This window comes from Photinus pyralis, unplaced genomic scaffold (genome assembly GCF_008802855.1).
Source record: "Photinus pyralis isolate 1611_PpyrPB1 unplaced genomic scaffold, Ppyr1.3 Ppyr1.4_LG8, whole genome shotgun sequence".
Taxonomy (NCBI): Eukaryota; Metazoa; Arthropoda; class Insecta; order Coleoptera; family Lampyridae; genus Photinus; species Photinus pyralis.
In genome coordinates, this window is record NW_022170819.1 from 133,208 (window position 1) to 419,834 (window position 286,627).

The following is a 286,627-nucleotide window of genomic DNA, read 5'->3' on the forward strand; positions in this document are numbered from 1 at the left end:
TTAGTACAAATCCAAAGCGATATCCGAAAAAATTTGCAAAATTTCGACCGGCCATTACTCCACCCGTTACAGTACCCCCTTCTGTTTTTTAAACGAAGAAGCATGATGAGTTTGGAAAACAACAAAATAAAAATTGGGTGATATAAAAAAAAAATTTTCACACAAAAATTCTAAACAAGATTCTACTCAGAACCAGAAAAATGTTTTACAAAATATCAAAATGTTAAAAATATACACGCCTACTATCAAAATGTTCCAACAAAAAAATTGAAATTGTCTCATAGAAGAAGGAAAAAATTGGCATGTAGTACCGTAGAAAGAACCTACCTCTGGTACTACATAAAAAAAACTGTACTTATGACGCCACAACATAAGCACCCAACTAAGAAGTGTTGGTCTTGAAATAGGGGTAGCAACCTCCTAAATGTTACATCGATTCCCGAAAAGCGGGGCGGTCTGAAGGACCTACGAAGGGAACCTTCAACTCATCCTAACTCGTAAAATATTAAAATAATCGTCTGTCCAGCACCACTCTTCACAAAACTATCCACAAACATCTAAACATGTGGGAGGACCTTCACCATTCCTGGTGGCATCACCTTCAAAGACTCTAAAACCTTTCACGAAACTCAAAAACTCCCTCACAACACGGTTCCATAGCTGGAGAGTAGCTCTTAAGCTCGTCTCCTGACCGTTCAAAAAGGACAAAATCCATAAAATCACAAATCGAAAAAAATATGTCAAAAATCGGTATACTCATATCAAAAAATCCTATAGAAGTCAACGCATAATAATCTAGCATGTCAAGTAGTCCATAATACTAACCTACTTTTGTGTGTGGAAAAACGTATATACAAATCCTAAACTAAATCCCAAAAACCTCAAATATAAGAAAAATCCTGAATCCTAAAAAAGCATCACTGTTGCTAAGGAGGGTCAAATATAAGACAAATAATGAGAAAATATATACGTGCATCACTATTGCACTTATGGAGGGTTACATATAAATATGTGCATCACTACTGCACTTATGGAGGGCAAGATATATTAGACAGTATATAAAAGTATTCAATATTATAAAATGGAGAAATCCCAATTCCTCAGGATTGTAAGATTTTGTACGGATTAAAAAATATTTCCTTAAAAGAAACACGAGGCTTCACTATAGCCAAAGGTAGTAGACAAAAATGTACCAAATCAAGGGAAACAATGGGGGGGGGGGCTTGGACTGTTGATTAGTCGCCTCTTACGACATGCAGTGTCCTCTGCAGTAGGAATATTCTACATGTAGCATGCTACTCCCGTCCCTACACGGGAATGACAAAACCTTTTCTTCAATTTCTTTCTTGATCCAACTACACTTCTCGTCTTCATCTTGTTCAGTCTTGATATTCTTGAGTATATTTTTCAATTTCTTATCTTCTTTCTTTTTCTTCACTTTTCCGATGGTAATTGCTGGTTGGTTCTTTTTCGTTACTCCATATCTTGATAAAAAATCTGCTATTCTATTTTTGGCTCCTTGACAATATTCAATTTGTAGATTAAACTCTTGAAGTTTTAAAGACCATCTTTGTAGTCTTGAATTTAAAGACTTGCAGGTTAATAAAAATGATAATGCTTTGTGATCAGTATATATGACAACAGGATATCCTAAAATGTAGGTTCTGAACTTCATTACTCCAAATAAAATAGCTAACAGCTCTAATTCTGTGATGCTGTACCTTTTCTCAGCATCTTTGAGGCCTCTGCTGGCAAATGCTAAAGTTCTCATTTCTCCTTTCTCGTCTTGTTGATATAAATGGGCTCCCAAAGCATTAACCGATGCATCTGTGTATAAAATAAAAGGTCTATTAAAATCCGGAAACTTCAAAATCATTTCTTCATTGAATCCATTCTTTAATTCTTCAAAAATCCTTTGATATTTCTCATTCCACTCCCATTTGGAATTTTTCGACAATAGTGGTGCAAATCCTTGACTAACTTCTGAAAAATGATTCCTAAATCTTCTGTAAAAATTGCACATTCCCAAAAATGACTGTAGTTCCTTCAAGTTTCTTGGTGGTTGACACCCTCTAATAGCTTCTAATCTTTCAGGATTTATTCTAATTCCTTCTTTTCTTCTCACTATATGTCCTAGGAACTGTATTTCTTCTTGAAGAAACTTGCTTTTCTTCACATTAATGGTCATGTTGGCTTCTTTTAATTTTGAAAATATTAAACGGAGGTGTCCTTCATGTTCTTCAAAAGTTTTCGATGCTACTACTATGTCATCGACGTAAATAAGGGCATATGATAGTACTTCTGGTCCTAAAACTTGATCTAGGCAACGATTGAAAACTGCTACCGAAATATTTAGTCCAAACGGTAAAACTTTATATTGGTAACTCCTTCCATTTACCAAAAATGAGGTATATTTCCTTGAATCTGGATGCAGTGGAATCTGCCAATAGCCAGCCGTCAAATCTATGGAACTCAGGTACTCTGGATTATCAAAACGTTCCAGAACTTCTTCTAAATTGGGTGGCGAATTTCTATCTTCTTCAATAATTTGATTTAACTTCCTGGCATCTAAACAAATTCGCACGGCTCCTCCAGGTTTATTCACAATTACAATCGGATTGACGAAAGGTGATGATGATCTCTCAATAATATTGTTGTCTAACATCCTTTGTATTTCTTGGTCTACAGCCTCCCTTTTGGAAAATGGTATTGGATAACTCTTCTTGAAAAATGGGGTAGCTTCCCTAATTTTGAGTTGACAGACAAAATTCTTGACTAATCCTGGCTTGGTTGAAAAAATATCTTCATATTGACTAATCAATTCTTCGATGGCTTCATTCTCTTCTCTACTTCCCGTAGGCTGATTTACTTGAAGATTTGCTGTTCTAATTTTCAAACTTCTTCCTTGAAACCGAATGTAGTAATCGACATCATTGTCTTGAAAATAAACTTCATCTCTGTCCATATCAATCTTGGCTTTCTTGTCTCTCATCCAATCGGTGCCTAATATTGCTGTTGTTTCTAATTTCTTCACAACCAAAAATTTCTGTTCATATGTACTGTCTTGAATCTGTAAGGTGAGTAGGGCTTGGTTGACAACCTTTACTATTTTCCCAGTAATTCCTTGAATCGTGATTCCACTAACTGGTAATGTGATAACTCTTGGATTTTTTCTTTGTATAAATTCAAAAACTTTTTCGGAAACCACGCTGACTTGACTACCGGTGTCCAATAATAACTGTTGTTCCACCCCCTCCAGCTTTCCTATTATAATTGGTTGTCCATCATCAATAATCTCTGCTTCTTCTTCTTGATCGCTCAAAAAATTTTCATCATCTTGATAATTTTCTTTAATTTGATTCATTAGTATCGGTTCCTCTTCCTTTTCATCGTCGCTCAAATTTTGTTGTTCATTGTTGTTCAAAATATTTTCTCCATCCTCTTCTTCTGGTTGAATTTGTTTAAAATCTTCAATAAAGTTGTTTAATTTTTCCTCTTCATAATTTCTTTCTTGATGTTTGATTGTTCCTATTGATGTGATTTTATTATCTTGAACTTGTTTTTCATTTGTTGTGTTAGTAGGTTTTTGTCGTAATCGTTGGAAATAATTGTGAACGCTGGTTAATAAACTTGTTTGCTCCAGAGATCTTCGTGATGTCTGAGGGACTAGTGGAGCTCCTGGTCCCTGCTCTGGTAGTTTTCCGGCTGGGGAGCCTCTGCTCTCCTTTTCACTTCAAAATTTCTATTTGGTCCGTAATTGCCCCTTCCTCTTCTGTAATTGTGGAAGTTGTTGTATCCACCTCGTATGTAGTTTACTTGTCTTCTCTGCTCTTGCCTCTCTGGCTCCTCTCTGGTGTTCTCTTGACTTCTATTTGGTCCATTATATCTTGGCCTGGTTTCTTGATTTGAGGTTTGGATTCGTTCAAGAGTGTTGATAAGTTGTTTGACGGTGTTCACTGCTGATCCTATGAGGATGTGCTCCACCTCTCTTGGAAAATGTCGGGATAAAGCGTCGACAAGCTGGGATTCTCTCATTGGAGGTTGCAGGTGGTTGGTCTTATTTACCCAAAACCAAACATGGTCGGTGTACTTTCCAAATTTCGCTTGATATAGTCTGGGTGTAGCTATTTGAAGTCGTATTTTGCCTTGTACCTCTTCAGACCAGTAGTTCTTGATAAAAGCGTCCTTAAATTCCTCCCAAGTCTTCCAGTTGTTACGATTCAAATCAGCCCATGCTTTGGCATTCCCTTCCACCATTTCCTTGGCATATGATAACTTGGTTTCATCTTTTTTATCGAAATGTCTTAAATAATTTTCCAGTCCTTCCAAAAAGCTGACTGGATGGATAGTCCAAATGTTGCCGTCAAATTTCTTAGGCTTCTGGTGAAGTAAATGATCCGCCTTGTAAATAATTGCTGGATGGGAATTGGTTTCCTTGGCTGGTCGAGCTTCTAAATTCGCCTTGATGATTCCTATTTCTTCATCCTGATGGTCAATTCGCTCTTCGTTTTTCTTCATACTTCCTTCAATTTCCACAATTGCATCCTTGACTCGCTCCTTGAAATTCCCATGTTTGGCCTGAATGTCTTGAATTATTTCCTCTTGTTCTTCAAACTTGCTTGTTGTTCTAGTCGTGTGCATTTCCAGCTTCTCATAGACTTTCTTCTGGCTGTATTCCATTTCAGCTCTCGTCGCTTGAATCTCCAATTTATTTTCTTTGATTCCCACCTGGGTTTCTTCTCTGAGCTGGTTGTAGTCGGTTTGAATTTTTTTCTCCCATTGAGCTTGTGTAGACCTTAGTTCCTGCCGTATCGCTTCCATTCTGTGTTGTCCTTCTCCTATTTGTTGTTGTACTGCATCCACTTTCATTTCCATTTTCTGTTGCCCTTCACCCATTTTTCGTTGTCCTTCTCCTAACTGTTGGATAATCATCTCTATCATATTAGTTAATCGTAGTATTTCTCCAGGTCCGCTGGTGGTTTGAGGTTGCATAGTTGTTATGGGTTCTCCCAGGCTTCGGTTTAATTCACCTGGTGCTGCACCTGGTTGTACTTCCTGGTGGCTGGTTTCACCCCCTCCATGGCTGGGTTGTGGCATCTCGTAGCTTCCGAAAAGATCTTGGCTCTCCGGTGAGAATGGTTGTGCCTCCACTACGTTTTGGCTCTCTTGGTTTTTCGCTTCCATTTTCTTAGGTATTTTCCTCGTGGCTTTCTTGAATCCTGAACGTAGTTCCATAAAACAAGGGACTTACCTTCGTATCCACCTGTATTTTCAAATAAACAACAATAATTTGCGCCAATTGTTTGAAAGTTACCAGCAATTCTGCTCGCCTCTTTGAAATATTTATTTCTACCGTAGCGCTCAACTACTACCCTTTAAATCAATAATAAAATGTCCACAAATTACTTCAAAACCGCAATAAAATTTTTAAATCCGTTCCTTGATACGCCCCTGTATGGTGTTTATATAAATCGCGTCTTAACTGCTGACAAAACAAATTCCTAATCTTCCGCGACCTAGTACCACAATAACACGTTACCTCCGGGATCAAAAACCGCTATCAAAACAAACGTACGTATTAAACATGAGATTCTTTCAGGGCGCTAATTCGAGCTCCACTTTTGGGCGACATTATGTGGCGGTGCTTTCTTTTTACGGATAAACACAACCACCTCAGGTACACGTACCCGCTTCTCCCTTCTCTCCTCTCTCACCTCATCAACCCTTTTGGATAGCTTATCTCACCAAAATTCACTAATTATTAATAAAATCACAAAATCTTTACCTCGCTTCCGACTAGCTCAAATACTTACATACAAAATTTCTACTGTCTTACTTCCATCGAAAAATCAGGTATCTAATTCACTTTTTACTGGTGTTAATTACTCTACTTCTCATCTAACTTCTCATTGAAAAATCATCAACTCAATGGCCATAATTTCATTCATTTATTTTAATGCAAAATCCAATGCATTCCAGAAAATTGCGATCTTTACAATCAATATTATAAAAATTGGGAACTATGACTAAAACCTTATTAAGCTATCAAAAAATTTGAATATTATTAGTTCTGTTGGCCAACTCACAATATGTTCTCTCCCTTGAAGAGGTGACTATTATTTTTTTATACTACATTTTCCTTGACACAAATTCCACTATTTCAAATATAATTAATTACCTTCTTTAAGGAAATTGATTCAATAAACAATCGATTAAAACATATCATAAAACATATAAATACACACAAATTGACTTTATTTTTATTACAATGAAAATATTCAAAATAGACTAACCTTTAAAAATCCAGGACTTCGATGAAGATTGGGAAGCCCTTTACATGCTAGTTGATTGATGGATGGGGTAGACTGCAACTTTTGGAATGCCAACTTTACGTCGTCGATTGTTTTCCTTTTTTTTTTTCTTTTTTTATATAGCTGATGATTACAGTTGAAAAATCCTTGGCTCGCTGTTGAGTAGGTTATTTTCCTTGTAGAAGGTAGACGAGATTTTCCAAAAACATGTAGTTTTGTAGGTATAATCCCACAGTGAAATTTTATTGAGGTAAACACCTTAATTTGCGTCAGTTCGTGAATTAATTTGCCTGATTTTTGGTCGATTTAAAGAAGTTTTTTCATAACAAACTATTACATTGAACTTTTAAACCACATTACTTTGATGAAAACGGCTATCCACACTTAAAAAACTTTGATGGTTATATTCCAAGGAGGCACAATAGTAAATTTTAACACAACGGCAAATGAGTGAAACGTTCAAATTTGTTCCGTCGGATAGATGCCAAAAACGCGCTCGTATTATTTTCCTTTAAGAACAATGGTTCATCTCACACCGCTATTATCGCTCGAATTTACTTAGCGCTTTATATTTGATACGTAATGTCCACGTCTAATTTTAATTTCAACACTATGTGGATGATTTCATAGCACAATACGCTTGACAAATTTTTAACTAAGATTCCGCGATTTACTTTTTCTCTTCGGGCGTGAAATTTACCCAATGGAAAATTCACGTTTTAACTAAGGGTGCAAAACTGTACTTAAACTTGGACTAATATCGACCGTCACTTAAACGGAATCACTTGTTTGGTGCTTAATGCACGCGATTGAAAATTTACGATCTCTTCGGCCCGGCTATGCAGTACCAATTTCTTCGGCCCGGCTACACAATAATTCATTTTTTAAAAATTTTTTCCTCTTAACTCTCTCCTAACATATTCACGCCCCTTAATCGTTGCAAAATGGCTGATCTTTTTTATTACTGGTACTTCTCATACAATGGCCTCCATCTAAACCAATTAACTGGGGAATACTTATCAACTAATTTTTTCAGCGTTTGCAGAACCAGCTTTCCCAAGCTTGGCTGGTGACTCAATGATAAAAAACTTATCTAAAGAAATCCGATATTTATTCGTTATCTGCATCCTGTTTTGTACTGAGAATTTTCTGTGATCCCATTTATTGCGAATCGCGGCACAAGGAAGTTTAATACAATGAACCCAACATGATGTCATACTACAATAGTTACAAAGCGAAAAAAGTTTTATCCCCAAAAGGAAGAAAGGTTTATCCAATTTTAGTACAAATCCAAAGCGGTATCCGAAAAATTTGCAAAATTTCGACCGGCCATTACTCCACCCGTTACAAGGCGTAACCGATCTGTATAATTTATGGTCACTTTATTTCGGTGAAATGCAAGTTAAAAAAGTGAAAAGCTTACTCTTATACTAACTAACAAGTCAGCGTTCTTAAATTTTTTTCAATGACTTCATGATAATAAATTACGGCGGAAAAATGCCAAAATTAGGAGCTGTAAGACACTAAAAGCTTTAAAAAAATCTGAAACTTGCTGCCTAAAAATTGCTACCATTCTCTTAATTTCCCCAATATTTCTAGAATTGCCTTAAATTTCCCCAAATTTACACAAAATTTCTTCGAATTAACGTGAAATGTGTAACGTTACTTCCCTATAGAAACCTTTTATTTCCTTAAAGTGTCCTCTAGATTTCATCAGAATTTCCTCGGATTTCTTCGGAATTTCCTTTTATTTCTTAAAAATTCCCTAATATCCTTAGAATTTCCTCCTTATTATTTCCCCAAAATGTCCTAATATTTCCCCTAATTTCGTCCATTTCCTAGCTATTTTCTCGATCCTACATGAGAGACAAGAATTGCCCTCGTGATCAACCCCTCGGCTAGGAACTGGAAAAATTCAGGTCGCGGTATATAAAACTTTCAATTTCTACGGCTGGAAAATACCGAATTTGGGAGTTGTAGACACTAAAGGCTTTAAAGATATTTGAAATTTGCATTCTTAAAATAGTCTCAAATTCACTCTTTTCGAACAGGAAACTCCAAGCTTCATCACAGCTTTAAAAATGCGACTTGCAGTATTCCAAACTCTAAATCCAAAAGTAAATTCAATTTCTCTGATAGAAAACGACGTAGGGGAAAATCCTAGCAACTCTAATTTTTTATGTGCTTCACCAATCTATTTTCATTTTCGACACCCAAAACAGGCAGCTTTCCTACGCGAACTTTGGTAGATTCGCACATCGATTTTAGCGTACTTATCTTTTGTCGTAAAACTTCATTTCATACCTAATTTATGTGAGGAAATTTTCGGTTTCATGACAGTGGCAGTAACACTTTGCTTGACTTCTATTCCTGCTGTCAGTGTACCCGACTCATGTCAAAACTGACCCATTAATATTAATAAAAAGCTTTATACGTTTCAAAATTTTATACTAAAAAAAGACGATCTTGGGAAAAATGTATTACAAAACTGGTCAGTAAATACGGAAATTTCCTCGCCATTTTCCTGGCATTTATATGTAAAACGCTAGTAAGTGAAATGGTATTGGGTGTACCCATCCCATATCCTTATCAACTGAGGCTTGCACAGGCCACACAAGAAGTGGAGGGTGCATTGAATTTAAACCCGAACAATAAGACTCCTTCAGTTAGAAACTTCTAAAAGGTGATTTTAATTATTATTCCTTTCCGTTTTGCCTTTATACGTTTCGTGTTATTTAACTTGTGTCTACTTGAAAAGTTACATTTTAATCATGTAAATTTCACTAGTCAAGTTTTTAATTGTGTCCTTATGCTTAAATGAAACTTTTCTGAACTTTATAAATCAAAAATATCTTGTTAAATACACAAAGCGGGAAAGTTTCTCTACGTGAAACGTTATTGCAGTTTTTCTTTCACGGAGAAGAATAATAGCATGCAATTAGAATTCTGTTTTTATTATGCTTATAAAGGTAGGTTAAAAGCTCCAATACCAGCTGGGGACACATTAATTAAATTGCGTACTCTAAAATACGTTAAGGTAAAGCGACAGCTAAACCCCACATTGGTAATTGTTTCATTAAATCGCACTCGGAAGTGCCATTTTCAGAATACATGCTCTTGTACGTTTCACATTAGATAAACAATAAAAGGGGCGTAAATGTGTGTTCAACGCGAAACAAATTATGTCGTTTTCAATCTTTATTCTTGTATCTGAAGGAATACGATTCATTGGCGCGGAATATCAACCTTTAGTTCAAAGCCGGAAAAATACACTCGCTAAATCTAATTTTCGGTATGTAGGCAAATTTAAAAATGCAATTGCTGTTTAAAAGCTTCACCTCGCTTGGTAACGTGTTCAATATTCACGAAAAATCAAACTTTTGAATTTTTTAGAAGGTAGCACGCAGAACAGTGTTTGGTTTTCATTCACAATTATGCGATCGCATATAAACCTTAGCTTACCTATCCAAATTATTCGAAATTACACAAATTTAGTTAGAAAGATGCAGTCATTGTAATTCTTGTAGGAGAACTAAACTGCGAGAAACCGTGGACTGAATTTTTGTATAAAACCTAATTGCAGTGCTTTTTTAATGAATGTGTCATAAACATTAACATTGATGTCGCGACATTGGGATTAAACAATTTTTTGAAAAACGGAAAATCCCTATTTCAACTTGATGAAATTTGGGACCTGGGGATCTCTAAAAGCAAGATTAATTTATCTTCGTTAACTTGAAAGTTCATAAAATTGAGGGGTAATGTCACATTTGCATCTTTGAAAATTGACCTTAGGGTTAGAAGAGTGGTTGTATTCTTTGTAGCGGATTTTCCTGTTTCGCTCATTTGTGTATTGATTAATTGATTTATTAAGTACCGACTTTAGTACTCACTGATTTTTCGGTTTCGTATATCCATCTGATGTGGTTCTATCGTATACGGGATCGATTGAGCTCAAAATTGGCACACAAGGATCATCTCAAATTCTAAATTCATAGTTCTTCCCCAGTTTCTTGTTGAATTTCCTCTCATGTTTTCGTCGACATGCCCATAAACTGCCCTTACATACTTCTCAAACTCTTGTAAAATTCGATACATGCTTCCCCTAAACTTTTCACAATTTTCCAATGCAACTTTCAAGCTCGGTCCTCTTTACACTTCCCTAAAGTTCTTCAATTCCCATCAAAGTTCTCTCAAATTTCCCTAAAATAAATAGGTAAATAATAAAAAGAGCAGGGTAAGTTCAGGCAAAGTAGAAGGTGGTTAATGGGTTCTCTTCTGCGACTAGTCAAAACAAAACAAAAAAAACTAAGTAAACCTTGAAGATGAAAAGCATTTTATCCACAGATAGGGGAGCGTAGGTGATGCACAATAGTTATTTATGTATTAAGGGCATATTTATATTTTCGAGGGTGATAGGCCCGAGAGTTTTTTAGTCGCCCGAAAAAATTCACCTGCAGGGGTCGCCATAACGCAATGACAATTAAATTTAGGTATGCCAGCGAATCTCAAACAATTAATTACAACGACCATCAACCAAAAATAAATTAATACATAGATGCGAAAATATAACTGTTACAAGACCGTTGCCAAAAAAGACACAAACACCTTTTGCGGGAAAAATGATTCCAAGTGGATTTGTTTATATGGTTACTAGACAGAACAGTGTACTGTACCGGGTGACCCAATAAGACTGTGCGACAAATAAAGTATACAATCTTCTTGAATAAACAATTTATTCTGGCATTGTCCCACAAAAGACCCGTAAGCAACCGTTTAAATAAAAGAAATTTTAATTAACTTTAACACTGCCGAGGTAAATTTCTATATTGGGGGTGCCTAAAGATATTTATCTATCCGCAATCGTGGATAACGACTAAATTAAAATGCTCTATGTACTCTTACTATTAACGTATACGTTTACGTGTAGCACATACATCTTTTATTTTGAGTTGAGCGACAGTATATTAGCAATTTATATCCAGCTTCTGATCTATCCCTCTTAGACTACCAACATGCTCCACGTTCTTTGAGTAATTAATTACCTCCAAAGATAATTCTCTACTTACACATATTAGGCAGTAACTACATCAGTGCTTGTAATTACACTAATCCCTTAGACGTACGCGATATAACCGAATTTAAAAGTTTTAAGTAACAGTAATTCCCTATTCGAGTCGCGTTTTCTAAAACATCAATGGCATTACAAATTATCCCATGTTCTCTTGGAAAAGTGTGTAATGCGTTTTATTGTTTCAGACGATGAACTACCCTTAGAAGATGATTACTCGGAAAATGCTATAGATCATATGTTTCAGTCAGCACAAAAGTAAGTTTAGAGAAACGCACTTAGTGGTCGCATTGATGTACTATTTTAGATCGACAGTTTACAGGTAGCGTTTTACAAATTTGTTCGCATGCTTCAAGGTTGCACGTGTTTGCTTGTCTCGGGTGTATTTGTGTTATTGTCTATATAAGTATTGATTTTTTTGTATGCTTAAACATCCCCAATTACGCACCTTCTGTTCTCCAGCAACTATTCGGCAATACGCTTCGAAATCGTTATGCGGCATATCAATATCAACGAAAGTCCGAACTTGCACATTATCAAATTTAAGTTAATTTTTCTTAAATGTACTTTATGATTAACAAACTTCTATTCTATTCAAGCTGCTACACCTTTGCTCCACAACATAGTCAATGCAGAATTTTGTGGCAAGTTTCTAGGGAAGACACTGGAAGTAAATTATCATGGTCCCCTAAAACGTACTTTTTATTATTTCTGAGGCCCGTTTCTGAACGGAAAATAATCGCCATCCTGAACACTATAAGCAAATGTTCGGCCGATACAGACGAAACGCCCCTGTTAGTGCCTACCAGGGACACATCCCATCCCCACGACAGTTGACTAAATCCCTGGAGAGGCGGCGACGCAAGGCATATGTCAAAGTATCAAGTATCAACATTATTTGGAGTGATGAAGCACACATATCAAATAGTGGATTATTCAATAGACAAATAACAAAATAAAAGGAAATGAAAATTCATATTTAACTATATCTACACGAGTCCAAGGAAAATTTGGGTTTAATGGGTGGTGTTGCCTAAAATGACATAGTTTAAAATATCATATTTTTAGAGGCCAAACATTAGAGCATAATTTGGAAGACTTACTCGATAATATTCCTTTAGAAGAGAGAGAAACCGATATTTTTCAACAAAACGGTGCCCCAGCTCATAATGCGTTAATTGTTCGAAATGATTTAAATAATCTTGTACCTAATAATTGGACGCAAGGGCCAATAAAATGGCCAGCACGTTCACCCGACTTAAACCCATTGGATTCCTTTATGTGGGTTTTGTTTAAAAATAAAATTTATAAATCTCCTTCTGCAGAAGTGCAACCACGACAAATTCTGAATGCAAAAAGATCGTCGAGAAAGAGATGTGACATGTACCTTTCTCACAATGTAGGGCACTTTGATAAATATTTGTAGATTTTGTTCAATATCAGGTAGTTAGTTCACTATCTTGTTTACTGTTTGTGGATCAAGCTTGTGTTTCAAGTGTTTCATAGGCGACTATATTTTTTGTTATTTATTTTCAGACCAGATGAATTAAAACTTTGTTGTAGAGAACTTGAAAGTAAGTATATGACATTACGCATTTTTGGAAAATTCATAAAACAAGCAATCGTTTAAAACAATGACCACCTATAACTTCCATTTAAAAAACTCTTTGACGGAATTAATTTGTACGTTAAAAAATGCCTGAATAATGTTAGAGCGATTTTGTTTTAGTTTCAATAAAGGAATTGCAGCAAATTGAAGCAATCGGCCATTCTTCAGTTTCTCTCTGTAGGGCGGCAGCTTATTTCTGGCAACGGTAATGATAATGCTTTGGAACGCCATTGAACTCTTTTCAAAACCTTTTAATCGCCTATTTCAGATCATTCGAATGGCGCCTTCCCAACGCGTTCTAGAGCCTCTTTTCGCCTTTTAAGCGTTTGAGATCTGTAGCTCCATTACTGGTCATTTTATGTCCATCAGAGAGCTCTCTCTTAGACTCTTTACAGTGCTTGCTTAGCACCGCGAGGCGTAAAACTAAAACAAAGGGTCTCTATAAAGGACCCCCTCCCTCGAGCTCATCCCCACGTAAGGATTTTTTATTTTCTTGAAACTTACATACCAAGGAACAATTGTACCAATTTTCAAAACTGGGATTTTTTTTCTTCGATTTGTTTAATGTTCGATTCTTGCTCTATGCACTGGTAAAAATGGGTTGCCATAATTACAACTGTTTTCAAGTGATCAATTTTCAAGGTAGGTACCGTCTGCATCCGCAAGTTTATATAAATTTCACGTAAAACAATAATGAAGTCAAAAAGAAGCCAGCACTTGAAGTTTGAAGTTGTGGGAACAATATGATTGTCCAAATATTTCTAATGGCATAAAATAAGGCGAATTTGTATCTTTACTGCTAAATATTTCAGAGTAATGAGTAACCCTTTTGTATAAACGCCTACCTCGCACCTAAATTGCCCTGTTCGAGAGTTTTTCAAAAATTCAATTTTAACTATAACTTTTCCATGCGCCACCCTACAGTATGCGATGACATAAAAATATCTCTTTTTAAATATATATGGATCAACATTTGTACAAAACTAGTAGCAGTCCTTAAGAACCTAAAAAACTTTTTGGATTGCTGCATAATTTTGAGTGGTACGAAATTAAATTATTTAGTAAGTTGAACATGGATTTTCTTCGAATAGACCTTCCAGAAAGCTCCCATTCCATAACATATTTTTCCTGTTACCCCAAAACCCTCGAAAGGTACCCTAGAGAATCTAGTAACCAAAACAAATTGAAACTCCCGCTTAGTTCTGTCTGAGATGTTTAAAAAGTTGATAGAGTGGAATGGATACGGAACGGTTGTAATTTTAGCAATTTGTATTTACACTTTTTCAGTTCTATTAGACAGTTACTTAAAGCTTGCCAATTAAACATTTCACCTTCTAGCGATAGTAATGGGAAAAAATACTACTTTCTAAAAAAAGCTGTGGGTGAGCAAAATAGCGTCGTATATACAAGCTGCTAACGAAGACAGCTTTTTTTACAAAAGAATTTATTACGTATAATTGCACTCTAAACCATTGTGTCCCTTATGCGAAATTACCTCAACACTAAATAGTAATCTTAATCACACAATACGCTTTGAATGCGAAATGTAGAGCTATCATCGTTGCTGAATTGTTGGAATACTTGGATAAGTCCCCTATTCACACTCAAATTGTAGGTTTTTGGTACACGACTACGTTGGGGATAGTTTGTGTCGGATTTTCAATAGGGCGCTTTCAAATACAGCGCGGCGACATAAGCTCTGCCTTATCGCACAATTACACAAAATTACCCTTTTGGACAATTAATAGCTTTGTACATAAATTCGGTGTTTCATGTTAGATTAAGTAGCACCATTTGCATATTCCAACTTGCGTTGTGAATCTTTCATTCCCGATACTTTTTTGCTCAGTTTGTTCAAAGTAGTCAGAAGAAAAAGTTGTGGCGTACTGCAATGGATACCAATTATTTAGCTATGAATTCGACAGTTTTTCAAGATAGTAATGGAAAAGTTCTACCGGTAATGCAATAACTGACTGGTAGCAATTGAGAATATCTTCTCGGCTAAATGAATGGGAGAGCTCTCAGTACCTTACACATAAAAATAAAATTAATAACCTTATAGTTTCATAAAGATAAGCCGTTGTGGGAGTGGGGGAGGGATTGACACCTAAATGCAATTTGTCCCCAAGACACAATCCTTAATTTTTATATTTGAACTATAACCCGCAACGCTATCTCATGTTGGTTTGCAAGAAATAAACAATCCTATATTTTTGTTGATCCGGTAATTAATTATTGATGTTTGGTTTTATCACGCAGAGAGTTCTATTACCTTTTGAACCTTCCACCTTTGCTTAGCTGTGATTTGCATGCTTCCGTTTTTGGCGTTTTGATTTTCTATCGTAGCTTTATCTCTTAGCTTAACGATCACGATCTTTGCAGCACGACATCTGAAATAAATAGACATGTTTTTGGTAAGTTTAAGGTTAGGTACATGTAGAATGGCAGCTGTTCATTGTTAAAGTAAGTCGCTTTACCATAGTTTTATGACATTTCTACTCTTTTCCAGACGTTCTTCCTTAATTTACCTTTTCAGACGGGCGTGCATAAGAAGAGGAGGGAACTGCGATCACCGACCCAACGACTGCTGCTACAACAGCTCTTGCAGATGCAACCTATGGGGAGCCAACTGCAGGTGTCAAAGGATGGGATTATTTCAGAAATGGGGCTAAGCAACAAGTCCCCCTTGTCCTTAAAAAAGTTGATGCACCCCTTTTAACATGAATATGTTGTTTTCGTGATTAGTTTAAGTGTTAAATTGGTGCATCAATTTTTTGGACGAATGACCATGGCGTGCATAACGGCAAATGCGATATCATTTCTTTACTATTTAAAAATGTCACAAGCAAGTTATTAATTACGCTTTCGTTAGTTCGTTTCATGTGTTAATCTAATTATTTCTCAAATCTGTCATCGAAGCTGCAAGACAACGTATGTTAAGGAAAAAATGTTTTATGTACAGATCGTTAATACCATACGGAAAGACTATGTTGTCCTCGAAATCCGATCGAGGACGATTAAAGTTTCCCAAATTTACTTCTGCATCTCAGCTGCTTTCTCATTAGGGATTAATCCAGCCACATCTCTAATAAGAATGCATGACTGACTATATAAATAAAAAAAAATCCTATATAACTACTACGTGATTGTAAATGTATGTATAGATGTACTATCAATATTAATTATATTGCACACCTTAGCATATTTTCATATTTGCTAATCTGTGTCAAATGCAGAAATGTATATCAAACTGTTTCTATGTGAAAAGGGTACAACATTAAAATTGTTCAGTCAATACAAAATATATCAATTGGCCTAAAATGTTTGCTTAATTACGCCCAATCCTTTACAATCCTAGAAAGCACTTGGTAAGTAATCGAACCCATGGAATTGTTTGTCGCAATAAATTGTGTTTTAGGAAAGCGACATAAAATGTAGATCCGCAATGGGTTTAAGAGTGACCGTGCATCAATAGACAAAACACCAACCTTAGGCCTGACGCCATCGTCAACGATATATGTGGTAGAAAAGCATTACTCATGCACATGCATTTGGTCGCCAACTTTTTGACAAGTAAACCAGTGTTTTTGCTATTAACAGAAGTTTTCAGAGTGTCTTACTTAAAACCAAACAGGAAAACACCTGGAAAATGTATGATTCGAGCTTTTCCCGTTCTGCTCTTTAGGTAGTGTTTAACTAAATGGCAAGCTAAGAAAACGCCGAAAAGTCTAGAAAGCTGTGACACGACCCTAAAAAGTGCGTAGATCGCTTAAACGCACTTGCGCATAAAAAAGAATCCACTTGTAACAAACATGCTCTCGGCGTAACTCAGGAATGACGTATGCTCAATGGTGAAAACAGTGATATTTATTAAGAAGCAGACATACGGATTTGCGTGTATTGTTTTTCCCTATGTCTACTTTTAATTGAGAAAATCGCTGCTGAAGTGCACCTAATTTTATGAAACCAAAATAACTTTTTAAAACAAAGATTAATTTGAATATTGTTGCTTTGGTTTCAAAGAAAATAAATCTATTAGGGCCATGACTCACTAATGCGACAGCGACACGATGTAGCAAGGATGTATTTTTTGGTTTATGGCTTACGCAGGTTTATGTACCCCGTATACCCACCAATGCTACAGCAAAGAAACATCTAAGCTGCGGGTCGGTTTCTGATTCATTCAGCTGTGTGGCGGCCGTATTTTGCGTTATTAATGAGGTAATTGGAAATGAATACCATGGCACAACAGAAAAATGAACAGAAATTGAATGAAAAATTAGTAGATGCACTGATTGTCTGTCAAGTTCCTTAGTAGCAACAAACATTCCGTTTTTTTTTGGTTTCTTGCAATAAAAGCATCTTTCATTTCCATTTCGTAAGTACCAGTGCATTGCAGTCACATCTTCATCTTCTCTAGATGACATTGTTCACTGAATTCAATGTAGAAAACGCGTTTCTTTAGTGGAACAACTCCATGCCGCCTTCTTGTGCCGTGACGAAATCGTGTCGCTGTCGCATCGCTGTCGCGCAGCTTTGGTGGGACAATAAGGCCCTTACACTCCTTAAACTGTTACAGGCGCTGTACCAATTGACAATATTAACTTTTGCTTCAGTTGGATACATTGCACACGAACGGGAATAAAAAGACGGTAGCCAAAGCAACAATATTCCAACTAGAAAATTCCAGGGATTACGCTGCTTCCTATACTACTTCTTAATAAATATCACTGGATAACAAAAACAAATTACGAACAGATATATCATTTGCTCTACAGCCCGTTTACATGCTGTAAAATATTTCATGAAAGTTGAAAGTGAAATAACTTTCGAACTGCTTTACATGTTGCAATTCTATTTCACTTTCACGTGAAATTTTGATAATACCAACCTAATGAACTATTGGTTAGATGGATGCCATTCGTAACTTGTTTAATTATTTAATTACAGCACCGACAATCGCTATAGGATTTCACGAGAAAGCATATCACTCAATAATCTACCTTTACTTTCCGTCAACACAAATTACCATCAACTGACACAAAGCAGCTGCCCTATAATGTCTGCTGAGAGTGACATATTTGACGTCCGAACCGAAAAGTTTCAAGAAAGGTCCTCGGCAAAGAGAATTTTAACTTTCAGCATGTAAAACGCGCTTAATATACTCGCCCATAGTGAAATTTATTTATGAACAAGGAATTGTATCTATCATTTGAAAGAATGGTTCTTTTGCCATATTTTTTCTGCATATAATAATTTTGTTATTGCCTTATTCTACAATTTGTTTCAATTCACTTTCAATTAATTTTATCATAGTTTCGCCGTTTAACTTCTCTAGATTTCTACGATTTAGTGTAAATCTTTCAATTTTTGTTACAAATCCTTCATACTTTTTCTTAAAAATTTCGTGTTTTAAAAAATTTATTTTAGAGTCCATTGAAGCCCTATGTAGTCCACCCACCAAACAAACAATCTGCTGTAATAAACACTTTTAATAATTCTTAGAAGTTAAATTATGTTTCATCTTTATTTAGTCATTAGTGCTTCTGGTTTAACAGCTTTTGCATTTTACTGCTGACTGCTCCACCATTATGAGAGACTGTTGTTCATATCTTTGAAAAGTCTTCAAAATATTAACGAGAATTTGCATTAAAGGAGAGGAATAAAAAAAACTCAACTAGCAGCATGAAAAGCCCGGAAAAGCGGATCCTACATTACTCCTTAGATTCTTTCTGCAGAGCTTTCATGATTTTCAAGTCTAAAAGATTCTGGAAAGGCCTTGGATTGCTCCTAAAAAAGGATCTCAAATTAGCCTAGGATGCTTTGTAATGGATCTTGAAAATTCTATTCATTCTATAAATGGGATAGAATGTTCTCGATTAGCGCTATAGGGTTCTTCGGCGCTGTAGAAACCGAGGTTTCGAACGCTTTGAAAGGCGTTAAAAGTGGTTCACAGAGCATTCTGTTTTGAGAGGACACTAGAGGATTTTAGAAAGGCGTTATGAAACTATAGTAAATAGTTCGGTGACTTTCCGGTAAAAAGCCGTTATCAGCGCATTTCAGGGACAACTCAAATCTTCTCTAGAGCTGCCAAGAACATACAAAGCAGTAGCGAGGAAGAAGACTCTAAGAATGCTGCATCTAAACGTATCTGAAAGCTCGGTAAAAAATCTACTTAGATTTAGGATGATCCTAAAAAACTCAAGAAAGGGCCCGTACTTAAAGCTCTAACAGATAAGCCAAGTCGCAAATTAACGTCTAGTCTGTTTCAAAAGTCTCTGAGAAACACCAAAAAACGTATAGCTTTGTCTCTTTGTACACCCTTAAAATAAATTTCACATTATAAAGGCCACTTGCATGTTGGAATTAAAATTATGTGATAGATAATCTATTATGTGAATGCAATTATTTCTCATGTTAGTGGAGTAACTCGTTGAAAATCGTTATTTTTATGGCACCATGATGCATGAGGCTTGGGTCTAGGGTCCATTCAGACCTCCTCAAGTGAGAGATTTAAAACTCTTTGACTCCTAAAATTACATAAAAGAGTACTTCAGTTACCTAATTTTGGAAGTGTGACATAATGGTAAAAAAAGTTAAACATGAGTTGTAATATCATTTAGCCAATGGGATAATAATAGATCAAGACGTTTAATTTGACATGTGGTTGCGCTTTCGATATGTTCTACCAATCACCATAGGCACAGAGAAATAAAAAAGAGCAATGTTTGACTGTAGGTGCTGTGTATCCAAGTTCTAAACCTACTGTCCCCTTTGGGGGCCCGATCAAAGTCCAGAGGCATCCCTCTGCAATTTGATTTTGGCAATTTTGTTACTGTCGTAAATAAATAATATCAATTTACGTAACAAGGTTAACAGTAGAAAGTTTTTCGTTGTTGTTTCTAGACGAGCATTTACATATTGAGCAATTATGTGTGATTACCTACCAATACGTTCACGTAAACGCAATATAATGATCCTATTGGCACGTTAATTGTAATGGTATAACAACCTACGTTGGTTCTTTCTTACTCATTTATGGCACAATTATAGGTAAAACCGTTCATGCGAGAGAGGTTAAGTTTCATTTATGGAAATTCCCTCCCATATAGGTATAACCATAGATTTGTTGTTATGAGCAATTCATCGATCTCTTTTTCAATAAATAAATACAAAGTACTTCCTTAGAAAGTAAAGACAATTGTCTGAGCAGGTGCTTGAATAGTGAATATTGCATTGCATTTGTGCAATCAAGCTGTACCACCAATTTATTATTACCACTATTGTGTCAGATCTATAAATTATTTAATGTGTTTTTTCTGTTCAGTTACAAGAGCCATGCAGTGGGTGGTAGCGATACTTCTGCTATTGGGTTTACTGGAAAATTTACCAGCTAGAAGTCAGCACACCGACGACAAAGCATGTGATGGCCGGGGATCATTTGAAGAATTTCCATGGACTGCTCAATTGTTATACGATGAGGATAAATCAATCAAATGTACCGGGTCTTTGATAAATTCACGTTACATACTTACGGTGGCGCACTGCTTGAAAACTAGAGGTACGAAACTGTGAGTATTTGGTTTTTAATTTACTAAAATATGTGAACTTTACAACCACAGAACGGGAGTTCGTCTTGGGCATACAAACCACGCGCGATATGGAACTGTTCAAGAGTTTAGTGCCGAAAGAGTAATTCCGCATCCTAAATTCATTAGGTTCTCCGCTGCTAATGACATCGGTCTAATACGCCTTTCCAAACCAGCACAATACTCAAGTAAGTTGGCATTGCCATCAAGTCTATATAAGTAGCTAACTGTTTCAGGGCACATAAGTCCCATATATCTACCGTTATCGAAAAACGCACCACTGGCAGATGGAGCACAAGTCGCTAGTTCCGGCTGGGGAGTCCTAGGTTATGGCGAGGTCCAAACGGAAGTTAAAAAGAAAATATTATCAACGCTAGTCTCTAACGAGATATGTAAAAAGCTATACACAAACTCGACCAAACCGGTCACCTCAAATCATTTATGCGCAACGGAGGGTGATACTCACGCGTGCCTTGGAGATAGTGGCGCTCCTCTGATGTACCGGAGAGATAACCGATGGGAACAGATTGGGGTGCTTTCGTTTGGCCTGTGGTGTGGGTCGGAGTATCCCACTGTTTACACAAACGTTGCAAAGTATTTAGATTGGATTAAACAAAATTCAGGTCTGAATAAAAAAAAATGAAACAGTTTTACAATCTTCTAAGCACTTTTGCAGGAACTTTTTGTATTGTACACGAACAGCAATAAAATTGTATTCAGAATCTGGCAATATTTTAGTTGATTTCTTAGCCCGGAGGTCCTGCTGAGAATTTTGCAAATGAGAGGGTTTTCGACCATTTTTAACTTAAATGGAAGAGGATATTTTAAGTTCAGGTGTGAAAAAGAAACAAAATTAAAAACCAATTAAACGTGGTATTGCTGGTTGGCTCTAGTGAAATATAATAGCTATTTATACAGGGTGGTGACTTGCGTAACGCATCATAGGGATTTCAATGTAAAATTCATAACATGCGATTATTGGCTCCCCAAATTATTTTAGAGCAAAAATGTATTAAGATTTTTTGTAGGAGAAAATTTTTTACCTCAATCAACTGTATTAGTTTTTAATTTATTGCATAATAAAGACGGACAATTGGAAAAATAAAACCCCCATCTTTCAATAATCTGTGATGCCATGGAATTTTATAATACAAAAACTACGCCAATATCCGTCATGCCATGGAATGTCTGCTATAAAGCAAATCAAATTCTATCAAAAAGTATTACATATATTTAGAACAGCGAATTCGACATAAAGAAAGACCAAATTACTAAAAACGGTTCCTCATATAACAATTTACAATAAATGTTCGAATAAGTCACCATTAACTGCAGTACAGTAACCCAAGTCGATCAGAAAAGCAATTTCGAACTGCTGCTAATTGATAGCGGGATATCTTTTTGTTTTAGAAAATTCCATGGCATCCCAGATTATTGAAAAAGATGCGGGTTTTATTTTTCCAATTTTCCGTCTTTATATGCACAAAATTGAAAACTAACACTGTTGATTGACGTAAAAAATTTTTTTCTACAAAAAACCTTAATACATTTTGCTCTAAAATAATTTGGGGAGCCAATAATCGCATGTTATGAATTTTACATTGAAATCCCTATGATGCGTTACGCAAGTCACCACCCTGTATATCAAGTACATAAACTGGGTCTTTATGGACGGCCCGTTTATTCAGCCGAGCGAGCTTGCGAGCGAGGTACAAATAAACAAGGCGAGTCCCCATAAAGCCTATGTATGGATGCGATATACATATACAAAGCTTTATGTACGACTGCAACAACCCTCAAAAATGAAAATTTCATGGAATTCAATAAACGATAAAATCTATATATCATTGACAACAGATGTCAAGCGTTTGTCAAGTATTTCTAAAATACTTGAATTTACCTTGGATTGACACCTAAGTACGACTGTCACATTGACAGGTGGCCGTTTTACTTTATCATTATGGACTAGGCCATAATATTGCAAATTATGGCCACTAATTGCGACTGTAATCACCTTAATATTTCCTCGCGAGTGATGGGCCATTTTCCTAACTCTTATGTAAATAGCTATTACATGTAAGCAAGTTCCCTACCCCAACATATAACGTTGCTTACGTTACTGCAGAAAGGTACCGTACTGGAATACTGGATACGTTCCTGAATCAACTTCATGATGACGAACTGAAACATGGATATTTCCAGTAAAATGGTACAGCAGCCCATACAGCAAACGTCACTCTTCAGTACCTACAACAACCCTCCCAGTTCGTCAGATTTATCCCCACTAAATTTTTTCCCACATTAAAGAATAACATTTTCTTCTTCTAAGAAAAAAATAGCAAGATTGCTAGATCTTAAAAATGTGTGCATCGTCGTAGGTTGTATATACAGGGTGGAACCTCTCAATATAGGGATTAATTAAACCAATAGGAGTAATAGTATTAATGTAGAAAGTTAATTTTATGTATATAAACTATTCTTTCAATATTTGAATATGGACCAATCAAAGCTTTTAAATAAGATGATTTATTACAGAAGCACGTTTTTAAAATTAAGATATTTGGTAGAACTCCCCAAATAACAAGCGCAAGCAATCACTAAAATGAAACTAACCAGAACCTGGAATTTTCAGTTATTTTACTGCAACAACACTCAGGATCAATATATTAAGGCAAGTGTCTAGTAACTATACAGGGTGTTTTTTTGGGAGCTTTAGTTAAAAGTTTCTGGGAAAGTAAAATAGGTAGGTTTTTGAAAATTTGTACTTAGGAGTTACTCTGAAGGCCGAATCGATGTAAAATATTTTCAAAATGGCCGCACTTCCGGAAACACCGGAAGTAGATAGTAACTACGTTATTTTAAATGGCAACCCCTATTTTTTATTGCATTTTTGGATTCTATGTGAAATTTCAGTTCTTTTGATACCCATATGTCGATATCTGCCATTTATGGTTTTTAAGTTATTGTGACTTTAAGAAAAAAAATGGCGGATGCAGATGGTACCTTGATAATTGATTACTTGAAAACGGTTGTAGTCATGGCAACCTATTTTTATCAGTGAATAGAGAATGAATAGGGCTTTCTTTTAGTGCACTTAAAACAAAGTTAAGTTGCATACAACCGCACCTATGGAGATCCAAATTTAAGAAACTTCAAAGTCTATAAACTCAGTTTTTTTAAATGGAATGACCATGTTCTTAATATTGCATGAGATAGAGAATCGAAATTGGCATATTTTGACTATACATGTTCCTATAGCTATCTTTAACAGTTTCTGATTTATTCCCATTCCATTGAATTGATCTCGGAATTGATGCCATTTTTTTCGCATTTTCTTTTTAGTAGTTGGCCATGATTTTATAACAATCGAATTTTAAACAAATCAAGGAATGGATTCTTTAATACCATTGATTCTAGTTCTAGTCTAAATAATTAATTAATAAATAACTCATTTATTAAGGATATAGGACGGAAAATTTTTGAAAAATCTAAACAGAGTCGTTCAACTGAATTTCTTAAACAAGTCTGGAAATTAAGAGAGGTAATGCGATATCTGTTCTAGCAACAATTCCATACCAAAAATGTTTCAACGAAGTTTTTTATATTTTGCATTGAATTTATTTTGTTAATCTTGCATTTGCAATTCAATTCATTTTCTTAAATATTCTCTTGTAGAGCTTTGTATCACTTGTGCTTCAACCGTTTGTAGTGCATTAGGGGTACAAAATTTCCAAAATTCATACAATTTCGTTCCAGTTTTTGAGTGAATGTACGGAAAGCACGCGCCGCGATTCTGCCCATTTCACCATAAATAACAATTAAATTCCAAAATAGGTGAAACCACTGCGAGTCATTTTTCGATTTTTGAAAAACTTATGTTAACCTATAATAACAGTGGGTGATGGATTAGTGTCACTAGATTTGTTTAAAATTCAATTGTTATAGAATCATGGCCGACTACTAAAAAGAAAATCCGAAAAAAAATAGTGTCAATTCAATAAAATGGGAATAAGTCAGAAACTGTTAAAGATAGCTATAGGAACATGTATAGTCAAAATATGCCAATTTCGATTCTCTATCTCATGGAATAGTAAGAACATGGTCATTCCATTAAAAAAAATGAGTTTTTAGTCTTTGAAGTTTCATAAATTTGGATATTCATAGGGGCGGTCGTACGCAACTTAACTTTTTTTTAAGTGCACTAAAAGAAAGCCCTATTCATTCTCTATGCACTGATAAAAATAGGTTGCCATGACTACAACCGTTTTCAAGTAATCAATTATCAAGGTACCATCTGCATCCGCCATTTTTTTCTTAAAGTCAAAATAACTTAAAAACCATAAATGGCAGATATCGACATATGGGTATCAAAAGAACTGAAATTTCACATAGAATCGAAAAATGCAATAAAAAATAGGGGTTGCCATTTAAAATAACGAAGTTACTATCTACTTCCGGTGTTTCCGGAAGTGCGGCCATTTTGAAAATATTTTACAGCGATTCGGCCTTCAGAGTAACTCCTAAGTACAAATTTTCAAAAACCTACCTATTTTACTTTCCCAGAAACTTTTAACTAAAGCTCCCAAAAAAACACCCTGTAGATGGGAACGATTCTTGAAATGGAATTATGGTAGGTGACGGAGTAATGCAAATTAATTCATGGTATGAGTTGATGTTTATCTTAAGCACGCACATTTTCTGTAATCCAATCTAAATAACTAGTTACTTTTCCATAGATAACTGGAGAGTCGGATCCACCAAGTTTACGAAACGAATGTACACCGACTTGCTCCCATTGATTTTTTACGGATCGCATTAACGGAGCACCACTGTCAGTGGCGCCTGTAAAGCTTCCCCGTTCGTCAATCACGCATAAGTGGTCATGAGTAATAAAACTTGCAGAATTGCCTAGTGATCTATGACATTCTTCCAATGAAATTAGCTTTGTCAAAATTCTCTTTTTGATTGTGGTGTGTTTTATTGAATGACGTTCATCTCCCCAACCGGATGACACGAACTGTGTTCCGCTCTGCGGTTCCGAGCCTTTCGATTTTGGCAAGCATATCGGGCGTATATAGTCTGAAAATTACGTGCAGGAAGTGAATTTGAAGAAATGACTTTTTTCGTACCTGTATACGTAACAGCTCTGGAAAGGCGAATTAGTCCAATATCTTTCTGAAAGGTCCTGGAGTTATATTCTGGATGGGGAATTAACTCTTCAATGCCAAATTGTTGAGTCGGATCACTGCATTCTTCACCAAAATTTGTGTAGTTAACGCAGTCTTGGTTGGTAGTTACATCGTAATCACCGAATCTAACACCTGTACTGAAGTTGCAAATAAGCTCACTGTTGCACTTAATTGTACCTTACATGTTAAATTGTAGCGTTGGTGGCAGCAAGCAGTGTGCAGAGGTTAATACATAGCGACGATTAATTAAAGAACCGACACATTTCAAGGTGTTGTCTTTGTTATACAGTAACTGACCAATCCAAGGAAATTCGTCTAAACTAGTACTGTCATCATTCCTTGTGTAGTCGTCGGAATGTTGGAAGCCGCAGTATCGTCGTGTTTCCAACAAATTGTTTTCCGGCAGTGCGTGTGCTAAAAGTATTACGCTACAAATGAGTAACTACGGGAAAAATATTACCAGCAAGTCCCAGGAGAGTATATAGAAAGACAAGCTTTGACGTCATGATTGCAATGATAATTCTTTCTGAAAAATGGCAATAAATGACCCGAAAAAAGTACAGTCATCGAGTTGGTACACAGAAATTACCTAATTGAGAAGCACAAATAAATTTGTATCAATGAGAAAAGCGAACAGTCTCACGATAATCATGACCAGGGGTTGTGTACTAATCCACGCAGTACTAATTAACCAGTAATTATCTAATTTCAATAAAAGGAATTTACGCAGCTCGTAATGATAATATTATTGAATTAAAAATACATTAAAATATGACCACATCGAATATTAGCAAATGACCTGTGACAAATCTAAAAACCGAAAATAGCAAGACGATGCTAATTATTCGGTTAATTCTTCGCATTAGATTAGTTTCGTGCAAACTTTCAAAAAATGAAGATGGTTTACTCATAATTAAACCAAATAAACAAATGGGTAATGTAAGCAACGATTTCATTCGTTGTAAAACAGACCGATTGACGTTATTTCCAAAGCGCGACGTGTTTAAAATTCCCCAACGAAAAAATGTGCTCCTGCATTTTCAAAAATTAAGTTCTTGAGCGCACACAGTTACTGTATTTGTATTTAGTAAGTAATGTGTTATTGTTCAGGAATTGTTCGTTACAAAAACAACTTACCAATGTAAACCAGGACATCAAAGTTCATTAACTTCGCACGGACAAAGAGCTAATCTTAATTTTAGTTTCTGTTTTATTTGATAAAAAGTACTTACAAGAAAGACGACAGTAAATTTCACCGATGTGGTGTCGATAACTGACTATAAGAAACTTTTCTCCAAAAGATAGTATTTCAAATGTGTCCTTGAAAGGACGGGTTCTCAACCGTCTCGTTACACGATTTGTAATCGACGTTAATTTGTTTTTCCCGAATCGTCACGAAATCTTCATTTTTATGCCTACTTTATTTTGTCAGGAAATTTTAGATGTCATGATAGTGGTAGTAACACTTTACCTGACTACTTTTTCATTTTACCAGACTCCTGTGATCGTCACTGATACATTGATATTAATTTAAAAAAATTTATATGAACATTAAAATTTTATATTAAAGAGACAATTTAGGGAAAAATAATATAATAATAATAATAAATCGTTTATTGGGTTTAACATGGAATAAATCATCAGGAACCTGAGCATGATCATTACAATTTCTTAGTCCTTCCAGTTTCCCCCAAGGGGTTAAGATTCAGATTGGTCAAAAATATTAACCGTCTGGTCTACCACTCAGCCCCAATACGCCATAGAGAGGTATACTTCAGTCGTGGAAATCTACCTACATCCATTAAATTTTGAAAAGGAGAGAAATCAGTCAATGATTCAAATTGAGTAAGATGGTACAAATGTACATTAATTATAGGTTTTATACTTCACCAGAATAAAGCTTATTTTTAATGAAGGTTTTGAACTGTGCTAGCAACATAGAGGAAAAGTTAATTTTTAGTTTGTTTAGATAAAAAGCTATTAAATATGAGAAGGACCTTTTATATAATTGAAGATTATGCTTAGGGATTCTAATAAGTAAATCCTTCGTATATTACGAGTAATATTATGAGTGTCAGTTCTGAACCGAATTTTGTTAACGAGAAATTGTGGGCATTTATTGACAATTATTTTATAAAAAGTGCAGTAGCAATGCAGCTTCCTTCGATGTTCCATTTTTAACCAACCTACCTTTCTAATGTAATGGGAAATTCCTCCCCTTCTTCTGACGCCAAATATAAACCTAAGGCAGGAGTTTTGACAAGAGACCACTTCCATACAGAGGTATGGAATGAGATTTTATGCAGTAGTTTATAATATGAGTTATATTATGGAGTTAGAAAAGGGCCACAATGTTTTAACATAATAATTATACCGATGCCGTTCTCGCCAGTAGCATTAGATTACAAATCTTCCTCCAAAACTTCGGAAAAAGTAAAAAAAAAACTATTTGGGTTAAATTTATTACTGCTGTAGTAATCCAAGAGTTCCAAATCAGGTATGCAACTGCGTTGCGCGGAAGAAAAATACATATTAATTTCATCTGCATCTGCAAAATTTGGAGGAATATAATTATTCTTCTTGCTCAATAATTGGAGTTGATTCGTTTGAAGCGTTTAAAATCAGAGTTACGTAGTGATATCATACGTTTAACCTTTTTCCGTAATCCAAGGTTTGGGATCACCAAGCTTACCCTTATGTGGGGACATAGGTGCATGCTTAGCAAATAAAGAAAGCATATTACTATTGACAAAATCGATTTTATGGTCTAAATTTGAAAAACATATGATACCATGGTATTGCAAACAAATCATTATTAAAAGAGGGTAGGTAGGCCAATTTTGTTGAAATTGCGATATATCAAAATGGTTGGTGTAACTATCACATCAAGAATAAATTGCCGCGCGTTTTTGACACTTTCTTTACCTACTATTAACTTTATAAGCAGTTTACGCGACTGTTATGATACAAAGACGCCATTTAACCTTAAACTATTATTTACGAACATTCTGTCTAATCCAATCTAGATAGCTGGATACTTTTGTATAGACAGCAGGATACTCGGCTCCACAATATGTCCCAAATGAAACCACTCCAACACCTTCCCACTGATTTTTGACGGATAGCATTAAAGGACCTCCAGCATCACCTTGGCAAGTAAAAGTGGTCTTATCCTCCGACACGCACAAATGGTTTGTGGTAATAAGTTGTCTAGTATTATTGTAAACTCCACGACAAGTGTCTAAAGGAAGTAACTGCGCCGAAACTTTCTTTTTTATTTTTGCCGATTCTCCCCCAAATTGTGTGAATCCCCAGCCGGATACCGCCAGCGCTACTCCGTCTTTCAAATACAAACTCGTAGCCGCCGGAAGGCATATCGGACGTATATACTCTAAAAATTAACTGTCAATATCTAATTACCGATTGTTTGCATTGTACCGGAATAATCCACATTTTTAGACAAGCGGATCAGTCCTATGTCGTTTACAGCCGTACGAGCCCTATATCCTGGATGCGGGATGAGTTCTTCAATACCAAATTCTTCGGCAGGATCACTGCATTCTTCACCAAATCGTGTTTCGTTAACGCAATCTTTATCGGACGTTATATCGTAGTCACCTAATCGGATACCTGTTCTAACAGCCAGCGAATAGGTACACTAAACGCCCATTTCTTATACTCACATTTCTCCATCTCTCGGGTTCATGCATTGGGCAGCCGTTAACACATAACGACGATTAATCAAAGATCCAACACACTTTACGCTCTTATCCTCGTCATACAACAATTGTGTAATCCATGGAAATTCGTCTAGGGAGATTCCGGGGTTGTCTTTTACATAATCGTCACTATGTTGAAGCCCACAATACGTTCGTGATGCTAATAAATCGGTTTCGGACAGTGTCGGCACTAAATTAAAGAAGAAGAATCAAGTACGTTGTAAAAATTCAGGTCAAAACCTTACCAATTATGTTCAATATAACATATAAGAAAAGAGCCGTAAGAAACATCTTTGATGTAAAGTATAGCTATGAGGATAAGAAACTTAGCGATTAATTCCTTTACCAGGTCCAGAGGTTATAGTGTCACAACTTTCTGATCGTCACTACTGCGTTTGTTTTGAACGCGATACATAAAATCCACAGATTGCAGTAAAATGTGGCACCTTCTGCCGCAAAGGCAGTTGTTTCACTTCTGAGTATACAATCAGAATGTTTTGCCAACCTTCACCAAACCGGTTCATTGAAAATTATTTACGAATTGTAGTTGTTTATGCTAAATTTGGGAAATGGTATGGCTTAGGTTTTGAAGATTCTTTAATTTTTAGTACGGCACCAAAAAATGCCAACAGTTTTGTTTATTCATTTTTTATGTAATATAAGTAGGATACAGAAAGTAATATACAGAATTTTATGATGTTGCATTACTATGGATTCAATAAATTGTCCTCGTATGCGAAGCACTATACATAATGATGAAGTTCTGGGCATGAAACGAGTTGCCTATGCCCGCATCAATCAAAATAAACACGATATTAATCTAATGCATAATCATATACGTATAGCAAAATGTGAACTTTATGTTAATTATTTTACTGTAGGTACGTGTATGCTATTATTAATGAACATTCTGTCTAATCCAATCTAGATAACTGGATACTTTTGTATAGACAACAGGATAGTCGGGTCCACAGTAACTTGCCCCATATGAAACCACTCCAACACCTTCCCACTGATTCCTTACGGATAGCATTAAAGGACCTCCACCATCACCTAGGCAAGTAAAAGCGTCCTTTTCCTCTGAAACGCACAAATGATTTTCTGTGATAATTTTTCCATAACCCACGACAAGTGCACGACACCTGTCCATAGGTAGTAAATGTGCGGAAATTTTCTTTTTTAATTTTGCCGATTTTATTATTTGCAGTACCTATAGGTAGCGTTTTTTATGCGGATGTTGGTAATTGAGAAGGAAACATACACCAGGGTAGATAGTTTGAGTTATTGATGATTATGGATGTGAACATATTTATAAAAATTAAAACATTGGCCCACTTGCAATTTTAACTAAACGATCCTGATAGAAACTCCAGCCCTCAATTGAGTATTTGGAAATGTTTTCATTGATAAGGAATAGAATCCTTAAAATGCAATTTAAAACTGAAAAGTGAATTAATTGATATAAATTGTGTTGTCACTGAAAATTAATTCGTTGCTGGGTTGGATAACTTTTATATTATCAACAGAGAGCAATAGCAACCAATTAGCGAAAATATGTTCAACATCATTATCAGTTTTTATACAACAGTGAATGAAACTGGCAATTAACTGTTTAACAAATATTCATGTTAAACTAAAATTATTGAAATGTCTACACAATAATTTACCGTTTTACCACAAATATATATTATTTATGAACATTTTGTTTAATCCAATCTAAATAGCTCGATACTTTTGTATATACAACAGGAAAATCGTCTCCACATCCAATCCCAAATGAAACCAGTCCAATCGCTTCCCACTGATTTCTTACAGGTAGCATTAAGGGACCTCCACTATCACCTTGACAAGTGAATATATTCATGCCTTCTGACACGCACAAATGGTCTGTGGTAAGAGATCGTCTAGAGCTCGTGAAATATGCACGACACGTGCCTAGGGGAAGTAAATGTGCTGAAATTTTCTTTTTTATCTTGGTTGGTTCGCCCCGAGATTCCGTAATTCCCCAGCCCGATACTGCCAGTTGCACTCCGTCTTCCAACTTGGAGTTAACTGTCGGAAGACATATCGGGCGTATGTACTCTAAAAATTCCCTATCAACAACTAAGAGAGTATAATATACACTGTACCAGAATATTCTACATTTCTGGACAGCCGGATTAGTCCAATATCGTTTTCAGCAGTACGCCTACTAAAACTTGGATGCGGGATCAGTTCCTCAATACCATATACTACAGCGGGATCACTACATTCTTCACCAAATAGTGTGCCATTCACGCAATCTTTATCTGTCGTTACATCATAGTCACCCAATCGGACTCCTGTCCTAATAACAAGCCAATTCGCTAAATGACCATTTTTTACACTTACATTTGTAGATTATTCATCTTCAAGCAATGTGCAGCTGTCAGCACATAACGATGGTTAATCAAAGATCCAACACATTTTATGATTTTATCCTCGTCGTACAACAACTGTGCAATCCATGGAAATTCGTCTAGGGAAATTCCAGGGTTGTCCCTTACATAATCGTCAGAATGTTGGAACCCGCAGTAGGTTCGTGATGGAAATAAATCGATTTCGGATACTGTCAGTACTAAATAAAAAACGAAGCATCAAATGCATAGCAATAATTCAGAACAAAACCTTACCAATTACATCAAATGTCAAGAACGCGAAAAGCAACTTCAGAGACATGCTTAGTTTCTGTGCAATTATGAGGTGAAGAAACTTGAAGCGATTGATTTCTGTACCAAGGTTACGGTTCCAATTTGATTATTTGTCACTGTTAGCACGCGATAGACAGAAACTATGTTTGCACTAAATGGGGGAAAAATAATTGGCACGTCTTCTCTATAGCAGCAGGCACTTGTTTGTTACACATGTGAATGTAATCATTATCATGCAACCTTCAACCTTCGCAAAACCGGTTCAATGAAGATTTTTAAGTTACGCAGTAGCTTCAGGAGTATATTTGGGAAGTCGATAGCTGTGCCGGGAAAATTCTTAGTGCGTTCTTTTCATACGAACTGTTCCAAGCATTCCCTTTACTTCCCATACGACGCGCTTTTGATTAAATTTTTGGTTGTTCCTCATTCGATCAAAATTGTTAGCACGCACTCATGTGTCAGGAATTACGAATTCAATAAATATGAAAACTGCAGTGCGATGATTAAATATTAATAATTCTAATTGAATACCTTTGATTTTTGATTCTTATTCATGACCAAATTGTGAGCAACTCATGGCACATTTTTTCTTAGTCTTAAGGTCTACTATTTTTCCCGCGTCGTGACGCAGGAGCAGAAACACCCTTAATCCATGCCCATGAAGTTAACAATCCCCGTCTAGCAAAAGTGTTATAGTTTGAGCTACTTGTTATAACCATCAGGGTTACAACCAATTAAAATTTTTACAAAAAGCAACTTCACTAAGCAATACCAAAAGTAAAGGATTTGTGACAAATATCTTTCGTACTATTTTACCGAAAGATATGCACAATTGTGCATTCATAAACTGCGAGTAATTTTGGTAAGAAGATTCACGCTGAAATACACAAATTTACAAATTTTGTACTCTCATACAGAACGAAAAATGGCCAAAAGCGAAGGGGACATTCAACTTTACCCTCTGCCTTATTTGGTTGGTATCACATAAATGTGTGCCAATTTTGCTCGAGGGACCTCGCTTTTGCACTCTTGTACAGTATAATAATAGATGTAAACTTCTGTGTTTTTCTATACTAATACCTTCGTACACTTATAGTACGTTTGAAGATAAGAATAGCTATTTATACAAGGTGGTGACGCATCATAGGGATTTCAATGTAAAATTCATAACATGCGATTATTTGCTCCCCAAATTATTTTAGAGTAAAAATGTATTAATGTTTTTTGTAGAAACAAATTTTCTACGTCAATCAACCGTTATAGTTTTCAATTTTTTGCATAATAAAGACGGAAAATTGGAAAAATAAAACCCCGATCTTTTTCAATAATCTGTGATGCCATGAAATTTTATAATACAAAAACTATGCCAATATCCGTCATGCCATGGAATGTCTGCTACAAAACAAATCAAATTCTATCAAAAACTATAACATAAAGAAAGACCAAATTACTAAAAGCGGTTTCCTAATATAACAATTTACAATAAATGTTCGAATAAGTCACCATTAACTGCAAGACAGTAACCAAGTCGATCATAAAATCCATTTCGAACTGCTGCTAATTGATAACTGGCTTTGTTTTAGAAAATTCCATGGCATCGCAGATTATTGACAAAGATGCGGGTTTTATTTTTCCAATTTTCGGTCTTTATATGAAAAAAATTGAAAACTAATACGGTTGATTGGCGTAAAAAATTTTTTTCTACAAAAAACCTTAATACATTTTTGCTATAATTTGGGGAGCCAATAATCGCATGTTATGAATTTTACATTGAAATCCCTGTATATCAAGTACATAAACTGGGTCTTTATTGACGAGCCTATTTATGGACGCGATATATACAAAGCTTTATGTACGACTGCAACAACCCTTAAAAATGAAAATTTCATAGAATTCAATAATAAACGATAAAATCTATATATCATTGAAAACAGATGTCAAGCATTTGTCAAGTATTTCTAAAATACTTGAATTTACCTTGGATTGACACCTAAGGACGACTGTCACATTGACAGGCGGCCATTTTACTTTATCATTATGGACTGGGCCATAATATTGCAAATTATGGCCACTAATTGCGACTGTAATCACCGCATTATCAAGCAGTCGTACATAAACATGTTTAGTTTCTATGGAGGTAAACAAACTTGAAGCGATTGACATGTGTAGGTTTAAAGATTAAGATCACAATTTCATTATTTGTTAGTACAGTCATTGATTATATACGAACTATATAATCAATGGTACAGTATACTACATAAATATGTTACTACGCGATAGATAGAAACTGTGCTTGAACTAAATAATTGGCACTTGTCTCACTTATGAATTCAATATTACAACCTTCGCAAAACCGGTTGGATGAAAATTGTTTAACTTTAGCAGTATGTTCAAGAAACATATGCATTTGGGAAGTCCATGGTTGCGTTATGAATATTCTTATTGGGTTCTTTTCATGCTTTCCAAGCATTTCCTTTTTTTTTCTTTTTGTTACCAACTCCACATACGACACACGTTTGATTAGGATTTTGGTTATTCCTTATTTGATCAAAATGCTTAGCAAGGCATTCATCCAAGGAATTGCGATATCGGATAAATTTGGTTTGTCTTAAAATATGTAAACTGCGGTTCCATGAATAAATATTAAAGATTCTAATCGATCTTCTTTGTTTTTTGGTACTTTTGCAGACCCATGGCACAATTTTTCCTAGTTACATTGAATGAGATAAAGATCTACTACTCTTTTCTTAGCTTATACCCTGCTTCATTTCATGAGTCCATGAAGTCGTTTGCAAGAATAAAAATTTTTTCTATTATACCCGAGTCACAATCTCCGTTTTAAACACTCAAATGCGTGCGCAACATACCTTTCAAACACACGTGCTTTAAAGTTGCTTAGTAATGATATTTCAAGTATGACTTTTGAAACTGTCATCTTGGGTTAAAATAAAAAATCCTCTTAGGTCGCTTTCTGTAAATGCAGAACATTTCTTTGGCTTGTACCTATCCTTTGGTTGAAGCTTTCACAAACGCCCGTAATTTAGGATATGCTTCCAAATCTGTTCCGCTTTTTAATTGCAGCATTGTTTGAAGTTTTCAATGAATGCACCAAAACACAGCCGTCTATAATTACAAGCCATGCTGAGAAGTTTGGCAACGTTGTTCGAAAGTCAATCGGTGGGCCGATATAAGTTTTAATGGCGTCTTGTTGCTCTTGAAAAATGGCATTTTTCCTCTCTCCTGTGTTTCGCCTTGGCGGTTTTAATATAGAAGAAAGGTACTTAGGCAGCTTACAATTGTGCATATAAAGTGAATTTTTTTTAAATGCGAACATAGGAGTTTGCATGCAATGTAATTTCCCTATGTTCGATTTAAAAAAAAACACATCAATCTATTGTGTAGTTCAAATGAGTAGTAGATACAATTGACAGCTGTCACATTTTTAAAAATACCGCCGTCCAATTTAACTACGAAATCGGTTAGGTTATTGCTTAGAATGTCAAGGAGGACACTTCGAACATTTATTGTAATTGATTTCGGTATTTATTTTCTTATTTTCCTCATTTATGTATTGAATAGATCAAATTAGTGTTCGCATTTAAAAAAATTTCATTGTATATTATTTATTCACAAAAATGGATAATAACATTTTTATTTGACTTTAAAATTCGGAACGCTGTAAATTGGTAACTGCATCATAATGTGTTTTCCATCGAGATCTCCGAAATTGGTGAACTTCTGTCGAAACAGGTCGAGGTGAAGCACACGCTTGAGCACTTAATTTCGGTAAAAGGACAGTAAATCGCTACGCATCAGCGAGGTGTTATCAACGACCAGGTGTGATTCGGAATGGCAGACTTTAAGCCAGTCACTACTCCAGTGGGTCTAGGTACGTAGCTTTTATAGAGGGGAGCCCCGTAGACTTCAAATTCCCGTACCATGAACTCTTGGGAATAAGTTGAAAGGTTCCTTCAGAAAATCGATTTGACATGTCCCTGCTAGAATACCTGAAATACAAACTAATTGTATTTTTTCACGATAAACACGTACCGTACTTACGTACCACGTAGTGTGTAGGTCATATTTGAGCTTGTACAGGTACTTTGAACAAATACAAGTGCTTGTAAAGGGTCCAGTAAGGAGTAGCCTGCTTTAGAGGTTATGACAACAAATCGATATATTTCGTTTAGCAACTTACCTGAATAATAATTCCTGTTCATCCCATACGGAGTAACACAAATTGTCGCAATCTCGCTCTGTTAAAACAGGTAAATAGGAATATTACATCCAAAACACGTATAAAATACACCTGAAATCTGTCAAGTTGAATTAGGAAATCGGCCTACCATGCAGTGTTGCCATAATTCTCAGCACGGCTTGTAATGGTAGACGGTTGTGACCAAAAGCATTGTTTACAATGCCAAAAGATAGAAGATTTAAATACCTTTGACATTTCTTTCATAGGTATATGCCAGCATTATCGATGCATTTAATACTTTATTCGTAACTAACTTCCTATTCATTAATGGAAACAACTGTTCATTTCTTTATAATAGGCTTTACTGGATTTAGATTTTACACCTACTAACGTTTGTTTAGATTTTACAACAAGCGATTTAATGGACGGCGCATTATCTTTTTCAACGGAAATCGTTTTATTCACAAAGACTGATTTTTATACGCAAACGTTAAGTGACATTTCCATGACAATCGTGAAATTAGCGAAAGTCTGTTGAGGTCCCCGAACAAGAGAGGGACAATAAATTAAAAAAAAGGTAGTGAATGAATTAAAAAAATATGTAGTGTCTGGTTCAGAAACGCCCTTTTGGTCAATTTCTTCACTTTTATCTTTGTTATAGTAGTATGGACACTAGTGTTATCGCTACTAATTGAATTGTCTACAAAGATGGCATTTCACTATAAACTATTATTTACGAACATTCTGTCTAATCCAATCTAGATAACTGGATACTTTTGTATAGACAACAGGATAGTCGGGTCCACAGTAACTTGTCCCAAATGAAACCACTCCAACACCTTCCCACTGATTCCTTACGGAGAGCATTAAAGGACCTCCACTATCACCTTGACAAGTAAAAGTGTTCTTATCCTCTGACACGCACAAATGGTTTGTGGTAAGAAGTTTTCCAGCCTTATTGTAAACTGTACGACAGGTGTCTAAAGGAAGTAATTTCGCCGAAATCTTCTTTTTTATTTTTGCCGATTTTCCCCTATATTCCGTGAGTCCCCAGCCAGATACGGCCAGTGTTACTCCATCCAAGCTGTTAGCCGCCGGAAGGCATATCGGACGTATATACTCTAAAAATTAACTGTCATCAACATCTTGTTACCTATAGTTTGCATGGTACCGGAATACTGTACGTTTTTGGACACGCGGATCAGTCCAATATCGTTTTCAGAGGTGAACTCGGTATGACTTGGATGAGGAATGAGTTCTTCAATACCAAATTCTTCAGCAGGATCACTACATTCAACACCAAAGCGTGTTTGGGTAACACAATCTTTATCGGACGTTACATCATAGTCACCTAATCGTATCCCTGTTCTAATAGCAAGCCAATTCACTAAATGATCATTTCTTATACTCACATTACTGTGTTTCTCGCTTTCAAGCAGTGTGCAGCCGTCAGCACATAACGACGATTAATCAAAGATCCAATACATCTTATTTTTTTATCTTCGTCATACAACAATTGTGCAATCCATGGAAATTCGTCTAGGGAGATTCCGGGGTTGTCTCTTACATAATCGTCAGAATGTTGGAACCCGCAGTAGGTTCGTGATGGAAATAAATCGGTTTCGGATAATGTCAGTACTAAATAAAGAAGGAAGCATCAAGTAAATAGAAAGAATTCAGAGCAAAACCTTACCAATTACATCGAATGTCACAAATGCTAAAAGCAGCTTCAGAGCCATGTTTAGTTTCTGTGTAACTATGAGGTGAAGAAACTTGAACTTTTGCGTATCAGGTGTTAAAGGTCACGGTTACAATTATTTGTCACTGTTGTACTAAATGTGGAACTTGCGCGTCTTCCGCAGCAGCAGGCACTTGTTACACGTATGAATTCAATATTGAGTGTAAACAGAATCTTTTGGTAACAACCTTCGCAAAACCGGCTAATGAAAATTGTGTAAATGAAGCAGTAGCATTGAATAAATTTACTCAATGGTAGTAGGTTTATGAGTAGATTTGGAAAGTTGATGTCTGCGTCATTAAAATTCTTATTGCGTTCTTTTCTTTTCATACGAACTGTTCCAAGTGATTTCCTTTTTTAGTCTTTATCTTAACAACTCCACATAAGACACGCTTTTGATTAGGTTTTTGATTATTCTCTTCGGCCATTTAGGTACTGCTTTTGCACTACCAAGACAACAGGTGACGTGTTGAAGGTCAATGGCACTCTCTCAAAATGGTCAAAGGTTATTCCTCATTCGCTCAAAATACTTACCGATTCATGTGCAAGGAATTGCGATTTCAAATAAATTATACCTTATATGAAATAAAGATCTACTATTTTTCCCGCTTCGTGAAGCAGAAGCAGAAACACCTTCAATCTAACAAATAGAAACAAAGGTTTATTGCGCGTTGCTAACCAGCGAAACCATCCTGAGCTTATTTAACTATAGATCGTCTCACGTAAAAAAGGAATCGGGAGAAAGTAGTGTAACCTCCCACTAAGTTTATTGTTCATCTCAATGTCGCTGTGCTTTGAATAAAGATAGGTATAAAACTGGTAATTATTCGGGCCGTTGGAACCACCCTCTAGACTTCCAATGAATGAGCGAAGTGTTTATAACCGCATAGATGTTTATAATTTGAATGGTCAACTGTATAAGCCATTCAAATTATAAACATCTATGCGGTTATAAACACTTCGCTCATTCATTGGGAGTCTAGAGGGTGGTTCCAACGGCCCGAATAATTAGCAGTTTTATACCTATCTTTATTCAAAGCACAGCGACATTGAGATGAACAATAAACTTAGTGGGAGGTTACACTACTTTCTCCCGATTCCTTTTTTACGTGAGACGATCTATAATCATGATATCATAGCAAGCATTCCAGAAATTTCCATAGACTTCGAGGCACCATGAAAGATTAGTCATCGGCGATAAAGAACGAAGGCGCAACGAAGGTTACAACCCACCAAATCGAGGATTGCTACACATGTATAGGTGTTCACTTTCAAGAAAATTACCTAAGTTTAAAACGACATGGAAATTTTGTTTAGGGAAAAGTTGCATAGCACAGATAAAATATCCAATTCATCTGTTGTTATAGATTATTGAAATACTCTTAACGGGTTCATAATTTTGCGATTTGTGCCCGTCTGTCTGTTAGCACGGCATCTCGAAATAATAATATATAATAACGAATGATTACGATGAATAGATTCATTACCAAATTTGTAAATGGGAATTGGCAATGTAGGTCAAAAAATCAATAAGGCCCTTTTGAATTCTCCGTTAGTTATGAACCGAATTGCATGAAATTCAAAATGAGCCATATAATACGCAATGCCAGGCTATATCCATATCCAGGAGGTCGTTTCCTATATTTGTTTACTTTATAGGCGAGGATCAAGGGCAATTGCAGTACGACAGTACCAATTATAGATTACTTAAACCAAATCTACCAAAGAAATAATAGTGTTTGGTGTATCACAAAAGTTACAATACAAGCTAATTACAGGAATTACCGGGATTTTTTTGCAAGGCAATTATAAACTAGTAAAGAACTAGAAATAAGTATAACAATAAAAGCTACAACCGAGATACATGATCAAAGATTCCTGTATATGCGAGTGAAATTTTCTAAAGAATTACATAATTAGAAATAAGGGTTGGGTTTATTTTTAGAATACAATTGAAGGGTTGCTTGTACGTAGATCTTTGAAACGTAATTTATCAAACATCTATATTTGCTGTACTATACAAGTGTAGCGTTTTATTACAAAATACAGTAAAAGAACTATTAGCGATTTGAAAATATAACAGAATGTCAAATATTAATTATTTATTATTTTTTACCTAGACAACCACCTATATTGTCATGGTCGCCACACAAGTAACAACTCCCGAAACTGACGATTGTTATACAGCTTAGTTTTATATTATTTACCTATACCAAATACCTATAATCAGGTAGCGTGCAATTACTTGATATCAAGTCCAGTCAAGCAGTATAGAGAATCATGAAGATATTTGACTTGATGAATCGCAAGCTTAGGAGATACGCTGGACACAACCCCAATTTTCTGCAAACGCGTTGTTTTTTAGGAATAATTTTTTGTATGGACTCTGGTTTTAGAAAAACGTTATAGTGTTGTACATGTAACAGTGTGCTTTAAAAGAATGGAAAAAGAAAATGCTATTATTTACTATCGAGTTTACAGCTGATCGGTCACAAAGTTAGGCCTTCTGCTATATTACATACAATTCCAATGTGTACTGTATAAAAATAACATATTTTTAATCCAACAGGCCATCAATGACATGTTTAGTAATTTGCATCATTAATTACAGTTTTTAGCAGGCAGCTTTCGTAAATTTTACGATTGTATGACATTTACTGATGCTGGTTTCATATGTAAAATTTAAATAAACATCATCATATTAATCTAAAATGCAGTTTACATTATGTGATTTTACGTTACGTAATATGTATAACGTTTTCGGATCCGATCCTACTTATTCCTGATTGTTGGTATAATTCGTTCGTATAATGTAAACCGAAAACCTCCCAACAAAACGAAATGAATAATCGTATGAAAAATCGTAAACAAAATCACATAACGTAAACTGCACTGCATGCCATATACTAAAACGTGAACATTATTTCAATCATTTCACTGTAGATTATTATTTACGAACATTTTGTTTAATCCAGTCCAAATAACTGGATACTTTTGTATAGACGCCAGGATCATCAGTTCCACAAAATTTGCCGAATGAAACTATTCCAACTCCACTCCACTGATTTTTGACGGATAGCATTAAAGGACCTCCACTATCACCTTGGCAAGTAAAAGTGGTCTTATCCTCTGACACGCACAAATGGTTTGTGGTGACAATTTTTATAGAGTCTTGGACAAGTGCAAGACAGGTCTCCAGAGGAAGTAAATGCGCGGAAATTTTCTTTTTTATTTTTGCCGATTTTCCCCCATGTTCCGTGAGTCCCCAGCCAGATACGGCCAGTGCTACTCCGTCTGGCAAATCCAAGCTGGTAGCTGCCGGAAGGCATATCGGACGTATATATTCTACAAACAAACTGTCAATATATATTTACGGAGTATTTGCATTGTACCGGAATAATCCACATTTTTAGACAAGCGGATCAGTCCTATATCGTGTACGCCAGTTCGAAGGCTATGTCCTGGATGCGGGATGATTTCTTCAATATCAAATTCTTCAGTAGGATCACTGCATTCTTCACCAAATCGTGTCTCGTTAACGCAATCTTTATCGGAAGTTACATCGTAGTCACCTAATCGGATCCCTGTTCTAATAGCTAGGCAATACACTAAATGACCATTTCTTATACTCACACTTTTGTACGTCTCACTTTCAAGCAGTGTGCGGCCGTCAGCACATAACGACGATTAATCAAAGATCCTACACATTTTACAGTCTTATCCTCGTCATACAGCAATTGTGCAATCCATGGAAATTCGTCTAGAGAGATTCCGGGGTTGTCTCTTACATAATCGTCAGTATGTTGGAGCCCACAATATGTTCGTGATGGAAATAACTCGGTTTCGGATAGTGTCAGCACTAAATTAAAGAAGAAGAGTCAAGCACGTTGTAAAAATTCAGGTCAGAACCTTACCGATTATGTTCAATATAACGCACACGAAAAGCACTTTGAGACACATCTTTGAGTTCTATAAAGATCTTGAAGCGATTAATTCGATCCAGAGGTTACGGTCACAAATTTGTGTCACTGCCGTTGGTTTTGAACGCAATACATTGGTAGTGGCACCTTCTTCGGCAAACGCAGTTCTTTCACTTCTGCGTATACAATTAAATAAAATCAGAGTCAATTGCCAGACACGTTAACCTTCACAAAACCAGTTCATTGAAAATTGTTTACGGATTGTGTACTAAAAGTACTAGTATTGGTAGGTTTATGCTATAATCGGGAAAATTATGGTTTATATTTCGAAGATTCTGGAATTCATAGTACGGCACCAAATTTGTTTATTAATTTTATTATGTAATATTAAATGTACAATGTTAAAAGAAAAATCGATTATGTTGCGTGTAGTACCTACATTTGTGGTCGAGTCATTTGCGTTCAGGATAAAAAGTGTGACAATCCCGTCTTCAAAATGTTTTTCATAATGGTGAAGTCACTGTAGCTAATAAAGGTGAAGGTGAGGCAATGCACCCTACAAATCAAGTGGCAGGAATTGAATATGATCATGCAGAATTGTAGGTGTATACGAATCCAAAGAAAATGCATACAAGTATTGCTATGTATACCGCCGATTGTGGGCATGTAGAAGGGCTTTTGGCTGTATGCACATGGGGCTTGAACCCTCGACTGGTATTTATTTATTTATTTATTATCCCTCTCTTGTTCTGGGCCCTCAACAGGTTTGCGCCCAATTACAGAGTCTTAGAGATCTTAGAGGTGATCTGAGAGGAAATTCTCAGATCCCATCCCCTTTGCACAAGAAGGCATGTGATTCGAAATCTGGACAGCAGGCGCTATTATAAAACGGTTCTACTTCTACGGTTTTTCCACCAACTCAAACTCCCCAAAAACAGCACCTTAACAGCTTTATCGTATACTGCACGACAGGTGTCCAGAGGAAGTAATTGCGCCACAATGTTCTTTTTTATTTTTGCCGATGCTCCCTCAAATTCCCCACCCGGACGCTGTCAGTGCTACTCGGTCTTTCAAATGCAAGCTGGTAGCCGCCGGAAGACATATAGGACGAATATAGTCTACAAATTAACTGTCAATTAATTACCGATTAGCACATAACGATGATTAATCAAACACCCACCACACCGTAGGTATACTTTTATCTTCATCATACAACAATTGTGTAATCCATGGAAATTCGTCTAGGGAGATTCCGGGGTTGTTTTTCATAATCCTGACGTCACTATTTTTAATTAAGGTGGGACAATACGCCTCACAAAAAAGTGAATTTGATGATAGCTCATCGAAAATTTGGAAAAACATGTTATTACTGTTTTTGTTTAAAATGGATTGAGGTATTTTCAAAATATAATATACACGCATATAGAAAATGCTTGTTAATATTGGTTTATCATTTATTATTAATAAATGGTATATTATTTGTGTTATAAGAATGCTCCCTCCTTTCATGAGCTAACGCTTCGCCTTTCGGATGAAAAAGTTCAGCATTGTGCTCATAATGTTAAAATTGTGAAGCTTTGAAGCTAATTTTTGAAAAGGAGGGATTTTTCTACACATTCTTTTCTTTATTGATGGATTCTGTATTTTATGGATCAGTCCATTGTCTTTGAATGCAGAATCGATAAAGTCTACAGTGGGTAATGATATACCAAAGAGAAGATCGAGCGAAGCTCTGAATATAAGTAATAATAATTAAAACGTATCAATAGACTGTACCTACTGTACTATACAACTCTAAAGGAAGATGAAATGATTATGGTCCCCCTAGGTCAATGACCACTGACTGACTTCGGTTTGTTTTTCTTAACGAATGACATTGTACTGAAGGTTATCGGGAGTTACGGTATATGTGTCGGATAAATAAGTTGCCTTGTAAAATAAGAAATAAAAATCTACATTCTAGGACCTATAAAGGTACATGAATTTGTTTCAGGTACAATTTTTGTTAGTAAACATTTTCTTATGTAAATGTTTTGATTACGATAGTGATAATAATCTTTCATTGGACGTGATAACCTTAACCAGCATTACATATAATCTTTTTAAGTTTTTTTATTACGATTTGCTGTGTTTGCCTTTTTCTACACAGTCGAAAGTAACGAGATTTGTGCGACTTAGGAATGATAAAGTAGTTTGGAAATGTTCTGTTAGCAAAGAGCCCAGGACTATACTTCCATTTTTGATATCTCCAAAGTTGCAAACATCCTGATAAATGCCTTGGTTTTTCCATTTCCTTTCGTAATTCAGACAGCGTTCGTAGATGTTCCGATTTAAACCAGTTAACACTACGCTACCAATAGTAAGTATAGAAACCTACAAACACTGCGTTTGCAACGGGTCGGTATTTTAGTTACGTACCTAAACCATAAATGTCATACCTCTATCTTGCGTAAATACCAAGTACCAACAAATACTACACGCAATTTAACGGTTAGTCTGGTAGCTGGTACCTAAATTATTGAAGACATTTACTTAGTATACAGTAACGCGAATTGTTTAGGTACTTAAATCTGCTTTGTGACAATTGTCCAAGTGATGGCAATTGCAATACTTCCTTTGATTGTACTAGTAGGAGTCACAGGTAAAGTATACCGATCAAAGGGAGCCCTTCGTATACGCCCCGAATATTTAGGATCGACGCTCTCCGAAACCAATTTATTAGCACCTCGCAGCTATTGCGGATTTCAACACATTGACGATTACGCAAGGGATAACGACAATGTCACCTTAGATGAATTTCCATGGATTGCACTTTTACTGGATGGTGCAACTAAAGACTTAAAATGTGCGGGAACATTGATCAATCGCCGTTACGTAATGACCGTCGCACATTGCGTGGCTGGTCTCTGGAGCAGAAACCTGTAAGTCTTACTGCCCCAGGTTCCGGGAACAAACTGATAAGTTTATTTTAGAGTTGCTCGCCTAGGCGAATTTAATGTTATGACCGACGTCGATTGCATCGATCACACGATGTTCGGTAGAGAATGCAGTGATCCCGTTCAAGAATATAGCGCGGAAGAGGTTACTTTGCACCCAGAATATATGCCCAGTACTACTTACAATGATATTGCGTTGGTTCGGCTTTCCAGGGATGTTGAATATTCAGGTGAAAATAACATTCACCATTACATTTTTTAAAAGTAAATTTTAGAGTATATTCGGCCCATTTGTCTACCCAGATCAAAGGAGCTTGATTTAAACGAAGGAGTTCAATTGGCAGCGTCCGGTTGGGGGGCAGAAATTGATGAAGTACCACCGGTCGTTAGGAAAACGAAATTTGCGGCACGGTTGTTACCTATTCCCGTGTGCTTTAAGATGAGAATGTTCCTTGCAAGCAATGATCATCTATGTGCTTATGAAGTACGTGAAACTTCTCCTTGCGCCCGTGAAGTTGGAAGCCCTCTCATGATATCTGTAAAAAATCAATGGGAACAAGTTGGTATGGTTTCATTTACTTCTAAGTGTGGTGTGGATATTCCAACAGTTTTTGTGAAAATAGCCAGGTATATAGATTGGGTTAACGAAAATGTAAGACCATAGAAAGTAAGGTGTGTTATTGTGTAAAAATATTTTTTATATACAATGACGAAAAAATAAATAAATTCAAATTTCCATTTCCATTTTACAGGTTTTTTTTATTTAGGAAAAATTTCTATATACAGGGCGGTGACTTGCGTAACGCATCATAGGGATTTCAATGTAAAATTCATAACATGCGATTATTGGCTCCCTAATTATTTTAGAGCAAAAATGTATTAAAGTTTTTTGTAGAAAAAATTTTTTTACGTCTTTCAACCGTAGATATTAGTTTTCAATTTTTTCCATATAAAGACGGAAAATTGAAAAAATAAAACCCGCATCTTTTTCAATAATCTGCGATGCCATGAAATTTTCTAAAACAAAAAGATATCCAGTTATCAATTAGCAGCAGTTCGAAATGGATTTTATGATCGACTTGTCTGTCTTGCAGTTAATGGTTATTCGAACATATTATAAAATTCCATGGCAGCACAGATTATTGAAAAAGATGGAGGTTTTATTTTTCCAATTTTCCGTCTTTATTATGTAAAAAATTGAAAACTAATACGGTTGATTGACGTAAAAAAATTTTTTTCTACAGAAAACCTTAATACATTTTTGCTCCAAAAAAAATTTGGGGAGCCAATAATCGCAGGTTATGAATTTTACATTGAAATCCCTATGATGCGTTACGCAAGTCACCACCCTGTATATTACTCGTATATTGATTTTTTGTGACCACGGTCTTTATGAATTATTCCTAACTGAATATTGAGTTTAATAACAAAATACAGCACAGTACCTAAAAATAATTATAGAGAACCCAGTAAATTGGAGGTTTTCCGTATTGAAAACGAAGGACAATGAACTCTGACTTTTTACTATCAAATCTAATTTGAGTCCGTTTTTTAAAAATAATGTTATAGACATGCAATACAAATCAGCTTCAATTGCCAATAGGTTGGATCTGTTTAAGAAAGTACAAATAGCAAATGTACCTTATGAAGTGTTTTAATTCAATCAAATGTAATACAACCTCTTCATGTTTTACATAAATAGACGAACAATACCTGATATAAGACGGCCCTGATTCCACTGACGTTAATGACATGAAACAAATTCGGAACGGCTCTCCTTACGAAAACACTGCAGGAATTTTAACCAAGGGAACTGCAGCTTGGTAACCTTGTCTACGGTGAATCTTCAAATGACGCAATTGTTATGAGACTGAAATTCTTTTTAACCGTCAATCTTGGCGTTTAACATTTACGAACACGTCAAACATAACACAGCGGTTGGTCTTAACGAGTTTATGAATGTTTTACATTCTTATACTACAGCAAATAGAAGGAATTTTCATTCATATATGCCAATGAAAATATGCTGGCGCGTGTAATTAGTTTGTCCTTGACCGCGAATTGTTTTCTATGCGACACAATTTCACAACGGTAACATTTTTACAGTTTCTAACTGTATTCCTTTTTCGTTTAAATGTGGGTTCCAAAAGAAATACCTTTAATTAATTCATTTAGAAAAGTCGGCTCGTTTTCTTTGAACAATCACTCTCCAGAACTCTCATGAGAGATTTTTATTTCAAATACTGCTCGCAAACGAAAGTCCAAATATGTGTATTTTTCTCCAATTTTCTCAGAGACCACGCGGTACGGTTGACTGTCTTCAAAACGCGAATTAATTAGCTCTCATTTTCAGGCTACACACTGACTAGTGATTATACTAGTAGTAAAAACCCGAATAAACCTTTTACTGCCGGGAATCACTCTGGTCCCGTTGAAAGTTTGAACGCGAACCAAGCACCAATTTTTTAGGAACTAATACTCTAGTCGCCTCGGTTGCTAAAGTACAAATCATCTCATCCTCATTCCCCTCGTATGTAAATGTTCATGTTCAGTTGGCAAATCTAAAGCTGTCGAAGTGGCATCATGACGAATGTGCATTATTAACTAAATAGCCCAAATTAAGGTGACGGAATATGATCCCCATTCCAGACATCGCGTCGCTTAGGTTTCCGAAACTAATTAAGACAACAATTCTCCATTCAATTGAAAATATGTAGAAAGGACGATGCTCATCTCCATCACGGTTTACGACTACTATTCCACTTATCAAATCCCTAATTGTAAAATCGACGCTCGATATTTCTAAAATAACAAAAAAGGACCATAATTCGGAAACAAATGCCAAAATGAAAATAATTTACTTTAAAAAGGTGTTCGTTTTAACGAGTTTTATTTAACCCATATTGCGTTGTCCACTTTGAGTAGAAACACCCTGTATAATAAGGCTATGCGTGCTGACAAGTTGACTTTTCAATTGAATTGAGGGTATCCATGTATTCTTGAACTCAAAATGGGGTGGACATCGAAGAAAATAGGGTGGAAAGGTTTTGAGTTTTTAATTTTACCCTAATTTCTTTGACCTTTCAAGCTCTATGGTGCCGCTCTTACCACGAATTCTTTGCTCCTTACAAAAACGAGACGATTACTTGGCGGAGAGGATTACTAAATTGTAACATTGATGATGTACGAGAAGGAAGAAGGCGCATGTCTTTATTGAAGACCAGCATATTCCACCAGCTCATGAAAGAATTCTTCAGTACGAAATGCAAAGAAAATCTCAACTTTGCATTTCGGTGGCAGTATCAATTTACAAGAGCCCAAAGAGATGGGCTGTGAAAGTTACATCTGTATTCTTTTAGATGGATGCTTCTCTATTTCATGCAGTACGACCACACTCACTACCCACGATGAGGATGTGTATATCTCGCAAAGATGTCTCCAGAAGTTCAAGCTGAATTTGAACTTCGTTATTAAGAGATCCCCAGTAAAGTTCAAGCAAGTAGATCCAGACCAAGATCAGGAATTGTTAAACGCTGGCGGCATTGTGGGGATAACAAAAACACCAACTGCCTTGAGCAGATGAGGCCTTTCATCCAAGTCCGGGCACGCCTTACCCCAATTCCACACGTTGACGGGGAGTGACACCACTTTCTGCATATTTGGACACTCGAAGAAGACCAGTTTTAATGTACTTCTTGGTTTAGGTGTTGGTGATCTTACAGAAGGTAGGATAAAGGATGCCGTTACAAGTGATGCTTTCAAGTTCCACGTACTGAGAGTTCATCTGCAAGCAATGCTTGGGAAACAAGTACCTACATCTGGAGAAGCAGATTTTACCGAACTCTGAGAAACTAGGTTGGAGTTCCAAGAGGGAGAACTTTGGGCAATTTTCAAGTCTCTAGAGGCTATCCCATGTCTGAAGTCAAAACTGTCGTGTGGGTGTCGAAATGTAGATTTTTGTATGAACATGGTATCATTTCTGCTATAACTTCCACAAAAAAATGCCCTTACCTTCATAAATATTAACAAAACCGTAAAATGAAGCCAGTCTAGAAGATCCCATCCAAAGCGAAGATCTGAATCTAATTAATTCAACAGCACTTGTGAAAAAATAGTCTAACCCTGAAAGAAGGCGAAATCCCATGGTCTCCCTAGGTCAATGACAACTAACTAACTTCCATTTATATTTATTAACGGATGATATTGCATTGAAGGTTATCGCGTGTTGCGGTAAATGAGTGACCTTGTAGAATTAGAAATACAATTCAAAAAAGCAATTTTGTTCTGTTAGCAAACAGTTCAGTCTGTAGTTCCATTTTTGGAATCTCCAAGTATGCAAACGTCCTGGTAAGTTCCTTGGTATTTCCATTCATTTGCGTAATTCAGACAGTGTTCGTAGATATATATTGCACGATATTCCGATGTAAACCAGTTAACATCGTGCTGCTGATGTAAAAACCTACAAAACACTGCTTTTGCAACGAGCCGGTACCTAAAGCTTCAATGTGATACCTCTTAATCTTACGTACATACCAATTACCATCAAATACTACACGCGATTTAGCAGATAATCTGATGCCTATTATCAAAGACATTTACGTATAGTAGGAAGTACAAACGCGAATTGTTTTGTTTTTTAAATCTGCTTTGTGACCAATGTTCAAGGGATGGCAACTGCAATACTTCCTTTGATTGTACTAGTAGGTGCCGCAGGTAAAGTACACCGATCAAAGGGAGCCTTTCGTATATACGTCCCAAGTATTTAGGATCGACGCTCTCCGAAAGCAATTTATTAGCACCTCGCAGCTTCTGCGGATTTCAACACATTGACGATTACGCAAGGGATAACGACAATGTGACTTTAGATGAATTTCCATGGATTGCACTTTTACTGGATGGTACCACTAAAGAATTAAAATGCGCAGGAACATTGATCAATTACCGTTACGTAATGACCGTCGCACATTGCGTTCTTAATCCCTGGAACAATAACTTGTAAGTTTTATGCTCAGGCTTCAGGACGAAACAGATACATTAATTTCAGAGTCGTTCGTCTAGGCGAATTTAATGTTATGACCGACGTCGATTGCCTCAATCACACCAGCTTCGGTGAAGAATGTAGTGATCCCGTTCAAGAATATAGCGCGGAAAATATAATTGTGCATCCGGACTACAACCCACGCACTAGTCACAATGATATTGGGTTGGTTCGTCTTTCCAGGAATGTTGAATATTCAGGTGAAAATAAAATTGACTATTAAACTTTTTAGAAGTAAATTTTAGAGTACATTCGTCCTATTTGTCTACCCAGCACAAAGGAGCTCGATTTAAACGAATGTGTTCAATTGGCAGCGTCGGGTTGGGGGGCAGAAATTGACGACGTGCCTCCGGTAGTTCGGAAAAAGAAACTTGCGGCGCGTTTGCTACCTATTTCCGAGTGTATGAAGATAACGATGTTCAAAAATTCACTTAAACGTCCAACCAATGATCATCTATGCGCGTACGAAGTACGTGAAAGTTCTTCTTGTAGAGGCGAAAGTGGAAGTCCTCTCATGTTATCTGTAAAAAATCAATGGGAGCAAGTTGGTATAGTTTCATTTGGTTTTGTGTGTGGTTTAGATTTTCCAACAGTTTTTGTGAAGATAACAAGCTATTTAGATTGGATTAAAGAAAATGTAAGACCATAGCAAGTAAGGAGCCACTATCCATGAATATTAAAAATTACTTGTTTTAATTTTTTACCTGTGTTACTCTGTGCATATAGCCATCAAATGCTTCTCGTAATGATAGTTAGAATAATATCAAGTCGTACAACTGACGTGCTTGGAAAACTATAATAATAGAAAGTTATTTAAGCTGTGAATGTTGATACAAAAAGTTTTAATAATGAGCCTAGGAAAAACTAGAAAGACAACAGTAATTTGGCACAGGGATTATAAAGAGTTTAATAGGATTAGAGTGAAGCATAGGAAAGCGGAAAAAGTGGAAAACAATAATAATAATTGGTTGATTGATTTGTTTATTATGAAAAACAACAAATTACAGTCCAATCAAGTCTGTAAGACTTATCGGTCGCTACTGATGATAATACAAAAAACAAACAATTACAAGTAGACAAAGTTACTAACTACTGTAAGGAGTGGTTAAAAAGTAAATTACTGTAGTAACCAGACAAAAAAAGAGAAAGATAAAAAAACAAATATTTATATATTCTAATAATTAGAGTGAAAATCATATCTGGTTAAATTAATAATTATTACTTAGAATTTAAAACCCATACTCTTAATTGTTTTCAAGTTAAATTAAAATCTAAAGTGTTTTTGGTATGTAAATTTGATTTTTCCTTTTTACCAGTCATAAAAAAATTAGATTTATAAATATCCGAAATACAAAAAATAAGTTATGGTTGGTTATTGCCCCATAATTTGTAATAGTTAATACCAATGTATTTGTGGAATAATAAAATAATAATAATTAAATTCATAGGGTCCCTTTTACTCCAAACGATTACTGAATTTAGATCCTCTAGCAATAATTTAACTTGGTAGAGCCCCACACTACTCTGCAACTTCCTTCTAGAGTGTGCATAAGGAGCATTTTCCCACCTATATAAAAAATAATAATAATTTAGCCTGTGCACAAGAGATTCTATGTGATAAATTTTAACGTCGTCAACAAAGAGTAGGTAGCAGCTGTGACATTGAGAAAGATGATTAATAAATAATGAGAGCAGTAAAGGACCTAAATGGTAACCCTGAGAAACCCCAGATAACACTTCTACAGGAAATGATATGAAACCCAAACCCTTTATGTATCCGAACTGTTTTCTTTCAGAGAGGTAAGAACGTATCCACTCCATCTTCTACGAAACGAAAAAGCACAAGAATCCTGAGCGCTTCGCTAGTATTCATTTGTGCCTCACACTGGTTACCCAGCCACACTTACGGTTCGTGAGATATATAACCTCAAAGTCAGGATCGGGTACTACGGCGTATCTTTCCCTGCAGTGTTGACACATTAGGCAAAAAAGGCGATTGAACTGCTAAAAAGTTTTAGTCAAAATCGAATACCAATAACATTCAACAAATAAAGATTTCTTATACCGCGACAGTGCCATTCAAGCACTGACCGTAGTTATCAGCTTATTATTATCAAATGACACGGGTCACATTGCGTTAAAATATAACACTTTTTCCAGTAAGAACTAAGTAAGTGATCCATAATACAAGCAACGGGAATCCCTACTCTCTTATACGCAACAACTTTTAGAGGTCGACATTATTAAACGTCCACAATTATTGGGTGCCATCTCTTCAGTTTACGTAAGCTAAATTATTCTTTTGTAGTTTCATTTCAATCATGAGTGAAAGTGTTTTTAAATGAATTTTGCAAAAAAAATCGTTGAATTGACTACTTCATCGCGTTCCATGTCGGAAAAAAACAGGTAATTCCTGTGAATTTTAGAGGTATTCGCAAAGAATTTCTCCAAGTAGTTAATTTCTAGTCGGGTAAGAACAAGGATCAAACTTGGCGAAAAAATACTAAAAGGTAGCAATTTAAAATTTCATTCATATGGATCAATTGGTGGTGGTTTATCTGACTTTCTTTTTTTTAGCGCATTTTTTAAAAATTTATTTGTCAAAAGGTAACTTTTAATCTCACTTTGACCGGCTGGCTGCCAGCAAATGAGGGCTCGGAGAAGAACGCTTGCAGGACGAGGAGTGTACGTGTATCTACCGGGTCGCGTAATTAACAACTTTAGAGCCCCGTAGTTTCCGAACGTGGTGATTTTTCACTTTTTTCCTATCTTCTACAGTTTTGGTTCAATTCCAAGTGGTGTCGTCAGATCTGCACTGGAACTTAGAATCTCTGTCTCAGTCTCTGTTGCGACTTGCGAGACATGCACAGCAAACTGTGGGAATTATGGTACAGGGTGTTATAAGTGCTTTAACTTACGGGAGTATGTCTCGTTTGTTATTCATCCAAGGCCACATGAACGCCCAGTGATATGTGGATAACGTGATAGAACCCCATATTATTCCATTGCTTCAGCTGTTGGAAAACCCACTTTTCCAAGAGAATAATGACCCTCCAGGAGGGTCAATCTCTTTCCATGGCCACCCAAATCTCCTGATATATCGCCCATCCAGCATGTTTGGGGCAGTATGGCGAGAAGACTGAGGATCTTCCGTCCGTCTATCTATCTGTTCCTCGTCTAACTCGAGAACGACCAGAGACAGCGATGATCGTCAATCGTTTCTACGAGTTGAGGGATCAGTGCTATTGAATATGAGTTGGATTAGAAGTCCGAATGCGAGCTGAGTGTTTTAATCTGTCATCAAATTCTTCAAAGATTACCATACGAACCACTCACGTTTCGTGCTTTGTTCTGAAGACATTTTTCCAACGGTTACTTGTAAATATCATAAAGAAGCAAGATTGGATCATTTCATCGATTCGCATTTCGTAAATTGCAAGAAAAGTAATCGAATATTCTGTCTACTAACTTTTGTCCATTCACTATAGCGCGTTTGCGCCTCCAGAGGCAGTATGGTGCTTATGGACATGCACATGCTTGCCAAACGTGACAATTACAGCACAAGAGGTTATGTTGCGTTTTAATACCATCGGCATAATACTTAAATTCAGTCAGTTTGGCACCATTGCGGGGAGGAACAATGAGGCATTTAGTCCTATGCTGTATCTGGAAGTGCGAACGCGCCATAGTAATAGTAAATCACAATCTCCACCTTGGAAATGCTAATGAATTTGCACAAAAATTGATCATATTCGGTCTCATTCACAAGACCATACTAATTTGAATGGTTGGATATATTTCCGACATTTTAGTCTCCTTTAATTTCAGGAAAGGATATGATGGACAAAAGAGCGATTTTCCAAGTAATAGTGTTACTGAATGTCGCAGGTAGGTTGCCGTAACTTCAGGGTTACAGTGAAAACCTTTTTATTCAGAAATCGCAGTTACATCGCGCGATTTGCTGCCATCGCGCGCCTACTGCGGCTATCAACATATCGACGATTACACCAGAGATAGCGACGATGTCACCATTGACGAATTTCCATGGATGGCTCAAATAGTATACGACACAGGTACTATGAGAGTGCAGTGTTCAGGATCTTTAATTAATAACCGTTACGTGTTGACTGCCGCCCATTGCTTAAGCTCGCAATACGCCAAAGTGTAAGTGACTTAATCGAATGTAAAGCGATCTTAGTGGAGTTGTAGGGTAGGTGTTCAGCTTGGAGATTTTAACGCGACCAGCACCGTAGACTGCATTTATCACACAGTATTCGGTGAAGAATGTAGCGATCCAGTTCAGACATTTGAAATTGAAGAAGAAATACTCCATCCCAAGTATAATCCTATTATATCAGAACTGCACGATATTGGCTTGATTCGGCTGTCGAGAACCGTGGAATATTCGGGTAAGAAGGCCAACGCAGTTATTCGACATTTATTATTTTTTGTTCCAGAGTACATTCGCGCAATTTGTTTACCTGCAACAAATGCGTCGCAGCTAAATGTAGGTGATCAACTGGCAATTTCAGGTTGGGGTCTTTTGGGTAACGAAGAGAAGCAAACTCAGGTGAAAAAGAAAATTAAGGCCACATTAGTTCCAACAAGGACGTGTCAGGAGACGTACACTAAGTTCGGTCGCCGATTTTTAACGGATGACCACTTGTGCGCTTTGGATCAAGGAAAGCGTACTTGCAGAGGTGATAGTGGCGCCCCATTGATGCTTGCTGTAAGGAAACAATGGGAGCAGGTTGGAGTGCTATCGTTTGGAAAATGTGAAGATGGTTTTCCATCCGGCTACATTAAAGTGACAAGCTATCTGGAATGGATTATAGAAAACTTACGCTTGTAGCGCAAAATCTGTCACTTTTAAAGTCAAAACTAATAAAAAACAATTTACATCCGCTACTTTTTTGTCAGTATCTTCACAATAAAACAACGCACTTTCTAGGAACCCTTCCGACTTTTGCTGTATCTCGTATTTAAATAATTAGCGATTTATTGAACGAACGGGTTTAATTGGATGTTGGAGGTCAACAACTACGTTTGGGTTTCAAAGAAGTTTCGAATGTAATTCGAGGACTACCCATAAAAATCTAATGAGTTAAATGAGAAGTGTTCAGGGTACTTCTGTGTGCGTTTTTAATATTATTCCAACGATCTTACAGAAACAAGAATGGTAAAAAACGTCATTTGGATTCCTAGCAGCCTACTGTTGTGTTTTACTGGTAGGTAGTAGTTTTGTTAATTGGATAGCAACAAACTATTCCTTTTAGGTTTCATATTATGCGCGAATGATCGATTGGCATCACGAAGATTTTGTGGATATCAACACAGTGACGAGTATAGCAGAGATAGTCCTAACGTGACAATCAATGAATTCCCATGGGTAGCTCAACTACTATATGACGATAAGCGAAGAGTACGCTGCACGGGGTCACTAATAAATAATCGTTATGTGCTAACGAGCGCACAGTGTGTGAGTAACAATCAAAACCTGTGAGTATTTTATACTTTCTGATTAATTATTAACACGATGGGATACAGTGTGGGGGTGCGTCTTGGCGATTTCAACAGAACCAGCGTTGAGGATTGCGTTCATCATACCATCTTTGGAGAAGAATGTAGCGAACCCGTTCAGGAATTTGAGATTGACGAAATTATTCCACATCCTAAATTTAATAAAAGCACCTCAGAGGACGATATTGCTGTTATTCGGCTGTCGCATAATGCACAATATACAGGTTGGTTTAAATACAATGCTAGCGAGCAATAATTGCCAGTTTTAGATTATATCCGACCAATATGCCTGCCAATACCTGGCAGTAGAGATATAGGCGATAAAGAACTCGCTCTATCTGGTTGGGGAATTTTGGGCCGCTTACAGAACATTACCGAAGTGAAAAAGAAAATTCTAGCAAGTTTTGTGGGTTTGGAAGAATGTAACGCAGTTTACAATAAGTCTGGTAGGACTCCTAATGAAAATAATATATGCGCCATTGAGAAAACCGGCCGTAGTTGTCATGGGGATGGTGGAGGGCCTTTAATGTTATCCGTACGAAACCAATGGGAAGTGGTAGGCATACTACTGTATGGGGTGGGTTGTGGCATGGATGCCCCCTCCGTTTATTTAAATGTGGCAAACTACGTCGAATGGATTCAAGCACAACTAAAAATCTGAAAACTTTCCAAATGTTAACTCAAATTTAAAATAAGTCGATCTATACCAAATTTCTTGGGTATACTTTAACGTTTTAACCAATAGACTACACGAGTCCGAGCGCCACAGGCATTAAATAGCATCAGATGATTATCCACGTAATAATACAACCCATTGCAGTCTCTTAATTTGTAATCAGGGATCGTTTTACTGTCGATATGCTTCGCATCCTTTTAATTTCTTCAGTGTGCTTTCCCTAAAGAAAGTAATGCAGCAGTTGAAGATAGTGTTACAATCCAAATTTCAATTTTCCGATTGAACCGCCTGAAACACGGGTTGCCGTAAATTGCGGACAGGATATTCATCTTCTTGGAGATCTGTACGGAAGCTGACATTCAATGGGATATTTATGCTGGAGCGCGGATTGTCACGTATAAAGATACGTTTTTGCCATTCGCGCAACTGGTAGCATCATAGTCTTGTGCTTTACCATTCTATCATCCTTAATAAGACACCGGCGTACCTTTATGATAAAATAAACCTATAGAACCGATGTTCATAATTTAAATTTGACATTTAGGGGTTTAATACGTCCGCCATTCCATCAAACAGCTTTATTTCAAAGATGCTTAGTTACAACATCTACAAGAGAGCAAGTACAGTAGCCAGGTAATGTTGCAATTGCTATCTGAAGTTCAAATGTGTGTGTGTTTTTTATATTTTTTCTTAAGATTATCTGTAGTAGTTTTTTTATATGGTATTATCATTTAAACTTTGAATTTTGCGTTGGGTGGAAGAGCAGTGAGTAATAATTTTTATTACAATCTGAACTCCGCCCTTTGAGCAGTGAGTAGTTGGTAAAAACACTTTTTATTCGTGTAAAAAAGGTGTAGGTAAATAAAGGCATTATTATTATTATGGTGGCGGTTTGATTACTCTCTCAAATCTAAAATTTAACGTAGTGTGAACGGGCCTGCGTAAGCGGTATTGGAAAAACTCATGAGGTCACCTACCCTACAAGGCAAACTTATAAAAGATATTCTGCGGGTGAGGTATCCAGCTCCTAATAAATTAAGCAGGAATTACGTTTGTAGCTTCGCAGCTCTGCATTTTAAACGTTTGCGCTCTCATCGGTTGGTCGTTTTGACCAATGAGGGTGCAGCAGGTTTTACTTTGCTGCCGGAGGTGCATATGGCAAACTTTTTGAGGAAATTTACGTGTATTCTGGACCTGGTTCGTTGATGCGAAGAGTTGATATCGTTCGAAGATGCACTGTCCTCGGCAGGAACTGGCAGCTGGAGTGAAGTGGACTGCTAGATTTCACGATTTGCGGTGAATGCTGGCTTCAGACGATCGATTGCGGCCGTTTAGGTTTATGACAAAGTATTTGTTGTGGCTGGTAATTTCGGTGAAGGTCCCTTTCGGTCTTCTTTTCGCACAAAAGCATGTGAGCAGGTATGCAGCTCCAGGTGGACGAAAATGTTTGGCTTTCCATGTTTTCTTGCTTGGGATGGCCGGAAATCTTTGAAGGTGGATCTGGGTGTCGTAGCAAACTGAGTCACGAATGATGCGAGCTGCTGGCAAATTTTTCTCCCGGCAGGGGTAGTCGAAATAACCAGACGGACTTAAGGATGTTGTCACCCATACGCGCGCCTGCTAGTTTGTGAGAACAGTAGGAGTTGGGAAGGCTTCAGATCACCCTATTCCAAATCCATGAGAAGTTTCTTGACACGTCGTTCCTCGCTGCCCGTGAAAGAATCGGTGGGTCGCTTTTTAAGCGTCCAATGCTTGTCTGTTTCCGGTGGTGTGTTAACGATGTCTGCCACTTGCAAGAGGATGTCGGTACCGATGGCGGACGGTAGTGTAAAATCGGGTGGTGTGGCTTGCGATCTCCGAAATGTGGAGCTGAAGTTGCTGGAATGTGGGTCTTCTATCTGGTGGAGTGTGGCGCAAGATGGAGCTGGCAAGGCGAACTGATTCTGCAAGCGGAGTCTTCAAGCGCCATCGAATCAGGAATTACGTTTGCAGAATTGACCGTCTTGACCAATGAGGGTGCAGGACGTTTTAATTTGCTGCCAGATGTGAATGCAGCGCGTCCCCACACCAGAAAAAATTAAGGAAGTAGCAGAGAAAAATTTCCCTCCAAACAATTTAAAACACATTACCACAAAAACAGAAGAGACAATCACGAATTACAAATTTACGTGTAAGTATGCGTAACAAGTAGGCACATGAAATCTGATTTATTTTATAGTTTAATAGGTTTAAATGAGTAGGCTAAGCTTTTAACCGTAAGGGTAGAAAAAGTGATCACTTTAATCGCAAGGGAGATAAAGTGAAACAGATGATTGTTGTTCTAATAACATCTATCAATCTTATTTCAAATGAGAAGCGGATCACGATATAAAATGACGTTCAGAACATATGACAATGCTGTTTCTATGCAAACAACCACGACGGCAGTACATAAGCTTGCTATTTTTGAGGTCTAAATTAAATTCAGAATTGTCTGAAGCTTTACAATAATTCATAGGGCTTCTGCTATAAACACAGTTGCACATTTGTACCGCCAGTTTTCATTTTTCTCAAAAATGAACTGATAGATGGTTCTTCACCAGGTAGCAAAGGATTCGGTCATGAGAATGGATGGATGACTAGTGATATTTTTATGAAATGGCTAAAACATTTTGTACATTATTTTAGTTTTGCTGTACTGAGATATTTAGTTACTTATGAATTGTGAATTAGTTCTTTCAAATCAAAATTTTGCTTTTGTTATTTAACGTCATTTGAATTTTTGTTTTTTTTTTATGAATGTTAATTACGATTTTTAGTATTCGAGTTACCCGCTACGTGCCAAACGTTAATTTTGGTCTCGCACACTATCTACGCCGTGCTGTCAATACCACTATCTTTTTGTTTTTGTGTTTCTGTCTGATCGCAGATGTTGTGGCAATAGCACCCTTCTGATCTCAGTAAGGTTGTGGCGAGAGTTCTAAGCGAAGATTTTATTTTCATCGATACTCCGCTAACGTTTGTGCATAATGACTTTCGATACGGTCAAATTGTAATTAATATATTTCTTGATACTCATTTAACAATTATAGGTCATTTTTTTTTCTTGTGAAAACCTATTTCGATATTTACTATTTTTCTAACTACGAGTTGAGTCCTTTGCCACCTTAATCTTGAATTTCAATTTTGATACCGAGGGCGATTTTTCGTGGAAACAAAAGACGAATCTTTTTAGAGCGCGAAATCTTCCGCGCGGTGAAAATTCCGGGCCCGAATCCTCCGAACGCAAATTTTCTGGGGGCAAATACTCGGGGAGTGAATATTTTGGAGGCCAATTGTGAATATTCCAGAAGTAAATTTTCGAAGGCGTATTTACCGCGCAAATTTCGTCTTTATAGTAAAAATGCATATTTTATGTAGTCTTTCCATTTCTTCATATTGTACTTCTATTTCCTTAAAAGAATTCATGAAAAATTGCTGTTTTAAAATTCTTGTACAGAAACATCATTTATTAAACAAATCAAATCGTTCCTTCACTGCAAATAGTACCAACAACAAAGGACCAAACCGTTCCTATATGACATGCGGTGCGTGTGCTACACATGACCCTTAACTTTTAAGCATAATTAAAGAATATTGATTTAGACCCTCATTAAGATAGAAAAATATTTACAGAAGTGAAGACATACAGTATCAGTATCAAAAAATCCACAAAATAAGGAAATTCCTTACAAATCAGTAAAAGTTCATTGCGATAACTTGTGTTATTACAAAATTATCAACTTTTAAGACGACTAAAGTTGTCAATTTTCCATTTAAAATAAAAATAAGTGAACTCATAGAAGTGTTTGATCCGAATTTTTGCTTCTCATTACTTTCAAGTAAATACACCGGTTAACACCACCCTAATCTGCTAGTGTTTAGTGACATTGACCAAAAATTAATTCACTATCAAAATTCAATCCTCCCTTTATGTATAGACACTCATATAAACTATATTCTCTGGAAATGAAAACGACCAGCATTTGGTTCCTTGGCAGTTCGTTATTGTGTTTGGCTGGTAGTGTTATTACTTCAATCTCAATTGGGATACCAAAGAGATCTTTTCTAGGTTTTATTCGTGCGAATGATCTCTTAGCATTACGTTCATTCTGCGGTTATCAACATAGCGATGACTACAACAGAGACAGTCCTGATGTGACAATCGATGAATTTCCTTGGATAGCTCAACTACTGTATGGTAAAGATAGACACGTCCAATGCACAGGGTCATTAATTAATAACCGCTATGTACTCACCGCCGCACAGTGTTTGGCCTACACAAGCCCGTAAATATTTTTTCAGGCAATTACTATTGAATTTAACATGAAAGTAATAGGGTGGCGGTGCGACTAGGCGATTTCAATGCAACCAGTGATAAAGATTGCGTATATCACACCAATTTTGGTGAAGAATGCAGCGACCCGATTCAGGAGTTTGATATTGAAGAAGCCGTTCCGCACGCGGATTTTGACAAAGACACCTCAAAAAACGATATTGGTCTGATTCGACTGTCACGGAATGTGGAATACTCAGGTAATCCTATCTATAGTATATGCCTTTGGTCGGGGGATAATTGCATTTTCAGACTACATACGTCCGATATGTCTACCAACACCCAATAGTAGAGTTATTAGGGGCGGTGAGGAACTAGCTTTGTCTGGTTGGGGACTTTTGAGCGACGGAGGAAATCTTACTGAAGTGAAAAAGAAGATTTTAGCAACTGCCGTGTGTTTGCGGCAGTGCAATAGGTTTTATAGAACATTTGATAAGGTTCTTGATAGAAATAACATATGCGCCATTGAAACAGTCAGCTATAGTTGTCACGGGGATGGCGGAGGGCCTTTAATGATGTCTGTAAGAAGTCAGTGGGAGGTGGTAGGTCTATTATTGTTCGGGGTACGCTGTGATGCGACTACTCCTTCGGTATACCTTAATGTGAAAAACTACGTTGGGTGGATTAAAGCTCACGTACGAAAGTGATTCTGCTTGAATCTTGAAATATAATTTGTAGTAGGTACTTGTTTTTATTGATATTCCTATGTGCCGTTGCACAATAATTGCGAGAGTTGGCTACAGACGTTGTTTTTTCCTTATACACATTCAAATGGTAGTTTCAACTAGTATGGGCAATCTATTACGCTTTCCTACCACCTTTGTCTCTGTACTGACAATTACCTAACTTGAATTTCGATTTGAAAGATGCCGATACTACTTTTTTTTCCTCACAAGCAGCAAGTCATGGACGTTTTCGTTATCAGATTGACCTTGGATATTTATATAATCTTTTGGTAATTCCAATAATAATTTAACTTCTTGTGAAGTCGTCAGTCAGTGATTAAATTTTAATTTAGTTGTTGCACGTGTCGTATTAAATCGTAAGTCATCCTTGTTGGAACTAATCAAAGTATCATTTCTAAACTTCCTATTTATGTTTGAGTATACTTTTGAAAAAGGTATTGCAAGAAATTTCAGGCAACTTTACCACTTAAGTTATTTTACAAGTAAATATTGGAGAAAAAGTTACAGCCCAAAAACAAAATCGAGGATCGTTTGGATTTTTAAGTCTCTTAAAATTGGTACAATAAAATGCTCACAAGTCTGGGTCATTTTTTACAGTTGAGATGACAGATGTATTTTATTGGTTCTATTGAGTAAAATTTTTTGCGGTGGAAAGAAAATAACGCGCCAATGGACCGCCGCTATAACCATCCCGTTGGGCGTTAAAAAATTACTGAGTCATTCAAAGAGGGGCGAAATGTATTATTAGCAGCCTGAAGGGCGAGCTAGACAGAACCAGAATACGGTCCAGAGCATTTAGAGAGTCATTCGCGATCTAGCATTTAATCTGGTAAAAAAGTACTTCCATAGAAGGTTCGTTTTCTATGAACGTGAAAAGTTTCACCACAAAGTGATTAAGAGGGGACAGTTCGTCCCTCTATTATTCTGTTTGATTGGGCGTAAAATTTCCGATATAAAAAATTGCAATACTGCTTTTGGACCAAATTCCATTTACCAGCAATTAAACCAACACTGGAAGAGTCTCTAGTATCCATTGAATCTAGAAACGAAAATTTAGATACCGGCGGGTTTAAGTATGCAGTTTTTTAGAAACCATCTGATATGAACCCCAAACTGACGAGTAGAAATTAGCAGTAAAAGTTTCCATCGTGCTCGTGAACGAAAGAATGTAAATGAAGGTTATTCGTATTTATTTAGTTCGCCAAGTTTATTAGATTATAAGATCCATGGCTAAATGGGATATACTCTGTAGAATATGTGAACGTAAAATTTTAAGTAAGGATTCAAATAAGTTTAATTTTTTGTATTTTGAATAGTCAAAGAACCTGGTGAATTTGGTTCAGTTCTTAGTTTCATTTTCTCATAATCAAAAAGGGATTAATTTATTTTTTATATTGAATGAAACCAAATTCAATGGTTTATTTATTACCTATTTTGTCATCTTCATAACAAAGGCAAATCTGGTTAAGGTGTACTTGTATTATTAGTCGAAATCAAATTTAAACAATTAAGGTATTTAGAGGTAAAAAATTAGATGGTCATTTCAACGTAAATTTTATTATCCAGATATCCAGGTATAAACACGTGTAAGTGACATTTCAATGTAAAGGGAGATGCATTCTTAAACAATATTTGACATTTTATACTTTTTTTAATATACACTTATATGGGGTTTTAGTGTTATTTTACTTACCACCCTCTCAGTCGCACCACTGCAGAGGGTTCTTAGATTATTCATGGTAAATTAGTTTACTCGTACTTTGACCATTTAACAATTTTTCTCTTGAAACAATAACAAAATATAAATTATAATTAAGTATCTAGTTTTATATTTCTAATTTATTAGAATTTAAACTACCAGCAATTTCAAGGTTGTCATATTCATATTATCAAATATTATTAATGAACTTTGATAATGAGATTCTATTCTCATTTTTTAAATTAGATCCTTCAAAGATTCCACAAACTTTTTTTGTTTGTTTATCCAAGTGACACCGATTATTGTTTCTAAATTAGATTTGTAACAAGTTTCGTCATTAAAGCTTCAACTATTAGTTCTAAATTATTAACGATTGATTTAAGATTTACTTCAAAAAGATCATTTTAATTAGATTAACCAGTTCACTACATATACACCTCTTGATTTCTGTCTCGCCAGCAACAATAAATTTTGGTTAAAATGAAATATTGCGTTGCGCAATGCCCACTGCAAATAAATATTCAGCATTACATTGGTTTGGTGAATGTAATGGTCTTTAAAAATATGTTGATGATTCAGGAAAGTTGTTTGTTTGTTTATCTGTGCATATCGAAAGATATATCATGCACATTCAGTGTGCATATTTATGAATGACTGATTTTATTTAAAAAAATATGCAAGCAGCGGCAGCTCAGTAGCTCTCAGTCATTTTAGATCTTCGAAACAGTCTTCTGACGAATTTTCAATTTACCCAACCCATATAAACAATTTTGAAATCTAATCTAGAAGTTATTAATTAGTTGTTATTTTTACCCCAAGATAACACGATGAGAGACGCAAAACAAAATGACTAATTGATTATAACAATAATAAGGTCAACAATTTCTGCACATATTTCAGTTATCCTTAACCAAATGCCATGTATATTCGATCTGGTTAATTAAAGGTTAAAGTAATTGCAGTGAGTATTAATTAATTGTCTTGATTTATCCTTGCCACACGCAAAGTCACAGTTTTGTTTAGGTCGCATTTTAGTAATCTTTTTCATAATGGTCATGTATTTTGGAATATTCGCTTTAATGTTTGTCAACGTACTGTCAGGTGAATGCAAAACTCTTTCAGTACAGTACCGTGATTAATTTGTTAGCAGCACAAACTCTACCACCCAACAATTTACTTGCCCCAAAAGCATACTGTGGATACCAGCACGCCGATGACTATCCACGCGCCGATGATTCGATTTCAATTGACGAATTTCCATGGTCAGTCCAATTACTGTACAGCGATAATAGGACTATACGATGCAGCGGTTCCCTCATCAACCGTCGTTATATACTAACCGCTGCACAATGTCTAAATAATAATTTGTATGTATTTCGTAATGTGGCGCTGTTGAAAGTGACTTTGAACCAGGACAGGTGTACGACTTGGTGACTACAACGTTACCAGCGACAAAGATTGCATCATAGATAGAATTGGCACGGAATGTAGCGATCCAGTTCAAGACTTTGAGATCGAAGAGACAAATATGCATCCCGGGTATAACCCCGCAACTGCCGCCAATGACATTGCACTGTTGAGGCTTAAAAACGACGTAATGTATTCCGGTAAACTACCGCCCAAGCACCATGGCTACTTTAAGCTTTACGTTACAGATTACATTCGGCCCATCTGTTTACCAACGTCGCCCGTGGTAGAATTGAAGGAAGATGCGCAATTGTCCACGACCGGTTGGGGAAAGGTGGGTGAAGGGCTGAATCAAACCGAGGTAAAGAAGAAGGTCGACACTACTTTGGTACGCCTGAAAGATTGCTTTGGGTTATTTCTCCCGGAGTCGATGGAACACAGTTTGTTATGCGCAAAGGGGAAGCACGCGTTAACATGCCAAGGAGATGGAGGAGCTCCTCTAATGATTTCGAGGAGAACTCAATGGGAACAGATTGGTGTGTTGATAAGTAAACGCGCGTGTGGTGCGAGGAATCCTGCTGTGTATATCAAAGTTTCGGAATACATAGGATGGATAGTTTATAGTCTGCGTGCTTAACTAGGCAACGATGGGCTGTATGGATTATTTTTAATAAACGTAAACATTTGCTACGTTTTTAGGTTTGAACAAAAATTCACTATTTTGTTTCAAGTCCATTTATAGTTAAAATTAATTGTTGACGTTTTAATACGTTACTTTTATTAAGATTGTCAGCGATCTTTGCACTTCTTTTCTACACTTTATTAGTAGTTTAATTTTATGTAAGAGTTAGCACTAGATATTTTGTTATAAAAATGTTTCCGGGTGATGCCCGGCTATATAAATAACTTTGTAATGTCGGTACTTGATTCAAATTATTAAATTTTGTTGGTGTGTCTGTGGTTAAGCTTAGGCGGCATCTGCATCTGCAAATTCATGGAAATAAATGTTACAGTGAAAATTCTACCCTACAATAGACACGAAAATCTTACCCCCTAAAGTTGAATTGACTCTAATAAATTAACCTACTTAAGATAACCTATACAATTCATTACACTTAGTTCGAGATAAGATTAAGAGGGTCTCTTTTATTTGTCGAGATACGAAAAATTGGCCCAATATAATTTTATATAGGACATTACCATCTATGCAGTGGCTTATTAAAACGTCCGGTATAACTCCCGGTACACTAAATAGATTGCTCTTTTTAAAGTTCTTAAAAAACATAGGCATTGCATTTGACAAACAAAAGTTGCATCGATTTCCGGTTTAACCGGAAGTGATACCGGAAAGATGTAATCTAAATTCCACATTATATAAATTGAAAACACTGAAGTCAAAATGTGTGAGGTTATAAAAACAAAACCTCGCTTAAGAAGTCATAATCGGGTAACTTAAGATCTGCATCAAACGATTTCCATTTTTATCCAGCCGATAAATCCACATGCACATCAGGACTGTGTTCCCGTAGAAATATTGAACCATGCGTTGATCTGGAGAAGTTGGATTGCTTTTGAAACCCCAACCCCTGTTTTAAGGTCCCCCAATTTTATTTCAAGGGAAATGCATTTTGGACTGCTGTCATGTTACACCGAAAGTCATTTTATAACCATGGTTCTTTGAGTGAAATGAGTGGAGTATTTTTTTCGCCCATCATTATTTTGAGGAACGCGTTTATTCTCGAGTTATGTTACAGTGTTTATTCTTTTTGTGTTCCTGTGGCCACTGACTTGGCAATTCTACAATCCATCATTGTTTGTTGTTCGCGAGGGTTTGAACTATCACCTGAATTTTAATAATGTGATTCAAGAACAGTTTCTCACACAAAAGTATTAAACATCTTCTGCTGCATGTTTAATAAATGAAATATGAATATAACCTGTTTTTGGTTTTATTGTTCATAATGGTACCTGCAGTAACATTAGTTTATTGTCAGTCACTTCGGTTGAGATTGGTAGGGCATGAATTAAATGTGAAATTGCCCATCTAGTTCAAGCAATCCATGTTATTAAGCTTTATCGCACCTAACAACAACTCGTGAAACACAGACGAACTTGTTTATTTGTGTTTATATAATCGAAACCTGTATTTATTCACAAAAAGCAAAAAATGTTAATCTTTGCCCTTGAAGAACTTCGCAAATTCTTTACTGTGAACCTGGTTGAAGAAGAATTGGAATGCTGTTGTAAATAAATCTGTGCACACGATAAGCGGATGACCTTAACAATCAGTTTCGATACCACAAGTTTAGTACAATGTTCAAAACCGTCAAGATGCTAGAACGGACATGTTTGCTGCTTTTCATTGGTAAGTTTTTACCCTTAAGAGTTTTTACACCTTGAATTTTTTAGTGCGCGCTTTTGCCTATGCCAATGATGTACTGCCAGAAGCACCTAATTGTGGACATCAAATAATTGATTCTGCCATGGAACTAAGACGTGTTGCTCAGGAAGGTGAATTCCCATGGACAGTTTTACTAAAATATGATGGTGATAACCCGTTTATATGTGTGGGTTCCTTAATTAACGACAGATATGTACTGACGTCGTCGGTATGCGTTAGTGAAAAAAATGACATAATGTAAGCACCTCAGTTTTAAAAATCAGCTGAAACGAAAACTGATTCTCAGGATTGGAGCGGTAGTTGGTGTACACCGTTTACACGACGAAGCCCATAGTAAGTTCTACGGAATAGAAAGGGTAATTCCGCATGAGCAGTTTAAAGGTGGAAAAAAACAATTCGGCCACGATATAGCGCTGATCAAGCTAAACGATACTGTTAAATATTCAGGTGGGTACTGCACGTCCCTTTGAAAAGGCTCAACGTGAGATTTCAGATTATGTACAACCGATCTGTCTATCAAAATCAGCATCATTAGTACAACCAGAAGATAAAGTGATTGTGACTGGATGGGGTATGAATGCCGAAGGCGATCCAGTGAACATTAAGAAGGTGATCGTTCGCCGCGTTATCGCTAACGATGTTTGCCAAGATAAGTTTGTCAAGTACAATATTACTGTTGACGAGGGTTATCTTTGTACTGACACCCTGAAGGATTTCAAGGATTACAGTTGTGCCGGGGATGCGGGCGCTCCTGTTGTTGTTAAAAGTGGTGGAACATGGTACCAAGTCGGCATCGTTTCGTTTGGTATTACCTGCGGTCACGATTTCCCAGATGGCAACACCAGGATCTCTAAATACATTCCGTGGATAACTTCCAATTTAGTATAAAACCGTTTTTGATATTCTGGCGCAATTACCAATGGGTATGCGCGCATCATTTATCTCATTGACGTATTAAAGTACTTCATCCGACCTATGTTGGTAATTTCCTTCCTTCCTATGCACATGCATTTGAAACCGAGGACTCGACATTATTAAAAGTCTTGGATTTAACTACGAACTTCAAAATAGATTCGCTTCGAAATTCGTTTTCATCTCCCTAATCAAAGATATGAAAGAAATAAGTTAGGAAGAGGCACCATCACAATAAACTGCCACCAGGTCCATAGAGTTAGCGACGAAAATAAAAATAAAACATGTTGTAAAAATCAACTTTCTAAGGTTGGAAGTTATTAAAATTGACTATTAGTATTAAAACACCCTGTAAAAGGGCGATCAAAATTTAAATCCTTTTAAAACTGGTATCAAACGAGGTAGATTTTCATGTAGATTTCGAAAATGCAATAAAATACAGGGCGTTCTATTTAAAATAGGAAAGTTGCTACCCGTGTCCTAACGAATTTCAACAATAAACTTTAATGACGTTGAATACAACACTATTACAAGGAACAAGTAAAAATTCTAATCATGTTATTCTAAACTTAGACATACGATGCCTATTATTTTCATCTAACACTAACTTCAACTGACTTAAACACCTTCCCTTGTTTGATAAAAAATTAATAATTATTTTACCCAAATAATATGTAATCTTGTTTGAGGAGAGACTTGGTCATAATGTCAGCTACCTGGAATCCTTTTCTACAACCAATGTACCTACCCTCACTAACGTGCTCACGAATAAAGAAGTGAGTTATTCCTGTGAATGTGTTGGGTTCTGCGATGATTTTCGCGATTCTCAGAAAGTCTAATGGCTGCTGTGTTATCAATCTGGATAACTGGAATTTTCTTTAAAAGTGTAATTTCCTGTAGAATTCCAGTCAACTAAATCACTTCCTTACGGCTTCACTTGCAACTTGCAACTACGATTTCTGCTGCAGCTGTGGACTCTGTAACGGAACCTTGTCGTAATCCAAGAAACAGCTCCATTGGTATATTTGACCAGTACTCTTGACGTTACACGACTTGTTTTATTACAGCCTCCGAAATCAGCATCGTTGTAGCATTCAAACACTCCTTTTTTAGCGTGACTTTTTTGGAAAAATAAAATAAATAAAACCCGCATCTTTTTCAATAATCTGCGATGCCATGGAATTTTCTAAAACAAAAAGATATCCAGTTATCAATTAGCAGCAGTTCGAAATGGATTTTATGATCGACTTGGTTACACTGTCTTGCAGTTAATGGTGACTTATTCGAACATTTATTTGTAAATTGTTATATTAGGAAACCGTTTTTAGTAATTTGGTCTTTCTTTAAGTTCAATTCGCTGTTCTAAATATAATACTTTTTGATAGAATTTGATTTGTTTTATAGCAGACATTCCATGGCATGACGGATATTGGCGTAGTTTTTGTATTATAAAATTCCATGGCATCACAGTTAATTGAAAAAGATGGGGGTTTTATTTTTCCAATTTTCCGTCTTTATTATGCCAAAAATTTAAAACTAATACGGTTGATTGACGTAAAAAATTTTTTTCTACAAAAAACCTTAATACATTTTTGTATCTAAAATAATTTGGGGAGCCAATAATTGCATGTTATGAATTTTACATTGAAATCCCTATGATGCGTTACGCAAGTCACTACCCTGTATAGAAAAAGCAAGTTCAATAGTTCCAGCTATATATATACCGAAGGATGTTTTAGCTCTCGTGACACCGTCAATAGTAGGGTTTAAATTGAATGGAATTGAAATGCTCAAGTAGTTTCTGAGCATACGATTTTTTGCTAATCTTGATGTCCATTCTTCAATTTCTCAATTTCAAGACCCAAGAAATAGGCTGCTTCATTTGAGGTATCTTTAAGTTGGTCGATAAAGTCTTCAAGATCTTCTTTACGAGTAACTGCAATAACACCATCATGTTAAAACAATGTTGGCACCATTTTTCTCTTTACTGTCTGTAATTTTTCTAGACATTTTCCAATACGATGATTCTGGGAGACTGCTTTAATCCATATAAACACCTATTGAGCGGGAAGACTCTACCAGAACCAACATCGTATCCATCTGGCTGTTCCATAAAGAGCTTTTCTGTCAACTTTCCATATCAAAATGCAATCGATTTCGCATTTTCTCTGTTACCAAGTATCAAGCGAATAGTTTGCAACTTTGCAACTGGACTGAAAGTATTACTGTAATCAATACCTTCCGCCTGTATCTAATTTTAATTTATAAACCCACTTACAGGCAGTTGCTTTACCGCCTATGGGTAATTACCCATTTTCCATTAGAGAAGCCATTTCATTTGTCCATGGCATTTTTCCAGTACGCACTATTTTTATCTCATAGCGCTTCTTCATATGTTTGAGGATGAATCTCTGTCGTCATCGCCATAACATAATCTTCTTAGTACTTTGGAATCCGGATGATGTCTCGTTTACGTATAACGTTCTCTCATGTTTACCTTCTGTACTGCACTCATCATCTCTTTCTTTTTGGCTTTCTTTAGTGCTTGTATCGCTTTCAGATTGAGTAATCAATATTTTAGCAATCTGCTATTCTTTTTCTGATTCGTTAAGATCTTCTTATGGCAATCTACTCCTGAAGAATACTTTCGCTTTTTCCCCGCATTCTTGAGTTGCTTCATTACATTTGACATCTCGAGATAAAGCAACGCATTTCTTCTCTGGAATGTACACGCGATATCGTATTTTCGATCATAGCCAACTTTTATCATCAAACTTAACTTTAAGATGAAACTGTTTTTCAAGCTTTTTCTTGACGCAACGGGTCCTGATGGCCCCCCCCCCCCTTTCGGGGTATAACTGTAATTGATCGTTTGCCTCTCCTATTTATATTGATGCCCTATCTTGAGACAAAACTCTATTATTTGCCTTAAACAATGATCCAAACTTCACACGAATACCACTCAAGACTATGATATCGTCCACTAAAAACGAGAAAGTGGTTACCGTGGATCTGAATTCAATGTTTAAATTTGTATCATGCGCAGCGAATGGTGAAAATAAATTTCTCGAAATTTTCGGAACATACCAAACATCTTTAAATAAAATGTGTTGGTTCTTCCCATTGACAATCGAAGAAAACTTGAAAGTACAGCTCCCGATAGCAATCAAACGTTCTTCTCCAGTTGCTTTTGTTGGGCGGATCTTTAAACTCATCAAACGTACAATACCAATCAGAGCGACTAGTTACATGCTTAGTAGCCCGATTATCGACAAACCAATCTTCTGAATTTGGATCGGTAGCTAAAACTTCATTATCTATCGAGACTAATGCGACCTGAGACTCTACTGCATTACTTTCAGCATTGCTACTAGTTCTAACTACTACTACGTTTAGGAGGACCGCCTGTAATCCATTTTCTACAGCTTCTCACCCAGTGACCCTTCTTTTGACAGTAATTACAGGTATTTTTCTTCTTAAGTTTCGATAGAGAATTAGAATTGTCGGTACCCCTCTTTGTCTCCTTTATTTGACTTAACCAAGAATGCTACTTGTTTATCATTATCAGGATCATTATCATTACCTGAAGGCAGTCTTATATTTCGCTCGAAAATAATAATCTACATGGTTAGTTCGTCGTTCGTCTTTCGTTAACAGCATCCAACTCGATTTAAAATTCTCAAAACTACTAAGTAAAATATGTAAAATTTTACATACCTACCAATAGTAAATCTGGGAGTGGATTTTCATTTTTAGCTTTTAATCCGTTATTCAGTTCGTTCCATAGACTCGGGATCGCCATTTTGACTCGGATGATTGCTTAAAAGCTGCTGTTGACGACCTTTTTTCAGACAAACAGGAATGTTAGAGGAGACTACATTGAAAAATAATCATTTCTAGAGTCCCTATCATTGAATAATAAATTCTTTATTCAATGGCCATATTCATATTTTATGTTGTCATAAGGTAAAATGTTGCTATTTTCAAAGATCTTAAGAAAACATAGGGGTATCACTTGAAAAACAAAAATTGCATCTATTTCCGCCTCAACTGGAAGTGATATCTGAAATTTCCGAGGAAATTTCAGTCTGATTCAAAAGAAATCCATTTTTGACCACTGCGCCGCGCCGCTCGATTACCTACATTATATTACATATATGTTTCTTCGAAAATACATTTTCAAACCATAGTTTTTTTTGTGATTTATTTTTTTGCGTTTCACTACCTAGCTATTTTGACGAACACGTACATTCTCGCATTTTCAATGAACTTCCTATTTATTATTTATTATTATTATTATTGGGTAATGCAACGGACTTGGTGTCATTTCAAAATCCAAGATTGTTTGTTGTTTCCAAGGGTTGAATGTTAATATGTACGTTAAACCTCTTCTGCTGCATTTTTGAATAAATGAGAATAATTTAGCTAAAATGAAGAAAACCCATTTTCGGTTTTATTGTTCATAATGGTACCTACAATAAAATTAGTTTATTCTCAGTCACTTCGTTTGAGGCTGGTACGGCTTTTGTCGATAAATTAAATGTAAAATTGCACACCTACTTCAGGAAATCGATAAAAATATGTTATTAAGTTTTATCGCACCCAACAACAACTTGTGAAACATAGACCAACTTGTTTATTTGTGTTTATATAATCGAAACCTGTATTTATTCACAAAAAGCAAAAAGTTAATCTTGGCCTTTTTCGCAAATTCTTTACTGCGAATCTGGTTGAAGAAGAATTGAAGGAATGTTGTTGTAAATCTGTCCACACGATAAGTGGATTGCCCCTGGATACCACGAGTTTAGTGCAATGTTCAACCGTCAAGATGCTAGAACGGACATGTTTGCTCCTTTTCATTGGTAAGTTTTCACCCTGAAAGAGTTTGTACACGTTGAATTTTTTAGTGCACGCTTTTGCCTATGCCAATGATGTACTGCCAGAAGCACCTAATTGTGGACATCAAATAATTGATTCGGCCATGGAACTAAGACGCGTTGCTCAGGAAGGTGAATTCCCATGGACAGTCTTACTAAAATATGATGGTGCTCATCCGTACAGATGTGTGGGTTCTTTAATTAACGACAGATATGTACTGACGTCGGCGGTGTGCGTCAGTGCGAAAAATTACATAATGTAAGCACCCCCGTTTTAAAAGTCGGCTGAAACGAAAACCAATTCTCAGGATTGGAGTGGTAGTTGGTGTACATCGTTTACACGAAGACGCCCGTAGTAAGTTCTACGGAATAGAAATGGTAATTCGGCATGAACACTTTGAAGATGGAAAAAATCAATTCGATCACGATATTGCGCTGATCAAGGTAAACGATACTGTTAAATATTCAGGTGGGTACTGCGCGTCTCTTTGATAAGGTTCAATGTGACATTTCAGGTTATGTACAACCGATCTGTCTATCAAAATCAGCATCATTACTACAACCAGAAGATAAAGTGATTGTGACTGGATGGGGTATGAATGCTGAGGGCGATCCAGTGGACACTAAAAAGGTGATAATTCGTCGCGTTATCGCTGACGATGTTTGCAAAGATAAGTTTGCCAAGTACAGTGTTACTGTTGGCGATGGTTGTCTTTGCACTGACACTCTGAAGGGTTTCAAGGATTACAGTTGTGCCGGTGACGGGGGCGCTCCTGTTGTTGTTAAAAGTGGTGGAACATGGTACCAAGTCGGCATAGTTTCATTTGGTGGTACCTGCGGCCACGATTTCCCAGATGGCAACACCAGAATCTCTAAATACATTCCGTGGATAACTTCCAATTTAGTTTAAAATCGTTGTTTGATGTTCTGACGCAATTGCCAATGGGTATGTGCGGTTCATTTATCTAATTGGTGTATTAAAGTACTTCATCCGACCTATGATAGTAATCCCGTTCCCTCCTATGGACGTGCATTTTAAAAGGAAGACTAATCATGCCCAAAAGTAGCGGATTGTTAAGGAAGGTGGCCATTATTTAATTCCCATTTGTTAACGCTTTTAGTTCTACCAATCCCAACTAGTTCTAGATTCATTCTTGTTTTAAAAAATTTACGCAGACATTAATAAAAAAAGAAGAGGTTTGGAGGGGGGGGGGGCTCTAATGAAAGATCTCAATGAAAGGAATTAATTTCTACCAACCATACCATAGTCCTCCTCCTCGACCCCTTATCGAGATCGGATATATTCCCTTATACCTCCAGAACACATTGTCGGAATAGGGCACTACTTACAAAGGGCGATTGGGATGTCTAGAAGAAATATATCCAATGGTCATATCAAAACCTTAAGGGCGAATATGTCGAAAACGGTTTGTCGGAGAAAAGTATACTCTCAAAGGCAAAATGAATCGACTGGACGAGACATATCTATTGATGAAGTCGAAGCAAATACCTTGACCACGAAGTATCGTACTTATAAAAGGCAAGTGGAACATTATAGGACGAGACATATTTATTTTTGATGTCAAAGCTTTCAGTGCAAATATCTGCAGATTGGAGTGTCGGAGGATTTTGAATGTATGCCAGGCGACCGTTAAATGTTTATGTGTAAAGAGCTCCCTCCCCATTAATTATCTACCAAAAATCAACCACAAAGCTAATTCGATTTTTTTAAAAAAATGCGCTTTATCTGCGCAAAAGTTGTGCACAATTTATACTTGTTTTTGATTGTTGATAATTTCTGATACGTTCTGGGGCGAAAAACATGTATTTGAAAATTTTACTTTTTAAGGTTGGATGTTAAAATTGACCATTAGCTTTAAAACGTAGTACCTAAAGTTCGTGAATTACTAATTATATGATTCCTTATTCAACGATTATACCATCGTCCAAAAATATTATGTAGCGTAATCAATTTGAACAAAATCTGGGTCTGCTGTTCATTTCGCTGCCACACTATTCTATTCTGTACACCCCAACTACTTCTGTATGTGTGAAAATTGTACCCTGGATCTTATCTTGATACAACCATACTCAAAATCAAAGATATTGAATAATATTGACAAGCTTTTTAATTTGTTTATAGAATACAACTACTTCAATTATTTTATAACATTCACTCCTTGATACTTTATACAAAGTTTGTACAGAACACTTTTCAACAGTATGCAATCCAATAACCCCAAAAAATGTTGTGTTGCCAGAGAAACAGTAAATGAATCGATAGTAGTGAAAGTAGGACGCGCGTAAGTGATTCAATTTCAAATGTCCCTTTTTGACATTTATTATTAAGATGTCTTCAATTGGTGTCGAATGTGATAAAAAAGTGAAAGAAAAGAAGAGGATGGTGTGTGAAAGACAAACCGAACAGAAAATTAAAGAACCCAAGTTAAAACCGCCATCCGTTTACGAACGAGTCTTTGGAAAACCTGGTAAACCTCGAGATCATTATTTTACAGCCGGAGTTAAGATAAATGAGAGTAACAAAAGAAACATTCACACGGAAGCTTTGCCATTTTCATACCCGAAAGACCTGGAAGAATTCTCGTACAGGATAATGTCGAAGGCTTGGCGGAAGAACAGAATCAAGCGGGAGAACGAGCGCAAGTACAACGAAAGGTCAAGTCAACGTACACGGCAAAAGATGGATCTGCTGAATCGGCTGTACGTGGAAGAGCCCGAAGTGAAAAGCATGAAAACTATCCTACATGTTGATCCGAAATTCTTTACACTGGTAGAAGGACGTCCGGTGGCGTGTAAGTTTAACAGGCGAGATTACATCGAGGACGTGAGGAATGTACTTCGAACGAAGATAGTAACGGGTTATAGAGAGGACGATATCATGCAAATTGATGAGAACTTCGCAACCGAAGTGAAAGTCGTTCAAGAAATCGAAGTGGAATTGCAAAAGTACGTCAACAAGTTTGAGGAATTTCTAGAGCAGGACTATTCAACCACCATGGCTCTAATAACAGAATCTGATCAGCAACAATCACAAGCTGACGAGCAAAATGAAATACTCCTAAATCTATCAAAAGAATTTGGCTCGATACAGTCAACGGTATTTAATTTGGAGGAGAAATGGCGTAACTGCAAAATGTATCAGAAATTCCTCTACCTTGTCAGCCCTATGGATTGGAGAGAAAATCATGATTTTTATTTGAAACAGGAAAAGTCGAATGAAAGTATTGGAGATCCGTCCGTGTTCGAGAGATTTAAGCTTGCGCCAGTGGGGGAAGTACAATCATTGGCCAATCTCATCGATCAATTCGTTGAGGATGTAGAAATGCAGGACGAACCTGAGCTCTTCTTTACTGAACCAAATCAACTTCTCAAAGTGTTTTCCTTTATCGAGCTACAAAATTTGAATACCCTCCTGCATTCTGAGGAGTTAGCTGTACCACTAGAGCAGGTCAAGGAGGCAATGAAGTACATCGAGAAATCATTCAATAATCAAGTTACTTCATTACAAGACGAAATTGATAATCTTGAACGGGAGATAATGTAAGTCCGACGCTTTTACATTTTATCTAAGACATTCCAAATAGATGGGAGGAGGAACGGGCGAAATACTTGGAGGAACTGGCTTTGGAACTGATAAATGGAAACTTTAAAGAGCTGATATCCAACGACGAGGCGATAAACTTGCACGTGTTCGTCGAGGACGTTTACGAAAATCGCATAGGTATGAACGATTCCAATTTGACAATGAAGGATATGATGAAGGGCATCGAAACGGGTTATCGCGACTATCTGTTGCAATTGGATCGACTGCCCGACGATTTAGTGTATAAGGCCGAGATGAGCTGTTACAGAAAGGAGGAGAAGACTATGCTGCTTGCCGAGGAGGCTGCAAAGAAGGTTGTTCAAGTTGAGAGGCTAATGAAGCAACTTACTCGACTGTTGGAACCGCCCACCTATCAAACAACGAGAAGTAAGTACCTACATTACGCTGAAGATGATGTGTTCTAGTCTCAAATTGTTGCAGGTTTAAAGTGGCGCTCTCCGCCGGTTGATTTTAAAGTGAAACCACCACCTCCACCGAGGCCATTAACTGAAGAGGAAATGGATCGTCTCGAATTCTTCAGTGATTTTTGTACTTGAAAACTGACATTATGTATTTTATGCACAAATCCCACTTTTTTAGTTATTATTTTCTTTGCTGGTGAAGGTGCCAAATGTAACTGGCCTTCGTTCAGGTTTTTTCTACATTTAACGTACCCCAATCATATCTACTCGCTCCGCCGTTACTTATCCTAAATACACAATGGCCAAGAGGATGGAAGAATCAACAGCGTTTGATCTAGTGTCCGCTCAAAAATTTCAGCTGGAGCCTTAAGATCCTAACAAATATGATCAAGAAGAGAAAAAGAAAATGCAATTAAGCGCGTGGTATTAAAACCAACTAACCAAAAAAGGTCAAGAAAAAAAAGGAAATAATCATTCCTTTATTATTAGTCCTATCAACAACTTTTTGTTTATTATGGCAACATGAATCACAGAGGACAGCGTTGATGGCACAGGAGTCGAGGTTATCATTTATTTAGCCTCAACTAAAGGTCGGTTTTTTTATTTGCTGGTAAATATTTTCGCCCGATAAGAGACTAGACTGGACAACAATTGTCTCCACAACGATATCTATGGAATATATCATTATTGGATAATAAAGATATTGCGAGATAATATTATAATAAACGTATAAAGCATGGTTTTCCCTGGGATGGAGAAATTAGTTTCTACTATTTTTTTTAGATGACAAAGGTTTTTTACCGTATATATGCATATATGCCCTTGCGATAACCAAACCAGCCAAACTTTCCACATCATTTACTTTTTACTCAATGACCACAGTACAAAAAAGTAGTAGCGGGTGGAGAAAGGTAGCGCTTTCCAAAAATTGGTAAATGGATTACTAAGAACTTCAATTATCTGATACAAAAAAATGAAACATTTAACCTTAGTCGTTAATGAATTCCCATCGAAGACCCATTTAGATAAATTAAGGTTGATAACCTTGGAAACGTCGCGTTTGACACAACATTCGAGATCGTCAACATGTTAGGACGCATCATCTGCCTCTTCTTCCTAATCGGTAAGCTTGCTTTTGTTTAATCGTTGGTACACGTTATGCGTAGGGTATCCTAACGCCCATGGCAAAAGCGAATTGCCAGAATCACCTAACTGTGGACATCAAATTGTGGATTCGGGTATGGAACTAAGAGCCACTGCCCGAGAAGGCGAATTTCCATGGACAGTTCAACTCAAATACGAAGGGAAAAGCCCGTATCGTTGTGTTGGATCTTTAATTAATGACAGATACGTACTTACGTCTGCGGTATGTGTCACAACAAAAAATCAACTTCCGTAAGTACCTCTTCGCCAAGGCAATAGTAAATAAGAAATAATTGCAGAACTGGAGCGTTGCTTGGTGTGCACGTTTTAGGCGAAGGTGAACATAGCGAAGAGTTCGGTATTGAAAGGATTATTCCATATGAGAGTTTTCGAACTGGAAGTAATAATTTCGATGACGACATCGCATTGATCAAGCTAAATGACACGGTGAAATATTCAGGTAGGCAGCCTACGACCCACCAAATAGCTTACGTCATTTTTGGTAGATTACATAAAGCCAATTTGTCTACCGGCGAAAGGCGAATCGTTGGTTCAACCAGAAGATAAGGTTATTATGACTGGATGGGGAAGAGATGTAGACAATCAAGAAGTAAAAACTAAGAAAGTGGTAATTCGTCGTGTTATTACAAACGAGGCTTGTGAATTGCAATTCTCTAAGCACAATGTTCACATTGGGGAAGGTTTTATTTGCACCGATGGTTTGAAAGGCTACAAGGATTATATATGTTCTGGAAATGCTGGCGCTCCTATAGTGGCGAAAAGTGGTGGGACGTGGTACCAGGAAGGAATCGTGTCAATTGGTAGTAAATGCGGTGTCGATTTTCCGGATGCTAATACGAGGGTTTCCAAGTATGTGACGTGGATAAATAAGCAACTGGCTCAAAGCACAGACTAAGTTAGCTGCATTCATTAAATGAAACTTCATTAAAAAAATAAAAAATCAAGTACTTATTTGTGTATTATGTTATCAAAAATCTCTATGGGGAATAACCTTTCACCTTTACTTGCTGAAATATTCTTATCAAATCTAGAAATCAAAAAACTCTTATCCAACCCTACCATCAAGAAACACTTTAAATTTTATAAACGCTATGTAGATGACATCTTTGTGATATTTGAAGGGAATGACTCCGATTTAAACAATTGCTTTAACATCTTAAACACCTTACATAAAAACTTAAAATTTACCCTTGAATTAGAGTCACACAAAACCCTCAACTTTTTAGATCTCTCAATTGAACATCTAGGACAAAAACTCGATATTGGAATTTATAGAAAACCCACCACCACCAGTAATATAATCCACTTCACCTCCTTTCATCCTCTCCAACATAAACTTGCAGCATTCAGATTCTATTTTCACAGACTTTTTAATTTACCTTTAAACCAAGCCAAATACAACGCAGAACTCCAGATTATTTACCAATTAGCCGCCCAAAATGATTACCCGTTAAAATTGATTCAAAATCTCCAATTAAAACTCCTTCATAAATCCGAGATCCACAATACCACCAGTTTATCCCTCTTACAAGTAGATACTCCAACCACATATCAAGTATTGCCTTATATCGGAGAATTCTCTCATAGTTTTCAAAACACTTTTCGAAAGTACAACATCCGCATAATCTTTACAGCCAACAGCAATCTAAATTCAGTTCTTTCACACACAAAAGACCAAATCCCTCTAATAGACAAATCCGGCATTTACAAACTTAATTGCCCCACCTGCAAATCTTCCTACATTGGCCAAACAGGGAGAAAATTTTCTACTAGGTTTCAAGAACATCTTCAATGTATTAAAAACAATAATTCCTCCTCAATAAAATCCTCTTTCGCTTCACACATCCTAGAAACGGGCCACTCCTTCAATCCGAACACCGATTTCGAAATTCTGCATATATGTAATAAAGGTATAAGATTGAACTTTCTGGAATTGAAAGAAATTTACCACCAAGTTAAAAAGAACCCGCACCTCTCTCTTAACGAAGTTCTCGGCTTTAATAACAATCTTCTGTTTTTACAATAATTTCAGTTCACCCTATACATCTTTTCAAAATTTATCGATATGTCAGTTTCCTCTTATACCGAATTGTCAATCATTTCGAGACATGCCGTCTGCATGATCTCGAATTTAAAACTTTACTTAAATAATTTAAATATGTAGTCATCTTAATAGTTTCAATACTTTTATAAGTTTATTTTTCCCCCCCGTTCTTTTGAAATGTGTAAGTACCTTTTAGATAAGTTATTTTTTAAATCTAAAACTTTGTTCATTTTTAGGTTAACCCAAATTTCAACTTTAATGTAAAAATTCAACCCCCCGGTTGGTTGTCTTAACAAGGCTTGATAATTAATTCGTCTTGAAACTTAGGACAACCTTTCCGTTTTAACCACCCTTCAGGTTTTTCACTTGGCTTCGGCCAGTTAATAATTAAAAAAACAACATGTTCGTCTTATCCGTCTTCAACGTTTGTAATTTACCGTTTTCCTGTTAACTTTCACAGTAAGTACTAGCTCTTAATGTTTTCAAATTTGCTATATTGTGATACACTTCTAGTCGCCTGATGATGGCAGTACGCCGAAACTATAGTCGCTGTTATTTTTAAAACTTCAACGAATAAAACTATATGGGGAAGGTTTAGAGATTTTTGATAACATAATATATTTCAACCCCCATTTCGAGGAACGATGGATCCAACTCAAAATACTTATTTGTGTATAATTCCCATTTTACTTTAAGCATTGGTAAATGTTTAGTGTCATTTTGTGCTGTCAAAAAACGTTATAGGAAAATATATCCTAATGTAAGTGGGTCACACGCAAAATGCCGATATCTGTAGTATCCCTGGTAGTATCTGTAAATGCGACTATGAAGTCAGACGATCCTTGAGATATAAGCCAAGGAAAGAGCGTAATTATACTATTCTGAGGGATTCCGGCGTCAATAGCCGGATTTGTGGCCTAAAGTATTGGAAAACTGTGTCCTTCAAGATAATTTTGGGTTTCTGATTGTTTATTTTCAAAGCAGGCACAGAAAAAGTTGTCACGGACATATCCCGAATTTCTCTAATGGTACAATTGATTATTTTTCAAACAAATAATGGTACAAAGTTTTGATCGACATTTGCCATCCATTTATTCATTGTCACAGATAAAATACCTACAGGCAACCCGTTGTTCGCAGTTGCATTATGGTTGTATTTAGCAAAACTGCATTTGGTTTGGCAGTCTGTTGGGTATTTTATCTATGTCATTGGTTATCCTAAACAAAAAAGCTCGTTAATTTCATTGACCTAAAAGGCATTTTTAAAATGCCTAGCCTAGGCAGTTTATAAAACGCGGGCAAACTGTAGCACTTTGTACTTTCTCGGGCTAAGCGACTGGTTCCCTTCCCCTACGAGAGCGATAAATGGGATCCCTTATCGATCTAGAAGGGGAAGGGAAACTACCCCAAACGTCAAATTCTCAGTGATTCACGATATGAGTAGGCGTTTTATAAAATGAGGGGTTTTAGAAAATACCTACGACATACATACAACGTGCGCTTGTTGGGATCCTTTATAAGCTGGCGGACATTGACAATTAATTGACATTTACGGTAAAGTGAAACATAATGGTTAGCTGCAACTGCAAATCATGTAATATAACGAAGTAGTACTGCTAGATAGATTAAATGCAGATTAACTTTTCTGATACGTTTAGGATTATACTAGTACTGGCTACCTTCCAAATAATTGATGTCCGGCACATAAAGAAGCAATAGTACGATTTCGTACTTTCTAGGTACCTACATCAGTTCTTCAGCAGTACTAAATGATACTGTTGTTTGCTTATATCCTGGTTATGAATTTCCAATGTACTGGCACAGATTTAAATTTATATTTAAATCAGTGGTACTGGCTAGTAGCGTTAGGCTGGTAAAAAATTTTTTCGCTGCCATTTTGTGACAAAAGCATGAAACTCGTATCGTGCTTTCATTAGGACCCAAATAAAACTTTTGACCCGCAGCACCCACCGAAATTTTCGTGTGGGTTCAAAATTTGAACACTTCTGTTCAAAAGGGTGTTCAAGATTTTAAACCTGTAAAAATTGACGAATTTCGGCATTTTAGGGGTCGTTTTTGAATGATTTAGGGTCGCTGGTGCCAATGGCGGCATTAAAAAAAGTTGCATATCTGACCCTTAGGCCCCAAATTTGGAGTATTTTCAAAATAATGGTTAAATTTTGAATTTGATAGTTTTAACTCTGCGTGATGTTTCGGATGTCGATTCCAGCTAATTTGGACGTGCACTACTAGCTAGAAATATTATATTGAAGTTAAAACAGTTTCTGGTGTGTAAATAGGCCGTTAATCGTCCAATAATTTATTCAAAATTTGGAAATTCCATACTTGAAGGATTTTGCCCCTCTTGGTGTCGTTTCCATATAATTTGTGGTTGCTGATGCTGATTTTGTATTCAGAAAACAGATGCGACTCATAGTTAGGCCCTTTTCATACTATTTTACCTATTAAGAGGGAATGTTCGGCGCAGTCATACCCTTGTTGCCCCGGATTGCAACAACTATTGAATGACAAAGAAAGACGAAAGAAACGGGCATTTCATTAAGATTCGGAAGTGGACATGTTCTCTGATGGGATATGCCGCCTATGCTTCCATTATTGCCCTCTCGGCATCGTTTGTTGGGAAATCTGTACTTCCAGGCAGTCTTGAGCTCACTCCACGACAAGTAACATCACGCAGCGAGCAAGTTCCGTCCGACTTGTGCCCCTTGAAGCAAGAGTGTCGCCAGCTGATGGCCCAGAGATAGGCAAGTTGACATATGAAGGATAAAAAAATTATTAACTGTAGGTATAGTGCAGAGCACATAAACTTTTACTGTTTTACTGTCTTACCTCTACAACCACAATAATTGTAATAAGGAATTATCGGTCAAGAAAACCAAGACACTTTGGTTGCTTTGCATTTTGCTACTTTTTTTAATCTCTAGACGGGGGCAGCTTCCCTTCCCTGCCTCCTCTGGCGACGCCCTTTCTTTGAAGTGAGGATATCGCAACGATACCGCGTGAAACGCCATCGATCGCGACGCAGTGCCTAGGTGTTCCCAGAAGTCGCCGAGGCAGCCCCCAAAGTCCATCAGACGGCGGGCGATACGATTAGGCCGCGAGTCACAGGCGTTTTAGGCCCTGTGCGTCGCTGTAGGAACTCTAAGCGCATATTAAGAGACCGTTACCACCATGACCTGACCAGCCAGAAGCTGGTTCTGACCGCCAGTCTTCGAGTGCCTCTTCAGGTACATCAATAGCACTGGTAGAAGACTGAACTTTTAGTAAAAGTTGATCCAATTTAGCCCCTTGGAACTTCGATACACAGGCTTTGTGCCACTTTGTTTTGATATGAATGAAAGCAGCTTTAATCCTCTTCCCTTCGTTGAGTTGTTGTACCAGATAACCGGTCTCTAGCGTGTATGCATAGGGAACCAGAACCAGCTTCCGGCTGGTCAGGTTATGGTGGTAACGGTCTCTCAATATGCGCGCAGATTTCCTACAGCGACGCGCAGGGCCTAAAACGCCTGTGAAGTGTGACTCGCGGCCTAATCGTATCGCCCGCCGTCTGATGTACTTTGGGGGCTGCCTCGGCGACTTCAGGGCACGCCCAGGCACTGCGTCGCGATCGATCGCGTTTCACGGTATCGTTGCAATATCCTCATTTCCAGGGGCACGAGTCGGACGGAACTACTATAGCTAGCTGCAAGATGTTACTTTGTCGTGGAGTGAGCTCAAGACTGATTGGAAGTACAGATTTCCCAACAAACGATGACGGGAGGGCATTAATGGAAGCATAGGCGGCATATCCCGTCAGAGAACATGTCCACTTCCGAATCTTAACGAAATGCCCGTCTCTTTCGTCTTTCTTTGTCATTCAATAGTTGTTGCAATCCGGGACAACAAAGGTATGACTGCACCGAACATTCTCTCTTAATAGGTAAAATAGTATGAAAAGGGCCTAACTATGAATCGCATCTGTTTTCTGAATACAAAATCAGCATCAGCAACCACAAATTATATGGAAACGACACCAAGAACGGCAAAATCCTTCAAGTATAGAATTTCCAAATTTTGAACAAATTATTGAACGATTAACGGCCTATTTACACACCAGAAACTGTTTTAACGTCAATATAACATTTCTAGCATGTAGTGCACGTCCAAATTAGCTGCAATCGACATCCGAAACATCACGCAGGGTTAAAACTATCAAATTCAAAATTTAACCATTATTTTGAAAATACTCCAAATTTGGGGCCTAAGGGTCAGATATACAACTTTTTTAATGCCCCCATTAGCACCAGCGACCCTAAATAATTCAAAAACGACCCCTAGAATGCCGAAATTCGTCAATTTTTACAGGTTTAAAATCTTGAACACCCTTTTGAACAAAAGTGTTCAAATTTTGAACCCACACGAAAATTTCGGTGGGTGCTGCGGGTCAAAAGTTTTATCTGGACCTAATAAACATGTGTACCGAGTTTCATGCTTTTGTCACAAAGTGCAGCGTTTACCTCAATATTCAGTTGTACGCCACGTCGCTTTATAGCGGCATTTGGACGGGTACCTAGTACAAGGTAAATGCTTAAAGATACCACTCAATTGATTGGAATCTATCTTTACTACCTAGGAAGAACAAAATTTGTACTATTGCTATATTTATGTGCCGAACATTCAACATCCCCCTGTACTGGTAAAGCGAGATTTGGGAAGGTGCTAGTACTAGTGTAATCTAAAGTACCCGAAAGACTGAATGTACATTTAATCAATTCCTTAAACAAGTACTAAATGGTACCTTGACAAAGATTTATCAATTTCTAGTGTGCCCTGGCTAGCGACATTTTGGACAGTAGCTCATACAAGGGTATTAAAACACTGATTGTGTATTCAGTGCCTACTAGATAGTACTGCTGTATATTAATGTGCAGGTTATCGGTATCCAATATACAATATAGGTATTCATCAAAATATCGACGTTTTTAATAGGTAGCAATTCTTTTTGTCATTTTAAAACTTAAACGGTACTACAGATGTACTGGCGCGTACTGACTACCGTGTACTGGCTACCTTCACGTACGAAAGCAGAAGAGCGTTCTGCCCAACTTGAAAACGCAGCTTTAGGTATCATCCGGATAGCAGACAGGTTCTCAGAATATATTTTAGGAGTACCTAGAAGATTTATTTTTTTAGATAGATCTCAAGTACTTCTTGTAATTAAGTTGAAGTAGATTAATTCGTTTACCAATACAACCAGAAACGTCAGACAAACAATTAGGTGAGTTTATATCTTCAATGTACAGAAAGGTTCAAATTCATGGCTCACCATTGCGGGATCTCTGCAATGGTCAGAGATATACAGATTACAGTGTATGTTAAATGGGCGCAAAATCTTTGAAAATAACTTAAGATATCACCGAAAAACTGAAAATTTCAAATTTTGTTTTCATTTTCCCTAGCTTAAACCGCCGGAAATGGACCGTTCTCGTTACCACTTCGTATGAGCATTTTTTTTTGGAGAATCCGATTGAGAACCTATTATTATCAGAATCTCCATAACACCCTACCAAAAGCTACAGGCTACAACTTGCTTAGTTCTTGTGGAAGTCACGAATTTGAACCACCCTGTACAGTATTCGCCAAAGTAAACAGATCTGTGTCTCGTGCATTGATGGTTTTTTACACTTTCACTGTACTGATGTCACATAAGCTACGAGTTTCTCTCGAAGAAAAAGATAGATGGTTGTCGGATGTCTTACGAAATTAATTAAATATTAATTTGAATTTTATCTACGCACATATTATTCCTTGTACTAGTGTCCATTAGAAGCTCTTCAGTACGTTTAAGGGTCCGATTTAAAAATCTTTGTGCTAGATAAATTATATTTTATACCCATTTTGTCCATAACAACACTGTAGCACTTTGAGTAGCCGGCAGAATGCTCGAAACTGATCTAAGGAAATTCCCATCTCTGTCACAGAGGAAACATTCTACCTCGCCCAGACTCGAAGACCCGACGTAAGACGTTGCCGCTATGTAGCCGAACGCTCTACCACTGAAACGCATAGTCGGGTCTATACCAGCACAGAATTCATTTTGAAAATACGATACTTGGTTAAATATTCAGTACATATGGATAGGGTTGAATATTTGAAGAGATTTCACTAGTTATCAATAGAAGAATCTTTAAAGACGTCTAAAAGTTGTTTTTAATATTTAAGAATCTTTAATGCTTATTAAGAAACTCTGCAAACGTTCAGGGATAAGAATACCCGGAAAAATGTCAACTACACGAGCAGTAGTCGATCTTAGAACCCATTATAGGCTTTAAGGATAAGTGCATTTAGAGGTAACCGAACGTACAATTTTTTAAGAGTTGGCTACAGCTTGTATAAGAGCTTCTAAAGGCCTCCTAAGGTGTACAGGGTGGGTATCTAACTTGAAATAAATTCAGTAAATCAAAGAAGCTTTTTTTGGAAATTTCTGTAATAATATTTATTGAGGGGGTACCAAATTTGAGATATGACGTGATTCATTTTTATTTAAAAAGCTTATATGTCTCTTTAAAAGTTTTTAAGAGTCTTTAAGCGGCACGGATAGTTCCCAAAAGGCTTTCAAGGGTCTTCCTAAAGCTCTGAGGGTCCTTGAGATTCCTCCACGTAATCACAAGGACTTATCAGGATAGTCATATTTTAGAGGCATCTTTCTGCAGAGATTAAAATAAAAGCTGTTGCTTATATTTCTTCCGAAGTCTAAAAATGTGCAGATAGGGACGAATACTGTAAAATACCTTCCTGTGCAACATGGAAAACGTCAACCGCAAGTAATTCTGGATAGCAAGATGAAGAAGAAAACAAGCTAAGACTCATCGTTTAATTATTAATAGGCTACCGGTATGACACACGTATACGCAAAAAGGGAAACATACTAATGATTCAAGACTTATGCATGGTGGTATAATTGTATCTGCAATAAACTGTCAAGGTGATTGTGGTAATGCGCGTGTATTCCATCCATGATTCATTCAATTTTTGGTCGACACAAAACGTTTCAAGAATCTATTTTAACAGGATTAATCACTCTTGATTGCGTTAAGTTAACTTTGACCTCTTATAAAAGGATTAAGTAAATTAAAATTATTTAGGTCAAATTAGCACTTTACTAGGTAGGTATTTACTACGTCTTTACTACTCACGTTCTATCAATTGAGGCATCATTGGGCGAGCTTTAGAGAAGAGGAGACATTTGTTTTAAAACTAAAACCTGGCGAGCCTCAGTCTTTGTAGTAAAGACAAGTATAAAAAATACATAAAACGATCTTATTTTGTTATCATTCTTGTACAAATCTGTAATATCCTATCATCGGAACAAGACCAAATTACAGGTAGTAACAGTACGGATGTTATTTGGTATTTAGATCGATGTTACGCTTAGAAGTTACCATAACGAGTTGCAATTGCTCAAGTAGATAACAGTAAATGTACTCGTATATACCTACTTGCATGCAATTACTATTTATTACAATAGTATAATATTGTGTACATGAGTGAATCCACTTATTGACGTTTTTGCAACGGTTTACGTCGCGCACTTGAAAAATATTCTGAAGAAAGCGTCATTCTTGACGAACGTCAGTTAGAAAGATATGGAGAACCTTTGAGACTAAACTGATAAGGCCATCAAGGGTTTTTGGCACATGACGAATTGAACTAAAATATTTTCAAGATGGCGCAACTTCCGCAAATACCGGAAGCAGTCATCCACTTTGTTATTTTAAATATGGCCCCCTATTTTTTCTACATTTTCGGATTCTACGTTGAATTTGGAGTACGTACCCCATAGTTGACCCTTTATTTTAATTTCATAATATGAAAAGGGTCATATGAGAAGACAAAACAACACAATGAAAAATCGTTCAAAATAACATTCACGAATAAAGTTTTAATTTACGGATTTAATGAAGAAACTCAACCATTGAAGAGTATCAAATAAAAGTAACACGTGGATCGTTTCCACGGCAGCGAGCCTCCTCAACCTGTCGGTTCCCTTTTAGTCGAACTCAAAAATGCATTAGAAACAAAAGACGTTAATTTTTATTGGTTTATAAGACACGTTGGACTTCAAAGTTTTTTGCTTTAACATTTACTTTTTCCACAACAAATCGGGTGCGATGGTACACAACTAGCCACCCCAAATAATTTTTAATCTACTCTTATTAAATTATTTTGGGTAGAATATTGTATTTGAATTCTTACGTAATTATCACACCCTTACCCTTCTATATTAGACACGATCCATCACGGACTTAATTGTGTTTACTGCACTAAATTTCTTAGCTAGCACACATTCTTCTTCTGTTATCGTGTATTTTGAGTATTTTGAGTAGACTTGACAAATCGCACAAATAGAACTTTGAGATTAAAAAGCTGCCTAACTAAAAGCTACTTATTAAAAGTTCTTTTCTCCTCTCAAAGTTCACTAACTTTTACTTTTAACTTTAAGAAACTTAGTTATTAGGAAACAAATTAAAAGCGGCCAATTTGCAGCGAAAGTAACAAAATGTAGTGCGTATGTCATTTATAGTATATCATGGCTCATTACGTACGTACGTCAAGGAATCAAAAATAAATGTAAATTATGGAAAATTATTATAGTATGCAGGCGTTTCTCCTTGGCGCAATTACGTAGGTAAATATTTGATTAATATGGCTTCTATACATTATCGACCCTATAATGATAAATAGACATCAAACAAAACGTTTAACAATGCTCGGATAACCACAGGTAAACGTTTACAATTGTATAATGAATTCCAGTGGTTACTCCATGTTCAAATGTATCGTTTATACGTGATAATTAATTTCACAAAGAAACATTTACTTCACTTCTACCATTGAATAAAAACACTATTTTTATTCAATGCTTCTACCTACTTATGACTGAGGAAAGAGATTTATGAGCTACGTAATTATTTAAATGGACCCCGCCAACCGCCACGGAAACGGAAGAACGGTATTTTAGTTACCAAGTTTAATGCAATAACGGATTATTATTAATTTATCAAGTTTGGCTCTTAAAAAACCGGTATTGTTAAAATATTCAAATTACTATTTATTTGTTAACACCATGTAGGTAGTTTCCGGGAAAATGCAGTTTAAGAATATACCTAATTATTATAAGTAGTTTGTAATTATAACTTTATCATGCCTGTCAAAAACTACAACTAACAAATTGTGCATTGGGATGTATGTATGGAACAGAATCATTTTCAATTTCCACCTTAATTCGAAAGGTAAACTTCAATTATTAGAATTTGACTTAAATTGGACTCGAGATTGAAATGACATGATCAAACTCCCCAATTCCCAAATAATTGATTTTGGACTGCATCCAATTGAAAATTTCAGATTTTGTGGCACTCTACTTGAATTCTAGTCTTGCATTCTTCTGAATTATGAATGGTTTGCTAGCACGCATATAGAAATAATTCTCCTGTTAAAATTATAAAAAATCCCTAACGACAGTAATGAGACGCTCTCCGTATATTTTGTTTGGAATTAAGGATTTTGTTATGGAAGAGACTGGATTTCACATAAAATGTATTAAATTGATTAAATTTTAATCCAACTTTTGCCTTACTTAAAACCATACCTACATTCTCTATCGACGTCTGCTGATGCCCTTGAATTTTTCGTAGAAGTACATCTAATCGAACTGCATATATTTCCTTCAAGGACAGCACATTCGAAAAGATATAGAAAACTATCAATACGTTGCAAAACTTTAAAATCTCATCTTCTGTTTCAGTTGTTTATTGATTTGTAATTGAGAAACACTCTCCACTTCAATATCTAATGACACCATGGGTAATATAGGTATGTACTGTTATTTCCAATTACCAATAAATTTGGACATTTCATAAAAATTTATTGGATTCGTATATAATACCTCGAATTTATTGCTGTATATAAAAAGTTACCTAATATATCTCCACACTGCTAAATGTAACACTTATTCAGTATTCTAAGGAATACAAATGATGATTTTTCCAAGTATCTTAAGATAAAATGTGCATTTATTACAGTAATCCTTTTAATACGAAGACAATCTACTGATTGCGCTATTTCCTGTCTGGCATTGTGAAATAGGCAAAACTATTCCCACTGTAATAAAAACCTAGAGACGATTGGGGGGTCAATGAAAAATTGTTCACCCCATTATTTTCTACAAATACATATAAAATTAAATAGAGGGATTGTATAAGGCGATTTGTGAATCAGGAAGAATAATGTTTGTACCTGTTTCATTCCCTTTGGCAACTAACCCCTTGCGAACGTATAAGGACTAAAGTTGAACTTTGAATTGAATCCATGCAATACACTTGACCGACCGTCTCACTGCTTTTGATATTTTCGGTTTAAACAATATGATTGTACCTAATAAGCGAGATGGAAAAGGAAAAGGTCATCGTGTTTCTTTCCTCCGACATCCCTGATTACAGGGACCCCGGAGGCGGGCTGCTCAGGCTTGCCAGAGCTTCTTCAGCCAGATAACGGGAATGTAAGGATAGGTAAAGTTAGGGATGCTGAAGGGGAAGAATACCTCTCCAGCATTCGCCTCGTAGATTTCAACATAATGCTATCACTATGCGAAGCTACGTACGTCTGAAAAACCCCCTGACAAAACCCCAGACCCTGCCCCAGACAGAGCAGTGAACGTGAGTGTCGACATTTCGAACCGTAATGCGCAAATACTCTTTTTTAGCTCTACTCCTCACCTCTTTTTTTGAAAACACCCACAAAATAGCACCATGTCACGAATTAGGTAATTTGATTCGTTTAGATCAACCAATTACGCGATCGCTGGTGTAATAAATCGAAATCCCTTGACCATTGAATTTTGTAAATCTGTGATTCCAAAGGACTCACAATGTAACCAATCTAATATTTACAGTTTTGTAGTTTTAGTAGCAAATTACAAAACTACTTTAGCTACCACGAGATGACCCCACCTCTCCCACCTTTCTGCCTCTCACAATTACCACTTCCAGTTATCCCTTGCCTCCTAGGCTGGTGCTGTGCACCTAGGGCCTAAATCCCTATTCCGAATCGTTCTGATGCATCTAACCATCCTGAAGCTACTGGCCGGCACTTGGTACCAGGTCTGTATCAGAAATTCCTGTTTGTACCTGGCTGGTCTATCAAAACCCCGTAATTTTAGGCCGGTCCTGCGCACCTAGTGCCTGGAGTTAAACCAACTATACCCATTCAACGTATAATAATGAAATGGTAGTGGTTGAATTTCAACCACTACCATTTCATTATTACCGATCCTTAGATTCTAGCCCGCCTGTCATTAATTAACATCTGTTCAAATAATCAAGAAAAGGTCACTTACCACGTGCATGACCATTACGTTCACTAAATAGCTACCTAAAATTAACACCGTGTAATACATTTAATTCTTATTATGATTGTTTAAGGAGGTTAACTACCACGAGATTAACCAAACGTCGCCAACTTCGTGATCAATCCAGAGAAGTGCGTATAGTCACCAGGGGCGTAACAATTTAAAATTGTTTATAAATTCAAATACTTTAACTTTGTAGCACACTGAGAAAAAAAGTAATTTACAAGATGCTGGTTAAATTACATCTGGTTCTTTTTTCTAAAGTATTGTAAAAATCGCACGAAACTTACGTCATGTTAGCTAATCAATTATTTGAAACAACATTGGTAATATTGTAGAACGATATTTGGTTGATACAACTTAAATGCTGGTGAAGTTAACAATTTACCATTGTTAAATGTACCAGACAATCAATTTACTTAAATCTAGTAGATCTACCTCGAGCAAATTGTTAATTTAACCCAATTTGTGTATGTAAATTACACAGAGTTAAGTTAAGAATACTTAAATGTTAATGTGAATTCTACCAGATGATGTATAGTTAAATCTAACAATCTGTTAAAAATGAATTGTTAATTTAACGCCATGGGTGTGTGTATTTTACACAAAGTTATGTTATACAGACTTATATTATGTTAATGTGGATTTTACCAGACGAAATATAGTTAAATCAAAGTATATTCAATAAAAAGTCTTGTTAATTTCAAATAAAGTCTGGTAAAATCAACTTGTGCAGGGTAAAGGATAGCTAAGTACGCATTGTTTTTTCTTGCTGATCAGAACACGCACAGTGTCGCAGTAATCAAATCTCAACAACGGTTTCAATGATCAAACGTCTCTTTGGAGTTCTTGTGCTGGTGCTTCTTTACTATAACGGGGAAATTGACCAATTTATAGTTACATATTTCAAATATATTTCATATTTCTCCTTGATAAGCGATGGTCATTAGTCATACAGTGAGTGATTGGTTTCTGTATATGTCTACTCCTGCGCATCATCCGATAACAACGGTAAGTACTTATAAAAAATTAAATGTTACGTAGCTTTGGGAGGTATGAATGTATACCGGGTGGTGCCTAGCGCGACGCAGCATAGGGATTTCAATGGTAATTTCTTTATAGTCAATTACTAGCTCCCCTAATTATTTTAGAGCAAAAGTCTAAATAAGTTTTTTTTAGAGAAAAAAATACTGAATCTGTTCATGCTATTACTCATAATTTTCCGTTTTTCAAAACCGTAGAAATCGATAAAATAAAAAGGTTCATTTTACAATAAATCAAATATGCCTTGTGACCTTATGTCAAGCGTTCTTGCGCCTTTAATACCTAAGGATAAACCCTGTAAACATCTGTCAATGTGTAAAATATTTCGGATCATATCAATGGTATTATATACGTTTGTTTGCAAAACACTGCGCGCCTTCAATAAATTGCTCACCACAACTTCTATTATTTATTATAAGTTTTTCAAATTCTTTCTTTCAGTTTCAGTCTTATCGTTTTGAGGTACCTAGACTCACAAAACACGTTTGATGACCTAGATCTGCTTATATTCTGGACAATTGGAGACCATGACCTTAACGATTATCTAACTAACTCCTGCGTAAGTAGTATGCAGTAGGAATGTTTAATAATTTAAATGTATTATTAGTAATTATATTTTGTTTTTGTAAAAAGTATAATATTTATTATAAAATTAAATTTTCCTTTTTAGGTTTTTTTAGTGCTTTTATTTTACGATTCCTTTTTACGTTGCAGACGTTGCAGGCAGTATAACTAAAATTCTACATAACGTAATTTACATACATTTTTTTGAATGGAAGTTTTAGTTAAATGTGTTCAAATTGATTCTTTGGCAAAAAATGTATATATCTACCTAACACCTGACCTAATATTATATGAATGTGTTATTCTGAAATTCATCTTTTATAATCGTAATATCAACTGGGAAGTATGGTACATTCGCTAACATGCACCGCCAAATGAAAGGGTAGGTATAACGCTATTGGACTGCAAAGGCTACAAAAATCCGAAGATAATATGAAAAATATGGAAAGGCAATTTTACTTTATAAACAATGCAGGCTCAACTATATATGGTTGTCAACTCGTAGTAAACTTGACATGATTCCTAAAGGGTAATTCTACTAGATCCTTGGTAATCAATCAAAATGTATGGTAAATTTTGCATGACACGTCGAGTTCAACTCATTAAAATATCATGTTGATTTCACAGTACCTGGTAAAATTCACTAAAAGCGGATCACTGACCATACAAATGGAAAGTTAATTTTACTTTTCAGTAATGCAAAATCAACCAAACAACCCGCCAGTATATAGTACCTAAATGTGATAATCGGAGTGGGTTAATTCTGCTTGATATTTCGTAATGTCAACAAGATGGTGTCAAGTTAATACCACATGCGCTATTGTAGTATTTACAAGACTTAAATACAATCGTGTGCTATATGTATGGTAAATTTTATCAGACAACTTCGTGTTAACTAAACTTTTAATTGTTAAATCTACTATAATTCCTTTACCCGAGCTATATTGTAATTGTAACACACATGTTATGCTGTCCCCTTTTTTTACCATAATTCATGGTAGTTTTAACATGATTATGGTTAACTTGACCATCTTTTTTTCTCAGTGCAAAGACAAATATAGGTATATATCACGCGGTTCCCGCTTGTAACTTGTTTTATAACAGAATCCTGCTGCGACTTGAGTTATCCGAACCAGCACTTCAAACTCTCAATTTTCCAACCCCGATTCCAGTAGACGTGGAAAATTGGGAACCTTATAACAGTGAGATCATCCTGAGCCGTTTTGATCGTGTAAACCTTATTTAGACAATCTTATATCTACTCTCAATGCCCGACAGATGGAGAATTGGAGACCAACCCCTTCGAAACGCCATTAAATGGTCACAACGCGTATAGAACTCAATGACGTATAAAATAAAGGTTGCCTTAATCTAGATTAAATTAAAATTTTGGAATAATCGACCCTTCAATTCGAACATCTTGTATATATCTACCCTCTAGTAGCCAAAACATGAACGGCGTAACCCTAGCCAAATTCTACCTTAAACCTTACAAAAATTTAAAAAAATTAACCCCATTGAAAGGCTCCTATTACAGTACATGTAACATGGGGATTTAGATGTATCGATTCTATTTAACTGCGTGAGACAGTCAGAAATCAAAATAGATGAAAGGGTAGTTTTACACCACTGTGCAGGTAAGTAATCGGTACACAAAAAAGAGAAATGTCAGGGATTCTCCATTCGGATTTTATTGCATTTAAGTCTTTTTTGGTGTAGGTTGGGCCAGAATTTAATTGTCATTAAAAATAAAAGGAAAACAAATCAAAAATAGGGAAGCGAGTTCCTACGAGTTCAAGTGTCAGTGCTATTGCATATGAGCCGAATTAAAAGTCGTGCTTCCGAATGCGAGCCGAGTGTCAAAAAATTCCCTTACTGAAAATCGTATGCGACTCTTCGTACCATATCTTGTTAAATATTGAAGGTATTAAAATAGAGAAATTCGTTATTTAATATTTAGAAAATTTATTAAATCATGACAAATTTTTGCGTATCTCGCCAATTGAAAGAGATATTGAGGTGGCCTCTTACCTTACGCACTGTAAGGCATTTTTGTGGTCATTTTCAATAACTAATTTTTTTGAAAGATGAAGTTACAGTCTCAGGGTTTGTCAGTGAATAATCGACGGGGTATCTATTCCGCGTCCTATGAATAAAGACGAGAGACTATCCGGCGGTGTGAGACCGAAGATGACAGGTGAACAAGTCGACGATACAGCCTACAAATAAGTAGTAGGTAATCCTCAGACTCTATCCGACTGGGTTTCCCTTCAAACCCTTTAAAGTTGAAAATTGAAAACATGATCGGTGCGAAGGGATGTTTTCCAACAGTTTGAAAACAATCGCCAAAAGTCCTTCGCCACCGCCGCCACCGAGTTCGTAGCTACCTATGTTACACCATTGGTTACATGTAGTCGGAAGTTTACCCATTTCACGTCTGGGTGGCTGTCTAGGTCTATAGCTAGATGGTAGTGTTTCCAAAAAACTAATCCGACTCCGTCATATCAATAACTTGATCACCGGGTCTACATCCATAGCTTTCGAAGTCTTTAAGTTCAAATTAAGACGAAAGACGAGAATCTGACCGTTTAATCAAATTTACATGGAGGAAACTACGGTCTAATTTCATTGGGTAATGGGATTAGAGTGTAATCAACTTCTGCTAATAAACAAAGTAGGTACTATACATTGTAAATTACTTTATCCCCAAATTGGCAGGTAACAGGTGTTGTGTAAGCGAACTATTACAGAAATAGTGAAATTGATTCATCTGTGTTTTAAACTCTTGCCCTGGAGGAACTACCTACCAGTGAAAGCTACGCTTGCTTGATTTTAATGAAATACAGAAAAGACCGTTGACACCTGGGAAGGACAGCGAGTTGTGCAAGTAACCATCAAAAATATTTTTAGAGATGGCCAACGCGGTCCAATTAGATGCAGCACGCGTTTTCTGTAGTAGTTTTCAGGTCAAAGTTGAAAATTCCCAGCAATTTCATTCTTTTACGCCGTGATTCGTCAAGCGCGCGTTTTATAACTGTTCTAAATGGTTTCTTCTAGGTTTTTTTCCTACGGCTGCAAGCTAACTTCTCTATTGCACTACTGTCTACGTGCAGGTAGCGTAGGTAGGATGCCATGTCATGGCCCCTTCCATTTCATATCGCGGTCTCCTGTTTCACCATCACGGGTGTCGACTTTTTCAACAACAAAGTAACTTTAGTTAGTTAGATTAAAACATCGCACTCACTCCATACCTTTCTACCTATGCAATTAAATCTCATCTTTTCCCGTCCATCACTAAGAGCAAGAAAATTGCTTCGTAGTAACAGTTAATAGAATGTAGTCTGGAAAGCCTTAATTATAATATAGATAACCTGTGTGAATCATGACGTGTCTTTTAATAAATAACGAATGTGTGCGTAAACAAGTTAAATTCCGCAAGTGCAACGTTGCCACTAAAAGAATGTAAAAGGTAAAATTGGGTGCGCCAAAGAAACGCTTCGGTTGTTTCCGTATTCAAATGAATTTTGTATTACCCGCGAAAACTCGAATCAACGTTCTTGTGTACAAATTCTAAATAATTCTATCGATTTCTACCTCTAAAAACACAATGCTTCGATTTGGAGGAGTATGTGCTTGCTTGTGGCAGTTGCGAGATGCCGTGTGTAGCTGAGGTTGTTTTGCAACAGTGGTGGCCTTGTTTTTAATTTGCCGGTGTGTGGTGGAATCGAGTGTTTACGTTTTTTAAAAAATGATTTGAAGTGAAATGGCGGATAAGAAGTCCCTATATTCGACATGCGTAGCGATCCTGGGGTTTGTTTGTTTCGTCGTTGGCGCCACCGCAATCGGTGTTCCGATGTGGGGATACTTCGATACGCCTAACGGTAAGTCAAAATATTCGAAGGTAAAATCGTTTTACCTTTTGGTGCAGTTATAAAGAAAGTTACAGGCACAATATAGAATGTAATCTGATTCTTTCTTTGTTTTGGAAGTCAAGTGTCTATCAAAATCCCTAGCACAATGCTTTTTTGGTAGGTAGGTACCTGCAAATACCGAGATTATTTGACGTATTTTAATGGCCAATTTAATTATAATTACCTACTTTAATTAGTGATAGTGGGAAAGTGAAACATTACCTACAATACCTATGAGTTATGACTTAATGTACGAGACTTACTTACGTGCTATTTTTTACTTTAAACGCTATTCCAGCATCGTTCAATTGCGTATAAGCTTTAAATACTGAAATCGAAAGAATAATTTCAATGAGCTGTTTATCAAAATGCAAATATGTATCGCAAAGGGACTAGGGAGTCAAAATGAAGTAGGGAATTTATCTCGGAATTTATGCAGTGGCATCATAGTGGTAGAAAGTTGTTAAAGTTGTTCAAATGTAGGTACGTACTTATACCTACAGGTTAGTATAGATAACTTGGTTCAGATTCTGATATTAGCAAACAATCTCTTCTGGTGCTATTACCTATAGCAATCGATTACGATCGATTTCAATGAGTAGGTATGATGAGATTACCTATATTTGAGTCTAACCATGAAGTCTACCTTGAAATATTTATGACTCGTTTATATAAGTACTCGAGTTCGAAAATTCCACACGAACCTTATCCAGACAATTAACAAAGAACTGGAAAGGCATCAATTGATCAAGTGTTGGCAGCATACATATCAAATATAGAGGCGTGTCTCGAAACAGTGAAGATTTTTGCGTCCATTCAATCGGAACTCAAAAAACGTTTTGTAATAATACGTCCCAGAAAACACCGTAAAATTAGAAGTAACATCATAGCGAATGTCTTTTAGGGTTCGTTCTTCAAATTTTTTTCGTTACTTGCAAAAGACTGGTGGCTAATGCTAATATCATTCATCATAAGTTTTGAGGTTAATTCTCGACGACTAAGGCACAAACCGAGGCAGAAACTCATGCCATAGGTTTAGAGGAAGATGCATAATTTTTACTCGCTTTTTAGCGCTTCATCCAGTAATCATGAAGGGTCAACGTGCTAGCGGTTCTCTTTCTTTGAAGCTTCTATCTGTAATTGCACCCCTATGCAAATATTGACGCAAATATCCTCCATTACCATGTGTTACCTCGCCTGTGCTTTGTTCTTTAAATTGTATCAAAAGGAGACCCTCCTCCGATAAACCCGAGGATAAACTGTTTTCGTGATATTCGCTTTTAAAATTTTGACATCACCAATGGATATATTTCTCCCAGGCGTCCAATTGAGTAGCCTTCTCCGACAACCCACCCTTCAGACAGAACAAATTATCACAGATAACGATAAGGGGTCGAGGAGGAGGAGTATATGGTTGGTAGGTCATCGAGACCTTTCATTGGAGTACCATGAAGAATAAAGCCAGTGTCTCCCCCCTCGCCCTCAATTTTGATAGGCGGTAAGAGAGAATGACGATAGTGTCCCCCCCCCCCTCCATTTTCAAAAGATTTACATGTCACAACTAGAGACTTATGCGTATGCAAAATCTTAGACAAATTGGTCACGTTTTACTCTTAAAAACAGCATCTCGGGAAATAATTCGTGGGAGGCGCCCTCTCATAAGACAACAGAATTGATAGCCATCTGGCACACCTTCAAGGCTACCTATTGCAAAAAATTCCAGAGCTCTAGGACCATTCAAATTCAACACGGGAGAAGTGGGTCCGTACCGATGTCCGTACAGACGGACGGATGGGCTGGATATTGAAGACCCGGAAACGATTGAATTCGTGTTCTTACAAATTTGGGTTATAATGTAGAGAAGAATTGAAATATCGAATAATAAAAAAAATTCAAAATTTTCATTTAAATTTGTTGCATTTTTTAAAAATTATTCTTTCTTAACTTTTTAATTCGTTTTTGAATGTTCTTGAATTTTTTTAAAAATCATCCGAGAATTTAATATGCTATCTTTTTACATTAAAAAGGGTGTTCTATTTAAAAAAAATGAGGTTAGGTCCGGTAACTTTTTTAACTGACATCGTATACTTAGGTACTTATTTTTAAATAAAATAAACGTTACAATCAGCCCCGTTACCAGGTACCTACAAAAGTAACAACAACATTGTTTCTGTTTTCTGCCTATAAAATAGGTACCTACCTATACGTTGTCACTTTTTTTAATTTGTCCTTTGCAGGATTTTTTTCAGTAAACGTAGCCTTTTCTAGCATCACGCCCTGTATTTTGAAGCTCGTTTTGAAGTTTTCATTAATAGTCTCGTGAAATAAGCCCGAAAATTGAAAGTGGCGGAAATAATTTATTGCCAGGGGCATGTTGCCACAAGGATTCTACTGAAGGTTACATACCTTACCAATTGATTATTTAGAGTACTTTTGGTTCAAAAATATTAAAGGGCGTCTGAGTTATAACGAGTGTCATCTAAAATTGTGAGAACTAGCCCCGGTCTCCACTAATGTAAAGAGAGATTTAATTGAGCACGACGAAAGTAGTCTTACTGTAGAAAAGTTAACATTTTTAGTCGCCCAAATGAATCCATGATTCTTTAATTAGCCAAGTATAGTTTTTGGATATAGGTATAGAATGCATTTTATTGATTTTTTTAACCCAATTTCTCAGTGCGAACGCGTACTAGGACAACTTAATCCACATGAAGGAACACTAGCATATTTATCATGAAATGCCTAGTTTTAAATCAATGTATTCATTGGTTAATAATACCCAAATATATAACAATGTGTTATGTTATAGAAAAATACGTTGACCAATAGATTGTTTACCACCACCTCCTCCCCTAAATGGGATTTGTATAGATGCTCACATTCCCTATTGGCTGGTACTACAGAATAATAAGAAGCTTAGGTATATAATAATCCTTCTTATTTTTCTGTTGGCTAATAGGTTGTTATGCCAACTTTTCAAAACAATTTCGAATTTAAATATGGCTGCCTACAAAATGACGGACCCATGTAGTACATAAACTATTTACATATTGCAATTTGCAGGCTAAGTAGGTAAGTAACTGCAACCTTGTTAATATTTGTACGACTAATGAAAGTAGGTATGTATACAAATTAGCAAGTGGCTAAAGATCAGATGTTCTGTATTTATTTTACACTTCCGGTCCTCTGTTGCTACCTGTTACTACTTTCATTGAATAAGGTTCAGACTCGACCTATTCAATGATGCTATACTTTACAAGGTTGCATGTTTTTTCTTGGTGCATATTTTCACATTTATAATCTCTAGGGTACTTAATCCTGTTCCTTATATCGAAAATCGTGTATTATCTTTGCGTAGGTATACCTACACTCACTATATAAATTGTAACCGTAACAAACACTCCCAGTATCTATACGTTATGTAGTTATATATCTACTGCCACGATTTATTGTTTGATTAAATACAATTGACAATAGGTGATTTTATACAAATCTGCTCCTTTTATGGCAACCAAACTCTCACGATCAGTTTTCTACCGGAAATTACACTTCTGCCATTTTCTACTAAAAAATGGGCGTCGCAAATTAATTTATGCACACAAGTTTTTGTTTTAGTTTAGAAAGTGACACCGTAAATCGTTTGTATCGCACCAATTTTAATTGTCCTCAATTCGAATTTTTTGTTTGTTGTCGCTCTTTCTATAGGTACTAAATTCTTTCATGTAGGAATTCACACCTTTCATCTAAGGGAACGTCATGAGATAATTAGCTCATTAGATACCTGGGGTCATTGAAATTCGTGCGCAGTGTGCCCACTGACAGTCTTCGTTACCTAAAGCAAATTAAACAAATTCACTTTAGATACGTCGATTCGAACGGGATTCATTTATCCGGATGACTCATTGAGAATTTAAAATCGTGCCGAAAAGTCGGATGTCGAATCACATTTTTTAGGTCAAGTAGCCGTTAAGTATACAAATTTAATTCAAAATTAAAACGGATATTTCTTAAACCCTTTCGCCTCGTAATTTATTCAGTCCCATTAGATTTTCTCATCGGGGTGGTTTCCATTAAAAGCGAGTAGCAAAGAATCTGTATCAAGAGGAAGTAACTAGAATAGGTTAATGTTAATGTACTGGCGTTTATTCAATGTATGTCTGACATCCTGCAATTAAAAAATATTTGAAATAGTCAAATATTCTATTCATATATTAAAAATTGGATATCCACTTTAATTCCAAGATTCATATCATAGGTATATACTTTGCGTCCTTCATGACGACTGTTCATGAAATTACTATAAACTCGGGAAATCTCGCGGGAAATCTTAGTCATTTCTCGGATTCTGGATTAAAATAGGAGGGTGGACCGGTGGACGGTTCGGGGGACATTCACAAAGTATAGGTGGTGCGCTTTCTCGTCGTCTATAGGTATTATATATGTAACATCATTTACAATGTGATTCTATAGCAAACTCATCCGGTGCATGTGCTTGTTTATTTTACAGTGCCCATCATTATGCCCATACAAGTATAATCTTGAGTTCTTTCTTGATATCCCTGATAGCGAGCTTGATAGTTTTGTTATTTCCTTGCCTTATTGAACAGTTTGCCCAGCGGAGATATTTGCTTTTCTAGCGCACTGCATCTGCACCAAGGATGGTTAGGTATAGAGCTCGGTATAGAGAGAAGATGCTTCGCCCTGTAAGTCAGCAGAACTCGAGAGATTGCTCTCTAGGTTTTTTTCCAAGGAGATGTTTGTAAAGGAGGACATCCGTTACCTCGGGATTTCGATACCCCTTTTGGACGGCTCCCTTGCAGTGAATTTTATTAGTGAATTTCAAATGAAATTGTTCTATGATCTGGCTTAGTCGCTTCTGGAGTGACCTGCCAGTTCGATATACCTATGGTCAGTGATACTCGATGATTCCATAAATAACAGATTGAACTCACAGGAAAATATGAATCCTCCAATTCTCCTAATTCTTCTTAGCAGTGCTGCATTTATGATCTTTGCATTTCTGCGTGTCTTCTTAAAAAGAAAATGATTCTTATACCGTATACTTCACACGCATTTATATAACTGAATCTGCAGAAGATTGAATTTTAAATGTTGGTAATAACGACAAGATGTTGTAACGGTTTACTGCGATTCAAGTAAACTTAGATGAATTAGAACGGGATGAATACAATACATACTATGTATAGCGTGACTAATACAAGTAGAAATACTGCACCCGAAGTACGTGCGTCATTATCCATGTAATTGAGCAATTTCGGAAAATTGTCTCAAGAGTACTTACTAATTGTCACCGTTGCCTTTATTTCATATTTGCTAAATTCCCATTTACGGGAATTTATAAAGTTAAGTACATTTCTTTGATTTCGAAACATTTTTGTGCTTCCAATGTTATAATTGCTCTACTACTTGGTACCTATATACAAGAAAGGCGAGCTTAGGTACACCTTAAGCAGTTACAAAACCGTCACCTATATTTATCCATCTAACCTTGGAATTGTACACAGACGCAATTTGGAATAGGTATTATGTAAGATACCTAATCGTACCTGCCACAGTTATTTTATTACCAACGTCGTAATCTGCTTGTTTTTTGCGAAAAAGCTTGACTAATAATATTGGCGTAGTCAAATCGATTTGACAAATCACCTACAAATTAGCGGTAATGAAAACACGAGGTGAATAATTGCCGATTTTTGGGTTATTTGACTGTGAGGGGGATGATTTTATTCACCAATGTGCCTGGTTCTGAATTCAATGTAGGTACCTAAGTACTTCATTGTTGTTCGTTCCCACATCAGTTCTCACTGTACCTTGGTTCGTTTTTGGAAATTCCCATAGAAAGGTATTGAGTAAATTCCCAAATTATTAATGTACCTATAGGTACCTATCTTATACATTCGCTTATAGATATAGTTCAACGTACCAAATCTTCGTCCCTGCAACATTTAACAAAATTTAACAATTTTAAATCTGTATTGTCAAAGTTAGTGAAGTGAACAAGGTCGAAGGCAAGGCTGTCGATGTCCTCCAATTGCCTATAGAAGAATTTACCACCCGCCTAGCATACAATATTTTTTGCACGATAAAGGACAATCCGAGGGACAATCAGTGGGTAGGTATACCATCAGAAAAAATTAATTCGAAACGAAAGTCACTCGGAAAGTCACCACATTAATTTAAAACGAAGTTTTTCGTTTCAAGTAGTTCATGCGTAGGTATACTTAATTATAGTTACTAAGCGACACAACGGTTGCCTCGACGGTTGCTAAAGAATCATGTCAACAAAACAATTTAATTTTCTTTCGAGGTGGAATTTCGCTTAAAGGTAAGGAACGATATTGAAGAAGACCTATTTCAAAGTTGGATCTAATGCCATAACCCCAAAAAAATTGAGGCTACGTACAATTCCTTCAACAAATGATGCCAATCTACGTACTTTAAAATTGTGGTCGGTGGCGTACTTTTGCATGGCCAAAGAGGGCGTAACGATCATTTTTCGTTCGGTATTCTAAAAGAGTACAGTTTTTAGCGCATTTTTGCAAATTTATTTGTAAAAAGTAGCTTTTAATCTCACTTTGGCTGGCTGGCTGACTGGCCGGCTGGCTGGCTGCAAATGTGGGCGCGTAGAAGAACTCTTGTAGAAAGGCAACGGGTGTACGTCTGTCTACAAGGCCGTGAAATTTGTCAACCTTAGGGACATGGCTACATGATGTGGGGTTGGCGACATCTGGGCGTCATCCTCGAGCGTAGTATACTAACGTGAAGGTTTTTCAGTTTTTTCCTATCTTCTACTACAGTTTTGGTCCGATTCTTTTCAAATTGGTGTCGTCGGAAAGATGTAAACGCGCACAACTCCTGCTTGGCGGAATTTTGTTTTTTGTCCTAGGGGCGAAATTAACGACCTTTTGCGAGGCGCGCACGCGCGTCTTCGAGAAGTGGTCAACTTCGGGCGCCTTTTACCTTCCGTTGCGAACTCACGCGGTTTAACGTTTCGTAAATCTCGAATCGCTGTCTCTCTTTCTCGTGTCGCCATTAGGAGCGAATTGCGGGTGAACGGGACGTCGGAAGTGGCTACCGTCAAAGGGAATGTGGTAGCCCCCGACCCGATTTTAACTTTAAAAGCGAATTGCGGGTGCACGCGGAAAGTGGGAAACGGTTAGTGAATGTAGTAGCCTTCGACAAGATCTGTTATTGATGGTTGAGTCGAAAGTGGCTAATAGAATACTGATCCTGCCACACAAAAATGCGCTGAAGTCCCTTCGATCTCACACGAGGACTTTGATAATTTTTTGGATATAGCAGCACAAAAAACTTATTCTATTCCATAATCAAATTTAAGAGAAAAACTCGTGGAATAACTCAAATTAAGGAAAATAGTGTGCTAATTAATTTCATAATTTTGTCATATTAAAAAAAATATTCTTTAATAATACCTCACCAAAAATAGTGCTTTCCACGAGGCTTTCCATTAAAAAAAAGTGACTCTTAGTTCTGTTCAGACGCACGCCACTATAGATAATTTTTACGCATAGAGATTTACTGAAGTTTTTTTTATGATCTTTGATACAATAAATTGCTTTCACATAACTAACAAAAGAATGTTGTTTTTTTAACGCCAACTAGTCAAATTATTAAATTTTATAACACAGCCGTTTTCTTTAATTAGAATTTTTCTCAAATTTTTAAATTGTGTAATGTACTAATAAGTATTTTAATGATGATGATGAAAACTAGTGGTTTCCATTAAAAAAAGATAACCCTCCTTGACCATGCAGAAACCACTGACCACAAATTTCCAAGTGCGTAGACTGGTATTAGTAAACTTTTTATAATTTTGGATAGATAGGTACCATAAAAAGCTTCTTTAAAGAAAAACGTTGTTTTGAAAGTACATTCTAGACAAAATTTTTACACTGTATTATGAGATATAATTTATGCATTAATTTCAATAGTAGATACCTATATATTTTTTTTAATATTTGAAAAAGTTAAGCGTTAATTTTCACTCGGATCGTTGTCCTTTTCAGGTGGTGACTCGTTGTCGCTGTCATGTTCCATTAAGGATAAATCGAGGGTTAAATGCTTGTATAGTTTATAGCGTTTTCGCAGCATTTGGTGTTTTTATTGACATCAAACAATTTTTGCCCTGTCTAAACACAAATAGTGTTCGGTAAATATTGGAAAATTATTAGGTATGCCATTGCCGAACGTGTATATAAATTCCTTTAGAGTATACTGATTTTAACTAAATTTTTCATTGTTTTATAACAAACTCTCGAATAAACTGCACCAATATCAACAACGAGCAATAAGGTTATACTTACCGAGTATTGAGCAAAATTTAGTCAGTTAGTCCCTTTACCATTGCCTACCTATTACTGAAAACAGAATTGGAAAATTCAAAACTGTTCGAGAGTTCTCATGTACACAGACTGACTAACGGGCGGACGAACACATAGAAATTTCAAAATCATGAATTCGCTTTTTTCGCTCGTTAATAAAGAAAAAGATTGTCTAACATTTTTACATTCATTTCATTTTACAATCTACTAGTACTACAGTCACAAAAAGTTTAAATCTCGGTTTTGAAAATACCTGTACAGAATTTTCTGGAAATATAGTTCAAAACCAAAAAATCGAAGAATTTAACTCCTTGATTATAAGTATGAATAAAAATAGTTTCTCCATAATTATATGGTTTTCTTTAACAATTTAAATATTCAATTGTGCACATTGAAATGTTTCTGATTGATGCAAACAGTAAATTAAAAAAAATAAACTAGCGCGAAATGTGTCCAGTGGCGTAGTAAAAACGATCAGTGACTCAATTAGAAACATAAATAAGTGTCAAGTGTGGCATAAATAAAAATTCCTCCCTAACTGTAATCTTAGAGACCTTGCATAAAAATAAACTATCGAAAATAATTATTGTGCCGCATTGAAACAAGTTGTCTAGCTAGACTACTAGAATGACCTTAGCGCATGCGAATATCTCAAGATCAAATATGACCCCATATCGACCTTGCTTATATCTATTATGATTATTATCTATTATTACCTATTCGCTTGTCTGTCGTGAAATGTTGTGAGTAAGCTCCATTCAATCAATTTCTTGCATATATTGAGCAAATTACCACTTTTTTGTCAAAAAATCGTACCTATGGTATATAAGTCGAGGTATAAGTGTTGCTTTTTACATGATTGTTGACCAGTTGTATGTACAAATATAGGTACCTATATAACTATTGCGTGGGCCGATCGATCTCCCTCTAATAAATCGTGGCTAACCACATGTAAAATAAATTGATGTTGTCGTGAAGGGATTTCTAATTTAATTTTCGAAGATCTTGAAAGGTCCTATAATCCTTTAAAAGACTTTGGGAGGATTTTAAAAGCTCTTAGAAGCTGTTAGCGTCTTAGCGCGGGTTAGCGACTTAATATAAAGCGTTTAAAACAAATAGTACTTAAATGCATTTAGAGACCATTAAAGCTCGCAAAAAGCTCTCTTAAATCTTAAAGATTATTAAATGCTATAAACGATTCTTAAAAGTCGTTATAGGCATAGGCTTTAAAGGCTACCTGAAAGCCGTAACAACCATTGAACGCTTTTGGCAAGAAAACATTTTGTAACTCACGACGGCTCTGTACCTGTACCGTATAAAAATATGGCAATATACTAACACATACTGATTTTTACATTGGATGCGACCAATTTTTCTCCTCCTATACCTAGGAAGGAACAATTTACCATTCTCTTTTGTCAAATAGGGGTCTATTCCCATAGATTGTGCATTACTCTACAAATTATTGCCCAATTATACAAATAATCTTTCAGGCTGCAAATTGGGATTAGATTCTTGAGGATGTCACCAAGAACCCTGTGAATTATCATAAGAAAGTGTGCAAGTACACTCGCTCTTCAAAGTTTCTTAGAAAGAGTAGCACTAGTACCTACCTAACATTCAGGTCGGAATTTAGTCTAATGATAAAAGTACCAAACGAGGTAACAAAGTCCATCAAGATAAAGTACTAAAAATTACCAAAAGTACCTACAAATTATAAATAAGTATAAAGTTACTTATAAAAATTGCAGGTAAGTACTTTAAGTACTTAGGTATATATTAGATTTTCGATTTTCCCCTGCGACTTCGTACGCTCGGTATTGATGGATACATGCGTACGGAAGGAAAAGTGTAAGCACATCAGCGCGATACGATGCAAGTGACTTGGCTCATGTATCGATCGATACGCGAAATAGTAGCGTGGGACATCAAGAAAACAAGTTTTTAAAAAATCCCATAATTCAATCGCGCCCACACACTCACACATACAAAAAATTTCATCAAAATCCGTCCAGCCGTTTAGGATGAGTTCAGTTCAGTCACAAACGTACCTACAGGTACAAAAGAATTTTATAGGGCCATGCGTGACGATAGACTTATGGGGAAGGGTTGTAGAATTTATTACGAATAAGGTAAGGTAAAAATAAAAAAAAATGGTTCTACGAGGATTTAAGTTGGTAAGATCTAGCCCACTTATAAAAAATAATTCATCACAGGGTAACGTAAGTAAATTGCATTCCGCGATCAAAATATGAGTAAATTAAATGAAAATGGAGGGTAGTAGAATAATGGTTCAATAGCAACAAAAACTGTAAGTCTATAAGCGATTAAAGTCTACCTGCTTTACTAAAAAAATAACTTACCTACTATGGGAGTTGTACACAATGGCTGCTGAAATCGCAAACAGATTGCTTTAACTTTACGTGTTAGGCTTCAGTGAGCATTTTAGGTTGTATGAAGCTCGAGTTGAAGCCAATCCTACTAATTACACAAGGTGTGTGATTTGAATTATTTCTAAAGGTATTAATAGGTAATTATGAAAGCCGTAACCATAGAATTTAGGTACCCCGTGGCGTCACAGCATAAATAGGGTATTTAAACTGTGACGTCACTAATTGTATGTAGGTAGTAGCAAATCTGACGTCAACCTCTTCAATCTTCTGTAAAGTATGGTTGAGCTGACTTCAGTAGCCCGCTTCACGCGAATCAAAAAATGTCCCATTTGGGAGGTACCTCTTAAATTCATGAAACTGATTGGTTTTAAACCCATAGGTATACAGCGTCTCCAATTGTTACGTTCGCCAATTATCTTATCAAATCTGTATTTATTTAGGGCACCCACTAAACTGCTCTAAATAAATATTTGATAATTAAGGATCATAACCGTTGGGTTATTATGATTATGAAATTTAAAGCCCTGCGTCCTGCATTGTTCGAATTTCACAATTCAATGCTTATTTATTTATCTATTTGTGTATATATATGCTATATTTTCCATTGCATTTTCGATTGTTTTGGATTTATATGATAACTAATATGAGGTATCATAAAAGGGTCTGGAATCTGATGAGTAACCCGTAAACAATCAAAAATATTACTTTTTCGCTAGCTGGATGAACTTTGTACCCTCGTTTGGACCTATAAGTACCCTTTTGGCCTTTTCAAGAGCGAGATCACTACTGGAGTATTCACGTGGAAATTTTGATTTACTGTGACTACGTGATTGTATTTTTGCGAAAACACGCAAATACCCCTATTATGTTTACATGTTCGCTTACAAGAAAATATTGATGATTAGAGTACGATTTGCGCACCTGCTAAGTACAAATATATATGATAGGTACAAATCGAAATTCTAAACAAACCGCACTGTAATAAATTAAACAATTTATTTACAAGTATAAAAAATACAAGCTTATGAATAATAACATTTCTTAAATAGTAACTTCTAAACAAGTAGTTAAACTTACGACCGGTTTGTATGTACATCTTTAAGTAACAAAAATACAATTCAGAGGTAACAGTCTTAAATAGTTTATTAGCACTGCGTAATACCTAAATCTTCAAATTGAATACCATATTTAAAAATTGTTCATAGTGAATCGTTATCACACCATCTTGATCTGTATCATATGCACGGAATGCGTGGGTAAGAGTCTAAAAATTGAAAATAGCATCATCAGAATAAGGATTGTGATTCAGACGCTAGTGAATTTTTTCAGTATATGAACATGGATAGCAATGTGATTACTGTTTGGTTTGGATAATAAAAACGTTCCGCTGTTCAACCAAGAAAGTTGCTATTATAACTGGTTGATGATAAATATATTTGAAAAACATTTTCGGTCATTGGATTTTCTGATAGATAAGTAGGTACGTATGTACAACAAAATTCGTAACCGAGAAAAAAGGTTCAAGTCTGGATTATGCAAAGATCTAGAATTACTATCAGAAGGAGGCTTTGGGAAAAGTACCGAAAAAATCCACTGTCTGCAAGGATTCAAACTTACATATAGAACTACACAACATTGGATAAAGTCATCGAATAATATCGTTCCATTGCCATGGCGATCGAATTTCTTGACTAATGTGCCTACTAAACCATCCGATAAACGATAACCAAACGATCTGAGTGCATTTGATAATTCGTGCCTATCTATGTTTCCGGAGTTGTCTCGATCAAAGGAACGAAAACATTTCTGCCAGTCCGTCACGTACCTCCACAAAGCGCCGAAATCTTCAAAATTTATACTTCCACGATTCTGCCTATCGAACATACCTAAAAAAATTGTTCTCCGTCAGCATGACATTAAATTTGTGGATCAATCAATAGCTTTCTAGGTCGTACGACTTACCTATCATTAGACGTACAGTTTCGGGGTTGAACGGACTCCAGCTTCCATTGGATAATGCAACTTGTAATTCGTCGGCGGTTATGTATCCACTTCTATCTCTGTCAATTCTAAAAATAAAGCGAAGCGGTTTTAGAAATTACAGTATAAGGTTATGGCGCACATTTGCCTACCTTGTAAACACGTCCCAAAGAAACTGCCTGCTTGGCATCGCATCCATTGTACAAGTTTGTGTTTCAAAAGTATTAAACAAACAAGCAAGGGACAGCACAACACTGAAAATCACGTGCAAACACTTACTACACGCCTCGGTGACTAATACTATTCTGATATTCCCCCGCGTATCAACAACCTTTATAAAGCCCCTCTCTTTTTACGTCATGCGATGCGAAAGTGGAATTCGTAGTAAAATGGCACAAAATGCTGCAATTATCGAATGCAGTATTTGTAGTTCCATTGACATCCCGGCAGTAGGTATAAACTCAACTCGTGTAATAACGATTTAAATTTGTGAAATAAGAGATGGTGTCTCTAAAACCGTTACTTTACATACCCGAGGTTAGTAAATACTGGTGCTGCATGACGTCATCATTATACACGAATTGCTGTCGAGAATTTCCAGTGTAGGTTGTTAATGGAAAGTCTTCATAAATTAGCACTCACTTCATCCATTTTTTTGGGAGAATTAAATTTAGCTGTAAATTAAATCTCACATATAATCCATTTATTCATTAAAAGTACCTATTGTTGCCTTATGGCTTAACGTGGTTCGAATGTATGATTATAAAAATTGCATAAAATTAACCAGCCTGTAGCATTGTAATTGTGGGGAAAAAATTGATTTTAGAGCGTTTTTTGAGATTGATTGTACAGTTTTGGTCTTTAGATAAATTTGAAAAACCCATTAACACATTAATTTGTGCTTAATTCCTATGCACTAATATATTTGTAAGAGAGTTCACTTTTCCATGATGAATTGTAATCGTTTTGCGCATCAACCATTATACCTAACAACAACAATTAGGTATTACATCTGCGTTTCTACTACCTTCTTGACGTGAAGTCTTAGAAAAGACAAACTTTGTTGAGGAGTGCAGCAAAGAACGCCGATTACGTTCAACCATCAAAAACCGCTATGGCTGACATGGTCTAACTAAACAACCTCATGCATCAGAAACTCGCAATTAAGGTACCTTTACACTATAATATATCTCACATGATTTTTTATATGATATGTTATACTTATATGATATTTACTACCAACATATTTTTCGTGAGTTTTAATGTTTTACTTTACACTTGACAGGTTTTTCATATGACTTTAATAAGAAGTTACGAAACCATATATAACTTCTCTAAATTAAAATGTTCCAAGTTCCAAGATTGGGCTACTAGTTCAACAGTTACAGCCCTTTGAATTTTCTTTCGAAATTGGTTTCTAAGAAGTCTATAATTTGATTGAGAAGTCTGATCGAAAAAGTACGAATTGTTTTGGATTCTACGCACCAAAATTAATAAGAAAAACTGTTTTCCCGAGAAATTTTGGTGCAGTCGAACCCGGTATTTGCGGGATTCCGCAAAATTTTAAATAAATTGGCAAATAAGCAATTTTGTGCGGTTAACTTCTGTATTAAAATAAATCGCTAATTATCACAATATTTAACAAAAAAGTACCTTCAGGCTAACTTAGAACTCAAAAAAATCACCTGTAAAGCACAAATAGGTGAACTTCTAAAGTGCCTCAAAAATCATATACCTAGTACATTTTTAACGAAAAAGGTTTAACAATTATTTAAAAAATAATTTCTCCGTTATGCGTTTCATTAACAAAGCAAACAGAGTCGTCCCCTTTGTCGACATTAAGGATGAGTGTACCCTTATTTGAAAGATTACCCCAAACATTTGAAGGGTTAATTGCCAATCAAGACACTATTTGACAATGTGTGTCTGAAAACACCACTACAACCAATATACTCGTAAATATTTATTCCTCGATTTATTGTTTATGTAATTTATTCTTTCATTAGTAACTAATATACCTATAATCATTGATTATACAGGGTGATTCCTATAGTACCTGCCACCGTTTGGGAGCGTATAGGGGGTGCCTAGGGGAAGTCTTTTCATATAGGACACTTGGGGTCGGAAATCCAAAATAAGGGCGCCAGAACCAAATTTATCTTCTGGAATTTCACGCCTGTATGTAGGCAACCCAACCGACCGACGTTTCGCGCGGAGCGATGCAGAGCGAGTTAGCGCGAGGAAGCGACATGGGAGGGAAGGAGGGAAAACGACAGTCAAAAGCAATAACGTTTACAAGTGTTCAACGTGGCCACCGTTGTTCTCAATGCACTTCCTACATCTAGCCAACCACTCCCCTCGAACTCGCGTGAAGACTCCTATGTCCTGGCGAACAGCCTCTCCGGCCATGACGACGCGCGCAATTAAGTCCTCTTCGGATTCGACGGGAGTCTCGTAGACGTGCGCTTCCATCACACCCCACAAGTAAAAATCTAATGGGGTGATGTCGGGCGAGCGGGCAGGCCACTCCACCGCACCTCCACGGCCGATCCATCTGTCCGGATAGGTTTGGTCCAAGTGTTCCCTCACCTGCCGCCCGTAGTGAGCAGGGCACCCATCGTGCTGGAACCAGTGGTCCCAGTACAAGTTCACTGGAACATCCATTAAAAGTTCTGGTAGCACCTCGCGCAGGAAAATCAGGTAATTATGGGCATTTAGACGCGGAGGGAGGATGTAAGGCCCCAGTAGGTTGTCCCCCAGGATGCCAGCCCAAACGTTTAAAGAAAACTTGTCCTGGTATCCTCGCGTAAACGTTTCATGAGGATTGTGCTCCGCCCAGTAGTGGCTGTTACGAGGATTGAAGGTCCCCTCTCTTGAGAATCCTTTCTCGTCAGTAACTAGCACGCTCCTCAGAAAGTTCGGATTAGCTTCTTCCTCCTGGACGACTAAGTTGCAGAATTCCAGCCTCCTTTCATGGTCACCCGGCCGTAACTCTTGCACTTTCTTAAACTTATAGGGGTGTAAGTTGTTGTTGTTGGCGATGTTCCACACTGTGTGTTGACTACAACCCACCTGATCTGCTACAAGTCGAGTGCTAGTACGCGGGTTTGCCTCGAAACGTTCCAACACATCCTCCTCTAAGGCATTTACCAACGGGCGATCGCGATCACGGGCGCTAGTGGGCTGCGAAATAGGAGGAGGTCGGTGTAAACAAACAAACTTTTCGAAATGGGTGCTTAAATGACCCAAGTATCGATGTGCATCACGAATCTGTGTGTAAAGTTAAGCCTCCGTCAGCTTACCTGCAATTGCCCTGTCTCGCACAGTCGGAAGTGAACTTCTTGAAAGACCTGTCTGCAGGGTAACTGACGGTTTGGATACCGCTCAGCGTACGCTCGTCGTCCAGCTCGTGCGTTACCATTTGCCAATCCGTACATGAAGTGCATGTCCGCGTATTCCGTGTTAGTAAAACGTGCCATAGTGTTTATTCACTTGATACGCGTCGTTGCAGACGGGATTTCGTGGGTTTAAACAAAATTCTGATCAAGTGTCAGCCACACATCGCCGCCTGAGATCGCTCCGTGTGCACCGCCGGCCGGTTGGGTTGCCTACCTACAGGCGCGAAATTCCAGAAGGTAAATTTGGCTCTGGCACCCTTATTTTAGATTTCCGACCCCAAGTGTCCTATATCAAAATACTCCCCTACGCACCACCTACACGCTCCCAAACGGTGGCAGGTACTATAGGAATCACCCTGTATAGGTGTGTATAATCAATGATATAATCAAAAGTTTAGTGGTTTACTCAAGTATTCAGCTTTTTCAGATAAGTACAACAGCAAAATGCGAAAAGTAACCATAAAAGGGCGGGATCACTTGGATATTTAAAATAAGTCATGTCATTTGTTATGCAAAAATAGAAACATCCCTATTCCACGATTTACGTATTATTTCCATATTAATTCCTTATAATTTGTCTTATGACAGCCACAATACCAAAACTAGTATAGTGTAAACACAAATCTAAATGCTTGTTAGGTACTTATCATATGACAAATCACATGAGAAGTATGATAGTGTAAAGGTACTAAACGACATTGCATTTTATGGGGCCGAAGTCTACGTCTTCACCCACGATGGCCAAGAATACATCATACACCATCGATTTTCTGCCCTTGTGCATACCTTTTGCTGTGAAGAGGGACGTTGGAAGAGAGCAAGTATAGTTCTACTGTGATTTGTGAACTTTTTGTTCTTGATTTTCAACTTCAAGTCTTAAAAATTTCAAACGGGCCTTCAACCTGGTAATAATCAGCTCGTTTAGGTTAGGTCAAGGGGTCGGAGAGGTTGGTCATAGGCGAGGTCATAGGTTTTCCAAGATGAGAGATTAAGATAATTAGCATTTAAATTATGGTAATAAATACGCATCTATCCGCACTTTTTTTATATTTTATTTACACAATATGGGGTACCGTTTAACCATGTACCTACATCACTTGCAACATATTGTGTAGTCCTCTTCCTTTTCAATGCATTTTGTCCAGCGTGTTTGTGGTTGGTCGCTCCACCATTTGTTAGATATCCCTGACGATCGATGTTTAGTTTTTTTTACGGTTCATCAGATTGTTCCGTATACAAATCTTTAAAAGAATCCTTCTTATTATTTAATTTTACCCAAGATGATCTTCATTTTTTTTCGGACTAGGTTCCTAAAAATAAACCCTTGAGATCCTCCAAGATTCGTGAGTTTCTTAGATTCATTAATCATTACACTTCTAATCATTAAAATTTGTTTCCTTAGTTTTTTCAAATACTACAGATAGGTACATCAGTTTTCGTTTTTTCAAATTTTTCCAACTTACAGTTTTACGCAAACTCTTCAGATTGATTTAGTTTCTTCAGATCCATCGCGATGTCAAGATTTCATAAAATACGTTCGTTAACTACCATTAAATTATGTTAAATGATGAATACCACATAATAAAGTAGATACTTATTTATTGCTAATTTATTGTGATTATTACTGTATACGGCGATTTGGAACAATTCACTTTTTCGAATCTAGGTATGTAGAAAACTATCGTATGTGCTATTTTTTGTGTATAATTGCTTCCGCATGGTTACTGAGCTATGGTTATTTAGAGATATAGCAATAAAAAAAGCTTACAACCTAGTTACACTTACAAATTTTTCAACGTCTATTATGCTTAAGATGTTCAAAATATCTTCCTTAAACTTACCAACACTTTCGCATTTTACAACTAGGTAAATGAGTTTTCTTCGGAATTTTCGTATCCGTTCTAACATTTCCCGCAGAACGTATTCGGTGATAGGTACATGTCATCTACAGTTGTATAGGTGCGATGGACGTAGGTACTTACTTTATCTTTTATAAAGCCCCACAAAAAGTAATTCATGAGGGGTAAATTCGGGAACCGAGCAGGCCAGTGCTCGATAAATCCACCTGTCAAACATTTCATGTAAATAATATACGGGAATGCATTGCACAATGGGGTGGAGTCCCAAATGATTTAAAAAATGTGCGTATATTTCTCCATTGAATTGTTTTTAAAAAATGCGGATCAATAACTCCATTCCCAATAATGACACACTGTAGTGTGGATTTCCTTGCGTCCAGTAGTAGTACTGCATATTGGTTGTTTACCCTTGGAAAAATAACCAAACAAAAATAACAATTTAAATTTTGCTAAACACCTGCCAGTATTTATGGGAAGTGGATTCGTTAAAAAAATTCACAGATTTCGTAATCCTTGCAACCATCGGAGACATTGGAAATGATAACCGTATAACGTCATACCTATGTAATACACAAATAACCCTTATTCACCGTGAAGTTTTCACAATTCGTAAAGTAAATACCTACCGGAGTAGTAAAATAAATAAATAAATAAATAAATTACTTTTTAAAGATGGTCTGGGTGCTATACAAGAACATCAAGCAAGAATCTCGGCAAGAATAATGATGTTATACCGAAAGCTTTTCGTCGTGGAAATGTCCCTTTAGCGTTACAGGGGGCATTGAAAGGATGTATTCTAAAATCGTCCTGACTAAAATATATGTACCTCTGAAAAATCAAGCCAAGTCACGAATTTGGAGTTTCAAATTCGTCATTTTTAATGTCAAAAATCGATTCATATATTATGTGGATTTGTGAGGAGGGGAGGGGGGAATTTATTTGAATTTACACTTTTAATTTCATTTCAATAGTAGTGCATACAAATCTAACGCTACACTTTTATTTCCAGGTGGCCCCAGTGCCGAAAAAGGCTACTTTGGACCGTGGAGAACTTGCAAACAGCTGCTTTACCATCGTGAAAGGTGCGGCAAAGATGCTTCAAGATTTAGGGTTTCTGGTAAGTAGGTACGAATATTTATTAATAAATATTGACTTTTTGACTATTGCGTAATAACAATTTGCGACTAACCGCGTAACATCGGATGTTACGGGTAATTTGCGGTGTAGGTACTATATAATTTGATCATCCTGTAGCTGTAAATAAGTGGCATATTAAAACACACACTTCCAACACTATATACCTACATGATTAATTGAACATTAAACGGTTATCAAAAACAGTCGAAATGAAACTCTATATTTAGAACAATTAGGTACTTTACTTTAGCAGCTAGTAATTATGGACTAACATTGATATAACCGTCAATCAATAAAGCAATTTTTGTTTCAGTCGTAGTATGGATAGCTGGGCTGGTAGCGGCGGCCGGTGTGGCAATCCTAGGAGTTTTTTGTGTACTAAGTGTCCTCCAGTTAGCTATGCTAAGCTCGAAAGAAAAAGTTGTGATGAGGTATAGCATTGTTTTAACTACCAAACTTGCCTTGGGACTTTTGGCCGGTGAGTACGTGTGTATAGGCCACCCAGACTATTGTAAGATTTTACCTTACAGGTTTGTTGGCCATTGCAGCAGCAGGTCTGTTCGCGCTACAAACTGACGATAAGGCGAACAGTGGTTTCCAGATAACCCGAGGACCCGCCTTCTACATTCAGGTTTTGTTAATAATTCTCAACGCTGTTTTGTTTGTAATGTCGCTGTACGATCTAATATTTTCTCGGCGAGATGGGGGAGATCCCACAAAGTCTGTGTCAATTCCCGTGGAAGCAACGACATATGGCAATCCTGGTTATCGCGATCGGGGCCCAACGAACGGTAATTCCCTTTTTATTCCACTTCTGATGCTAATTACAAGTTGCCTACAGGAGCGGGTGTATCTATGACCGATGCCAGTGGGAAACCATACCTTACCAATGGCAGCACAATGTCAATGAATACAACCATGACAAGTGCGTCATCCGTTGGTTCCAACGGGTCAACTGTCGGATCTTCAGTGACGCGATCACCTTTACGATCAAGCCTAAAAAAGCCGAAGCCGAAGGACGGTTTTGGGATTCAAAACCCCGGATTCTCAGGTTCCTCGCCTACGTTTTCGAGAAATGGAAGTGTAAAAAAAGTGAGAATACAAACTCATAGCACCGAAGTTTGATGACAGTCCTTGTTACAAATCTGATAATTCTTAATTTATTTGATAATTTGAGAACTTTTTAGTGATATTATTACGTTATATCCGTCCATTTTCGTGCACGATTGATGCACATAAATTTTTTTGATGTTTTTTGTGTTTAACACATTTTATATATTTTATGAAAGATTTTACTGGTACTCGTGTTAATTTTTGTTGTTATATTGTACCACACTATGGCCCTTGTAGCAACTACTTAATACCTACTATCATCATGCTAGATCAACTCTGTGGGGGTTTTAGTAACTGTGATGAATCTGGGACCAACAGAAGACGAAAAGGAATGGTTAAGTTGTTGCTGCAAACTGAATCATTGAATAAGAAATGAGACCAGTAAAATAAATTGCTTTACATCCAGGCTGTTACAAATTGTGTTTTTGTACCATGATTTGACGTATCTCTATTATATTATTTATTTGAAAATTGGCACTGTTTAAGAAATATTTTTATGCTTATATAGAATTCGCTTTGTTGGGCAGGTCAAAATTCTATGTGTAAATATGTTAATTGTTATAAGAACCTATCAGAGGTGTTTACAGAATTGTGGTTTGCAGACCTTTGTTTTTAAAATAGTTTTCAAAAACTGCCTAATTAATCTGAGGTAATGTGATAAAAGTGGTTGTTTACCAGATCAGTGCATCTTAGACGAATTGTAAAATTCAAATATTTATAGATTCTAGTTACAACGGTACCTATATCAAAAGCACAAGTGCTAATAAATAATTTTACTCGTGTAAATTATCAAACCTCACTTTACAAGAACGATAAACAAATTTTTATGATAATATTTTTGAAATAAATATTTTCGAAAGATATTACTATCGACCTTTTTCTCACAGAACTTGAACTATATAAACATTACAATTTGGTTCTACATTTACGGTAATTAATGACGATATCAGGAGTTATAAACGGTACCTAATATAGGGAATAATGGAAATTATTTTAAGGTGATATAAGCAGTACAGTTACAAATATAGCAAACACTCTGTGATAGCAAACGAGCTCTTGGGTATGGATATAGTTTGGCACTGCGTAAGTATATACCTAGCTAAATCTGTGCTCATATGAATTTCATAAAGAATCCACTTCAAAATGTTATCCTAATCGGTTCCTATCGTGCTAACGCAGACACCGCAAATTATGAACTCGCTAGGAGCTCGTAAATAATTCCGAGGGGCTCACAAGGAAACATATGGTGCAATTATCCTAGAAGCCAATCACATGCGTTTAATTCGCTCGCGAAAATTCATAATAGCATTGGGTCCCAAGAAAACTCGCCCCCAGCTATAAGTTCGCCGGCCCAATATTAGCTTCAGAAGATTCGCCCTCGATAGATTTCAATCTTCACCCTTACAGCTCGCTTGCTTTGCCGGATTGTTGAGGTCAACAGTCATGGGACATAGGTTGCCCGAAAAATGATATAAATAAATCACTGTTCACTTCTTTATGTTAACTAAAGGTATGTATGGTTGTCAAGTGCGAGCCTTAACACACTGGCAAAATTGCAACCGTTGAACTTATTTCGTGCAATGCAATTAATTACCTACCATAATTTTGTGTGTGAAATTGTTAGTTAATACAACGTTTAAAGAATGTATAGGTAAAATTAAATGGTATGTTTGTAAATTCTAAATATTAGGCCGAAATTGTAGCGGATCGCGTAGATATATTCTCCGGAAGCATAAATTTCGAGTTTTTCATCAATATTGAGATAAAGGTAAACCCCGGCGATCTATGCCGGGCCGGTGATTATTATTTTTGATTGCCGGGACTGATTTGCCACTACAATGGGTAATGTTTCCCCCAAAGAAATTGCTTCGCCCCATAAAACATTAGAATGTACTCTTACAAATGAGGAAACAGTCAAGGGAGAGTGTAGCTACTAAAGATTTCATACCTTGTTTGACTTGAAGATTTGACGGGGAATTTTTATAGCGTGAAGCGACATTTTTTGTGGGATTTTACGTATTTTTAGTGTTGTAAATTCTATAGACGTCATCATTGGATTTTTGGCCACCTTTTATTTTAATGTTGAGGCCCATCTCCTCAAAATATTATTAATAATCCAAGAAATATTATAATGTTTTTCCTTAAGTCCCTCAGAGTTGAGTCATTGAATAAATTATTCAATCCCCTAAAGCACCGACCCATGTAGGTGAGAACATAAGGTTTTCAAAAGCAGGATTATGACTGTAGTCAATAAATAACCTTAAATGAAGGGAATAAACAAATGCACCCACACCTTTGTTGCCCATTGAGACCATTCATGTCTATGTGACAACACTCTACACACCTACCAGGTGATCTAAAATCACTGCGTACAGTTTGAATTTCGCGCAAAACTAAACATTTATAATAGTCCAGTCACCATGGACACATCGGAAACCATAAGAGGTACACAGTCTGTTAAATTAGAAAGAGTCGCCCATTTTAGGGCTTAATAAAACGATGCTTTAAAATGCGGAAATTCCGATCAGTTCCGAAGATATTTAACAAAAACCGAAACTAACTTTTTTAAGCTCACCATTTTACAAAATTTTCGCTGCGACGTTTCGTCATCAACTTCATATTTTTATATGGACCGGAAAAGAGTACATAATGTATTGAGTAGCATTTTTTATTATACAATATTATGTATGGTACAATATGTCATTTAGAAGAACAAACTATTTTGACTTTTTGTCAACGCCTACTAAACCAAAAATGTTAAAAATTTAGTAACAAGCCATATTTCTGAGCTAAATAATAAATAATTTTTAACATTTTACTATAGTAGGCGTTGACAAAATATCAAAATAATTCATTGATGGTTCCTTTAAATGATATAGGTGATAAATAATCTTATTGTGCCATACATCGTTGTTGGTGGTTTTTCAAAGGCGCCAATTTGTACAGCTTAAAAAGTTCCCATGAGGAAGTGTTGTTTGTTTTTTGATATCTTTTCAAACAGGGCCGGCGGAAAATAAAACCGAATATGATTAACTTCGTTTTTTTTCGGAACTGATCGGAATTTACAAATTTTTAAAATATCAATTGATTTGCTTTCCTTCTTATATTGGACACACTGTATAATCAACATAAAGCTTAAACCTTCTTGTGTTGAAGGTGCAAGGCATTTTTATAGAATGGTGGAATTTTCTAGGTTTTTTCCAAAAAACGTATTGAAAATTATCGACCCAGTTATTGAGCGAAACGCTTTTTTTTGTCACCCAGAAAATATACTACTTGCACTACTTACGGATGAAGACCTAACGTACAAAGAACTTGGAATTAGGAGGGTTCTCAAAGCAAGAAACAACTACAAACCAGGAATCCGTCTGTTCACAGTACCTTCAATAAACTTTAAAGCAACACACTGTTCACAATTGATTTTCTGGGACAAGGTGAAATTATCAGAGCCACCTTTAACCAAAAATATGGAACTAGATTTAGGAAAGACAGTCAAGTTTGATTTTCCTCCTTTTCCTTGCCACACCCACGCGGTGGAACTGTGGTCCTGAAAATCGAGAAGGCTTCATCCAGGCTCGTATAAAATCAAGAAATATTCTACAGACATTTGAAACAAAAGCAGACTATTTCTTAAAGAAATAATTTCTGTGCTTTCACAATTACATTTGTATTACACTTTTGATTTCGCTTCTTGACTTAAATATCTAAGGACCTGTTGACTTATTTTTTTTTAAATTATTTTTATGGTACCTAGTTCTAAATGCCAAACTATGTTTATTTGGAAAAAAAAATATTAAAACCATATATACCGGGATATGTTATAATTTTTAAGGCCATTTAGGAACCTCAGGATATTTTTGGATGTGATTCAGATTTTTTACGCGCTTTTCAGAGATAACAAGGAACATTTTAAGTCCTATGACAGGCAGATTAGAAAAAAAGTGAAAAGTATTTTTTTGCTTTTCTCAAGGCCATTTAGGAACCTCAGGATATTTTTGGAAGTGACTCGGATTTTTTATGCGCTCTTCAAACGTAAAATTAATGAATTCCACCCTACTGTGTATATTACATTACCATAAGGAGGCAAAAGGGGGCCACCGCCTAGATACGATACTGAGTGTCCAACGTGGGAACCGCCGATTAGGCGGAATTTGTATACCTGCCTAGGAAACTAAATGGGTGGATATAGGACTAGTTTTATTGGTGGAAAAAGTTGTGCGTCCCAGAACAACCGAAGTATTTTATTTTGGCCTAAAATTAACATTTAATTTGCTATTATGGAAAGGGTTGTAAATGAATGCGGGGTTTTTTAATGTAGGTAAATATTTTGAAATTTAGATTTTATATTTATTTTCAATCAAGTGGTCTAGATGGCAGAGGCGCTATGATCCTTACTTGACCAATCATAGAGAAAAAGCTCCATTCTCCTAGAAAAAACTTGTTAAACATATCCATTATTTTTAACTAGCCGACGGCATTACATTACCTTAATTCAAAATGCCGAGTGCGAGTAGCCATTTTCATTCCTGATTTTGTAAGTAGATTAAACAAAATACATTGGTGTGTCTTTTATAATGTTATCCTTGACGGCTAATAACCCTTTGGAGCGTGCCAAGTTGTTCATATCAATGCTCTTATTTTCACAGTAAATTTTAGCACGTGCCGCTGCCAAATGGGCATAATAGGTTGGTGCTGGATAACTAACGGATCGCGTACAACGTGCGAATAGATGACATAAATGATACGTTAGCTCCTCCAGCTCGTCCTCTTGCATGTCATTGTCGTCCCATAGCTTTCGATATTTCGTGGGTCTTGCGACGCCCTGAATGCTTGCGTGCGAAACTAAATAAAAATCTAAGGCCGTCGGATGGGTAATTTCTGTATCGACGACTGTACCGGCAGGCACATTGCAATTTTTATCTTCGCTGTCCCCTGGGCTCGGAAAAAATCGCGTGTGGTGTCGCTTTTGAACTACCAAAAACGTAAGCTGGGGCTTATAGTTTCCGGAAGGATCCACCATCGCGCATCCTTGACGAACGGCCTGGACTTCGGAATTAACAACAATTTCAAATTGGCCTTCCGACACACCGTCACGGAAAAATATAATTCGCTTCGGTTTTATCTTGTTGGCCTTTTCGTAGAAGGTCACGTGTTCTTTTACGATATTCGCTAAATCGCTAATTATTTCTTGCGTCGATTGCTGTAATCGACAGGTGATGTTATATTTAAACGCATAAGAATCGTGAGACGCTGTGACAGCAGCTACGCTTGGTTCACTTCCCCTGCTGTCGGGACCAGGATGTGTCACATCCGCTCCCATGATCATGCAAGGTTCCATCAAACACCGAGGAGGTTCGAGAAGTGTGTGATTCAATCCATTTAATTTCGCGTTGACTTTCAGAAGAAGGTTTCGTACAGTTGACGATTGTGGGCTACAAAACATATGGTGTTGATTAGTTTTGAGAAACATTCCTTACCTGAAAACATTTTTCCTTTTCACGCATTGGGTCATAACGCCAACACTGATTTCTGCAGCTTGTTTAACATAACTGTAGATCTGTTTTTGGTCGGGTATTATAACTAGTATCAGTTGCTGATCGCTTAGCTCATTGAACTTAGCCTCTATCGTCTCTTTCTCTTTCGGACGTTGTATGCGTACCATCGCAATTTTTGGAGGCACAACCGTCATCCCTAAGAATCTTCCTTGATTTACCATCTGAAAAAATGAAATTGTAAGATGTGCAGTTTTCAATCAAAACAATTCTATAGCTTTCAAATAAAAAGAGTAGCGCTTTACAAATAAGAAGTATAGTGCAAGGTCACAATCATCAGCAGATGATGAAATGGTTGAGTAGCTCGGGCTGAAGACCCTGCAATGACATCAAGGAAACGGTACAAGATTCTATCGCTTTTCTAGAACTGTATAGTGACTTTCACTATCACAGCTTAGAAAAAGAATGAGAACGAAGAAATCTCTGGAACCCAGAGTTTTTTTTAATAGAATCCTGTCAAAAATGTCACTTCCCTCATCAATCTTTAGTTGAAAGTTACTAGCAGTTTATTATGATTTTAGATTCCAAATTGTAAGTAACTGTACCTATATCAAAAATTAGCAATTTACGTTTTAAATACTTTTTTGCAGAGCATTTTGTACTTTAGGTACTTACCTCTGCATCTAATCATTTTAAGTTTTTTTGATTTTTATTCTATATATAGTAATTTCATTAATTTTTTAAGCGTCATTAAAGGGACACTCTGCCTGCACAAAACATAACGTACAAATTTAAGTCATCTGGCACAATTCGAGTTGGTGAAATTTCAGGAAAGTTGTATAGCTAAGCAGTTAATAATGGATTGGAAAAAGTGTAAAACATACCATTTCGCTGAACTTCTCAGGTGCTGGCAGTTTTGTACGCTCTTCTTCATGGTATGCAATTGTGAGCACAGTCCAATTTTGTAGTTGATTAGATGTACAGAACTTGCCAGCTCCCCATTTGCCTTCTTGTACTTTTACGGAACTATTTTTATACCGAATAGAAGGCGGTTCTAAAATTCTTGCCGGAACTTCTGTGAAGTCTGCATTTACGGATATTGAAAATTCTGTAGCACAGGGGTCACTGTTGTAATTCGCTTGCCTCACCGCATCCATAATTTTTTGTTTTCTGATTATTGTAGACGTTGCAGCACTTTTTATCATTTTTGATGTTTGATTCGAAGTCATTTTCCGATTGGTAACCTACATATCTCATTATTATATAACCGTTTAAAGAAACACATACTTACTTGATTAGCTTCAATTGTACAAAATTCCATCGGTAACAGTATTTTTGGCTGCCGTTGTCTACTGCCAACCCACAAGCAAGGCAAGTGCGGATAAGTCAAACGGGCCTGTTTTACATTAGCAAAATAATCTGCTACAGTCATTTCTATGTTCTCTTCATTTCTAAACCATGCTTCGCTGGCCGGTCTGTCCAACTCATTGACTCTCACTATGCGCTTCGAGTTTGGTTGATTTGGAATCATATAGACAATCTTTAGCATTTTCATAAAGTTATTCACTACCTTATAATTCTGGCGAGTCAATGAATTTTCCCGTTTGTAGTAACTACCACACACTTGTTCAACTAAATCCACGACATTCATAGTTTTTGGAAACGCTTTGTGCGAAACATCTACATTCAAAAATGATTTCCAGCCGAGCACAGCCGATTGATAGACGCCATTGTATATTTCCATACCTTCCCCGAGATCAATTAGTCTATTTGGTTTTGTGAAAAATGATCGCCCAACTGGTATACAATTCAAAGCCGGAGCACTTCTCAATATAATGTCCAAGCATTGAATCGCTTCTTGGGGCGTCACCATGTGAATATTTGCAGGAGCAGTGGACTGCAATAAATACATTTTCGGTAAATAATGCTACATAACCGCATGAATTGCAGATGTATATTTATAGAATGGCACAATCAGTTTTATGTCCTTTCGTATAAATTACCTACTACAATTTTGGTAACAAATACCAAAATGTTTGTACTTTGTACACATAATGACAATAAACGCGTAAAGAATGCGAAAAACCACTAAGATAAAACTAAACAGACATTGTTGCATAAACAAAAGAGTTAAGGGCCAATTGTATACCTATACCGAGTTCAGTGGCGGTTCAGTTGAACTGGCTTTGGATACATTGTTATTTTGTTAGAAACGATTGTTGTTACCCTCACAACCAGCGGAACGGCCCTTCTAGTGAACCAAATTATTTTTTCTATTTTGGTGTCACAATGATGATTTTGTACAACTGTACAACTAACAGTTGTAAGAAGACAGTGATTATAGTTGTTTTTTTTTTGGTAACTCATCTCTTAAGTTGGCAGTTACTAGTTAGTACAAGTATGTAGGTACTTCGTTGGGTACTTCCATGTTTGAACTTCAAAATGTCAGTTTTACTACGCTGCCAACCTAAAACTTAACGGCATCAAAAGTGTTCCCAACATAAAACATGTTAGTTCTAATGTTCCCTATAGTTTCTGATAATGATTTTTTTAATTAAATTAAAGCACCGAAATAGAAAAAATAGTATGAAAAACGCGTGTTACAATGCCTTATTGTAATACTTCTATCTTGCGGACACGCGTCGCCACTTGTGCCACAAGATAGTCGTATTACAATATAGGTCGCATTGTAACACTTGTCTTTCAATATACTATTTGACAAGCGAATGTTGTCAAACACACCTATTTATTTTTTATACCGACAACATATTGTGCATGTGGTATAAAACACATCATTCTATATCTCTGAATTGTACATTAAATATGCAAATCCGAGTGCAAACCTATTCTGGAATACTACTGCCAACTTCACACGTGTTTAAAAAATCGTTTAAACTAAACGCAACACACAAAATGGAGAAAGCGAGGAGAAAAGGAAGCTTCAAAGGAAACTCGACATAAATAAAATAAAATATAAAAAGGTTTACCTCAAAATAATCGACTAAACGTTGCAGATCCACTTCTGCTGCAAACTTCACTTTAACTTTATACGTTTTCGATTTCTCATTAACATTAATTGTTACGTCTCCCATTATTTCATGTCCGAAAGGTAAAAGAGACGAGCTGTACAAATTCCTAACCCCATCGAACGCCGGATAACGCTTTGGATAGTTGTCCATGCGAAATTGCTCCATAACTGCCCTCATCGACTTCTTGGGTTTGTCCGGCTCAATTGCAACATCGTAGTGAATTGCAGGCTTGAAATCTTTCAAAATTAGAGCCAAGTGATTGGTTTCTATGGTAATCGCTCGTCCTTTCGTACCTCCAGATTTCAACTGTTTTCTCAGCGGTACGACAAAATCTGTAAGTGAAACCTCTTGATGCGCTTTTGTCTGCTCAGGTTTTTGCTGCTTCCCAGCATAGCCCGCTTGTGGTTGTCGTCTTGAACCATCACTTCGACCGGACTGTGACGGTTTTTTATCTCTACTTCCGCCTCCTTGTGTCCCAGCTGCGGCTGCAGGTTGTGGTTGCCTTTCTGAAACGGAAGCAATACCTCGACCGGAATGTGACGATGGCTGGGGTCTCTGTTTGCCTGCTGGTGGTTGCTGTTGAGATAAAGAGCCAGTTTGCTGCTGCGCCTGGTTATCTTTCTTTTCCCTCTGGCCTGCTTTGGAAACTAAGGAAAATTATAAGTATAAATACAGCTTTCCAAATCAGTGCTTTTGTTTGTACACACAATACAAGTAAATCGTGTAAGTGAAATCTGTCTAGGGCTATTAAAAAAACACGAAAAATTTTCTCAATTTTGACGTTCAATTTTGGACATAAAAATTGTTATTTCCTGCAAAAATATGTCGTTGAAGTTCATTGAGGTCTATTTGGCAACACCGCACCACGCAATTATACCTACCTACTGTAACCAGAAAGAAAACTGCAACTGTAAACGTCTAGTTTCTAAGGTGTGCCTGGCCAATACTTACATTTCTTATTATTCCCCATTGTCTTATGTCTTATGTCTTTCTTGCTTTTCGCAGTGTACTCGTCACAAGGTTACAAAAAATAGGTAGGTACAAAATAATCAAAAATTGAAACGCAAAATTACACAATAACCAATGTTAAACAAAATGGTGCAATACGGTTGTAATTCACAAAAACAAATAAAGTGACTGATATCGCATATCCTGTGAATCACGCATTTATACTTGGGTATGACTCATTTTAATCAAGTGGTTTAATCATATAGGCACAGACCGCACAGATTACCTAATCTGTGATCAGTGGCGGATTTAAATTTTTTGCGCCCCTAGGTACACCGAAAGATATGCGCCCCTCCAAAAATAATCTTTAAATTGCAATAAATTGTAAGATGCTAATAAAAATCACATTATTGTTTTGTCTTGCTAGTGGCTGTTAGGTCGTCCGTTCACACCTGTGATCCTAATGCTAAAGGGTGCATATACACTACAATTATAACTTGAAATTTTGAAGACTAATATGAAAAGGAATACAGTATACCTACCTAAGATTAAATTTTCACACACGTCAAAACTTGCATTGTTTATTATCGTTCTTACAGTTACAGTTTGTTTAAACTATCTCCCAATTCCAATTTATTTCATAGTTTTAATTAAAAATTTTTGTCATTCGTAACTTGTTATAGGGGACTTATTTTAAAACTTAAAATGTTACCTACCGAGCAGCGCTTCACTTCTTATGAAAATGTGGAAACATGACTCGATCACTGGTTCAAGGCAAAAAATGAAGAATGTTTTGGCGAGAAATTCAAAACATAATTTTTATCTGTAATCATGTGGAATTCAATATCTCAAAAACGTCTGAACCGATTTTGATGAAATTCGCAAACTTCCTATTTTGGTTTCGGCCCGTTACCATCTTCAGGGGCTATTTAAAAGGTCACTAGCGGCTGGAAAAGTTTTTAAGCATACACTGGCTAATGTGGCATAAAAAGCTATCCCAAATGTACAATTAAGTACAGTTTTTTGTGGGCTCCTTAGTGTTTCAGAAAGTTTGGATTGAAAAGTTATGTATTTTATTTTAAGGTACGCGCTATAGCGAAAAGTGTTAAACACAAAAAAGATATCTTGATAAGTTGTACAAACAATTCTTATACACTCTAGCCTCGGGTTTAAAATAAAGACGCCAGAGGGCTCTAACTAAATGTTCTACTATGACTGTACTATAAGTAAGTACCTAGTCGGAAAGTCGAGTCAGGAGTTTACTCTTTGTCAGAAAGTCCCTCCGTTTCTCTGTTACTAATTTCAAATGTTATATAGGTAACCTTTCATTTTATCGTTGCAAATGATCCGCCTTAACATTGGTACGCTGACATGAATACTCCCTGATATCTGTGAATAAAGTGAATAGCTCCTTTGGTATTTCGATATAGTCGCGCAGAGAGGCAATTAATTTAGGTTAAGGTCATTAGGTAATCAATTAAGCCCGATTCACATTATCGGTCACATCATGATCAGCTCAAGATCCAGTCACGGTGTGGCCAATTATTGCAGCACAATATAAGTAATTGACGGCGCCGTGACCAGACCGTGACTTGACCGATAATGTGAATTGGGCTTTAATCCGCGGGCAATTGACCGGCGAATATTTTTTGTCAAGGAAATGACTTCCTAAAGCAACCATTTCTTTCAATCGTGTACTTATCCCATTATGAGAAAATGGACAAACTTCGAATGAACTGTAAAGCTTGGGAGGGTTTCATAGGATCATACCATCTCCTAATGTAATAATTTTATGGTGAAATTTCCTCAATAAGCGGACGTGTCAAAATTTTACAAACGCCAGTAGTATGAATTATTTATAGATTATTTTAAAATTTAATTTTTCTCTACATTTGCACACCAACCTTTCGAAAGTGATAGGTACAAATGTGCAAATAATAAAAATTATGTTTCCCAGGTACGAAGAACGGCACAAGAGATCAAGATGGTTACACTTTATTGTCACGAGAGGTACAAGACTTTCACTGAAGACTTTTTCTTGCCGATGCGCTTGTGCTGTGCGAATGTAATGTATCCCTAAACACCATTTGTCCCCATGTGCGAATATTGGGATTGTACTTGTCTTGATCCTTATCAAACGGATTCCATGCGGAAATGTCAGTACCTAAGAAATAAAGTAACAATTACTTTTTAGCATTTACTGACATGTACATTGACACTAAAAAACTAGGTAGCTAGGCACTACTTCTTTTTCGGATAATGAAGTTTCTCGCGAATAATCACCCCGCCTACTTTCGATACCCCATCTTGGTATTCCGTTAGCCCAGGTGTAATCCCGGTTAAGCCGCCCCCTGTGGAAACTTCATACAACAATGTGGAAACGCGCCTAAACTTACCGCAAGGTTTTCCTTCGCCGCCCCCTTCGGCGCCGCCTTTGATCTTGGATATTGTCGCGGGTCTGAAAGCGATCGGTTTCTGGCTGGGTCGACATGGATCTCCGGGTAGCTTGATCGGTTCTGGACAGGGCGCCAAACCTTCCATTCCAGCGGAGCGTAACAACTGGTCGTACGGCGCCGATGGATACTCCTCTGAAACATCGTGGAATTACAGTAGCCGAAACCGAAAAATTTCGACTTACGCATTTTACAGAAATCAACTTGGTAGGTTGTTCTTAATCTATCCTTATTTATTCTCGATATGAGGTCGTCCGGAGGCGCTGTCCGCAGCACTTCGTATATGTAAGGATACTTTTCTTGCAGTTTCTTTAAAAATACATTTGGCTGATTGAATCTTTGCGTGTCGACCTCCGGACTCCTCCCTACTCTCGCAGGATACAATTTTGGATCCAGTAAAGGTCCCATAGGGCCCTGTCGACTCCATGACTGCTCATTTAGTGCATTCGGACCAGATGGGTTCCGGTCAGCGGGCGAAGCAAGGCAGTGGCATGGGCACAAAGGTTGGTTTGGATCACGAACTTGTGGTTCATAAAGACGATCAGGTGCAGGTCTACGTTTTTGTTAGGTAAAATAACAATGACACTGTTGCTTACTTGTTTCCTAATATCCGAACGTATGGCCACAAATAGTCTTTGCGGTAAGTCGTGACAAATTGACCCATTACCATCTTGAAGAGTTTGAGTACAGAAATTTGGATTTACTTTTTGGGAAATGGAATTTTACATTTCTGATTTCAAAAACGTTTCAAATTGTCAAAGTCTTTGACTTTGTACGGTGTTGCTAGGATATTGTTCATATATCGTGTAGTAGCCCTTTTCGAACATCAAGGATAAGATCAAAACTGTAACGGCAACATCCAACGAATTATCAGCATTTGAATTAGCCCATAACATCGCAAAGCTTTACCTATGTTAAAGAACCAAGCCCAAAATAAAGCTTTTGGGATGGCTTAAAGATTCTATAAATAAATGGAAAAATAGAATGTTTGAGTTCTTTCAATTTTAATTTCAGATTGACCCCCCCCCCCCCCCCAAATTTTAGAGACATAGCAGAAGCATAATAAAATTGTAGTGGAACCCAATAGAGGGTTTTGGGATTTACTCCAGCGCGTCAGGTTAAAGTAAGGTGGGTTGACTCGTAGCCTACCGATAGAACTAGCCGTGACACTAATCCCCACTATTGCGTTGACGTCACAGCTGACGGCGGCCGTCATATCGACTTTTAATGTAAGTAATTCCAAGTAGTTTAATGTTGTACACTTAAATTAACTGTATTCGAACAGAAAAGTAAGAAAATGCCAAATACGTGCTGCGTCCCTGGTTGCAAAAGCAATTATAGTTCAAGAGACAAGGTTCCTTACGGTTTTTCGTTTTCCGAAAAATGAAGACAATCACAAAAAGTGGTTAAAATGTATTCACCGGGACAATTTTGAAATTACTAGTTACTCCAGGGTTTGTATAAAGCATTTCTCCGACATTTTCATTATTCGGGTAGACAAGATGACTAGATAAGACGATACAGTATTAACAGTTCCACGAGACCAGATAAAACTTGCCGAAGACACGTATCCCACCATTTTTGAAAATCAGCCATCATATATGAAAAGGATGTAAATGATGAGTAACGGGAAAATATAGACCTTTGCAACTACAAATGACCGAAAACCTGTAGGCTCTAGGTGGTCCAGGGGCCGAGATCTCGATGGAACAGACAGATAGGCAGACGACGGAATAACGAGCACATAAGCGTTACCTCAACTTCGTTGTGTTACGCTAAAAAAGGCAGATGTGTGTATTAGAATGTATAAATTTTATTTGTTTTCAGCTCGGTTTTCAGTGAGTATTTGTTGTTTATGTACGTATTTAATAAAATTTTTGCATAATAACACGTGTCTATAATTAGGAAACAACATATAACAATCCTGCGGCTCAAAATAAGTAATTACTAAATGTTTTCGCGTTAAATGAGTACGCACGCGAATCAAATTGCATTTAAACACATAGTATCGCGTTGCAGTGGCCCATCTCCAGTTGTGACGTCACTAAATCAATGTCACGGCTAGATCTATCGGTAGGCTACGGTTGACTACGTGTTGAAACGTGTGCACTTAAATAATCTGACGATTTGAGCGACTTTGTGATTTAGCGAATTTGAGATTTCTGTTATTTGTCGAGGGCGGTCACGTGATCTAAGAGCCGTGAAGGGAAATTCCTATTCCTAAATGTCCAAAAGGTGGTTTACGATTTGCGAGAATTCAGAAATTTCGTACATTTTACTTGTTAGGTTACAGATCACATTTCTGACAGTCCCTAACCTAGGAGAGATCTCCGAATCCCCCACGCAGTAAAACGGTCAATTTCACAAGTTACAGAAAGCACCCCACTCTTCAAGTTATTCATTAACTGATTACCCAAGTCAGGCACCTTAACAGATACCGAATGCAATTTTCCGATGCAGATCTAGTTGTCGTAAAGAATCCTTAATTAACGTCAATCATGGATTTTGTTGAAATTTTGACACGTTTATCTCAAAATTTTCTGTTGTACTCTGTAATCGTTTACATTTTAAATTTATGTGGAAATTACTTCAAAAATCGTGTTAAATTTCGTAACCATAAATAAATTCTTGTGCACACAGCGTTAAAATGGCAGATAAAGAAACGTTCTTCAGCATGACCCGGAAAGACTACAAATGGCCTTTCTCAAAACCACTGGCCGCAAAGTGAGTACCTTCCTGCTTACGCGGAAAAACCCATTTGTGGGCATCTTTCAGACCAACTCAACCGCCCGAAAAGACCAAAGGAAAAAATTTCTTCATCAAAGGACCAGTGGACGCCTATTGCCACTGCGATGGTCACCTTTACGATCCCTTAACGAATAGGTACCTGAAACTCGCCGAGAAGGAAGGACTCCTCCTCGACGAGCTTACTACTCTTCACAGTGACGTAGGTCAGCCCTCTCAACAATTTGCAACTTTTCAATTTAATTTTAGATGGCCAATTTGAATGGCGAAATTTTGGAACACGAGTGCGACAGTTACAATGAGAAAATGGAGACGACTTATCGAATCGATTTTGCGAAACGAGGTAAAAGTTTTGCATTTTAAAATTATTTTCGGCGGTAGGAATCACCGTGGCCGGTTTCTCTTAAAGGTGTCGCAAGTGCTTGTTAAATTTATATCTACTCATAAATACTAATTCGCACATTCCTAGGAAGTCTATTAATACAATAAATTTATAGATCACAGTCCTATCTTAGAATTCGAGGAAAGAATTAGTAACGCAAGTTTTCTCTGCTAGACTAGGAGGAGACCTTGTATACGTAATTGACTTTCACTGTTTTAATGAAGCAGAAATTAAGTCCTTAATTAGTTTACGGATGTTATAATCGGCTGTGATTTGGTCCATTGAGCTTGAGCTTTGTCCTAATATTTGTGTAATAGGTACCAGGTATTCTAACTATAACTTGAAAATTAATTTACGGGAAAAAAACTGCGTAGATGTCTTGCGGAGTTTCTAAAGTGTTGGTCGGAAATCTCCATTACAATACACATACGCTTTAACGTCGTCCCCCAGCGCGAATAACTTCCTCTAGAGGAACCAAGCTAGTAATTTTTTACAGAATGGAACCATGAACCTTATACGTGCTGGTATGCGATGAACCATCCAAAGATCCAAAGATTCTTCCACAATTCCCATTAACCTCCAGCAACATTTTAATCTTAATAAGAATGGAACAGACAGGTTGGGGTGGCTGGTGATTGTCTGATCAAGGTGCAATGGATTCGCATTCGTCTTTTGCACACGTCAAGGTGTTTGTGTTTTCCAAGCCTTTCAGGGCGATGGTTTTGTCGACTATATCTACTTTTAAGTCATACAGCCATTCTGTAGTTCTGGTCCTATCAAAACATTTTTGTAATCAAAGTAGTAGTGGAGAGTTCAAATAACGCAAATTGAAACCAAATTTTATGCCAAATTCCAAAAAAACAAACAGTTTTGGAACGTTCTAATAAGTAGATGTTAAAACTTTCTCGGCCTCTTTGATGTGGTTGGACCCTCATCGTGCTGTAACCCATTATCTTCTGGGTCATCTTGCATCTCCTCCATCAATTTGTTGCCGAGGTCCTCCTCTTCTCCCTACAATCGATGAGGGGCGGTGAATGCTTTTTGCTCAACAGGAGCGTGAGCTGGACTAATTGGCTACACGTTCAACTTTTTGGTACAGCTCCGCAGATGGACACCATAACTCCAAATAGGTGTTAGAACCTATTGGCATAGGGCCAGTATATTTTCAAAAAGTCTGTCCGGTAGTCATAGTACATTTTTCTGTACGTAAGGTCAAGCTCCGTTTTTTCTTCTTGGGCGCGTGTACCAGGTAAAGATTTCATCAAAGGGCCTTCCGATAAATTTGACAGCTTCTCAATTATCCGACGTCGATGTGGCCGGATTTTGCCTCATTGAGATAAATCCAACGTGTATGACACTCATGTTCGTTTTAATTTTTCTTCCTCGAAATAAAGTCGCGAATGGCTTTAAAGGTTCTTAGAAATCCTTGGAGACATTTGATAACATAGCCTTAAAGAATTTCAAATATTTTTAGACACTCATAAAAACCTTGAAAGGCTCTTCTAAAATGAGCTCTAAGAAAGACTGTTTCAAATCGATTCACACTCAAAGATTCTTGGAGACCTGCATAGATTCTTGGTGACATTTTGAAACTCTTACAGGTTTGACTATAAAAGATCTTAGAAGGCTCAGGTAATAAAATCCTCTTGAAATGTTTATATCATTTCGAAAACTTTTGATGGGGCGCATAAAAGCTCCAAAAGAGCCTTAAAAACTATTCAATGTTCGCTTTAAGACCAAAAATTCGTAAAAGCTAAATGCCTATTGAATTGTTTTAACAGGCTCTTGGAGACTGAAAAGTGAAAACCTTTAAAACTCTTAAAGGTGCTCAAAGATTAGTAAATATCTACAAGACTTCGTCTCTTAAGGGTTCATATTTTTTAACGCTCTTAAATCTCGTAAGTCCTCAAAAACTCACAACAAGTTATATAAATGGAGGGAACGGTTTGGAACAGCTGGCCAGTATAGGTGGGTCTTGGCTACAGTTTTAGATTCGTAAATGCCTTTTTAAAACCTACGTTCATAAAGGCATTTAAAGACCGTTAAGGGCTCATAAAAGCTTTTCATGGCATGTCTCTTAATATACTCTTAAAGCGCACACAAAGACTATGATCCAACTAAAAGTTCTAATACTATTGTAAGACCATTGGAACACCTTGGGATTATTGACGATCATCAATGGACACTAATTGAGACTATCAAAAGCCTGTAAAAATTTTAAGGAGGCCTTTGACGAATGATCCCTAACGCTGCTAAAGCGTTTAAAAGCAGCGTTTAAAATGCTCTTCCAGATTCGGTTGTTAAATACACTAAAACATGTCTAAAAGCTCTTAAAGATTCTTAATGTCCCTTTATTAGAGGTTCAAATTGCAACTAAGGAACTGTGGAACTACTGAAAGTTCTTGAAGAGAGAACATTTGATGACTGATGGTGGACCTTAAATATTATTGATGGCCTAAATCATCTTAAAAGTTGTTAAGGATTTAACATCAGCATTAAAGGTTGTTAAGAGCTTTAAAAACCAATGAAGATTTTTAAGTGCACACTCTTACACTATTAACCTCAGAAAACTCTGAAAAACTCTTGTTGACTCTTGACAACTCTAGGTTGACCTTGCCCATCCCGACGTCGTTATCAAGTGATGATTTGCCTTCACAGACGCCCCTTGATTTTTAACCGTATTGGTCATGCCTCTAGAAAAGATTGTGCTTTCCGATTTTTACTGGGTCTACGTTTTTGAAAATTCAATCGGTTCATCTTCGACAGTGTTAGGTATATTCTTTAGTGGGCTATGGTTTAATTCGACTACATTTTGATTGCATATTTTCTTTAGTTCCTTGTTTTCTTCCTGCAGAGGTGAGACTTTAGATGTTAGGTCGAAACATGAAGCTTCCAATTCCCTAAATTGTGTCAGCACGCATCTATAATTGTCTCCTGTTTGATGTTCCAGACCTTCTGGTGCTTCGCCCACAATCCATGTGACCTAGGTACCTCCGAAAAATTTTCGTTGGGTTGGTTACTATCTGAAGTGAATCTTGTAAATTGCTTGTGGGCGTATACCGCCTCCGCGTTTGCAGGTTTTAAATTAAGGGTTTCACCTCCCAAGCGCATATGGACTAGTTTTCCGCCCATTTTCAGATTTTCTTCGCTATCACTTGTCGTGACATTACCCGGATCCCACCACTTGGGTTGGGTTAGGGATGAACTTTCCTGGTTGTTGCTCTTATTCTTCAGCTAGTATATAACCAGGTTTTGGAAACTAAAAAAAAATATCTTTCAGGCATGACACCAGCAGAATACGTAAAACTGATGCCTGCGGTGGACTCACCCGCGGGAGTTCCAGTAAAAAATCCCACGATTGGTGTCGGAAAAGGTTATCGCGACCCAACGAGATTCAGATATTCGCCCTTTCCACGTCCTACGATTGACTCGTGCCCGCCACTGACATTTGGAACCAGTAAGTGTTGTTTTTAACACAGTTTTAACTGTGTTGAATGACGTATTTTAGCTCCCACAACGGTGGCGACTTGGTTTGGTGTAGAGGGGGCAAGAACCGAGTATCAGGATGCCATAAGTAAAACCGGTCTGGGGATAATGAAGAATCGCCAACAGTATAAAGAACCGCTGCCATCCAGCCGACGTCGATATGCTGAAACCAATCTGTAGTTCGATTTTAATAAAGATCCTTGGCCAGCAACACCCATTTTTGTAAATTGATTTAAGAATGCCCTGATTTATTCGTTCATTTTCAAAATTTGAAGTAGTACACCATTCGTTTGGCTTAAAAGAAAAATTCAAGTTATGGCTCAAGCATTTACAACCACCTACCAAAAATATTACCGACAACACCCAATTGAAAGGCGAAAGTCGTAAGTGTTTGAAAAATTCTTTTGACAGTTTATTGACATTTACACCTTTAAGGCTACGCCCCGTGGACAGGTTTGCTTCGGAATTACCAGAAGGGGGTAACTGGATTGTTCATAAGAAAGTTGGAGAGGATGATGAGGTACGTCTGGTCTTTTGTTGATGCACTCATTCAGTAATTCTAGGGAGGAGTTGGGCTTAAAGCCGCCTTGGCGGCCATACATAAAATGAACAGAGGAAGATTATGGACCACGTACCAAATGGATTACTGTGGAGACAGTATGTGATCACAAAAATGTAAAATGCATTATATCGTACTGTTTGCAGTGATCGCCAAAGAGGGAGAGGATGAGGAGCAAAAACCGACTGGTAATGCGATCTTAATCCATGGTAATAAAATTTACGGTCCAAAAACCCAACAAATTCCTCCACCACTTACTAGTGCAAGGCGTAGTAAGTATCAGCTGCAATTGATCAAGCAACAATCGCTCGAATTCGTTTTCAATTAACGAAAAATATCGAAATCGTAAAATTATTATTATATTGGCATGTGGTGAAAATTTATATTTCAGAAAAAGTAAACCGACCAAAAGTGAATGAGATGCCAACTTTAATGGCGTCGTTCGAAATTAAAATTTACTCGAAATTAATTCGCCACTATATCACTCGTTGAGAGAATAAATTACGGGAATAAATCTAATGTAGCGTCATATTTTCTCATTTCAATTATATATAATAAGGGTAATGATTTATAAACACGGTTGTAAATGATTGTGGCGGCTGTACAAAGAGAATTAAACACAAAATTACCGGCAATCAGGTTAATTGGAACCTTTCTGAGTAAAATGTTGCCGGTCACTTTACTCTTAGTAAGCAGAGTGTGAATTTTGGAAGGAGTTTACACAGTTTTTAGTAGAACTATTTTTAATGGAAAGCAGATGTGGTTATGTAAAAAAATATTTAGACATCAAAGGTTTGAAATTCGCGCACTTATTTCGAGATGAGTAAACTGTAGGTACTTCAAACGATGATGTGTGGTTGATGCATTTGCATACTCAACCCCTTTTTTCTTTCAGTATACGGTTACATTCGTCCATCCAGAATGTACTATCCGATCACGACGTATGAGGTCACGCACGGAAAAGTTGGATACGATGTCTTACTAGCTAACCATCAAGCTACTCAAAAAAGGCAAATGTAACATATTTAAAAAATATCCATTTGTATAAAAACTGGTTGTAAATACACATAAAAATCTTCTTTTCGTTCGTACGTCATTCATATGGTGCTGGATTTGTAATGACCACGCACTAGGTTGGTTGTTATAGATTTCGGACACTGTATTGGCGATGGTTATATACAAAATCCTTGAGGCGAGCCAAATATCGCGCCCTCGCTCAATATTCCGGTAACTATGCCGCTAAAGGCTCTTACCATATTCAAGAACTTGGTGGGAGAACCAAATCTTTACTTCCACGAACCCATATAAAAAGGATCATTTTAACGAGACAATTTACACGGATGCTAGTATATCAGGCTGTCTGGGGTGCCATATTTAAGGGAAAACAAGGAAACGGTTGGTGGACGGCGAAAGAGACGACGCTAGTGAGACATTACTTGAGCCTGACAGCACCCCTTCGCTCTTCCGGTGATGAAAGTCTGTTCTTTACTCATAAAAAACCGCACGGTCAAAAAGACTGGAGGGGATGTTTCCATATTCTCTGCATACTCAACTCGTGGAGTCATATATCTATTTTGTTCTTGGTTTTGCGGCTTTAAACTAAACAACTAACATATACAGGGTGGTGACTTGCGCAACGCATCATAGGAATATCAATGTAAAATTCATAACATGCGATTATTGGCTCCCCAAATTATTTTAGAGCAAAAATGTATTAAGGTTTTTTGTAGAAACAAATTTTTTACGTCAATAAACCGTATTAGTTTTCAATTTTTTGCATAATAAAGACGGAAAATTGGAAAAATAAAATCCCCATCTTATCAATAATCTGTGATGCCATGGAATTTTCTAAAACAAAAAGATATCCAATTATCAATTAGCAGCCGTTCGAAATGGATTTTATGATCGACTTGGTTACTGTCTTGCATTTAATGGGGACTTATTCGAACATTTATTGTAAATTGTTGTATTAGGAAACCGTTTTTAGTAATTTGGTTTTTCTTTATGTTGAATTCGCTGTTCTAAATTAATATAATACTTTTTGATAGAATTTGATTTGTTTTATAGCAGACATTCCATGGCATGACGGATATTGGCGTAGCTTTTCTATTATAAAATTCCATGGCATCACAGATTATTGAAAAGATGGGGGTTTTATTTTTCCAATTTTCCGTCTTTATTATGCAAAAAATTAAAACTAATACGGTTTATTGACGTAAAAAATTTTTTCTACAAAAAACCTTAATACATTTTTGCTCTAAAATAATTTGGGGAGCCAATAATCGCATGTTATGAATTTTACATTGAAATCCCTATGATGCGTTACGCAAGTCACCACCCTGTATACAGTTATAGGTATAGTCGGACTGATGTCTCACATGGTTACCATCGAACTTCACAGGTAAGTTTGTTTGATCTTTAATTATTCTGTGCAAATAATCTAAATTGAATTAGGAATGATTCAAATAATAATCGATGTAGTACATCCACTCTGGTCTCCAATTTGGAACACAAAGGAGCACCGAATCCACCCCATTAAAAAGTGTCAATTCTATATAGTCCAGTCAAATTAGCACAATTTTGGACAAATAAAAACATTAATTCGTAAAGATCTGAATTTTGGTATACACATTTGTTGGGACTTTCTAATGAACATACTAAAAGTCCCTGTCAAAATCTGTTGCGCTCGAGACGCCATCTTGGAAAAACGGTACACTTTTCCAGTTTTTTGCCCATATCTCGGCAAGTATTACTGACACGAAGAAATAGTTTACATGAAAAATATAGTTTACTAAATTCCCTATAAAAAAGAGTATTTACATTTTTTTTATATCTCCAGTACTTTACCTGTAATCTCAACGTTGAATACGTCAGAACGCGTTTAGGCCCAGTATCGTAGTTATAGAAGGAGGCCGTCTTTTTTATGACTACACCGATAGCTGTAAGTTGTAACAAAGCCAAAAAATGAACAGAATCGTCGTGCGATAAAGCATTCTAGCAATGACATAATGTTTGATGATACATCATGTTTTTTTCAAAAAGGTAAGCGAAAATGTGTAAAAGTGTTGGAGCAACGAAATGATTTCTGAAGCTGAAGAATGCCCTTATCTGCATAAGTATAAGGTGCCTGCTAGTGAGAGATATTAAAACCGACATCGTTATCAGACCTTCAGAATTACCTTGACCCTGTTCGGACTGCACTGAAGGCTCCCAGTCCACACTCAGTGCTCACATTGAAGATGAAAGTTCTATTGAGTTGAGAGAGAGTTTTATGAGAAACCTTTAAACGTGTCTCATACCAAGCTTGAGTGCGACGACTTCCCATATATAAGAAATACTGGTAGAATTTTCAATGAATTTAATGATTTGTAATAAGTTGTAAAAAAATATCTGCGTGACTGTTTCGAGAGCTCAGGATACTTGATTCCCTATTCGATGTCGGATTATAGCTAAAGTATTGGACATACAAAAAAATGTTAATATGCTTTTTTATGGGCAATTTAATAAACTATATTTTTTATCTGAACTATTTTTCCGTATCAATAATATTGCCGATATATAGGCAAGAAACTGAAGAAGTGCTCCTTTTTTCCAGGATGGCGCCTCGAGCGCAACAGATTTTGACGGGGACTTTTAGTATGTCCAATAGGGAACACTAATGAACATGTGTACCAAAATTCAGATCTTTACCGATTAATGTTTTTATTTTTTCTTATTTGACTGGACTAATAGGAATGTTTCAAACGTAATTATGTGACGCGAATTGTTACACCCAAAGTAACTCTGCCATTTATCAAGTCAAGCCAAAATAGAATCGACATTGATGCAATAGATAAACATTTTATAAAATGCTATGTACATAAGGCAAGGCGTAGCAGAATTTTATACACAATAACAATGTGCATCACAAATTACATAATAAGAAGCTTATTCCAAAATGTTAATCGTCACCCTCGTTTATCCATGTCTAGATCTATTTGTTTGAGTTCGCGATGTTTAGTCTTCCATTTTATTTTCAATTTATGGCAATAGTTTGCGCCTCAGTTTTTCGCAACTGTATTTTCGCTTCTGGCAGAACTTCAGTAATCATTATAGTGATGTAGTAACTACTAGGTAATACATTATAAACCGATTTACCATGGAAGCTAAACCTAAATGTATGGGCTAAGTATATCTAACCGGCGTCGAAACGTCATTTCTAAATTTATTCTACTTATATTTGCACATCATACGCTGTTGACGTCAGTAGAGAATAGATCCAATTCCTGTCAATGCCCTTTTGCTTTATACAGGTTTATTGTTTGTAGTTTCTGGTGCGTGTCTTAAAATATTTTTACACCTTTCCGGGTAACGCCAAATATATGAAGTGTAAATAGACGAGGATTATACGGTAGATTGAAAGGAAAAAAGATCATTATCTGTCTTTCCAATTGCGTGGGTTCAAACGATTGCAATAAAATTACCTAAATATTTGCATTTACTAAAAGATATTTTGCTCGTACTTGGAACCATTTTAGATGTCATTCCCAAACGTAAAATACACCTTTTGTTTTGTATTGACAAGGTTTTTTGGCTTTGCTGTGGTATGCAATGTGACTTAGACCCAACAACAATGCCCGAGACAAAATGGTGGCGTATCCAAATTGGTTATTACGAGCCGTCGCCGTTTTCCGAGTGAGTAAATTCTATAATAGTCACCTCGGGATTAAACACGTTGGTGGACATCAAACGCTAGAGAAATTTATTATGTATATTTACTGCACTATTACTAATCCAGATGAAATTTCAGAATATTGGCGCCATTACGATCGCGTTTGAAGGGAGAGATGGGGCGATTTACTGACTCATCCCGAGAGATGGCATAATTTCGACCAAATTAAAAATGTCGAGAATCTTATCTGATCAGACGTTTCGAAATCTGGCGATCGTACAAAAATGTACGGAAGCGATTCTATCTCAAAAGGAAGAGATGATTAAAATTTTACAAGTGTGGCGTTCGTAAAACCGCACCCACTGCCAAAAGGTCAAAACACCACGCGTAAAAAAGATCAAACAAATTCGGAATGGGCTATTATATATTTTGCCATATCCATCAACAAAAGAGATTAATCACACCCATAACCGATTTACTACTCAGAAAAAAAATGAATATTTTTTTGAACACAGGTATCGTTGTTGTAATGCTTTGAAAAGATAGCATGCCTTATAGTTTTACCAATTCCCACCTGTCGGTATTCTGTATAATATGATTTTCGTGAGTTTGCGCCCAGATTGGAGCATTGTTTTTAGTTAACGGAAACCAAATGTCTCAATGCGGTTATTTTGAGTTTATTAATCGATGGTCCCCTTGAACTCCCGAGAATTCCGACGATACCGATAAAACAATCGGACTAAAACTGTAGAAGATAGAAAAAATCTGAAAAATTACCACGTTCTTCTACAGGACTTAATTCCTTGCAAAACTGTGAATTTCCGAATTTAGTTTCCAGTTCTTGGGTAACTTTTTTATTTATCGGATTTACCCCAACTCTTTTTCACGAAGAAATTAAAAAGAAAACAATTTAATGGTTCACGTTGGTCCCAAAATGGATTCGTTAAATCGGCCGCTTGTAACATGCCCTAAAGCGAAACAACAGATTTTGAACCCTTTTGGATAAGCACCCTTTACGGTCGTTTGGAAAACAAATGACCTTCTTTTCGTTGCCGTAACGTGTAAGTGTCCACGATTTTAACTACGAGTACAAATATAACAGCCTGATTAACACTGAAAATATTACTACTATAGGTAGTCACAAAATTAATAGAGAGACTTCATTTTTATTTTTGCCCATGCCATTTCAATTGAGTTCAGTTCACAATGGTATGGTCAGTGCGGATTTACATATAGGCACACTAAGCACGGGCCTAGGGGCGGCTGTTTTAGAGGGCGGCATTTTTTTTACTATATTTATTTTAGGTAATATTTTAAGTTTTGGTCCCCTAACAAGTTACAAATGATAAAAATTTTTAATTAAAATTATGAAATAAGTAGGAATTGGTAGATAGTTTAAAAAAAACTGTAACTGAAAGAACGATAATCGACAATTCAAATTTTGACTTGTGTGAAAACCACAGGGTGAAAACTTAATCGTAGGCATGCCTACTGTATTTCTTTTCATATTAGTTTTAAAAATTTCAAGTTATAATGTGATTTTTATTAGAGTCTTAAAATTTATTGCAATTTAAAGATTATTTTTGTAGGGGCGCATATCTTTCGGTGCGCTTAGGCGCGCAAAGATTTAAATCCGCCACTGGGAATGGTGGTAATCTCAAGCCATTTCGTCAGTTACATAAGTGTCGAATTTATCTCTGTGCAGCTGAATGAGGTGAAGACGTTCTGAACGAACCATATCTGCATCAAAATTAATTTGGGTCGATTGTATTCCTGCATATCATATTTTCGAGAACATTACGTGAATTTTGAGAAATTTTATTTAGTAATATAGAGAACCACTCTTCAAACGCAACTGCATTCATCTCTTCATGGTAATTGAAGGGTTTCCTTCCTTCAAAAAGTAGAAGTCCATCATCTACGTAGCCGTTTTCAGAGCCTACATGTAAAATAATTATACGGTTTCCCTTGCCGGGGGGATTTTTGTGTCCAGTTTACACGGAGAAAAATGGATTGTTAAAATCATATAGTAAAAATTATATTGTAATCAGTACGAGAAGCTATTATTAAATCAAACAAACCTTGACACACGCTGTACAATGTGAATATGTCTAATCAAAATTATTCTCACTATAATAATAATGATATTATATTAAATATGATCTTAGATATTTAAATATATCCAAGAGCAAATAGATAATAAACATTAAAATATAGTTTATTAACGAAATGGGTTTATTATTTGTGTATAATACAGTTTAGTATATAACGCTTTCTTAAATGAAAACTTTGCGGTTGAAAGATTGTTAGTTTAACAACCCATCTAATAATTTTTAACATATGATGTACCTAATTGTAATGATGCTGAATCTGCAAGATAAGCATAAGCTTATTTTGAGAACAACCGTTGCAAAGGTTGCATTAACTTATTAAAAGCTCTGTATTGTATATTGTATGCGGTTTTTGTTCAGTCGACAGTCAGTTCAGTGCGTATGTGTATGTGGCTCGCAATTTTAGTGAAGTTTATAGATGAATTCTATACCACTTATAATCATGAGTGATGTTCTAGAGATTTTGAGGGTTGGGCCAATACAATATGGCAGTATAAGTACAACAAAACTGTATTATATTGATTATTATACGTTATTGTTGCAAATATATCATGATTTTTGAACTTATAATTTTATATATTCGAAACCAATATGTGTGTATCCTGATTTTTGGTAAAAAAGGAAGGTTATACTGCCTTTTTTTGAGCCTCGAAAAAAAATTGTCTCAGATCGACTCGGAAAAAAAATTTTCTTATAGAATGTGGCCTGTAGAATCCATAATTTCAAACAGTTCCAAGATTGGGCTACTAGTTCAAAAGTTACAGCCCTTTGAATTTTCTTTCGAAATTGGTTTCTAGTCTATAACTTTTGATTGAGAAGTCTGATCGAAAAAGTACGAATTGTTTTGGATTCTACGCACCAAAATTAATAAGAAAAGTGTTTTCCCGAGAAATTTTGGTGCAGTCGATTTTTGGTAAAAAAGGAAGGTTATACACTGCCTTTTTTTGAGCCCGAAAAAAAAATTGTCTCAGATCGACCCGGAAAAAAAATTTTCTTATAGAATGTGGCCTGTAGAATCCATAATTTCAAACAGTTCCAAGATTGGGCTACTAGTTCAAAAGTTACAGCCCTTTGAATTTTTTTTCGAAATTGGTTTCTAGTCTATAACTTTTGATTGAGAAGTCTGATCGAAAAAGTACGAATTGTTTTGGATTCTACGCACCCAAATTAATAAGAAAAAGTGTTTTCTCCAGAAATTTTGGTGTAGTCGATTTTTGGCGTTAAAAAAAAAAAGAAGGTTTATCATTGCCTTTTTTTGAGCCCCGAAGAAAAATTGTCTCAGATCGACCCGGAAAAAAATTTTTCTTATAGAATGTGGCCTGTAGAATCCATAATTTCAAACAGTTCCAAGATTGGGGCTACTAGTTCAAAAGTTACAGCCCTTTGAATTTTCTTTCGAAATTGGTTTCTAGTCTATAACTTTTGATTGAGAAGTCTGATCGAAAAAGTACCAATTGTTTTGGATTCTACGCACCAAAATTAATAAGAAAAAGTGTTTTCCCGAGAAATTTTGATGCAGTCGATTTTTGGTAAAAAAAAGGTTATACACTGCCTTTTTTTAGCCCCGAAAAAAAATTGTCACAGATCGACCCGGAAAAAAAATTTCTTATCGAATATGGCCTGTAGAATCCATAATTTCAAACAGTTCCAAGACTGGGCGACTAGTTCAAAAGTTACAGCCCTTTGAATTTTTTTTTCGTAATTGGTTTCTAGTCTATACCTTTTGATTGAGGTCTGATCGAAAAAGTACGAATTGATTTGGATTCTACGCACCCAAATAAATAAGAAAAAGTTTTTTCTCGAGAAATTTTGGTGTAGTCAATTTTTGGTAAAAAAGGAAGGTTATTATACACTGCCTTTTTTTGACCCCGAAAAAAAAAATTGTCACAGATCGACCCGGAAATAAACATTTTCTTATAGAATGTGGCCTGTAGAATCCATAATTTCAAACAGTTCCAAGATTGGGCTACTAGTTCAAAAGTTACAGCTCTTTGAATTTTTTTTTCGAAATTGGTTTGTAGTCCATAACTTTTGATTAAAACATTGATCCAATAAGTTTCACACTGCGTGTGTTGGTAGTCTACCTAGAATACCTCGGAAGCATATTGAAATATTATACTATTTAAACATTTGGGTTCAAAGGATTTGTAAGTAATTTTGATCGTAAAAAACGTCCCTAAAATATCCAAAAGTTATCTAGACCTTCTTCGCAAAGTTTAATTTTATGTACACGAAAATACTGGTTTCCTTTTGGATTCATTATTATAGATAAGGAAAGTTGCGGGCAAGCTTTTATATTTTGGACAATTCCCTTCGATTGGTATTTTCACTTGCGCGTTTTTTATTGCATTAAAGATTTTATGTACAGGGTGTCTCATGTACCTAAGAGTCATTAATTTCTGTAAATGGAAAATACACAATTCTAAAATACATTTTAATGCCTAGACCTAAGTCGACGGTTTTCCAAATACCGATGTAATTGACTGATGAGTTAATTTTTTTTTTAATTCTAGGTACTTTTGAAGTCGATAAATAATTGTTTCCAATTGCACACTTTCAATCACTTGTGGAAGGATAAGTCTTATTATATTTGGAAAACCGTTGACTCTAGGCGGTATGGTATCTTATAACCAAAGTATTTAGAAGGTATCGTAGAATTGTAAATTGCCACAATATACAGGGTGTTCCATTAAAAAAATAAATGAAGACGTCATACCTTCCACTCGAGATACTTTATACAGTGTATAACTTATTTGTGATGTTGTTGCGGAAGAATCAACATCGAATTCCGGGTCCATATGTTTTTAAAAGAGCCCAAGTGACAAAAGAAATGTGGCGCTTTAGTGACAGGGAAAGTTTTAAACAAACCGCTAGACAATGGAGACGTAGACGGCATCTCAGACGTGACAATACACCGAGTTGGCATGAAAATATTACATCAATCGGTAGCGGTCTATCGGAAACACGAAGTAGAACGTTTAATGGACAAAGGTGATGTTGAAGATGTTTTAAGCAAAGCCAGTAATGGCCCTGTGTGCGATTAAATACTAGTACTCATAATATGTAGGTGCCTTTCACGATATTTCCGTGGATACACTATTATTTGCCGGCTCAACTCCATATACAGTGGGATTGATTTTGCATGTCCAAGCTTATATTCCTTTTATTATTGTAGGTAGCAAAAAAAGTGTCGGAAGCAAAAATACTATACTTGCAATTTCTGATAAAGCTATATGCATATTAAAAAAACAAGCGATATAAAAACAAAAGAGCATCAGAAAACAATTTTTTTAATAGACTGAATACATTTTTCTGTAATATTCTTAAAAAGCTTGAAATTTTCCTTACAATGATACCAAATATCTTATGATTACCTTACAAGTGAAACCTACAGTAATTTGTTTAAAACCCATCGCAGTAGCTGTGGAAATTTAAACAAAAACACAACATTTACAACAGGAAGCGAAGAAAACAAATGAAAAACAGTTACAGAAATAATTATTATAACTTAAGACAAATTTAAACACATTGCACTACATATGTATTATCATTACATCATTACATTTAACGTTTTGTTGCATTGTGGTTCTTATAAGTTATATTATATTGTTCACTAAACTGATTTTGTGACAGACATGACAAGTGAAAAACTCTTTTGTTTTTGTTTAAACTTCCACCGTTACGGCGATTGGTTTTAAAAACATCACTGCAACTTTAATTTCTAAGGTAATTATAACTATTTGGTATCATTGTAAAGAGAATTTCAAGCTCTTTAGGAATATTACAGAAAAATGCGTTAATCCGCTGGTGAGCAAGAGGCGAAGAGTGCACTTTCAAATTTGCGTTTTCGATTTTAATAGCCCTTATGTTTTAATGAGAACACAAACATGAAAAATTTTTAATTTCTGATCGAATGACAGTAATACCAAGTCTGTAACTGGTGTAGTTCCGGCCCTCTTGTAACTCAGACAGACAAACAGACAAACAGACATATAAGGAGCAAAAGTGCACCTTTTATTTTTTGAAAGTGAAAGTGCACTAAGAATGTAACCGTTCTATTTCAAAAAATTAATTTGTTTTCTGATGCTCTTTTGTTTTTATATCACTCGTGTTTTTTTAAACATGTAGCTTGATCAGAAATTGAAAGTAGAGTATTTTCTCTTCTTACGCTATTTTCCTATCTCCAATAATAAAAGAAATATACACTTGGGGACGCAAAATCAATCACACTGTATACAAACCCTTTGCTAAATCATCTTATGGAAATTATGCATTGACTCTAAAGGTATTCCTGTGAGAACTTAGACTAAAAACTCGTGAAAACATAATCTTTATAATAATTTTTTCGCGTACAAGAAGAGGTAGAATAATCGTTTCACGTGATTTAGATGCAGAATTTATATCTCTATAACTTTTATTTGAAGTATTTTTGCGTAAAATAATTAGGAAACGTTTGCGCAAAGGAAAAGTAATTTCCCATGTTAAACGCCTATGTTCCACTTTTCGATTTACACCCTGTACAACCTATTAAACTATTGTCTACAAGTAGGTACATCACGGGAGTTAATAACGGAAAGGGTCGCTCACCCACACGTTAAAGACTGAAAAGATAGTGTAAAAAGACCATAACAAAACAGGAAGTTTGTATTCCACACAAAGGCAAACAAAGATAGGCAAATGGAAATTCATGAATTCGACTGAAATTCCCGAGGAAATTCCAATTCCGTTGCTCATAGCATAAACACTGCTTGGTTAATCTATCAATTGCAAGTAAAAGCAGTCCTTCATTACAGCGTAATTAGTAATTACGTTCTCCGCACTTTTTTATGCTGATTTTTGTCCAGTGTTAACCACTGTACATATAAGAGTTTTGCCCAAACGAGCGTATAATGCAATTACCCACAATTAGCTGTTCACTTTTGGAGTTCCAGAGAATTAATCGGGTTCGGTGTTTCGAACCATTTAAGTTTTTTAATACACGTAGGTATATCTTGGAACATACCCCCTGAAATGCGACGCGTCGTTCCGAGATCAAGGGTAACTGCGTAATTGAAATAATGAAGTGTTAATGGGAGACAATGTAACGTTGCACCTGCGTCTTGATTGGGTTTGCGCTCAAATTCTGTCTTATATAATTGATTTATGTAATGTAATTTGTGCGCCGACAATTAGGGGTTATTGCGACGCGACTGGTAATTACCGAGCGTTTGTCCTTGATTACGTAAAATATGCGAATATAGATTGAAAGTTGCAGTTTTAAAAACAGGTCTAGACGCTCTCTTATTTTAGGTACAGGGTTGTGCAACACGCGGAGTCTGGGAATACTGTAATGCCAAATAATCCCAGTTAGGACTGGTTTACGCCATTAAGCGGATCCTTCCGAACGATTCAAACAACCCCACATGAAGAGGTAGTTCAATCTCCCACCATTAACGAAGCACAATGACAATTGTGTTTCGAGTCAGTCAGTCAAATGCACAAACCCCTAAATGCAATATTATCCAACGTGAAAGTCCGCAGGTTTGTGTAACCTACCACCTACCAGTCTCTTGTAACGGTGTTATCGACCTGAATTAAACCTGAATAAAACCTTTTTGAGTTTTGTGATTTCTTTGAAGAACCTGCTCAGCCAAATTGCCTCTTGTGCTTTTTCGTTCGCTGCTATAATTTTAGCTTCAGTTGTTGTCAGAAATTGCTCCCCTTGCCTATTTCACGATGACCCCTGGGGGTGAACGGCCTGTTTTCGTACATCCTCCGAAATCAGCATCATTATAGATCTCTAGAATTCCAGCCTCTGCTTTTCTCAGACAGTAGACTATTCCAAGGTCCAAAATCCCTGCTATGTACCGGAAACCTCTCTTGACCCGTACGACATGAGTTGGATTTTCAAGGAATCTTGAGATGTCAGGTCTTGTGCTGAGCATTGGGTACAGTTTGTTCGACAATCTTCTGAACAAAGAAGAAGACTCGTTTCTGCACCCTTGAGCATTGGCTTGCAATCTGACAAATTGAAACGTTCCAACATTTTCTTCGCACAAGTTTTCTGATAAATTTTGATAAACCCTTTTTCCTGTTGGAATTCCCAAAAAATAGTCTGCATTTTTCGAGACAATTTTGAACTCTGATTTGAACTCTCCAATGAAATCTTGTTGGTTCCATCTTCATATCCTTGGGGCTGTTTCATGAAAACTGTTTCTTCAAGTTCTCCGTACAGGAATGCAGTAGAGACGTCGAATTTCATCAAATTAATATCTTCAGCTTGCTGCAATGCTAAGCATCGACAGGATTGTCCTCATCTGAGCCACTGGACTGAAGGTTTCACTATAGTCGATTCCATAACGCTGACTGAACCCCTTGGCAACTAGTTGATACTACCGTCAGGATTTTTCTTAAGTCGGAAGACCCACTTGCATGGAATCGCCTTGGCACCAGGTGGAAGATCTGTCTAAATCCAGGTCTGGTTTTCCTTCAACGAAGCGATTTCACGATCCATGGCTTTCTTCTACTTGACAGAACCACTGCTTTTTAGGGCAGCTTCAAAGGTCTGAGAATCCTCATTTACTTGACTTACAAACTTCTCCACCAGCATGGCATACAATTCCAGATGTTGGAGTTTCCTCAAGGTCGATCTATCCCTCAAGATCCTTTCAGAATTCTTCTGAAGATTTTCTTCATTTTCCGTCTTGCAGTTTCTTCCGCATCCGCTTGTAGCTTATCATCATGTCATTTCCTTCTGTTTCTTCTTTGTTTTCTTTTATTGGAAATTGAACTTGACTTTCACATTCTTTGATTTTTTTCTTGAAACTGGAAAGGATGACTTTGTGATCGTCTGGAATATAAATTCTCATCACCATCATATCCAACGAGGAATCCTTTGATTGCTTTCTTCCCAGCAGCGTATGTGAATATAACAGGGAGATCCAAAAACTCGTTTTATCCTTGGTTTCGTCCCAATCCACAGTTCAGAAGGACTTACCCCTTCTTTTCCTGTTCTATTCAACACGTAAATGGCTGTCATCACCAACCGAATCTGGAAAATCAAGTATCAAGGCGATTTCGATTGTTGTTCGGTTCTGACCCTCACTGCCGCCATTTTGTTCTGGAGTGTAGGGCGCTCTCAGTCTCTGCATGATTCCATTCTCCACTAGGATGGTCTTAACCTCTTCGCAGTCGAATTCACCACCGTAATCACTGAGTAGCTCTCAAATGCTGTGCCCGAGGGATTTTGCGTGTGCTAAAAACACAACTGGCACATCTTATGCTTGTTTTATCACAAAACCATGACGAAAATCAGAAGAAAAAGGTTCCCCGGGTCTCGTTGCAGTTACTCGAGTATATCAAACGGCGATGCGCCTTTCCAAAAATACGGGGCTCACAAACCTCTTTCGCGGTGATGCCCAACTTGCTTTTGAGCCCCTTTCTTACGTGTCGCTTGTCTTGTGTTCCCATCTCTCATGATAGAGCTGCAGCATTGAGTTTTCTGCGATGTTGAATCCCCCTGCTTTCTCAAGAATCACTGGTTCGATGGCTGCCTTTTTCACGACCTCCCCACAGCACAGTTTTGCCATTCACTTCTAACCAACACTTGGTCACAGTTAAGTGGAACTTGCTGTTTTCATTTTTATCTTGAACAGAAATAAGATTTCTTGGTTACTGTGGTTGTTTCCTGAACAGTTATCAATTTTACTCATTCCTAACACTTTGAAATACATTAGATTGGGGTTTCTCGACATGAAACTATTATTGTTTCATCAAATTTCACAAATCTTTAAACAAACAAAAATATTCCGTAGCGTTCGGGAGCTCTCGAAGGATATTCTAGAACGAGTGTTATTTGTTGTATAAGCAAATCGAAATTTCGAGTTAGTTCCAACATCGATGCGCTCGTGTTGTGAGTCATAAATACTATTTAACTGTTATAATCAATCCATTTCAAGACTGTAAATAAATATCTCAAGTAAATTAAATTTATGTTACAGCAGCCAAATAATGAAATTCTAAAACTTTCATGGATTTAGGTAACTCTATCAGTGCAATATCATTTTTTATAATTTTTCTGTCAACTACATTCTATACGCGTTGTCAAGCAATGTGGCGACATTTTGCGCTAGAGTCCAGAACCTCGCCAACACTGTTTCAAACCCTAACCTATGGATGCAAATGCCTACACACAAAAGTACTCTTATTTCGTTAGCTTTCGTGTGAATTCATAATTTGTCATATTGTATTGCTGTAACCCTTTTAAATGCACCTTAAATAACTCGTCGAGTAACGTCGATGATAATCCTACCAAATGTATACTTTTGCTTCGCCGATACGGGATAAGCATTCCTGAAAGCACATAAATTTACCCTTTTATATGAGATATAAGAAAATATGCCCTGTAATAACAATCTTTGACATTTTATTAAAATTTCTGCAAGAAAAAAGACGCTGCCTCGCGTAAAGCTTTAATATAAGATGGGATCCAATATGTTAAGTTCTAAGTATGAAGTTTTTTTTTTAAATTATGGATTGCAACCCTAAAAGCCCCGGCTTGAAAAACCTCTTTCACTAAATCCTTTACTTTGACACCTCTCACGCCTTTCTTTCCTGCAATTGTTATACGCGCTCGAGCTCAAAATCCGACAAAGGAAATAAATTGATTGCAGGAAGCAAGATTGATATCCTTTCATTCGACCCCCCCATTTAACTCCGGTCGCGATTTTGATTTTGGCTAATGATTGCGATATTTCAATCAGGGCTAATCGGGAAGTTTACGCGACGTTACATATATTTTGGCAAATTGCGCACTAGATCTGTTCGTGAGTGCTGTTGTGCCCGAACGACTCCCATGACGGTAGTTGTTTTAGTAATCCACGTTCTTAAACTGCTAAAACATGGTAGAATTCAGAATCCGAGCGTTTCTCTCTCGGCACGTGTGAACTATTTGTAGCGTTACAGCTCCCCTTTCGGTTATCACGGAACGCATTGCTACCGTATATTTTAACGACGCGGCCGACCTTCCGAAACTATTTTCAATATGGTTTGACATATTTACTACCTGACATTTTTACATATAAAATTGGAACATTTTTACACGCGCAAATAATGGACAATAGTTTGAGAGTCGCATCAGCTTCGAATATATTTATGTATACGGCTCACTTTTTTGGAAAAAGAGATCTTCCTGTCTGCCGGACATAACAGACAGACAAAATGTTATTAGATGCATAGAAAAAATGGTCGGCTAGCAGGTTACAGTCTTACAGACCCTAATTAAGCAAAACTTAAGTCAAACGAAATACTTAGTGACTCTTATACGTTACGTTACTTAAAAAACAAATTTAGTCCATGGGCCAGTCAGCATGACGGTATAATTTGGAGGTACCAACTTTCTTTTTTACAATGGTTATACAGGTTTATTAGGATGCCAAAAAACCATGATTGCCATCTTAAAGCGCTAGCTAATAGAAATGGCGGTCAATCAAAGATGGCGGATGTTGAGTTTTATAAAATCTCTGGAATTATTGATCCAATTTCATTATTCTTTTTTTGTAATGAAAGCTCTTTATATGTGCTATAATACTGTTATAAGTACTTTTCGATAAAATCAACTGTTAAATTAAACCCAATGAAACTAATGACTAATTATAGAGTTCACAAAATATCATGAGTAGTAACTGAAAATTAAAAGAGTACGCAATAATACTATTTTTATGGAATCAAAACTAATAGAGGATAAAGAGATGGTTAGTTTGCTTTTATTGTCGTGTATCATACAAAATGCAAAATAGCAAGCTTATGTTAACCCGTCGTTTCCATGGAAACAATATTATTTTCGGTTCTGAACTTCATTTTATTTGCTGCTCCGCGCCCTATTTTTAATATAAATTATAGATATCAATAGAATACACAATCATATTTTGTTTCACTTTATCTACCGTTACCGTTAAAGTGATCAATTTATCTACTTTTACAAGCAAGTGCTAAACTAAATGGATCGTCAAAGCAGCGGCGTATTGTTTTATACAAAACTTGCTGCGTTTTGTTCTTTTGTGCTTGTGCTGGCGATTATTTTTGTTACAGTACAAAGGAAAGTAAACAGGTTTATTTCAGAAGAAAGCTAACATTAAGATTAAGTATAATCTCTCCAAATATACTCGAGTATTTAAATTTCTAAATATTCGGCTAATAAGTTTGATTTAGCATTTTTCCAGGTTATGAATTAATGAAATATTCAGAGGAAGTAAAATGAACTAACTTAACACCTTTTTATCTGTGATATCGCAAATTAGCTATAGAGGAACTCAACACTTAACCAAAAACGTGAGCGCGCAGTGCATAAAAATATTTAGTAAAATTTAAGTGGCCCACCTTTATCTCAGTGCCGTAACGTTTGAGTGGAAAAGATGTAACACAAACGCGTTTTTTTTGCTCCACAAAAAAATCTCGAATAGTCCATTTTTATGTCACAAAATCCGTAGCGAAACATTTCGGTTTGGATACTTCAACAAAACTTGGCATAAGGATTATTAACGCGTTATTATTGCTCCAACGTTTTCCCGTTTCATGTTTTAAAAGTAAACGTGGAACCAATTTTATGTAAGCACCCTCTAATGCCTTCACGCTTAGCTGTCAGATTAGTTAAATTTAAACTGCGAAGATTTCAGTGCAAAATTCTCTAATTTACGCTTGTTTGCGTTCACGAAAGTTTTTAAAGTAAAAATTATGCTAACTTTGGAAGAGTTTTACGTCTGAGAACTACGTAACCTGAGTAGGTTTAATCAAAGAGCTCAAAACTTTGACGTGTTTTTTGCTGTAGCATAAAACAGGCGTCACATTTATGTTTTGCTCAGGATCTATAATTTGATTACAGCCTCTCTTTGCAGCGTAACGAAATAAGAATAAAAGTATAAAGAAAGGAATGTTTGCTTATTGATCTTTGAGAGGTTAAATGTATCGCGAGGAGAAGCGAACCTGGAGGATAATGAAACTCAAGACAAGGAGAACGAGTACGTCTTAAGGAATACTTCACTGGGATTATAATATAAAGAAGGATCTGCTTGCGTATCGTCGAGGGAGAATTGATCTCGAGAGGGAGGGTTGCTTATTAGTGCGATGCAGTGGATGCATCGTGAGAAATTAAGATAATTTACAAATCGACAAGAAACGTCTGCTGAAAGTGTTTAAATTCCCCTTAGCCCGGTCGTCAGATGCACAATTCATCATTAGAACCAGTATCCGTTGTCAATCGTTAACTAAATTACCGATCAACCCTAAGTTCAGAACTAATAAAAAGCCCGCTACCCTTGTAGTCTACTCACATCTGCTACAGCACGTCTTACCACCCCCACCTACTTTCTCGCCGGAGTTTTTCCTTACAGTCACGTCTTCCAGAGTTCTTACGCCGCAGATTTTTAAAATTAACAACCGGTGTAAATAACGGAAATGAAAGTAAAGGAGGAAAGCAAAAAAAAAGCACACGCCAGCGTGATAAATGAGCATAAATCGGTATACACGACCACTGTGCTAAAACTAATGAGTATCCTTAATCGAGCTTTAAGCGATCGCTAGTTTCGACGCACAGCCACCTGCGACTCGCTCTTCGGTTCTCAATGGAGAGCTGCCATTATTACTGTAATTATCTAAACTGCTAATGGAAACTTCCGACAAAAACGCCGCTTCGGTATTTTTGTATAAGAGAGAAATGCCCAACAAAGAATAATGTAATTAACCCCAATCTGCCGCTCTTCGTCCCCCGATACAACTTTTTACATTCCTAAAATGCCTACAATTTATTAAATTCCGATAGCAATTGCATTCTTTGCTACTTATCGAGGAACTCCATTAGGGATTTCTTCTGCTCATTTTTCGTGTCGGACAACGCCTCGATTGAATTAGGGATGTATTAATTCTTATATTATTCATTACACCGGCAAATTATGTTGTTTGATTATGGAAAACGATTTAAAAAAAAACAACTTTAACTTTTCTGACGTTACATTGAGAAGCAGATCTGAACTGTACTAACTACAAAAAGTACATAAGATTATAAGTTTTTCTTATCGAAGGAATTGGCTGATGTTGTGACTTGTGTGAAGGGCTTACCATAACTACTTGGCTTCTATCATTTAAATAATTAGATTTAGTAGTTGCAGTCGATGGCAATTGTTCAGATACGGCATATCTGCATCGTGGAGTACCGCAGGGTTCTATTTTAGGTCCCATATTTTTTTCAATTTACACTGCAAATATAATTAAAAAGCTAAAATTTTGCAAATATCATTTGTATGCAGATGATACTCAGTTGTATTACAGTTTTGATAAATCCGATATCCCCAAAGCTAATAAAGAAATTAATAAAGATTTAAATAACTTCATTTCTTATGCAGGTCAGCATTCATTAAATATAAACTTAAGTACATGTAATTGATGTTATTTGGCGCCCAGTATAATGTTGTTCCCGTAAGAAAGTGCGCGCGCTTTTGGATAATATCAGGATTGATGGAGAAAAATTTGCTTTGTCCTTAAGGCGTTATGTGCGTTATTTTCGCTCATTGCGCGTTTTCGATATTTGTGCGTAACATATACACTATCTCCCTTTTGTTTTTATGATTGATCTCGGCACGGTTTCTTTGTAAAAGTCTAGTTATTGTATAAAGGGCCCTAAAAATTTGTTACGCTTTTTACCGCGGCAGGATTTTGGATTTTGTTTGACTTTGAACTCGGCTTGGTTATTACGTTTGTCTACTATTTCTTGTTTTTATGTTGTAAGTGTTTCGGTAACATTTTTATAAACGTGTTCTAATTTTTGTTTGTGATTCTCTGCGTAATCCATGGCGTAATCAGAGTATAAATTTTCGGGTAAAAATATTTCTTCGGGATTTTCTATGTCCATAGGTGAGTTCGAAAGGTGTAAAACTTGTTGAACTGAGTACTGAATTATTATAGGCGATTATTCCATAATCTATCAAATTCTGAGTATCGTTTGGATATTTCTCTTGCAAAATTCTGAGATGTTCAATTAATGTGGAGTGAAAACATTCTATTGGACTGTTTGAATCGTGATGTTGAGGGGTAGTAAAATGAACATTTATTTATGCACTTTTACAATTTCCTTTACAGTGCCATTATAAAATCGGTCAATTGTAATTTTTTCGGGCACGCTAAAAGATTTAAAGCGAGTTTGATCGCGATTTTTCCTTCAATTGGAATCGCACTTTGAAAATGCGTCTATTAGGATAAGAAAATTGTTGTTGTTATAAAAAAATAAATCCAAGTGAATATTTTGTTTCGGTTATCATGAGTGGAGTGTAAGGGAGATGTCTTTTGCGTTAGCATATTTCACAAGAATTGATAATATTTGTAATTGTGGGTTTCATATTTTTCCAATAATAATTATTTTTAATTTTTTCGAAAGTCTCATTATTTTATACCTCTGTGATTGGTCTTATACCTTCATGGTAATTTGTTATTAACATTGTTTGTTCTTCTGGGTCTGTTATCGTATTGACTATTTTTAAACAACGGAATAATTTGGGGCCTTCTTCTGAAAAGTTATCTATAAATACTTTACCAAAATCCTCCTACAATCGGTCTGTATGGAAGTACATGCAATATGTTTCTTCTGGCATAGTGTAATCTTTCAAAAAATCTAAAATAAATCGATAGTTGTTCTTAGGCGGGATTTTAATTGTTATTATCTTATGGTTTTCGTAATTTAATAATAATAATAAATGCCTTTATTTCATTACCTTGCATAAATATATAAATTAAAATAAGCTGTAAATGTAAAACAAAAATTTTAAGGTGGCGAGGTTCAGCATTGGGAGACAGCTCCCTCCCCCTCCTTTGATAGTTTAACATCAAGTTTAAAATGAACATTTGGATAATACTAAAATTTGAATTAGGTACTGTGTTATTAATAATTTTGTCAAAAATTTTGATTCCAGGATTTCTTGTTTCATTAAAAGTACTGTGTTGGGTTGTTGAAATATTATCACTAGATTGAAGGGGGGTTGTATTTGGATATCTGATAAAATTTGAATTTTAGGACTTTGTCGTTGGTCGTTATTATTTTTGAGTTCTTCTTTGGCGATTGTATTAGTGGTTTTGTAATTTTGGCAAATTTTTTGATAAATTTCCTAGAAAACTTTTTATCTCTTTTGGGTATTTGGAATTGAGTATTTGTCAAAAATGTGTTTTAGTCGTTCTATGTGTTCTTGTAAGCTTGTACTCAAAATTATAATGTCGTCGAGATAAAAAACACACATTTCGTTTTGTAGACCTCTTAAAACGTTGTCCACAACACGTTGAAATGTGCTAGGAAATAGAATTGAGGAGAAAGAACTGCTCAAATGAGATGGTAATTAAAGAAGAAGTTGAAACTAAGGAAGAAATCGAGATTGAAGAAGTTTACAGGCAAGACGAACAAGTCACACAAAATAAAGAAGATAAAGGATTATTAGTTAAAGCAGAAGAAGGGATTTTAGTTGAGAATGGGGTTGAATTAGGTAGTAACTTTATTGCAGGAATTGTTAGGGAACCTGAGATGAAGTTGAAGTTGTATCAAGTTTTCATTAAGTTTTATCAAGGAAAGAAATAGGATGGAAGGAGATAGGAACAAATTATTAGATTTTAGGTAACCAGATATGGGAGAATATTTTTCAGAATTTTTATGATAGGGATGTAGGAGATTTAGAATTGGAGTTAGCGATTGAAAATACAGGGAATTTGTGTAGCTTAGAACAGGAGGAGGATTTTAGGAAGTAGGATAAGATTAAAAGTGGTAGAAGTAGTAAGTTTTTGCAAGGAGTAGGAATTGAGTATTTAAATAATTTAATTATAAGGGAAAAGGGTAAACAGTGTTTTGTAATTGAGGAATTAAGAGATTAGTTTATGTGTGGGATTTTTATAGACAAACCCTGGATTAATTTAGAGAAGGGGGGGAGAAAAAGATAAACGAGAATGCAAAAAGTTTAGGAAAAGGATTGGTTCACAGGCATACTTGATTAACGGTACAGTGTAAGATTTTGATTTTAATTTAATATTAGATAAGGAATGTGTCCGAACCTCAAATGCAAATCCTGAACTATTCGAGCAGATTAGTGGTAAATTGATCAAAAAAACCTGTAGTTCCAATAATTCTGTTTGTAGTAGTTGGAGGATGTGTATGAGATTTATTTTTTTTTGTTCAATTTAAGGGGGGATAAATGCTGTGTTTATTTCGTCTGGCAGGATGAACTTTTCGGACATCTTAATTAAGATGGACAAGGGCGGATAATAAGTGTATGTAAAGAGCTAGCTAGGTTTTTGTTTTGGTGTTTTGTATACGGTCAGTGCACACAGCAGTGTGTTGATTTAAACTTTTCTCCTTAAAATCACCCGAGGATTCACACCCTGTATTATTGGCAATCAATTAATTTACACCCTGTATACTTCTCATGCACGTACAGTTCCTATGCATGTTCTACATATACATTTATACAATCCTTATAAGAGCTTTTAGCTATTTTATCTAAAGGAACTTTGATATGTATGTATTTTGATGCCATCGTTATTGACCATAAAATTCTGCACGGTAAAGTTCAGTGTATAACCTTCTTTTTTACCAAAAATCGACTGCACCAAAATTTCTCGGGAAAACACTTTTTCTTATTAATTTTGGTGCGTAGGATCCAAAACAATTCGTACTTTTTCGATCAGACTTCTCAATCAAAAGTTATAGACTAAAAACCAATTTCGAAAGAAAATTCAAAGGGCTGTAACTTTTGAACTAATAGTAGTTAAACCGTAGCACATTATCCCTCAGGCTTTTGGCGCATAATTAGCCTTCTTATTCCTATGTACGAATCTAGTTACAGAAATTTCAGCAACGTCGAGAGATCAAACATGATTAATAATTGGAAAGGAAAGTTTGCGATATAAATGAAAACTTCTTTCCCGTTAACAAGTAAAATCTAATCACATAAGGAAATATTTTCGTATACTTTGAATTCAGTTCGCAAGTCAATCAGTACGAATGGTAACGATGTGAACTGCTATAGAAAATTTCAAAATGTGACATGATTTACGAATGTGGCAAACCGGGAAGAAGGGACGAAGAAAAACGGAACGTGATTTCGAATCCATATTGCAGAGTGCTGGCAGGAAGTTTCGGATACAAAATCATGTTTAGAGACGGGGATATCTAATTTGGCGAACCGCGCGTTGTCCTTTGCTTTTTTCTTTCGTTTTAACAATAGACCTGCATAATCATTCAGCGGTTGCCGCTAAGAAAAATAACGGCAGGAGTATCGAACCGTCTTCCTCTACCGGCATTTTCATCCATTTTGAATATAAACACGGCTTGCTTCATCCGTTACATATATTATTCATCCCCTTTGGGCCGAGTTAAGGAAAATCGAAACATTTCCCGTGTCTTTGAATTAAACGCGGGATTTGTTTAAATGCAAGCGATAAAATTCCCATCCCCTTTTTTTTGCATGTAAATAAACAGCACCACTTGTCATCGCGGTGTATTTCTGGCTAACGCTAGAGTTGCGCTGAGTGGAGATGAAGCATTTAGTGGTGGCTATTAAAAGTACGTGGGGGAGAAATGAAAAATGCGCTTCCCCTAAATTTTAGCAGTTTAACACGTTTTACGAAACACATTCGTATGTAACTTTTTCTTGCGTCGCCGATGAAAAGAGTTTAATTACCGCCGACCTCCCCAACATTTATAACAGTCACTTTCCTGTCTCAACTTATGCCATAATCCGGTATGTTCCGGTCTCGCCCCGTTTTCCGCATCGCATAAGCACGCCGTTCCATTTCTATTTCCTCTTTCACTTTTCACCGAAATTACACTATCGCCCGAAAAAGTAAACTCATTTTGCGAGCTTCTCGTTCGCGCCGAAAAGGTAATCGACTTTCAGATGATTAAATCGTCTTAAGCAAGTTGATGATTATAAATTAAGCTTAAGGGTTGGCAGATTACTTAGGTAACAAGGTTAGTGGAGAAAATAGGATGACAGATTGCCCCGATATGCGTTCGAGGAGGCGCTCTTATTTAATTTATCAGGGTCAGTGCCTTTAGTTTTGCGTGATGGAATGTTGAATCATATTTGGATTTGGGAAAATTGAACTGAAATAAGATTTATCCTTCAGGAACACGCAGAAGGAAATTCCGAAAATGTGGAGGACGACGCGATTAAGTTTTTCAATTTGCACGTTAAAGCTAATATGGCATTATTTTACTAAACATTTTCGAAATGCTCATGGGACGGGGGCGATTTGAATGCAATACTCGGATCTTGATAAATGGTTACGTTTGTAAGTTGTTTGAAGAAAACATCACCGGGGACGTGGTAATCGAGATTTAAGATGAAAATAAAAGTTCGCGTAGAACTTCTTACTTTAAATTGAATGTGTTTAGATTTGAGTTATATCGGAGTCTACGATCGCATATTTTATGCAAAAGTTTTAAGTGAACGCGGGTGTCTTTGATTGATTTAGTTTATGTAAGCCTGCGCCGACTTTGATCAATATTAAATTTTATATTACGAAGCAAAACAAGAAACACGAAGCTGAGTGAATTGGGGGAAAATCCGAAAACGTAACTCTATAATCTCAATTTCGTCCAATAATAACAAAGAAAAAGGGTAGATTTGAACGGAATTAACCTCAAAGAATTCAATGGCGCACCCCTCTTCTTGTAATAAAATACCTCTAATTTGAAACAATCCGTTCTAATTTAGAGATTTTGATAAATCGAGCTTCCGGCCCAATGACAAGTATTGGGCGATAGCTAAAGAGGCACAGCATGAGAAACTTGCCCTATCTTTAAAATGTGCCCCCCCCCCCCCCAAAACAAAAGTAACAATAATAATGTAAACCGAAACCATAGAATATTAAACACAGTAATTACACTATGCACCATAAAATCAAGTGAAACAGGAGAACCACATTTTTGAGGTATGAAAGTACTGAAATAACTTTAAAAAGGAAACTTTTAAAGCAGATATCGGAGAACGCCACCACTAGGTTAAGGTAAGGGCGGGTGCCTCGAACACCGACTTTAGGGGATGTCAAACTTGGTACCTATGCAGTGGAGAGTTAAAAGTCAGCACCAAGAGTGGGTAGAACGAGAGAGCCTGTTACAATTAATAGAAATTACAAACGTAAAATTTTAGAATTTTAGCAAAAATCTTAGTTTTGGTGTGGTCGAGTCTATTAATAACCCCCCTTCCCCCTGAAGTATTGCTGATACTTATAAGTAAAACCTTATAATTAGCTAGTAGTAAAATATTATTAAGTAAACAACGTCATGTACACGTTCCTTTTGGCTAAACACCAAAAATAATTACGGGACATCCTGTATGTGAGATTACTACCGAATAAACACACAATTACTTCGTGTCATTTGAATTTGTCTCGGTAGCATTTTTCCTTTTAGAATTGTTTGTAATTGCGTATAATTTTTTTTTTGTTTAAAGTCTATCGCCTTTGTAAATTATTTATTTAGATTTGTTTATTTAATTGTGAAACGTGAAATAGCGTGTTAAATGTAGGAACATCTGGTCGTTTGCAATAAGACGTTTTGTTATCGGACGCACGTGTTCTTATCGGAGATGTTGATGTTACAGGGCGCGCATTAGTTCGACGTAAGTGGGGACGCGCGACGCGTTCTTTCGATTGGTGGTGTTTTTGAAAGATTTTGAGAAAGGAGATTATTTCATTGTGGAAATGTTTCGTTAGTTCTAATGTTGTATTACAGTCAAACACGTACTCGATGCCTTTTCTTTTCTAGTCTTAGATCAAGATCAAATATAAAGCTCAGGTGCAAGAAATAGGACTAGATTGGAAACGCGAAATGTTTTGTTTATAGAGGGTTAATAATATACAGAAATTCCCAAAACTACTTTGGGTGGGTGTTTGGGACGCAAAAATAACATATAAACGAACTCCTCAAAATTTTCGATAGCAACCCCCATACATAGTGTTAGGCTCATCCAGAACATAAGTTTTCTTATTTTTTTTAAAAAGTAAACATAATTGGAAAAAAAATGTTTGGCGACAGGTAGAGCAATGTTTCGGCTATTTCTCGACATAGTCACCACGAGTCACTTATCATACTGTGGACCTAATTTTCCCGAAATAGAAAGGCTCATCGACTTTTACGTTACTGGTACCCCTCAGTGCACATCAAAATTTTATTGCAATTTCCAGAACACAATCATAAAAGAGTTCTGAGGGTTGTAGCGAAAAGTTTATTAAGTCTTTCGTTGCTGGGTGGTTTTTGAACCCCTACTGCTTTTAACATAATTTTCAAAAACTTCATCGACTTTTACGTTGCTGGGGAGTATCCCATACGCATGTGCAAGGAATACCCCCCAGCACACACAGCAATTCCACTACAATTTCCAGAACCATGATAAAAGAGCTCTGAGGGTTATCGGGAAAAGTTAATCACGTCATTCGTTGCTGGGTGGTTTTGGAACTCCCACTGCTTTTAACATAATTTTCAAAATAGTCATCGACATTTACGTTGCTGGGGGTTGCTGGAATACCCCCCAGACTTCCCGGTTGCACGTTCTCTGTGATGCGGAGAAAAGGTTATGATAATCCTTCACTAACAACTGTCAAGCAAGTCCTGAAGACTAAATAAATCATTTGTGAAAAATAGTTTAATCGGGAAGTCTGGGGGGTATGACAAAACAATTCCATTATTGCCATTTCCAAAAACATAAAAGAGTTCTGGGGGTTATAGGGAAAAGTTTATCACGTCTTTCGTTACTATGGGTGGTTTTGGAACTTCTACTGCTTTTAACATAATTTTTAAAAAAGATCATCGACTTTTAGGTTGCTCAAGGGTATTCCATACGCCCCAAGAGCCACGTACTCTGCAGTGAGGAGGAAAGGTTACGATTATTGTTCACCAACAACTGTCAAGCCAGTCCTCCCACTGCTGTTAACATAATTTTCAAAATGGTCATCGATTTTTACGCTGCTGGGGGGTGTTTCATACTGTCAAGTGAACCTGGACTAAATGGTTTGGGGAAAATAGTGTAACTGGGGTGTCTGGGGGTATGAAATATCCCCCAGTATATACGACAATCCCATTTCCATTTGCAGAACACCACCATAAGGGGGTACCGAGGATTCATTCTGAAATCGCCAGGGCGAAAGTATCTATATTTAGCCATCATAAGAAATTTCAAGTCCGAACTACGAGAAAAATACAATCAAGCTTTTTGTTTCGGGTAATTCGTGTAACACGAGTTTCTGTGAGCTTTACAAATGAAAATTTGTCGCATAATCTAAGGCATCTCTATTCGGTCAATGACAAGTTAAATAAACGTGCTGGTGTGTTCTGGGCCACAAAGAATTATTGTTAATGTTCAGTGTTATGTTATTTAGGAGCGTAAGGAAACACCAATCAGGTAGGCTCTTGTCCTTGTAACAATAAAATTGATTTAAACGAACGTATTTGGAAGAACATTGGTAAAAGTAAGGCGTGGGTGTAAGTATCTCCTTTTTCGGTAGTTTAAAGCGTTCAGAACCATTGAAAAACCGCGACAATCGTAGTTGAAAAAACAATTAGCAACAAACTTTATTTGCTTGCAATTAATAAGCACAGAAGGTCAACGCCGGCGAAATTACGAATACGTTCATAAAGCATTAATTAACAAAGAATCCATAGAAGTGAAGGTGTCACTAAGATCCAATTTACAGTTCCCATTGGTCAATTCCGAAATACTGTCTCTATAAGAAAGGAGGTACAGTGATTTTAATCTATGTAAAATTAAGGGTTGTTTATCGTTAAAAAGGTTTTCGTAAAGTATATTATTTGTTGGATGTTAAATCTTCTTAAGGAAAATTTGTATCTGTTTTTCTTAAAGTTACCAATCAAGGGGCCAAGTTGTAGCCGTTTGTTTAGATAGAGTTTAAAAAAAAATTGAATTTGATAAAAAAAGTTTTTCATTAATTCGATTTGATTAGTTATAAAGTGTATTTTGTATTAAAACTTTACCAAATATACTTTCTCTTTGGTATTGAAGTAAAGGTAGTTCAAAAGGACGTGGCTCCGAATTACATTTACTTTGGTTGAAATTCCTGTAAGAGAAGTGTAAATTGGATCCAGAGCTGGGCAGAATACTTTCAAAAAGTATTTGAATACTAAATAGTAAATACTTTACACAAATCAAAGGTATTTGAATACTAAATACTTTTACGTCCAGCACAAGCGAATACTAGACACAGATACATTGAAAAGTATTCAAATACTTTAAAAAATAAGTATTCAAATACTTTAGAATGTATTCGAATACTTTCAAAAGTATTCTAATACTATCAAAGGTATTCGAATACTATAAAAAGTATTCGAATACTTTGAAAAGTATTTCATTTACTTACTTTAAAAAGTATTCGAATACTTGTCACTCAAATACATTAAAAATTTAAAATAGTATACTAGATAAAAGGCTTAATACTACTTAAAAAATCAAGTTATACTTTGTATGGGGTTAGCTTTTTTTATATTTCTATTGTTATATACAAATTTAAGGGGAGTAAAAGCGTATTATTATTATATTATTATATAGGAGGTACCTACCAGGACCTTTCTTATACCAGTTATATCCTTAAGAATACGTGTACCAGTTTTCAAAGCGACCGTACGTCGTGCACAAGATAGTACGCCTTTCTGAAATTAATCCTAGCGATTTTGGAACAGATCCATTTTTGACCATCCGTTTGTCCGTGTGCATGATAACTTGTTTAGAAACGTGCGATCGCTTTGAAAATTGGTACACATGGTCTTAAGGATATAAGAAAGGACCCTATTGTTTTTAAGTTACGTAGACTATCGAGTTCGGTATTCAGATGTATCGGATTTTTATATTTGATTTTGTGACAATGGAAACTTTCCCTAAACATTTCTAAATTGTTCTCAAATATTTGAATAACTTAAAAGTACTGCCTTTTTTTGAGGCCGGAAAAAAAATTGTCTGAGATTGACCGGGAAAAAACAATTTCTTATAGAATTTGGCCCGTAGAATCCATAATTTCAAACAGTTTGAAGATTGGACTACTAGATCAAAAGTTACAGCCCTTTGAATTTTCTTTCGAAATTGGTCTCTAGTTTATAACTTTTGATTGAGAAGTCTGATGGAAAAAGTACAAATTGTTTTGGATTTTACGCACCAAAATTAATAAGAAAAAGTGTTTTCCCGAGAAATATTGGTGTAGTCGATTTTTGGTTAAAAAGGAAGGTTATACACTGCCTTTTTTTGAGGCCCGCAAAAAAAATTGTCTCAGATCGATCCGGAAAAAAAATTTTCTTATAGAATGTGGCTTGTAGAATCCATAATTTCAAACAGTTCTAAGATTGGGCTACTAGTTCAGAAGTTACAGCCCTTTTAAATTTTCTTTCGAAATTGGTTTCTAGTCCATAACTTTTGATTGAGAAGTCTGATCGAAAAAGTACGAATTGTTTTGGATTCTACGCACCAAAATTAATAAGAAAAAGTGTTTTCCCGAGAAATTTTGGAGTAGTCGATTTTTGGTAAAAAAAGGAAGGTTAAGTATTCAAATACTATGCGAATACTTCTCAAAGTATTCAAATACCTTGCGAAGTATTCGAATACTTTACGAAGTATCCAAATACTTTGCGAAGTATTCGAATACTAAATATTTGTGAAAGTATTTGAGTTACAAATACAAATTTGCTTCCATAAAAGTATTTAATTACAAAGTATTTGAATACTTTAAAGGATTTGAATACTAAAAAGTATTTACAAAATCGAATACTGCCCAGCTCTGATTGGATCTATTTTATCTAATCAATATTTCAAAGTTTAATATTAATTTCGAGTTTTATTGTTGCTGGCGAACCAGTAAGAAAACCAACCGCTGTAAAAAACAAAATTTTCAGAAAGAGAAAAAAGGAGAAATGTTCATTGAAAGTTTAGGTAAGAGCTAGTCGCGGATCACTAATTGTGTAGATAAATTTCAAGTTCGCATTAGTAAGCACGATCATTTAATTGATAGGAGGGATGGCCAACCCCCATATTTGCAAAAAGCAAATACAGGTAAAAGGTAGAACGAAATTAGCCAACACTTAATACATAAATAAATAATCCAAGGGAAATACTACAAAAAGTACTCGAAAAGTGAAAATGCATCTTTCAGTTAAAAAAAAATACCGACAGTGTAAGTGCTCTAAAAACTTTCCTAAAGTGCAAAGATTTGCATTTGCTCTTGAAAGACCTCTTTGACTAGCACCGAAATGAGAGAGGCAGAGGTTCTTCCAAAAGTATTATAAATAGATTAGCGTTGACACATTAGAATAACTAAGGTAAATGTTCTTCGCTGGAATCGGTTCGAGCATTGAGTTTCATTAGCTTGGGTTGGTAAAGAAGCCTTTGACGAATTCCAGCCCACACTAAATTTGACTAACATTTTTATGGAATATTATAAAACTCCTTGTTGGGATGAAGGCATATTCCGAGTTTTCAATTTAATACTCAATATTTCACAGAACATTACCATTACAATCAGTTCGTATGCTTATGACGAGCGCATACATTTTTAATTACCCTTTTCCAAAGTGAGATCCACTACACGGTTGGCTTGATGAACCCATTACAATTTATTTGAATATCTTTACGAACTTTATTAAATTTCCTATACCATACGATGTTCTGCCTTCATAAAATTTAGTGCCATTAGTTCCGTGACTAATTGGACGTGAAATATTAATCCAGTAAAATTGAATTTCTTTCCGTTTCATCTAAACATTTTAAAACGAAACGAAAACTTCTCCGATTTACAAAGGAGTAAATTGTTTCCGATGTATCTCCTCACTGTCATTGCTAGCTTTAAGGCAGTTTGAGGTAAATTACAGAGAGCGAAACTGTAAAGTCATTTCGCGTAAACACAATTTTCCTAAATATATAACAATTCATAACAAACCTTATCAACGACGTTGACAGACGACCAGAAAAACCACACGAGCAGCGTAAAGCTCACCTGAAAATAAAGAAAAAACCTGTTACTATCTCCTAAATTAGACAACAGCAGTAGCAAGCTTTTTTGGGGGAAAAACGGTGACGTAGCAACATTTCCCCTTGTATTAAAATCATTTTGCAAAAATAATGGCTTAGATTAATTTGTGCGTACGGTGGCATTATAAAACGGAAAGTTGAGCTTATAAAAATTGCGATTTCCTCACAATAATGCGACCTTCTAAATTAATGTGTCAGATTCAGTACAGAGATTGGAGTTTTAATATTTGTTAAACATTGAGCTTCAGTTTCAGAATTGGCGATTGCGAGGAGAAAGGGGACGGGGATGGGAGGAAAAAGTTTCAGCGCATCTACAAAATGCATTACCTTTTTACATTTTCCTTGCATTGTTGGTTTCCCATTCGGGCCAACTTCCGAGGACTTTTCCAATTACGCGAGCGACCTTTTATTTACTCAATTTACAATTAAAGGCTCACAGGCGTACTTACGTGAGATAATATCGCATTTGTTCGTCGTCGTGACGCTGTCTGCATTGAATTCTTTTTGTTGCACTTATATACAAGATCCGTAAGTATTCAGTTTTATATAACGAACCCACTCTAAATAAGCTTCTAATTAGTTCATTATGAAAGTTTTCAACTCAAGAGAATTTCAGCGTCTCTCTCTCCTTGCTCCCGAGTTTTATATTTACGGTGGCTTAACCCAATTAATTTGTTTAATTCTCCATTAAATTTTAACCTTATTTCAAAACTTTTCGGTTTCTTTTCAATTTATGTTCCCACACCTTTAGTTGAATTTAATATGGTGTAAGTTATTAACTGCCTCTTATGCGTAAAATTGGTCATTTCTGCAGCCAGTTGTCAAAATTATTATCACACGACGTATTTCCCATTTACATCGTACGGTTTTGTACACGAATGGGTATTTTTGGACAGTGAAACGGTAACCTAAGACTGTCAAATAATCAGAAGTCACTGACATAACCGTAAACAAAGTGAGGTCCTTCAAAAAGAGGGCAAATCAGCCTTGGGGAGGAGTTTTCTTGGGGAAGTAATAGAATTTTGGAAAAATTTCTAGAAGATTCTCAGGTATCTCAACATAGCGTGGTGATAGGAAATTATTTATTATATAAACGATAAAGGGATATTTTAACCATTGAGTGAATTAACTTTCACGAGGTGGTTAGTTTCCCTTTATCGTCCTGTATAATAGAACACTTTATTTTATAGCAGAAGCCATATAAATATAAATCCTCTAAACGTCAGTTTATTTCGTGCTTCGTGTCCCATTTGAAATAAGAATGACAGATGTCATTGGAATGCACCGTTTCACTTTATCTACCCTTGCGATTAAAGTGATTACTTTATCTATCCTTACGGTTAAAGAGCGGCTTAGTGTACTCATTCAAACCTATTAAAATGTCAATTTAACATAGGTATGCTATAAAATAAAGGTTTTTTAATTAATTTTTTTAAGAATAATGTTTCTTTTTAAAACATACGAGTATATGTAAAATAGTCAATTTTTCCCACAGCCCCTAAATCACTAGCAGCGTTTCCTCGCCGTATAGCAATATTGATATGTTGCTGCAGATATTTTTTTAGAAAAACGGCAAAAAATGGCTTGTACAATTTCCAAGTTCAGCAGTACCTGGAGAAATGACTCCTTCCAAAACAGTGGGGTTGGAAAAGAGGTGACGATGGACACCGTCACGCAGTAAGGAACACAGCCCCAGAAGAAATTTTCCAAGCCATTTTTTCCGTACTAACTGCAGGGTTAGTTGTGGGTGCAAGATGGCTGGTAAATATGCAAAATATTGCACCGTTGCCTGTGCCAACTGCCAAGGGAGCTGTTTTAACTGTCCCCCAATCCTCGCAGAAGATGAAGAGGACGTAGATGATCCTCATGGAGAGGAATTGTGCGTAAAATGTGAACAGGTAATGAGCTAGAGGAAAAGTTCGACCGAAAACGTAAATTTCAAGAGTCCGTAGCTGGAAAACCACACGTATTTTGGAAAAAAATGTATGGAAACAAAGTTGTAGAAAATTTTATGAACTTTCGATTTTGATCAGAACACCATTTTCCATATATATCAGAAAAACCGCAAAACTATACCTTCAACCTCCTCCCCTCCCAACGGCGGCACCGAAATCGCTCGGAACTTTATTAAGGGACCTTCAACCATACATTCCCGAAAAAATTACTACGCGAATGACTGTACTATTGAGAGATGATATTGGTCTATTTGTCATTTTGACATATTATACAGGGTCGCTGATAAATCTGGAAACGGTCGATTATCGGGGAAAGTATACAAAGCATCAAAAAAGCTTTATACAAAAGATTTGAGGTTCTTTAATGTTTACTAGGCATTTTTTAACGGAACACCCTGTATATTATTCGATATTTCAATTCTTTTCTCAATTTTGAGCAAAATTTGTAAGAAGCATAATGTACCCAAATGCAATCGTTTCCGAATTATCAAGTTTTCAAAATAAAAGGCATTGCATAAAGAACAATAATTAATGACCACGAATTTCTTTTGAAAACATTCTGTGGTTCTCAGAAGAACAGTTTGTGAAGTTTGTTGTAATTATTTGCAATCATTAATTATTGTTTCTTGTTCAATTATTAATGCATTTTAAAATAATAGCGTTTATTTTCATAACTCGATAATCCGGAAGCGATTGAATTCAGGTACATTATGCTTATTACAAATTTTGTTTAAAATTGACAGAATAATTCAAATATTGAATAATGTGCAAGATGTTCCATTTAAAAAATGCAATTGTAGTGTGCCGCACCTTTATGAGCAACCCTGTACAATTAAAAATTACAGACATTGAAGAACCCCAAAAGTTTTGTACAAAACATATTTCGATATCTTGTATATTTTCAAGATAATCGACCGTTTCCAGACTTATCAACGACCCTGTATATAAGTAGTTGGTTTTTCAATGGCCCTTTACTTTAAGAAGAGTTTCGCGGGTTTAAAGACATTTTTTCGTAGGCCAGCTAATGTATTTCGTTGATATAAAGAATTATTGTTTAAAACAGTAACGATTAATATCGCGTATCTACGAAGCAATTAACCCAGGGATTAATTAACCTCAGTATATTTCTTCGTAGAAAAATCGTTCAAGTACCGCAGTGGGAAAAACCGCTAAAAAACCATAAAGTGCATTTTATTACGTATTGAAAGTATTTCCTATATGTATGCAATATAAACAATGTTTTCCATTGTTGATCAAAATCATTATTCCAGTTGTATTAACGAAAATTGTGGTTTGTTTGTAATTTTCAAAACAAGGATATGCCAGAAATCAACTATGTTCAAGAACTTTTGATATTAAACAATTTTAAGAAAAAGTTTGCCGCCGGAAAACGCGAAATCAATGTACTGGATTATCCGTCAGAGTTCATTATTGCTGTAAGGAAAAGTGTAACCAACATATTTCGACATGAATATTTGCCGACCTGCGTAACTCAGATGAGTTTACGTTAGTAACTCTGATTTTGGCTACAAGGGGCCTGGGTTCGAATCCCAGGTAAGACATGGCTGTTTGTAATTGTATAGTGGGGCTAAAACTCCGCCCAGTATAAAATAAAGGCAATAAAAAAAATACATAAACATTATCATCTGCATGAGGGAGGAAAGATCTAATTTTATTGGGTTCAATAATACTGTTATATTCCAGATAACTGGGTATATAAACATGTATGATATTTGGTATTTAGACTCACCTAAGTCAATAGAAGTCAAGTGAAGGGAATTGGAAAAATTAGGAATTTTCAATCAATAAGGGTAAAGTTTAGAGCTAACTGAAAGTCAAATAATAATTAGGATCACTCATAACGTCATTATGGTTCCCCCTCGATACCCCCGGAACGGTTTTTCGCGATTTTCAATATCTTTTTTAGTTTGGAAAATATGGCCGACTGCAAGTTTTAAAATTGACACCAGGTATAAGAAGTTTACAGGTTGTCTAAATTTAGAGGCTTGATTTTACCATAAATGTTACATGTAGTGAAATTTTCATAAGATTCTTAAAACCGTGGTATAAAATGAATCCCGACCTGGGCTAAGTCTTTCAATTTCAATAGCGTTTTGTTTCTTAATGTATTTCGGAAGTCTCGGAGACTAGATGTCTGCAATGGGGATCATATTCAGTCACCTTAATTAGTTACAAATGCAAATTAGGGGTAAGACAAATCAGCCATCATGGAAGCTGCACTTCTTGCATATTTCAGAAATATGATTTACTACGCTAGCTTTTATTTGATTCGTATCGCGGGATTACAAAGAAATAACAATGACTTCGTCAACAATTCGCCATTTATGAGGTGACTTTAATTAGATAAGAACAGAGAGGGGCTTGTATGGGAAGTTTTTGAGGGCATTCGGTCTAAGTTAGGTTGCCGCAAGCGATTTTACCATGGCGGAAATTCGTATTTTTCCATGGCATAATGGCAGACGCCCTTTTTTTTTTTAATGAAGTGGCAATGAGATTGGAGGAAGCCCTTCAATGAGGCGACATCGAAGTGCAACAAATTTCGCCTTACTATAAGCGTTGTAAGAGACACATGGCTAGATTTCTTGAGGGGAGAGACACGAAGTACACAGGAAAAAGGAAAAGTCTCGACCAGGAAGCAGAATTGTTTCTTGATGTGACATTTTTTAACAGGTTTGACAGCTCCTAACCGACCGAAGCCCTGGTACTTTTAGGCACAATTCCCAAGATCTTGAAATATTGTTTAGCTTTTAGTAATACTTAAAATAATCACTTGCTGCATTATGTTAATTACTTAAATCCAATGACCATCGAATTGAACCTACTCGTTTAGTAGTTGGTATATTCTAATGTCGCTTAAGTGAACTGGAAAAGGTGTAGTAAATCAAGTAATAACATTTGAACATTTTCCTAGCAGATCATTTCCTATACTTCTTTAGAACACTGCAATTATTGTGAAGTACCCAAATAGCTTGAAATTTACGTATTACAAGTCATCGATTTGGAACACGCGTTCTTTTCCTTTAAAAAGAAACTTTTCCATTCTAGCCAAAGTTTTTTATTGCGGTACTAAAATAGCAATTATTTTGATATAAACATGAACTGCAAACTAACCCTTGAGCAATAATAGCAAATGGCTAATACCACTGGTCACTTGTTTCATAGTGGAAACTGGTGGCTGAATGACAGAGCGAAGAGGATTCTGTCTTTCCAACACAGTTTCATTTGCAGAACAACGGGCACTTTGCTAAAATATAGTGAATGGCTATTTAACCCCCACAATTCCGTTCATCATCATCAAATCGAAATGTCCTCCTTTGCGTGGCAGTAATCAGAACGTGCAATATTTCAATCGTCGCTAACGCAATCAAAACGGCAGATTTACTTATAGCCTTTAAATCGTTGGCCAAACATAGGTTAATCCCCGATAAATCAAACAGAAAAATCGAAAACCCATCCTGAGTTGTTGGCGGAGCGTTAAGCGCAATCTATTAATTCCGTTTGTTTGTTTCCTGACTTGGCTTTTCTACTGCAGCCGCGGCCGCATTTGTTAAATGAAATTTTAGCGTGATTTTTGGCCATGAGCGTTGAACGCGCAGCGAGCCTCCTTTTACATCCGTTTTATATGTATTTATTTTACGACTAATCCTATTCGGTTTGATTTATCTTTCCCTATTTACTTTTTATGTTTATTTACGGATTTCGATATTTAAAATTCACGCACGGGGTAATTCGGTAGACGCAGTTTACGGTGGCTGGTTCGAAGTAATAACTGAAATTAATTTCCACCGCCTTCCACCGTGTCCTGCACATAAAAAACTCGAAAAGTTTCCCTCTGGTTGCGGACCACCCCGCCAATATCCAAAGAAGAGTGAAAAGAGCAATAACTGTAACTTTGACTTTTGCATTTAAATTTTCATGCACTTTATGAAAATATCTTGAGGCCGAAACCCGAGTAACATCTGTTTTATCGCCCAAGTTGCGCACAGTCTTGGTTAGGATCAGCGAACATTAAAATAAATTCGCTACGTTAATAAAATTGCCCATTACTGTACAACGGGGGGGAAATTTAAAATTACACGGCACGTAATGTTCTATTGATGTTGGAAGCCCTTAAAACTCAAGAAGTACCTAGGGTAGAAATGCTCTTGTACTTGGGGTGCTATTTTCATGAAGCTTCATTCATCTCAACTCATGTTTGACCTCGACAAAGGCACGAAAAGTGAAAAGTAGACATCCTGTGCTTTTAAGACGTTTTATTCGATAGGGGGATTTTAAAACGTATTCCATTCTACGTTTTAATGGACCCGTATGACTATTTCATTACTTTGCTACATAATTAATCGTAGTCATACATCATTCTCGGTACACCCGCGATCTGAGGGTTGATTGCAATTTGGCAAAGAAACTGCATACTAAAAGGAGTTTCCAATATTTTTAATGCACGCGTATTTTGAAAAAATGAGACTAGGAACAGGAGAGTTAGCTGCCATGCATGAAAAGTGTGTAGTGAGCTTGTTACTACGTACAGACAGCTTTCTTCTCAATTATTGATTATAAAAAAATACATTCAATTGCTGGGGGGATACCAGTAAATACCAAATTGAAATTTATACAGCAATTATTTAGGTGGCAACCAAATATGAAGAAGTTATTCTAATTACCATTCGAACCGAGTAGCAGACATAATTTCTCCACAATCGCAAGAATTTAAAGAAATGAAAATGGACTAAATCTTTGCCGAGAGTCCTACACACATTTAATAATTTTCATGCCACAACATCTTATGGTTGTTTTCACAATGTGAAAGGTAAAGAAGGATTTTTCTTAGTTTGCCCGCACGTCATGAATTCTGTTTTTGGAGAATATTGTAATTACAACGTATTAACAAAATAAAAAAATCATTTTAAACCACAATAAGCGTTGGAATTGTGTTTATGTTAGACTGATCAATGTGTTTCACCAAATATGGGTTGTTGAGGAAGATTTGTCCGTTATTTAAAAAATAAAACCAAAAACCTTTAATGAAAAGGGTTTTTGTTGTTTTCAGATTAGCTGTCAATCGAAATTGTGACAGTTTACGTTTACATTGCGACAAGTAAAAGTTGACAAACTGCTTGCTACCGTATTTATTATTTATCGCGTTTTACTGTAAGTCTCACTGCGATATTCTGCACCAACTTATAATACCAAAAAATGCCATCGGGTTCACCAAGAAAAAGTAAGCACCTTCTTTCTAATCTTAATCGTTACCAAGACAGAGATTATGGTGGTTTACTTTTACTAGTAGCAGCAGTAAGAAAGGTGAGTGGTTACTTTAATATAATACGAATTCCATCCATTAAATAATTGCCTGCGAACAGTGACTTCTATTTCACAAATTGCTAAATCGAGCAAACCTCTAGAAAGTCCGATGTTGCACTATCAAGAGTTAATTTTTTAGATGCATATGTAAAAATATGCGATCAAAGACTGACCCAGGTTTTAAATTTTTCAATGGAACACCCTGTATATTTTTACATTTTTGGATAAAAATAAGAAATTAGTATCGTTAGATTCCTCAAAAAATCCTTTTTTCGGAAAGTGCTTGTCAAAAAAAGGTTGCCATTTGAAAATTATAATTAGACACGAAAATGTAATTTTGCCAAATTGTTTTATTTCTGTCTCTCATATTAGCCACTAAAACTTTGCGATTGTAACCTAAGGTCCTTAGATTAGTTTTGGTCCGATCATGGTCACCTTGATGCAATATTAAAAATGGTTCTAAAAAATCAAGTAGGGTTAAAAACTTTTGAAGAGGTCACATTCTAATTCAGAATTCTTTCAGAAATTCAAAAATATAAAAATACACAGAGCGTTCCATTTAAAAATTCAAAACCGGGACCATTTTCGGTGAAACGTTTCTAAAATCCTGAAACTCGTGACCTAATTTCTTGATATTCACGAAAATATATCGATAAAATCAAATTCAATCCAGCTCCACTCTTTACAAATTCTCTCCTTTAGATTAACTCAACTAAACCTCTCCAAATCTTACTATTTTTTTCCAAATTTTTAAATCCGTGATGGCGTGATCACGTTTTCGAACCCTTTCTGATTTCTAACCCTGTTCAATTTCATCTCTTTCCAAAACTCAAGGAACGGTTAGGAGGAGAACGTCTCCAAACTTCAAAACAGCGTCCAAACTATTAAAATTGGCCTACATTCATGATTGTGTATATATTTTCTCTGTACAGGGTGGCCAAATTTGGTTGTTTGTATGGGATAACTCGAAAACGATAAGCAATAGAAAAAGATGAACATTGCAGTCTCGATGTATTTTCCGAGCTAAACTCAATGTTGAAAACCAAACTAGCCTACATTTTTTTGGTTTTGACTTATAAGCAAAAGGTGCATTTGCCATTTTTAAATAAAAACCTATAACTTCTTTGTAGATTACGTTATCGGAAAAATGTTTATACAAATGATTGTTGCATATTCTACCGTTTTCAAAATAAGTATACGGAGTCAATTAAACATTTTATCTTTTTTTAAATGAAACACCCTATATATTTTAATCCAAACAGCCAGCATATTAAATTCTCTTTTAAAAACTATAGCACACCAAGAATGATATTAAAAAAAAGATTGTTTACGCCATGTTGGCCAATGTATGCGAAACAAATTTAAAAAAATTTTTGAAGCCGTGATGGCTCTTTTAAACTTTTGACACCCTCAACAACCATGAAGATGGTTAGGGATCAAAACGAAAAATAGGACGTTTTCGATTACACATTCCACCCTATATGCACCCCAAATTTCGTCCAAATATGCAAGAACAAGTTTCTCATAGCAATTTGAAACGCTTTTTTCTTGGCACCATTTCTTGAAGGAATTAGTAGCCTCCTCCTCCAAACCTCGCCCTCGACCTAATCAATTTCACTTAACACCCTTGTAACTTAATATGCTATTATCATTGTTTAAATTAAACATTGCTATTAGAAGGAGGAGTCGAGGACTGACTTGTAGATATATGATGTATGTGCTAAAAAATAAAGTAAGGATTACTATTTGTGGTAGGTACCTTACACACAAAATGTGTCATCCGACTCATGCCTACTTATATATAATTAATGATCACTTACTACTACTATTTAACTGTCTATGTGACGATGTTTCAAAAAAAGTGTGAACGAAAATAAGTGTTTATAGTTCCAAACGCATCTTCACACACGATTAGATTTTTTCGTACTTTAGGGGGTGCGAGTGTAATAATAATAAACAATTAAAAACGTCATCTTACGACATAAGTAAATAGACACGTAAAACGAAATTGTTGATCCTCCGCAAGAGCAAAGAAAATAAAATAAAAGGGGGTGAAGTAAATTAATTAACTTTTAGTGAAATCCTATGGGAACAAATGGTCGACTAGTATATTTCAAAGATTGTTTATAAATATAGCCAAACGTGTACTATTCCTGTGCCGACACATGTTAAACATATGGAAATAAAAGGGAGGAACGGAAAGTACAATAATGACACGATAAAATGTTGTTCATCGCTTTGCGGTTTCTTTACTAAAAGTCGTTTGTTAAACCGTTCTTTGAAACCATTATATTAAACGCCCGTTTGAATTACAGGCACTAAATCTTATTTACCGCCAACAGTTTTTAATAGGGCGCTCAGTTGATGACGTTGAATGTGAGCGAGGTTTCTTAATATTTGCATTCTTATTTGATGTGAACACAATTGCTCGGGAAAAAATGTCGGTCGACGGTTAAAATGATGTATGGTCTTCTATTTATAAGCATTCTATCTATAGGATACTTTCGTGCATAAATTTTGAGATTTCTTATTTATTGCGTGGGGAATGAAAATTTATGGAAATGTGGCGGGATTGATTGTGCTATTTCCTCGTTTAAGTCTTCAGATAATTCGTTTCCATTGGGCGTAGGCGCAAAACAACGTAATTCACTTCCAAATTGTTAACAGTTTTCCGACGCGGAAATAAATAGCGCAAAAGTTTCCATTTCGATAGCGTCAGTGATTGATACGAAGTGTTTGAAACGAGCTTTATCTACGTAAATCAGAGTACATTAGAGTACCATAGAGGGGCAGAAGATAGAGATGGGGTTAATGTCATTGGGAGGCTAACATACCACCAGTTTTGTGGGAAATTATAGCATAGGAGGTCTTTTCGCTAAATAATTTAAACATGCTTTCATGCAATAGAATTTTCTGCAGCTTGTTCGTCCTTATATGGTATCCATGAAGGGAGTCACCGAAATTTTAAGTAAATAAATTCTAACGGGTCGGTTTTATACACGTAGCAATAATACAGATTATCATGAAAATTAAAAGAACATAATGTCACTGTCGCGTAACAATTGTTTACGTTGAGAGATCAGGAACTGCAAAATTTACCAATTTTTTGGTCCAATTCGTTAACCCCAAACAGATGTATTAATGTAGTGGTGGTTTGCTTATAACTTAAAATACAAGGAGAAACTAGAAAAGATGGCGTTCCGAGAACTTTTACTTCTTTTGAAAATTCAAGGAAGTTTTGTATTACTGTCGGCGAGAATCTAATGGTGCACATTGGCATCGTACACGGTACAGATCCATATTTCCTAAGTCAGGAAGGAAGGATTGCATCCAACCCAATCCTGAATCAACATTGTCACCTGCAAAAAGGACGTCGTATATTATGAGGTATCATTTTTTTTCATTTATGTAAAATTAAAGATCATTAAGGCAAAATTTTCGTAATTTTAACTTGATTAATGATTAAAAGTCCATTAAGAAATTTTGTGGTTTGAAAATTCTTAAAGAAGTTTAAGTCCTTTTATAGCGAAAAAGCATGTTGTAACTCTGTTGACTGTCAGTCTACTTTTTGCTTGAAAATTGTGCAATTAAACCCCCTGGCACCATTCTCAGCCCATGAGCGCTAATCCTGATAACTTTTGATTGAGAAGTCTGATCGAAAAAGTACGAATTGTTTTGGATTCTACGCACCAAAATTAATAAGAAAAAGTGTTTTCCCGAGAAATTTTGGTGCAGTCGATTTTTGGTAAAAAAGGAAGGTTATACACTGCCTTTTTTTGAGCCCCGAAAAAAAATTGTCTCAGATCGACCCGGAAAAAAAATTTCTTATAGAATGTGGCCTGTAGAATCCATAATTTCAAACAGTTCCAAGATTGGGCTACTAGTTCAAAAGTTACAGCCCTTTGAATTTTTTTCGAAATTGGTTTCTAGTCTATAACTTTTGATTGAGAAGTCTGATCGAAAAAGTACGAATTGTTTTGGATTCTACGCACCAAAATTAATAAGAAAAAGTGTTTTCCCGAGAAATTTTGGTGTAGTCGATTTTTGGTAAAAAAGGAAGGTTATACACTGCCTTTTTTTGAGGCCCGAAAAAAAATTGTCTCAGATCGACCCGGAAAAAAAATTTTCTTATAGAATGTGGCCTGTGGAATCCATAATTTCAAACAGTTCCAAGATTGCTACTAGTTCAAAAGTTACAGCCCTTTGAATTTTCTTTCGAAATTGGTTTCTAGTCTATAACTTTTGATTGAGAAGTCTGATCGAAAAAGTACGAATTGTTTTGGATTCTACGCACCAAAATTAATAAGAAAAAGTGTTTTCCCGAGAAATTTTGGTGCAGTCGATTTTTGGTAAAAAAGGAAGGTTATACACTGCCTTTTTTTGAGCCCGAAAAAAAAATTGTCTCAGATCGACCCGGAAAAAAAATTTTCTTATAGAATGTGGCCTGTAGAATCCATAATTTCAAACAGTACCAAGATTGGGCTACTTGTTCAAAAGTTACAGCCCTTTGAATTTTCTTTCTAAATTGGTTTCTAGTCCATAACTTTTGATTGAGAAATCTGATCGAAAAAGTACGAACTCTTTTGGATTCTACGCACCAAAATTAATAAGAAAAAAAGTGTTTTCCCGAGAAATTTTGATGCAGTCGATTTTTGGAAAAAAGGGAGGTTATACACTGCCTTTTTTTGAGCCCCGAAAAAAAATTGTCTCAGATGGACCCGAAAAAAAAAAATTTCTTATAGAATGTGGCCTGTAGAATCCATAATTTCAAACGGTTCCAAGATTGGGCCACTAGTTCAAAAGGTACAGCACTTTGAATTTTCTTTCGAAATTGGTTTCTAGTCTATAACTTTCCTGGCGCTAATGTAGCTGCATGGCTAAACCAAGACAAGACAAGAAACCAGATCCAGAAGTCTGCCACTTCAGTTTGTTTCCACTACAAGTAATTGCCTCGATACTCCTTATTCTATTTTACCTACAAACATTTCAACAAGGGTTGACAAGAATTTCGTTGTTGGATTGCAATATTCTGAAAAAATAAGTATAAGAGCAAATAAGGTATCTAAAAACTTTATTCCTATTGGATAAACGAAGAGCTTCTCAAAACTGATCGGGTAATGATGGCAAGAAAAACAATTTAAAAAACGAACAATAGAAAGATACTTGCACCCACAGTTCGTCACTGAGCCCGCGATTTGTAAAAACGTTCTCCTCAATTTTGATTCGTCCCTTTCTAATAAAACGGGGTAAAATAGGGAGAATGTCTACGGCATTACGAAAATAAATCACATGAAAACATTCTTGGTATCCCCACTGTTACAACTTGCGAGTTCAATTAATAAGCATTCTTGCCATAACTTCGTCGTGCCACATTTACAACTAAATTGAAATAAGAATGTGTAATTCGGCGTCCTCTAATGAGCAATTAAATTGTCGATAGATAAAGGTCGACGTCCTACGCTGAAATTTCTGCAGTATATCAGCAACTACAATCCTAACGGTTAATTTTCGATATATATCATGTACGTATACGTAATTACGAGCACAATGGGGATGAGACTGAAATAACTCTTCCGAGGGCACGTTGCACATTACCTACGGAACGGTTATCAAAGAAATTTACATAAATTTACCTCAACGTACGTGCGCGATATATTCTACGCTACGTAAGAAACTATGCGGGGGTACCTATTAGATTACCAACTCGTAGCGGCCAAACTTTAACCCTAACAGTACCATGAAAAGTTTTATACACGTATCGCACTAAAAATGAGAATCCATAAATGGTCGAGGATACGAAACGGCGGGATTAATTGATTCGGGATTGGACATAATCTCGCTTTAGTGGTCGCTAAACTTTTATTTATCTTTTTTTTTTCGATTATACGTTTCCATTTATCGGGGGACGAAATCGCGTTTTACAATCGAAATGTCCTAAAACTCGATAATTCGAAAATTCCGTAGTAACGTTGTGGGGATTGGTCCCATAAACAGTTCGATTTAAATTTCCATTTACAAGGTTTTGTTGTTCTTGGGACATACGAGTTTCCTAATATCTCTGTTTTCTGCGATGATACGTTACGCACACGCCCGTGCTTAAATCTGAACTTTAAATTCGGCTTCAGGTAAACTGACCGGGCTGGAACAAAGTGGCCGACTAGTCGGTTCCTTTAGGTACCGTTTCGATTCTGATAGAGACAGACGTAATTCAAGATATGATATTAACGTTTTCTGAAAAGGCTTGTTCTTTGTTTTCAGGTTACCTGTCAATCGAAATTGTACGGTACGGTTAATGATGCGGTGCTGCTTGTTTATTTTATATTGTTATCATTTATATCTTATTATAAACTGCTGGACAATTCAAACGGAACTAGCAAATTTCTAGGTTAACTGTAGTCAATTTTTTTGAAAAACTTGGTTAAAAAACAAACTTTTCTTTTTTTTGACCTCTATAGATAAAAAGTGTCACATTTGAAACATTGAACCAGGCAGACGAGTTCGAAAATGAATTATCTACAAAATCCTGGAAAGGTCTTGGTATCTTTTTTCCAATTTCGAAATATTTGACTCTAAAGTTAACCTAAAAATTCGCTCGGTCCGTTACATTGTCCAGCAGTTTATTATTTATTTCTTACATACGTTATTAGCGATATTAGTGGGGTACCCCAAGGTTCTCTACTTGGTCCCACTCTGCTTTTTAATTTTGTCATAAACGACTTTTATAAGTATGTTAAAAACTTTGATAGCAACAGGATAGAAGCATTTACTGGTCAACGCAATTTAAAATTGCAAATGATTGGCGTTGTACCGCTTTATACAAGAAAGGTATTCTGTATAAAGTAAAAGTTAAAAAGTAATCGTAAAAAAAGCGCATTTCCACTTGCATTCATTTCCCATTGTAAGATGCAACTTCTGTTAAAATCGTAAAAATCCGGCCATAAATGTGAAAGATAGCATTGCAAATGTGCAATCCATTTTTGACGTGCTACTTCAATTTCAGTGTATAAGAAGAATTTCATTTGAATGCTTTTCTAAATAAGAAATGAGTTGGAACTGCGCATTCGCAAACCTAAATTTTGAAACTAACGTTAGATTTTCCCAGGGATTTTCCTTTGTTCCAAGCGCCTATGTATCAAATTTCATTTAAATACTTTTATAAAGAAAAAAGTTTGCAATTCGGTTTATAAATGATCGAGATGCGAAAAGGGCACTGTGAATTTTGAATCGATTCGACTCAACTTTTGGCATTGCGTGCTATATGGCTAAAGCTATGTCCATATTGAATTTCATGCAATTCAGTTAATAACTAACGGAGATGTAAAAGCGATCGGACATTTCTAAACAAAGTTATCGTTCACACGGACAGATAGAGGGACAGACAGACAAAGGAACAGACGGACAGACCAACAGACAGACGACAGACAGCAATACAAAATTATAAACGATCTTTAGGATCGTTAATAAACGGCAAAAGTGTAAAATTGTGGAACGTGTAAAATACGGTTTGTTGGTTTTTTTACAATAACCTTTTTGGCAATAAACGCAGAAAAAATTTCTTTCTTGGTGCAAGCCTCGACACCATAACCAACCAAATAGCGAAAAAAGTAGAACAATAGCTCTTAAGATAAAGAACTAGTAGCGTCTCAGCGAACGAGCGGACGGACGGACGGACAGACAAAGTGGTCACAATGGCGCATTTTTTTTATTTCTGTGGAAACGCGCTAAAAACAGTACCAGTAGAAACATTTTGAGCAAGTGTGACGAGAGATCTGACTCATGGGCAGATGAAGTAAGTCAAACCTTTTTATCTCACTACACTGGTTCCCTTTGAAGAAGAGATGCCCACACAAAATGCATTTTCCGCTTTAAATTCATGGAGAGATCCGAAATCAACGCGATTTCGGCACAAATGGCTTATTGGTACTACCAAAGCCAAAAACAACAAAAAAAAGGCTGTGGTTCGATTTTTAACAGGACGAAAAGTTAGGCGAAATGCGATCCAGCTGAAACGATTCATGTTCATGTTTTTGGAAAAAAATGTGACGTTCCTAGAATCTTGAAAATTCGTGACCTAATTTTTATTCATGCACAATTTGAAATGTTTTGTTGATTTTCTTTTACTTTGGTTGTCTTTGTTCATTTAATTCGTGTATTTGTGTGGGCTATGTCAGGGTTTTTGTCCCGAAAAGGGTTTCCCTGACATCGCCTGGTTGTACGCGTAATATATGTATTTTATAATATCTTCTCGTTTTTTCTTACGCACAAAATTGTAAGTTTGCATTCAATTTCTTTTCCCATTTGTATATAAAAAGAACCGCCATTTTAACACCGACTGCCACCAAAATTCGAAAGTGCCGCCAAATGCTAGTCGTTTTGACACGAAAGAACGGTGGATCTGCTCGTAAGCATGGGGTAAGTGAAGATTGCAGGCTCGTCTCCACTTCTGATGCAGGGATGCGGTCATTACAAAAAAATCAATTAAAATGATTTTTTTAAAATGTTTCTTTAGGCCCAACTAATAATATCCACCTTGTTAGTAAAAGATCGCGACATAGACAACCTGTTACAAATAACTACCGAAACATTTTTTTTAGTCAATCAATAGAAGTCGTTGAGGTATCCTACCCACAATGCAGCACTTTTCGCCTCTTCTTTTGGTTGTATGATGCTATGTAAACATCGTTAGTAACCGCACGTCATATACAGGGTGTCAATTTTAAAACTTGCAGTCGGTCATATTTTCCAAACTGAAGAGGATATTGAAAATCACGCAAAACCGTTTCGGGGGTATCGAGGGGGAACCAGAATGACGTTATGAGTGACAACTCCCCACCCTCCTTAACCCCCAGCCCCCCTCTTCAAGAATCCTAAATGACAACCCCATACTTGTGACATATCGTTGGAAAACTACTGAAAATGCTTTCCAGTGGTACCAATGAAGTACAAAAATTTAATAATTAACAAAAAAAAACTAAATGTTGACATTGAGGGATTTATGGCAAATTAGCCAAGAACTTCAACCTGAGCTACTTCATTACGCAATCTTGGTTGCTTTCTTTTTTTTATTGACTTACAGTACAGCTGAACGTGTGGAAATAATATTCATTTAGGGCTCCGAAAATCGATCATCTTTTAGAACAGCTAGAACGTTTAATGAGAGACATCCCGGGAGAAACGCAAGCCATGCTTATGTTCAAGATTTGGTCGCTAAATTCGAAGAAACGGGATCTGTATATAAAAAAAAAATAAAAAAGAAAGCAACCAGCTCAGGTTGAAGTTCTTGGCCAATTTGCCATAAATCCCTCAATGTCAACATTTAGTTTTCTTTTGTTAATTATTGAACTTTTGTTAAATTGTCTTAATGAATATTGACTTTATTGGTAGGTACCACTGGAAAGCATTTTTCAGTAGCTTTCCAACGATGTGTGCTCAAGTATGGGGTTGCAATTTTGAATTTTTGAAGAGGGGGTGCTGGGGGGTTAAGGGGTGGTATGGTTGTCACTCATAACGTCATTCTGGTTCCCCCTCGATACCCCCGAATCGGTTTTGCGCGCGCGATTTTCAATATCTTCTTTAGTTTGGAAAATATGGCCGACTGCAATTTTTAAAATTGACACCCCGCCCGTATGTATGAGTATGATAAATTTATAATACACCAATTACGTGCGCGGAAACTTAGGAAAATCCTACTATATAACCATTATGAGTAAAGCATATTGGATATTACTCTACTTTAAAAATGCTTCAGGAACCAAAAGAAATACCCCTATACACATTTTGTGTAATAGAAAACATATAAATGTGGATTACCTATAATACTAAACAACACCCGCAGTATTCAATTTACCGATTCTCTCTAAAATTGAGGCAAACAAAATCAAGCAATAAAACAATATTCCGCCCGCATCAAATTTGATAAATAAATTAAATACGTTCCAATCTTTGCAGACGAGCTTCTTTTTTTAATGATTCGCCAACAAAGGGGATTACATTTGCGGCATAATGTATAACGTAGCTGGTTTCGAAAAAGCAACGGGAAAAATGCGCAAAATGTATAAAAAAAGAAAAGTAACAATAATCCAATACAATATACCTTTATCCCTTTTCCGAGTACTCACACTATTGAAAGGTATTTTAAAATATTCACAACGCACCGAATAAAATCTCTCTTTAGCCAGCCATTGAAGTATCTTTGACAAGAAATCGCAATTTGTATTTCATTATACACGCATCAAACGGAGAATGGGATTATTTTAAGTAATGAAATTGTTTCCATTTTTATATTTCGTTAGAATTGTGCCATTTTTCTTACGTCTCGACTCGACTTGACACAAGATAATAACAATTATAAGGGTCCGTTAGCACCACCATTTCAAATTTCTGACTAAAGATAGATTGCGCTAGAATCTCTATGGCTAGCGCCAGTTAGCGCCACTTTGAGTTCAGCTAGCGCCATTATAGATTTTGCAGAAAAGCCCTTGACTTTCGGGGGGTGCTATGTTAACGCTAGCACCACCATTGCGTCCGATCATTTCCAAAAGCAAGCGCTGTGTTCATCGAACCTAGCGCCAGCTAGCGCCACAAATTTTATAGCTAGCGCCACCCCCCAATAGTGCGGGGGCAATTTTTCCTAGCACCACCATTTTGTTTTTTCATGTAAAATTTTGACGTTCTGTTCTCTGCTGACCTAGCGCTAGCTAGCGCCACAAATTTTAGGGCGGCCATCGCCCTCCAATAGTGTGGGGGGGGGCACCACCATTTTGTCTTTTCTGGTAAAAATTTGATGTTTTCTGTTCTGTAGACCTAGCGCTCAAGTTAACCTAGCGCAATTATAGATTTTACAAAAAGCCTTTAACTTTTCGGGGTGGTATATTAACGCTAACACCACCATTGTGTTCAATGAATACCAAAAGCAAGCGCTGCGCTGTGTTCTTTAAACGTAGCGCCACAAATTGCAGAGCTGGCGCCCAATCCCCAACATTGTGGGGGGTCCTTTTTTTTATATTACCACCGGTTTGTTTTTTCGTGTACACTTTTGCTATTTTGTGTTTTGCTGACATATCTCCCAGAGTCAAAACCTTAGGAGTTGGCGGCACACCCAAGTAGTCTGGGACAGTTTTTCCTAGCTTTACGACTGAAATATTTTGGATTCATTTTCGAGTAAAACGAGTGGTGCAGTAGCTGAATCTGAGGCAAGTATAAAAATTAGGAAATACAGTTCGATTATAGAACAGAACCACATTTTTATACCTTTCGCAGTAGAGACATTGGAACCTGGGAAAACGCATTACCAATATTACTGGGAAAATGTCAACGAACGTACCTACTCATAACCAGAGCTGGGTAATATTCGATTTTGTAAATACTGTTTAGTATTCAAATCCTTTAAAGTATTCAAATACTTTGTAATTAAATACTTTTATGGAAGCAGTATTTGTATTTGTAACTCAAATACTTTTGCAAAGTATTCGAATACTTCGCAAAGTATTTGTATACTTCGTAAAGTATTCGAATACTTCGCATAGCATTTGAATACTTTTAAGTAATTCAAATATTTGACAACTATTTAGAAATTTTTAGAGGAAGTTTCCGTTATCACAAAATCAAATATAAAAATCCGATGCAACATGAATACCGAACGAGCCTGGAGTGAAACTTTTTGACCCGATACACACGGACAGACGGACGGACAAAAAAGGATCTGTTTCAAAATCGCTAGAATTAATTTCAGAAAGGTGTACGTGTCATGTGCACGACGTACGATGGCTTTGAAAACTGGTACACGTATTCTTAAGGATATAACTGATATAAGACAGGTCATGGTACTGGTACGTCCTATATAATAATATAATAACAATAATACGCTTTTACTCCCCTTAAATTTGTATATATCAATAGAAATTTAAAAAAAGCTAACCTCAGCTCAGGGAAAGGGACTACATTCAGTACATAAAACGCTGTTCTTCCATGTTGCCTCTATACAAAGTATAACTTGACATTTTTTAAGTATTATTAAGACTTTTATCTAGTACTATTTTAAATTTTTAATGTATTTGAGTGACAAGTATTCGAATACTTTTTATAGTATTCGAATATCTTTGGTAGGATTAGAATATTTTTGAAAGTATTCGCACCAATCAGCATATTTATTTGTTAATTCTGCTAAAAAACAAAGAAGTAGATTCTTATATACTTATGTGTAATGTGCAAATAATCATAAGGCATATGTATTTTATATGATTAATACACTCCATTAATATACGACCAATCAGCTTGGTGATTGTTTCAAATTCTAACCAATCAGATGATTTTTTATCTGATTAAACGCCACGTAGCTTTTTAACAGCGATAAAAATGCGTGTAGGAATGCGTAAAATATGTAGTGGTTGTAAAATTTACTGTCTTTTATTAATCTCCCTAAAATACACTCGACCTTGGTTTTAAGTTAGGATAATTTTATTTTTAATTCACTCAAATTTTGTTGCCTCCTGGAAAAAACTCTCGAAAAGGATAATATTAATAAAATCGCTCCAGCTAAAACTGTCGCGATTTTATCACACTTTTGGTCTCGAGTTTTTTCGGTGGCAACAAAACTTTCGTGTAAAAATAAAATTATTCGATTAAAAATCAAGCTCTTGTGTATTTGCTCCCGATAAATTATATACCTATGTACGTCGCGTCGACTACTATCTAAAGGTGTTGTTTTTAACAATACAGATATACCAAACTTTACACAATTGACGCGCCTGTAAACCCTTGATGGGACAAATAATTTACAACTTTTGCGCATTCATAAAGGATTTAAGTAAGTTTGTACCTGCATACCTCACCGTCTGTTTACTTTGAAATGAAAGGATGTTCATATTTACAATCTTGCTACTTTACATACAAATTTTAGTATTTTTATTGGAACTTTTTTACTTTAAACAGAACAATCAACCCAAAAAGTAAAGGATTTCAAATTAAAATAATTTGTTTATTATTTCCGACCCTAAGAGGGACAGATTTGCACATTCGGGTTTAAAAATGGTAAAGAGTTTGACCATCCCAGATGCGGTGTCTGTCCGTCTATCCGTTGCCACAATATCTCCATAACGAATGGACCGATTACGATGAAATGTTGTAGTTGGATTCTTTATCAAATTTGTAGATCGAAGTTCGTGAATTGGCAATATAGCGCAAAAAATAAGGAAGGCCCTTTTGACATCTACGTGAGTTTTGAACCGAATTGCATGAAATTCAATATTCGTATAGCTTTAGCTATATAACACGCAATTCCAAAAGTTGAGCCTAATCTATCAACAGTCACAGTGCCCTTTTCGCATCGACGTGTAAATAAATATCGAAAACGAGCTCCTGGATATGGCTACAGCATGTGCAAAACCAAATTTTGAACTTGGTGTTAGTTTTGCTTTTATTTAAAGTGTATATGTATGAAATTTCATTTAATTGCTTCCATAAATAAGAAAATTGGCACCGCACATCATGCACAAAACCAAATTTTGAAACTGGCGTTAAATTTGCTTTTATTCCAAGTTGCTATGTATCAAATTTCTTTTAAATGCTTCCATAAATAAGAAAGTTTTCATTCCAGTTTGTAAATGGTCGAGATGCGAAAAGGGCACTGTGAATGTTGATCGATTAGGCTCAACTTTTGGAATTGCGTTTTATATGGCTAAAGCTATACGCATATTGAATTTCATACAATTCGGTTCATAACTCACAGAGACGTCAAAAGGACCTTCCTTATTTTTTGGGCTATATTGCCAATTCACCAACTCCGATCTACAAATTTGATAAAGAATCCATCCATTTCATCGTAATCGGTCAATTCGTTATCGAGATATCGTGCTAACGGACAGACGGACAGACACCGCAAAATTATAAAACTAGCTCTAAAATTAGTGGCGCTAGCCGGCGCTAGGTCAGCAGAGCACCAAACGTAAAAATTTTAACCGAAAAGACAAAATGGTGGTGCTAGGAAAAATTGCCCCCCCCACCCTATTGGGGGGTGGCGCTAGCTCTACAATTTGTGGCGCTAGCTGGCGCTAGGTCTGACGAACACAGCGCTTGCTTTTGGAAGTGATCGGACGCAATGGTGGTGCTAGCATTAACATAGCACCCCCCGAAAGTCAAGGGCTTTTCTGCAAAATCTATAATGGCGCTAGCTGAACTCAAAGTAGCGCTATAGCTATAGAGATTCTAGCGCAATCTATCTTTAGTTTCAGAAATTTGAAATGGTGGTGCTAAGTTAACGGAGCCCAATTATAACCTGGGTTAGAGCATTTCACCTATAGTCTTGCAGATTTCGAGCCTTAACCAGATTTTGTTAAACACACTTGGTTGTTCTTGGTGCCGTACTACTTTAGCAGCTCGGTAAGACTTATTAGTATTGTCTTTAGCCGGATATGCAATCACAACAAACAACCATTGGCACCATTTTGCTATCTAAGGCCAGAGTGGGATTAGACATTGGAATAAGGATCATCCAATTTCCTGTTCAATACATGACATAGGCCATTTGCGGCAAAAAGTGACATTGGACCATTTGGAACCAAGTACTCAATACTGGAAATTGGCTCATACTGCCTAACCTAACTACATAATAGTTGCTGTAGGTGTTATCAACCTTTGCATTGTGCGTTTTCTAACAAAAAATTCACCTTTGATATGGAAATACTAGTGAAACCTAAGAACATAGCAACTGAAATTGCTAGATCGCTGAATGGACCCTCTTGACCTAGGCTAGACAAATTGTCCCCTCTTTTCTAACTCTGGGTATTCATATTTCTCATTTACTCACTATACAAACCGACGAGTTTCTGTTACTTAATATGTGAACGTTTTGCATACGTTGCATCGCACTTAAAAAGCAATCGATACCCATTCTCGTGTATGCGAAAATACTTCAAAGATTACAAAACTTGATAAACGCTTTGTATTGCATATTTTTACGCGAGACACAATCGAAAGCGACGTCGGTTCTTTTGAAAAAAAAAAACAAATCAAACATATTTCCCAGAGTCGACGAGATTTGGTTATCTCGAACCGTACTGTATTTACTTAGAGGCACGAAGCGCGGACGTGAGGATTTGGGTGAATTTTCCGACGTGAAAACTTGTTAATATATCACTCGGACGACAGTAACGAACGACGTGCATTTATTGTACCTATATGCATCCCCCCGAAAATTCCATTTCGTAACGACATTATTAAGATTAATAAAAAGGGCCCGTGACCGTAGAAACGGATGACCACGCCATATATTTAAAGTGGGCCTATAAATTTTACGGCACCTTTTTTTCATTTGAAGTTTTCCAATATAGTTCACGGCTGACAGGAAGGTGTTAAATTTATTTGATTTCGCCTAACGATCCATTAGAATTTTTCATTGACAAATGGAACGTTTTAGTACTTTATTGCGTGATATACCTAAACCTATTTATATGTATGTGTCTCTACATCGTTTTGGTTTTAAATTTCATTTTATTATTGATATCGATGTAAAATTTTATAGGAGGTGTGATTTGGTGCTATCGTTTTTAGTGCCGTATTTTTCAGTAGGCTGGCAGTTAGTTTTAAATATTGTTTTAATTGAAGATTTTTACGTCCATCCATGTTTTATCATTTGCAAAGTTCGTTCCTGTTTTAATTTACATCCGTACAACCACGCTCAACAACTCACTTAAAAAAACTGCTGGATCCTCTTATTAGAAATTTACATCCATAATATTTTAACCAAACTCTGGCAGTTTGGCGAGATCTTGATCTCAAATTTTACAGTACAAGCTGGGTATGCCCGTGTGCGGACAATTCGCGCCCGGACAATTCGCACTCGGATAATTCTGTAAATCTTTGGTTTATTAAAATTAAATATTTTTAAGAGGCTACTAGACGATTGCCTTTACAGATTGTATGTAGTAGTGCACATCTTGGTAGTTATTTGGTCTTTCATTTTCACACATCGCGATTCTTTAAGTATGTATTTCCATTTCTTAAATATAATCACGCTGGTTTTTTTTTGAAGTTGTATGAAGAGTCTAATATAGTTAAATCCTGTAATTTAACAACACATAAGTTTTATCTACTGCGCTTTCGTTTTGAGAAAATAAGAATAGGTAACTGAAACGTCTTTTGTGGAGTAATTAAATACCAAATAGTTATACCTAGTTATAGTATATCTACAATATTATGTGTAATATTCGCTACTTTTGAGACGCTCTTAATATTAAAACAGAATCAACATATAATACCGTACACATACAAAGTGATAAGTCTAAAGTTAAAAATATTTACATTATAAGATCAAGATGAAAATAGAAATAGGAAGTAATTTTAATGCTCCCTTACATAAAGATTTCTTAATGAAGACACATAAAAAATTGTTCTTTATTTCTTTAGTTGAAAAGGGTGACAAAGGAAATGAATTAAATTTATTTTAGACAAAACGAGTATGTATAAATGACAATAGAACAATGCATTTCATAGATGGCACTAAATTTGGATAAGTAATTAAGATAATATTATAATTAAAGGTAAATTTGAAAAGACCCCGATAACACAAATTGCACTTCATAAATGAAACAATAAGAGTAAATATCAGGTTTAAGTACGTATGACCACAACTAATTAGAACTTTAACGCCTGTATAGTATCTTCATTCTTGAACGTTTGACAGAGTGGTATTTTAAAATTTATCTGAGCACGGGTTTTGATTTTGTGTATACTTTTTTTTTAATTTTAAAAAATTTTATTTCTGGTGGTAGTGTTGTGGTGGTGTTCAGAAAAGGTAAGTTTCCAGTTTTCTTAGAACCAGTTTTACGTTTCTTTGACCACAAATGGCTATATGTTGATTATTGGTGACTGAGTAAAATTACACTAACTGCTTATTTTTTTGCGTTATCTTTGCTACAATTATGGTAGTGAATGAACTTAAAAGTTTCTTTTTGATTTTCTTACGGTTATTTATTTTATAGTTTGAAGAGATACATGGAAAAATTCTGGCATTTTTTTAAGAGATTGTTAATAATCAAAACAGTAAGGGTTTTGAAAATCTTGAAACGTTTTAGGAACAGGTCGATATTGATGATTTTTTCTTTTAAATGTTTGTAATTATTAAGTACCTATATAGTTCCTTTTTAATTTTTGTATGGCATACCTAGTACTAAAGCAAAACCCTTAGCATTGGTAATTGCGCAACAAGGAAGATAGGACATCATTGGAAAGGCTTTCCTTCTCTGAATTTGGTGAGACTATAAGTTTTTAGATTTGATATTTTCGAAATATTTTAAAAGTAAGTTGAGGGCGCGCTGTTGTTTATATCATTGGAAGGATGTCGGGCCGATCACTATGTAATAGAAGCTAATGCGATCGTGCGTCAAAATTATGCAGTTGCAAGTGGTATAACAAAGAGAAAACTTGTACCTGTAACGTCGAATGCGCTGGAAATGAAACAACTAAACCAAAAAAATTACATATCCGAATTCAGAGATGGGCGACCTTACCAACGATGCATCATTTAAGATTTTAAGGGTTGCACTGTCAGCGATGCGAGACAAAGACATTAGTGAGCAAGTTTTATTTTAGACACTGTTTCCTTCCATGATCAATTTGACGTGCCAAAGCGTTTTTTGAAAATTATATTAATTTACAGAAATAGCTATGTATGGTTTCTAATGCACCACCGTATATTATTTAGCTTCAGAGAAATAACACCAAAATCTCCCCATAAAAATTGTTATAATAATAAATGGGTAGATTTTGGTGTTATTTCTCCGAAGCTTCTTAAGCACCCCATTGAGAGTCATGGATCTTCACAATTTCAGTATATTATTTAAATAATAGCCATATAATTTATAGCAAGATCAATTTTTTTCACGATATTTATCAACATTTTTTGCTTTTTTCGTTACTTTACGGTTCTTATCTCTTTAATTTTACGGAAACTCTCAAGAATCTATTTGTTTTACGTTCAAATATGATTATAATTTACTTGAGATTCTTTTAAGATAATACATACGTATTTCGTTATGTGTCCTTTAAATGGACGACATCGAAGGTTAGCGAACTAGGAAACTTAACTTGCAGCTATTAACAAATAATAATTGTTAAAATTTTATTTAGACTGTTATATTCCTATTGCAATATTATTTGTACGTGCTAAAAGGTTTCCAAATGAAAAAAAAACCTTGATTGTGAATTGGTACAATAAAACTGGGTAAATAGGTTTAAGAAATGTCAGGTGACAGTTTTGCTGATAGACCGATACCAGCGTTTAGCAGCATCCGTCTACTTGTGAACATGAGTGCATGGACAATTTACATCACAGATGAGTGTCTTTTTACCTTTTTTTTGTTTTTTTAAAATAAATTTTCATTCATGGTACCTTTAGCAAGTGTTCTCATGTTTAATACGGAGATTACAATAAAATAAGTACTAAATTTCAGATTTTGAATGATATGGATGCTATTAAAGTGACCTAATATCTCTACTGCTTTGATATGGTCCATTCCATTTAAAAAGGTACATAGGATTGTACGTATGAATTCTTGCCTCATAAATACTATTAAAAAAATTATTCCTCTACAAATTGTATGGCTATTGTTTAACCAACATAAATATGTAAGTGCCACATTAAAATACCAAAATCAAGGAAAATATCATCAAAAATGGACTTGTCCCTGAGGCTAAAAGTTGAAATTTGATTTGTTACAAAAAGTTGATAATGGATAAGAGATTTAGGCGGTGCAAACTATACGGGCGCGTAACAATGGAGTTCGGTACAATGAAAAGGGGAAAGAGATACATAATCTATGAAGGATACATCTTTGCTAAGAACCTTAAACTCCAAAACTGCTGATCATGGCTGTGTCGAGCGAGAAGAGCAAAGAAGGATCCATAGGCTCTTAGTTTAACATGCAATGCCAGGATCTGGGTCAACGATGACAAGGTAAGATTAGCTAAACCGAGCACTGATTTTGGAAGTGCAGATGGTTTCCAGTTTCAAAGCCCTTAATTGGGTATTTTATTAGTTAGGATATCGTCTTTTGACCTTCTGACTTTTTTATACGTTGCTCGTTGCTTATATCGTCGTCTAATGTTAGTTTTTAGGTTCGGCCCTCCCATGCAAAAAATTTAGTTTATCAACCTCTTCAAATTGTTTTCCATCTATTGTAAGTTTTATAGCTATAGTCTCTCCTCAATGATCTCTACCATCTTGTAGATCACCTGAAGATGACCGTTGGTCGAAACATGTAGTGTATCACTTCGTTTTATTAAATTATATGGGAACGGATTAGAGAACTTTTATTCAATATTAATAAATTAGCCCATTTAGAGTTTGAACACAAAATGGACGTCACGATTCCAAATTATACCTTAATATTGAAAGTATCCAAATTTTAAATGTAGGTATACGTCTATTACATGCACAAAGTAATAAAACGTGATATTGGTGAGTAATATTGGAGATTTCAAGCTCTGAGTTAATTTAATACTTCACAGCCGAGTTTCTATGTTAAAAGTCAACCATACACAAAATACCCTCTCAGGGGAGAGAAATTCTGGTGCGAATTATTCCGGTGCGAATTATCCGGGTGCGAATTGTCCGGGAGCGAAACGTCCGGGTGCGAAATATCTTTGGTGCGAATTTTTCTTGGTGCGAATTGTCCGGGTGCGAATTATTCGGGTACCAATTGTCCTACAACCGGGTCTGCCGGGTCGCCTTGCTGCACCCCTCATCTTGAGTGAATTTTAGATGTTCCTTGGTGAGGAAATTTTTTTCACTAGGGAATATGACTTTCATTTGTTTGCCAAATTCTGCGGGAGTTAAATATAAAAACGAGCCCTCGTATTGAGGTGGTTCAATTGATTAAAATCGTCTACTCTACAAATTACAATTCAAAGTTATATTTATTTTTAGTTAGCTCCCGACTAGATTTTCAAGAAATAGCCATTGCGTATTGCTAAATCAAAGATTTTTAGGTATGTACTTTCTAGGATTGATCTAATTAGGATTCAGTTACCGTAGTATCCTAGATGCAGGTCATATGCTAAATCGGAAATGCAATCTGTGGTTAAATCGATTTGAGAAGACAGGGAATATTTTCGTCATTCCATTTAAAATTTGATATATAGTTGTTCTACTTGCATGCTTAGAACATTGTTAGACCGCCGTACGAAAAATGTAATAAATTTTAAAATATTCATACATAAATCTGCCAAACGTTCCGCATTGGAAATATGCTAAAATATATTTTACTCAAATCGCGAATGTCAACTCGATTTCGTTTTGTCAATTGAAATTCAAATAAGTTTAAACACATACACTCGATAAAAAAAATAAAAATACCCAATTTCACTTTCCAGGAGAATCTTTGCGAACGGGTAAAAGGAATTCCCGATTTCAATGTAATTTATAAGGGCATTCGCACATTTTTTGCGTAAAACGAGAGTTTTTATAATATGTTAATCAAGTCGATATCGTTACCGGGCACGATAAACTATTGTAATTTGATTGCATTTGTGCGATATTTTACGATGTGGTGAGGTGATTTATTGAATTTTCTTCTGTAATGTACGTTTATTACACTTTTAACACAAACGTGATTACCATAATTTTTGTAAGGACGTCGATAAAACGAACCAGTGAACGTGTTTAGGTTTTTACTCAGGTTAATTTTTTTTGTTAACAAGCGAATTGTACATTCGTTTTTTTAACCAAAACCTAAGCTTGCGTTTTAATCCATTTTCTTCGATCTCTAATAGGGACAGAAAAGTTAAAAAACATGAAAAGGGAAATGGAACGAAGTAGACGTCAAAGGAGGGTGTTGGAGTTTTATATTTTTCTACGTAGAATCCAGTGGCGTACTCAAAAAAATGTTTGAACAACCGTTTCTGAGATTTGACCCAAAGTTGCAGCACCCTATATATCTTAACGTCATTTTTTGCATTTTTGTTCCTGATTAGATAGATGTATCACAACCTATATTTTTTTCATATGATTATATATTATATTATATCATATTTTTAAATTTTTTCAATTTAAATGACATGCTTCTACTGTCAGCGATTTTTATTGATTGGTCTTAGTTACCATGGATACAATAAACAAAACAAAATCTCCATGAATCCATGACCTACTATTTAAACATATTTTTGGTTCACGGCTAAAATTTAAGAAATAACATGAGCTATGATACATCAATCCAAAAAAATTGATGGCAAGACATAGAGTGTGCTGCATTTAAAAAATACCAACTGAAATCTCAGAAAAGGCGGTCTAAAAATTTTGACTACGCCACTGGCTTCTACGTAAACATACCTAAATTAGACAGTTTTGACGTTTTCGCTATCTTACATGGGTAAAATATAAGTATATGATAACATCCCAAGTAATCAAACTTTTCGTTTTCACTCTATATCTCAGAAACAAACGTAGCTAGACTGATTCTGTTTGTAGTGTTAAAAGTTTTGCAAAAAAGTCTTTAAAAACAACTGAGATACACTGCAGTATCCACCAAAATAGGATACACGGTACATGCCAACTAGTGATTATGAGTCAAATAGAGGAAATGTACCAGAAAATAGAATGTGTAATGGAGAAAGAAGGGAAAGGTTGTTGCAAAATTTTGATGGGGGACTGGAACGCTAGTATTGAAGAAGGTCGTTGAAGACAGTAGATTGGGAGCAAGGAATGAAAGGGGTGAATGTCTAATAGAATTCTGAAAAGAAATGAAGATGGTCATAGCCAACACTTGGTTGGAACAAGAAGGAATCTTTACACCTGAAAATCCCCTGGCAGCAGATTGATTTCAGCATGACTGAAGGGAGATACAGAAATTGATTTAAACAAGTTGTAAATCAGCATATGCATGATTAAAGCGCATTTTTGGTAATGCAGGTCAGTATTTTAGTAGCGAAGTTTAATATTATCGATCTCAGGAGTAATTTTGGCTGCGTTAAATAATTAATTTGATTTAATTTCAATTGAGGGTACGTCTTTATTTTGTAAAACAAATCACAAAGTAAATAATAAGTTTTTATACTGGTAGCGCTATCTAACGGTAAAATTATAGCACCTCCGAAACCCATATCGAAATTATTTTCTTCAATTATCGATCTCACAAGTAATCTAACTCACAATACTGCACATCTACACTATAGCAGAAAGCTTTTAGTGAAAATTTGAATTCTCTAGCTATTGTAGTTGTTGAGATCTCACACGGACAGCCGGCCTGCCAGCCATAACGAATATAATAGCGTATTTTTTTCAAAAATGCGCTAAAAATCGTGCGGATTATCACGTATAGATATTAATAGTAACGATGTTCTTTTGTTGGCAGAATTAGATATAAAGTTGAAAAGGATTAAAGTCACAAAAAGAGTAAAGGAATGGGACGTGGTAAAGTTAAGGGAGATGTATAAGGAATATATAGAAAGGGCAATGATGGAAATTTAAATGAAAGGGGCGGTTGCAATTGAGAGTCATGAAACTACAGAAGCAGAGCATGAAGAATGCGATAATCAAAGTGACCGAGAAGGAGGTGGGGTATAGGAGAGGAAAAAGAGCAAAGAAGCCCTTTGAAATGATTGAAAAGATAACAGAAAGGAAGAAGTATAAACGGCAAAATACGAAAAAGAAGATATACCGAGGATTGAATAATGAAATAAGAAAAAGGGCGATGGAGCAATGGCTGCCAAATGAATGCAAGGAGATAGAAGAGCCCTATCGAATAGGAAGGCACGACATCATGCTCAACAAAGTAAGAAACATGGAGTGGGATAAAGGAAAAACTCAAAACAAAATAGCTATGGGCATCGAAAGCGAGGATGGAAAGTTACTAACAGAGAATAACAAGTACCAAGTACTGAATAGAAGTTTACAAAGCTAATGAGAGATCTGAACGAATAAATATAGCAAAAGAAGCGAAAGTATCAGAGGAAGATAAGGGTTGGAGTAAAAAGGAATGAGGAGACTGAGGGATATGTGTAATGAGATTTACGAAGACTTTTTGAGAACTGTCATAATACCGCTTCAGGAAAAGTAGAAAAGAAAGAAATGCGAGAACCATCAGTGTTTTAACACCCTATGGTTTTGGCGCGGGTGTTGGATAGGAGGATAATAGGGGATGTAGTGGGGGAAGATCAATTCGTATTCCGAAGGGGATTGAGAACCAGGGATGTAGTAAAAACAATTGGAGAAAGATATATGGAACGAGGAAGAACTATCAGTCTGTGCCTAGTAGATCTGGAAAAGGTATTCGATTGTGTGAAATGCGAAAAACTGTTAGGAATTTTAAGGGATAAGGATGTGGAGAGAAAGGAGATTGATCAGCAACTTGTACATGAAGTAAAGGATGGGACTGAAGATGGGTGAAAACATCACTGAATGGTTTTGGAATAGGAAGAGGAATTAGGGGGGTCACCAACTTTGTTTAATAGCAATTATTGTTAAGCAAAATACTACCGCTTCGCGTTGAGTAGCAAATTTTATTTTCCGAATAAATATTATATTTGGCAAAAATCTGCTACAATACAATCGATCTTAATTAGCGCAAGTTTATCACCAAACGCAGACAGACGGTAGTAGTAATTCTCTAAAAGCTTTTAATAACACCTGCTAATGTAAAAAATTAATCTCCAGAGTCTGTTTATGTATACATTTCCCATTTTTCAACGCTTTTAATATTGAACCACCTGCGCTAGTGTTCCAAATACGTATTTATTAAAACATAGAGCAACTAAATCACGAGCCTTTCCCATTTTATTTTATATACAATTTTTTTTAAAGGGAATTAATAACGACAATCCACGCGTACGGATACATTTTATACGGCGTGGAGGCAACGTTAATTTATTCCCGGTAAGTAATTATTTGATTATAGCAGCGTATGGTGGATCAACAAAGATGAGTTAAAAATTTAAATTGGCTCCGCTGTTAATTTAGCGATAAGCGGAAGGGTAAATACATAAACTCGGTTATATTGAAAAATCGAGGGTTTTCCTGGTGTATATTGATCAAACACATCCTTTTTTACACACATCATCTCCAGTTACTGCTTTAGACTGATAATTTGTGATGATTTCCCCGCTAAACTCAATATAAACACCCAAAATGTTCCTATTGGGTTCACAAAGTGTCCTGGTTGAGATTTGCGGTTTTCGTTACTCTGTGGCACATTTTTGTGAAACGTTTAATACCACAAACAGAATCAATTTAGCCACGTTAATTTCTGAGATACAGAGTGGAAACGAAAAGTTTGACCTTTTGAAATCTTGTCATATCTTATTACTCATGTCAGTTAGAAACAATGGTAAACACTGCTTATTTTAGATATTTTTACGTAGTCCCTTGTGGCTTACTAAACAAAATTGGAGTTGACAATTTCCGCAAAAATGACTTTATTTTAACGAGACTTGGTTAAATTATAGATTTTTATGTTTCAAATAATCACAAATTTCTTTAATATACAAAATTAAGAGGTTTTCGAGATCTTTGCGTTCTTCGGTAAATTTTTTTTTCAAATGAAATTGTCCCTTAAAGATTTTTATTTTTATCTATACTTTTTGATGAAATTAAAAAAAATATTGAGGAATCTTAAAAAACGAAAAAGCTCCAAAAACAACTTCAGTAACATTGAATTTTCCATAGTCCAGTCGAAATAATGACCATTAGCGGGGTAGCTGGAAAGTATTCCAAAGGTAATGGAATGTTTACAGGTTATTTGGGGTACACTAGGATGTCTATCCTAAGTTTTCGACCTCGAAGACCGTGTGCTAAATTAGAGGGGGGCCACACCCCAACATTTTCGCATTTTGTTTGCTTATATCCCGTAAACTAAGAATATTTTTTGCAATTTGCTAAAATTTGGCTTTTTAGACCCAATATTAACCGAAATACAGCTGATCTAAGATAGACTAAGTATCTCGAAATGTAAAGAAAAAATGCCGAAAACCGAAGGTTTTAGTTCTATAACTATTTATTACCATTATTTCGATCTTAATTATTGTCTTAATTACTCATCTTGGAACACCTATGACCACCACCTCCACCCTCAGCTTAACGTGAAATGCCCCATTTTAATGAAAGAAACCCTTCTCACACCAAAAACCGTAACGCTGTACATACAAAGTACGAGTAGTAATCAAGAATGAAAGATATAAAAGTATTATATTTATACAGGGTGTTACATATAAGCATGTAAACAAAATTCGGCGGTAGAGGGGATCAAAACAAGCACTTGTTCTCAGTAACCATGAATAGCAATAACAATTGTTTAATATCACCATTAAACAGGAAAGGGCGCTGGCCAAATATTAGAGAAATAGTTAATTGGGAAAGAAAGTAGGATTAAGAAATAAAATTACATTGCATTATTTGTAAATGAGGACAATTTGCACACAACATTGACTAGGTTAGTTTTCAATTTGCAATTAACAGATTGCAATTAATTTGCCAATTGTTGTATAAAATTTTGTATATAAACAACGTAAAATGTAGAATAAATTACTATTGACACAAAAGTCGTTTAGTCACTCTACGTGAGCACGGGGCTTCCAAGTCTTTAAAATTCGGTGCATGAGACTGTGTACCACCCTGTGCTTACACTAAATAATATTGGGAGTAATCTCAATATTGTTCAACAATCTTTCTTATAGAACGTGTCTACCAACATTTCATTAAATTTTTAATGGCAAAAGAAGTATCGGAAATAAGCCTATTTGTATTTTTCACATTAGTTATTAACATAAAAGTCAATAAAATGGCACATGACAAGTAATGTCACTTTACTGACGAGTTCTGTATTAAATTTTACCCGAAATCGTATTTTAATATAAAATTTCAATTTTTTATTAATGTCAATCTGTCAGTGAAGGCAGGAATCATTATAGACATTTAGCAATGTGACAGGTGCGTCAGGAAAAGTGACAGGTGCAGCCGGTAAAGTGATAGGCAACGGGAAAAGTAGTCGGATCTGCCTCTGTCATGGAAACTAAAATTTCCTTACACAAAGTAGGCATGAAAATGAAGGTTTCATGACGATTTTGGGCAAAATAAATTCTCAAACATTTTACAGTCAATCCAAGAAGTTTATTCTCATATATCATGCAGTAGAGCATCTCATAATATGTAATTGTTCAGTCAGTCATTACGTTTTAAAGTAACCCAAGTCGCAGTCTTGAATTTTGCTTGTTTGGACTGTTTCAAGAACTTTATAACGAATTCACCGCTCATTTTTTATTTACTTTTCGGAAAATGAATCCACGTATCAGAAGGCGCTACAAGGTTCAGTATACAGGGTGGTACAAATTCATGGCTCACCATTTTGATCTTCCTAACGGCTAGAGACACAGTACAGGTTAATAGCGAAGAGTTGCCTCTTTTTTATTACTAAAAAACCTATTTGAAATTTTTGAAAAATCTTTGAAATTAACTGAGATATCATCGAAAAACTGAAATGTCAAATTTCATTTTCACTTTCCCTTTGTAGAAGCTACAAGACCTTAGTTCTTATGGACGCCATACTGGATTTTTATGGAATGAGAGAGAGAACAAGAACAGAAAAATAATGACGTGCGTTTTTATCGTAGGTACAATTCTCTGTTCTCATTTTGCATTGGAAAATTTATAACATTCCCCTCTCCCCCCCCCCCCCTCATTGAGAAACCGCTCCGTCCGTCCCTGTCTATCGGGCGTACAGCTTAGAGATGTAGTAATTATTCAATGAACCATAGAATTTTAATTTATGATATGTTGTAACCAAATATAGTCGAAATGTAAACGTCCAGTGGCGGAGTAGCTGCCCGGAGCGGCCCACCAAAATTGCGCCCTCCCGCACTCCCTCCACCCCTCTTCGCCACTAAATTAACAGCTTGGTAGGTGCAATGAAAACAGATATGTACAGGTTGTTCCAAATCGATGTTTTTCGTCGATTTTTAGAACTAAAAGATATGCGGTTTGCATTTATTACTTTTCACAGCGCATGAATCAATGATGTCAATTTTGACGCATGAGTCGCGGTAACGTGCCAACAGGGTAAAAGTCCAAAAATATAATGACCAAGTTTTGCTCTATAACTTCGTTATTTGTGGAATGCCAAAAAAGAACAAACGTAAGAGATATTTTCCACAGTTTGCTCAAAATATCACCCAAAAACATCGAAAACAAGCAATTTGGAACACCCTGTACACATAACGACGTGCCTTTACTTCACTAAATTTGTCTACTCTCTACTACATCAACATAATTGATTTCTAAAGAAGTATCTTTTTATACAGGGTAGCTGGTAAGTCTGGAAACGTTGGATTATCGGCGAAAATATACAAGATATCGAAATGTGTTTTACACAAAAGTTTTGGGGTTCTTCAACGTCTACAAGGTTGCTCGACAGACCTTTTAATGGAACTCCCTGTGTGTTACTCAATATTTTAATTGTTCTCTCAATTTTAAGCAAAATTTGCAATAAGCATAATGTACCTGAATTCAATCGCTTCTATTATTTTAAAATTCATTAATAATTGAACAAAAAACATTAATTAATGATTCCAAATAATCATAACAAACTTCAAAAAGGGTTCTATTCAGAACCACTGAATGATTTAAAAAAAATTCGTTATTAATTATTGTTCAAGAAAAACCTTTTATTTTGAAAACTCGATAACACGGAAACGATTGAATTTGGGTACATTATGCTTCTTACAAATTATGCTCAAAATTGAAATATCAAATAATCTACATGGTGTTCCATTAAAAAAATGAAATATTGGCGTGCCACGCCTTTATGACCAACTCTGTATAATTAAAATTACAACTGCCTAGTAGACAAAGAACCTCAAATCTTTTGTAATTTATTTTCCCAGATAATCGACAGTTTCCAGATTTATCAGCGACCCTGTATATGGATAACCTTGCGAAACTGTTTAATCTGCTTTTTCTGGAGCCCCCCCCCCCCCTCCAGTTGATCTTTTTTCTGATATACCTAAGTACTCGCAGGCATACTCTACTCGCCTAATGGCCACAGTAACGAAGTCCCATTAAACTTGGTTTAATTAAATGAGTATAATTGCCATTATAATGATGATTAGGTACAATTTTAAATTGTAGGGTTTAAATAAGCATATATGTTATGTGGGGGGTCTATTGAGATCAATCAATTATTACGTCACACTGTGTATATAACCATGAAAAATAACAAACTTGCTAGATTATTATTATTAGATGCGAAGTTCTGAACTAAAACGGTTTACGGAATAATCCGGAGGTTTCGTGGCCGAAACACGGCATCCCTCATAACATATTCCAGAAATGTTAAACAAAAGTGTATAACGTTCCGTATACCTACAACCGTACTAATTCTTAGCGAACGTAAGGCCCGAATAGTTTTAATACTATCCCAAGAACCCTTTCGCATTATTCCGCTGAAATATTCCCCCGACGAACGCACCTGGGGGAATAGAAGTAGCTGTAATCTTGTAAAATAAAAAAAAGTGTCTCGTATTCATTATGTTAAGAGTTCTTTTGTATTTCTCTAAATGGAAAACCTCATTTTTTCCCTTTTTAAAAGTGTTCGGCGACAATGGCAGCTTTTCCCTAGGATTTAGGGCTTTGCAGTTCTAAATTAATGAATTTTTTGTACCGAAGTAGTTTGATCGTAAGCGCTTAAACTTCGGTTCGCGTTAAGCCTACAAGCATTCCACGTTATTATTATTATTATACGTTACCTTCGGGATATCCAAACAAATTTCAATCAAGATAAGTAAGTTTTCCGCATTAAACGTTTGATGCATGGCGAAACTTTTCAATTAAGTTAATGATAATATTGATGTAATAATTTTGTTGAGGATAATCGAATCAGCGCAAAAGAAAAGCTGTAAACCGGCGCGCTGACATGAATAAATTCGGCGTAAAAGCTCCGCCACCGGTGATTGATCGCCTCCGAAACCTTTAAACAAGTAACAATATTGTTTTTATATGTTGCCTCTTTGTTTTTTAGCCCTTTAACTTCTTGACTTAATTGAAAATCGATGTAACCGACAATCAAGCTTCCTCTCCTTTATTGGATCGGCGAAAAGGAGGCCATCAAAGTAAAGAAAAGGTGTTTGATTTATTAACGCGGAAAGCGCAATTATTAATATTATAGCGAAGTTTTAATCAACGTCAAAGCGATCCATTATACCGTACGGTCCGTTATTGGATTACAAATTAATGTCCTTAGAAAATTAGAAACCGCACATTTACATGAATTGCGCGATCCCGGCCGCAAACCCATTCAGGCGCAATTTCTTGTTCTCGATTTTACACGATTACAATTGGTTCGAATGGGGCCGTAATACTTTCAAGTTATGTCCCATTACTTGTTGTTCGTATCCTCTCCTCACCTTACGACCATAAAATCGAAGGGTTTCCGCTTTATGGTGATGTAATTTAATTTAATCTACCTAATTTGAAGGTTTGCACCTCGTACGAAGTGAACGCTGAGGATCTCAAACCGCACGAGATCGCTTTGGGAACGTCATTCGTTTCCTAATGACTCCCGTCTAAGGAAAACTCGGATTTCGAGCTGCACTGTAAGTAATGTTTCTAGAGAAGAATAAAAAAGGAAAAATAAACGTGCTAATTCAATCCTGCTAACTTGACCAAAAGAACAAAATTGGGTTTGCCGTAGTGGGTCGTATTGACGAGTAGTAAAAATTAGCTAATATACTATTGACTCAGTAAGCGATGGAAAAGTAGCGTTTTTACCTGTGTAGGGAAAAAAAAGCAAGTTTTGTAACAATTACAAATTAAGGATGTACTGGGACCTAAATCGTCCAAAAATCGAATCGTACATATCAGTTACGCATCGTGTTGGTTCTTATTTCATTCGTTCAAAAAAAGCATTTGTGTACTACACTATGGAAAGAACCTGGTGATTTAGAGTTAAATTCCAACGTTCCTTGAAATTCTTTCATCGTCAGGAGGAAAGTTTAGGTACAAAAACCACCAAAATATAACATCGTTTCTTATACGATACACATTAAAAAGGAACAAAGTTTCATACCATTTTTACTATGGGCCAAATAGATCGTCCTCGTCCAGAATAGTCTTGATAAATCACTTCCAATGGAAATTTAGACATACGCACCGAAACACGATCACCGAACAACTAATTTATTATATCAAATCGACGTCTTATCACCCGAAACCAGTCTATTCAAACTGCAAAATTTGCAATATGCGTCCGTCTTAGTAATAAAATTAGTCATAACTTATCGCTTTCTTTGCAAGGACCTGATCGCATGATGTTTAATCAACGAATTACCATTGAAAGTAATTGAATATTTTTCTGTGCCATTTTTCAATCTTTGGTTTTTGGTTACAAAGAAAATTAACCCTTTGTTAAATATTATGAAAAAGTATATTTTGGTTTTTAGTATCGAATGTTTTAGAATTTAAAAAACAAAATTAAAAAAGTTAGCTAGGTTTCATTCCCAATTTATATTAACATTTTGGTCCAACTCGAGCAGGATTGAATGTTGATGCTACATTATCAGTAGCAAAGAAAGGCATCACGTTTAGAGTCTACATGAATTAAAGAAAATCAAGAGTTGGTGCTCCAAAAATTATATGGTTTCCGTTAGATTTGAGTGTCAATTTCATTTAAAATTGAATTTGAAGACTTTTAGTTTCCTGTATTGTTAATAATTTATTGTAATTGGAGTACGTCTGGTGCAAAATTGCCAGGTTTGCCGGTTGGCTGTGGATTAGGTACCTCGAATTTGCGAGAAGGAGGAAACAGTTCCAAGATTGGGCTACTAGTTCAAAAGTTACAGCTCTTTGAATTTTTTTTCGAAATTGGTTTCTAGTCTATAACTTTTGAGTGAGAAGTCTGATCGAAAAAGTAAGAATTGTTTTGGATTCTACGCCACAAAATTAATAAGAAAAAGTGTTTTCCCGAGAATGTTTGGTGCAGTCGATTTTTGGTAAAAAGAGAAGGTTATACACTGCCTTTTTTTGAGCCCCGAAAAAAAATTGCCTCAGATCGACCGGGAAAAAATTTTTTCTTATAGAATGTGGCCTGTAGAATCCATAATTCCAAACAGTTCCAAGATTGGGCTACTAGTTCAAAAGTTACAGCCCTTTGAATTTTTTTTCGAAATTGGTTTCTAGTCTAACTTTTGATTGAGAAGTCTAATCGAAAAAGTACGAATTGTTTTGGATTCTCAGTGTTTTCCCGAGAAAGTAGTCGATGATGGCACTGTATTGTCTCAGATCGGTTCTTATAGAATAGTTCAAACAGTTCCAAGATTGGGCTACTAGTTCAAAAGTTACAGCCCTTTGAATTTTTTTCGAAATTGGTTTCTAGTCTATAACTTTTGAATGAGAAGTCTGATCGAAAAAGTACGAATTGTTTTGGATTCTACGCACCAAAATTAATAAGAAATAGTGTTTTCCCGAGAAATTTTGGTGCAGTCGATTTTTGGTAAAAAAAGGAAGGTTATACACTGCCTTTTTTTAAGCCCCGAAAAAATAATTGTCTCAGAATGTGACTAGGGAATGCAATCCCGCAGCAAAATCTCAATCCCGGTATTTGCGGGATTGTTAGATGTTAATCCCACGGGATCCCGGTATTTGCTGGATCCCGCAAAACTTTAAATAAACTGGCAACTAAGCAATTCTGTGCGGTTAACTTCTGCATTAAAATGAGTCGCTAACTATCACAATATTTAACAAAAAAGTACCTTCGGCCTAACTTAGAACTCAAAAAAACCTCACCTGTAAAGTACAAAAAGGTGAACTTCTAAAGTGCCTCATAAATCATAGTAAATTTTTAACGAAAAAAGTTTAACAATTATATAAAAAATAACTTCTCCGTTATGCGTTTCATTAACAAAGTAAACAGAGTCGTCCACTTGGTCGACAAATTCCTCAGTCCCGCAAATCCCGCGAGATCCCGCTCCATTTATGTGCGGGATTAATCCCGCAAAAATGCTGCGGGATCCCGAGATCCCGGTATTGCATTCACCTTTATTCGTCAGACACTCGAATCAAGGAAGATTGAAAAATATTGCGTTTGGAAAGCCGTTGCTACTGGTGCGAGACCCAGATTCGATTTTTGCACAACCTTCGTGATCGATGTTTGTAGAGGGTGATTGGGTTGTTAACATTAAGGTGCAATTGAATCCTTCTCCTAGCTGTGTTTTCAATTTTTCGGTGAAACTCGTTAACCCCAAACAGTTCTATTAATAGAATGGTGGTTTGCTCGTAACTTTTAAAATACAACGATACATCAGAAAAGAGAGCCTTCTAAGAAAGTAGGCATTATTTGAAAATTTAAAGAAGTTTCGTGTTACCGTCTGCGAGAACCCAATGTGCACGAAACCCACTTTTGTATACAGTATGTTCCATTACATACAAATTATAAAATAGACGTTACTTCTGATCAAACCGGAAACTGAAATTTGTTAAAAACAATCAAAGCAAATGCACAATTTCCTATAATATCGACCTAACAAATGCCATTCAGAGATATTTTACAATTCCGGTGATATTTACTTGGTTCCCCCCTATTGCTCATTTCTGCCTAACTTCTTTTTTGAAAAAACTCTAGATATGTATGGGGGAACTCCTGTCCTGTCATTTTAATCGAACTGCAACAGTAAATGAAGGACTATGTTCATCGTTATTCGACGTAATGGTCTAATAAATAATTGGGTGAAAAATGGACGTTGAGAGGATGGTCCCAAAATAATCGATAACAAAAGAAAATAGGTACTTACGGAATAGGCATTAATTATTTTACAAAATCCCATGAAAATAACAGATATCTGCAAACAAAGAGTAAATGAACTGAATTACATCCGTTAAAACTAAAAGGACGATTATCCCTTGCAGGTATTCGCAAAATTCAATAGTACTCGTGAAATTAATGATCCCTACAAAACCTGGAATATTGTAACAAATGGTCTTGATGAATTTTGGGGGCGTTTGTGTAAATGATGCACCTGATGCAAGGCCCATAATATCCGCGTAATGAATCTCAACCAGGAGGCCTACGCTTAACAAGATTATCCTGCCATACTTAGAACGGCAGGCGCCCATTAAGCGTTGTAGTAAAAAATCGGGGGAAACGCGATGATTAAAATTACTAAACGGGAACTTTAATACATTCAAGTAGGTCACTGAGGCCTACAACGTCATAATCTCAGATAGAAATTACTTTCCTCCAACTTCCTTCCTTAATTAATAATTATTTTCTTATGCCCCCTTTAAAGGTAAAAAGTTACGCCTTTAGTGAATAATTAGAACGAAACTCGGGCGTTATCGTCTAATATTGTATGTAATTGCAGTAATCCGGTATTGTGTTTGCGTATCTCAAATCGGATTCGTTACTAATAAGCTGTGGTGGTGACGTCAAACTCGCGTATAAGATTCCTTATTGTGGTTTATGCATGCTTTCGAAATCCTTTGTTAAGCTTCAACCATTCTATAGAATAATACCAGTCATTTATATATTATTATATTCAGCTAACGCTACGAGATTTGCTTTAATTCTTGTATGTAGCGTGTTAAAGCAAGAAGAGTGGTAATGAGATGAATATAATTTATTTATATAATCTCACGGATTATTGTCGCACTTTGCAGAGCATTTCTTTTCTAATGGTTGATGAGAAGGTTTTGTGAACGGTTTCTGTAACTAATGGTGGATAGTATGCATAATGCGCATCAAAGTGCATGTAATTTTTATATCCAGGTTAGAAAGAAATTAGTACAATGATATTCTGAAACTTTCTTTGAAACTGTCTAAAAGTTTTTGATCTCCTCAGAAGCTTCCTGCAACTTTAGGCTTTTTGAAACACCTCAAAGCTCTTTAAAATTCACATAAGTATTGCTGAAGATCACCCTCTAATCCAGTGTTTCTCAAACGGGGGGGGGGGGGGGGTCTAGGAGGCGCAAGGCGTTGTTAAGGGGGGCGCGAGATCTCTGACGTGTTTGAGGCAAATATTTACCTTTAAAATATTTATATGAGGTATTTTTATGTACAATTGTATTTGACCAATTCTTACACCAATAAGGATTAGCTATAAAAGAAGAGATCTCGAATGAACTAAAGACGACCTCAAAATCCGTAGATTATGGATGCAATTTCCGACTTCATTGAAAAACATAATATTTTATGGGCCAACTTTTTAGCACCGTCAGAAAGTTGAGAAAATTTACCAAGGTTTTGTTAAAACTATTTGTTGATATCTTTGAAAATAAATGGACGCAAACGTATTAACGAAAATGACATTTTTCGGGTTTTTGGCCATAATTCGCTATTTGTAGACCTACAAAACTTTTTGGAAGGGAAAATTAATCACAATACAATTTTGCATAAATTTGCCCCAAACGGCTTTGTATCACTTACGGTTTCCGAGTCCCCATAATGAAAAAAAAACTCACTGTAATTAAATACGTTTGTAGTAACAGCACTTTTATTTTTTAATTGGGTTAGGGGGGGGGGGGCGTGAGTAATTTTAGTTTTATGAAAGGGGGCGCCATGGAAATAAGTTTGAGAACCACTGCTCTAATTGGTTGTACAGTAGAAACAAACCTGGGATGTGGAAGGGCATTGAATTGGTCATTCCATCCCTCTAGGAGACGAAACCACGGTAAAAAAAGAAGGTTATACACTGCCTTCTTCTAAGGCCCGAAAAAAAAATTGTCTCAAATCGACCCGGAAAAAAAATTTTCTTATAGAATGTGGCCTGTAGAATCCATAATTTCAAACAGTTCCAAGATTGGGCTACTAGTTCAAAAGTTACAGCCCTTTGAATTTTCTTTCGAAATTGGTTTCTAGTCTATAACTTTTGATTGAGAAGTCTGATCGAAAAAGTACGAATTGTTTTGGATTCTACGCACCAAAATTAATAAGAAAAAGTGTTTTCCCGAGAAATTTTGGTGTAGTCGATTTTTGGTAAAAAAGGAAGGTTATACACTGCCTTTTTTTGAGGCCCCGAAAAAAAATTGTCTCAGATCGACCCGGAAAAAAAATTTTCTTATAGAATGTGGCCTGTAGAATCCATAATTTCAAACAGTTCCAAGATTGGGCTACTAGTTCAAAAGTTACAGCCCTTTGAATTTTCTTTCGAAATTGGTTTCTAGTCTATAACTTTTGATTGAGAAGTCTGATCGAAAAAGTACGAATTGTTTTGGATTCTACGCACCAAAATTAATAAGAAAAAGTGTTTTCCCGAGAAATTTTGGTGGAGTCGATTTTTGGTAAAAAAGGAAGGTTATACACTGCCTTTTTTTGAGGCCCGAAAAAAAAATTGTCTCAGATCGACCTGGAAAAAAAATTTTCTTATAGAATGTGGCCTGTAGAATCCATAATTTCAAACAGTTCCAAGATTGGGCTACTAGTTCAAAAGTTACAGCCCTTTGAATTTTTTTTCGAAATTGGTTTCTAGTCTATAACTTTTGATTGAGAAGTCTGATCGAAAAAGTACGAATTGTTTTGGATTCTACGCACCAAAATTAATAAGAAAAAGTGTTTTCCCGAGAAATTTTGGAGCAGTCGATTTTTTGTAAAAAAAAGAAGGTTGTACACTGCCTTTTTTTGGGGCCCTCAGAAAAAATTGTCTCAAATCGACCCGGAAAGAAATTTTTCTTATAGAATGTGGCCTGTAGAATCCATAATTTCAAACAGTTCCAAGATTGAGCTACTAGTTCAAAAGTTACAGCCCTTTGAATTTTCTTTTGAAATTGGTTTCTTTTCTAGTCTATAACTTTTGATTGAGAAGTCTGATCGAAAAAGTACGAATTGTTTTGGATTCTACGCTCCAAAATTAATAAGAAACAGTGTTTTCTCGAGAAATTTTGGTGCAGTCTATTTTTGGTTAAAAAGGAAGGTAAACACTGCCTCTTTTTGAGGCCCTCAAAAAAAATTGTCTCAAATCGACCCGGAAAAACAATTTTCTTATAGAATGTGACCTGTAGAATCCATAATTGCAAACAGTTCCAAGATTGGGCTACTAGTTCAAAAATTACAGCCCTTTGAATTGTCTTTTTCGAAATTGGTTTCTAGTCTATAACTTTTGATTGAGAAGTCTGATCGAAAAAGTACGAATTGTTTTGGATTCTACGCACCCAAATTAATAAGAAAAAGTGGTTTCCCGAGAAATTTTGGTGTAGTCGATTTTTGGTAAAAAAGGAAGGTTATACACTGCCTTTTTTTGAGCCCCGAAAAAAAAATTGTCTCAGATCGACCCGGAAAAAAATTTTCTTATAGAATGTGGCCTGTAGAATCCATAATTTCAAACAGTTCCAAGATTGGGCTACTAGTTCAAAAGTTACAGCCCTTTGAATTTTTTTTCGAAATTGGTTTCTAGTCTATAACTTTTGATTGAGAAGTCTGATCGAAAAAGTACGAATTGTTTTGGATTCTACGCACCAAAATTAATAAGAAAAAGTGTTTTCCCAAGAAATTTTGGTGCAGTCGATTTTTTGTAAAAAAAACGAAAGTTGTACACTGCCTTTTCGCACGTGAGAAAAAAGAATATAAACAACAGAATTAAAAGTCCATTGAGTAAAACGAGTCTCACTACGTATCATATTACAAAATATACAAAAGACAATGGTAAAGTGTGGGCTACATTATTTACGTGTGATAGATCACATATCTTGAACTTATTCAAACTTTTATTAGATGTTTACGACGCAGCAGACCATTAAAAAATGTATTCAGATAATGGAACAAACTTTATTGGAACTATCAATATACGGAACGCGTTTGAAGATCACTTAGAGAAAATTCCAAAAATTAAATGGATTAGGAACCCTCCAGCAGCAAGATGGTACAGCGGATTCTTCAAACGCATAATAATTCGTTGTTGCAAAGGCAATTTAAGAAAAACCCTGGGAAAGGCAAGAGTTACCTTCATTTTATGTGAAGCAGAAGCACCCTCGTCCTTAAACTTACATCAGTGAAGATGCATGTGATTTATGTTCAGTTAGGTACACCCGATTTATTTTGCATGAATTACGAAATCAGGAACTTTCCGAATTACAAAAAAAAAATTTGGCGGGAATTGCGCCAGGATTTTGAAGGGTTTCGCCGAATTAAAGAACAGTCGCAAAACTACACGACTTTTAGAAGTAGGTGAATTAGTATTATGTGAAGATTCGTATATAAAAAACTCCAAAACTGGCCTATCGCACGTACAATCGAGGTATTTACAAGCGAAGATGGTGCAATTCGTACAGCAAAGTTAAAATCTTGATTAAAATGCAAAAACGGTTTTGTAATTAGGGCTGTACAAAAACTATATCCTTTAGAATTAAGTATAGAAGTTTCTAAATATGACCCAAAATCTGAGTGTGCTCCCAATAAATATAATACAAATATTGAAACATCAAAAATGGATAGTTTAGCTGTAACCAGTAGAGGTAGCAGAATAAGGTTGTCTATTAACATAATTTTAGTTTTAATTTAATTCTAATATTGTATTTATAATTTCTTCTAAACTAGCAAAATCATTAAACATTTTTGGACACGCGCTTAAAAATACAAATACATTTTAAGATCGATTTGTAAAATTCAGAATCTTGAACGGCGTGCTATGTGCAAGATTAAACTACTTTAGAAAAGCGAAAAGTCATTTTATCTTGTGCACTGTCTTGTTTCTTGAATAAATTGTTACTATTTTTTTCGCAATCACCAAATGGAAAACGAACGAACTGTGTCGCTTCATCGTATACAACGCATTGGTATTTTGACACCGCAAATTGTGAAAAAAAGGGGAAAGGTATTGATTTGTGAGTGAATATAAAACTACCAACTTTCGGACGATATTTCATGTTCAAAATATATAAAAATATTAGGATATACACAAATAGATTAAAGGGAAGTAAGGTTGCATAATAAATCAATCTGGAAGTAGAAACACAAGTTATCCATTCACTTGACATCTCGGCTTTTTATATTACTTATATTTAAATCGTGCGCTTTGCATTTAAATGCAGCTTGTCGATGTGCTCGAATTCGCTTCCGAGCGGAGATGGACTTTTAAATGCCCTCTTAACATCCTGAACGTAAATGCTTAAAGAGTGACACTTAGTGGTGCCTGAATACTACTGAAAAGTAACCCTCCGCATAAATAGTGTCGGTCCATTCCTTATTGATGTTTGTTTGCATAACGCCAGTAACTTTATTTTTCCTTCTGTTTCAGGATGCGTGTGCATATCCCGGTGGGCTGCTCCACAATTGGCCCTTGTAACACTACACTTCATACTATCAGGACCTGCTATTCACAATTAAAAATTTAGCAAATCAGTGATTGGCAATCGCTTTTATTTTCCTTTATTTACACATATATAGTACACTCGCCTACAAATTTGTTTAAGCACGTTGTTGCTTTTCGGTATTGTTACACATTTTCGCACATGTTCACGTTTCGGTATGCATTAATGATGCAACATGTGGAAATAAGTCGAAGATAGGAATGTAACTGCTGGTTACGCGGAAGGAATTTTAAATGACAAACCAAAAGTTTTGAAATTCCTATTGCGGTTTCTAAGATACTTATATACGTGTTTGAAGTTACATGTAATCCTGAATATCGAATTAACATATCACTTTGGTATGAAAATTACCTAAGTTCATCTACAATTTGGAATTTGTTAATAACTGAAAGGAGCCGAATCAAACAAGCGTACCTATATATCCGCTTATCAGAAATGTGTATTTTAAAGTTATATTCAACCGTTATCCTTCTATAAATGCACTAACTACAACAGAAGCCGTCAAAAACAACATATCCTAAAAGTCCTCGAGAGGCAGTTCACTATTTGTATATCCCAAAGTGACATATATTTTATGATGTGCGTACATATCCGTGGCGAACTGAAAAGACAGTAACCTTAACCACGTTTAAATTAGTTTTTGTTAAGTGAAGTGTTTTCATTCGATATTGCTTAAGATAACTATGTGTTAGTTCTCCACACCTTTCCATTTGTAAATAATTACCGCTTATTGTAAAATATGTGTATTTAGTAAAGGTACACTGTGAATCAGGAAGATATAACATCTCATACGTTATAATTTTCTTAAATCACAGTGTAAAATACGTATACAAGGTGTCTCAAAAAGATCCTAGAAATATCGAAGGATAGTGTTCAAGTCTACAGATCTACCTCAATAATGGAATAGATTCACTATCTTCTTTCAAAATCGTGTAAAAGATCTGATCTGTGATACATGCATTGAACAAAATGACAAATCAAAGGATGAATTGTTTTAGGGAGACATAAAGGCAATTTCGAGGGGTTGACATTGCCAGGACCGTCCTTTGTATTTTATATCTCCTTGAAACACCCTGTATAAGTTGAGTTTGTGTATAAATCGTTAAAAGATTATTTAAAAGTGCCAAAGTTTTAAACTAGCGTTATTATTTAATACAACGAGATATTTTGACTTACTGTTTGAAGTTTCACATAAAATCATTCAAAAATTCAGTATGGCGCCTACCATTACATTTAAAAATGCTTTCGTGTAAGTAATTTTTTCCAGAGCAGAACTCGCTGTACTGATTTTTGAGAATTTTTCTTTAAAATAGTTTCACAAAACGCAAATACTGTAGAGTACACTAAAATCGATCACCAACTTTGTGAAACTTCAACTTCTCCATTTTTCTCGTAATAGTGCGGTTAAGAACACGTACCACGTAATTTGATAATTATCCAAAGGTGAAATGCTTCGCATGATCTTAACCAGACACTATTGGACTGATTTATTGTAAGTAATTTACGTAAATTAATTGTATATATGTATTAAGAGTCATCGAAAGCTAATTACGATGTGTTTTGGTTTCTGTATACATTTGTTCTGTTAGTCAATAACTTTATCAATGGTTATCCAGTTACAGACGAATAAGACAGTTTATTTATATTTTAATTACAATTATTGTTTAAATTGTAGGGAAAAATGTACGAAGAACCAATAAAAAATTATCGGGAGTTGCTGGTCTTAATAATAAACTGGAACAGCGTACAATTGCGTACATTATTTTCACTGATTCACATTAGTGGTGTTTTACATAAAGCAACTGGAACAACCACGGGCGAGATTTGTCTCAGAAGGTAAGTCCTTTATGAAAGATGCATGAACTTTCCTTTGCTTCCTTTACTCTTCCCTTCTAATGCTGTATGATGATTTTGAATGATGTGGGGAGTTTGGTGCAAATCGATTTGATCAATCGAAATCATCAAACCATCATGGATGGATAAATTTTAATAACAAGGCTTTTACTCTGAACCCATTTCTATTTTTAGAAAAAATTGTAGACAAATTACTCTCTTTGGGCCATACATAGAGAATTAACATGTGGTCAAATGAACAAAGCGTGGAAAGCAAACTTTACTCAAAATATTTGTTTATAGAAGCTTATACCATAATATTTGTATTATACTATGATTATACTATACGTACTGGGTGAAAAATAACTAAACCGATACATTTACGCTAATTTTGGTGTTTCTCAAACACCTTGACTTATTATTATTTGTACATTATGAAAAAACATCAATGTCTCTAATTACAGATATTGCCGTAAAAATGAAACATTGATTTTCGTTTCAACGTGCATTATTTGACTGTTGTTTTCTCAATGTAAACTCGCCACAAGTAAAGTTTTCAATGTTAATTTCTTCTACGGTAAATTGTTTTGGATAGGAACTCCATTCCGCTATTATCGGAAACATCTGAAGAATCTTTTAACTCAACTTCAGCTGAACTGTTGTTTGTCATAGATATTTTCTGTTTTTTTTAGTTCTTCATAAATATAGGGGTTGTAGTGAGTATTATGGTTGTTCTTCTTTGTGTTTTGTTTTGTTCTGACTTCAGAAACTGATCTGTCACTCTCTGTATCAATCGCTCATGATGATTGCAGGATGCTATTGATTTGAACATTGTTAGGGTTATCTATGCAGAGTGAATGTTCCGTTCTTCATTCAGTATTCCAGTCACGCAAAGTGCGATTAATGTAATACCATTAATAATGAATTAAATAAATATTCAGAATACCCTTTAATTGTTACTATGAAAACAATAACAATAATTCATTTACCCAAATTGGTGCCGTTCGGTAAAAACACTCAAATTTGCATTTATTAAATCGCAACAATGATAGAGATTTTTAATTTTTTTTAATCTGCTTTACCAAACGAATCCATTAAAAAAAATTTTGATTTACAATGGCTATAAAAACAAAAGTACAAAAGCGGCTTTAATATTTATAATGTAATGGAATGTAATTGCTTACTATGCCTTTGTATAAGAGAAATGAAAGAATATCGACACGAATTGTTTAACGTGTTTATTATTAAAAGTAATTTTGTCGGAGAAGTTAATCATACGAAAATTAAGACTTACAGAGATACTGAAAAAATTTTGTCCCAAGCTCCCCTATATCCATCTACCTTACCCACCAATTGTTTTCTGGATTGATATAAAGTTTATTCAAGTTTTACGTGTACAATTTTGTGCTATTTGTATAAAATGCTCCTTTTGTGTTCGCTGCCCGAAGACAGTGTCGAAAAGGCAACCCGAGGCCTCCAGATCTTGAAGCAAAATATCCGTGTGTAGGTTTGTAGTACATGACAGCTTCCCATTTTTTCTTAGTGTTGATAGATTTCGTATTGTTTGGATATAGGTGAAAATTATTAATAAAATTCAAATTTAGGCTTTTTTTCACTTGTTTATTGAGTAATACAATTTTGAAATTGGTTGGTATTAATTGTTATTGTCAATCGAGGTCGTTGCCTGTATGTACAAAACTATTATTTTTGTAACTCCATACGATATCGATAATTTACTTGCAGTTTGATTAAACACGAGTTGACACGCTGAAATTTTTGCTGCTATCCATCCTCGTATTACCGAAAATACCGAATTTGTGTAAGTGATCTTTTGTAGTTTTGTAGATAGTAAGAATAAACAATTCATTTTTAAATCAAAACCCTTATAAATTCACCAGAAGTATGGAATATTCTAACCGAAAGTGTATAGTTCACTTTGATCAAAACTAATTACCCTAAAAATTGATGGCGAAGTACATTTACGTGGATAAATCTTGGAAGGACTTTGATTGGATGGCATTTTACCCTATTTTTAGCGTATTTTTCATGAAAAATACCAGGCCATTGGCCTCTTTAATTAGTAATAATAAACACCTCACCTAAAGCAAGTACTTATTACTTCCGCCAGTGTGGTACCCGAATTTTCAACAAATGTATTTTTGCGTTGTAAATTATAAATATAAGTTATAAGGCATAAATGAACAGTGAATAGAGAAAGGACAAGCTACTTTTTACTTATTAAACTGAAGGTTTCATGTCAAGTTTTTCGGCTTATAAATTGTTTAGCAGTTCTTCAAATCCAATTTGTGATAAATATCATATAATTAATTAAAAATGCCAATTTTGCAACATAATTTCCTTTGAATATTTTCACCAGTTGCGAATTGACATTTTCATATATTTGGGTATATATTTTCGAAGCCTTATTTGTGGATATGTGCAGAAAAGTAGATCACAGTATAAAAAATTTCAACAATTAGTCGGTAAATCATAGTTTTTGTTGACATTGAGTTATTTAGAGCCCCGTTTGAAACGCATTTACTGTAAAAATAGCAGCAAACAAACAGTTCCACAACAGTAAAGTTTTTGGAAGAGCAATTTATCAAATAATGGAAATCGGCAAAACTGATTCGATTAATGTAGTATTCCCAGTACAACGAGAAGATAAAGTTGGATTTGTATGTGTCACGTGATCGGCTTCTATTAACTAATCAGCTTTGTTTTTAATTTCTTATACCAAGCTTTTTCACATAAAGCGAATGTGACGTTTGTCCCACATTGAATAAGAAGCCAATATCGAATGCGAGAGCGTCTAAGTTTCAATTTTAAGTTGAGAGGTTGAATTTATATCGTAAAGTAGAGCAAATGGCAAGCAAGAACTTAACGATTTTGGCTGGCTGATTTTCGTACTTCAAATAAAACATTATGAAATACCCACCGACATCCTTTTTCTGGCTGTGTCGCTTCCGATACTGTGACTGAGCATTCAGAAAGCCAGAAAATAGTCAATATACCATTCGAATCGCTGTACATTCTCGCAGCGATCAAATACTCGGTGTTCATTTGGATGCTCGTCTTTGTCGTCACGGAAACACTTCCTTTTCCTACTTTTTAATGTTTCGATTATAATTGTTTTCTGTGTGCGAACGGTGTTTAGAGCAAACTTGCATCCGATGATAATGATACCAGTTATGCAGTTACATTTTTCCCTGCCGTTATTTTGCAATTTTATACCCCAGTAATAAAAGGTTATTCTTTTATTCATAAGGGATTGATCTAACTAAACTGCGTCTTAATTAGCCGATGTAGTCCCTTGACGAACAAGGGATAGAGCGAAGCGCGTACGGTCGAGTAGAAATCCAATACAAAGGACGTTTGTGTTTGTCGTTATGAATAATCCAATACTGACAAATTAGGTAATATCAAATTTCCATAATTTACATTCTACGCTGCCACAAATAATTTAATCATACAAACTTTTCTCATTACAATGACTTAATCTTGTCTCAGGTTGTGCAATTGTTTACGGTGCTTATAGTCTCTAGTTGGGTAGATTGTTGCTTTTATGGAACGTACAAGATTGCATCCGAATCTTCACTGGAAATGTAAACTGAGTACTTATTTTATTGCCAGTAGACTGCGCTATTACTATAAGTTCTTGGTAACTTACGCTCGGCGTGCAAGGGCTCGCTGTTTGAAAATTCAGATGGCGAAGGTGAAAAAAAGTTCGGCTAGGGGCTTTGCTTTCGGCAAAAAGCAATGTGACGCCAATGAGGCAAGTAAGGGACTTCCATCTTTATATGAACCAAAAGTACAGTTTTGATGGCTTCAAAGTTCAATTAATGAATTTGCCAATAATTAGCGAGGGAAACTTTGGGTATGAAACCTTGGAGCTTTTAGTTATTGGCGTATATTTTATAATCAAAGGTTATTAGTTTCGGACAGTTTCAATTTATCTAATATAACTAAAACTGAAACGTTACCGTATTCCCCGTTTCATAAAACTGCTGGGGAAATGAAATTTCCGGCACGAGTAAAACATGCCTTAATCCTTAGTAAGTATTTTCTAAGAAGAGGTTTGTATAAAACTCCATTTCTTTTGCCGACTTTAGGTCACACATTGATTTGATGTACTTCGTTTTTAGACAAATGGGCTGGTCATGTTTAATTTTAAAATGGCTAATGGTTAAATTCGAAGTGACTTACACAAACAAGTTTAATAAGGTGTATACTGATTATGTAATGTCGTTTACTTATCGTGAATTCAGATGTTTTTCTTTATTCGCCATTTCAGTTCTCTGAGTGCGGTTGAATTGTGGGGACGTATTTACGCCTGTTATCAATCAAGGTTATACTTACGTTTTCGGTAATACCTACATATCATTATTCTACGTAGTCGACTCTTTTATAACATAGACAACAACCGCTACCTCCGCGTCGATAAGGGGGCGGAAAGAAAATAATCGAAATGCCCACAAAAAGAACATCTTCACAACTGTCCCCACTAATCAACGATTGGGGCCCTGAAACGATCATCCATAAAGACAGGTATTCTGCGCTCTCCGATGATGATCCTGCAGACGACACCAACATCCCAAACATCCGACACCAGCAGGGGTAAGTCGCCAAAAATTCTTCTATATCTAAAAGGTCAGTACAATCACAATAGCTATAGTTAGTGGTTTAAAAACGTTGACTAGGGATAATTTGACATCATATTGCCCGAATTCGTTAAAAATTAATTTATTGCGCATAGACTATTATGCATAATGAAATATCGTTTTACACGTTCCATAATCCAAATGATTGAAAATGTGCCCCTTCGTTAACGGAAGACGATCTCAAACCAGAATTGTTCTTCTTCAACTGTCCAATCATAAAAATAACACGTTTATTGTACAAAGACGAAATATCAATGCTAGTTTGTGCGGTGGACTTCTGAAGAGGCAAAAACGTGTTTAAAATCAAACATATCCATTCGTGCTACATTGCCATTGAAGCGTGAAGGAAACCCAACAAAACCCCCCAAAGCCACTGCTGCCAACAATTATGACACACGCCGGTCTACGCAAACTGTGTTGTTCATACCTACAAAACTTTGATAAAACTCGATCTGCGCTGCACAGAGCACATTCCATTTCTTGATTATCATACTTTCGCTGTCAAAATACATGCATCTCTTTCATCTGTCAAAACTATTAATGCAGGAGTACCACAGGGTAGCATTTTGGGCCCTACGTTATTTAATATATACACATATGATGTACCTAACCTAACTGGCTGACTTAGCAGATAATACAGTTTTACTAGTCTAACGCATATAGATGTGTACGCTTCTATCGAGAAATTCCAAGACGCAATACACACAATGGACAAATGGTTTTAAAAAAACGGGAATATCACATAAACTGTTATAAATGCGAAGCAAAAACTTTTATAATAACACGAATCGTGCCACTAGGGAACCACTCTATCAGAATAAACTCTTAATAAAATATCGTGGTCACCTAAAGACGAGTGTGTAAAATACCTAGGAGTACACCTCGAAACAATACTTACGTGGAAATTTCACATACATAAAAAACTAATTGAGAACAAATTAGACTCGGGAAATTATACCTGCTCCTAAATCGAAAATCCTCTCTTAAGATAGCGTGCGCAATGTTGATATACAAGTCGTTAATTCGACCACAAACAGTTTAAGCGTGTCAAGTTTGGGGAAACGCGACAAATAGCAGCATAAATAAAACCCGACGATTTCAAAACAAGATACTAAGGATTGCCACTAACGCGCCATGGTTTGTGAGAAATTGTGATGTTCACTCGTTAAGGTCTTTATAAAAAAAGTTAGCAAGAAGTTCCATACCAACCCAACCTTATGTTCCCCAGTGTACCCTTTTACTCTCTCGGAAAGAAAAATATTCACAAAAGACTTACATCGAAAGTTGCCGCAGGACCTGTGAAAGTGTTAGGATTTATCGCTAACATATACAGCTGCAGTTGTTGATCTGGTATGCACAAATTAAAAAAATCATTGATTCCTTAGATGAATTGTATAAAGTCATATATTCTCTTGAATATAACAAATCCATAGCAAATGAATTAGATAATCGTGGAATACAATGGAAATTGATACCTACTACAGCTCTTCACATGGGAGCGTTGTGGGAAGTAGGCGTAAGATCTGTGAAAAACCATTTATACAAGATCTTACGCGGCCAATTAACTTGTGAAGAGTTTAACACCTTGTTTATACAAATTGAGTGCATACTAAATTCACGATCCCCTCTGGTCCGGCCGATCCACTCTATTTGACGCGTGTCCATTGCTTAACCATGTGTCCCATAAACCATTTTCCCGCCGCAGATTACAATAATCATAATGTTAGCAATAGAATTAAGATTTCAATTAATTGATCTATGACTTTTGGAAGAGGTGGTGGTTGGAATGCCTCACTGGGCTGCAAACCCGATGTCGCTGGAACACTGACACGAATCCTGTTCAAATAGGGACTGTTGTCCTATTAAATCAGTTTTGATGGCATTCTGAAGTGCGAAACCGTACTTCATCCCGGGGGGAATGTTACGGCTGTCTTATTTTTCACTTAGGGTATTATTTCAGTTACATGAAGTAACTGTGGCGCTTCTTTAATTTTGATACTTTAAACGAAAAGTGTAGGATTCGGTAAAACGGACGAAAGAACGCAATCTGAAATCTAGAAGGAAAGGGTTTTTCCAGGTTGATCGCGGACAAGTCATTTTTGGACCGAATTTATAACAACGTGTACGTAACCTACCTATAAATAATTTACCAAAAATAGACGAACCGGAAAAAAACCTTTTTCCTTACAGACTTTGGTCTCTAGAATCCAAAACCACCACAATTATCAAATTTGAACCACTACATCAATAGTTATACCTCTCTTTCTTCTTCTTTTAGAAGTCGGTTTTTGCACAGAACCTTTGATGTAGTCGTCCATTCTTGACTATTCTGGTAATTTTGGATTTTACAGCCGAAATTCATAAGCAAAAGTTTTTTTCCTGGCAATATGTGGACAACTGATTTTTTCGATGGGTTTCTAAAAGCCAAAATTTATAAGAAACCCCTTTCCGATCGATCTAAAATTCAAAAGAATGACTTTTCCGAATCGACCGGGAATGATTATCATTATCATTTTATCAACATCATATCAACATATTGGTGTCGTAACTCGTAAGCACTCCAATCCAAGGATATTCATATCAGGTTTGGTTTCTATAAAACTGTAAAGTTTTCTAATTTTTAAGATTGGACCACTGCATCAAAAGTTATATTTCTTTTTTATTGGAAATCAGTTTATTGTACATAAAATGTTGATTCCAAGGCCCGAAATCTATAAGGAATTTTTTTCCCGGTCGATTTCGAACAAGTCACCTTTTTGACCAAACATATGGACTTGTAAACTTTTTCTTATAGATTTTGGCTTGTAGAATCCAGAACTACCAGACTTTTCAAGATTGGACCACTAGATATATCAAAGGTGACATCATTTTTTTTGGAAATCAGTTTCTTGCCCACACCCATTGATCTAGTAGTCCAATCTCGACAATTTAGGACTTTTGGGGTCCTAAAGCCCAAAATCTATAACAAAAAATCCCTTTCCGTTCGATCTAAAATTTGTTGATCTTTGTGCGTAATCACTCCTACCTTCCCACACGTACTAAAGACATGGAAAGAGTGCTTAATTATTAGGAAATGCGATTTCTGTGGGGGGAAAAAACGAAAAGTGTTCTTTAACACAATTCTGGACGACAACGAGAATCACCACGGAAAAGAGGATAAAGAAGGAGGCGTGGAATCAGATTATGACTGCCCTGAGGACGCCGCGCGAATTCGTGTGCGGTTTTGGTGATGCCGTTGTTTGAAATCCTTTCGTTTTCGTTGTTTTCTGTTGTTTTTTTAGAGGACCGGTTTTCTCTGATTTTGGAATGCAAATCATTTTTTATTTTGATGTAGTGCAAGGCTTTTTGAAGTTGTTTTTTTTGCAATAAAAACGTTTACACATTATACATTCGGGTATTGTGGCCATTATAAAGCGTAGGAACATAAACCAGATAAATCTGGTCATTTGTTATGAACACAGTGTTTTGATTAAAATTCATTTCTCTTTTAGTAACGAAGGATGAATTATTTTTCATATTTTGCGAAATAAAATTTTGTAATGAAAGTTAACAAAAACTTATATTATTATGGGGCTCGATTTGCTAAACAAAATTCAAGGATTAACATATTACGTTGTTTGGGATTCCCGATTCTTCTACGTTGCTTTCAAAAGTTAAAATATTTAATTGCCGCAAGCTAATTTGATTTTCAGTTAAAATCGTTTGCCCTACGTGTTAGGTGTTTCAAATAAAAGTGTTGCAAGATAATTTGATTTGCAACGAACAACCCTTCTTTTTGACATGGGTATGTTATGTACTTACCTAAAACCTGTAATTTGACTTGAAACAAACATATAAATTATAAACTAAATCACGAGCAAATTATTATACGACCGATCAAAAAATTTGCATTCTAAATAAGTGGATTTACCTAAAGCATTTATATACAAGAACCATGCATAATTGCATACCTATACTAGGATGTGAACTGCGTCAATAATGACCAAAAGCGTAAATTATGGAAAAATAAATTTACAGCTATTTGACTTTGGGGTTGTTTTCTTTGCTCCTCTTTCATTTATAATAATAAATACCTTTTAAAATTTGCATATGATTTCAGTTGCTGATTAGCCTCAGGTCAGTCCTAGCAACTGAAGCATGGAAACGTACTGTTTATGGTAACAACCCTTCGTATTTACTTACCGATAATTGTCGAATTAACATAGCTTTTACCTAACGTTTAATAAAAATAGCTACGCGATATTGTAGAATAAATACAATAGAAAAGCGTGACACAAGTTAGGTTATGCAAAATTTTAATTCGAACTCCCAAAACTTAATTAGTTTCTCATGTAACAATGTAATTAAATACTCATGTTCATGCAAGACATAAGTAGCGCGATAGCCGTACAAGTAAATTAAGCGCAACTTCTCGGTTTTACTCTGCTTTTGCACCAACAGACCCATCCCTGAAATGAAACGCAGAATTATTACAATTACAAAAAAGGCAACTTTAAATTTTAAAAAAGGACTACAATATGCACGCCTTCGCAATACTTTTTATCAATATATTTCCAAATGTCGTTATTATTCCGAAACAACGCAATTTCAATTTCAAAAACGTATTTTAGGCCCCTATCGTCCTTGCGTTTGGGATGAATTCTTATACACACGCTCACTCCTATTTTACCATTAAATTAGAATATCGTGTTCGATTTTATTACGTTTCCTTGTTTCCATTACATGTTCCTTGAGAGAAAAATATCAAACTGCGATATTTCTTTGTCAAATGAAAGGGTTCACTTTGTTGTATGTAATATTCACAAAACTTTCTCGTATTTGTTTCCCAAAAGAGATGATAATTTTATGCATAATATGTTACGATCATCAACGTGATTATTATGTAATGTAAATAATTGGAGAAAAAGAAAATTTTTGAAACAGCCCCCCGGATAAATTCTAGGAACAGTTTCCTTTTCACACTAAGTTTTAAAAGGAAATGCATCTAAAAAATTCATGTTTGTTTTTACTCTGTATATACTCTCAATTTAATTCTTACCGCTTGTTTTATTTTAATTCTAGAGAAATGAGCTTTGTTAGTGTTTAAATATTGTATAAATTGTTTAAAATTCAACTGGGTTCAAACTACTCTTTAATTCATAATTTCTGATGCAACTAATGACACTTCAATTGGGAAAAGTGGGGGTGCTAACTTGATTTTAAATTAGCACCCTTACTCTAACAATCGGTTTTCCTGCGGAACTAAGCGAATACAAATTCCAACGGTGTCGGTACAGAAATGCCGTTTTTTAGTAACAAATTGTTTAAACAACGAAAATATAACTTGGGTACAAATTAGTCTCTAATTAGTCCTAAATTATAGGCATACTTTTACTTCACTTGGGCAAAATGGGGGTGCTAACTTTATCGACCTCTGCAAGTGTGTTGACGAGTCGAAAAATGTGCATGTAATGATGAATTTAAGAAGATTGTGATGCCTCACATACCTAACCGTTAAATCTGTTATGTTGATGCCATGTTTTGTGAACTATCTGTAGGGAGTTCTACTTCTTCTATGGACGTGCGGTTTTAGTGTAGGTACGGAACTATACTTTTTTTTCAATTGTTGGAATGTTCAATTGTCTATCATTCTACCCTTAAAGAAAGCTGGCGCGACGACGGCAGATTTAAAGTCTTTTAGACCAATCTCCCTTACGTGCACAATGTGCAAACTTTTTGAGAAAATGATAAACAGGCGTCTTCTTTGGTACCTAGATTCAAATAACTTTACAAATCCCAACCAGTCAGGTTTTAGGCCTCACCGTTGCACGACAGATAACCTAGTGCTACTGCAGAACGAAATTGCTAATGCTTTTGAAATAAATCAAGAAGTCGTGGCGGTAATCCTTGACATCGAAAGTGCGTTCGATACTACCTGGAAACCTATAATTTTTAAGAAGCTTGCAGAACTTAACGTATCAGGGAATATCCTTACGTTCGAAACTTTCTAACCGCTAGAACAGCAAAAGTTATAGCCAACTACAAAATATCCAACACCATAACATTGGAAGACGGAGTTCCTCAAGGCGCAGTTCTCAGTACTACTCTCTTTAACCTCGCTATTAACGACTTAGGGAAATCCTTTCAATTAACCCGTCAAAAGTGCCCTCTACGCCGACCACTTAATAGTGTATTGTACGGGGAAGGTAACCACTACCTCCTGCATTTTACTCCAAAATGCGATAGATGAAGCCTACCACTGGTCTAGAACTACAGGATTCAACTTCTCTACCTCAAAATCTAAGATAATTAAATTTAGTAGAAGAAAAACGAATCACATCCCACAAGTAAATTTAAATGGTGTCCCACTACAAGTTATAGAAGATCACAAAATTCTAGGCCTAACCTTTGATAGTAAGCTTACCTGGAGGAAGCATATCGAAGAAACTAAAACCAATTGTATGAAGAGAATGAACATCTTAAAAACACTTGCACATCACCATTGGGAAGCTCAAGAAAAAGTGCTGCTAAGAGTATATAGGTCCTTAATACGTTCAAAGCTAGACTATGGTAGCATCTTATATTCATCTGCAAGTAAATCTGTTCTTAAAAAGCTTAACACAGTTCATAATACCGGCCTACGTATCTGCTTAGGAGCTTTTCGGTCCAGCCAGGCAGAATCGCTCTATTGCGAAGCTCACGAACTTCCTCTTTACCTTCGTCGTGATCAACTTATTCTAACCTATTTTGCGAGAGTATCTGCTAATCCAAAAATCCCGTTTATAACTCTATTAACCCAGCTCAATCAAACAACATTCCCAAACACCCTTATCCAGTCACCAAAATGTTAAATGACCTTATAAGACCGTATGACTTGACGAAAACAACCCCACATCCTCAATCGGTCTACCCACCATGGACTAAACAACTGCCGAAGTTTAACACACTTTTACATAAACACCAAAAGTCAGAAACATCGAGCTTTTTGCTGAAGCAATCTTTTTACGAGCTGGTAGAAGAGTATAGACACTCAGACGATATATTATACACTGATGCCTCCAAGGACGACAAAGGGGTTAGCTGCTCAGTCACCACAACAGACTCAATAATAGCAAGATACTTATTACCAAGCTTGTGCAGCGTTCATACTGGGGAACTGTATGGAATATTAAAGGCGCTTGAAACAATTACGGGAGACAGTAAAATTGTCACTGTATGTACTGATTCTCTTTCTGCAATTCGCTCCATAGAAAACATATATACTAAAAATTTCTTAGCACAAAAAGTACACGACCGCTATCATCAGCTTGCTGCCAGAAACGTTTTAGTAAATATTGTCTGGTCACCCTCCCACGTTGGCATAAGTGGAAACGAAAGTGCTGATCGGGCTGCAAAAGAATCCCTAAACATGGACCTGACTACTGAGCAAATGCAGCTACATACTGACCTGCAGAGCTGCCTAAGAGAGTCAATCATCAGTAAGTGGCAAAATGCTTGGAGCTTTTCCAACACCAAGTTATCCGAAATTCAGCCTACAATAATGACCACTAATCTACCCTCAATGAATAGGAAGAATACAGTCATAATTCGAAGGTTGAGGATTGGTCACACAAGGAAAACCCATGGATACCTTTTTGAAAATCAAGACCCTCCATATTGTGAATGCAAGGAGCCTTTGTCCGTGAACCACTTCCTCTCACAGTGTCCACTGCAATTGGAAATCCGAAGCAAATACCATATTGGAATGGACCTTAAAAAAGACCTCTCATTACCGAAAAGTATTAAAAACGTACTAAACTTTCTAAGAGATACAAACTTGTACTATTTTATATAATAGTCTAATAAGCGAAATATTATTAGAATACGTGCATTGTAAGTAAAGGTACTTGTAGACGTGCCAATGGCCACTAGTAGTCGAGGCAAACAAATTAAATAAAAAAAAAAAATTGAAGCTATTATTCGTATTTTCTTCACATTTTATGTTACGTTGTCATACATACGATATGAATTTCGGGATGAAAGGGAAATTACTTTATTTAACTTAAGAATTTTTTGCTTGAAGAATTTCAATATTTCCAAATGCCCAGGTTTGGATCAATGTGTTATTCTTAAGAGTTTCTTAAAAATGCGAGCAGTGTTGTTATTTGAATACGTGAAATAATATAAAAGAGTAAAAAATGATAAAGTATGTAGAAGTGCTCGTGTGACATTCATTGATAAATGACTGTATGGTGCATTTTAAGTTGACACAAATATGTTTATATGTGGTTAGGCCACACACTGAAAACGTTCGTGTTCTTTTTATATTTTGTAGACGACCAATTTTCTTGAAAGCATCTTAAATGGGGAACAGGGTTCAGGTATAACAGACGGAGATGCCGCAGATCCTTTAAAAATGTAGCTCGAGGTCTAGAGTCAAGTTAAGAGTTCGAAAAGTTGTCCGCATCCTACTTCCTCTACAGAATTTAAGCACCTTACTCCGAAATACTCGACAACTACGTATCCATCTTTATTTATGATCACTTTTACGAAATCGAAGTGGTAGTAATCGAAATTTAAAAAGATTGCAATTTTATTGGCCTGTGCCATATGAAAGATTCTTTTGATACCTTTGACACCCATCTTATTAGCAAATCCTTCTTATGCTTCTCTTTCTCCCTTCACAACTACATGTTCAAAAGACGGCTCACACTTTACATTCAATTCCCACAGTTTTACTTGTACAAATACATGTGTCCACAATGGAACATTATGACTTACAATATCGTGTATAGAGAAAATAGCGAGGACTGAAGAAAAGTAGGTGCACTCAAACCCAAGTATAAAATGAAGTAAAATATAAGGGCTTGCTCGCAGATAAACTTTCCAAGTGTTCAATATGTCTACTCAGCTAATAGATTCTGCTTAGTGCTCGTTAAATTGCCATTTCTCGCTGACGTATGGAGCTCCTCTAGACCAGAACTGTATATTATTAAAAGTTATTAGAACAGCTCCCTCAAACTTTTTGTTATATTTTATAATTACCAAAAATCAAACTGTACCGAAATTGTAATTAACCTCCATCCTCGTATGGAAAATTGTAAATTATTTTCGTGCCCTATCTTATTACATTCTTTGGCGCGATATAACTACTCTCCCCGGTTTCGCAGAATGATGGATTTTATTTTAGGGCTCTATATTTTTATTAGAGCTATAGCATAATCACTCAATCATTTCATTCTTTAATTTAATGTAGCAATTGTGTTTGACTTATGTCAGAAATAACAATCTCTACATGCTAATAAAAAAGTTACAAGTTGCGAAAAAGCGAAATAACAGTTAATTCAAGGAGGTCCGAAGGGATGCTAATGGTCGCAACGGTACGTCTTACGTTAATTTGTGGTCGGTTTAGAAATTTATTTTAGCGTAGGCGGTACAACTGAATATCGAGGTAAACGCTGCACTTTGTGACAAAAGCATGAAACTCGGTACACATGTTTATTAGGTCCAAATAAAACTTTTGACCCGCAGCACCCACCGAAATTTTCGTGTGGGTTCAAAATTTGAACACTTTTGTTCAAAAGGGTGTTCAAGATTTTAAACCTGTAAAAATTGACGAATTTCGGCATTCTAGGGGTCGTTTTTGAATGATTTAGGGTCGCTGGTGCTAATGGAGGCATTAAAAAGTTGCATATCTGACCCTTAGGCCCCAAATTTGGAGTATTTTCAAAATAACGGTTAAATTTTGAATTTGATAGTTTTAACCCTGCGTGATGTTTCGGATGTCGATTCCAGCTAATTTGGACGTGCACTACACGCTAGAAATGTTATATTGAAGTTAAAACAGTTTCTGGTGTGTAAATAGGCCGTTAATCGTTCAATAATTTGTTCAAAATTTGGAAATGCCATACTTGAAGGATATTTTGCCGTTCTTGGTGTCGTTTCCATATAATTTGTGGTTGCTGATGCTGATTTTGTATTCAGAAAACAGATGCGACTCATAGTTGGGCCCTTTTCATACTATTTTACCTATTAAGAGGGAATGTTCGGCGCAGTCATGCCCTTGTTGCCCCGGATTGCAACAACTATTGAATGACAAAGAAAGACGAAAGAGAGGGGCATTTCATTAAGATTCGGAAGTGGACATGTTCTCTGACGGGATATGTCGCCTATGTTTCCATTATTGCCCTCCCGTCATCGTTTGTTGGGAAATCTGTACTTCCAGTCAGTCTTGAGTTCACTCCACGACAAGTAACATCACGCAGCGAGCTAGTTCCGTCCGACTCGTGTCCCTGGAAATGAGGATATTGCAACGATACCGTGAAACGCGATCGATCGCGACGCAGTGCCTGGGCTTTTCCTGAAGTCGCCAAGGCAGCCCCCAAAGTACATCAGACGGCGGGCGATACTATTAGGCCGCGAGTCACAGGCGTTTTAGGCCCTGCGCGTCGCTGTAGGAACTCTGCGAGACCGTTACCACCATGACCTGACTAGCCAGAAGCTGGTGGTTCTGGCGGCGCCAGTCTCACTGGTCAGCGGTGCGCTGGCAAGTGTGTTGTTTATGCCAGAGCAATTCAACAAAAAACTTGTGTGTTCTGCCAGTAATCCAGTGCTTGCGAAGCGTAACACGAGCTATCTATCTCTTGGTACGAACTTGGAGCAGTTACCTATGCAGTACCCTATGCATACACGCTAGAGGCCGGTTATCTGGTGCAACAACTCAACGAATGGAGGGGATTTTAAAGCTGCTTTCATTCATTACCAAGCAAAGTGGCACAAAGCCTGTGCATCGAAGTTCCAAGGGACTAAATTTGATAAACTTTTACTAAAAGTGTAGTCTTCTACCAGTGCTATTGATGTACCTGAAGAGGCACTAGACTGGCGGCCAGAACCAGCTTCTGGATGGTCATGGTGGTAACGGTCTCTCAATATGCGCTTAGAGTTCCTACAGCGACGCGCAGAGCCTAAAACGCCTGTGACTCGCGGCCTAATCGTATGGCAGGCTGTCTGATGTACTTTGGGGTTGCCTCGGCGACTTCAGGGAACGCCCAGGGACTGCGTCGCGATCGATGGTGTTTCACGGTATCGTTGTGATATCCTCGCTTCAAGGCAAGGGCGTCGCCAGAGGGGGCGGGGGAGGGCAGCGGCCCCCGTTTAGAGATGAAAAAAAGTAGCAAAATGCAAAGCAACCAGTCCAAAAACCCAAGTGTCATGGTTTTCTTGACCGATAATTGCTTATTACAATTATTGTGGTTGTAGAGGTAAGACAGTACAAGAGTAAAAGTTTATGTGCTCTGCACTATACCTACAATTAATAATTTTTTTATCCTTCATATGTCAACTTGCCCATTTCTGGGCCATCAGCTGGAGACACTCTTGTTTAAAGGGGCACGAGTCGGACGGAACTTGCTCGCTGCGTGATGTTACTTGTCATGGAGTGAGCTCAAGACTGACTGGAAGCACAGATTTCCCAACAAACGATGACGGGAGGGCAATAATGGAAGCATAGGCGACATATCCCGTCAGAGAACATGTCCACTTCCGAATCTTAATGAAATGCCCCTCTCTTTCGTCTTTCTTTGTCATTCAATAGTTGTTGCAATCCGGGCCAACAAGGGCATGACTGCGCCGAACATTCCCTCTTAATAAGTAAAATAGTATGAAAAGGGCCTAACTATGAGTCGCATCTGTTTTCTGAATACAAAATCAGCATCAGCAACCACAAATTATATGGAAACGACACCAAGAAAGGCAAAATCCTTCAAGTATGGAATTTCCAAATTTTGAATAAATTATTGAACGATTAACGGCCTATTTACACACCAGAAACTGTTTTAACTTCAATATAATATTTCTAGCTAGTAGTGCACGTCCAAATTAGCTGGAATCGACATCCGAAACATCACGCAGGGTTAAAACTATCAAATTCAAAATTTAACCGTTATTTTGAAAATACTCCAAATTTGGGGCCTAAGGGTCAGATATGCAACTTTTTAATGCCTCCATTAGCACCAGCGACCCTAAATCATTCAAAAACGACCCCTAGAATGCCGAAATTCGTCAATTTTTACAGGTTTAAAATCTTGAACACCCTTTTGAACAAAAGTGTTCAAATTTTGAACCCACACGAAAATTTCGATGGGTGCTGCGGGCCAAAAGTTTTATTTGGACCTAATAAACACGTGTACCGAGTTTCATGCTTTTGTCACAAAATGCAGCGAAATAGTACATTATACATATATCAAGGTAGAGAAGTCCACTATTATTGCCTGAGCACCAAGATTACATCTCGAGGCGCTTACGCCGAGGGGTGTAAGGTGCGAAGGCAATAATAGACTTCTCTACCGTGGTATATATACTATTTTTTTCACTACTAGCACCTGAAATCCTCTAAATTAACATATTATATTGATAAGAGAGTTAACGGTTGGACAGAATTGTTTGTTTCTTAATTTAACATGTCAATCAAGTACGTGGAAGTACAAGTCAAACAGGCCGTATTTTGTTCTATCATTGAGATATTTTCAGAGTAATTTCGTTCGAATTTTTTCAAATTGTGATAATTTTAGGTATGTAATTTCTCTGGAAATTGCGAATGGTGGCAATTATTCGTTTTAGAGAACTTGTCTAAACGTTCATTGAGCGAGATTTCGGGTTGAGTTTTCTAAAAGTGACAGCGTGACAGTTCTCATTATTGACTACTAGTTAATAATAAAAAATTATTAACCACTTTGAACAAATGCCGAGAAAGCCTACTTTACAAGTGGAAAAAAGGTTAATAATCATGTCATCAGACGCTAGTAGTGAAAAAAAATTTGTACCGCCTACGCTAACAGGAATATTCGACCTCTTCCGTATCTTCACTCAGAATTCAGATATTCGTGGAACGAAATAAAGCATTTTCGGGCAACGAAATGGGTGTACTGTCCAGCCTTAAGTAAAATATTGAAATAAAAGTCCTTAGGTTATTACTCATTCCTTTTCCTTGTCTGTCAGAATTGATTCTAAAAAAAACCCCATTCAATTAATGATAATTATTTAATTTGAGTTTGCTCATGTGCAAAAACAAATCAAAATACTATCATGAGCGCAAAACAATATATTTTTTTGGGTTCCTGGCATATCATAAAGCCAAATCTCCTCAAACAAATCATATCAAACTTTATTATGTTCTGGTCCCTGTACTACGGCCTTCACACCTATTTTATCTTCTCACTCGCTTAGATGTCCGTCTTCCTAAGAGGAGCATTTAGGAGCAAGAGACCGAAAGAGTGTGACAGAGAAAGAAGCAGTCGCCTCCGTGGGCACTCTCTAAAGGCCACTTTCAACTTTTTTCATTTCATTACTGCTCTTCTAGTATAAAAACAGTCACGTCAATAATCGCCGGTAGCCGCCCACTGCAAAACTGGTCGCTGTGAGGTGTACACAAATATATATTTTCATCTCTAGCTAGTACACCTTAGGATCCCTGAATTCCGTGTATGAACTTCGATTTTTTAATCGAACCCTGAAGGGTAGCTTGCGACCAATATAAAATAGACCAAATGTAACCGGTTTATTGGGTTTCATGTCTTGGAGCAAGAATACCTGAAATTCAAGGATCGGTATCCCTCTGTTTTGGTTTATTCTGTTACCCAACCGATACTTATATAGGTATATCCATACATCCCTCTTGATTATGTGCCATAAAATAAAATAGAAATTTGTCGTTAATTCTAATTGTAATGACTTACCTGTACGTAAAAACCGCTTTTCTGGGAGCATCGCATTGTTTAATGCATTTGGTAAACACACCCAATAAAAGTTATGATCGCATTCGTCTCTGAAAACGCAACGAAACACTGCAGCTACTAAATATGAAATCAATTTAAATACGATTGTGAGGGCTTCCTGCGCTACGATTTCTACAGGGAAATCATGCCAAGGAAATGTCTTGCCGCACCAAATTTTATAGCTGGTAGTAGTATAGTAGGATTTTTTTACTATGCGAGACATAATATGAAACGTTTTATTACATTGATTTTATAATCTAAAGCATTGTAAGAATTATATGCGAGAGAAGGGATGTCTAATTAATTTATGCTATTTGGGATATAACGTGGTTTTTAGGGACTTACCGCCTAAATCTCGAAAATAATTAAAATGTAGGCAGCGGACGACGTGCAAAAACAAACGTTACTCCATTGCATGACTAGGTACTTAATTTAATCAGCTTTAATGGGAGTTACATGGCAATGATTTTATTACGCTTACACGATCACTATCTCATCGACAAGAGGAACTTAATTTTTCGCACGAACCAGCTTTTATTGGTCGAAGTGACTTCTTCAAGTCTCTTCACTTTGAACTGCCTCCAATCCGCTCGAAGATACGAATTCTGCGGTCCCCAAGATTTAAAGCTTAGCGACTCACGTACGGCCTACACAAACGATCAAGTATTAATTGCGGAATTTTTACTGTTTTGACCTTACTTGCTTAAAGCCCATTTTTCTGTTAGTGAATAAAAATATGATCCAATGAAGGACTGGTTGTAAAATCCCCAAAGCGAACAACGACCACCCTACCACTATCAAGAGAAACGTCATGAAACAAAAGAAAATGCCTCGGACATGCACTTACTCATTAACATCTTAGGAACTTCGTATTTTCCATTTTTTAACGGTTGCATACTTAACAAGCAGTACACAAAAACAGCAATCAGTATAAGTGGGGTAATAAGGCTCCAGCAAATTCTCCAATATGATCCTACTCTCCTTTCACACATGAACTCTATATCCAAACATACGTTTTCTACGCCTGTAACATACTGCTTAAAGTGTTTCTCTGCTCAATACTTTACTCACCATACCACCAACATATGGCCAGCATCTCTAGTATTACTAGTGCAAAGGGAAGAAAAGTACCCAAAAAGTAATCAACCGTGACTAGCACAAATTCTCCGCCCTAAAAGGTAGAATAAAATTCCGTTCACAAAGATTTTCATAAGCGCTAGACTGTCTTTCATATGAAAGGAATCTGTTGAGTTATTGAACCTTAGTTTCCTTTCAAGTTTAAAAATATATCGATCGTTTGACATCTGAGGTATGGTACAATAAGTAAATGAGACAACGTTTCCCCTTTAAGATACAAATTTATTCCTTGTTGGTAATTTTCATAGATCAAGACTACCTTCAACAAAAATTTATAGCAATTTCTTATACAAATCAAAATGATTACGGTGCGATATTTTCTAGAATCAGGGCTTCCTTTCTTGAATAGATAGCGCCTTAGAGCTGGACAATTTATAAACTACAAAATTGGATCCATTGGGGGAAATACAGTTCAAACTTTCTTCAATCTTCCTCGTACTATTACGTTTTATTGTATAGAAATAATTGTGCAATGATTTTTTAATCTCTAATCGAATAATGCACAGGGTGTTCCATTTACAGTAATCAAATTTTGGTGTGCCACGTGTTTATAACCCACCCTGTGCAATTGAAATTATCAGCGACCCTGGCAACACGTACCTGCATATTAATTTACAAGCAGCAATACATCGTCGTCGATATGTAACATTAAGTATTGTTGTAACAACTTCAGTGTTGCCAACATAAATGAAACACTCGATTCTTTAGAAAAAAACACTTGTGAACGGAATGTAGGCTGAACACTTACCGGTGTGACGTACACTAAACCGAATAGAAACCCCACCAAGCATATCGCCGCGGACACGTACCAATCTTCAACCATTGGGTACACGTCTTTAATTGCCGATAGGGCGCATACGTTTGTGCCAATCAAGCTACCGATCCCAAGCACGAAGAGCATGGCGAAGAACAGGATGGCGAAAAGCTGCGAACAAAATTGCTAGGTTGCGGCCACGATTCCTAAGTACTCTACCAACCCATGGAACATGTTTAAAGCGGGAAATGGCATCGGGGTAGGAGACAAAGGCGAGCTTCGCCCCACCACCTGAGACGACGTCGTTCACTTCAACTTTGAGAGTGTGTGCGAGGTTTCCGAGAACTCCAAAAATGGTTATTCCGGATATTAGGGACGTGATCGTGTCGATGGTTGTAACTATCATGGCGTCTCTGTAGACGTTATGCGTAAAGCAGTTGTACGATGCGTACATTACTAAGTTTCCGCTTGCGATGGCCAGCGAGAAGAAGCACTGGGTAATTGCGTTGTACCACACTTTCGGTTCGACGAGCATCTTCCATTGCGGTTTGAGGAAATATAGGATACCATTAACCGATCCTTCGAGAGTGACGGTTCGGATTAAAAGAGTGCACATAATGACGCATGGGAAGAGTGCCAAGAAATATGCTGCTTTCCCCGAGCTGCGTATGCCTTTGATGGTTATCAGAAAGAGCACACTCCAGGTGACTAGTAAAAATATTGAAAGTTGTAAGTCGGGCAAACCTATTCCATTATTGATATCGGTCGTCTGTTTCAATACCGCATTCCTGAAAAGCACTTTGAACCAACATATATTTTTGGGTAATACTTACGTGTACCACAATTCGGATGAACTTATAGACTGAATACTTCGATTCTTTGCAGCTTTACCTACTGACACACACTCACTCATGTCACTCTCCCATTCTGGTTTACAATGTGCCCAAGGGAAATCTGAAGTGAACGAGTGATACATGTAAAAAAGGGTTATTGAGATTAGCGTACAATAGTAAGTACCAACTCCGCTAACCCCCAAAATTTGCCCAGCTCCGATTCCTAGAAGAAAAGTATTACTAGTGACCACACTGGATGCATACCAACCTTTCAGTATAGGCGCAAGATGTGCGTAAAGTTCTACGGGTTGTTTACTTGAAAATTGTCCTATAACCGTTTCCAAGTAGTAGACAGGCTTGCCCACAAGAAAAAGGCACACAATGTAAGGCAACAAGAATGCACCTCCACCATTTTCATACGCTGTGAACGGAAAGCGCCACACATTTCCTAGTCCTATAGACATCGCAATGCAAGACATTAAAAACTCTCCACCACTGTTCCATGTTGGCCTTTCGCTAATAGTATCTTCAGATGACATCGTCTTGGGAAGAAATCTCTTATTAAACGGGAGAGTTTATTATTATCTTACGTCAGTTGACATTTTGCGTATGCTTTTATGTCAATAGTTCGTCTATTATCAAGCAAACACACTTGCTAATCGCTGATCTTAGTGTTTGTATGATCTCTTTCATGGAAGCCCGGCCTTGCAAGTTGCGGCGTGCAATGCAAAACGTTAGCAATAAAATTTTTATTACATTATTACTATTATATATCAGTCGTCTTCTCGCCTTAATTTAATGCCCTGAAATTAAGTGCAATTAACAAACGTGCCGCTCAAAAATTCACTGCACATAAGACGAAGGCAATAAATCGAATTACTTTTTTACGTTTTTATAATACGCTTATAAAGTATGAAACGAACTTCATTATCCATTTAGTTTAAACCCTCGACATATAATAAATGGACTGCGCGTGTCAATGATAAACACGGACACTGCAGGTGAGAGAGATGGGAAAACTAAGAGGGCAAGCTATCTCTTACGGTTACGCATCTGATTGGTTCTTTCAATTTAATTTATATACGATCGCGATCGCTTTTGTTGAAAGAACCAATCAGATGCATAGCCGTAAGGGACAGCTTGTCCTCTTAGCTTTCCCTTCTCTCTCATCTCTCATCTCTGCTTAGCATTGGCACGCGCAGTCCATTTATTATATGTCGATGGCTTAGACACATAACATGAGTTTGTGTAATAATGTGGCTTTTGAGGAATTATATTTGTTATCTCATTTATTGGTTAGGGTTGCATATTTTTTGCTATTGTAGACGTCGATCTTTTTTGTTGCCCTCATCGCACATCATATTCTGAAAACGCAGGTCGACTCTTCACTTACGAAAACGTATCTACGAGTAGTTGAACAAGTCTATTGTGCACTTCAATAATAATAATAATAATAGTTAAGTCAAGTTATAACGTTGGTACTCCCTAGTTTCGCTATACATTATATAAGGGGTGTTACGTCAAAATACGAAAAAAAAAACCTTTGAGAAAGTAAAGGAGCTGTTTATTTGTCAGCTTTATTAATTTTTTGTACCTTGACTACCCCAGATGCCTACTACCCGCACAATCCCATGCTGGCAAGCTACGTAGGTTTTTCCCACTTTTCTTTCAACCATTTATTCTTTATCATTCCCGAATGCACAATCAAAAATTCGAGATTTTACGTTTCACTCTTCTTTGTTTGTGAATCCCTTTTTATTTCGTGTTAGTTTTACCATTTACTAATTCCTCTTTCCCATTGTCTTCCTGATATTAAATTTTCTTCGCTAATGACGTTTTGTGGTCCCAATTTTGCTCAATAAGAAATGGTTCGGCGTCAACACTTCTTCAGTTTCGAGGTCCATCAGCACGTACGTTAAAGGTCTCGAAGTTATTATATTTCCGATTCCGATAAAAGCTGTAGCCCAGACGTCTTCTCTGGGAACCTTTTCCTTTAGAATTTTAGTTAAAGTTTTTCTAACCGAATAAATTAAACTCTCCCAGCACCTCCCTCCGTAGGCCAAGCTGACCTTCCTACATTGTGAACAGTATTCAAACATATCAAAAGCGTTTTTCGCGTACAATTTCTCGTTTTTATTCCACATTGAATTTCTCGCATACATAAATCTTCGTGACATTCTGGGCATTTCTGCAAATATTTCCCTTCTGTGGTTTTCCCGATTAACTCTTTAGACTTGTACCCCCTTTTACGACTCTTTCCGTCTACGTTATAAAATTGTTTGCCACTATCGTATGACATTGTTGGTAATATTTGACTCCTCCTCAAGCAATTTTGATGTGTTTAGCAGTTTATGTTTTCCTTTCATATTCCTTTTCCATCTGTTTTGCATTGAAACGAGCATTTCTCTTGCATACCGATCATCTTTAAACGAAAAGTAACACTACAGAAATACAAATTCAAATGAAAAAAAACCAATTCTGTGGTAATTCGTAAATAACCCCATTACTTTACTAAATTGAAAAACTTATCATAAACAAGGTATCCCGCCATTATTTTAGGTGTTTAAACCGAAATAACTTCTACATGAGGCTGTTTACACAACAATATATTTACTTTCAGGCATCAGAACAACGCCTTTGGATCGAGTAGAAACAATACTGTATAACTGGTAAATTCAAAGCTTAGATACGCGTGTCATTCCTAAATTCAAGGATATCTCCAGAAAATTGCACATGCGATCACATTGTAATAGAAGCAAACTTTCTTTACCGAGGTGCGAAGTTACTCTGTAACAATAATAGCGTGTGATTCATTTGCCAAACAGGAATTTAATAAAGCGAGTAAATCCTTGAGATTCCCCTCTACGAAGTTCTTCGTCTTTGAATATCGTCCAAGCTTCATAAAGCTCGGGGTCATCGGGCCCAAAGTTATCACCACGGAGTACTACATGTACCATCTACAAAACCTAAAACTTTTAACGTCCACGCCATTTCCCACAAACCGACCTGAACGGAAGTCATATGTTTTGACTTGTAGCAATAATAGGCAGTCCAGCTTGGAATCTGCATAATTCCAATAAAAACTATGAAATACCGCACACCTGCAAATAAATAGTCAAGTGTAGAAATTTTGTTTGAGGTTAATTACCATGGTAAGGTGCACTATGATCGCAGACTAAACTGTGTTTCGCAAACGAAAGGTAGTAGAAAACCAATATTAAAATGATTGGAATTGCAATCGCCCACATCATCCGCCAGTAAACACCAACTTTAGTTTTCTGCATGTACTGGAGGTCTAGGCAAACACTTTCGATTCCTATCACTCTAAAATTACATTCTGAGGTTCGAAGTCGTATCCACTTACCATATCCGTAAGTCAAAGCCAATAACTCGCATATATTGGTAAATAAAGTTATCACGATCATGCAATCTTTATCGATTAGCTCTATGAGATGCGTTCCCACCTGAAAGCACCTAGTTTTAGGTTTATCGTTTACTAATCTATAATACCGATGTTATAAACAGTAATTGTAGCAAAAAGCATCCCACGGTGCACATGAGCACAACCCGCCAGTGCAAAAGGTCCGGATACCAGTAAGATACAAACATGACGAGTACGTTGTTAAGTTTTATTACGCATAATAGGCATAGCGTATAAAATGTAGTGAACAAAATCAAACTCAGTATCTATAAACTGTTACGATTAGTGGGGAGTGTCACATGGGCCGGATACATACAGGTATGAAATAATGGAACTGATTTATGGCTATTGGGTACAAGACAAAGGCAAGATTAATATCGCGCCCTTCGAAAAGATCACTTATGTTAACTTTCAACGCGTACGATAGGTGACCTAGTATTCCGAATACTGCGGCACCAACCAGAGCACAGAATAAGCAATCCAATGCAACAACCATTACGGCAACTCTAAAATCACGATGTACTCACATTGGAGGTTAACGACATCGCTAACCTTTTAGCATTGAAGTGGAAGGAACTTCGAGCGGCACACGCGGAAACCGTTCCAAATCCGAAGCTTAGCGAGAAAAAGCACTGCGCAACTGCGTTGGCCCATACCTGTAATTCACTATAAGTCAATTCAAGTACATTAAGCTACCTACATCCACTTGTTTCAAATTCGAGAGGTCATGGGAGAGAAAGTAATTGATTCCTTCCGATCCGCCCCTGAGAGACCAAGCCAGTCCACACAATACAAGCTTACAGATCATCGGGAACAGTATCGCGACATGAACGAGTTTGCCTACTCTAACATGGGAATTTGCTAGGAAATTAATCAAACACGCTGACACTAGTAGGCATGCACATAACTCCCACCTGGGAAAAATGCTGTCGGGTAGTACCATTTTTCTGAAGGCAACTATGAAGTATGACGTCGCTGGGGTTTAGGCACTACTTAAAAAATATTTCCGTGCTAACCGAGTAGTTTTTGTATGGGTTAGTGTAGACAATGGATTTGGCCGGAACACACTGGACATCTTCCGCATCGCACGTACTCCAAGGGAGAGTCCAGTGAGTTAGCGAATTGCCAATATATATCAATATATAGGCCAAGATCACCGAATAGTAGATAACTGCGCAAAACGCAGTGTAAGTCTCAGACGCTGCCACACCTGCAACCCAGTAGGAATTGAGAAATCAGTTTCTGAACGATTTACCTGTATAGCCATATCCAAACTGCGAAAAGAGATGCACATTGGCTTTGCTCGCAAATTGTCCACGTGCCAATTTGAGGTACAATAACGGTACTCCAATTGTGGCTGCCACAATTAGATAGGCGCACCAAAACGATCCGCCTCCGCCTGTGTAAAGTGCGTAAGGATACCTCCAGAGACCGTTAATTCCAACCGATGGAATCATGCAATGAAATAAAAATTCGAACTCGTTACTCCAGCCGTACCTGGCCATTTTTAATTGGTACGCAGAGTTGTCAATTTTAACGTCAGGGCTATACAACGAAAAACCTTTGACAAGTCATGGAGCGATGTGTCAGTTTTTTGAGTTTGCAGAATTAGCTTCACTAAATATGTTTTCCTTTGGATGTAGAAATCAGCACCTCAGTGAATTGTGGACATTAAAAGAATTCAAAGGGAGAGGTGGTTACAGTAACTGCATGATTTAGAGATAGAAGTTAATCTTCAAACTATCACAATTAGATCGAAAATTAGGTACCTGAAAATTAAATTTGAAACTTTCTATTTTAAGTTGATTGCTTGCAGATAATAATTACGAGATAACAATAAAAAATGAATACAATGGGCACGTTCAGCCGAATTCAGCCCTTACACTGTGTCCAGCGCCCAATTTCAGGAGATTAAATTGGCTGAATGCATTGTTAGTAATACCGTTCCGGAAGGACTGCCAGACGATGTAGGTGATCACTTTCGCAAACACACGAAAACTAATCGCGGTTAGTTTTCGTTTTATAATGATCTGGGAATAACTGGGTTGCAAATCTTAATATTAAAGCGCTTGCGCAATTCTGGCACCTCTTCTAAAGTTTGAAACCACTAAAAAAATAGTAGGTACATATCTATTAGACTCTGCCAAATCGTCGAGATAAAAGTATTTTGCTCGGAGTAGGAATTTTTACAAGATCGGTTAGGGTAACCCAACATCTTATCCAATGAAGTGCCTTTCTTTTTGATAGCTATTACGGTATCGAGAGAAACATTATAAAGAAAAAATGTAAGGGTAGTTTCCAAATGAACCATTTGAGACACTCGGTATATTTGCAAATATGCTCGTTTTTGTCTCCTCTACCACCCGATTTTGTTTTCGCAAAACTCAAATATATCACCTGTATATAAAATGCATACATAAACATTAGTTGTTAACTGAAATCAATTAGTTCATGTACTTTTTGCATGAGGAAGTCACAAGCGACCCGTGTCTTACATTAATTACCAAACAGTCAAATTGTAAATTAAGATCGTGGGATTGTTTACAAGGAAACTTAAACAAAAGTGGCGGTTTGGTACCTACTTTCCCGTTTAACTTTCACTTGTACTTTAAATAAAACGAAAACGGAATTCTAATTAAGTAGGTACTTACAGGGAGACTTTAAATAATCTTAAATTGTCGAAGTTTTAATTCACCTTGCGGCGTCCCTTGAATTTTCTTGTTAAAGCGGTGTACCGTGAACGTTTATTTTCCCATTAAAGTTTGCTAAAATTTGATGAAAACTGTTCGACCGTATTTCAATAGATTCGTAACTAAGATAATTTTATGTATCTTGTACGATCAACCAATTCCAATTGTAAATTATATCCTGATGTTTAAGTGAATTGCCCAAAATCCTAGCAGGTACCTATGTTATGCAAAGGGGGTTGTTTGCTTATAATCTCAACTTTCTACCTCAAATTTAATAACATGAAAATAAACAGCGTAATTAAGTTTGAAGGAAGGGAAAATGTACATCTTCTGAAACGGTTTAGTAGACGGAGACTTACGAGTAAGCACCCACAAATGTATAACTTCTGAAAATGAGAAACTATCGCTAATTTCTCTCATTTTGATCGTAAACCCATAACTAACAAAGGAATAACTTATTTTTTCAACGCAAAATATAGTAAAATTATTAAATTAATTAACACATCATTTTCCTTAATTTGCAATTCAAATCTTTTGCAGAAATATTTTGTTAGCATAGCTACAGTATCACTTGTGTTGTGGCAAATGTCATGTTTTAAGAGCGGTACAGGCAATGATTAATGATCGCTCTGTACTATATTACTACGATTATTTGATAGTATGATTACAAGACTTGAAATCTGTAAAGAATCTGAAGAATCGTGATCCTAGAAAAAAAGGAACAAGTCGCATCTGTCATCTGTGATACCTACCTGTTAAAATTATAGAACACCTCTATATTAGTACAGTGTTTGTCGTGATGACCAGTAGGAAACTATGCAACGAAAATATTCCGTTATGATGTACACTTCTATTTTCCTTTTCATTGAGCAATTCGTGTCTACTGGAACATGACAGTTCGAGTATAAGATGATAGGGTAGTACATTACATCGTCTCAAACAACGACTGTTATAGTAGTTGCGAAGTTGAATTTCTTCACAAATGTAGAATATGAAGGGTGACGTTAATGTATGATTTAGGGTTCGTTCACTTTATTATAAGCAATTCCCTCGGAAGCCTTAATGTTTCCTCAAGCTGTAAACAAATATCTCACATTTCGTCCTTTTTTAAGATCAATAAACCCGGCCTCGGGTCCTATCATCGACTAAGCAAAATGTGCTACATAAACCTCGGGGCAATCAAATTAATAAGATTAGAGCCATACAAAATAGTGAGACGTAACAAAAGCGCGAAGCCGTATATGAATACGGAATCAGACGGGAATGCCATTAGAAATATTATTAGAAAACTTATTACGGCTAAACAAAAGCCTTCGTACCACCCATTTGCACTCTCACTTTAAAGTGATGGCGGAAAGTGGGTTAATCGCTGTGCAGACGTGGACAAAGGGTGAAATTAGAGAAACGTAGGGCTTGAATGCCATTTATGAAATTACTTCTTCCTTTTAAACGTGAATGTATTTGGAAGATGCCGGTTACAGAAAATGAATTAATTACAAGCTAGGAAACGTATATACAATGGGGACGGAATGGGTTTCCCCTAGGGAAAATGCAGAAACAGTTTCGTCTAGGCTGCAAGAGAACATAGGATTATTTACTCTACTCCCGTGTTTGCTATTGTCGTGTATACTCCATTGAAGCAAGTTTCTAGCTAGAAGGTATCTAACTACCCTAATTAATTTGTTTATGCAATATCATATGAATTAAGTAAGTTGTACGTACCATTTATTTCAGTGTATGTACAAACCCACAGTATTGCACTTTTTATTATTTCTTCGGAAATTCGTAATAGTTTCGATCTGGGACAATTTTTTCTTCGGGGCTCAGAAAAAGGCAGTGTATTACCTTCCTTTTTTACCAAAAATCGACTACACCAAAATTTCTCGGAAAAACACTTTTTCTTATTAATTTTGGTGCGTAGAATCCAAGTCAATTCGTACTTTTTCGATCAGACCTCTTAATCAAAAGTTATAGACTAGAAACCAATTTCGAAAAAAAATTCAAAGGGCTCTAACTTTTGAACTAGTAGCCCAATCTTGGAACTGTTTGAAATTATGGATTCTACAGGCCACATTCTATAAGAAAAATTTTTTTCCGGATCGATCTGAGACAATTTTTTCTTCGGTGCTCAAAAAAAGGCAGTGTATTACCTTCCTTTTTTACCAAAAATCGACTACACCACAATTTCTCGGAAAAACACTTTTTGTTATTAATTTGGGTGCGTAGATCTTTTTGAGATCAGACTTTTTTCAAAGGGCTTAACGGTGCTCAAAAAAAGGCAGATCGTATTAGGCAGTGTATTATCTTCCTTTTTTACAAAAAATCGACTACACCAAAATCGGACTTATCAACGTAGAATCCAAATCAATTCGTACTTTTTCGATCAGACTTCTTAATCCAAAGTTATAGACTAGAAACCAATTTCGAAAAAAATTCTTATTAATTTGGGTGCCTAAGTGTTTAGTTTCTGTTTTTTGAGGTACTGTAGCATCATTAATTCTGACCTTTACAGTAGTACAATAGTAAGTTTTGTATTCTCTGCTTTTGGTTCTTTGCCACTTTCTCCATGCCCTACGTTTCGCCGCAACAGTCTCTTATATGATGAATATTGAACGAGAAACTGGGTAGTTACTCATTTATTTAAAAACTAAAAGGGTTTGTCCAAAAGTACTTTTATGTTGACATTTCTACCTTTAAATTAGTAACTTTGCCCTAATTTAACTCACATTTGTTCCCCGTAAATTAGCTTCCTTCCTAAAAATCGAGCTACCCTATTTGTTGCTGTAAGGGGTGATGTAATTAGCATTGATCGATACTTGTTGCAAAGAGAATGATAAAGCGATAAAGTTTAAGCGGTGTAGCCTGCCAACTTTTAGTCGGCTTGTCCGTCGGTTTAAAGAGTTTTGAAAGGATTGTAAATCTGCACCTCGAGTTTGTAGAATTTCAGCATAAAGCTTCGGAGGAAACAGAATCGAAAGCTTTTGTTACAGGGGGTAGTGAAAATTCGTTTGGCCTTCAATAACAGCTTTTTGCGGTAACTCATTCCTTACTCTTCGCTTTAATATTGTGGAAAATCCCGTGAATAATCTACATCAGGGTAGCGAAAAAGAAGCAGGCGCGAAAAAAAATGAAGAGCGACAGGAGAAGTAATTTATTATTAGCGTAGTAACAAAGTGTACTTTTTTTTAAACGTTTAATTATTCAGAAACAAAACAACTATTAAAATACCGGTGTTTACGATTTGTCGATGCTTCTTTTCAAATATTGTAGTTTGCATCTCGTCCTGAGACACGACGTTAATGACTGCGAGACAAAGAAAGTAGATCTTACTTCCTCACGTGGCGATAGTAGCTAATGAAACCGCAGTGATAATTTTTGTTCTGTTGGCTGGTTCCATTTTCTTTAAAAACTATACTTTTCTCCTTACAATTTCAGATTCGACGTGTACGTTCATTATGGAGTTAGTTCTCCTCTCAGGGGTGGTAAAAAAAATTTATACGAACCACGATAGTATTGTTTTGTTAATCTATTTCTTACCTTTCTCTAAAAAAATTTAATTTCCCCCTTATAATTTCAGAGATACATAAACGCGATCCCCAAATTTATAAGAAAGCACAAACTTTCTAGAGGGCAAGTGCACATATAAATTGAATTTGTAGAGAACTCGTGATTGCCTCTGTTAAAAAGAGTTGGCTATGTGATTTACCTAAACGTAAATCCAGCATTTGAAGTTTTCAGTTTTTCTAGCGTTTTGAGTCCATGAATAAAAATTAATTTTTTAGAGCTTTAATATCGGAATAGCGTTTGGCCCTTGCGTTGTATCTCCTCGCTCCGTAGAGATCGTTCACTTGGAATTTACGAGAAATACTCCACGAAATCGTGTAAGTAGCAAGGTAATATGAGGTTGAGGGTTTGCGTGACATTTCATGAATATGGGGCTTTAAGACCTTTTCCTCGGTTCGTTGATCGTGACAACGGTCACGAAAATTTACATACTAGGACTCGGGACGGTGGATTTTACCCACGTGATATTTGCGAATGATAATAAATTACGATACGATTGGATAAATATATGTATTTGATATACGGGTTTTCCGGTAACTCCGGGAAACCAGCAGGTGTCAGAGAAGAACATGCGCGAGCCGGTTTTCCCAGATTGTACTCCAGTGCTCGGTGAAAACTCTGCCGGTTCATATTGTTTCCCTTCCAGCAAAATTTACGCTCATTCATAAATTATTTCACCTCGCTCAATTTTAGAGGAAAAAAGGACAATCCGTAATTCGCTTTGGGAAGCAACGCGAAACGTCCACGTTCTGCATAGTTTAGTTTGTTTAACATAAGGTATAGAAAGGTGGAGGGACATAAAGCTCGGAAGCAATAAAATTTCGAACGGACGATTTGAATTTAAAAACCACAAAAATTTTATACTTACATGGCGTAACACCCATCTCAAGTGGTGGACTATAAAATTCAGTTGATGTGTAGAAATCCAAGCTTTTGTACGGTAAATACGAAAGCTTAGTATACACCGAGAGCTTTTCGGGGTTTCGCTCGACCCCGCTGAAAACAACCAGTTGCTTCAATTGAGTCCAGATCCCCGGTTTCTAGGCGTATTCACAAATAGTTTTCAGTGTTATTGCTTCCTCTAAGTGTTATTAAGGTAAGATTATAAATACATTACTCTTCTACTTAAATTTGCTAATGGCGTGACGTCAACTGGAAAAGTGTAGGTTAAATTATTTATGAGCAATTTCACACTTAGACAAGCTTGCTTCATTCTGCGTGAGTGAAAAAGTCGTCTCTTTGCGCATAATTAATTTCGGAACGTGGTCACGTTTGACTAAAGGTCCTAGAAAAATTCTGTGGCGGCTGTAGGTCATACCAGGAAATTTCGCCTTATGCATGAAATTTAGACATTCAATTTCTGCCATTTTTACGGAGCGCGATACGTGCTCTTCTCAAACGTGAAAATAGGTCGAGTGAAATGCGGAATTAACATTAAGGAAAATTCAAGAGGACATTGACCTCGCCTCGTATATAGAAAAATTGATAACTCCGCTTTTTTTAAAATTTTTATAATTGCGCAAAACAGCCATGATTAAACAACTCGCCATAATTCATTAACGAATATCGGAGATGTATTGAAAAGATTATGCCAAGATTTCATCCTTTATGAATTGTGGGGTCCCGCTCGAAACATTAATGAATGAACCCTTAGAAACTTTACATCGATAAAACCAGAAGGAAAATAGCGAAGGGGAAATTTAAATTATAAGCAGTAATTATTTTAATTCACCCACATAGGTATACTAATATTACAAGCAAATTTTATAATAAGTCGATTACGAATTTAATATAATTACATATATCGTAACGGTGCTTAACAACGATGAACGATTTCGGCAAAGCAAACCACTTCAATTCAGCGTGGTCTCAATTAGCAATATTTGCAGACAACGCTTGTATTGCACTAATTTTGAAACGCATAATATAACAGCTTAGTTTGCCACTTGAACTGTACAGGGGAGGGATATAAGGTTCTCCTATCCTAGCTCCTATCCGTAACTCACAAACTCGTTTAGTTTCCTAAAATGGTTTAGAAGCCCTTATACTACAGAGGGCAAGTAAGCTGCTTAAGAGTAGGTTTTGTTGATTGCCCCCAACTTGTAGAATTAGACCTATATATTTGTGAATTCCGACATTCATTTATCATTGGTAAAATATCAGAAATCGAAGGACTAGATTAATATCGATGCATGGCAGATAATTGTTATTAAGTCTTCTGTCAATATTCCCTCCCAGAATCTAAACTTTTTTTTTGATAATTTCTTCTGGTTTTCCAAAGTATAATTTATTCTGACGTTAATCAATCTTTCAAAATCTTTAATATTGTATGGTAATATTATCAGTCTGTAATTTCTTACATCCATTGGGTCTTTTCCAATTATTATAATTTTGTTGTGTTATTTTTAGGGAAGTAAACTATTTTTGAACGATAGATTTTGAATTTTGAATTCTTTTCTTGAATTACAAACTTTTTTAATATTATTAGATAGATAGATAGAATTTTTTCTATTCGTAGCTACCAAGCTAAATATTTAGAATCATTCATTTAGTTGGACAGTGGATTTTTGGTCCATTGTACAACCCAATCTTTAAAGCTTAAAGTATCCAAAATTTACTACAACTTCTTCTTTTATAGTTCCAAGTAATTGTATTCTTTCCAATGCAGTAACGAACGGTTTATCTGGGACGAATATTCGCTACAAAATTTTGTTCTTGACATTATACGGAACACCGATTTCTAGACTACACCATTTCCCCATTTTTTTTTTAGTAATATCCCCAAATTATATATTCTACTTTATACACCCTGTGTCGTAATTTGTAAATAAAGTGGATACTAAAGCGAATTCTATATTCCAAAACCGTTTGCTTCGGGTAAATTACACAAAGGATATAATTAGTTTTGTAATTAATTATATAAAATCACAAATCTCAATGTTGTACGTCGTTACGTTCATTCGTTCATCGAACCATGTGCCCCAATGCTTTTCTAACAAGTTTGGCAACTTGTCAGAAAGAAAAACAACATCAATTCGATACCATTAAAAAAGCATGTTCCCGTTAGTGGCATTCGTGACAATTATAGCAAAATGTTGCTGAAAGTTTGGAGTGGAAATTCATCGCTTTCAACTTAATGGTCTCTTGCAGCTTTTTGGATGAGTTGAATATCGAATGCTTAGTTGCGCGGTGCGGATTTACGTAGAGATTGTAGAGTACTTTTGTACATTACGAGTAAAGGACACGAAAGGAGATACGAAAGGTGCGACACTCCTTTCACCTATTCATAAGGTACGAAAAGTTATATATTGGTACACAGAGCGCTAAATATTCTAAAGGCTTCAGCAAAGAATTGCACTAGTGGTGGAAACTGTACAATTGTGAACACTAACACCCAAGTTCATGCTTTAAATATGTATTTACATGGCATCTTTTGCGCTTGCAACACCATTATTTCGTGTAAAAGCGGTCTATAGCGGCTCTACACTTTTCATGATGGTAATGTCATGCTCCACATGCGGCACATTCATATCCGTAAAAGACAAAGGTGTTATTTTTCCCCATGACTAGATATAGGAAAATAATAGTGTAAAATCATCTAATTTCTTATTTGTATCAAGTTCCAACCACCAGCCGAAAAAATTAGCGTAGGTTTGTAACTACATTTTTTGATTTACCATTTGTCTCTTATTGATGGTTGATTGCTCATAATTAACGTACGTTATTCAAGTTATTAGCAAACAATGTCTGACAGCGTAAATCATACGAATTATAAGGCGTAATTCCAAAGTAAAGGTTCAGGTTTCTACCAGCACGTTTTAAATTTAAAATTAAATACACAAAACAGTGGATCTAATTTGCGAATTCGCAATTCAAACCGCACAAAACAATTCCAGTTTGAAGCCAAAGGTTACCTATAAAGTTCGATTCAAACATTTAAGAAACTCGTTAAAATCCTATAAATAGAAGCTACTGTTCAGGGGTATAATTTCCAAATTGCAATTAACTACAAAAACAGACTCCATATTGAAAGTTAAAAAAGTTAAAGTTTGATTTCCAATAAGCTAAGATTCAAAAATGTAAGATAGAAATCAGGCAAGCTCAAAGTTAAGACCAAACTTTAATTGGAAACTCATTGTTCAGAGTTCTAAGTTCAAATGGAAATTTCTTCAAACTCTAACTAGAAAACAGCGTTCAAACATCTAATTTGTAAATTCCGGTATGCACAATTCGAGACGCCGATTTTACTAAATTTTGATCCAGAAGTTTAGATTCAAAAATTTAAAGGGGTTTAAATGGAAGCTGAAAGTTAAGAGACGAACGAAGTTCAAGCCCTAATCGGTAATGGTGTTCAGGTTTATAATTTTCCAGTACGGACAATTCAAACGGAAAAAAGCGATTTTAAATTGAAAGTGATAGGTGTACCGTGTGCCCTACTTTGGTTGAGACTCGAAGTTTGTATTTTTTAAATAGGACACCAATACTCTGTATATCTTACTGTCAATTTTATCATCTTTTTCCTGATTAGATCGATGTATGACAACACAATACATAAAACCTAAAAGCGATTCCAAACTGGTCTTAAAAGGAGCAAATTTTACGTTAAAATCCTAATTGGAAAACACCGCACAAAACGTTTCTAATTTAAATTTTGCGTTTTTTAAAAGTTGGATACTTCAAGATACAAAATTCAATCAAAAATCTCTACATCAAGCCTTTACGTACATTGTAAAGACCGGGATCGTTAGCATAAAGCTCGTGGTTGCAACTGTAGGTTTTGTGTGAAACAATACGGGTGGTTCCATTTGGAAGACGGAAAAATAGTATGGTCTTAACAAACGAGCGAATAAGTTGGCGAATTTCCAGTGAAAGTGAATCAAGAATTCGGAGCGAGTCACCATGTCGACGGGTTGACGACTTTTGTTTCGAACCATCGGCATCGAGAAGATCAACCGCTTTTCAAGAAGAAGAAAAAATTCGAGTCAAAATGCATTAATTATTTTACACGAAAACATTTTGCCTTCTATACCTACCTACAATGCTCAAGAAAAGCTGTATCATAGTTGCCAACGTAATTAATTTTGGCTAAAAATGTTATGTAAGTGACTCCAGATGCCTGTGAACAAAAATGAGATAGGAAACTTTGTATTTAGATGCATTACATTTCATCACTAAAGTGATTAAGTGGTGATTTATCATTCTCGAGACGGATATGAGTTGCTTTCTAAGTTCCTTTTGCTGTAATTCAATTTTCGATTCTGATAGAAATTTACGACAATTATAAATGATGTTAATATGTATCGCCTTTGGAGGAAAGTCGATGCGTTATCAATTGTCTTTGTGAAGTAGGTGAATTTAAAAACTCGTACTAGTACACTCAATTAATTAGCTTAAACCCAGAAGTATTTTTGTCATTTGGATTTGTTTGTCTCCTGCTTCTCATTTATGACTTTCAATTGTGTTACGGCATAGAGGAAATACCTCTATGGTTACGGTAAACTTTAGGAAACATTACCTTATATTTGAGCCAATTTCTAAACATTTACGAGTGAGATTTGCATCTATTAAGCAGCTATACGTGCAATACTGATTATTTTAGACGGTGCTCTTTTTCAGTGCAACTTGTAGACTACAGGCAGAAGTCATGATCGTGTCATGACAATCAAATAAACGCGTACAAAATTTTTTCGTTTACTTTGTCTCCTGCTTCTCATTTATGACTTTCAATTGTGTTACGGCATAGAGGAAATACCTCTATGGTTACGGTAAACTTTAGGAAACATTACCTTATATTTGAGCCAATTTCTAAACATTTACGAGTGAGATTTGCATCTATTAAGCAGCTATACGTGCAATACTGATTATTTTAGACGGTGCTCTTTTTCAGTGCAACTTGTAGACTACAGGCAGAAGTCATGATCGTGTCATGACAATCAAATAAACGCGTACAAAATTTTTTCGTTTACACCACTATCAAAGAAAGCTATCCGTAATATCACAAACAATATGTGTGTGGTAATATGTTATAATGTTCTCTAGTGGAGAGGAGATTTGGGAAAAGAACCACTCGTGAAGATAACAAAAGCTTCATTTTACTACATATTGATTAATACTCACGCGCCCGCAACACTTTAAATCAGTCAAATCATTTTTAACGTCATGCGCACATCAATAATTTAATATTCTTATTCCATTACAATGTTACATTGCATTGACAGACTCCAAAGTTTAAATAAAAATTTAAAAGATTCTAAGCTTCACGTGCTTTACGCCAAAGAATTGGAACAAATTGAAGAATCGAGAACTAATAGTAATTTTCCTAATATTGAACAATTGAAATAAATCGCAACTAAGAAAACTATTTTCTGTGCACTATTCACAACGATGGGTAATTACCGTTAGAAAATCCTTTTAACAAACTGAAAACTTTGCTGCATTTGTCTGTACTCTATCGCGGCGTTTTTGGCACTAGTGTTTGTATCTTTATATAGTCAAATTTGGGGCAATATTTCGCACCCATTTATATGCAATCAGTTAAATCAAATGATTTCGTTATCTTCACAAATCTTCATTTTAAGGCATAAATGAGGGAAATACTATTGGGAGAACATTGTACGACACTTTTACGTCGATCCCTCTTGTAATTTTTAGCATGAAAATATCAGCCGAGACTTTCATTTGATTTGATAGGTATAAGATACGGATATTTCAGTCAAAGTGTACACCTATCAATCTAAAAATAATGTCTTAAAAACCTTGTGGATGGTGGGAAAGTATATAGTATTGCTGCCGCCGCTCCAACAAAATGGAATAGGTAGATAGCGATAAAACGGTAGCAGTAATTTCCCCTGCAAAGGTTAGGAAAATTCATAGAAAATGGAAGATTGTAGATTTAAATATCAATTTCCCATAATTTAGCTCGTCAACCGTTTATGAATCGCAATTCCATGTGAAGGGGTTGTTCCTGTGGAACCTGGTCAGATGAGTAATAATGTTGAAAACCACTAAACGTTTGATAAATGATAAGTGATAACTGTCTGGATCAAAACCACCAAAGCTTAACAATTTAACATGATAAATTCACATTTTCAAAAGTAACCTCAAGGCATTGTAGTGTTCTGTTGTGACGTCCGGAATGTTGGATGAGAATGCAATAAAAATCATAACAGCTTGACGGACAGTACAAACCAATAAAATTACAATTCTCCAAAGCGCCCGGTTTTGTATCAAAGTTATTACCTAAACCTATAGCACCTTCATAACTATACACAATATTAATGATCGAAGTTTATACTTTAAGCTCTCCTATACACAAAACCCCAGCAAGCAGGCGAAACTAATCTAAACTTTGTTTCAGTGGAACTTTTAACGCCCGCTAATCAGATTCTTGCAAGACACCTCTAGCGTAATATTTGAAAGCTTTTGCAGGTACATTGTCACAGGACTTTTCTACACACGCACGTGACCACGAAATCTGTCAACAGATATTGCCGCACCTTAAAAAGGCACTCTCGCATTTTTTTTTGTATTCAACCCTTAAGAAATGTCTACTTTAAGCTTTGAAACATTGAGGTTAAAATAAAAAGTAATATGTATATTGTAAGGAATTTTGTAGCATTACGCCCGCAATAAAATGGTAATAAAGTCAGAAATTACTACGTGCAGTGCAGTATTCTCCGTTTCTTTTTGACAGACAGATTCTCCGCTTCCTTCTTGCACTTTAAACTTCGTACATAAAGTATGATTTAATCTCGAATGTTATATGACTGTAAATAAACATGTTCGTTCTGTGTAGATATCGGAAACATAATTTTCTACTTAGGACTCACGACGCTTGAGGCTGGATGTCTTTAATAATATTCTCTAAGCAATCAACGGGCTCGTCTCTTCAAACTTAAACTTGCAGATTTTCATAGAGGAATTTTACACACAAGCACGATTTGCCATTGACGTTGCTTTTCTGAATACAAAATCTCTGATTTTCGTACATTTTCACTACTCTACTGAAACAGAAACATTTGCAAAAACTGTACAAAATCGATGTTCTTCTAACTGCACTTCCATTTTCGAAACTCCGATCATAAGGTACTCAAGCTTCAGTGTTTATTTAAAGCATACGTAAAATGTCAAAGCAGTTTTATTTTAATTTCAATATGTTATTTTTCCATTGATTTTGTTTTAGATACCTACGTTGAAACTCCTGATAACAAAAAGTGGAATTGTGGAAATTTTTCCTTCTTTAACTCGAAATGTGATGCAATGATAATCCATGTTTAAGAACTTAAATTTTATGGGGAAGGTTTTAAGTTCTTAAACATGGATTACCTGAATGTATGCGCTTACGTAAATCTTCCTCGTAAAACGGTTTTTTGTTGAATTATTCTACAGGATAGATTTTCCATTTTTGAAATTCAGACTATACGATGTTGGATAGCATACGGGGTAGGAGTAGGGGAGGATTAAATGCTGGATCTCCTTCCTTAATCCCCTAGCGAGATCGCCTATAACACCTTATACTTCGAGAACGGGGTATCGAAAAAGAATACTCAGATAGGAAAAATGATACTCTCCGGAGAGATATATATTGGTGGTGTCCAAACTTCATGTAGTCCTCTCGAAGGAAGTGTCAGAATACGATACTTGCAGAGAAAATGGAAGGTTTTTATATAAATATCGCCTAAAGAAGGTGCTAGAAATTGTTTTCAGTTTACTACAATGACTGATAAGTGGCGAAACAAGCACTCAAAAATAGAACGAATTTTTAATGAAAAAATCTCGGAGAGAAACAAAATAATCCTCTGTATTTTCTCTGTCCTGTAAAAAAAAATAAATTTTTACATTTCCAGGTTTCCAGGTTGTACTTCTCGCGACAATATACGAACTGCGTTGCTAAGGAAACCTTTACTCAAATATCTGTCAATTCAGTTTTGTCATTTGATTTAAAAATTGGAAAAAAGTAATTTCATAAAAAGTGACATTTTGTTATCTGTCAACAGAGATAAAATGTCAAACGTTTTTCCCGTCACAGAAAAAAAGCTTTTGCTACAAAACGTATTTCTTTCACGAAATCCCGTTCAAATCGTATATTGCCTATATTGTATTGTTACGAACAATGTTTGTTCAAACCGCACATCCTGAAAAGTTTCACTGTTAAAAAATAGGACAAAAAGAAAAACATTATCGTAAAGTTCGCAAGAAACAATACTATTTCATATTCCTGATAAAGAAGCGTAACGGATGTACGCCTCATGTTCCTTTAATATTCAAATTAATGAAAGCATCTTCATAAAATCGATAAACAAAGGCAGCGGCAACTATGTTTCTGGTTCATAATCAAGACCGCAAGAGAGGTTTATTTTTCATTTCTACAGCACCAGTGTATCCCTAATGTTAGTTTCTATTATTATATTTGAGCGCCGTGTAAAGTAATTGTGAAATTACGCTTCATGGATATAAGCGTTGGGTACAACTTATTATAGGAATCCTAGCGAGGTCCCTTCCCAACAATTTTACCAATAATATAAAAATGACAAAACTTGAAAATATTTTTAAAAGTCTCACTCAAAATTTAAATAGTAACCGTCGAGAGGAGAAAATGGTAACGGAAAATTGAGAGAGGTTAGCGAATAATTTTTTATGGATAAACGTGTTTTATGTTATTGCAAATATATCTATGGTTTGATTGATATTTTTAGCATAAATAAATCTTTGTCAAAACAATTCATAGCGCTATTCTTATTGAAAGTGCTTCTCATAATGCGGGTAACGGATTTTTTTGGCAAATTAATAATTTTAGAAACCTCTATTCAAACTTTCGTAGAAGTAGAAAGATGTTCAGGAATCTGCTTCTTTTCCTTCTAGAAACCGTTTAGAATATGTTTAGTAAACAATTTGCCATTTACGAATATTTGTCTATAGGTATATTTTAAGGAACTTCTTAGACGCCTCCTTGACAGGCGTCTTTGTAGCCTTCCAGAGATGTCTTGTCGGCATTTTCTTAAAAGTTAGGAACCGTCGTGGTAGCCAAGGTGGCTGATGTTAAAAAAAATCGATTTAGGAACATTACTTTTCTAGAATGCTTAAAATGCTTCTGCGAAATATAAGAAATGTCCTTAAAAACCTGCCCACTAATCTTCTCATGTGCATTAATGATTTTAGATCGTAAAACAACTTAAGAATATCTTGACTCTTTGCATCTCTAAACATACAAGTATGCTAGAAAATACTATTAGTAATTATACGAAATATTTAAAAATGATGGACCTTTCTAAAAGTTTTGGTAGAACTGTTTATTAATTCTTATACTTACATATAAAATTAAAATTACTTCCATATTTCCCTTAGTACACATACACAATAGCTTCTGTGGTAGTATTGTTAAACGCAGTATTTTTCTAGGTACAGATATATTTCAAGCTAAAAAAATACAAGAATAAATTTGCCTAAACTGTATACATAATTAATGAAGTGTTGCTAGCGCTAGCCGAAATAAATTTGTTTTTCTGATAGGGAATACTTAACGATCCTTTGCACAAATCAGTTTCGAGAGTTTCATTGACATTAATCCATTACAGCATAAAACGCTTCCTTAAATTTATGTTCGGAATCCTGGTGATTATCCCTATTGAGAACGAGGAAGGCACTTTGCGATAGTTGTTTCGCAGCGGTTCAAAAGCAAGTAATAAAGCATAAGCCAGTTACTGACAATAAAAGCTCAGTTTGATACTCTAAGGTTCAATGACCTAATTTCTAGCTATTGAAGTACCAACTTAAGTGCATTTCTGAATTGATGTTGATGTTTTTATGCCATTTGTTGTATCAAAAATCTGTAAGGATAAATTTTCCATATCGTCACAATCGATCACCCAAACTTTTCGATATTTCTCTATCTTTAATGGGACATACATAGATGTTTGTGTCACTACTTTAAAATAAGATGACTCGTGTCACAGTGAGCGAAATAAGATAGCAGACTGTATAAAATGATAAGATCTATACAATCCGAGGAATCTAAAGATATCTAATAGGTAAATATGAATTCAAGGAGAAAATTTAAGAAAAAAAATGATGAAAGCTGAAAATTCAAATGTTGTTAAGGTTTTAAAGAATTTCAACAATTTACACAGTACGAGAAGAATACGAATGAACCGAAGGATTTAATGAATCTGAGAATTGTAAAATGAAAGAGTCCCAAATATTCGAAGGATCTGGAGAATTAGGTGCGTGCGCGAAAAAACTCGAAACATAATACGAAAAATGCAAGTAGAATCTCTGAAAAGTTCGAAAAAGCAGAAGAATACGTAGAATCATAAGGATCTGAAAAACTGGAAGATTTCGAAAGAACTAAAAAATCAAAAAGCTTCAAGAGTCTAAGAGTATTATAAAAAAATTGAAAGATCATATGTTGAGGAGGTGTTTTCAATTCCCGTAAATTTTCTTTAAGCCTCACATGGATTTTTTTATTAAAATTAGCTTTTGGGATTTAGAATTGCTATAGTCGAATTTCCTTTTAAATCGGAAAGGTAGTCTTTTTAGGTGAATATTATACAATCTTGTTCACTCTGTGTATTTGCAAGGACCATTACATTTCTTTCAAGTTTATGTACCTCTCAACTCCTAACGTTGTCCATAATTTTTTTTAGGTTTTCGAACTGCCCTCAAGTCCTTCGCTTCTTCACATAAAAAGGATCCTATCGAACTCCTTCATTACTACCCCTGAAATTAATTATTCCTCTCCAGTTTCTCTTTTCGTTTCCTTAAATTTCTCCGAAGTTGTTTTCATTGCCTCAAGTTTTCATACTCTCACTAAACTTCTCACGATTTTCCCATAAATCGCGCTCAAGTTTTTCTTAAGTTTTCTGCAAGTCCCTCAGTTTCCCCCAAATTCTCATCAAATTTCTCGCCAGGTTCTGCCAAGTTTTCGTCAAATTCAGCGTTTTTCGCAGGATAATTAATTATTGAAAGAAAAAAGATGAAGAGACAGCTCCTTTCCATGTTTACTGGTGACTTTAAATACATAAAAATGCCTGTTTATCATTACTATCAATGATCTCTACACAACGAAGTTTTTGAATGTAAAGAAATTAAGTTTCCAAAATTTTAATGTAAAAGAAAATTACCCCCTTGTTAATAGGTCATCGCATATACATACATACATAATCATGAAAATATTTGCACTTACATTTGATAACTGCACAATAAGAAGGAAAAGCTGTTTTGAGAGAAGTGCGTTTGTCATCAAATGTTGGGACATTGTTGTTCAATTTTTTTTCGACGTTAGTTCATACAACTGAATATTTCGATTGTAGTCATCTTTACCCAGTGGAAATACTAAAGTTTGACATTTTTTAATTCTTTTGAATTTGAAATAAATTGACAGACCTACTTCAATCTCGCACAACTTCATCCAAAAACCGAATATGCATCCTTTTTAACTTTATGGTACCATGGATTGCAACAAGACGCAATCTCATTTCCAAGTTAATTTTTTTTTCGCAATCAAATGTGAAACTTTCGCACACGGCACAAAAATGCATGCGGCGACATTATAGGAGGTTCAATTGAATTGCTAAATTTTGCGTGTTCATTATACGTATCTGAAGTAGATACATTTCAAGCACTCAGTTTGATTGGCACTATGATGGGTGGGTAAAACCTTTGAAGTAAAACTCCACACCTCGTGCCAAAAATGTGCCACATCCATTGGATCTGCATCAAACAACATAGAAAGTCTTACATTTTTACAACAGTAGGTTCGCTAATTCCTTTTCTGTAGGCCGAGATGGGAAGCAGGAATCACACACACAGTACAATCCGCATGAAAACTAAAACGCGCAATCCAAACCACAAATACCCTTCTAGCTCGTCGTACACTGTGTTTAATCCTTCTTCATTATTGCTCAATGGCAAATGAGCCCCATCAAATTAATTAATCACAGGTGGCGATATAAATATTCGGATTTAACACAACATCGATTATCTCGTAGTCGGTGGTAATTAGATATTTTCAAAATTTACCAATGTTAAGCTCAACGTCGACAAGAACATCCGCTTTTAATTATCGTAAAGTTTAATATTACGTATTTAACGAGCCAGTAATGGCAAAGCGTCTGTTATTAAACAATAAAAACCGTCGAGCGGTTGCTTATACATAATTAAAAACATTATAATAAACCCGGTTAACATACCCTCACTAATCTCATGCTTAAATGAATATTTTTTGTTCACTTGACCCGTTTCCAAATATTTTATCTCAAATTCGGGTAGCAGTCGACACAATACTTCGTTAACCGCGTCTCAATTGTTTCTTCTTGTTGAAGGGAACGAATTGATCAAAAAAGACGCGAAAAACATCAAATATTATTTCAGAACGATATCCAAAGCGACGAGGCAATTTATAAGTTTCTCTATCGATCTTTGCATTTCGCCGCCTACGAGTTTCCAGAGAAATTCGACTGTTTGCGTTTGCTCGCCCGTTTTTCAGTTTGTCTAAAAGTCTCAGGTGCTACACGAATTTCTTTTCAAATAATTAGAGGTCTCGGGAGGGCTGTAAAAAGTTACCGACGTTCATTTAGGGACGTATTTGAAAAACCTCTAAACCTTCCTTCCTCAGCTGAATTAATTTTGCCGCGAGACACGAAACATTCGCAGTGAAGGGATACCTTTACCGAGATGAAATTCTTTGCACTTTATTTTCTGAACACGAACTGGTAAATTAAGGTAAGGATGTTTCGATAAAGTACACGTTGTTCCTGACAATTGGCACTTATGGCGTGACAAAATGTGAGTAATTCGTACTGAATCTTAATTAACTTGCACCCTCTGAGCTTTGGCATTTTGATTTACATGCGTTTTCCAATAGAAATCGGCACATGTCGTGGATAGTAGACTATATAGTTTACTTCTGTCGTTCTCAATCGTTGCTTTGGTGGAGAATCTCGAAGTTTACCTTGTTACTTTCTTTCTTGTAATGACATACTTTTATACACTCAAACATACCTAAGCGCTACTGACACCTTTGCCTCAAATGTATTTTTCAGTCAAATAATGCCCGATCACGTCTCGTTATGTTACATCATCCTGTTTTTGACCCAACTGAACACTTGCATCAAAAACATTCACACTACGTTAAACACAAGGGGTTTTTATTTTAAAACCAGCCACCGATATTAATTTGTCATTTTGATTAAAAAACATGCAAAACACATTTACATTTAGCACCGCACCCCCAGCTACCCCCTCCTTAAAATTGTAATATGCACCCGCATCAAGTGACATCATTTTAAAGGTTGGTGAACTCAAAAACCTTCGTAACGGATTAGTTACATTTACAAGGGTTGAAAATCCCACGGCAGTTTACTGTAACAATTAATTTTGGAGTGGGTTCTCTTCCCTCGTTGACCTCGATTAGGAGATTGATGCCCATTTGCAGAGCAGGAGAGACATCAAACACTATTCCAGTAGCATCATCGAGGTCGTCTTCATCGTCTTCTACATCCTCTATTGTTGGAACATTCGTGCACTCACTCCCCTTACAATATTTACAGGGTGTAGTCGGAGAAGGACTAATTCGGTTGTAAAGCTATGTTCAAAAGGTTTTGGGTTTGAAGAGCAACTTAATGCGTGTCTTTATTGTTCATATTTTACCCGAATATTTCATTTAACTGTGTGTCTTTGATGTCTTCGTGTAATAAACTGATACCTACTTGAGCTTTATTGGTACCGTATCCTCTATTTTGGAATAGGTATACGATCAGGCGCAATTAAACTCACGTTAGCTGACATATAATATTGTCTATTCTCTAGTGCTATTTATGACAAAATTGGTTACCTGTGTAGAAATTTCTGTTAGCCTGGACATTTTTTACATATTTAGTTGGTCACGTATTTTCTATAGGCCAGTAATAATTTCGTACAAAACGTAGGAGATTGGGCACAACACTACAACACAACACCACTACAACAAAAATAAAAGCAAATAAATAAATAAATAAAAACTCAACTTGTTAACCAGTTTTGGGTGTGTAAAGAACAACTTAATTGAAGTGCGCATTTTTCGTATGTGACTTGAATTTTTTATTTAATTGTATGTCGTTAAATTTGTTTGGGTAATAAATAGGCGCATATCCCAATTCCCAATCAATAATAATAATAATCTGTTTCAGTCTTTCAGTACCAAAATGCTGAATTATCAGTTTGACTGGCTGTAATGTCCTGAGAGACAGGGGAGGATGGCGGTTCTTATCAACACTGCCGCTTCGGAATTCAGACAATAAACCACGCTAAACTTACGATGGGCTTTGAATGTAAGCGCAATCTACATTGCACTGAACGGTAGTCTTGTAGCGTGATAAAAAGGCAAGGAGAAAACACGCGAGTGGTAATTAAAAATCGTTTAAACTTACAAATGATAAAACAGTGTGTGTCATGTAACACCTGATGTAACCATACGCCAATAACTACATTATAAAACAGAAACAAACCTGTTAACAACCATTCAATATAACATTGATAACATTGGAGATGAAAATCTGAGGCATCGCAACTTTAGGCTTGTGATTTCTACGTCTTACTCAATTTTCCTGAATAGTTTATCGAACTAGTTCTCATATTGTCAGAAAGTCAAATAGGAATTTCGTTTGGAAACATATAAAACATTTTCGACAGTGGAATAAGTGGGTCAAAAGGAGACACAAAGGCTTATCTTGACATTTTTCATACAAACTTCACAATTCGAACTAACTCGATCACTTTTATTTACCGGAACTAATATTTTGATCTTGACGAAGACTTCAATTTCCTTTCCGCGTTTATCTCCATTTAAATATTTTATTTATACGCCTACTCCTCCTCTCCAGTTATAAAACGATTTTTATGCTTTCGTATAGACATTACGGCACCTTTTCTTTCATTTTGTTGTGCCAGTTTTTACGTGTGCAAGTGGGATTTATTTTTTATGTAATGCGTTCGAAAAAGTAGAGTCTCCGGTTTTTAATTTTGAAAAAGGGAAACTCGCCGGGAGCGACTGGAACACTGGCTACACCTACACTCAATGTGGGTATAAATGAGGTAGGTCGTATTAACAAAGGGCTCGTGCATGCGGAACAAGAATCATTTTCGCTAAGTATACATTACTAAGGCTATAGATGACGCAAATGCGGCGGCTTTATGTTAATATTTACAAAAATTCAACGATTTTACACAAGCAGTGCGGGGAAAAGTTTCGCGATTAGTTAAAATGTCAGCGACAGGCAAAATCTCTTGTCAATTCGCAATTCGGTATCAAACCTTAAGGACATTTATCAGGACATAATCATCAAAATTCCTTTCAAAGCGCAATTAGCAGTTAAACAACGTAGTGATCGGGATATACTCTCCTATATTTTTTCCAAACGGGATGTTGACAGAACTCGTCTAATCCGAAACATCTGTCAACAGTCTCTCTAAGTTCTGAAAAAACTTCCCCGAATAAGACAAGTATATTCTGATGTGTTCCGTTAAAATAAGCTCTTAATTGCACTTTACGGACACTTGAAACTTTTCCCTTCTTTCAGCACGATAACGAAAACAGTGAGGTTCACCCCCGCGCAAAGAACTTTTTGGTTTTCCTTTGTAGGTTAAACACAAGTCCCGGCGCAGTGGCACTCGTACCTTGGGCGCTATTTTTTAGCAGTAGGTACAGCAACTTCTGTTTAATTAAATACCCACTTAATGCTATTTTTTTCTATTTTGAGTACGTCAAATAAATGTGACATTTCTCTGATCATATTCAAAAAGCGAAGTATCATTTCGTTGAGAAAGTTGCTAGTTTTTCTGGCTTTTCTGTAATTGTGATCTTACAATTTAAGAATAAAAATATTGTTATTATTTAAGAATATCCTGTCGATTAGTGTTACAAAAAGATTACTACTTGGTTCCAAAATTGCAATGGAAAAGATCTTAACTTTATAACCCATCACACGCATCACATTTATTGGTTAGTGAGGAACTTCTTTTTGCTGCCATAGTTGTAATAGAGTAGGTAATGCATGCACAACTTTCAAAATAAAAGCGAATCGTCACTCCACTTGCTTTCTTTATTTGTGGACATTTCAAGACGGTAGTATAAAAGACTCCACCTGACAATATTCTAGATCTAAGAGGCAATCTACCACAAAAATCAATCAATTAATAGGTGAAATGTAAATTCATGTTTATTGTGTAATTGCATTGGTTTGTAAAATTGATTCATAACCAGGCTATCCAAGCTTTGTGCCTAGGGCGTTTAAAATATTGTGTCACTGCATGGGAGGGGGCATAATTAATTATAATTTTAAGGTGTGGGTACTTTGGGGGCGCGGTGCGTGTGAATACTAAACTACGGTAAAGGTATAACATTAAATACTTCCTTGGTTACAATTTTTCATTTTTTATCAAAATATCGTTTTCAAATGAAAGCCCTGTATGCTTTAAATATTTACGAACTAATGCAGTAATCCGACTCCATTAAGTTTGTGCATGTGACACCATAATACAAAGTCAAAAAGCCGTTCTCGTTAAAGTTCAGAACGAATTGTGTTAATTTATATGTCCGGAAGTTTTGTAACTGTGGATAATGAAAAAGTGTGGACAGAAATCGGATCAATATGGTTGGCATTAAAATCCATACACCCAAGGTTCGCAAAGTTTTCTTGAAATATTTACACAATAGGTATAATTCAGGTAAAAATTAAGCCCGTAAGTTTAATTAGTATCTGCAACGTTACAAAATGTGGGTATTTATCAAACACATGCGGGTCAACCCTATAATTGCAGTAACCGTCGAGTAAATCACGACCGTTCGGTACAGAGCCTGTTTCCGTTTCCGTTTCCGCTGTGTATTTGTCAATCACTCGGGGCGAGCTTCCGCAATTTGCTAAAAAAACATTTCTACCTTTTTCCGTCGAAAACGTAGCACGGATAAGTTTAGTCGTTGCACGAAGGCACTGTCTCTCACTTACGAATTATAATGAAGGAGTGGCAGGAATTCGTTCTTTTGAAAATGTATCTAGTAGTAGTATATTATAACAAAGGAGCGAAAGACATGTATTAATCCCGTTATGAGCTGGGGACTATGCTCATTCTTTACGCCTCGAGCAATGTTTACCGCAAGAGGGATAAATACAGTTGCTCTGTAGGTAGGTATACTATTTTATCTCATTATGGGTCGTATTACCACAGAAATCTGGACCGGCGTTATTTTACCTCCACATGCTACTTTTGTCTTAAAGAATACTAGAAAATATCGTGTACACTGTACATATTTTTAAATACATTCTTGATTTTTTAAAACTTAATGAAAATTCTGGCCTTTTTAAACTTTTTTGAGTTAATTGTAAGCAAATTTTCCTATAAAATAAGTTTTAAAAAGCTCATTGTTTCAAATTTTTAATTAGAGGTCTGGTAAATGAGATTGTCTTTTTAGCTTCTGAAATGTATTAAGGTCTATTGTCAGCAACGCTTTAAGAAGTATTCATAGAAATCCTAGATAGATTCTTCTTGGATAGAATCTTGTTAGTAACTTTAGGAAATGTATTTTCACTTTAGGCACTGCTCATACAGCACAGTTTATGAGAGTACTCATAGACCTAAAACTAAAAATGTTGGTTAATCCAATTCAAATGCACATCGTTGCAATTACTTTCTCTTGCGTCACCCGTTGATTATAATAATTTAAGTGTAGCATGTATGTACTTCATTAAAAGCTCAGTGTTCTACACACTCCGAACAAAAAAGAGAAGTAACGAGATTACACGGAGCAACTAAAACTAGGTTTATAGCCAGCCATATCGAATAGACGAAGCAAAAGCGAAGGAGGATATGAGACAGGATCAAATAAGGTTACTGTAAACTGAAAAGGCCTCTGTCGACAAGCAATCGTCTGGAAATAATCTCCCGCTACCATATTTTATAAACGATACGATCAAGTTAATTAATTTCGACAAATTTGATTTCTTTTAAGAGTAAATTGAAACGCTCGTTTGTGAAACCTCGCGGAAATTAATTTCGAGAATTCCTTTTTAATTAAGCTTTCAATTATGTATGTGGGTACGGTGACATTCGTGCTCCTTTGAAGTCAATCGTACCTTATTGTGTTCATCAGCGGCCCCTTTGGATTGAAATTTATTCATACGGGCTAAGTGATTTGGTATTACAATGCGTGGGCGAAATGTTATGTTAATTGCTTTCGCCCTTGTTCCCTCACTTACCAGTCTCTGGAATTGCACATACGTATATGTCTAGGTATGTCAAAGAGGGAGTCGGATGAATTAGGTAATTTATTTGGCAGTAATTATTCAACTAAATTAGTAATCGATCTAAGACTAAGAGAATCGTGCATTTAAACACACCTAAATCATTGAATAAAAATATTCAATGCCTAAATACATTGAATCTTCATAAGGATTGTTTCTATCTATAGTACACGTTCAGCACCACTGAACGATGAGGAATATAAGGTGTTGCAGGCTAATTTCATGAGTGTTCTTATTTTAGCGTCCCGATACGCTTATTACGACGTGAATAGTTAAACGAGGAAGTGAGGAAGCATCTGATTAAATGATGCTCCGATACTCAGTGCTATGTGTCAAAAACAACTCATCCGCATTCAGAATTCTACCCATCAACATATCGTCTTTAATTTAGAAAGGGTAAATTGGTGTATTGTTGGACATCGTCCCTTTGTTAATCCCTTTTGCAAATCTGTTAGACAATACGTACCCATTATTTATTTCCCTCTCCCAGTCTTGTTGTTCATATTGCTAACGAAAATTCCCAACTTTACGTTTAATCCAATCTACCACTTTATGCGAATTTAATATTTAGTCGACGCGCTTTTTCTCGCCTCCACGTTAATGATCTGGATTAAATTGTTTTTCTCGGACGTGGCATGTGCGAGTGCTGAAACTGGGCGTTTAACATTTCAGAATGCTTCAGTTATTTCATGGCTTCCCTCAATTTAACCCTAATGGAAAACAGGAAGTTCATTTACCTTCATTATCGTTAAACCCGAAACCTATTTATTATGCCTTAGGAATCAATTTGAGTTATATATTTATTTTTCTACATAATGGGAAGCCTAGTAACCGCTACGATAATTTTCAGGTTTTCTGTGGATAGTAGTCAGAGTAAATAGGATTACGAGGAGACAAACAAAACGATTTTCTAGAGATTCTAGGTCAATTTTCACATAGCATCATCGTGGTGAAATGTTTCGGCGTTAGCATAATAGGAAAGCCGTTAAATAAACTAAAGTTGGATCCATTATTTTGGCATTTCTCTATTTATAGTTGTGCTTTCCATGTTGTAAGTTTCTAAAGGTAAATACCGCGTACTAGAGGACTTTGCCTAATGGTTTGATACAGAATAAGCGTTGAAATTGATAGCTTCTCATTATTAAGGGAGGCACATCCCGGTGGGGTACTATCACACAAGTGTGAAAGGTCCCATTCCAGACACTACCGATCCGTAAAAGTCAAAACAACGTTACACGTCTACATACACTTAAAAATGTGAGCAAAAGACAGAAATAGTTTTACTCCATAAATGCATTGTGGCTGTAAAAAGTCGCTCGCTAGGATTCCGCCATCAGGCTCTGGACTAAGGGCCAATTGCACCGTCAAAATTAAGTATCCCTTAAAGTTAAGCATAACTTAAATACCATAGCAACGATTGTCTTAATAATCGTCGCCATAGATTTTAAGTTCGATTTAACTTTAAGCAAGACTTAATTTTGTTGGTGCAAAGAAGTTGAAAACATGAAAATGGAACTAAATACAAACAAATAAAAATAACGATCGTAAATGAACAGACCCCCAGATCGACAAAGACATCAAATACAAGAATAAATTATTGGAATGAGTAACATTAACATACGAAGTTTTGAAAAGAATAATAACAGAGGATAGGAAAATATCCATATCCATATATTTTCCACTAGATTGCGAAGTAGGTTTCAAGGAATAACGTTCCTAAATAGCTTTCTGAAAGCCCTTGGGAAGACTTCTAAGATCCATAATAAGTTTTATAAAAAAAGGACATTGGAATTAAGAAGACGGTTTCGCGGGAGGCGTTAGACAAATTGATTTAGATTACATTCACCATCCTTAAATGATTTTAAAGAAATCTTGAGAAGGATTTTTTTAAAAGCGCACCATTTTTAAGAAGATTCCAACACAGGTTTTAAGAAGATTTCTGATTTACAAACTTCTAAATGGATTTTTTAAGTTTGTAATAACCCAGCGTTAGCGCTTCTGTTAAGTTAAAAAAAAACTTATGCTGTAGTTGTTCGCAGTCAAAATATGGAGCATCCTAAGGCGAAACGTCAATTCCAAAGAGACATCTCCCCTTTTTTCCAAACACAATATTACCGAGAACTTCTGTAACGGTTTCACTTAATTTTATATAAAATTTAAATATTTTTGCCGCTTTAATTCAAATTTATTACCAAAAGGATAAACAAAGTCAAGGTAACAGGATGATGAGGGTCATCTCTGATAGCAAAAGGTGACCAGCCATTTGCCATTAGATTTTTGAATGGTCAAGTTATTCAGCTGAATGCATCTTAAGATTGTTAATTAAATAATTCTAAAGAAGAGCAAAATAATAAAGTTAATTAAACAATTTGTAATAATACGTGAGTATTTTCTTTCTGTAATGACGTATTCATATTTAATTATAATTTTCAGATCTATATGATAGGTGCCTCATGGCTACCCTAAATTAATTATTTAATCTTATACTATATATTTGGAACCCAGTTCATCCTGGTAATGCATTAAATTAATCTGTAGCTGCTTGGAGCTAATTTTTAATATTTCAGGGTTCTTTTAAGTAATTATATAATTTCTATCGAAATATTAGAGTTGCCCTAGAATTGGCACTCGTAAGGAAATCAACATCTAACGTAGCAGTCAAAATAAATCTATCCTATTCCAACTCCAGCAGCAGCTCCAGTCGTCAAGGTCTTCAACCGTCTTCCGAAGTAAACCGTCTAGAAAAAGGTCAGACTGTATCGTACACTTACAATCATATACAAACATAACACCATAAAATTGTACTTACCAATAAGGTATCCGAATTCTGTAAGAGATCTCCGCGACAGGTCACACCTCCATCTCACACGATCAGTCGGACAACTAAAATCAAATATTGAGATATTAACGTTTGATAATTTTGAATAAAATTAAACTTACCCTCACGTTGTTCATAATTTAATGGTCAAATTACCAGAACGGGCTAGTTAACGTCACGACCCTGAGAGTACCTTCCGCGCATAGCCCTGGCGCCCTTGTATAATTCATGCTCTACCATCAGCCGAGCGCAACAGGGTATCGGTTCAAATGTATCCGCCATTACATTAAGATAACAAAACCGTTTTCACTTACCCGGTAGCACTTCCACTTTTCTGTTAAAAAATGCAAATGTTTTGTGTCGTACTAATAACACACCTGCCTTATCACATAAACAGAATATTATCAATTATTTGCTTCTCTAGATTCTAAACAATACAACATACATGCCAAACTATACCTATACGAACATAAAACTTGGCAAGTAATTTAAATTGATAAGAAAATTTTTTACAACACCTTTACCATGTTACAATGTCTTAACCATTCAAATAAAAACAATAATTTTGGATTTATCTAATGATTGGGTAACTTAAAATTAAATAAAGACGAAGCCGCCCGTAGCACTGATAAGCCTTATGCGTGGTTTCATAGCAATATATTCAGTATAGTTTCAGTCTGGACTGACGGACGGACATATAAATTACCGCAGATATTCCTTTTGAATGCTTTGAAAACCTTTCCGGTCGAACAAGTTTATTCAGAGCACACGCACAGATGTTTCCACGTACTTCTGCAAAACGTAGTTTTACGGGTCGCCGATTCTACGCAATTGAATAAGTGTCTAGTTTGAATAGAGCCCGACTATTCCATAAAATATACACGACCGCAACCACATTACATTATTCATTACGCATATGTCGGCCCTCGAGATGGAAGGGAAAAGTTTTTAGCCGTCGAAAGCTCTAAGGAGCCATTCGTCAATTTAAGAACGTAACGAAATGTCGTGTTTATGGGGAAATTGACCCCAGACAATTAGTTCTGAAACGCAATAGTTCACTTTATAATCAAATTGCTTGTGTCATTACAACAAAGTTTGGATATAGTTGAAAGGGGTTACGAGTATCCCCTCTGTTAAAGCGTACAAGTTTGTAAAGCAAAAATAAAGTTGGGTATTTAAAATTCACCTGGAGGTTGTATAGTGCTAAAGATTATAATATCAAGCAGGGTGGTGTGATCAGATTTATAATTTAACACAGATAGTTCGTACATAAAGCTGCAAGTTTTAACGTTTTTCCCTTTTAGAACGAAACTTTGAACTTTCATCTGGGCTCCAACGTGTAGTGGATAGAAGACTGTGTATTTTGTTATCATCGGAAAAATAGGTGCTAAAATTTTAGCAGTGTTTAGGTAGGGACGATGACCACAACCCAAAAATTCTTTAATTCATTTGGATTATTTATCTGCATGAACCTTATCAATAATGTATGGGTCAGGTTGTGCATTTGATTTCAGTTGTTCGCTGATATTGACAATCTAACTCGTTTTTTTGTACTCTGGTGGCTATAGCAATATAAATCTTAATGGCAAAATTGAAAGAAAGAATTAATTAATTCTCTAGCAAAACGGGGTGTAACGGTTGTAATTTAAAATAACGATACAATTTACCCTAACTGAAATGCAATGCAGATTCCTGGTAATGAAGTTGTAACATTTAAATGTCATTTTCCATATTATGAAACATAATTGAGTTCATGTCCATTGCACCATTCCATTAGGGCGTTGCGGTTATTTTAACCCCTTAACTAAATAACGCCATGAAAACAATACAATTCGCTCGTATTATTACGTACTTAGTAAATATCCACAAGACGCAGGAAGGATCTATGAAATATTCAATTATCGCAAGGCACGCAAAAAAATGCATGAATCCAGGCATTTCCATTACAGATTTTGGAAAATAGAGCAATACCCCACTTCCATTTCAGGCAATTATTATTCCAGTATAAGAAAGATGCATTACGTGACGGGATAAAAAAGGCCGCAATATCTAATTAAGTTCCCACAAATGAAGAAAAGGGCACTGCCTAGAGATAAATCCGTTTTAATCATTTTCAGCAAATATTTTCGAGCTCAACTCAAGCTAAATACAATCACGGCGTTGCTTATAGAACGGCGATAATCTTTTGAGGTTAGCTTTCGGGAAGTACAGCATTGAGAAGAGCTCAAATTTTAATTAAGTACATTCCTATTGTAATAAACAATGTTGAAATACATCTCAGTTTCTCCTTACGCTTTCATGCTGAAGGTAAATTTCGTACCTGCGTTAGAGATCTTGTAAACTTATTGCTCAACCAGGACGATGAATCAAGTTGGGATTTGAATTTTAATCAAAGGCTTTATAATTCGTTTTGAAAGGCAAGAGAGTTTAATTTTAATTTTATAGGTAAAGCAAGATTTGAGTGCTTAATTGATTTATTCTGTTTAAAGTGACATTTTTAGTAGTCTTTTTATAATCTTGGAGACGACGAAACGTAATAGCTTTGATAAGAAAATTAGTTCGGCGTCCTGAATGCAAATGAGGTGAAGTATTTGTTCCCTTTCCTTTTAGGCTTTTAATATTAATGCACAACTTTAATAATTCGAAAAATATTTGGGTTGGTTAATTGGATCGCACTACAGGGTCGCGGTTGAAAGCTATGAATCTTCCTAACATTCAACGCCTAACGTAAACATTTCAATTCAGAATCGCACCTTGCGCCTTACAACCCCAAGATTTTGAAAAACTAGATTTCAAGCTTAAATATCTACCTACCTTTTTGCCAAGCTTGAGAAGAGCTTCAGAATCGCCGTTTGTGGGTCTTGACTATCAAAACTTAAAGCTGATAAAGACAACTCTCAATAAAAACTTTAAGTTAGAAATGTCCCATCACGACTTTCAATTTCCGCATATTTTGAAATTTTGAGTAAAATTATTTCATCTTTAATTTTCAAACAATTTTCAAAGTATGGCTTTTAAAGGGAAATTAGGTTCTTCGAATGGTTAAACCAAGTTTAAAGATTATCTACGATTTATGCTTAAAATATTTCTCGTACGATTGAACTCTGGATTTAATAGCCTTTGTGTACCCATCGACCTCGAAATTCTGATGCTATTTGCACAAAGAACATTTTTATAACGTTTTTCAAACTCAAACTCTCATGCGTAAAATTCAATCTCCATGATGTGAAGATGGTTTACAAACCTGTCTTGAAATTTGTTTTCTAGAATTCCGTACAGCTTGTACGATCTAAGGTTCACTGGGTCCTTCCAATTTGGTTTGAAATTTCCTTTTAGAATAGAAAAATGAAAGAGTTTTTGTACACTATCTATCACCCGCCAAGTTTTTAAATATTGGGTTTTAATTGAATATTTGTTTTATAATTACTGCACGACATTTATTGGTGCACCTCACCACATTCAAAGTATGAAAGATCTTTTTGTGCAGTTTTCCACACTCACGCTTTGAAATTTAGGTTTCAATGTGAATGTGAATGAAATTATTTATTTTAGTTACACTTTCAAAACATTAGCTACAACCCAAGGAGACTATATAGCATCCTCGGCTACAATCTTCATGGCAAATAGAAAAATTCAAATTAAAGTTTAAAGCGGACCCTATCTGACCGAATTATATGTTTAATTGTTTTTTTTGTTACAGTTGTTGGAGTGATGAGCGGTAGTCAACTCTTGAAGATGGTTGGTTGACCGACTCTTCGTCAGTTTCTGCCAAATCTAATACAGTGTGGTGAATTGGTGATAATCTAACAGTAACAGGTACGCAATGTAAATGTTCAATTCTGTGTTCACGCCATGGGATTTACGCAGGCAATTTTTGCATGCAAGGAAAGAATCATAAAATCATATAATATAAACTTTTCATCGCAATTTTAAATGTGAGGTAAATCTTTGTCTGATGCAAACAATCGCTCCAAAATGGAAACAAAAAGTTGGAAACTTCTTTATTATTTCGTTTAAAAAGTACTGACATGAATGAAAGCATCCAGGCAACTTGATTACAAAGGAATTGGCCGGTTTTAAAACATGACTACAATTCGAAAATGAACATTTCATCCCTATTGTGATTACTGCTGGGCAAAAGCCGATGTGCTCACTCTACTGTAAATTCAAATTGGCGTCAAGAGTATGCGTTCTTGTCGCATAACTAATCGATACAAACGTCTGCGTTTATTGCTTCACATTTTCCATGATTAAAACCATTCGACCTACGCAAACAGATACGAAGTTTATGAGACGCCCTTGGAAAAGTTCTGCGAGAATAAGCTCCAGTTTACGGTAGGAAGCAACGAGGTAGAAGGTGGGCTAAACGTTGGGCTAACAATTCAATTTATAGCCAAAAGTTACTTACATATCTAACGTATTGCTTTATCTATTGAACTTGTAGCAAACAATTGCTAACGCGTAGTTTGCAATATTTAAATCCATAACTGACTGTTTTACTTGCAGTTTTAATCTCAAACGTAAAGTTGAAACAATGAATGCAGAAAATAGTAATAACGAATTTGCCCATTAAAACTGTTAACAAGGTAGGTATCAGTCCTTTCTAGGGAATGCAATTGCGGGATCCCGAAATACGGCGAATTATTTTTTAAATAATTGTTAAACTTTTTTCGTTAAAAATGTACTATGATTTTTGAGGCACTTTAGAAGACTTTTTGTGCTTTACAGGTAAGGTTTTTTTTGAGTTCTAAGTTAGGCCGAAGGTACTTTTTTGTTAAATATTGTGATAATTAGCGATTTATTTTAATACAGAAGTTAACCGCACAGAATTGCTTATTTGCCAATTTATTTAAAGTTTTGCGAGATCCCGCAAATTCCGGGATCCCGAGGGATTAACATCTAACAATCCCGCAAATACCGGGATTGAGATTTTGCTGCGGGATTGCATTCCCTACTAGAAACCAATTTCGAAAGAAAATTCAAAGGGCTGTAACTTTTGAACTAGTAGCCCAATCTTGGAACTGTTTGAAATTATGGATTCTACAGGCCACATTCTATAGAAAAATTTTTTTCCGGGTCGATCTGAGACAATTTTTTTGAGGGCCTCAAAAAAAGGCAGTGTATAACCTTCCTTTTTTACCAAAAATCGACTGCACCAAAATTTCTCGGGAAAACACTTTTTCTTATTAATTTTGGTGCGTAGAATCCAAAACAATTCGTACTTTTTCGATCAGACTTCTCAATCAAAAGTTATAGACTAGAAACCAATTTCGAAAGAAAATTCAAAGGGCTGTATCTTTTGAACTAGTAGCCCAATCTTGGAACTGTTTGAAATTATGGATTCTACAGGCCACATTCTATAAGAAAATTTTTTTCCGGGTCGATCTGAGACAATTTTTTTTCGGAGCCTCAAAAAAAGGCAGTGTATAACCTTCCTTTTTTACCAAAAATCGACTGCACCAAAATTTCTCGGGAAAACACTTTTTCTTATTAATTTTGGTGCGTAGAATCCAAAACAATTCGTACTTTTTCGATCAGACTTCTCAATCAAAAGTTATAGACTAGAAACTAGGGAATGCAATACCGGGATTGCGGGATCCCGAAATACCGGGATCCCGCAGCATTTTTGCGAGATTAATCCCGCACATAAATGGAGCGGGATCCCGCGGGATTTGCGGGACTAAGGAATTTGTCGACCAAGGGGACGACTCTGTTAATGAAACTGATAACGGCGAATTATTTTTTAAATAATTGTTAAACTTTTTTCGTTAAAAATGTACTATGATTTTTGAGGCACTTTAGAAGACTTTTTGTGCGTTACAGGTAAGGTTTTTTTGAGTTTTAAGTTAGGCCGAAGGCACTTTTTTGTTAAATATTGTGATAATTAGCGATTTATTGTAATACAGAAGTTAAACGCACAGAATTGCTTATTTGCCAATTTATTTAAAGTTTTGCGAAATCCCGCAAATACCGGGATTGAGATTTTGCTGCGAGATTGCATTCTCTAGTCCTTTCATTCCGTTCAGGCACCGTTACCTATTTATATACATATATTAATTCATATAATTCGTCATCTGTGATCACATTAATTATAAATAGAAAGGAACAAAAGGGCATTAGTAAAATACTACTACAACTGTTGTCTTGTTGATTATCCATTCTCTCAGGAAGCTCGAAATGGGGTAAATGATAATCCGGAACAAAGATCACAAAACCTTCCCCATTTTACTTGATTGTCATCTTAATCCATCGCCGTTTGTAAGTCAATTTAATTGACGGCTTTTATAGATATGGCGTCTTCGGGCGTTTGTTCAATTTTCTCGTATTAAATATTATGGAATAATCCCAAATTTTTCTCTTTCGGTCGACTCCTCCCTTCAGGGTTGTAGACCCTTAACTTGTCTAGGACTTTTTCCCCTTCAGGGTTTTTGTACCTTTTAGATTTTATGGATTTTAACCATGTACCGTTTTCGGTCGATATCTATGTTGGCCTGATGGTGGTAGGTGGTAGGTAAAGTAAGTAAATTTATGGGGAAGGTTTTATGATCTTTGTTCCGGATTACAACTGTTATGAAAACCTAACTTATTTATTATTCATCTTTGTTTCCTGCTTTTTATTTATAACTTATATAGATAAAATGTTAGCTATTGCTAGGTTTGCATATCCGCCAAGGAAAACGATGAAAATACACGATATCGACCTTTCTCGCTTGAAAATCGAGTACGTGATTGTCTGGAACCGCTTTAAACCCGAATAGCAACTTAGCGGTACACGTTTATAGCCCCATAAACGCACTTTTCCTGTTATCTAAAATAAAATTTGAATATTAAACTGCCAAAATAGTCGAACGGGCTCGAACACCTCTTACACACATTTTTCATTACCGAATATCGCGTCGATGTGGTTTGCCGTTCTCATCGTCATGGAGATATCAGAGGGAAGGTAAATTTGGAAAACGTCCACAGAAAAATGATACCGGAAAAGTTAGGAAATTGAGTTTTAAAACAAGATATTGCGCCGATCTCAACAAATTGGGAGAAGATGTTTCGTGCAGGTGTATTTCATAAAACGAAAATAAAACTGTGAGATGCTTTTATATATTTTTCTGTTACTCTCATCTTTATATTACATATTTGTATGGACGGGTACTATATTTTTATTATTACAACATTTTTGGTTTCAAAACGTAGACGAACTATAGAAGTCGGTGTCACAACACAAGTTGATTTAATGTAAGCGACTGAAGTTGCAAAGAGGGCAAACATCAACTTTCATAAATAGATTTTCTCCTCAACCCCATTAGACGCAACAGGTTGACCATGCATGCCGCTGACTAAGGAAATGCTATTACTACCTACATATTTTAATTTTAAGCGCGTACTTTTAATTAGCTTACATCTTCGTTCTTGTATACACAAAACAACGTGATAAAACGTGTCTCATTTGGGATTTGCAAAGAATAGACGGGAACAAAAGCTACTTAATGAACCAATTCCATGTAAAAAATGCGGATTGCTTCGGTTGTCAAATGATGGTGCTTTGTATTTGTCCACTCCACATCACCGATTGTAGATTTTATTACGACGTATCTGATAATTGAAAGCAAAATTTATTGCGGGCCCTCGAAGTCCTCCACTTTTATTTTTCATTCAACCGAAATTTGATTGATTAAAATCGGCATGAGTTTTTTCATCACAAAGGGAGGTCGGACGTAATTTACTCTTTTAAATTATTCTTTACAGATTCGTTTCATTTTTGGAAGCTAGTTATCGTTTCACTTTGATCGAGTCATTAAATTATTTTACCCAGGATTTTACCTAACTTGCGAATAACTGTTTTCGGGACTGATTTCAGTTAAAATTAAACAAGTCGCACAATATATAATATAATAGCAGTGAATTTATAACTATTAAATTCAACGATAATAGTTTTTAACTGTTTTGTAGTTCTTCTTCATAATATAATATAAAATATAGTGTAGCAAACCTATAGAATGAGGAAAACCACCAATAGTAAAAATTGGCGAAGCTGCAACACTCTTCATAGGTACCTGTCGTATCAAGGGATCTTTCCTCAAGTTGAACACGAAACACATTTTTAACAGAAAACCTCTCCGTTGCGTACCAATTCGTTTACCTTTACATCAACAACGAATTAACATGATTAAACATTTTCTATAAACTGAAAAATGTGTGGAGATCGGAATTACGAAAGCATAATAATCTGGTTAGTACAGTACATATATTAATTACAGTCGCTGAAACGTAACAGCGTGCTTTTGGACATAGATCAATTGAACGGATCATGAAAAAAATACGCCATGGAGCCACTCTCTACGCAAGCAAAGCTAAAGTAAATTAAAATGAAATTGAATGCCTGTAAATGATGGTTATCTGTTTAGCGTGCGACACGATTTGTAACCTTTGTAAATAATATGAATGAAAAATTTGATCTGTCCAATTTTTAATGCATCAATAATTTTGTTTCGCATCAATAGGAATATTAAGGGGTGTAAATTTTGATATTGATTCCTTACAGTTCATATCGTTGAGAGAGCTGTACAGAAAAATCCCTCTTGGATTTTAGGTTAAGGTGACAGGCTAAATTTTAAAGGGCATACAACGGCTTTTTTTGTATATTTATGAAAATGTCAAAATGTTTAAAACCTAATGAATATTTTGATCAATGGAAATTTTACCTCTTCGGTTTTCCCAATGATATATTAGTCCACAATCCACACATAGGCGTAGCGAATTCGTATATTCTTTGCTTAAAATGCGTGTGGTTATCGAAAATATCGGATCCAATTCTTCTGTGGTTCACACCAATTGTTTGAATTTGAGTTTACGGTAACTTCACACTGTATTTCAATTGACGTCTCATTAATATTATATTATTATTGTTCTATACGTACTCTACTGCCACTTCTCTTTCTATAAAGTACCAAAAAAAATGTATAAGACCACTACGACTACCAATAACTAATACAAGACCGAAGAAGAATCATCCCTTTGAGATCTTTTATTGGAATTAAAATTAATGAGATCACTTGGAAATTCCCGAAAAGATTTGGATATGTAAAATTTAAGAATCAAACTGACAACAGCAAGGGGGAACTCTTACAGCAGTAATTAAAAACATATCTGTAGTGTTCTTTTTATATTACCACATAAATACATAGTAGCGTACAACACAGGCGACTATTTGAATCGTTAACATCGTTCTCTAATCCACTCATACACGGGTCGGATTTAAAAGTACGTTAAATTAAATTATTTGAACTGTAAATGATTCATTTTGTACATTACAATTTTTCATATTGGGAAATGAATAAACATATTTTATCAAATGAAAAATAGAGAACTCAGTCATACATTAACTGCTGATAAATAAACATAAGGTAACGTATCCAAAGGCCTGAATATCAACTAAATTTTTTGCACGTTTATCGTTCCGTTTCCAAGCGGATTCTGTAGATACTGCAGATCCACAACGAAAGGCAACGACAAAATCCTAAAGGTGCTTTTATAATTATACGCTTCATTGCTGCAAAGCAGTTAAAGAAGCTTTCCCACGATTTTAATCTCTTAACAGCACAAATGTAGCAATTTCGCTAATTTCTGTTTTGATTGACGTTACAAATAAACAGAGAGTTTCTCTGTTGTCATCCAAATTAAAAATTTTACAATGCTTTTACTCTACTATGAGAAACCTTTATATTTAGTGCTCAACCGCGTCAATTTGCTCCAGCAGAACGTAATTTTTCTGCACAATAAAAAAATTAAACTTCAGACTTGATTTATTAATAAATTCCAAAGCCCCTCATCAATAATGTATCGAGTCGCTGTTTTTCCAGAGAAAAACTCATTGCGTTCGTCACTAATTGAAAAATTGATTAATTAACTCTGTTTAAAATGCAATCCATTTGTGGGTGAAATTTGTTAATCAATGGACGTATGAAATGAATTTCGATTTGAAAACGTTATACGTAGCCACCTCTCAAAACTCTACTTTGCTATACTCACATACATAAAAAAAGCAGTAACTTCGGCGTTGTTGTGCCGTTACATCACTTAGTTGATTGTCAAACGTAAAGGTAAAAGGACTTTTTATGGCATGCCGTTAGAAATTTGCGACGGACGATACTTTTTGCGATACTACCACAACAGCATCGTCGTTAGCTGTGTGAAGTCCCACAAATTGCTTGAGTTTAGTAACGGAACATAGACTGAGTCGAGTGATTTATCGAAAATAAATTATCTTTGCGGATCGATGCGAACACGGGCAATCTTAATGACGTGTCTGGATTCTGGATTATATCATTGAATAATAAATGTGAATATTATTCAATGATTATATTTAATAAACGATATTTAGTAAAAGGGACTGGTGGGAAGTAAAAAATTAGGAATAGAATGAATTGTGGCTTTTTTATAGTGATATACAATGTCCACAGTGAAGAGAGGGGCGAACATCTTATATATTTTGCAAGGCCTCATAGTTGCAATTAGAAGGGTTGGTCATCCCTCCATTGACACAATTTTTTTTAATAAATCTGAATTTCAATTTACCTCCGCCTATCTTATATTCCTCTTCTAAAAATTGGCTTCAAAAATTTAATTTCCTGAATTACTTGCTTGCCAAAATTAAACACCGAATTACGATAAAGTATATTGCGAGGATTGTATGAGAAAGCACTACGTACTGCGTAACGCTGAGACAGAATAGTAGATTGATCAATGTCGTTTAGCTATTAGCTACTGCATTCCATCTATTACTACAAAAGAACTGAGCAGTAAGGTACCTACGTCACAGACTAATCACGTTGTCGATAATCATCAGCGCCAATTAATTCATTTTTGTCGCGTGACCTACATTAATAACAAGATCGAATGAGATCGACAATTTTCCTACACTAATGGTATTCATACCCTTGTAGGTTTGATAAATTTGAAGCATTAGTTCGTCAGGAACAGAAGAGCTCATTATTCACATTTTTTTCTCCACACAAGCTTCAAATTAACTTCTTCCACAATGCAATGCAGAGATAAATTATTGGATAAAAGGCACGCACAACAAGGCAAAAGTTTCAAATCGGAATTTGTTACGAAGTCATTATTCTTACTTAGAGAAGAATCTGTTCTTGATGAATACTTCTGGGAAACTTTTAGAAATAAAAAAATGTTTGAATAAGCTCGCTGGAGTATGTTTTTCACGATCAAAAAGGAGCATGATAGAATGATTTTCTTCGTGCCATTTTTAACCTAAATTATCTTTTACGTAATTGTGTGTTTTTTGTTCGCTTACATTGCCAAAACTAATACCACAGATTTAAATATACTAGTATATTTAAATCTGTGCTAATACTAATAAAGTATTGGTCCAAACAAGTTTAAAACAGGTTCACTCCTTTAGAGTTGCAATTTCTATTAGAGGAAATATCGAATTTTATTATCGCCTTCAAAGTAATTTAGACTTAAAACGTTCTTCTATAAAACTGTAAGTCGCGGGTAGAAAACTGCATCTTAATTGAATATTGGCTCAAATGAGTCGTAAGTAACTGAAAAATAATCTTTATAAATTTTACTGGTCTATCCTTAAAACGTACCAAAACTGTTTTTTATGTCTTACTAACCTATTATAGCACATTTTATATCTGTGATACGCGGGCATAAAGTACCACTTTTTATGCCCTCTAGAGCATTAAGTATCAAGTAACTCATTTATACTTAATGACAAATCAAACAAATATTTTTTTTTTTAATTTATTATTGTGTCTCGACAGCAAGGCCATTGACACGTATATAGCGAGTACAGGTAAATACAGGGATTTACATTAGATGCACTTGTACAAGTTTGTTGATTTCAGAAAGTTTATTACATCGTAGATCTGGTTGCTTAGGATGTTCTGGAGTGTTTCACTGAGGTGGTGGTCCAGTCGAGAGGTACTGTAACGGCGACATTCTAACAGGACATGGCTTATTGTTAATCTGGTGTTGCAGTGTTCGCAGACTGGAGGATTTTCGGATGCCATTAGGTAACCATGCGAGAGGTGAGAGTGGCCTATTCTGAGTCTTCTTATGACGATTTTGTCTCTTCTTGACATTGGTATTGGTGGTATTTTGGTAGGAGTTACGTTGGCTTGGATTTGGTGCAGTTTCGTGTTTAGCCTATTCCAGTGCTGCTGCCATGTTTTTAGGCTGTCTCGTCTGATGAGAGATTTTAGATCGTACGCCAACTGCAATTTTTCGATGGGTATGTCAGATGATCGAGCTTGTTTTGCGGCTTTGTCTGCATTTTCGTTGCCATTTATGCCGGTATGTGACGGAAGCCAGATTATAGTGACCGCAGTTCCATTGGACGTCAGTTGATGGCATGGTAGGTCTAGAAACGTCTATTATTAATTGTCAATACCTACTAAATCACAAGATTGGTCTTACTCCGTATAGTTTAATGGTGGCTATGGGAAGATTAATGAATTGACAACTGCAGCAATGGAGTGGTTAAAAAATGTTCGGCCAATTTGATAGATATATGTATATACGGAAACGTCATAATGAAACGCGTGTAACGTTACACAAGTTGCATTAATAACGTTCATATAGATCGTGTATCATTCAAAATTTAATCTACGACTGTCCAAATAGATTTTAATCCATTGACATTTGCAATTTTGGCTTAAGTTTTCATCCAAACCGCTCCCTTCAACTCTACTTCTCCAAATTCGAAACGCAGTTTGGAAGCTCAGCGCCAACAAAACCCAAAGCTAAACGAGAACGCAAATAGTACAAGAAACTTTAGCTCTTCGGGTAAAAAAAATAGTTCATAACATCTGACGATTGATATTGGTTCCTCAGACAGTGCTTTTTAACAGGGAATAAAGTCCCCAAAGATCCCAACTATGGCAAATTTACCGAATCCAATTGAAATATGACAATTTTAGTATTAATTAAAGTTTGGAAAGTCGTGCGGTTCTGGCTTAGGTGACACAAGCAGTGGGGCAGCTAGGCGTCTGGTCTCGCTGCAGCTCACGCAAAACCCCAGACTGTGCAGTGTGTCTAAGACGGTATCCCTCTTTCTGATACAAATAGGCGCCTAAATGCAGCAAAATTGGAGCAATGAGAGACCGTGGGCAATAGGGTTGCAACATTGTCTGAGCGATGGCCTCACGGGTCCTCTTACTCTGCGGGGAGCCACTGTCAGACTTAAAACTCAATCTTCATTTATTCAAATTATTTTATTTGGGAAAGATAAATACAATAATTTGAATAATTAACATCCGAAACAATGATGCCCCTAGTATCAGTATCTAAGGAAATCTTACGCCTTGATCGATCGAAGTTTTAAAACAAAAACCCCGCCCTCCTATAAAAGTGAACCGCATTTCTCAAGCATTTTTCTGTTAACCGCATACCCTTTATAAGCCAATTCTACCTTACGCATTGAATATATTTAAAAATTAAACTTACATAAAATCAGGAACTACCTACTGTTTCCCTAATTACACACCGGGAAAGTTATGGCGCTATACCAAGTAGGTATCGAGTACAAATCCCATTAGCGGTTAGTATTAATTCAATTTAACTGTTCTTGGATTCATGCACAGAGTTGTATACAGGGTGACAATTTGAAAACTTACCACCCCCCATATCTTAGTAAATAAACGAGATATTTAAAAAAATCAAAATCCGTTTCGGTAATTTGGAGGGGGAATCACAATGACATAGTTGGCGACGCACCCCCTCCAACCCCCTGTGCCCCAGCCACCCCAACTTTTAAATCTTAAATAGTGACCCCCCATGTGTGATACGTCTTTGGAAAGCTCTGAAAAAATGCTTTCCAACCATACCATTATAGCATTACATTTAGGTTAGTAATTATCGTGCAAATCAAAAAATAAACTAATATGATACATTTGAAATCTGTCGTATTTAAAACGCAACCGGCGAACATACACGAACTAAGACAGAGAATAATTCAAGAATGTCGAAATATTGCAAAATCAACATTTGAAAAGGTTCGACAAGAGTTTGAGAATAGATTATAACTGGCGATCAAAAATGAGTTGCTGTCAAGTCGGCTTTGGAAGTTCAAGTTAAATACGATTTTCCATGTTTATTTTTTTATTTGCACGATAATTACTAACCTAAATGTAATGCTATTTGGTATGGTTGGAAAGCATTTTTTCAGAGCTTTCCAACGACGTATCACACATGGGGGGTCACTATTTAAGATTTAAAAGTTGGGGTGGCTGGGGCGCAGGGGGTTGGAGGGGGTGCGTCGCCAACTATGTCATTGTGATTCCCCCTCCGAATTACCGAAACGGATTTTGATTTTTTTAAATATCTCGTTTATTTACTAAGATATGAGGGGTGGTAAGTTTTCAAATTGTCACCCTGTATAAGTAAATTAAATATACAACTCTGTGGATTCATGCAATTTTGAATAAGGAAACTTTCCATAAGTTGAAAATCATTCTTCTAGAATACGACGTTACAAACTCGGTCGCTTTAAAATATGAGCGGGAAACTATTATGGTAATTCGTGCAAATTAAACTTCAGTATAATTCCACAACGTAAAGAAACAAGATACCGTCAAATTTAATATTAACATTCCTCATAACGTGTCATCGCCAATTTCTAAAGCAAGTGGTTTCGTGCTTAATTAAGAAACTTGAGATTCAGTCACAAATTTTTGAATTATTCATGATAATGTTTGTCCCTCACTGCACAGTCACATTTAAATAAACTTAAAATGGTTTTCACGGTGAGAGCGAAATTACTATAGACTGCGGTTTATACCAAATTTATGAGTCGGGAAGAAAGAAACATCAACAGGGATAAAGAGCGATTTTTAGAGTAAAATACAGCTCGTTACCTGCCAGACGATAAATTAATCTTTTTACTGCAACATTCTGTAAAGTAATTCCAATGTGAGTTGCAAAAGAAGGGTATGTTTATGTGGGCGCTATAAGGTTCAGTTACATCACCTGCCCTCCTTTACTAAACCAACTTTACGTTTCTCACGCAAATTCTATTCAGAATTGATTTGACGCTTTTGAAAGCAGAAATTCATTTACCTTCTACCTTGTAGCTTTGTAATGGTGCTTAATAACATGGAGTGGTATTATTATATTGACAGTAAATTACATTAAACACAGTACAATCGATGAATTGTTCTGTTTTCATAATCATAATAAGGCGCAGTTGTTTGCAGATGCTTATCAAGTCATACTCGTACTTTCATAAGCTTCTTTAGGTTAAAACGAATATTCGGGTTTTAAATTTCACGGAATTATTTCGATTTTGCTTTGGATCCATCACATTCTTCGGATCATTCTGGTTAAGAAATGCTCCCACCTCTTTTTGTAGCCTTCCATTTGGTCGCATTCTTTCTCTCTTTGGGTTCTTTGGGTGCTTTTGATGCTTGCGAAACATCAGATTCTTCGAATTCTTTCGATTTGGCGAATTGTCCATATTTTTCAAATTGTTTCCTCCGATGTTTTAAATTTTTTCAATCTTCTTTCAGATTCATCATCTTTTATCATTTTTTCAATTTTTATGTTTTTCAATTGTTCAGACCTTTAAGACTCTAGAGATGTTATTCTGTTTTTGATTTCGAACTTTTACGTAAAATGATCAATTCGTTCTTATATGTAATAAGTTTTGCATTACCATTACCATTCATTACACTCTTGTGAACCCCACAATCACTGTACCCTTATTCCTTCCTCGACTATATTTTACATCTCCATGAGTCCACCCTTTCACCCTTTACACTGCAACAGGTAACGGCTAGATACAAAATTTAGAATAATTATTTTAAAATTCATTAAAATGTAGGTTGCATCGACTAGCTCAGACAAATGGGAATTCTTCAAACTTATCTTATAGGCGAACTATCGAAATACACCCCTTGATATAAAAAAACTGATCGGATCTAATCTCCGTTAACCTAGGGATAACGAAAAATAACAAAAAACTCAAAAACACAAAAATGTGAGTATATTGAACGAGTTCGGTTGCTTAATAAAATAAATTTGAAAACCTTGGTGATCACCGGTACAACTGAATTGACTTTTCATATAATTTTCCGATTACCTCTGTTAGAAATTTGATAACCTTTACTCTAAACACCCCAATACATTTGGACCCTTAAATGGGAAGTTTCGTAAAAACTCTGAAGCTATCAACAATAAATAATCTAATTCAAACTTCACTCTTCCTAGTCAAGTCTATTTAAAATACACGAAAATTGTCAAACCTTACTATAATTACTTTTCAGTAACTAGAAAATCAACAAATAACCATTCTTCGAAATTCAATGGAAAACCAATGCAATGTTAATAACTAATTAAATGATTATTATCCGCCTTGAAGTGCCAAATTCCAGGGCCATTACAAAGCAACAATACAATGATCATACCTTCTAAAGATTTTATCGTCTACCGTTGAGCCGATTTCACAGAAATTGGTCTTAAAATAAAGCTCCCCGCGTGTCAAAGCTCATATACGTGGTGAATAAAGCTGGACGATGGACTATGGACAAAGGACCTCCAAAGGAAAATGTTGCTTGACCTTTTATTCTACATTTCCACGAGTCCTTTACACTCTAAAAGATAAACATTTTGTGATAATCTGCCCATCGGTTTAGGAGAAGTTGGCTAATTACGCCAAACTTGGTCGCGGGAGGAAATTATATATTTACTTTGCTCTCTTGATATATAAATAGCTATTAAATCACAATAAATGTGATTAAAAGTGGAGTTGGAACGATATTATTTTTATTAATTTATTAAAACAATTCAATTTACATGAAAATCTGTTTGTGAGTGATGGTCTTCCCGTAAGATAAGAGTCATTGAAAGTTTATCATTACTATGTTAGCCATGGTATTAATTGTTACAGTAAATTTTTGTTCCAATGTCGTTAAAGTTCATTCTCTACAAGCGGGGTTTCAACCACTTTAAATGTAACTAAACCACTGCAAGTTGTAACGGTTTGTAGTACGCTATTATGAGTTTATACAAAAGAGAATTAATGTGTAAGTGCGTACGTAATAGCGTATTACGATGAATTGAGTATATGCAGACATTCATTATCCTTTTGCGAATGATTTTGCGTTAGTCAAAGTGGAGTAAATTTGTACTAAATTAATAATCACTATACACCAGAAAGTCTACAACTGTAATATTAGCTGAAAGCTAATAAATTATACAATGTGGCGGTCCGTACCCGTAGTATGCCTCTTTCACTGTGAATTGCTTTATTTCTTTATAAACCTTTGTTAATAATTTCTGGTGGGTTGGCAATTGCTTCTCTTGGTTCGGACCAAGCTCCCACTCTTCCACACTTAATTATAGGGTAGTTATTCAAGGCAATTTATTTCATATGAATAATAAATTAATTAACATCTAACAGCATTTCATAACACAAACTCCCTCTTTACATTGATAAAATCCAATCGTATTTTGTTTATAACATTTTTATCATAAAAAATATTCCTTCCTAAAACAGAGGGCGAACGCCAAACGTTTCCCTGCGTGTATCACTAATCTAATTCGTCAGATGTGTTTATCTTAAAATTAATTAAAACGAGAACATTTTAAAAATAAAGTTTTTACAGTAATAAAGATTCGACTTTTCTTCTCACTGGAAAAAAAGCGTATAACAATGAAAGGAATTTCATAATGCTTCCTTGTAAATGATTTTACGTTGTGTACCATCATATCCTACAATAAATTTCATTATATCCTACCTAACTAAATATTCTTTGGGGATCTCGGGTGGAGCTTATTATTAACGTGATGTTTACACAGATACAGTCCGTGATGCAGAAAAGCTGAAACTTTCAAATGCAAATAAGCTGGATTTTTTTCAAGTCTGAAAGGAAGGGGCAGTGTGTAGGTCGTAGACATAAATTTTTATTTAGAACACTAGTCGTGCGTAACCGTGAAATCTGCATAAATTTGCTTTTATGTTTTTTACACATTTCGGTAGGGCAACATTACTAAATCTAACCAATTTCAACGTCCAAATACTGATTATCTTTATAGAAATAATCGGCGCCGACAAGAACTTATGCTAATTCGCCCCCTCTTTAAGTTATAAAAATCGACGGCGTCCCATGTTTTATGCGGCTGAAAAAGCGAAAACTCAGCGAAACAAGAAGAGCTTTTCCCAAGTTTCTGTTTACTTCACAACTTTCCACAAAAAATTAATATCGCGTATGTAGAGGAAACGCTTTCGAGCAGTATTTGATAGTGGGATCAGATATTTTTTGTCGTCGATTGAGATTCAAATGCATTCAATTTGATAAAATCAATGTAAGCTCCCTTTTGAAGAAGATTTGTAATGAAATGCATAAAGTTCATCCTTCATTAAGTTTTTAAAAGCATTTGTTTGGTACAGATTCGCAAATATTAAAAATTAAGGTACCTAAAGAAATTTTCGTGCAGTAGTAATTTCCGTTTTGTTTGCTTACAGGTAATAGAAGTGAGAATAAGTAGCCTTTTGAGATCATTCGAAGCGTGAGCAATGCGGCAATACAAAGGGAGTAATAACTTTTAAGGTGGAAGGACTCCCTCCGAATATAAATTAGATTAGGTAGCGATAAAGGTGCTTTGAGATACATAAATCAAACGAATATTGTAAGACTTTATCTTGGCTTTTATTTCATATCAAGTACCTACCATTTTATTTTGTTTCTATTTAAAATTTTCTCATCATACCAATACTGAAATGAAAACACCACCGTTCTCCATACTTTTTCGCCTCTATTGGACTCACTAATTTGAGTAGGTAGCATGATTTTATCGAAATACCAGAAGTAAATAACACAATGCAGAAATTCACAGATGCGATAAGAAACAAAGGCGGTAATCCTAAAAACAAATATTTTAATCAACCTTTAATGGTTTTGAAAGGATATTTGCGACCCCTACAACAACCCCTATAACAAAATGCTACGTTATAATGGCAGATAAATTCGAAAATGTAAATTGAAAAATGTTCATCGTCGGAATCATGCAGTGTAAGACGAAATAAACGTCAGTAGAGTATAGTCGCTCCTAATTGAGGATGTTCCAGTGAACTCACCCACATGCAAGTTGGTTGGCGAAGGACAAAGGGTTTTCCACCAGGATAATTTCGCACTGTACCGCCCATACAACGCAGATAATGCCCATACTGATGCTAATAAAGCTATTACTCATTAGTACGTCCACGAGATTCCATTAATAACCGATCTTAACAATGTAACAGTTTGGTTTTCCTTAGGACTCTAGACTCTTACAAAGTTTTTCAAGATTTCCGGAAGGGTACTGGGAATCTGGAAATATTTGTAACATTCGTCTTACCCAGGGTTTCTAGTCTATAACTTTTGATTAAGAAGTCTGATCGAAAAAGTACGGATTGATTTGGATTCTACGCACCCAAATTAATAAGAAAACGTGTTTTCCCGAGAAATTTCGGTGTAGTCAATTTTTGGTAAAAAAGGAAGGTTTGTACACTGCCTTTTTTTGAGCCACGAAAAAAAAACTGTCTCAGATCGACCCGGAAA

General features: G+C 36.0%; 23 protein-coding genes and 2 long non-coding RNA genes across 45 annotated transcripts; 14 read left to right on the forward strand and 11 right to left on the reverse strand.

The window, feature by feature from the left end:
• Positions 1–20,208: 20,208 nt before the first annotated feature.
• LOC116179224 (phenoloxidase-activating factor 1-like) lies at positions 20,209–21,277 on the forward strand. The gene is made up of 3 exons (XM_031498956.1): positions 20,209–20,562; positions 20,614–20,768; positions 20,817–21,277. Exons 1-3 carry the CDS (start codon positions 20,300–20,302, stop codon positions 21,221–21,223), a joined length of 825 nt encoding a protein of 274 aa, XP_031354816.1. The 5' UTR covers positions 20,209–20,299; the 3' UTR covers positions 21,224–21,277.
• A 3,895-nt stretch (positions 21,278–25,172) lies between these two features.
• On the reverse strand, positions 25,173–27,937 carry LOC116178080 (phenoloxidase-activating factor 1-like). Of its 3 annotated transcripts, XM_031497385.1 has the most exons (6): positions 27,002–27,937; positions 26,907–26,955; positions 26,230–26,295; positions 25,952–26,183; positions 25,710–25,906; positions 25,173–25,659 (listed from the first exon to the last, which is right to left on the reverse strand). In XM_031497385.1, the coding sequence occupies exons 2-6, from the start codon at positions 26,932–26,934 to the stop codon at positions 25,262–25,264; spliced, it is 921 nt and encodes a 306-aa protein (XP_031353245.1). In that variant the 5' UTR covers positions 26,935–26,955; positions 27,002–27,937; the 3' UTR covers positions 25,173–25,261. The 3 variants fall into 3 exon arrangements, with proteins under 3 accessions (XP_031353245.1, XP_031353248.1, XP_031353247.1); XM_031497388.1 differs by lacking the exon at positions 26,907–26,955 and having other exon boundaries at positions 25,175–25,659; positions 26,230–26,291; XM_031497387.1 differs by lacking the exon at positions 26,907–26,955 and having other exon boundaries at positions 25,175–25,659.
• Positions 27,938–28,215: 278 nt separating this feature from the next.
• LOC116178081 (phenoloxidase-activating factor 3-like) lies at positions 28,216–30,391 on the reverse strand. Its single transcript, XM_031497389.1, has 4 exons — positions 29,734–30,391; positions 29,453–29,678; positions 29,208–29,404; positions 28,216–29,160 (listed from the first exon to the last, which is right to left on the reverse strand). The coding sequence occupies exons 1-4, from the start codon at positions 29,777–29,779 to the stop codon at positions 28,763–28,765; spliced, it is 867 nt and encodes a 288-aa protein (XP_031353249.1). The 5' UTR covers positions 29,780–30,391; the 3' UTR covers positions 28,216–28,762.
• Positions 30,392–31,092: 701 nt separating this feature from the next.
• LOC116178082 (melanization protease 1-like) lies at positions 31,093–32,379 on the reverse strand. The gene is made up of 4 exons (XM_031497390.1): positions 32,140–32,379; positions 31,859–32,084; positions 31,618–31,814; positions 31,093–31,570 (listed from the first exon to the last, which is right to left on the reverse strand). The coding sequence occupies exons 1-4, from the start codon at positions 32,183–32,185 to the stop codon at positions 31,176–31,178; spliced, it is 864 nt and encodes a 287-aa protein (XP_031353250.1). The 5' UTR covers positions 32,186–32,379; the 3' UTR covers positions 31,093–31,175.
• Positions 32,380–36,793: 4,414 nt separating this feature from the next.
• Positions 36,794–38,647, reverse strand: LOC116178083 (phenoloxidase-activating factor 3-like). The gene is made up of 4 exons (XM_031497391.1): positions 38,049–38,647; positions 37,768–37,993; positions 37,527–37,723; positions 36,794–37,476 (listed from the first exon to the last, which is right to left on the reverse strand). Exons 1-4 carry the CDS (start codon positions 38,092–38,094, stop codon positions 37,085–37,087), a joined length of 861 nt encoding a protein of 286 aa, XP_031353251.1. The 5' UTR covers positions 38,095–38,647; the 3' UTR covers positions 36,794–37,084.
• Positions 38,648–40,538: 1,891 nt separating this feature from the next.
• Positions 40,539–42,213, reverse strand: LOC116179212 (phenoloxidase-activating factor 3-like). The gene is made up of 4 exons (XM_031498932.1): positions 42,008–42,213; positions 41,727–41,952; positions 41,486–41,682; positions 40,539–41,438 (listed from the first exon to the last, which is right to left on the reverse strand). The coding sequence occupies exons 1-4, from the start codon at positions 42,051–42,053 to the stop codon at positions 41,041–41,043; spliced, it is 867 nt and encodes a 288-aa protein (XP_031354792.1). The 5' UTR covers positions 42,054–42,213; the 3' UTR covers positions 40,539–41,040.
• Positions 42,214–44,130: 1,917 nt separating this feature from the next.
• Positions 44,131–45,698, forward strand: LOC116179213 (serine protease 7-like). 4 transcript variants are annotated; one of them, XM_031498936.1, is made up of 6 exons: positions 44,131–44,372; positions 44,424–44,503; positions 44,574–44,654; positions 44,706–44,934; positions 44,986–45,179; positions 45,225–45,698. In XM_031498936.1, the coding sequence occupies exons 3-6, from the start codon at positions 44,609–44,611 to the stop codon at positions 45,611–45,613; spliced, it is 858 nt and encodes a 285-aa protein (XP_031354796.1). In that variant the 5' UTR covers positions 44,131–44,372; positions 44,424–44,503; positions 44,574–44,608; the 3' UTR covers positions 45,614–45,698. The 4 variants fall into 4 exon arrangements, with proteins under 4 accessions (XP_031354796.1, XP_031354795.1, XP_031354797.1 ...); XM_031498935.1 differs by having other exon boundaries at positions 44,133–44,372; positions 44,424–44,654; XM_031498937.1 differs by lacking the exon at positions 44,131–44,372 and having other exon boundaries at positions 44,379–44,503.
• A 3,496-nt stretch (positions 45,699–49,194) lies between these two features.
• Positions 49,195–50,812, forward strand: LOC116179217 (phenoloxidase-activating factor 3-like). Its single transcript, XM_031498943.1, has 5 exons — positions 49,195–49,296; positions 49,349–49,662; positions 49,716–49,944; positions 49,994–50,187; positions 50,233–50,812. The coding sequence occupies exons 2-5, from the start codon at positions 49,617–49,619 to the stop codon at positions 50,634–50,636; spliced, it is 873 nt and encodes a 290-aa protein (XP_031354803.1). The 5' UTR covers positions 49,195–49,296; positions 49,349–49,616; the 3' UTR covers positions 50,637–50,812.
• Positions 50,813–51,818: 1,006 nt separating this feature from the next.
• Positions 51,819–54,895, forward strand: LOC116179216 (serine protease 7-like). 4 transcript variants are annotated; one of them, XM_031498941.1, is made up of 5 exons: positions 51,819–52,271; positions 53,816–53,875; positions 53,932–54,151; positions 54,197–54,396; positions 54,445–54,895. In XM_031498941.1, exons 2-5 carry the CDS (start codon positions 53,824–53,826, stop codon positions 54,837–54,839), a joined length of 867 nt encoding a protein of 288 aa, XP_031354801.1. In that variant the 5' UTR covers positions 51,819–52,271; positions 53,816–53,823; the 3' UTR covers positions 54,840–54,895. The 4 variants fall into 4 exon arrangements, with proteins under 4 accessions (XP_031354801.1, XP_031354799.1, XP_031354800.1 ...); XM_031498939.1 differs by having other exon boundaries at positions 51,821–52,271; positions 53,923–54,151; XM_031498940.1 differs by having other exon boundaries at positions 52,256–52,393; positions 53,923–54,151.
• A 5-nt stretch (positions 54,896–54,900) lies between these two features.
• Positions 54,901–57,065, forward strand: LOC116179218 (phenoloxidase-activating factor 3-like). Of its 2 annotated transcripts, XM_031498945.1 has the most exons (5): positions 54,901–55,215; positions 55,264–55,486; positions 55,535–55,731; positions 55,777–55,953; positions 56,006–57,065. In XM_031498945.1, the coding sequence occupies exons 1-5, from the start codon at positions 55,164–55,166 to the stop codon at positions 56,032–56,034; spliced, it is 678 nt and encodes a 225-aa protein (XP_031354805.1). In that variant the 5' UTR covers positions 54,901–55,163; the 3' UTR covers positions 56,035–57,065. The 2 variants fall into 2 exon arrangements, with proteins under 2 accessions (XP_031354805.1, XP_031354804.1); XM_031498944.1 differs by having other exon boundaries at positions 54,904–55,215; positions 55,777–57,065.
• Positions 57,066–59,905: 2,840 nt separating this feature from the next.
• Positions 59,906–61,221, forward strand: LOC116179214 (phenoloxidase-activating factor 3-like). The gene is made up of 4 exons (XM_031498938.1): positions 59,906–60,222; positions 60,274–60,490; positions 60,541–60,737; positions 60,790–61,221. Exons 1-4 carry the CDS (start codon positions 60,135–60,137, stop codon positions 61,182–61,184), a joined length of 897 nt encoding a protein of 298 aa, XP_031354798.1. The 5' UTR covers positions 59,906–60,134; the 3' UTR covers positions 61,185–61,221.
• Positions 61,222–62,605: 1,384 nt separating this feature from the next.
• LOC116179219 (serine protease 7-like) lies at positions 62,606–65,351 on the forward strand. Of its 6 annotated transcripts, none has more exons than XM_031498947.1 (5): positions 62,606–63,883; positions 63,936–64,023; positions 64,070–64,289; positions 64,336–64,529; positions 64,578–65,351. In XM_031498947.1, the coding sequence occupies exons 2-5, from the start codon at positions 63,972–63,974 to the stop codon at positions 64,964–64,966; spliced, it is 855 nt and encodes a 284-aa protein (XP_031354807.1). In that variant the 5' UTR covers positions 62,606–63,883; positions 63,936–63,971; the 3' UTR covers positions 64,967–65,351. The 6 variants fall into 6 exon arrangements, with proteins under 6 accessions (XP_031354807.1, XP_031354808.1, XP_031354806.1 ...); XM_031498948.1 differs by having other exon boundaries at positions 63,946–64,023; XM_031498950.1 differs by having other exon boundaries at positions 62,609–63,883; positions 64,073–64,289.
• Positions 65,352–66,340: 989 nt separating this feature from the next.
• On the forward strand, positions 66,341–67,702 carry LOC116179221 (phenoloxidase-activating factor 1-like). Its single transcript, XM_031498953.1, has 4 exons — positions 66,341–66,694; positions 66,739–66,967; positions 67,017–67,177; positions 67,224–67,702. Exons 1-4 carry the CDS (start codon positions 66,643–66,645, stop codon positions 67,616–67,618), a joined length of 837 nt encoding a protein of 278 aa, XP_031354813.1. The 5' UTR covers positions 66,341–66,642; the 3' UTR covers positions 67,619–67,702.
• Positions 67,703–72,047: 4,345 nt separating this feature from the next.
• LOC116178899 (phenoloxidase-activating factor 3-like) lies at positions 72,048–73,514 on the forward strand. The gene is made up of 4 exons (XM_031498552.1): positions 72,048–72,504; positions 72,550–72,778; positions 72,828–72,988; positions 73,035–73,514. Exons 1-4 carry the CDS (start codon positions 72,471–72,473, stop codon positions 73,427–73,429), a joined length of 819 nt encoding a protein of 272 aa, XP_031354412.1. The 5' UTR covers positions 72,048–72,470; the 3' UTR covers positions 73,430–73,514.
• A 257-nt stretch (positions 73,515–73,771) lies between these two features.
• Positions 73,772–78,658, forward strand: LOC116178900 (cilia- and flagella-associated protein 100-like). The gene is made up of 7 exons (XM_031498553.1): positions 73,772–76,080; positions 76,125–76,510; positions 76,565–76,672; positions 76,724–77,668; positions 77,712–77,940; positions 77,988–78,148; positions 78,195–78,658. The coding sequence occupies exons 1-4, from the start codon at positions 74,870–74,872 to the stop codon at positions 76,834–76,836; spliced, it is 1,818 nt and encodes a 605-aa protein (XP_031354413.1). The 5' UTR covers positions 73,772–74,869; the 3' UTR covers positions 76,837–77,668; positions 77,712–77,940; positions 77,988–78,148; positions 78,195–78,658.
• LOC116178258 (CLIP domain-containing serine protease 14D-like) lies at positions 77,632–78,604 on the forward strand. The gene is made up of 4 exons (XM_031497713.1): positions 77,632–77,668; positions 77,712–77,940; positions 77,988–78,148; positions 78,195–78,604. The coding sequence occupies exons 1-4, from the start codon at positions 77,632–77,634 to the stop codon at positions 78,602–78,604; spliced, it is 837 nt and encodes a 278-aa protein (XP_031353573.1).
• A 17,302-nt stretch (positions 78,659–95,960) lies between the features above and the next one.
• LOC116177979 lies at positions 95,961–117,248 on the forward strand. Its single transcript, XM_031497182.1, has 5 exons — positions 95,961–96,652; positions 115,685–115,792; positions 116,126–116,290; positions 116,343–116,603; positions 116,654–117,248. The coding sequence occupies exons 1-5, from the start codon at positions 96,535–96,537 to the stop codon at positions 116,935–116,937; spliced, it is 936 nt and encodes a 311-aa protein (XP_031353042.1). The 5' UTR covers positions 95,961–96,534; the 3' UTR covers positions 116,938–117,248.
• Positions 108,418–109,906, reverse strand: LOC116177980 (programmed cell death protein 6-like). Its single transcript, XM_031497183.1, has 4 exons — positions 109,571–109,906; positions 109,401–109,507; positions 109,056–109,324; positions 108,418–108,702 (listed from the first exon to the last, which is right to left on the reverse strand). The coding sequence occupies exons 1-4, from the start codon at positions 109,615–109,617 to the stop codon at positions 108,601–108,603; spliced, it is 525 nt and encodes a 174-aa protein (XP_031353043.1). The 5' UTR covers positions 109,618–109,906; the 3' UTR covers positions 108,418–108,600.
• A 3,897-nt stretch (positions 117,249–121,145) lies between the features above and the next one.
• LOC116178005 (protein argonaute-2-like) lies at positions 121,146–126,574 on the reverse strand. Its single transcript, XM_031497234.1, has 7 exons — positions 126,398–126,574; positions 125,405–126,093; positions 123,709–124,314; positions 123,302–123,661; positions 122,403–122,641; positions 121,412–122,357; positions 121,146–121,352 (listed from the first exon to the last, which is right to left on the reverse strand). The coding sequence occupies exons 1-6, from the start codon at positions 126,414–126,416 to the stop codon at positions 121,469–121,471; spliced, it is 2,802 nt and encodes a 933-aa protein (XP_031353094.1). The 5' UTR covers positions 126,417–126,574; the 3' UTR covers positions 121,146–121,352; positions 121,412–121,468.
• Positions 126,575–128,373: 1,799 nt separating this feature from the next.
• On the reverse strand, positions 128,374–129,639 carry LOC116178006. 2 transcript variants are annotated; one of them, XM_031497235.1, is made up of 4 exons: positions 129,444–129,639; positions 129,033–129,400; positions 128,791–128,982; positions 128,374–128,558 (listed from the first exon to the last, which is right to left on the reverse strand). In XM_031497235.1, the coding sequence occupies exons 1-4, from the start codon at positions 129,515–129,517 to the stop codon at positions 128,416–128,418; spliced, it is 777 nt and encodes a 258-aa protein (XP_031353095.1). In that variant the 5' UTR covers positions 129,518–129,639; the 3' UTR covers positions 128,374–128,415. The 2 variants fall into 2 exon arrangements, with proteins under 2 accessions (XP_031353095.1, XP_031353096.1); XM_031497236.1 differs by lacking the exon at positions 128,374–128,558 and adding an exon at positions 128,593–128,745.
• A 1,676-nt stretch (positions 129,640–131,315) lies between these two features.
• Positions 131,316–136,275, forward strand: LOC116179078. The gene is made up of 8 exons (XM_031498784.1): positions 131,316–131,571; positions 131,623–131,794; positions 131,842–131,935; positions 135,255–135,431; positions 135,483–135,843; positions 135,896–135,980; positions 136,024–136,117; positions 136,166–136,275. The coding sequence occupies exons 1-5, from the start codon at positions 131,495–131,497 to the stop codon at positions 135,638–135,640; spliced, it is 678 nt and encodes a 225-aa protein (XP_031354644.1). The 5' UTR covers positions 131,316–131,494; the 3' UTR covers positions 135,641–135,843; positions 135,896–135,980; positions 136,024–136,117; positions 136,166–136,275.
• Positions 136,276–232,986: 96,711 nt separating this feature from the next.
• Positions 232,987–236,057, reverse strand: LOC116179320 (sodium-dependent nutrient amino acid transporter 1-like). Of its 3 annotated transcripts, XM_031499090.1 has the most exons (10): positions 235,892–236,052; positions 235,570–235,843; positions 235,474–235,524; positions 235,302–235,422; positions 234,692–235,256; positions 234,463–234,639; positions 233,649–233,748; positions 233,425–233,601; positions 233,277–233,371; positions 232,987–233,224 (listed from the first exon to the last, which is right to left on the reverse strand). In XM_031499090.1, the coding sequence occupies exons 1-10, from the start codon at positions 235,901–235,903 to the stop codon at positions 233,066–233,068; spliced, it is 1,731 nt and encodes a 576-aa protein (XP_031354950.1). In that variant the 5' UTR covers positions 235,904–236,052; the 3' UTR covers positions 232,987–233,065. The 3 variants fall into 3 exon arrangements, with proteins under 3 accessions (XP_031354950.1, XP_031354949.1, XP_031354951.1); XM_031499089.1 differs by having other exon boundaries at positions 235,302–235,524; XM_031499091.1 differs by lacking the exons at positions 232,987–233,224; positions 233,277–233,371 and having other exon boundaries at positions 233,431–233,601; positions 233,654–233,748; positions 235,302–235,524; positions 235,892–236,057.
• A 1,748-nt stretch (positions 236,058–237,805) lies between these two features.
• On the reverse strand, positions 237,806–259,954 carry LOC116179015 (sodium-dependent nutrient amino acid transporter 1-like). 4 transcript variants are annotated; one of them, XM_031498709.1, is made up of 10 exons: positions 239,978–240,283; positions 239,716–239,932; positions 239,423–239,669; positions 239,275–239,378; positions 239,039–239,228; positions 238,812–238,988; positions 238,666–238,765; positions 238,450–238,617; positions 238,308–238,402; positions 237,806–238,258 (listed from the first exon to the last, which is right to left on the reverse strand). In XM_031498709.1, the coding sequence occupies exons 1-10, from the start codon at positions 240,225–240,227 to the stop codon at positions 238,112–238,114; spliced, it is 1,695 nt and encodes a 564-aa protein (XP_031354569.1). In that variant the 5' UTR covers positions 240,228–240,283; the 3' UTR covers positions 237,806–238,111. The 4 variants fall into 4 exon arrangements, with proteins under 4 accessions (XP_031354569.1, XP_031354572.1, XP_031354571.1 ...); XM_031498710.1 differs by having other exon boundaries at positions 238,157–238,267; XM_031498712.1 differs by lacking the exons at positions 239,423–239,669; positions 239,716–239,932; positions 239,978–240,283 and adding an exon at positions 259,807–259,954.
• On the forward strand, positions 240,348–252,571 carry LOC116179017. The gene is made up of 3 exons (XR_004146937.1): positions 240,348–240,487; positions 240,539–240,689; positions 252,334–252,571. It is a non-coding gene; the product is annotated as an uncharacterized LOC116179017 (long non-coding RNA).
• A 6,745-nt stretch (positions 259,955–266,699) lies between the features above and the next one.
• On the reverse strand, positions 266,700–269,424 carry LOC116179016. The gene is made up of 3 exons (XR_004146936.1): positions 267,188–269,424; positions 267,057–267,130; positions 266,700–266,985 (listed from the first exon to the last, which is right to left on the reverse strand). It is a non-coding gene; the product is annotated as an uncharacterized LOC116179016 (long non-coding RNA).
• Positions 269,425–286,627: the final 17,203 nt, after the last annotated feature.

Excerpts from the sequence above, each read along its gene's own strand:
- LOC116179224 (XM_031498956.1), top strand. The coding sequence starts at position 20,300 with ATGTGTTTTTTCTGTTCAGTTACAAGAGCCATGCAGTGGGTGGTAGCG. Across the intron at positions 20,563-20,613 it reads AAAACTAGAGGTACGAAACT|AACGGGAGTTCGTCTTGGGC; the intron begins GTGAGTATTTGG and ends TTACAACCACAG. Across the intron at positions 20,769-20,816 it reads CAAACCAGCACAATACTCAA|GGCACATAAGTCCCATATAT; the intron begins GTAAGTTGGCAT and ends TAACTGTTTCAG.
- LOC116178080 (XM_031497385.1), bottom strand. The coding sequence starts at position 26,934 with ATGAACTTTGATGTCCTGGTTTACATTG. Across the intron at positions 26,184-26,229 it reads TACTCTCCTGGGACTTGCTG|CACACGCACTGCCGGAAAAC; the intron begins GTAATATTTTTC and ends TAATACTTTTAG. Across the intron at positions 25,907-25,951 it reads CCAACGCTACAATTTAACAT|TACAGGTGTTAGATTCGGTG; the intron begins GTAAGGTACAAT and ends TTGCAACTTCAG.
- LOC116178081 (XM_031497389.1), bottom strand. The coding sequence starts at position 29,779 with ATGTTTCTTACGGCTCTTTTCTTATATGTTATATTGAACATAATTG. Across the intron at positions 29,405-29,452 it reads AACCCGAGAGATGGAGAAAT|AACAGGTATCCGATTAGGTG; the intron begins GTGAGTATAAGA and ends GCTGGCTGTTAG. Across the intron at positions 29,161-29,207 it reads TAAAAATGTGGATTATTCCG|AGTATATACGTCCGATATGC; the intron begins GTACAATGCAAA and ends GTTAATTTTTAG.
- LOC116178082 (XM_031497390.1), bottom strand. The coding sequence starts at position 32,185 with ATGTCTCTGAAGTTGCTTTTCGCGTTCTTGACATTTGATGTAATTG. Across the intron at positions 32,085-32,139 it reads CTTGACATTTGATGTAATTG|TACTGACAGTATCCGAAATC; the intron begins GTAAGGTTTTGT and ends TTTTTTATTTAG. Across the intron at positions 31,571-31,617 it reads CAGAAATGTAGAATATTCTG|AGTACATACGCCCGATATGT; the intron begins GTACAGTGTATA and ends GGGAATTTTTAG.
- LOC116178083 (XM_031497391.1), bottom strand. The coding sequence starts at position 38,094 with ATGGCTCTGAAGCTGCTTTTAGCATTTGTGACATTCGATGTAATTG. Across the intron at positions 37,994-38,048 it reads TGTGACATTCGATGTAATTG|TACTGACATTATCCGAAACC; the intron begins GTAAGGTTTTGC and ends TTCTTTATTTAG. Across the intron at positions 37,477-37,526 it reads CAAAAACGTACAGTATTCCG|AGTATATACGTCCGATATGC; the intron begins GTACCATGCAAA and ends GTTAATTTTTAG.
- LOC116179212 (XM_031498932.1), bottom strand. The coding sequence starts at position 42,053 with ATGTGTCTCAAAGTGCTTTTCGTGTGCGTTATATTGAACATAATCG. Across the intron at positions 41,683-41,726 it reads AAAGTGAGACGTACAAAAGT|AACAGGGATCCGATTAGGTG; the intron begins GTGAGTATAAGA and ends CCTAGCTATTAG. Across the intron at positions 41,439-41,485 it reads TAAAAATGTGGATTATTCCG|AATATATACGTCCGATATGC; the intron begins GTACAATGCAAA and ends GTTTGTTTGTAG.
- LOC116179213 (XM_031498936.1), top strand. The coding sequence starts at position 44,609 with ATGGCAATTGCAATACTTCCTTTGATTGTACTAGTAGGAGTCACAG. Across the intron at positions 44,655-44,705 it reads TGTACTAGTAGGAGTCACAG|GATCGACGCTCTCCGAAACC; the intron begins GTAAAGTATACC and ends CCGAATATTTAG. Across the intron at positions 44,935-44,985 it reads GGTCTCTGGAGCAGAAACCT|AGTTGCTCGCCTAGGCGAAT; the intron begins GTAAGTCTTACT and ends AGTTTATTTTAG.
- LOC116179217 (XM_031498943.1), top strand. The coding sequence starts at position 49,617 with ATGGCAACTGCAATACTTCCTTTGATTGTACTAGTAGGTGCCGCAG. Across the intron at positions 49,945-49,993 it reads AATCCCTGGAACAATAACTT|AGTCGTTCGTCTAGGCGAAT; the intron begins GTAAGTTTTATG and ends CATTAATTTCAG. Across the intron at positions 50,188-50,232 it reads CAGGAATGTTGAATATTCAG|AGTACATTCGTCCTATTTGT; the intron begins GTGAAAATAAAA and ends AGTAAATTTTAG.
- LOC116179216 (XM_031498939.1), top strand. The coding sequence starts at position 53,824 with ATGATGGACAAAAGAGCGATTTTCCAAGTAATAGTGTTACTGAATGTC. Across the intron at positions 53,876-53,922 it reads AGTGTTACTGAATGTCGCAG|AAATCGCAGTTACATCGCGC; the intron begins GTAGGTTGCCGT and ends CTTTTTATTCAG. Across the intron at positions 54,397-54,444 it reads GAGAACCGTGGAATATTCGG|AGTACATTCGCGCAATTTGT; the intron begins GTAAGAAGGCCA and ends TTTTTGTTCCAG.
- LOC116179218 (XM_031498944.1), top strand. The coding sequence starts at position 55,164 with ATGGTAAAAAACGTCATTTGGATTCCTAGCAGCCTACTGTTGTGTTTT. Across the intron at positions 55,216-55,263 it reads CCTACTGTTGTGTTTTACTG|GTTTCATATTATGCGCGAAT; the intron begins GTAGGTAGTAGT and ends TATTCCTTTTAG. Across the intron at positions 55,732-55,776 it reads GCATAATGCACAATATACAG|ATTATATCCGACCAATATGC; the intron begins GTTGGTTTAAAT and ends TGCCAGTTTTAG.
- LOC116179214 (XM_031498938.1), top strand. The coding sequence starts at position 60,135 with ATGTATAGACACTCATATAAACTATATTCTCTGGAAATGAAAACGACC. Across the intron at positions 60,491-60,540 it reads TGTTTGGCCTACACAAGCCC|GGTGGCGGTGCGACTAGGCG; the intron begins GTAAATATTTTT and ends TGAAAGTAATAG. Across the intron at positions 60,738-60,789 it reads ACGGAATGTGGAATACTCAG|ACTACATACGTCCGATATGT; the intron begins GTAATCCTATCT and ends TTGCATTTTCAG.
- LOC116179219 (XM_031498947.1), top strand. The coding sequence starts at position 63,972 with ATGGTCATGTATTTTGGAATATTCGCTTTAATGTTTGTCAACGTACTG. Across the intron at positions 64,290-64,335 it reads CAATGTCTAAATAATAATTT|GACAGGTGTACGACTTGGTG; the intron begins GTATGTATTTCG and ends ACTTTGAACCAG. Across the intron at positions 64,530-64,577 it reads AAACGACGTAATGTATTCCG|ATTACATTCGGCCCATCTGT; the intron begins GTAAACTACCGC and ends TTTACGTTACAG.
- LOC116179221 (XM_031498953.1), top strand. The coding sequence starts at position 66,643 with ATGTTCAAAACCGTCAAGATGCTAGAACGGACATGTTTGCTGCTTTTC. Across the intron at positions 66,968-67,016 it reads AGTGAAAAAAATGACATAAT|GATTGGAGCGGTAGTTGGTG; the intron begins GTAAGCACCTCA and ends ACTGATTCTCAG. Across the intron at positions 67,178-67,223 it reads CGATACTGTTAAATATTCAG|ATTATGTACAACCGATCTGT; the intron begins GTGGGTACTGCA and ends GTGAGATTTCAG.
- LOC116178899 (XM_031498552.1), top strand. The coding sequence starts at position 72,471 with ATGCTAGAACGGACATGTTTGCTCCTTTTCATTG. Across the intron at positions 72,779-72,827 it reads AGTGCGAAAAATTACATAAT|GATTGGAGTGGTAGTTGGTG; the intron begins GTAAGCACCCCC and ends ACCAATTCTCAG. Across the intron at positions 72,989-73,034 it reads CGATACTGTTAAATATTCAG|GTTATGTACAACCGATCTGT; the intron begins GTGGGTACTGCG and ends GTGACATTTCAG.
- LOC116178900 (XM_031498553.1), top strand. The coding sequence starts at position 74,870 with ATGTCTTCAATTGGTGTCGAATGTGATAAAAAAGTGAAAGAAAAGAAG. Across the intron at positions 76,511-76,564 it reads CACCTATCAAACAACGAGAA|GTTTAAAGTGGCGCTCTCCG; the intron begins GTAAGTACCTAC and ends AAATTGTTGCAG. Across the intron at positions 76,673-76,723 it reads CGAATTCTTCAGTGATTTTT|TTATTATTTTCTTTGCTGGT; the intron begins GTACTTGAAAAC and ends CCACTTTTTTAG.
- LOC116178258 (XM_031497713.1), top strand. The coding sequence starts at position 77,632 with ATGTTAGGACGCATCATCTGCCTCTTCTTCCTAATCG. Across the intron at positions 77,669-77,711 it reads CTGCCTCTTCTTCCTAATCG|GGTATCCTAACGCCCATGGC; the intron begins GTAAGCTTGCTT and ends CGTTATGCGTAG. Across the intron at positions 78,149-78,194 it reads TGACACGGTGAAATATTCAG|ATTACATAAAGCCAATTTGT; the intron begins GTAGGCAGCCTA and ends CATTTTTGGTAG.
- LOC116177979 (XM_031497182.1), top strand. The coding sequence starts at position 96,535 with ATGGCGGATAAGAAGTCCCTATATTCGACATGCGTAGCGATCCTGGGG. Across the intron at positions 96,653-115,684 it reads ATACTTCGATACGCCTAACG|GTGGCCCCAGTGCCGAAAAA; the intron begins GTAAGTCAAAAT and ends TTTTATTTCCAG. Across the intron at positions 115,793-116,125 it reads TTCAAGATTTAGGGTTTCTG|TCGTAGTATGGATAGCTGGG; the intron begins GTAAGTAGGTAC and ends TTTTTGTTTCAG.
- LOC116177980 (XM_031497183.1), bottom strand. The coding sequence starts at position 109,617 with ATGGATGCGATGCCAAGCAGGCAGTTTCTTTGGGACGTGTTTACAAG. Across the intron at positions 109,325-109,400 it reads AACTGTACGTCTAATGATAG|GTATGTTCGATAGGCAGAAT; the intron begins GTAAGTCGTACG and ends CAATTTTTTTAG. Across the intron at positions 108,703-109,055 it reads AATGTTGTGTAGTTCTATAT|ACTCTTACCCACGCATTCCG; the intron begins GTAAGTTTGAAT and ends TTCAATTTTTAG.
- LOC116178005 (XM_031497234.1), bottom strand. Across the intron at positions 124,315-125,404 it reads GTTTAGTCGATTATTTTGAG|TCCACTGCTCCTGCAAATAT; the intron begins GTAAACCTTTTT and ends TATTTATTGCAG. Across the intron at positions 122,358-122,402 it reads AAAAGGAAAAATGTTTTCAG|CCCACAATCGTCAACTGTAC; the intron begins GTAAGGAATGTT and ends TATGTTTTGTAG.
- LOC116178006 (XM_031497235.1), bottom strand. The coding sequence starts at position 129,517 with ATGGTAATGGGTCAATTTGTCACGACTTACCGCAAAGACTATTTGTGG. Across the intron at positions 129,401-129,443 it reads GTTCGGATATTAGGAAACAA|ACCTGCACCTGATCGTCTTT; the intron begins GTAAGCAACAGT and ends ACAAAAACGTAG. Across the intron at positions 128,559-128,790 it reads CGGCGAAGGAAAACCTTGCG|GTACTGACATTTCCGCATGG; the intron begins GTAAGTTTAGGC and ends TTTATTTCTTAG.
- LOC116179078 (XM_031498784.1), top strand. The coding sequence starts at position 131,495 with ATGGCAGATAAAGAAACGTTCTTCAGCATGACCCGGAAAGACTACAAA. Across the intron at positions 131,572-131,622 it reads TCAAAACCACTGGCCGCAAA|ACCAACTCAACCGCCCGAAA; the intron begins GTGAGTACCTTC and ends GGCATCTTTCAG. Across the intron at positions 131,795-131,841 it reads TTACTACTCTTCACAGTGAC|ATGGCCAATTTGAATGGCGA; the intron begins GTAGGTCAGCCC and ends ATTTAATTTTAG.
- LOC116179320 (XM_031499089.1), bottom strand. Across the intron at positions 234,640-234,691 it reads GCTTTAAACATGTTCCATGG|CTTTTCGCCATCCTGTTCTT; the intron begins GTTGGTAGAGTA and ends TTTTGTTCGCAG. Across the intron at positions 233,372-233,424 it reads AGTTCCTAAGATGTTAATGA|TGGTAGGGTGGTCGTTGTTC; the intron begins GTAAGTGCATGT and ends TTCTCTTGATAG.
- LOC116179015 (XM_031498709.1), bottom strand. The coding sequence starts at position 240,227 with ATGGCCAGGTACGGCTGGAGTAACGAGTTCGAATTTTTATTTCATTGC. Across the intron at positions 239,933-239,977 it reads GTTTGGATATGGCTATACAG|GTGTGGCAGCGTCTGAGACT; the intron begins GTAAATCGTTCA and ends ACTGGGTTGCAG. Across the intron at positions 238,766-238,811 it reads AATTACTGTTTATAACATCG|GTGGGAACGCATCTCATAGA; the intron begins GTATTATAGATT and ends AGGTGCTTTCAG.